At 44.2% G+C, this 279,727-nt stretch overlaps 1 protein-coding gene across 1 annotated transcript; it reads left to right on the forward strand.

Annotated features, from left to right (window-relative positions):
* The first annotated feature begins 38,442 nt into the window (after positions 1-38,442).
* Positions 38,443-240,793, forward strand: MFSD14A (major facilitator superfamily domain containing 14A). Its single transcript, XM_069232161.1, has 12 exons — positions 38,443-38,639; positions 142,971-143,066; positions 165,537-165,599; positions 172,356-172,483; positions 184,649-184,763; positions 185,080-185,298; positions 191,790-191,903; positions 195,007-195,078; positions 204,936-205,048; positions 223,150-223,247; positions 225,183-225,346; positions 238,329-240,793. Exons 1-12 carry the CDS (start codon positions 38,559-38,561, stop codon positions 238,533-238,535), a joined length of 1,470 nt encoding a protein of 489 aa, XP_069088262.1. The 5' UTR covers positions 38,443-38,558; the 3' UTR covers positions 238,536-240,793.
* The last annotated feature ends 38,934 nt before the right edge of the window (positions 240,794-279,727 follow it).

Here is a 279,727-nt window from a genome sequence, read left to right on the forward strand (position 1 = left end):
AAGTCTGGAAAATAGATACTTTGAGCCCAAGGGCATGAAAAATATCTAGAGAGGTCTCCACCACAATAGAGTCGCCCAGCATGTAGGCCACTTTCCCTTGAACTTCTGCACATTAAGCAGTGTGCATTTTCCAACATTTATGTAAAACGGTGTGCTACATCATTCCTGCACTTGGATGGGTGAACAATTCCCTGGGCATCTTATCAAACCCTATTATAATTGTTGGAACTTAAACTCAGCATAACACAATAACAAACGCATCACATACACTCAAACTTGAGTAGACTAAGGTCCTCATTATGAACACGGCAGTCGGTTCCATGCTTCTGGCGGTGGCGGTAAAAACCGCCAACAGAGGAGCGGGCCGGACCACCAAATAATGAACCAAACGAAAGACAGACATCTGGAAAACCACCCACCGCCAGCAGAGGAGTGCCGACGACAAAAGCAGAGTCCGCCCACAGGCTGACGGAAAGGCCCAACCCGCCCATCAAATAATGAACCACCAGTCCGCCACCAGTTTCAGGCCAGGAACCACTGCCATGCAAAGCCATGGTGAGAGTCCAGGACTGTGTGAGGGGCCTGCCTGCTCCTCAGTGTCCAGGGATCCTTCACCAAAGTCCTGTGAGGTGCCTCTGTCTCCCTGGGGGGGCAGTGGCACTCCTTGTCCCGTCTGTTAGGGTTGCATGGGTGGTGGTGCCTGTTGGGGGACATAGACATGTCTGTTACAGCTACATGAATGTTTGAGGTGAACAGGACTGGGATATTTTGTGCTGGGGTTACTTTCAGTGGCCTTACTGGGTGCCTTTGTGAGGTTGACACTGCATTTAGCGTTGACTGTGGGGTTGCATTGTGGTGGGGGGTGTTGTTCCATTGTGGGTACTTGCAGGGGTAGGTGACTGTGTCAAAGGGGGAGGGATGTGGGTCTGTTAGTGGGTTTGTGGTCATAAGGGGGGTGGATTTAGTGGCTGATGCCTGGGTGTGGTGTTGGGCCTGGTGGGTGAGGGTGGGGTGGGGGTATGCATTACAGGAATGGTGTATATGGGGTATATGTTGATGACTTACCTGAGTCCATTCCTCCAGTGAGTCCTCAGGGTGCAGGATAGCCAGTACCTTTTCCTCCCTGTCTGTGTATTTTGGTGGTGTTGGTGGCGGTCCTCCCCCAGTCTTCTGCACTGCGATGTGGTGCCCTGATGCCATGCCTCTGACCTTCCCCCGCAGGTCATTCCATCTCTTACGGATGTCGTCCCTGGTGCGTGGATGGTGTCCCACAGCATTGACACTGTTCACAATGGTCTGCCATAGCTCCATCTTCCTTGCGGTGGGTGTGTGCTGCACCTCAGCCCCGAATATTTGTGGCTCCACCTTCAGGATCTCGTCCACCATGGTCCTTAACTCCCTTTCGGTGAAGCGTGGATGTTTGGGGGTGACATGGTGAGTGTGGTAAATGGTGTCGAGGCTGGGAAAGCGGTGAGGGTGCTCTTGTGTGGGTCGGTGTGCGTCTCCTGTATGCTGGCGTTCTATGTCTGCCTCTGGTGCTCTCCGTCTTCGTGGACTGGTTTCATTGCAAAGGATTGTGGGGTATGTCTAGGGGTTTTTATGGGGTAATGGATGTGCATCAGGTGTGTGTGTTACACGCTTATCCAATGTGTGCACTTCTTGCTGTTGAGTCCACTTGCCGCCCGTGGCAGTTGGAGCCGCCAATGGTCGTTCGGCCTCCACCGTCCGCCAAGGTGATTTGTGCATCATTATTTGGAGGGCGGGAGGTGGGTGTGCTCAGCGGTAGCGGGTGGGGAGGTCCGGGATTCCTGCCGACAGGGTCCTGGCGGGGAGTGGTGGTCTGGTGATTTTTGGCCGGGTTGGGCTTTTCGTTCATTATATGGCGGGTTTCCAATCACCGACAATGGCGGCATTCTGTTCACCTCCGCCACGGCGGTCGGCGGTGTTTTCAGCTGTGTTCATAATGACCGCCTAAAAGAGGATAGTGGCCAAAACTGCAACCACTTGTTTCCAGTTGACCTCCTCTGGACTATAGAAGCAGCAATGCCAGAGTTACCTTCATCGCACTTATCGAGGCTTACATGGTACTTTGTACTGGTTTGGAACTGCAAAAAGTTGCAGACTCAGCGTTCCTCCAGGCTGCAGGCTCCCAAACATCAGCTCATGCCATCTGCAATCAACTGGGTCACTCCTGGCTCCCTGGGAGGCTGTCAACTAACAGGTTTGGCCCAGATTCAATGTTTCAGTGGAGCTCTTCGTCTTACTCCTATTGTCTTTCCCAGGGCCTTGTTTTGCTCTCTTTATACATTCCAAAACTGCTGCTCTCCCCACTGCCATCTGAATCTTAGTTGCTCTTTTGGGTCTTGCAAAGTGGTTGATCTTTTGGTGTATCTTCCAGCGGTCTCTGCTGTGATTTAGTCTATCCTGCTCTTTGATGTTCTCATTCACCCTGTCATTTGTCACTGTTGCCTCGGTGAAGTAATGGGAACAAATCAATATCCTCGGTTTTGCAGAAAACATAAATATTTCCGTCAGTCAGATTATTTTCAGTCACTTTTTCATTTCCAAAAAGTTACTGCGAGTATTTTGGCCTGCAGGAGTTTTATCCAGGAATGCATGGATGGTGATATCCTCATATGTGTAGGTTCACTTCTGCCTAACTCTCTGGAGGATGATATTGTGGTCCCAAAAGATTAGAAGTCTTGCAATTACTAGGCATAGTCTGGCTGTTGGACGAATCGGAGGAACCGGAGCTTGATGTGCATGTTCAAATGCAAAGACCTTTGTCAGGCCTCCTACCTCAAGTACTTGCACAACTCAGCCTTCTATGAATTGCTTCATCGGACAACCCTCAGCATTCTCTGGTATCAACACAATGAAAACATTGTTCCTCCATGATGGCCTTTCAGTGTCCTTGGCACTATATTCTAAGAATCATGCTCTTAGACTTGCTGGCATAGTTCGTCCACTGTAAGGGTGATTTTGGACAGCTTGGCCTCAGTTTCTATGCTTCTGTTTACCAGCTTGGGCTCGTCTCTGTGCAGCAGATTGACTGTGACTACAACCGTATCACTCTTCTGTTCCGTTGCTGTTCTATCTTCTTGGAAGGCCAGAAGGATGTTCAAACTTATATTTTTTCAATTGTGACTGAGTAGGGTCCGGACTCAGCTTGCCCTTTCGGAAAAAGGCCTGAACATCCATCAGGGATTTAGAAGTGCCTTCTAGCTCCGTACCAGTTCCAATTTGTTAGATCTAGTGTGAGGATTGTGGTATATTATATGGTGTTACTGTGTAATACACTGACAAAAACTGTCTTGGGTCATGTTAGGTTATTTATGAAAGATTTAGCCCAACCTGGGTAGCTGTGGCTTTGAACAGCAAGGCTTAGACAAATGAGTTAGTGTATAGCATTTAGGGCCAGATGTATGAAAAAGGCCTTTTGCGAATCGGAAATAGCGATTTTTAAGAAATCGCTATTCCTGATTCGCAAAATGCAATGTATCATATTTGCGATTCGGTAATAGCGATTTCTTAAAAATCGCAAATGCTATTAGCAAATCGCAAATTGCGACACCGGTCCCATTAGCATCTGTGGGCCTGTCGGCCCATATTTGCAAATATTTTGCATGTCCCAAATTGAGAATTCCTAACTGGCTGGAATTCGCAATTTTGGGAAATGCAAAGTCCAGGGTGCTGGGGGCCTAAGGCCCCCTCTGCTGCACCCCAAAATTTTTTTTAACAACATGTAAGGTGCACACATGCCAAAAGGGCATGTGTGTTTTACATGTAAATTTTAAATGCATTTTTAAAATTTGCACATGGTTACCACCAAGTTGAACTTGGTGGTAATAGCAATTCCTTAATGCCCAATTCGCATTAAGGAATTGCTTCATACATGTGCTTTAGAAATCGCAAATAAGGATTCCTGATTTGCAATTTCTTATTTAGAGAGTAGCAATTTGCGACTCTCTAAACAGGGTCGCAATTTTAAGGAATCGCTATTTTAGCGATTCCTTAAAATTGCATTCAGAATGCCTTTGATACATTCTGAAATAGCTTTTTGCATTCGCAAACGGGCATTCGCACCGTTTGCAAATGCAAAATGCTTTGATACATCTGGCCCTTAGAAGCAACAAACAACGAAATAAGAAAATCATGCAACACAGTAGACATCAAACACCAATTTATAAAAATAGATTATGGTGGTCATTACAACCCTGGTGGACGGTGTTAAAGCTGCGGTAATACCGCAAACAGGCTGGCGGGAATTATGACCGTGGCGGAAACCGCCAACATAGACAGCCACTTTAACACTCCGACCGCCACGGCGTTACAGACAAGCAGCGCGGCAGTCACCGCCCACAGTATCACAACCCGCCAATCCGCCACCTTTTCCGGGGCGGATTCACCGTGGATAAAAACACGGCGGAAACAGCTCTTACAATGGGAAAACGCTCACCTCAACACACTCCACGAGGAAGGAGGCCACCATGGAGCCGGAACTACAAATACTCCCTGCGCTTGTCTTCCTGCTCCTCTACGAACACCAGCAACGGCGGCGCCGAAGACAACGGTGAGTCCTGCACCTACGACATAGAGGAGGGGGGAGGCAAAAGTCAAGGACACACACACGCAACACCCCCACCTCCACCCTCGCACACTACAACACACACACCAATGCATTTCCAAACATCACAGTAACAACCCACAACCCCCCCGGAAGAATGCAAAGACAAAAGGAAATCAGTTCAACCATTGTAATGTATCAAGATACAGTAACCAAATATATACAGATATATATAAAAATCTAAAAATTATACATCACAATTAGTACTGCAGATAAGCACAATCAATGTCCGTGTACCACTGGGCCCACAAAGCATAGGCGAGGCCCACACTTGATACCTGTCCACAAACGGAGAGAACACTGCAGGGGCATCAGATAGAAATACAACAGGCACCTCAGGGGGAAGGGAAGGGGGGGGGCACCTCAGCCGGATTACAGCACCACGCCAGATCCACGACGGGGCTCCATGCCCATTGATGTATCCTGGGGAGTGCAAAGCCACAGTCTCTCAAGTCTCTACAGTGGGTGGGTTGCCCACTGTTCAATCCTGGGGAGTGCAAAGCCACAGTCTCTCAAGTCTCTAAAGTGGGTGGGTTGCCCACTGTACCATCCTGGGGAGTGCAAAGCCACAGTCTCTCAAGTCTCTACAGTGGGTGGTTTGCCCACTGTTCAATCCTGGGGAGTGCAAAGCCACAGTCTCTCAAGTCACTCCAGTTGGTGGTTTTCCCACTGCTCTATCCTGGGGAGTGCAAAACCACAGTCTCTCAAGTCTCTACAGTGGGTGGGATGCCCACTGTTCAATCCTGGGGAGTGCAAAGCCACAGTCTCTCAAGTCTCTACAGTGGGTGGGTTGCCCACTGTACCATCCTGGGGAGTGCAAAGCCACAGTCTCAAGTCTCTACAGGGGGTGGTTTGCCCACTGTTCAATCCTGGGGAGTGCAAAGCCACAGTCTCTCAAGTCTCTACAGTGGGTGGGTTGCCCACTGTACCATCCTGGGGAGTGCAAAGCCACAGTCTCTCAAGTCTCTACAGTGGGTGGTTTGCCCACTGTTCAATCCTGGGGAGTGCAAAGCCACACTCTCTCAAGTCTCTACAGTGGGTGGGTTGCCCACTGTACCATCCTGGGGAGTGCAAAGCCACAGTCTCAAGTCCCTACAGGGGGTGGTTTGCCCACTGTTTAATCCTGGGGAGTGCAAAGCCACAGTCTCTCAAGTCTCTACAGTGGGTGGGTTGCCCACTGTACCATCCTGGGGAGTGCAAAGCCACAGTCTCTCAAGTCTCTACAGTGGGTGGTTTGCCCACTGTTCAATCCTGGGGAGTGCAAAGCCACACTCTCTCAAGTCTCTACAGTGGGTGGGTTGCCCACTGTACCATCCTGGGGAGTGCAAAGCCCCAGTCTCTCAAGTTACTCCAGTGGGTGGTTTGCCCACTGCTTTATCCTGGGGAGTGCAAAGCCACAGTCTCTCAAGTCTCTACAGTGGGTGGGTTGCCCACTGTTCAATCCTGGGGAGTGCAAAGCCACGGTCTCTCAAGTCTCTACAGTGGGTTGGTTGCCCACTGTTCAATCCTGGGGAGTGCAAAGCCACAGTCTCCCAAGTCACTCCAGTGGGTGGTTTTCCCACTGCTCTATCCTGGGGAGTGCAAAACCACAGTCTCTCAAGTCTCTACAGTGGGTGGGATGCCCACTGTTCAATCCTGGGGAGTGCAAAGCCACAGTCTCTCAAGTCTCTACAGTGGGTGGGTTGCCCACTGTACCATCCTGGGGAGTGCAAAGCCACAGTCTCTCAAGTCTCTACAGTGGGTGGTTTGCCCACTGTTCAATCCTGGGGAGTGCAAAGCCACACTCTCTCAAGTCTCTACAGTGGGTGGGTTGCCCACTGTACCATCCTGGGGAGTGCAAAGCCACAGTCTCTCAAGTCACTCCAGTGGGTGGTTTGCCCACTGCTTTATCCTGGGGAGTGCAAAGCCACAGTCTCTCAAGTCTCTACAGTCGGTGGGTTGCCCACTGTTCAATCCTGGGGAGTGCAAAGCCACGGTCTCTCAAGTCTCTACAGTGGGTTGGTTGCCCACTGTACCATCCTGGGGAGTGCAAAGCCACAGTCTCTCAAGTCTCTACAGTGGGTGGTTTGCCCACTGCTTTATCCTGGGGAGTGCAAAGCCACAGTCTCTCAAGTGGATAACAGTCTCCACTGGTTCTGGAGGGGGACTGGTGCCCAGAGTGCTTCATCCTGTGAAGGACAGACGGAGTGGATGCTGTTCTCCACTGGTTCTGGAGGGGGACTGGTGCCCAGAGTGCTTCATCCTGTGATGGACAGACGGAGTGGATGCTGTTCTCCACTGGTTCTGGAGGGGGACTGGTGCCCAGAGTGCATCACGCTCCCCGTGACGGTCCCAGTTCCGTCACTGTCCCAGGTGCACATGGGCTAACGATGCTTGAGTTGGTGGTCTTTGCCCTGTTCAGCAGTACTTTGCCCTCTTCAGCGGTGCTTTGCCCTGTTCAGCGGTGCTTGACTTTGCTGTCTCTGACCTGTGCAGCGGTGCTTTACCATGGCAGTTTTTGCACTGTTCTGCGGTCTTCACCATGGCGGTCTTTGCCCTGTTAAGCAGTGCTTGCCCTGTTCAGCGGTGCTTGACTTTGCTGTCTCTGACCTGTTCAGCGGTGCTTTGCCATGGCGGTCTTTGCCCTGTTCAGCGGTCTTCACCTTGGCGGTCTTTGCCCTGTTCAGCAGTGCTTGCCCTGTTCAGCGGTGCTTGACTTTGCTGCCTCTGACCTGTGCAGCGGTGCTTTGCCATGGCGGTCTTTGCCCTGTTCAGCGGTGCTTGACTTTGCTGTCTCTGACCTGTGCAGCGGTGCTTGCCATGGCGGTCTTTGCCCTGTTCAGCGGTCTTCACCATGGCAGTCTTTGCACCTGTTCAGCGGTGCTTGCCCTGTTCAGCGGTGCTTGGCTTTGCTGTCTCTGACCTGTGCAGCAGTGCTTTGCCATGGCGGTCTTTGCCCTGTTCAGCGGTCTTCACCATGGCGGTCTGCTCTTACCAGACTTTGGAGACTTCTTCTGCCCCTTCACCACCTTAGGAGGAGTCACAGCTGACTCGGCACTCCCCCCGGGACCCTTGTGAGCTGTTTTGCCGGCAGGAGTCTTCACCCTCTCCCGTCGGGCACTTTCCAACTTAAGGTGCTTTACAGGGGGTGGACTGGCAGTGCTTTGGCTCCGTGTCACACTGGCTGCCCTGGTGGCCGGTGCACTACACAGACCTCTAACACGCACCACTGGCACCGGACTTTTTTTGGCTGAGGTGCTACTACGGGACCTATGAATTGGAGGGGTGGGGGTGGTGGCACAGAGGTCAACGTTGCTCAGGAAAAGTTTCTGACGAACACTGGGATGGGTAGCTGGAGGGGGTCTGGGAGCGGAGGAAGAGGAGGTGGTTGTAGGAGGTGTAACTTTAGGTGATTTGGGTGCAGGTACTGGAGGCTGTCGTGAGGTGGATGGATGTTGGGTGTGTGGGTGCCCGCGTTTGTGTACTTTGGGAGGGGGCGTCACAGACACGATGGGAGTGGACACAGGGGACGTGTAAATGGTAGTGGGGGTGGTGAGTGCAGGTGAGCGGGGTGTGGTACTGGGTGTTCTGGTGCGAGTCCTAGTGCCTGTAGATGTAGTGCATGCAGGTGAGGGTGTAGACGACACTGGGAGGGAGGAGGGAGACGACGAGGAGGGGGACACAGTGGAGGCAGTGGATGTTGCTGTGTCTGTATGTGGGTGATGCTTGTGTGAGTGCCTGTGGGATGTGTGGTGCCTATGTTTGCCTGAGCTACTTTTGTGTGTTGAGGTGTGTGCATGCTTGTCTGATGGTGTGCTTGGGATAGGCTGGGGTACAGGGGATTGGGTCTGGGTGGAGGAAGTTGGAGGGGGGAGGCTAGACACAGGGACAATGGCTGCCATCAGTGCTGAGGCCAGAGATTGCAGGGTTCGATGATGGGCAGCCTGACCAGAATGAATACCCTCCAGGAATGCATTAGTGTGTTGCAACTCCCTTTCTACACCCTGGATGGCATTCACAATGGTAGACTGCCCAACAGTGAGGGACCTGAGGAGGTCAATGGCCTCCTCACTCGAGGAGGTCAATGGCCTCCTCACTCAGGGCAGCAGGGGTGACTGGGGCAGGGGCTGAGGTGCCTGGGGGGAAAGTGATGCCCACCCTCCTGGGTGAGCGGGCATGGAGCGAAAGCTGAGGGGCTGCTGGGAGGGCGGTGCTGGTAGGGGGGGGGGGGCGGCTGTACCTGTAGAAGTGGGGGGCACAGATATTGCCGCCACCACAAGGAAGCTCCCATCGGTGGACGAGTCCGTGTCGCTGTTTGCTGATCCGGTGACCGACGTGAAGCTCCCCTCGCCCTCCGTCCCACTGGTGTATTCAGAGTCCGTGGTGTGGCCCTCCATGGCCATGTGGGATGCAGCTCCCTCGTGCTCCGGTGCCACTGTACCTCCGCCTGATGATGCTGATGCACAAAAGAACAGGGAGACCACAAAAAGGGGGGGACGACAGAAGAAAGACAGCTTGAGTGCATGGCTTATCGCTACCGTGGGCGGACAATACAGACACAGCAGCCCCCTGCACTACGCCATGCTCTTGGCCTCTACAGATGCAATTCCTGGGATATGGCCTACATGGCCTACCTGTACTTGGCACTCTACAGAGGTGGGGTGGAGTGGCACATGGCCTGCCTTAGGGAGGGGCCTACGGAACTCGCCCTGGCCTAGGGAAACCCACAGCCCTCCTCCCCCACCCAGACAACTCCACTGCGCTCAAAGTCAACAGAATGAGAGTGTACTCACCCCCTTGTGTCTGCTGTGATGCCCTCAAGCGCCCATCCAACTCCCGGTAGGCCACCGCCAGGATCTTGAACATCAGGGGGGTCATGGTGCGACGGGCACCCCTTCCACGTTGGGAGGCCATCCCCAGCTGAGCCTCCGCTGTCTTCTTGCTCCAGCGGCGAATGTCCTCCAATCTTTTCCGGCAGTGGGTGCTCCGTCTGTGGTAGACCCCCAGGGTCCGGACGTCCTTGGCGATGGCACGCCAAATATCTTTCTTCTAGTGGGCGCTGACCTACATGAAATGTACAGGGGAAGAAGAGAAGTCATTACCAACTGCATCGTCGAAGTGATTGGCCCCCATCCCTACCCTTGCCATGTGGCACATGCATTCACCGTCTTTCATACACGCAGCCCTCTGCCCCCTTCCTTCTTACACCCAGCCCTCTCCACACAGGCATAGCCCATACAACATGCTCCCTGTGTACTTACCTGTTTGTCTGGAGGACCGTAGAGTAGCGTGTACTGGGGGAGGACCCCGTCCACGAGCTTCTCCAACTCCTGAGCAGTGAAGGCAGGGGCCCTTTCCCCAGACGCAGCAGACCGAGGTCACAGCAGCTCTTGCAGTGTAGGTCCTCTCCTGTTGAAGATCAGGTATCGAGTGATTGAAAAGATAGAAAATGACGGTCACGTCCACGGCGGTGACGTCCGCGGCGGTGTGTATCATCACCGCCGGCGCACTTCATCATTGGCTCCTGGGACCCATAGGGACCAATGTTAACCAATGCAGCATTGCGCCGCGGTCTACGACCGCCTACCGCGACGGTGTACAACGCCAGCGCAGTTACCTCACATCCCATTGTCCCTATTTAGAGGTCAGGCAGCCGCCATTTCAGGGGCCCACATGGCTTCATTTACTACTGCGTCACACATGCCTAGGCCTGGACTCAACACAAATACAGGAAGAGTTTTGGATTTGGTGTTGTGTTCTGTGTAGCTGTGGGTACATACCTGAGAATTTGTTGACTCTGTGGTCGCTGTTGTCCTTCTTAGGCACCGTCAGCTGGGACATTTGAGGAGATGGCGGAATCCTCCGGTGTACCGACCGCTGGTGGACCTGTTAACAATGGAGGAGCGACATTTGATCATCACCTACAGGTTTGACCGTGCCACAATCCAGGAACTGTGTACCCAGTTGGAGCCAGACCTGATCTCACCAATCCGCCATCCCACAGGAATACCTCCTGAAGTGCAGGTGCTATCAGTGCTCCATTTCCTTGCAAGTGGGTCATTTCAAACAACAGTGGCCATGGCATCAGGGATGTCCCAGCCTACGTTTTCCAACGTGTTGTCCAGAGTGTTGTCTGCCCTGCTGAAACACGTGAGGAGCTACATCGTTATCCCTCAGGTGGAGGATTTGGCTACAGTTAAAGGTGACTTCTATGCCCTGGGACATATCCCCAACATCATAGGTGCTATTGATGGCACCCATGTAGCTCTGGTTCCCCCCCCCTCGCAGGAGTGAACAGGTGTACAGGAATCGGAAGAGTTATCATTACATGAATGTACAGATGGTATGTTTGGCTGACCAGTACATCTCGCAGGTAAATGCTATGTTCCCTGGCTCAGTGCGTGACACCTACATCCTGCGGAATAGCATCATCCCGTATGTGATGGGTCAACTCCAGAGGCACCCGGTGTGGCTATTAGGGGACTCTGGTTACCCCATCCTGTCATGGCTACTGACCCCAGTGAGGAATCCCAGGACCAGGGCAGAGGAACGCTACAATGAGGCCCATGGGCGGACTAGGAGGGTGATCGAACGCACCTTCGGCCTCCTGAAGGCCAGGTTCAGGTGCCTCCATATGACAGGTGGTTCCCTATTCTACTCACCAAGGAAGGTGTGCCAGATCATCATCGCCTGCTCAATGCTTCACAGTCTTGCTTTGTGACGCCAGGTGCCTTTTCTGCAGGAGGATGGTCCAGATGACGGTGTTGTGGAAGCTGTGGAGCCTGTGGACAGTGATGAGGAGGAAGCTGAGGAAGAAGACATTTACAACAGGGAGTCAGTCATACAGCAATATTTCCAGTGACACACAGGTGAGAATTTTTTTTTTACTATTACATTCACTTTCACACTTCTACCTCTATCCTGTCTGTCAATTTGAAGCAGTATTTGGTAACTGAGTTGTACATTTCCATTACGGTTTCACAGGTGTGGTTACCAACGTGTGTCATCTGCTTGCATCCTTCATGGACTTGAGATGTGTGACATAGGTATGTTGACATTACATTTGAAAATTGCAGTTTGTCACTGTCATTGCTAATACACATTTGAAAAATCACAGACTGACTCCGGATTGTTTTGTGGTTCAAGGGTGTAGGAAGTTGGCTCTGTATGCACTATTTCAAAGTAAGGAATAGTATGCACAGAGTCCAAGAGTTCCCCTTAGAGGTAAGATAGTGGCAAAAAGAGATAATACTAATGCTCTATTTTTGTGGTAGTGTGGTCGAGCAGTAGGCTTATCAACGGAGTAGTGTTAAGCATTTGTTGTACATACACAAGCAATAAATGAGGAACACACACTCAGAGACAATTCCAGGCCAATAGGTTTTTGTATAGAAAAATATATTTTCTTAGTTTATTTTAAGAACCACAGGTTCAAGATTTACATGTAATACTTTAAATGAAAGGTATTGCAGGTAGGTACTTTAGGAACTTTGAATAATCAAAATAGCATACACAGTTTTCATATAAATCACATATAGCTATTTTAAAACTAGACACTGCAATTTTCACAGTTCCTAGGGGGAGTAAGAGTTTGTTAGTTCTTGCAGGTAAGTAAACCACCTAGGGGGTTCAAGTTTGGGTCCAAAGTAGCCCACCGTTGGGGGTTCAGAGCAACCCCAAAGTTACCACACCAGCTGCTCAGGGCCGGTCAGGTGCAGAGGTCAAAGTGGTGCCCAAAACGCATAGGCTTCAATGGAGAAGGGGGTGGCCCGGTTCCAGTCTGCCAGCAGGTAAGTACCCGCGTCTTCGGAGGGCAGACCAGGGGGCTTTTCTAGGGCACCGGGGGGGACACAAGTTAGCACAGAAAGTACACCCTCAGCAGCACGGGGGCGGCCGGGTGCAGTGTGCAAACACACGTCGGTTTTCCAATGGAAATCAATGGGAGACCAAGGGGTCTCTTCAGCGATGCCGGCAGGCAAGGGGGGGCTCCTCGGGGTAGCCACCACCTGGGCAAGGGAGAGGGCCTCCTGGGGGTCACTCCTGCACTGGAGTTCCGATCTTTCAGGTCCTGGGGGTGCAGAGTCTTTACCAGGCGTCGGGATCTGGAAGTCAGGCAGTCGCGGTCAGGGTGAGCCTCGGGATTCCCTCTGCAGGCGTCGCTGTGGGGGCTCAGGGGGGGCAACTCTGGTTACTCACAGTCTCGTAGTCACCGGGGAGTCCTCCCTGAAGTGTTTGTTCTCCACAAGTCGAGCCGGGGGCGTCGGGTGCAGAGTAGCAAGTCTCACGCTTCCGGCGGGAAACACAGTTGTTTCAAAGTTGCTCCTTTGAAACAAAGTTGCAGTCTTGGGTGAACAGGGCCGCTGTCCTCGGGAGTTTCTTGGTCCTTCTAGAGCAGGGCAGTCCTCTGAGGATTCAGAGGTCGCTGGTCCCTGGGGAAAGTGTCGCTGGAGCAGTGTCTTTAGAAGGGGGGAGACAGGCCGGTAGAGCTGGGGCCAAAGCAGTTGGGGTCTCCATCTTCTCTGCAGGGTTTTTCAGCTTAGCAGTCCTCTTCTTCTTAGGTTGCAGGAATCTGAGTTCCTAGGTTCAGGGGAGCCCCTAAATACAGAATTTAGGGGTGTGTTTAGGTCTGGGAGGGCAGTAGCCAATGGCTACTAGCCCTGAGGGTGGCTACACCCTCTTTGTGCCTCCTCCCAAGGGGAGGGGGTCACATTCCTATCCCTATTGGGGGAATCTTCCATCTGCAAGATGGAGGATTTCTAAAAGTCAGAGTCACCTCAGCTCAGGTTGCCTTAGGGGCTGCCCTGACTGGCCAGTGACTCCTCCTTGTTTTTTTCATTATCTCCTCCGGCCTTGCTGCCAAAAGTGGGGCCGTGGCCGGAGGGGGCGGGCAACTCCACTAGCTGGAATGCCCTGGGGTGCTGTAACAAAGGGGGTGAGCCTTTGAGGCTCACCGCCAGGTGTTACAGTTCCTGCAAGGGGGAGGTGATAAGCATCTCCACCCAGTACAGGCTTTGTTACTAGCCACAGAGCGACAAAGGCACTCTCCCCATGTGGCCAGCAACATGTCTCAAGTGTGGCAGACTGCTAAAACCAGTCAGCCTACACAGGTAGTTGGTTAAGGTTTCAGGGGGCACCTCTAAGGTGCCCTCTGGGGTGTATGTTACAATGAAATGTACACTGGCATCAGTGTGCATTTATTGTGCTGAGAAGTTTGATACCAAAGTTCCCAGTTTTCAGTGTAGCCATTATGGTGCTGTGGAGTTCGTGTTTGACAGACTCCCAGACCATATACTCTTATGGCTACCCTGCACTTACAATGTCTAAGGTTTTGCTTAGACACTGTAGGGGCACAGTGCTCATGCACTGGTGCCCTCACCTATGGTATAGTGCACCCTGCCTTAGGGCTGTAAGGCCTGCTAGAGGGGTGACTTATCTATACTGCATAGGCAGTGTGAGGTTGGCATGGCACCCTGAGGGGAGTGCCATGTCGACTTACTCGTTTTGTCCTCACCAGCACACACAAGCTGGCAAGCAGTGTGTCTGTGCTGAGTGAGGGGTCCCCAGGGTGGCATAAGATATGCTGCAGCCCTTAGAGACCTTCCCTGGCATCAGGGTCCTTGGTACCAGGGGTACCAGTTACAAGGGACTTACCTAGATGCCAGGGTGTGCCAATTGTGTAAACAAAAGTACAGGTTAGTGAAAGAACACTGGTGCTGGGGCCTGGTTAGCAGGCCTCAGCACACTTTCAAATCAAAACTTAGCATCAGCAAAGGCAAAAAGTCAGGGGGTAACCATGCCAAGGAGGCATTTCCTTACAAAGGGTGTTTATTGAAGTGCTAATTATTGGAGGGGGTGGCAAAATGGTGATGGGTGATGGTGGAGGAATGTTCATGTCAGAGTCCAGTCTATTAGTCTCACAGGTGCACTGCCCATATGGGCATAGGAAGTGGAGCTGGGGCAGTTCCAATCTGGACAGGGTAACAAAGTGGGACAGTGGGATGACAATCAGGGTGGTCTCATTTCCTGGCGGGGGTCTTGCCATCTTGCTCTGTCCTGTTCCTGGATCTCAGGGACCGCTTGCGGGGTGGTTCTCCGTCTGCAGGGGGTGGGGTGCTGGTGTGGTGGTCCTGTGGCAGGACGTCCTTTCCACTAGCGCCGCGGAGGTGGTGGGCAGTTCATATTCCAGGCTCGTGTCAGGGGCCTCTTGGAGTGCCACGGTGTCCCTCATGTTCTTTTGTATGTCCTTCAGCACCCCTACGATGGTGCCCAGGGCGGAGCTGATGGTTCTGAGCTCCTCCCTGAACCCCAAATACTTTTCGTCCTGCAGGCGCAGGGTCTCCTGAAACTTGGCCAGGACCGTAGCCATCGTCTCCTGGGAGTGGTGGTATGCCCCCATGATGTTGGAGAGGGCCTCGTGGAGAGTGGGTTCCCTTGGCCTGTCCGCCCCCTGTCGCACAGCAGCCCTCCCAGTTGGCCTGTGTTCCTGTGCCTCCGTCCCCTGGACCGTGTGTCCACTACCACTGCCCCCAGGTCCCTGTAGTTGTTTTGGGGGGGGTGGGTTATCCTGGGTTCCCTGTAGTGATGGACACACAGCTGAATGACGTGTCCTGGGTACGGAGGTATGGGCCCGCTGGGTGGGTGCTGTGCTGGTGTTACCAGAGGGTGGAAGGTCAGTGTTGGGCTGTGCCTGTGCAATGGAAACCGACTGTCCCGAGGCCCACAATGGTCCGGGCTGGTCATCTGGATCCAGTTGGCCAGAGCTGCTGTCGTCACTGTGGGCCTCTTCTGTGGGTGGAGTGGAGATGTCTGGACCCTCCTCTGTGGTGACGTTACGTAGTGGTCCTGCAGGGGTATAAGAGCATGATTATTGCATGTGTGTGTGTCATGGTGTGCAATAGGTGGGTGTGTGTGTACCCCAGTGCAAGCATTCCTGTGTGCTTGTGTGATGATGGTTGGGGGGTGTAATGGGTATGTGCAGTGGGCATGCTTTAGTGATGGGTGTCCATGCTTTGTTGTGTCATGCAGGGCTTGGTGTTGGGATGGGTGGTTTGTGTTATTAGTACATTAGTGAGGAGTTGCTGTGCGGTCAGTAAGGGTGTCCTTGTGGTTATTCCTCGGTCCACGGGTAAGGGAAGCGACTTTGGTCACAGGGGTTGGTTTCTTTTAAAGTCCTCTTTGAGCCACTGTTGGGCTAAAGATCTCTATGCACCGGTGGTCCAACTGTATACTTTAATGAAGGCCGGTGCCCATCTTTGGCAACCAAACTCAGATGACACTCCCGGGTCCAGCAGATTCTTGTGCAACTTTTGTCTGTCAAGGATCAGTCTCTCGGGTTGCCTGTTGGCGGTGATTCGAGGAATGTGACTATTGTCTTGCTGGAAAGGGCTACTTCAGCTTTTAATGGCCCTGGTGCTGGTTTCAGGGGGTCGGCCAACCGATCCTTGGAGCCACTTCTTTGGTCTGGGGCTTGGGAGCAACTTTTCCATGAGTCAGGAGCCACAAGCACAGTCCTCTGTTTGTTAGCACAAGGTGCGGCAGGTGCAGTCCAGCAGTCAGAACAATCTCTCTTGCCAGGTCTAGGGGTCAGCAGGGCAGTCCTTCATCAGTCCGTTCATCAGTTCCTTTGTGATCTGTGGGTCGGGGGCAAGGGTGACATATTTATGCCCAGAAAGTGCCCTGGGGGATGATGCAGTCACTGACCTATCGACTACCAGGATCCATCCCTCCCTGTGATGACTGCCTGCTATTTGGGGTATCTAGCATTCCCAGAGTGCACTATTCTGCTGACTCTCAAGATATCTGAACCGTCCTTGGAATGTTAGGAGCCTGTTAGCCCACCCTGGAGGTGTGGCTGTCCATAGCTTACACACACATTGGAAAACTGGTTTGGCCACTGGGTTTCCCTCTCTGTTCCTGCTGCCAGCCTGTCTATCGTAGCAACGGGGCAGTCCTATATGAGTCAATCAATCAATCATAATACTTGTAAAGCATGACTAGTCACCCGCTGAGTGTGATCACCATTTGCCCACCAAAGGCAGCTTTGACTTTGAAGCTCGCCTTTTAGCCCAACACACTGTGTGGCTTCCTGCAAGGGAGACGTAAGACCTCTCTCTGTAGCAGGCCTGTATGATCCTGGACTTGGGAGTCATTCAAACTACTCCCCAGGATGGCAGAAGGCTGTCTTGTGGCCAGCACCTTTGTAAGCCAATGGGGCTACTAACTTTTCCACAGCAAAAACAACAATTTGAACGTTTTGCTGTTAGGACATATTAAAAGTATATGTCCTACTTAAAAATGTGCAGTTCCCTGCCCTGCCTTAGGGTTTTCTAGGCCTTCCTTGGGGGAGACTTCTATATATTGTTAAGGGAAGTGGGGGCTTTGTTATTGGTTTAAGTGGCAAAGTGGAACTAGCAAACTGCCCTTCCAGTTTGCACTGGCAGGATGGGAGCCATTTTGTACTTTCTCACACACAGGATGGTGCAATTTGTGCTGCAGCCCTGGGAGGACACCCCAACTTACATGCCCTGTGTAACCTTGCTACCATATACTAGGACTCATAAGTAAGTCAGCTTATGCCAATTGGGGGTGGGGGGAATTCAACATACACTTTGTAATGGGTTAGAACACTGACACTGAAGTCTGCTTAGCAGGCCTCAGTGCACTCTCAGAGTTGAAAAACCAGCCGCATTAGTCCAAATCTTTGGGGGTGATCATGCACAAAAAGGTAATTCCTTTCATCTAGATCTTCCCATTGTGTGGAGAGGCTAGAGTTTGCTGTCAAGCCCCCTTGTAATAAAATGTGATGTAATCATTGGGCAGCCGTATGCAACACCCAAGATTCTGTCCCCCTCATCTCTCACACCATATGGGGTCACTGCTAAGCTTTTTAGCCACAGGTACTACCCCAGTTGTCTCTGGGCCCTGCCTTCCTGCTTATCCTCCATGGGACACTCATTTGCCTCTAGGTTTCAGCAGCCCCCGGTGTTACACCATGAGCCCCTCACCTGAACTCCCAGGACTTCTGCTGAAGCGAAGATCTTCCACCACTTCCACCAAAGGTTAATCCTTAGTATCAGAAGAGATAACCAACTCAAGTGACTGATCCTGAAGGTAAGGGTATTGGGAGGTGAGAGAGAGAGAGGGAGAGCGAGTGAACAAGAGAGTGAGAGCAATGATTCTGATGTACCTGGAGCTGCAGTGGAAAAAATGACAGATGTGAGTTGATCCTTTTCAGCAGGATTCTTCAAGTTCTTGTGGCAAGGCACAGTACTTCTGACAAAAAATACAATAATTTTAATGCAACCATACATTAATACTTTACTATCATTGTGAGCATGCTTTTCTGCCCCCTCCTTCAGTTAAATATGCCTTTACCTCCAGAATCCTTAAACCCACTTGCGGAGGCCACCATTGAATTTACCATCCAGTGCTTCATAAGGTAAAATTCAAATTTTGCAAATAATTGTTCTTTTTCAAAAAGTTTCATTTAGAGAGGTTTTTGGGTGTGATTCTTTGGGAAAATATCAAACAAGAATTACAGAAAGACATCAGTGTACACTTGTGAGTCCTTTTTTTTCCTGCTTACATTTCCTTATTTAAATTCACACTGAAAGGGTGATCTTGAAGGAAGGCGAAACTAAAAACCCTAAGCCTGGCATGGCTAGAGCACTAAACTGTGGTCAGTATAATGTGCTGAAGTAGCTAGAGCTTTGAGCAGGAGTGAGAGGATGGTGGTCGTAGTCAAGGTGAAGAAGGCACAATGGCACAAGGTGAACAACCAGGCTTCAAGGTTACTAAAAGTAAACTGTAAACTTCGTACTTGTATAGCACTCTTTTACCCTGAGGGCATTTTGGCGCTTTTACACATACCGCTGTGGAACCCTTCCTGGCTTTCCCTGTGAAGTGCCCACTCCTGGGCACCCCCAAGGTGAAGCCAGGCATCCCTAGCGCTGTTGGGGCCGTTGTGGAGATTAAGCAAGCTATTGCCCAGAGTTACAGAGTGGGACCCCATGATTAGATTGGCACCGACGCAAGAGTTATCAGGTCTGAGGAAATTGAGCCCAAGACCCGCCGAGGCGGGAATTGAACCCTGGTCCCAGGCCACACCTCTGCATCAGGGTCTGCCGCTCTAACCATTGAGCCACACTTCTCCACTAAAAAGTAGTCTAGAAGGGACGGGGTTCCATGGGAAGTTGCAAGCTTCCAGGCAACAATGTCAGGTTGCTCTTGTCGCAGACAGCGGGGCTCAGAATCTAGGGGCGGTGCTGGTGAAAGAGACAGCTGTCTCTTCAGACGGATTGACAAAGCGAACAGACGGACACACTTTGAATGTGGAATCTATAGCCCGTCATGCACATGGAGAGTGCTATCTGCCAATCAAAAGACATTCTCCAGCAGGAAACAGAGGCCCTTAATTAGTTAGCAGTCATTGCACAAACAAACACAAAATATCAGACACTCTAGCAGGAAACAAAGGCAGCTGGAAACAGAGGTTTTTAATTGCTCATCTGTGTATAATTAGTCAGCAGCTGTTCTACAAACAAAATAGCAGACATTCCAGAAGGTGCAGAGGGCTGCAGGAAATGAAGGTCTTTAATTACTCAGCTGTGTATAATTAGCAGTCATTGTACAAACAAAAACACCAGCCATTTCAGCAAGAATCAAAGATAGCAGGAAACTGAGGCCTTTAATTGACTGCTCAGCACTACATATTGTTTTAACAAAAATACCAGACACTTGTACTTCATTTAGCAGACTTTACAATGCACACAAACTAATGTGCATAGCATGTCTTTTAAGTTAAACTCTCAACAAAGCATGCAAAATAAAGTACATAGAGTACATGGCACTTGCCTAATTGGAAAATAGTGATGACAACTGAGAACATACAACACACGCAAAACGGGGAATGACACCCAAAGTGTATTAACGCCTCAAGTTCTGAAGGTGATGGTGATTTTACTTTTCTCAGCAAACATGGGGATATTTTTGTTTCCTAGGTGAGGCAGTTGACTTTTTCAGTTCCACTCCACACTTTAGGATACACCATGCACCAGTTTGAATGCCCTGCTCTAATATTCCTTCTGAGGATGTAATGAGGTCTGCCACACCAGCAGCCGGTGGTGGACAAATGCTGCAGTAGGCCCATTCTTTTACCACATCACTATTAATGTAGGTACCCAATCTGTTCTCTATACAGTGTAGCTTTCCAGACCTTGTAGCTTGGCCCACAGCTTTGTCCTCCAGCAGCCCTTGGCACTGCTTATCGCTGAGATGCCAAGACTGAACTCCAGAGCAGTAAAATTCCTCTAGTCACTGGCTAGTGTACAGGATAAATCTGACACATCCACCACTACCTCCTCAGAATATTCCAGGACCTGGGAAGACTCCATCTGAAGATGGCTTGTTGGAAGAAGAATCCTGACTTCTGACTCCTGGATCCTTCTGGAAGGACTCACACACGGACCTAAGGAGTCCAGAATTCTAATGGCACCCAGGAACTGGAACTGCTCTCCAAGGGTCAAGTGGTTGGCCTTCTGTTTACCTGCTTTAGCGATATAAATCACAGAAGTACTCTGGACTCCAAGATGGCACAGCTGACTGAAGAGGACTAGTCCTTGCAAGAAAACTGGCTTAAGAACACCCAGAAGCCTCTCTGAAAAAGCTAAGGGATGCAAAACCAACCAGAAGACGCTTTCCCAGCAGCTGGAGACTAAGGCCCTCATTATGACTTTGGGGGTCAGCTGACCGCCATGCCAGCAATGGTGGTAGTACTACTACCAGGCTGGCGGTGAAGACCGCCTTAATATGACCACAGCGGTGATCTCTCCCATATACAGCCAATGCACCACCTGAACTGCCAGTGCGGTCTGGCCACCGACTACAGCGGTCAACCATCTTCAGCCCTGAGGAACACAATTTACCGCCGACCATATTACAACATGGCAAACTGCCAAGATTTCCAGGAAGGGACCACCGCCACGAAAAGCCTAGCGGAAACAACCCATATAAAAGGAGACACTAACCTCCAGGGACACAGAAGAGTTTGTGGACGCCATGGAACCCCAACTGGAAGCCCTGCCGATGCTGTACCATGAGATGGGAGTCCAGGAGCAGCTACACCGATGACGACGGTGAGTACAGCCGTCAAGCACACAAGGAAGGGAGGGGAGAATGACACACCCACACGCACAACACACACCATACACACATACCAAACACGGAGAACAATCTGCTGAAAAGTACAACAATAACATAAGCCAGAACTATAGAAAGCCAGCACAAATACCTGTGATTCAACCACTGTATTCCAGTGGGACTAGCGACCACAAAACAAAGTGAACTATGTACAAAGGGCTATCACACGGCAACGAAATAGACACAACTTGACTCCTGACAGCCCAAGTGACTCCACGGTGCAGGGACATCAATGTGGGAGGCAGGCACAACAGGGGATAGGACGGAGTGTAGGGGTGATTTCTTCTGGGAAGGGGGGTCTTTGGACTTTGGTTTGGGAGGGCGTGGGTTCTTGCTCCTCTGTTTAGGGGGCAGGGAGCGGGCCTGGAGAGGGGGTGGAAGTGGCTGCCTTGTGCTCCGTATTGGGATGTTTTTTAGCAGGGGGTGCCATCTGCAACACCAGGGAAGCCATGGGAGGACTGGGAGCTGGAGGGACTGGGCTGGGGGAGCAGGACCTTGCGTTTCGGAACAACAAGGGGTGGGACAGGAGTAGGGAAGAGGTCAAGCTGGGAAAGGAAAAGTTTTTAAGTACAGTGGGGCGGAGTGTGGGAGGAGGTTTGGGAGTGGAGGTAGAGGGAGTGGTTGTAGGAGGTGTAGGTGTGCTGGACTGGGTTGTAGGTACATATACAGACAGTGTGTGAGGTGGATGGCTGTTGAATGTCTAAGTGGGAACGTTTATGTGTTTTAGGAGGAGGAGGGGCAGAGGACAAACAGGTCGTGTGAATGCGTGTTGGGGTAGTGCCTACAAGTAAGGTGGGTGTGCTGCATTTGGATGTGATGGTGGTGGTGGTGGTGGTGACTGCGCATGTAGTGGATGGGGCGCTAGTCTGCATGTCTGCAGTTGTGGTTACTGTGGGCAAGGCTGAACAGGTGGCAAGATCTGGGACTGAGGATGTAGTGCTTGCAGGTGTGAGTTCTGATGTGATTGTGATGGAGGAGGTGGAGAGGGAGACAGTGGAGGCAGTGGCTGTTGTTGTTTGTGCTTCTGTGTGTTGGCTATGTGTATGCTTGTGGTGTGATCTGAGGTGCTTGTGCTTGTCTTTTCAAGTTCTGTCTGTTGTCTTGGGTGCATGCTCGTCTGATTGTGTGCTTGGGTTGGGTGGCGTGGAGAGGGCTCTGGGACTGGGTAGTGGTAGTTGGAGTGGGGACGGAAGAACTAGGGACACTGGCTGCCGTCAAAGAGGAAGCCAGAGCCTGAAATGATCTCTGTAGGCCAGCCAAACCACCGTGAATGCCCTCCAGGTAGGGATTGCATTGCTGCATCTGGGATGCCAGCCCCTGGATGGCATTTACTATGGTTGACTGCCCTACAGAGATGGATTTCAGGAGGTCAATAGTCTCCTCAGTGAGAGCAGCAGGGCTGACTGGGGCAGGGGCTGAGGTGCCTGTGGCAAAGGAGACGCCTAACCTCCTTGGTGAGTGGGCAGAGGCAACTGGGTGGGGGGTTACTAGGAGGACGATGCTGGAATGGGGGTGGCGGAAGATGACGATGCTGGGCTGATCCCTGAAGGGTCCGCCACCACCAGGGAGCTCCCATCAGAGGAGGAATCTGAGTCAGTTGTTGTAGCTCCTATCTCCCTTGTGGCGCTCCCCCTCACCCTCCAACCAACTGGTCCCCTTGGCTTCGGTGGACACTCCCTCCTGGGTCCCATGGGCTGCAGCTCCCCCACTCGCCATTGCCTTTGCTCCTTCGCCAGATGATGCTAATGCACTCAAAGACAGGAGAAGAAAAGGAGGGAGGGTGTGGGAGAAAGAAAGGGAGCACAGAGTCAACAGCAATAACAGCACAAATGGCATCCACATCACAATGACTCACTGATAATTACATTATGCAGTAACAACCACAATACCACACCATTGCCTGGGAAAAACAGCTGAAATGAATTCTGAAGACTACTGTCTGCACACCTACTGAGACTCACTAATCCATGTCTGCCTGTTGACAAAGGCACTACTACACTACTCTGACAAAGTGACTGCACAACATGCAATTGCCAGGTCACACCACCTAGGCAGTGGACATCATAAGTCTGGCTCATTGGTAAGCATGATGTTTCACACAATGTATGTCACTGTATGTCACCTGGGGCCAGATGTAGGTAGGTAAAAATTTGAGAATCGGAAATAGCGACTCAATGCGAATCGCTATTTCCGACTCGCAAAATCAAATTCAAGAAATAATTGCAATACCAATTTGCGAGTCGCATAGGTGTCGCACCGCAATTTGCGACCTTCGCTTTTAGCGAGGTCGCAATTTGCGAGAAGGGTGTCGCAAAGTGGAACTGACTCGCAAATTACCTGCAGGTGCTGCACAACAGTTTGGAAACCCACTTCCTGGCTCCTGGTGATGACATCAGAACCAGGAAGTCATCAAATACACCTGGGAGGCGGGAGCACCACACCCTTTCCAAACTGCTGTGCCACACCCAGGAGAGGGGAGCTGCTGCAACAATGGAGGAGACAGGCAGTGCTGGCAGGAGAAGGAAGGTGAAGTTTTCTGATAAAGAGCTGGAGGTGCTGACTGACGAATGCTGCCTGCACCACGATGAACTATTTGGGAAGGCAGCCATGAGTGTCCAAGACACTCAAAAGAAAATGATATGCCAGCAGATCCAGGAAAAGATAAATGCCATATGGGTGAGCCACCGCACCCTTGCGGAAATTAGGAAACGGTGGTATGACCTGCGCTCCAGGACGAAGGAGAGGGTTGCAGATTGCCTGAGAGAGATGAGGGGCACCGGAGGAGGCCCATCCACCGTCCCACCACCCACAGCCATGGAAAGCATGGTTAAGCAGACCCTGGAGCCAGAGGCCGTCATTGGCATGGGAGAAGTGGACAGTTCAGCGCCAGGGACATCCAAAAGTGAGTACCATGAGATATGCTTTGACACCCACAAATGCAGTATACACACTCTCCCAGTACACAGCAGCAGGCACCACCAGACTAGCTCCATTCCAGTCTAGCAACCTTTAGAATAGTGCATTATGGGAAATGTAGTACAGTAGTCAGAATATAGGCAAATGTTTATTATGAGGCATAAAACAGATGTGAGAGACTGACAGTGTATCCCCTATGTCCCACAGGTCTCCCACAAGACACCCCCAGCAGTGACACCAGGCAGGGAGGAGAGCATGGGCCAGAGACACTGCAGGAGGCTGCTGCTGAAATTGCTGGGCCCAGCAGGACACCACCAGGGTCCATTGAGGAACATGCACAGGACATGGGGGCAGCTAACACAACCCCAGGGCCCAGCCCCACAGAGAGGCAATCAGAGCCAGCAGCAGGACGAATGCGCAGATGCCGGTGCAGAGTTCAGTCGGTACCCCAGGAGGAGGTAGGGGAAGCAGGCTTTGCGGGCTTGGAGGCATCCCTCATCCATGGTCAGCGTCTGCAAAATAGACAATTAAGGACAATCACAAGAACCCTCAACAGGATGCAGAGCAGCATAACCAATGGGCTGGCAGATGTGAACAGTCAGTTCACCAGGATGAATGAACATTTGGGGGATCTGACACAGGCCATCCGCCATCTGGTGACTGAACTAGTGGCAGACCGACAACATGAAAAGCGCAGGAAGCGCCACACAGCGGCACGTTTTAACCGCCTGGCTGCATCCATTGGGCATCTTGCAACCAATACAATGGGCCTCTCTAGACGGACAGTCAGCCTACAGGTGGAACTTGGGCACTTTGCTGGCGATGTGGCACAAGGACTTAGCCACATCAGCCATGCTGAGGATCTGATGGAAAGTAGGCAGGCTGCAGGGGGCACAGGGTAGACCCCTCAGGACAGCGAGGAGGGGTCAACCATCAGTAGCGTGTCTGCCAGTGAGTCCCGTGTGCTATGGGGTGGTAGTGCACGGCAGGGGTCAGGGGACCCACCAGGGATGAGCCATGCTGGCCGCTCAAGGAGGAGGGTGTGAGCCACCATGCAGCACTGTTCATGAGGCACATGACTTGTAATGTGTCTTCATTACATTTGGACAATTACAGACTGTGACAGACAGCACTTTTCTTTTCCCATATAGTTTAGTAATAAAAAGGTTTTGTTTGTTTCACTACACAACTGGGCTATGTGTGTCTGACATCAGTTAGTGTGGTGACAATTGCCACGTACCTGCCAAAGTATTGGGTTGCAATGTGGTTCCGTCTCTGTCTGCCTTGATTTGCGATGCTTCTATCCCCAGGCTGTCGGTGTGGTAGCTCTTGCTCCTCATCCTCCATGTCTGTGTCTTCAGGGGTGAGATGTAGGCCACGTCTGGTGGCAATGTTGTGTAGGATTGCACAGGCGGCGACAATCTTGAATGCTGTTTCTGGGGCATACTGGAGTCGACCTCCACTTTTGTGGAGGCACCTGAATCTTGCCATTAACAAGCCAAATGTCCTCTCAATGACAGTTCTGGTCCGCCGATGGGCACTGTTATATCGCCTCTCGTTCTCATTGCCAGGTGTTAGGTACGGGGTAAGTATCCATGGTCTTAGAGCATATGCACTGTCACCTGTTTGACAAAAATAAGCAATTTTAGCAGGGCATGAATGGTTTCCACAGTGACCTGTATGTAAGGCTTCAGGGTGTATTCAGCAATACCTAATAGATATCCATCTCCAAACTCCCCACGTTCTAGGCATTGGTGTATCCCACTGTGCCTGAATATGTATGAGTCATGTGTACTCCCTGGAAATTTAGCTACAATGTCAGTAATGACATTATGTGCATCACACACCACCTGGATGTGTAGTGAGTGGGTACATTTCCTATTGCGGAACACATATTCCAGATTTTCAGGAGGGCAGATTTGTATATGTGTCCCGTCCACACACCCTATTACATGTGGGAAGTTGGCAATTTGGTAGAACTCCAACTTGGTGCTGTTAATTTCTGCCTCATTCCTGGGTAGGTATATATATCTGGACATGTGTGTGAGTATGGCATCTAGGAATGATCTGAAGAATCGTGAGAGTGAACTCTGGGATACCCCACCTGCTACGGCAATCACCCCCTGATAGCTACCCGAGGCCAAGAGGTGCAGTGAGCATAGCACTTGTACATGTGAAGGGATGGCGCTGCCGCACATTGTCCTGTCGTTCAAGCTGAGGATTAAGTAGTTCAGTTAATTCTAAAATTGCTGCACTGCTCAGTCTATATTTGTCATAAATCTCCTCCTCAGTTTGTTGAAACAGTGTCTGCCTGGTTCGGTGTATCCTCTCCTGTCTCTGCCTCCTCCTCCTCCTCTGCTGGGCGGCGTGGACTCTCCTCCTCCATGCTATCACATACAGTTCAGCCATTTTGAGTAACCCAGATGCCTTCTGTGTCTCTTTTTATACTTTGGTTCTGGTTACCACCTGCTCTGAATCAGTGGTAATCTGGATGTGCAAAATTGGCTTTTTGCGACTAGTCGCAATTTGCGACTGGCTTTTGCATTTGGTTTGCGACTCGTAATTTGCGACTTCCTATTTGCAAAATCAGGTCGCAAATTTTGCGAGTCTTTAATGGCTTGCATCGCTATTTGCACTTTGGAAATGGGATTTCTGCATCCCATTTCAGATTTTGCGAGGTTGCAAATAGCGAATCGGGCAATTTACGACTCACAAATGTTTGCTACATCTGGCCCCTAGAGTTGTCCTCTGTGCTACTGCACACATGTAATGTATGTTTCTTACTACTTGCAGGTGACTCCGGCTACCCAGACCTATCCTGGCTTTTGACACCAGTGAGAAATCCAAGGACAGGGGCAGATAATTGATACAAGGAGGGACATGGACGGACAAGAAGAATCACCAAAATAATATTTGGGCTACTTCAAGCCAGGTTCCGGTGCCTCCATATTATTGGTGGATCCCTACTCTACTCCCCTAGAAAGGTCTGCCAGATAGTGGTGGTCTGCTGCATGCTTCACAATTTAGCCCTCAGATGGCATGTGCCATTCCTACTGGAGGAGGGGGGGACACTGTACCTGTGTCAACAGAGGACACTCAAGACAGTAAAGAAGATGAGGAGGTAAAGGATGTGGACAACAGGACACATCAGATGTACCATTACTTCCAATGACACTCAGGAAATACTGTCCTTCTGTTTACACCACCATTTCAATAAAGAGCTGTGTGGCAGCTATGATGTACCACACACAAATGTGTACATTCTATAACCTGACACTGTTCCATCAGTGGCCAGTCGTGCCAGTGGTATGATGATTGTGAAAAAGCTTACTCTGCCTATGCAATGTATCAGCTGTTTTGCAGTTTCAAATACATGGTCACATCAAACTGTGGCCTCATTCCATATAGTACTTAGCATTTGTTGCTGGGAATGTTGTGTGAGTTACAATGTGCTTACACAACCGCTCGGCGACTTCATTGTCCCTCACAGTTTGGCCTGGACTAGGTGGTCCAGAGGTGGGATTGGCATACTGACAATATGGCATAGCTAAAACTGTGGTATCTTGTCTGAGGCCCTTACAGAAGTTGTTTTAATTCACTTCTAGTGTTTGGAGTTAATTGCAGTGCAAACTTTTAAGTTGATGTGAGCAGACGAATGTAGGCTGTTATGTTACAGGGGCTCATGTTGCTTTACTTCCTTTAACTTCTCATTTGAATGTCACTAATGGTTTCCCTTTTTACAGATGTTGGTGTGGTAACTACTGTGAACCCATGTAATGCCTACAGACTGCTTTCACACAGTTTGGTGGATTGTGACGTGTGGCATGCTCTCACACTGGTATTGTGTACCCCAAGCTGACTTTGGATGGATTCACAATTTACATTACATATGCACAGGAAAAAAAAGGTCAAGTCTTTGCATGTTGATGAAATAGCGCAAATCATTCAGTTGTGTATAAGTGTTGTTTATTGAAATGACAGAAAGGAAGGGATAGTGCAATAGAGTGGGGTGATAGTGGACATCCTCAGTGTAGTAACCCAGTTAGTTTGTAGCACAGGTCCAGTATCCATGGGGCCATAGGAAAAGGAGCAATGGCAGTCCAAAGTAAACAAGGTGTCTCAGTGGCACACAAGGTAGACATGTAGGAAAGGCTCACTTCCTGGCAGTAGTTTGGGTCTTGGATACAGTCTCTGGTGGATGTCTGGGTCGCAAAGAATGTTTGCGGGGTGGTTCTCCTGCTGCAGAGGGAGGGGTGCTGGTGGTCTGTGAGTCCTGTGGCAGGTCCTCCTGCACTAGCTGTAGGCGATGTGGAGGGCTGATCAGTACACTGGCTAGGGGAAGGGGCCCGCTGGTGTGTTGTGTACTCAGACATGATGGTTGCCATATCACTGAGCAGCCCTGCAATGGAGGCCATGGTGGCATTGAAGGCCTACAACTGCTGCATGACCTTCCAATGGTGTTTCCACTGCAGCCTCTAGTTCTCCTGCAAGATGGTAAGTACCTGGTCCATCCTGTCCTGGGAGCCGTCGGTTCCCTAGGTTGGCCCACCCCTTGGCGCACAGATATCCTCCCACTGGCCCTGGCTACCTGTGCCTGTGTCCCCTGAACTGTGTGCCCATTGCCACTGACACCAGGACCTTCTTCGTCTTGCTTGTGAGGTGCTGACTTGGGTCCCTGTACAGGTGGGGACACTGTTGATTGACGTGTCCTGGGGACCAAGTTTTGGGGACGTTGGGTGGCTGCTGTGGTAGTGAAGTCTGATGTGGCATGCTCTGGGCTGGACTGGGTATTGCCTGTGGTTTCTGACTGACCAGTGGTACCTGATGGGCCGGAGAGATCTTCCAGATCGAGACATCCAGAGTTGCTGTCATCACTGGGACCTTCTTCAGGTGGAGGACTGGGTTGACTTGGCACATGCTGCCGGCTGACATTGGCACAGGTACCTGTGGACATGTATGATATTTGTTTATTTCATTCTCAGATATATATTCAGTATTTATGGGTTACCATATGGGATGGGTGTGGTTTTTCCACCTTTGGTTTGTGTACGGTGATGCATTGTGGGATTGGTAGTGCTTAATGCTGACCTGCATTACTCGTGGGTGTGAATGATGACCTTGGAGAGGTGTGCTTGAAGTGGGTAGGGCATGCAGGGGAAAATTGTTGAGGGTGGTTCTCAGTTTGGGATGGAGTGGGTTGAAGGGAGATAGGGTGACGAGGAGACGTGCCATGCAGGTGTACGTGGTGGTGGAGAAGTAATGGTGACTTACGAGCGTCTAGTCTTCCAGTGATTCCAGTGAGGCCCTTGGGATGCAGGATAGCCAAGACATTCTCCACCCATGTTGTCAACTGTGTGTGAGGAGGTGGGGGTCCAACACCAGTCTTCATGACGGCAATGTGGTACCTGGATGCCATTACACGCACCTTCCCCTGTAGGTCATTCCACCTTTTTCTAATGTCATCCTGTGTGTGTAGATAGGTTCCCACGGAGTTCACCTTATCCACGATTCTCCGCCATAGCTCCATCTTCCTGGCAATGGATATCTGCTGGATCTGTGCACCGAACAGCTGCGGTTCTACCCTAACAATTTCGTCTACCATGACCCGCAACTCCTCATAAGTGAAACAGGGGTTCTTTTGTGGGGAGATGCCAATTGTGTGTGTTGTGCGGAGTGTGGAATGTTGAACTCCTCACAAGTGAAACGGGGTTCTTTTGTGGGGAGATGCCAATTGTGTATTGTGCGGAGTGTGGAATGTTTGGTGGGGGTGCAGGTTGTGTGAGTATGTGGGATGCTGTGAAGTAGTGATTGAGTGCAATGTTGTGTGTGTTTGGGGTAGAGGTATGATGTGTGGTGTGTGATGCGTGAAGGGTGTATAGGTTACTGTAGTTTGTGTGTGCAGTTCTGGAGTTGTGTGGGCTGGCAACGTGTAGCAGAATTTTCGAGTTTGCCAAGAATTGTGGGTTGTGTGTGGGTGTGTTTTATATTTCTGTTGGTGGATGTGTATGATGTGTGTATGTGTGTCAGCTGTGGGTTTTTCAATCTGGCCAATGTTGGCTTTTGTTGGTGTGGAGTGGCAAAATTGACTGCAGCGGTCTGCACTGCCAATGAGTAACCACCTATGAGTGACCACTGTGGTGATTCATGGGTCATAATTTGGAGGGCGGTTTGTTGTAGGTGTGGCGGGGAGGGTGGTGGGAACGACTCTCTCCTGCCTTCGTTAGCTCTGTCTGGATTGTAATTTTGGCTGCTTTCTGGCAGTTTTGTGTTTGTGATATGGTGGGCTGATTGCCGCCTCCGTGGCGGTCTTTTGGCAGCCGTCACCACTGCAGCCTTCAGTAAAGACTGTCAAAGTCATAATGAGGGTCTAAGTCTGAAGCTACAAACTTTGCCAGGGACAACGTGCTTGGGTCAGCTTCATCACTGTCAGCTTGAAATTGTGCAAAGGTCGTGTCCAGTACAGGTGCGGGTGCTTGACTTTTTCGGGGTGCTTTTTGCTTTGAACTTTCAAAATCACATTTCTAGTTCCCCTTAACCTGCTTTAATGATATTAGTGTCTATTTTCTCATTATTTGTTTCCCTGTCTTTCTAAATTAGTTTCAGCATCTTATTGTATTCGTTTTTTTACTCTGAAATTATTGGTACTCCTTGACCTTAGCACATGCTTCACTGGGGATAGCCTGCTGCCTGTGTCCTAGTTTCCAGCAGTTGAGCAGAGATGATATCAGAACTGTTGTTTGACCTAACTAGAGCGGGCTCAGTGAGTTGGTGGGGGTGCCCCTCTGACAAATTTATAACCCTATTTCCGACACTGATCCACCAGGAAAGAGAACCAACATGCATTGACACTGGGATTTGATACCAAGCTTTATTCTGGTGTCATATCCTTGGGTTTGCAGATGATCGTGGCCAGGTAATCCAGTTTTTGAAGTCCCTTGTGTTTGGGATGTTTATGTGCATAGGTCTGTCTCTGTGAGCCTGAAGGTACTGTTTTGCTGAGGAGTTATTCTTCTGGTGCCACTGTGAAACTAGATCTGTATAAAGTACCTAGAATTTGAAATGACACTACCTTGGAAGAATCAGAAACATCACAGTAGAAGGGCCATGTAGTCTTCTCAGAGATGACAATGATGCTTGTAGATTCCGAGTATGGGTTTGAGTGAGATTTTGAAAAGTAATTGTGCCTCTCCTCCTTAAGGGGCACTTGGTTTCTTATCTAAAGAGGTTATGATCCACAGTTCTGTAGCGTCCAAGCCTTTCTGGATAATAGTTCTTCTAGTGGTAGGCGGGACCCTTCAACATCTAGTAAGAAAGAACTAGGTTTTTGTTGGCTTCCTAAAGTCCAGGTGCTCTCGACATTTCTTGCCCTTGCTAGGAGAGCATTCCAAAGGTTTGATGCCAGCACAAAGGATGTTCCATGCATATGTTTCTTCTTGATGGAGCAAACAACCAAAGTACCAGTCTAAAGTGGAGATTTTAGTTTTCTTCAGTTTTGTGTGGCAAAGGATGAAAACTTACCATAGACAGCCCTGTGGGCTACGTTGAGTACCTTGACAACTGAGCGCCTAAATCTCCATAGCCAGTGAGTAGGCAGGTGTAGTGGAAGTAGGCTTGCCACCTGGCTGGTTTTATACTGGTATAACCGGTATTTTAATGTCCCCGCTGGAACAAAAATTAGAAAAATCACACTAAGCAGGTATGTTTTGCCTTTTGCCATACATCTTTTAAACAGCAAATGTTAGCTGAATACACTTTAAAATATGTTGTACAGCTGTCCTATTCAACCATTATTGGTAACTAAAGTAAACAAAGACAGTAAGGTATGCTAAAAACGAATATAAACAATGTCATATAAAGTTCTACCTAAGAATCAGGTCTGGGCCTTTGCAGAACCTTAAAACGTGAACAAATGCCCAGCACTATTCTCTGGGAAAGTTGAATCTTCAGTTAGCACACCTTAGTCTGATCTCCTGGAGTTTAGACCGGTTTTTGAATTTTGGTCAAATTCATAGCAAAGGACTAGGGGCCAGATATACCAAACAGTTTTGCCCATTCTGTGTCTATGGGAAAATGTGTTCGTACATATGGCCCTAGTTTCCTACGCCACATAGTTCTCATCAGCAACATAACCTAACAGTATATTTCGATGTAGGGTGACCACCTGGCCATGAGGCAAATTCTGGAGAGGACTGTACAAAATTCAGGACAAAGGGTCAAAATTCAGGACAAAAATTCTGGTCCAAAGGTCAAAATTCAGGACAAAAATTCAAGAACAAATGTCAGCTTTACAGACACACCCGAGAAGCCATGCCTCACTATGTTATCAGTGCATTTAGTTACTCTTTTTTAACATAGCACTGTTTATTCACTGTGGTCTTTTTGTGATTGCCTCCTGGTCTGCTACGTTCAGGTGTCACATTACCTCCTTGTTCGGTAGTAAATTAATGCCCTTCAGCACTGTGTCAAGGCCATCACCCCTACCCAAATCTACCCAATCTTTCTTGAAGAGAAAGGAACAGCAACATTTTGATTATGTTTCTGAAAAGTTTAAAACCCCTGGCAAACAGTTTGGGAAACATTAAGGTAATAAACCTTATGCTAGTTTAAACAAATTGAACAAAAACATCTGGCTCACCCCAGCCGCCAATGGACTTCCAACCAAAACAAAAGTAATGAGGCAGGGCAGATGGTGTGGGTGACAGTCTTGCACCTAATCCCAGGAAGTGAGGTACCTACAACTTGTCTGTAGTCTCACAGCACTAGAGTGTATGTCTGGGACTCTACATTTATCTCAGAACTGGGAGCTTGGTCTACCAGTTAAAGATAATAAAAGAGGAGGATGAAATTGAGATCAAATGGGAGGTTGTTGCTAAGAACCAGATAAATAAGGAAGAGAAGAACAAGGTTGGACAATTCCTAAAATCAGACAAGATGGGTCCACCAAGACTATCGAAAGGTATTGGGTACCTGGGGAGTTGTCTCTACAGATAGGAGAGAAACAGAAGAGGCACTGTCAAGTGGTTGAACAAGCAGCACCCACCCACCTTGGCAAACTCTTCTGGTGCAATGGTCCGCTGTTTGTGCTTGTGAAGTGTGAGCAGGGGCCAGACCCATTGCAAGGTTGTGCAAGGCAATTGCCCACTTTGTCCATGTCTTAAAATGGTTTTGAAACTGAGCAAAAGCCAAACTAGTGATCTGGGTAATCCCTAAGTGTTAAGAACACATAGAATCTTCAAAATATTTGGGATTTAAATTGCACAAACAAAATGTAAAAATGTTCAAATGTAATTAGTGTTTCTTTATTATATGACACTCTTTCCCCCTGACTATACAATTAGACCTCAGATTGAACTTTGAATCAGTTACCTTTCGATACCTAGTGATTAATATCTACCATTCTCCAACTGATTTGCAGGATGGAAATCTCGGCAGAACATCATGGTCCCTCCCAGGCCAGTTTGCTTTTTGGTCTTCTCTTCTGCGTTCTGTAGTGGGCTACGTGGCACTAGTGATGATGGTGTGCTATCCCGATGATAGTATTATTTTGCAAACCTTCCCCTGCTCATCCTTCTTTCCTTCTTCAGACATGCCAAACATCTGATTTGGTCGCTGGGGATCCGTTGGGTAGCTCTTTCCACTCTAAAGCTACCCATGACTGCGGGTGGATTAAGCCTTTTGGGCTTGGAACGCTATTATTCAGCTGCACAGGTCCAGTGGATGGCTCACTGTCTTTCTGCCCGCCCCCCTGCATGAGATGGGGTTTATCCGTAAAGACTTTTAAGGAGGGCTTACTGCACTGCTCATTGTTTCCTACTGACCATTCTACGGATCATGGACAGCTTTCTCTTGCCTTGCTAGAACCTGTAAACTCACTGACACAAAAAAGCCCTGTGCTCCTGCACTACCTTTGCAAAGCCTTCCAACTCGCACAGGAGGACTGTGCTCAGAGCAACTCCATCAGTGGCATGCTGCAGGTGTCTTAAAATTGGGGGATTTGTTTCTGGACAGCGAGCTACTAAACTTCCAAACCCTTGTGGCAGACTACCATCTTCACCCCTGCCAACTCCTTACTTACAACCACCTTAAACAATCATTAAATGCCCTATTTAATGTCTACCACCTAGCACTAACCTTACTTGAGGTGTGCCAGAAGCTCTACACCATAGGAACTGGTGGCAAACTGATAGAATGGGTGTACAGACCTTTCCTGCAACATTGAGACCACTTCAGGTCTTCTCGTTATACTACCTGGGTGATTGATGTGGCCAAACCTCTGCAAGATACGGACTGGACTAACATACTGTACTTTACCCACAAAGTATCCCACAGCTGTCACTTTAAGTACATTCATAGAGCTTCCTAGGGAATGCATTCCACTGGCTTTGTGGTTTGTAACTCACATTTCGTTGCTTTCAATTTGCTGGCTTTACTTGTTTTAGGCTATGCAGCTTGAGTTCATCCCTTCTCTTGCCCAAACCTTATTTACAGTATCCTTTTGAGTGCTTCCCTTTCTGTAAACAGGCCTGTAAATCTTGTTCTTATCTCATCACATTTGCTGTGCATTCAAAAACAAGGTCAAATGTCAGGCTCTGTCTTCAGTGGGAACTTAGGCCCCCATTATGACAATGGCAGTAAAAACTGCCTACCGCCGCGGTGACGGCCGCCAAAAGACCGTCGCCGCGGCTAACATCCTTTCGCGAATTATGACCACAGCTGGATTTCCGCCACAAGAAGGGCGGAATTCTGGTTGTGGCCATAATGGCGGATGGTAGTAAGGTGGCGCTGCTACCACCAGCAGCGCCACACCAGTAGACCGCCGCCAGCCATATTATGACAAATAATCTGGCCAGGCAGTGTTCTGCTGGCGGGCGCTGCTGGCGGTAGCAGCGCCCCGTTCCCTGCCGGAAGACCTTCTCACTCAAGGAAAGTCAGACATCCGACAGGGGAGTGCGGTGGGGGTGTTGTGTGTGTGGGGGGGGGGTTGTGTGCATGGATGTATGAGTGTGTGCGTGAATGCGAGTGTGTGTTTAGTTGTGTTTGAGTGTGTGTATGAAGGTGTGCGAGTGCGTGTATGAATGGTAATGTGAATGCATGTCGGCGTATAAGTATGGATGTGTGTGCGGGTGAGTGTGAATGAATGAATGCATGCGTGTAGGCATGTGTGTATGTATGTGTGGATGAGTGTGTGTGTGTGTATGGGGGAGCGTGGATGTAGGGGGGCTAGGGGGTGTCTGGGGAGGTTTGGGGGTGGAGGGGGCCTCCTATCAGTGACAGGGAACGAATTCCCTGTCACTGAAAGGGCCTACCGCCATGGTTTTCGTGGCGTTATGGACGCCACGGAAACCATGGCGGTAGGCAGGGTCATGATACCGCCAGCAGCACAATGGGGGCTGCTGGACTGGAGATTGTTATCTCCAGCCTGGAGGCTGCTACCGCCATGGCGGTCAGAGTGGTACATTGGCGGATTGGCTTCAGCCAACCCGCCAATGTCATAATGTGGCGCTAAGTACCGCCAGCCTGTTGTCGGTACCACCATCACATTAGCTCCGACCGCCGGGGTCCTAATGACCCCCTTAGTGTTTACTTTTCTATCTCTGATTTCAAAGTGTGAGGATTTATGCGACAATCTTGCTGGATACTGGGGTTAGGAAAGAGTTTTTTCTAACACATGACAACATTTAAATAAACTTCAAAATATATCAGAATTAGGAGTACAAATGAAGCACATTTTTGTTAATTCTGAACTGTGCTGGAAACAAATCCCTTTATATGATTAAAATAAATCATTGCATTAGGTGATGCAATTTCCATACATCATCGTCTGTGCACTGTATAGTTTTAATTGAAAAACTATATGTCTGTGCAATGTAAAGGTCATTTCAATCAAAAACGTGTTGTCTGTAATGGCAATGTTACCACGCCATGCATACTCCACTCCACTCTGCTCTGCACCACTCCACACCACTGAACACTACTCTACATCACTCGACTTTACACCACTCCGTGCCACTGCACTGTGGGCCACTGCACTCTTCTCCATTCTGAACCACTCCACTCTATGACACTGAATTATAAGCTACTTCACAGTACACCTATCTAACCTACTCTGTACCAATCTACTACATGCCAACACACTTTATACCTCTTTACACCTCTGCGCCTCTGCACGCTATACCACTTCAGCCTAAGCAACAACAATCTAGACCACACAACTCGACTCTATACCACTCTGCAACACTGCACTGTACGCCATTGCACTCTATGCTAATACACTCTATGATAGTGCAACTTACTCTGTAACACTCAACTCTATGCCCCTGCACTCTACATCAATACACTGTATGGCACTCTACACCACTTTACTCTATGCCATTACACTCTATGCAACTCCACTCTACTCTGCAAATCTCCAATCTACGCCACTTCACTCTACTGTGAAACAATCTATTTTACACCACTGTACTCTGCGCCACTGCAGTCTATGCCGTTGCACTCTAAGCTACACCTCTCCACTCTATGCCACTGCACTCTACTCTGAAACAATCTATTCTGCGTCACTGCACTCTACACCACTCTGCCCCACTGCACGCTAAACCACTGCACTCTACTTCAATGCACTCTGTGTCAATGCACTCTAAACAACTTCACTATACGCCACTGCACTCTGATACTCTACAACACTGCAATGGCCACCACTATGCACTACACCACTCTACTCTGTACTACTGCATTCTGCACCAATATACTCTATTCCACCACACTCTATACACTCTACTCTGCATAACTGCACTCTACACCACTGCCCTTTACAGCACTATACTCCACTCTGCACCACTTCACTCTATGCCACTTGAGTCTACTCTGCCGTCCATGCCACTTCACCACTCTACACTACTGCACTCTCTGCCACTCTATTGTATGCCACTCTACTCTGCCCCATGCCATTCCATGCGTGGCACTTTAAGCCAATGCACTCTAAACTACACGGTACGCCACAGCCCTCTACTCTGCACCACAGTACTCTACCCCACTGCTCTCCGTGCCACTCTTCACCACTGCACTGACACTCGTCTGCAACATTGCACTCTCTCCGCCACTGTACTCTACACCACTCTACTCTGTACTACTGCACTCTATGCAACTGCACTCTATGCCACTGCACTCTATGCCACTCTACTCTGCATCACTCCACTATATGCCACTGCACTCTACAGCACTATTTGCTACACTGCACCACTCTACTCTACACTACTCTGCACCACTCTATACCACTGTACTCTATATCACACGAGTCTGCCCTATGCCACTGCACCACTCTACACTACTGCACTCTCTGCCACTCTATTGTATGCCACTCTACTCCACTGTACTCTATGCCACTCTGTTCTGCCCCCACACCACTCCATGCCACTGCACTCTAAACAACTGCACTGTACCCCACTGCACTCTACTCTGTACTACTGTGCTCTACGTCACTGCTCCCATGGCACTCTTCTCCACTCTACAACACTATGCCACTAAATTTTAGCCTTGCTGAACAGCAGCCACTCTGGGGTACAACATGACTAAAACACATTTGCAAAGACAATAACTCTAACGTAGACAAGACCTATTGGCTTTGCCAATGTTTGTTAGTATTATGAGGTACCGAGGTCCCTGAAAGAACTCTGAATGGGTAAGTCCTTATTTTCAACAATACACACATCATAATATAGGCTGCTACAAAATGTGCAAATAGATTTTGGTTACATTTAAAAAGTCATTCTTTTATACATATTTGAATAATATACAGTTTATACCTAGTAGTAAAAAAAATGTATAACAGTCCAATAAAACCACACACTCCACAGCTGACCTTGGAACACCTTTACAGTAGCTCTCTAAATAGAAAATGACTTTGCAATCAGAAAGCTCAAGTGACTCCTTTGATTAAAGTCAATGCAGGTTTCCAAGCCCCTTTGCATTTGCAGACTTACCATCTGGCACATTTGCATTTCTTTAGGGAAGGAGGCACCCTGGCAAGAAGGGCAAGAAGGCCTTTTCCTATCTGTCTGCCCCTCCCAGCCTCAGAGCACAGAGACTCCCTGCCTTTCAATCCAGCTGGGGAAACTGATCTGTCCTAATTACATTTCGTCCTTTAGGTGAAAGGCTAAAATCATGGACAAATGCTGTCTGTTAAGCCTTTCATCACGGGCAACGGATTACGGGCAGTCTGTAAAAATTACAGACGAGTGGTCAGCCTAGTTGGATGTAATAGTCAAATGTGTTTTTCATTCAGTTGCGCTATGATTAGAAATGAACTACACGAATAGAGGGGAGTACGTGCTATACAAATGCTACACTACAAAGAATGATGCGACAAGTTCATTAGTTTGCGGAGCGTAAAGTTCGAGTAAGCTAAACTATCCACTTTAGAAGAAGACACTCCCATCTACTGTGCAAGTCCACCGTTTTGCGTGGGCAAATCTCAGGGTGGTGAGAATGCAGTACAAAAGTTCCCAGGTGAGCTTTCAGTCAGTAGGCCTGAAGCCGAGGGGGGCACAAACTGCTTTTGTGTCTGTCGCGTCTATTTCTGGGACGTATTCGTTCCAGTCAAGAGGAAACCACAGAGCAAAGCCAGGAAAGACCGGCCCCAAAGCACACATCGGCTTTCGCTTCAGGACCCGGCCGTCAGAATACAGACCGCGTCACTTCCTCGCCCGGGTCACGTGGCACAACAGCAGCAAGTTTGAGGACGCTGCGAGTTGACGTCTGCGCCTGGGACTCCGGGTTCAAGATGGCGGCGACGAGTGAATGAACTGCGGGTGGCGGCGTGGGGGGTGGGGCGGAGGATGGTACAATGACCCAGGGCAAGAAGAAGAAGCGTGGCAACCGCAGCGTCATGCTGGCGAAGAAAATTATCATCAAAGATGGGGGCACGGTCAGTACGGGGATGGGAGAAATGGCACGGTCATGGTGGGTGGGTTATGTTGTGGAAGGAAGTGGGGGATAGCTGGTACTGCCCAACGGAGAAGGTTGAGGGGAAGGATCGTTGAGATGAAACGTCTGATCTTTCCCCCACTCAGCTAAGTGATCGCATTATTTTATCTTCTCGCTGTTGTCAGAGTCGGCAGCTGTTGACGGAGTCCTGCTGTTAAAGCACTGACACTGTAGTGATGTGTTCACTTCAGGGCTGTGTTCGCACCCTGTAAAACATTGTTTGTAGATTTGAGTATTGCAAGCGTTGAGTGTAGATGTGGTCTGTGATACATCAATGGACACGTTGACCTCACTCTGCGCGAGTCTTTTTTATGTGAATTGCACTCTTAAAAAGTGCATTTAACTGGTAACACTATGGTACTCGTACCTAGCTCGCTACCGAGGGGTATACCAGTTGTTTAAAGCCCATAACATGTTATCGAGCCTACAACGAAGGATAACACCCTTAACAGCTGGCATTGCCCAAGGTAGGATGGCTATTAGAACTTTCTATCCACTGGGGACAGGATGTTCCAAGGTAAAAGGGTGGCAGAAACAGACAAGCAGTGACATGTCGGAGAAGAAGGTTTATACCAGCTGACGCCGTTCTCGGTCCTGAGCCACTCTGTTGTCTTAAATGGTGCTCTCAACATCCCAGTGCTCTATTATTCGATATATAGCACTTTCAATCAATCAGTTAGGTATTTGTAAAGCGTTGCTTGTCACCTGTGGGGAAATCCAGGCGCTAGGAGCAGCTCTTCACTCGAAAAGCCAGGTCTTGAGCCCTTTACTGAAATAGGTCAGCATAGAGGAATGTGGAGGGCGTTGTAGAAGGAACAATCTCCGTGCTGCAGCAGGGGATCCGTGCGAGGGTCAGGTGTGTGGAACAGAGGTTCTTGCGGGGGTGGTGAAAATTCTGATGTTGGTTCAGGTAGGCAGGTCGCTGGTTGTGGAAGGCTTTGTAGGTATGGGAGAGGAGCTTGAAGTGGCATCTCTTCTGGACCGGGAGCCAGTGGAGGTCTTTCAGGTGCTGGGAGATGGGGGCTGTCTTGGGCAGGTCGATTATCAGTCTGGCGGTTGAGTTTTGTATTGATTGGAGTCTTTGCAGGAGTTTGGTGGTGGTGCCCGCATAAAGTGCGTTGCTGTAGTCATGACGGCTGGTAATGAGGGCATGAGTGTCTGTGTTTCTTATGTTGATTGGGAGCTGCCTGAAAATTTTCTGGAGTATGCGTAGGGTGTGGAAGCAGGCTGAGGCAACAGAGTTGACTTGACGTCTCATGAAGAGCTTGCTGTCTAGGATGATGCTGAGGTTGCAGTCGTGGTCTTTTGGCATGGGAGTAGGGCTGAGTTCTGACGGCCACCAGAAGACGTTCCAGAGGGTGGTGTTTTTGCCGAAGATGAGTACTTCCATCTTGTCTGTGTTCAGCTTTAAGCAGTTGTCCTTAATACATGCGGTAAAGTTCTTCATGCAGCTGTGGAAATTTGTCTTGGTAGTGTTGAGGTCAGCGGAGAGTGATACGACGAGCTGAGTGTCGTCGGCTTAGGAGATGATGTTGTGCGATCTTACTATATCTGTGTGTGGAATCATGTAGATGTTGAAGAGTGTGGGGCTGAGGGATGAGCCCTGGGAAACGCCGCAGATGTTATGCTTGGCTTGCGATGTGAAGGGGGAGGAGGAAGACTTTCTGGGTGCCTCATGTGAAGAAGGATGCCATCCAATTGAGTGCATAGTCGGTGATTCCTTTGTGGCGTAGGCGTTGGGTTAGTGTGTGGAGGAATACAGTGTTGAAGACGGCTAATAGGTTTAGCAGGATGAGGGTGGTTAATTCTCAGTTCTCTAGTCTGGCTCGGATGTCGTCTGAGGCAGCTTCAGAAACCTGATTGAGATGGGTCTAGTAGGTTGTTTCTCTCCAGGTGTTCAGTGAGTTGGAGGTTGGTGGCCTTTTCCAAGACTTTGGTGGAGAAAGGAAGCAACAAGAAGGGTCAGTAGTTTTGCAGTGTGTTGGGGTCAGCTGAGGGTTTCTTGAGAAGGGGCCTGACCTCTGTGTTTCCAGGTGTCAGGAAAGGTGGCTGTGGCCAGTGAGGCGTTGATGATCGCAGTGAGTTGGTGGCTGTTCTCGTTCCTTCCGAGGTTGAAGAGTCGGTGGTGGCAGGGGTTGGTGGGTGCTCTGGTGTGGATGGAGCTCATAAGGGTGGTTGTGCCTGCGTCACTGAGTTGTTTCCAGGTATTGAGCTAGTGGTCGGTAGTGGTGGTTGGTTGGAGGGATGCACATTAATGCAGTGGGCAGTGCCGCAGATGGACTGTGCTTTATTACTTTCATTGCTAAGTGCACAGGCTTATCTATAAAACACAAAACTCTCAAGTTTTCTAGTTACGTGTGTATTATCTAATTTAGTGATACTCAAAGTACAGCTTGGGGGCTGCATGCGGCCCACCTGACCTTTCACATATAGCCTCCAACAGAAAGACTGCACTAGTCTGCTGTTTACTTGATTGAGCAGAAACATCCAGATAGATGTTAAATAAATGGCAAACGTTTATTTAAACTAACTGTAGAAGAAGAAGCAGATAAGGTGTCCTGCACCACTTAACTTTAGGAACACATTAATTTTATTAAGACATTTTACAGCAAACGTGGGAAAATAAGATACAATCTCTTCAGGTTTAAAAAAGTATACTTCATTAACATTCAGGTGCGTTTCAACTTAGTATATCAGATTATGTCTGTGCATCCTGAAGTATTTTTAAATCTGATTTGTTTTATAAAATTAACTTAGAAACGTTCATGCATCTGCCCACCCTGACAGCAATGCTAAAAGTGAAGTAAGCGGCAAGTCAGTTGTCACATAGAACCTTGTGGGTGGTAAGCATTGTTATTATACACTGACATTATAGCTTATTAAATCAAACACAAGAGAAGGTACTGCACTCCACATATCCTGACCTAATTTATTTCAAGGTACTCTGATATGTCATAATGAACAAAAAGGCGGCAAAGTGAAATTATTAGGCAGTTGTCTAGGATCGCACAATGTGGTGAAGTGGAAAAGCCAGGATTGATCCCAGGTTTTCTAATTTCACAGTATGAATTTCTATTTCATTCCCATTCAATAATAAAGTTATTTCCTCTTTAGGGTCGAGGGCGAAAGCACTCTAGCCTGCTGTAATCTGTCTGTGGGCTTTTAACCATGCCCATCGGTTTTGTTGGTTTGTGGGCTTGCCTTTAAAAAATCACTTGATTTTATTTGTGAAAGGCATGCATACGTCGTGCCTTTTCCGGTGTTTAGCCCTCCTCGACCGCACAGGCCAACTACTGAAAACATACGAGGCTCCATGTTTTCAGAATGGTTTCTGGACTACTTTTTCTTTTTATTTCCTACACAGTGTGATCTTGCTGCACAATTTGCCCATACGTTTGACTGCGAGCGAACTTCTGTTTCATTTTGTGTGCTCCTTCAGGCTCATGGCGTTGTGCTTTATATCGGCTCCTTATGTAAAACTGTTTTAATTTTCATTTTATATGGAAATAAAAGTCCAGTTAGGACTTTACAGCGCTAATAGGTCTAAGTCGAGTAAATGCGAGACCCATTGCATTGCAAATGCTTACTTATACTTGAATCTCCCTAGCTAGTGATAGTGCCCACATAAACCCCTCTCCTCACAAATCCCCATTCCCGCCATGCTGGCATAACTGCGGCCCTCAGGCACACCTCAGACCACACTTTGCTGCCGCTGGGAAAATGTTTGTGAGGACCCATGATCTTGTTCAAGTAATTTTCTTTGCACTCTGGGGTTTATACTCCTATTGACCCTATTGTAAAATCATGAGACGTCTGCAAAGAAAAATCCTGGAATGGATGAACCTTTCGCGCATGGAACTGGGAAAGGTGAAAATTGATGCAGAGTGCTTGTGATCTACACTGACTTGCTGTACATAGAGTGCATGGTCTGCAAACTTACTTTATAACACTGTTCAGTTCTGAGTACTCTGCTATTGCTTTGTGGTACACCTGTGTAGGCTACACAGATTACACTGTTATGAGGAATACCTCTGTGTACAATTATTGCCAAATCTTAATTGTTACAAAATGTCTTTGAATGTGTGTGTATATATAATCTTGTCAAATAGTGGGTGATCTATATACTTTCTACTGTTCTCTATACTTTCTAAAGGCTGTGTTTTGCCCCTTAAGCTCCACTAGATTCTGTAGCATTTTCTGCCAATTTATCATTTCATATTTGGTAGAATGGAAAAGAAAGCAAGTTTAATCTTTTAATAATTCCCCGTCGCCTAGCTTGTTGATACTGCCTTCTTACCATGTTTTTATCTCTGTATCTGCCTGTTCCATTTCGGATGTGTGGGCAATAGTAATTGTCCTGTTATGTGTTTCTGACTTGATAGTGATAGATCCTGCTTTTACTTTCGCTTAGGACAGCCCTAAAGTTGTGGATTGTTTTTCTTTTGCACAAAATAATTCTATGTTATACCCTTCATGTGTTTGGAGTGTTTATATGGACTTGAATTGGTTTACATAATAGTAGCAGCATCTATTCTGTTATCGGTAACCTCGGAGTTTAAATCCTGGTTTAGGGAAGAGCCTTTGACTTCGTTACCATAACTTTACTCTGTGAACTGCTAAAGACACTGGCTGCGCCATAAATAGTTAAATTGGTTTATTACATATATGCTGTATAATGCGCACAGTACATCTCCAGATATCTGACCTACATTTTGTACAGTTGTGAGTGCACAGGCTGTGGTCTGTAGTACCGCACAGTGCCGAGTACATGGACTGCATTGTTTAGTGTTCTGCAGCAGGCCGAATCTGTGGCCTGCGCTCCTATGCAACGTATGTTGCTGTGTACGTGGTCGACGCTGTGTATGCAGCAAAAAAATAAATGAGCAGTCTTTGTTTAATCTGAAAGGGAAAGTACCAGCACATCCCATTATAGGGGCCAGTGTTTTAATGGGAGATTACCAGCACTTCTTAATAACAGCCAGACTCGGTTAGTTAGTGCCTGCGATAGTACAGTTCAGTTTTAAGCACCAATAGTGATGAGTACTCGGGAACTGCCCTGTAATACACATAATTAGGCAGTTATATATGCTTACTGCACGTGCTGTGATCCGCGCAAAAGCACAGTGCATGATCTTTTCTGTAAGAAGATGCACCGTATACAGAAAAGGACTGAACTCTAATAAACTGGCTGCACTTTGTGATACACTGTAAGCTACAAGCATGCGTTGTGTAAGCGTGTTCAATACAATGATTTAGGACACACAATTCCACTCCACTGTCCAATGCGCTGTAGCACACAGTGCTGAGTGTAAACACACTCCACATTACTGATTACCTGTTCCACTCCCAGATGCATTTGGTCATCTCAATAATGCGGCTTACTTTGTTGAGGCCATGGGCCATCTTCGGTAATACTCCACAGTACTGCTGACTATATCAGTAGGTCGCTTAAAGAGTCTGCAGAGCCGGATGCGTTTGGTTGGCTTTGTTCTCTGTTGCCCTGCGTACTTGTGCGTTACGTTGTATTATGTTGTATGGCACTAGAAATTTGCCGTGCATTTTACTACACTAGAGGAAGTGTGCAGTGTTAGTTTGTTCCTACATTTACTACGCCCTGTAATACGTTGTGCTCTGTACTCCATGCAATGCTGATTAGATTGCATGTAAACTGAACAGAGCTTAATGTGAGTCTCTTGAAAAAGTGTACAGTGTTGGGTACACGGGTTCCTGACATTCTTACTACACAGTGCAGAGCTACAGTAGTATTTTGAAGATCATATAATAAACTTCAATGTAAAATCCACTTTACTGCACTGAGTACACGGCTCCTTGTGTAAAACTATGTTCAGCACCAAGTCCCTGCACGTCACAAGGATGGAAATACGGATTTAGTTATCAAGAATTTAAGGTGGCTTTTTTCCTGGGTGTTGAAAATCATCATCACCTAGTGAAGATGAGTTACTACAGCGTGCTTCGGATCCCACTTCCAGGAGATAGGCACATGTGAGTCGTAAAATTTCGAGATCGCATTGTGTGTTTTTAATATCTTTATGACTGTGTGACTCTCAAATCCGTAGTGTTTCATGTAATGGCCTTAAGACATGGCTGTCCATAATTATATGTGGTAGTAGCTCGGTGCTAGGTTGATAGACTGCTCTGTCATCACTGTACTTTTAGCATCTGTTCTAGGTGCTGTGACTGTCAGAGTGCCTGTGCACCATTCTCTTGTTCTTTTCTCTTGTTTCTTTCTCTGGTTTTGAAACTCTCAACCATTGAAGTTATAAATGCGCTTGAGATTAATCTTCAGGGGAATTTCATACAGCCATTAGAGGTGTAATTAAAGTAGATGGAGCGTGGCTATAATTTTATGGCAACAGTTGCTGCGGAAATATGAAGGGAGTTCTTAGTAGCCTCTTTTAACAACCAGGTTTTTCATGCTGTAAGCAGCAGCTAAACATCTTTCACTTATGGATGTCAGCTGTGAGTTCTTGTTCTGTTTTGCATCATTTATATATCACCTACTACCCCTATGTGGGGTGCTGAAGCGCTTGCCTACTTGAGTAGCACGCTACATTGCGTAGCATGCCACTCATGTCCTACTGTGTAGTGTGTGTGGTTGGAAGGATCTTGTCTTTGTTTTGATCCTATGTGGGAAAGTGTTTCCATTTCGTGTGTGATGATCACCGAGGTGTGGTTATCAAGTTATGGGATGCAGCACATCACATTCTTTTGGGTGGTGAAGAGTAAAAGACAGACACAATCTTACGGTTTTAACATGGTGGTAGATTTAAACCCTTTATGATATGTATTTCTGTGCTCATCTGGTTATTGCGTTCAGTTGTTCAATCTGACATTTTGCGTTTAGTTGTGGCCATGAGCTAGCATGGTTGGCGGGAGAGAAAAGTAGAGAGATCTGTTAGGATGGCCATTTTCTATCATCTTCCTATTTCTAAGTGTCTATGTAAGATGACTGGAAGCAGTCAGTTTGTATAGATGAGGGATCTCCAACATTTTCTGTACCGAGAGCTACTTCTGATCAGTGAAAATCATAGTGGGCTACCAAAGGCTAAACAGCTCGCTCATTATTACCTGACACCCCCATGCCCAGCTTCCTTCACATTAAGCCTAATGTCCATAGAGCCAGATCCTATGATTTGAGCGAAATACTTAGACTAAGGGCACAAAGACAGGGCTGCCGTGTGTGTCAGTGAGAGTGTGATTTTAGGGATGTATGAATGTGTGCACATAAATGGGATAAATGTTTATTGGTAACTGAGACTGTGTAGTATGTACTTGTGTCACAGGACATACCTTTCGCCATATGTGGCACCATTACATGTACAACACAATTATGTGGCCATTTTTTTTAAATGGGAGAAATTTAAAGTACTAAAATGTTCATCATGTGGAACATTTTTCTGCACTTTAAATTTCTCCCATTTAAAAAAAAACAAAAAAAAAACTATTTTTCTGTTCTAAATATGCTACAGTGTTTTACTGGCCAATGGGAGCAAGACACCTGCTGTTTATAAATGCAACACTTAGAATTTTTTTTTAAACAAATTAAAATGAAAACTTTACTTAATCATAACCTGACTTTGCATTTTAATTTTCATCAACTTAAACGCATTCACAAGCATCATTTTGTTTTCACCTCTAACACTGAGTTGACAAGATATTTTATTTGAGAGTTAAATACCTTAGTGCTTCAATTTTTCACCTCTGTGCCCTGGGTCATAAATCTGATTCCAGCACTGTTCCTTATCAGGCCCTGCTATCTGCAGCCTGATGATAATGTAAAATAAACACAGCCTTCACTTAACTGTAAAAGGGAAAATGTGGCCCTGAGCTTATTTAAAAATTAACTCAAGACTGCAAGTTACTCTGAAGAGGTCTTGGAGCCACCGGATGTAGATATTTGGGACCTGCAGTGAATGGACTATACATAATAAAGCCTCAAATTGTCCACTTATTCTATGCCTGGTGATGGACAACTCTCATAGCAGATATGTCTTAAAAGTCTCATAGTAGAATCAGCTATGCCCCGTAAGTTACTCTTTGTTGCTGACTGCTGCTTCTTATGGTTTAAGTATTATTGGGGTGAAAAAATATAATTCCCCCACGGGAAAACCAAGCCAATCACTCCACACTCACACAATCAACAAATCTCTCTATTGATCAGTCTAAAACCAAAGGAATCAAAGGTATATATTTAATATGGTCCCGAATAAAAACCCCAAATCACACAATACAAGACAAACACATCAATCCAAAACCATTAATAAAACAAAATCAAACTCATTAACACAGGAGATAATAAAAGACATATACAATAATCTATTGAAATAAAACTGTCCCAATTCTGGTAGATATAGGCCTATCGATAATTGTCTTAAATCCTTGTTCGATAGAAGCCTCCTCCTCTGGGTCCAGTATGAGTAAAGCGTCAACGCGTTTCGGTGGGCTTCAAAAATCTTTTCCACCACCTTCTTCAGGACAAAATACTATACTCCCCAAGGTTGTGCAATCAAACCTACATACAACAACACAGAAAGATGTATATTTGCATATACATAAAAATATAATTACATATACTTCAACATTTCTCAAACCCCATTGCTCCACATTCAACCCCCCTTAAAACCAATTCATTATCCAAATCCACCAAAATTCCTTTAGTATTCATCATCACAAAGAGAGATTTAATTGCCCACTTTAAAAATCATTCAAAAGTCAAAACTATATTATCTATCCTCAATCACTCACCTCCATAAATGCCAACTCAAAACATCCACACCGATCCAAATATGTAAACATAGATACTTTCCACGAAATCCGCAGTTTTTAGGAAATATATTTCTACATAGGTAGAATAGATGACCATTAGTCAATTATAATTCATCTAATAGGGGCCCAAAACCACGTAGTGACCCATGCAGTGATCAATACTCATCCATGTTTTCTTTCTCCCATGGGTGTATAGAAAATGTGTAAAAACATCACAATAGAAACAGGAAAGCCACCAACTTTATGTGTATCATGCAATCCCAAATACACCTAATCTCATAACATGCACTCATCCTGTTCCTGGATCTTACGATGGAAGCCAAATATTTTGCATTCTATTTAACCAGAAGCAAATACTGTTCGTCTGGTTCAAATCTTTCTACAATAAAAATCAAACATTATTAATTAGAAGAATGCATTTTCTGTTTCTATTGTGATGTTTTTACAAATCAGTGTTTTGACTTTGAGTTATTTGACCAATGTACAGTAAGTTGCAGGGGCAGAATATGGAATAAATGGCATTTCTGGAATTACAATTGCAAAATGATTTGTGGTCCTTACTTTCATTGGAAAATGGGCACACGCTACACTATGAACAAAAGTAATCTCCCTCTATGGAGGGATGAGCGTGGAGTAGTCAGAAAGGATGAGCAGTGGTTTTAGGTGCTGGAAGAACAACACAGGCGATTTAATCTTTTAAATTTTCGCCTCACGGCAACATTTCAAAGTCCTCAGCTTTTAAGGCATGTCAGTGTTTCCTGATACTCTTTGAAATAAAATTTGAGCTAGGAGAAAAGGTTGTTACACATATCAGAAATTCAGATATAGATACACTGTGTGGTGCTAACCGGGTCAATATTAGGCCATTTTGGCCAATCGTCTGAGCAGCCGTCTTGAATAGCCACAGTGTGATCATTTCTGGGTGAGAACCTCACCTACATGAAATATGTTTGTCTTGTGTTTTCAATTGCAGCTTAATCTGAAAAATTGACTATAGAATAGCAAATCACTCAGAGCACATAGCTGGTAACTATCATATGCCAAGAGGGTCTTTGTTTTAGTGTGTAGGATACAGGTGCCCATCCTCAACCCTGACAAGTAAGTCTAAGAGCACAATTTCAATTGGTGGAAATGCATGGTAGAGTTGAATCCATTACAATTCTGAGTCAAACTTGAAATAATATGAGCTAGGATGAGCCGCCCTCCCAGGTAAGGAAGATATCGTCCAAATATTGTTTCTATAGGACAATATGTTCTCTAAAGGCGTTTGCACTTTTTGACAGAAAAAGTCAACATATTGTTTGATAGGCTCTAAAATTCAGCCACAGCCTGAGACAATTGGTCTACCTGGCGTTGGGTCTCTAGTTTCTTCTGGATTTTAGACAGAGTGTAGATGACTGGAGTATGGGAATGTTTCACACCTGGGATGTGAATAGTACTATATCAGTTTTCATCTCTTTGGGGTCTTTTCGGACCCTTTGGGCAGTGATCAGTGTTAGAAAGTTGGCGAAGGATCTCTGATTTGTAAGCCTCATTATTTTGTAAAAAATATCGTCTGCAGGTTTTACAATTATAGAGCTCTGTTCCTTAAGAGATTTGAGGGCTACACATTCTTACGAATTTATATTATATGGTGTGTAAAGCTGGTCCATGACTGCACTGTCCCCAGTCCTTAAAAATGCAGGCTGGAACAAATGTCTCTAATGGTTTCAGTTGCAGTATTAAAATGCCTGGTGCCTTGCCCAGTATGTTTGGTGTACAGAATGTATACTAGCCGTGGTGCACTATTTTCTCCCTATTGTGTGCGGTCTTTTCTCCTGTGTCTGTGCTACATGTCTGTTCAATACAAGCAGTTCTCTGCCTCTTCTTCAGAAGAAGCAGGGCATACTGTTTCAGATACTGTGGAACTCAAAAGTGGTCTTAGAAACATTCAATATTATGACTTTACTTCACTTAAGTCAGCCACAAGTGATTTGAACATGTGCAAACAATATTGGTAGCAGGTTTTGTGACCCTTTCCTCTTCAGCAACAGCGAGGACCATTTAAAAAGCCCATATTTTTGACTGACTGCATTTTCTCCCGTTCCACCACAAGGATGATATCTGACTAAATGAAATGTGTGCATGGTATCGCATAACTTGGCCCCAATTTGTTCTCTCTTTGTAAAACTTAATAAGTATTCATGCGTTTCTGAGTACTAAATAATCGAATCTCTACTTCTAACCTGCTAGCCCTAGTGTTTGTACCCACGGAGGTATGCTTGCAACTCTTCTGTGCTAATGCAGAAGGAAACCAGCCTGCACATGAAAGCTCAGTACAGGACCACGCCCCCAATGTAATGGCCCCTATCCAGGGCTACGCTGTATTTAGGATGAGTAGTACTCTTAATCCCTTGAATCCACTTTTATCAAAATTAATTTCTTATAAGTATGTAGCCTAGCCCAAGGTTAGACCCATTAGCCCTTTTATCGATTGCCAGGATTTAATCTTTTCTTCCAGCTGTGTGTAGAGCGTGAGGTTTAATTTTAGCATCGGTGACTAAAGCAGGACTTTTGTGTTTGTTTACTTTAGATTACATTTGTATTTCAGTTCTCTGGGTGGGGTCTTTTGACCATATCTTGGAGTGTGTGACACAATTGCTTTGCCATGTCACCCATTAATTTAAGTGGTAATACCTCTGCACTTAGGTCTGGGCTAGTGGGAAGTGCTTAAGACCACCCACTGAGCTTTCTGACCGCTCTGTTATTTGTGCCAGAACTCTCCTCACTACTAGGGAGAATACCATTAACATAGCAAGTCCTGGAATTCTTGTTGTAGAGGATCATAAGGTTGAGTTATGTTGAAATTCACCAATGGATACATTGCGATGGGTCCTGTCTTTCCATCTCATCATACTTGGGCTATTTGACAGAAAGTTAGAATTTAAAAGGCTTCCCCTGTGGAGTTATACAGGCTAGAGCATGGGTACTCACAAACTTTTTCTCTGGGGCCAAAATTGCAGTATGGTTTGCGGCCGAGGGCCGCACTGAAGTGACAGCGGGAGTGGAGGGGGGGTGGGGTGGGGCTTATAGGGGGCACAACCACCCGCCCCCTTTTTCAAAGCATTGCTAAACAATGCTGCATTTTGAATCCAGGTATAACTTCAAACCTACAAAGAGCGCCATCTGCTCTCACCCTTACCCCAGTAACACACACAGCGCCATGTGCACACAGAGCCATCTGCACACAGCGCCATCTGCTCTCACCCCTACCCCAGTATCACACACAGCGCCATCTGCTCTCACTCCTACCCCAGTATCACACACAGCGCCATCTGCTCTCACCCCTACCCCAGTATCACACACAGCGCCAGCTGCTCTCACCCCTACCCCAGTAACACACACACAGCGCACACACACAGCGCCATCTGCTCTCACCCCTACCCCAGTAACACACACAGCGCCACCTGCACACAGCACCATCTGCTCTCACCCCTACCCCAGTATTACACACAGCGCCATCTGCACACAGCGCCATCTGCTCTCACCCCTACCCCAGTAACACACACAGCGCCATCTGCTCTCACCCCTACCCCAGTAACACACACACAGCGCACACACACAGCGCCATCTGCTCTCACCCCTACCCCAGTATTACACACAGCGCCATCTGCACACAGCGCCATCTGCTCTCACCTCTACCCCAGTAACACACACAGCGCCATCTGCTCTCACCCCTACCCCAGTAACACACACACAGCGCACACACACAGCGCCATCTGCTCTCACCCCTACCCCAGTAACACCCACACTACATTAAAAACAAATAAATAAATAACCAAAGAACCTTACCTACCTCAATAAAGCACTGTAAAGATGCCACAAATGGGCGGCAGACGTGGAGCCGGTGACAGGAAGCAGACGAAAAAGCCCCATAAAAGTTAGCTGCAAGCGCTGACTTTTAAGGGGCTTTGGCTTCCAGGATTGTCATGGAAACGCCATAAATAATGGCTGCCGTACGTAAACATAGAGGAGGGCCGCGGGAGCATGCGCAAAGAAGTCACTATTGCACATGCTCCCGCGACCATCTTCTATGTTTATATACTGCGGCCATTATTATATGGATTTTCTTGGACGTGTCCGCGGGCTGCCAGGTAGGTCCGTGGAGCCGCTTGCGGGCCGTACTTTGAGTAACGTCGGGCTAGAGGGTGGGCACCAGCATGGAACCAGAGGGTAAAAGGCACCACTACAGAGTCTTCCATAATGGGATAATGGAGGGGAGGGTACCAGCAAGAAAGAAGTGGGATAGAATAGTCTGGACGAGTGAGTCCAGTATGAATGAGAGAGGGCAAGATGAGTTATTTAACAAACTTTTAATTGTTCTCTTTCCTTTCCTTCCTTCAACTGACCCTCTCCAAACCTTCCATCCTACCTCTCTCTGAGCATAACTTACTCAAGTCAAATGCCTGTCTGCCTTAATATCTATTTTTGCACATTGCCTTAACCTCGTTTCATAGATCACAACTCATTCTTTGAAACCATATTCTAACAATACTTAATCTTCTCTAGCCAATTTATTCATTTTACCAGTCGTGTGCAAAAACACAAGTCCCCATAACTAATGGTCACACAATACCTCCTAATAATTTAATCTACAACGAAGGCGTTGGAGTAAATGCATGTAATGTTTTCCTTGTGAGCACAAGACTAAACAAAGTAGCCAACAATTACCTATAACCACTGGATTAACCACTAACGTTCGGTTGCAGTGCAGCACGTTACTTGCCATTTAGTGCCTCAACTCCACCGGGGTAACAAGTGCTGTATAAATTCAATTACATACAATGTGACCATTTCCAATTCTTAATTCTGTTTTCTGGATGTGTTTCACTAGGACTTCTTTCAGTTTTATGTTTGTCCCAATATGTTTTGCTGTTATTATTTCTATCATCTTTTGAGACCGTCCTATTAACTCACCTCCTCCATTTTCGCCTTCGCCTGGTGTCACTGGTTGACTGGTAGGGCCCTGCTCTTAAGGGGTGAGCTGTGTATCGGGAAGCACTTATTAACACAGCAAGAAAGCTATTATGTACCTTGAAAGGAGTGTCAAACAAATCCTTAGTGTCCTGTATACTAAAATGCCATTACTGTGCTTGAATAGGCACAGCACACGAATCGTGTGTTGTTTCTTGTACAATTGAGAACATCATTTTGTAGCCTACAGGTCACGGATACTCTTCGTAGTGCTTGTTTAGTCTTTTTATCCTTCCGAATCGGGATGTGTGAAAGCTCTCTCTCTCTCTCTCTCTCTCTCTCTCTCTCTCTCTCTCTCTCATATATATAAAATCAAAGCTCAACATTTGCGTTACTAGTCTGCACCCTACACGGCAGACTGCAAAAGGGTCGCAAACCTTTCCCATTCCCAAAAAAGGCTTCTTAACACAGAAGACGTCGCAGTCACTTACTTTTGCTTCAAACGATGATTTATTCAATCAGGCAGACAGAACAATGGCACTGATTCAATCCCCAACGCGTTTCAGGAGACTCTGCTCCCTTGTTCACCGAGATACTCAAAGTCCCTCTTCCATTTCCTATTATATCTTAAACCACAGACATAAACATAAAAAGCGGACTACATTCCTTTCAAAATAATGGCAGCCATCTTAAAGTATATTCCTATAACTACTCATTACTTAACTCCATACAGCCAAGAGAGTATCTATATATTCCAAAACAATAATACAAACTTATTTCTTATACAAAAACCAATTCTATTATTCATTCTTTATTCCATGTTGCTACATTGTATATTTAATCGATATACTCACATGCCGACCCTCCAGCTTGTCTCCTACTGATTCCTTCATTATATTATCCTGAAGTAGTCAAAATATAATAGCTCTTTTGCTTTTAAGTCATTTTGGCAGACATAACTCCTGCCAAAATTCGCAGCTCTTCAAAATTGATTCTTCATGTAGTCCTAAAGTAGCCATAATGTAATAGCTCCTTTGCTTTTCATTTTGGCAATACTGCCTCCTGTCAACAAATGGAAATGGAGGAGAGACATTTATACATGAAACTGAAAAAATACATTTCAAATTCATATTTGAGAGCTGCTGTATTTATAGAGAACAATCAATATGATAGAGGGAGATGTAGTATGTGTCAGGAAGCTGAAGGAACATTAACTCATTGGACTGCTGATACAAAATATTAAAACGATACATTGGGGTCCAGAAACAACTTGAAATAATGAAAAGGCGGATTACATTTAGGTTATCCACCCAGAACTGATAGTGAGGAGACTGAAGAAAGAGCTTTATCACTAGAATTCGACAAGAAATATTGAAAGGGGGGGGCTAATAACAGCATGGTGTCTAAACCGACATCGATGGAAGGGACTTAAAAAGTCTCTTACGAGACCCGGCAAATAACCAATTAGAAAAACATGAGAAAACGTAATTAGGATCCAAGAAATTATATAGTCAAATACAGCAGAAATTATGATTCACTGAGGATACTTCATATTGATGAAGACAGTAACAGTGTGGGTGGTGGAAAGAATTGTTAACATGATTCTACATTTCTACTATCTTACTTTCCATAATTTGTTGCTGCATTCCATGATGTTGGAATTACTGACTGAAAAATTACATCCTCTAAAAACAGTGGTCCAAATTTCTGTGGGGTAATAAATCTCACTTAGAATTGTTATAATTGAAAATTGAGAGGATGAGTGTCAACTTTTTAAAATGTACTATTTGATATCAACATTTAAATAACTGGATCTAGGATATTAAAAAAAGGACTGACTAATCGAACCCAAAAGGCTTTTTAAAAAACAATCATGTTTTTCTTAACATGTGTGCAATGCAAAGTCACTATTGAAATAAATTAACAATAGTAAACCTCTATTTGGCTTAATACACAATTACTGGTGAGTGTCCAAACTTAAATATTGAGCAAACCTACAGGAAGCAGCCCTGAATTTGGCAGAAGTAGTTGTAGGTGTTTTTTTCAGCTAGCACAGATAAATGCAATATCAATTGTATTTCACATTTTCATCTGAAGTTATTTTCGAAGCAATACTGTGGGATGGTGGAGGCAAAATATTAGCTCATAATACAGACAACAAATAAAAATGTTCTAACTAGAGAGTCCATCTCTCAACTTTTTCCAATTGATACTACACTTCCCCAGCTCCCCAACCCCAATCTGTGAAGAATAATGAAGTTCTAGAAACAATGGCAAAAACTATTTGAGAAGAGATACTGGAAGAAACACAATTGTGTTAGTTAACATATAAAGTGCAGGCGGTGCAGGATACACTCAGATTACTGACACAGCTTAGCTCTTTATTCATGTGTTCCATTATGGATTCACAACGAAATGCATTTATTTAATAATTTCAGTAGAGGCCCATGCATTATATTTTCTGCTAAAATACCTTTTATAAAGTAATTCTGATCTTTGGGCACCTTGTGTTAAGAAACCTTTATGTATGGCTCTCATTGAGAGGTAATAGTATTCTGAATCTGGGCATGCTGTAGCTTACCAACAGTGGAAAGAACACTGATGAAAATGAAACGCAACCTAGAAGAAACAAAGCTCTAACTTTATTGTTGGAAGCCAAGGCCAAATACTTAATCTCCACGCTTTCCATTTCTGACTTTAAGTCAATTTTTCTAAAGTGAAAAGCATAGAAACCGTGCAAGTTATTTAATAGTAAAAGTAAATAGTGAGACAGAAATTAGGAGCAGTTTTTCAAGCTGAGTGGATCCCTCTGGAAGATTATAAAAACATTTACCACCGATGGACTGATAAAATTGCATACCCATCATTTGAAGAGAGTTGTAAGAACGACCTGAAAACCTTCTAGCATACTCTTACTAGGCTTTAAAGTGCACATCCGTCAAAACCTTTCAGCATTTATCCTTGGTAAGAGTAGGGAAATGTGGCTTATTAGAAGCACTCAACAAGAAAACCGTTGTGTGCAAGTTACATTTTCCTTTTGGAGCACAATTTGATCATCAGCACAAAAAAATAGTCACCTCGCTTCTGAACTTTACCAGGTTCAAAATTGCAGCTGGAAGCCCACCCAGCAAAAGTATCGCACAATCATCAGACTGGAAACCGAAAGTCCAGAGAGCCTTCATTGTTAAAATTGTACAAAATTATCCCATTTTGTGGGAAATGTGAGCAGGCTCCAATACCTAACATACTTGAATTTTTTTCTGTAAGGGGAGTGCAATCACTATTTATCTGCAACCATAAGGGAGAAGCCAGTTATCATGATCACTCCAGTAACCACATAAGCAATCATGTTGTATACTTTTAAGTATACTTATACTGTGGGTTCCAGTGATTTAATTTGTTGGTTCCAGTGTCCTTTACAAATCCTTGCTTGCTAGTGATCAGTTCTGCCTCTTTGTCCTGCCTTTTTCACTTTGGGAGCAGCACCAACTACTGTATAATTACGCTATGTCCTTGTTTTATATCTTCTGTAGGGGACTTTTTTTATTTTTTTATTTTTTTATTTGCTTGTTAGTCTTAAACTGTGGGTGCATGTTCAGTCCCTCCTCCCCAGCAGCTCCCTCTGCAAACATAAAACCAACAGCAGAGGGGGGATTTTCCAGGGCCAGCTCACCTTCGTTTTTCTGAAGTTTCCACGCATTTTTAGAAGCGGTTCAATCCTGTTTGGGGCCAATGGTTGGTGTGGAGGGTGGGAGGGAGGTTGTTGTGTCTTTGCCTTGCATTGCCTGGAACAGTCATGGGCTGCTGTGCGCTCCACAAGTGCTCTGTAAAACAGCAAAATATTCAAGTCCTATTTTTCTAATGGCTCACATTGCTGTGTTCACAGCGTTAACAGAGAAAAAGGACACGGAAATGTGTATTTTTATTTTTTCATTTTTGTTGTTGCCCGCAAAGCCTCCCTTTCAGTCCTATGTCTTTCAAGTGATCCCACGCATCCGCAGCAGCCACCCGGTGTTGCCTTTTGCTCCAGCGAGGCGCGCATGCTGGTGCTGCTATGAGCTTCTAATCGTGGTGCTGGGTTAAACGTGCAGAGCTGGCGAGGGGCGTAGCCCACGGGAGGCAACACTATGCCAGCCTTGAGTGAGGCCTGAGCATTTCTTCGCTCCCATAGTCCTAGGGTATACAGTGACCTGCTGTGTTTCGCCAGATGGAAGCCCCCGACTGAGCAGGGGAACTGGGGGAGCAGCTGAACGACAGGGAAAGGCCTACTGGGAGTAGGAAGAGGGAATAGGTGAGGCGGAACCAGGGCCACACCTGTAGCACATCAGTGACTAAGAGTTCCCCAAAGGTGTGTTGTGACGTCTAGGAATCCACTTTCTTTAACTCATCCCCTTAAATGCTTAGCCAGTAACAGTCACTCGAATCTGACTAGTTTTTATGATAGTCCATGTTTACCTCTCCCCGAACCCTAAATCAGTTGAAAGGTCAGAGCCTGTTCACTACTTTTACTACATCAGTTGCAGGGTTGAGTATATGCTGCTTTTGTGAGTATGTCCCTTATTTGTAGTTGAATTGGCAAACCCAGCAGGGCAGGATGTGATAAACTGCATTTGTTCATGTACATAGTTGTGTTGGCAGATTAAAGCCAGACGTGTTAGCTTTTGCCAAGGCTTGTCTTTTTTTTCTTGTAGATGTTTAATATATTTATTTATAGAGGTAGGCATGCATCCTTCACACAGTCATATTTTAACTTTGTATTACTCTTAAAAGTCTGACTCCTTATTTCATGTGAGACATTTTGAGACTGAGTTGACATTCACATCGTATCTAGCACCAAGGTATTGTCTTGTTATTGCAAAGAAGTTGGGGAGCCAAGCACGCTTGAGATCTTCTGGTTTCTTGCTTGAACCTATTAGTATAACGTCTGTCTTGGCGTAGGCCACTGATTTCATCCAGATTTCAGTTTACCTTTTTAGGTTGATCGCGCGAGCGCTTTGACCTGTTGTAGGTATTGTGGGCTTTCAACCATGCCCATCAATTTAACTTGTTCCTGGGCTTACGTTTTAAAAATCATTTGATGTCATTGGTAATTGCTTTATGCTTGTCCCGTCTTAAGGCTGTTTTTGTCACGCCTTGCAGACTTCTCCTCTTAAATAGATTATTGCACGATTGCCGATATACTTCAGTGTGGGAGAACTGTTTCTTTTGTCTCTCCCATTCGTGCTGCATGGCAGCCATGGCGCTCATAGCAAACGGGTACAACAGAGTGAACTTGATCAACGGTATTAAAGAGCTGGCCATATTGTTCAGTTAGCTAATCAATCTCATTTCTTGTAGCTCTTCCCTCAAACAAAATTGAAATTGGTGATTGCTTCACTGAAACAGAAATCCTCAAAGCAAAAGCGGCTTTCCTGGCACAGCAGGAAAGCCAATACTACAATATTCACTTCACTGGGAAACGCGTCCCATAATGCTTTGCAAGATTCTTTTTCAAAACATTTTTGGGCATAACTCAGTCTGTGGTGGTCTTAGGACAACGGGACAATCTTCAAAACACTCTTTCTGTCTACACCATCTCTGGGTCCCCACACAAGTTTAGTGAGGACCCCAAAATAATAACCCCTCCCACCATTCACTGTCTTTTATGCTTTTTCATGGCTACGACTTTTGTTTTACAACAGGGAGAAGTTTTTGTTTTAAAGGCCTTGTTTGTAATATAATTGCAGCAGACCCGCTAGCCCTAAAAATGACCTCTAGGGGCTAAGTGGCTGCTTTATTTTCTCCTCTACTTTTTCATTGGGTTATCCCCTCTTGGGGATAACAATATGGTTACATGATCATGTTTCTTACAAATTATATTTTTGTTATGTTGCTCTCAGGGGACTGTTTTAAGCATTACAGTCTAATGCCAAAAGTTTATTTCTGATAAAGGTGTATATGATAATTGTATATGTTTTAATCTCTTTATTACAGTTCTGACCATAATTCAAGCCAACATAACATCCTTATTACACAATGACCTTTTGAACACTCCTGAGATCCTGAGATTTTTGGGTGACCCTTCTAGTTTATTTCTTTCATTACTCCTCCATGGCTGTCTTGTGTCTTTTTTGGGGGAATTGTTTTAGCCAGCTGCCAACTCTTAATGGGGTGGTGAAAGTGGTATTCTATTGAAATTAGCATAGCAGATTTAAATTAGGATGCTAAATGGCAACATTTTCATTTTTTGCTGCAGATCTAGGAAGAAGGTAAATTGAAGAGCTTTAGTTATATTCAGGACCACTGGAATTATATGACAGGAAAAGATGAAATTATGAGGCAGGGTTGACCAATTTATGTGGCAAGAGTAGTCCAGGTATGAATTTACAATGCCAATAGGTCTAACTCAAGCAAATGCAAGATCTATTGCCTTGTAAATGCTTGTTCTAGTGGCCTGGATCGTAATGCAGAGCATTAAGGAGAATCTTTCATTTAAAATGAATTCAAAAGTTGAAATGATACTACTGTTTTTTCACTTTACTGGAATTGGCAGGCTGGAACAATCAATAACAGACAATTCTTAGCTATTATAGGGAACTGAGGAAAATTAGGGTAAGGAGGACAACAATTGGTGATTACTTTCAAGGAACTTGACTAATATTTATTGTTATTTGGATCGTTCTGATATAATTTCTCTCACAATTCAAGGTCACCTTTCTACAAGAGGTGGGGTCAGTTCATCCTGTGTTACCTTTGAGAATTACACCTACCTCCATGTAACTGCCACATTTTCGATCAAAGGCATGTTTAAAAGTGAAGTTTCCACAGGCTTTGTAAATTCACTGGGCTGGACACGCTAACTTTTGGATTTTTTCAGATTTTTATTTTTAGCTTTTACTATTAATGTTGACTTCACAGCTGAATGCAACCACAATCTGATGCTCATCAGCTGCTGTGTGCCGCTTTTAAGACAATGTGATGGTTTTTGCTTAAGAGACTTCTTAAATATCTATCTTGAAGAACTGAACCTGGTTGGTGGGGCAATTTTCTGTGGTAACATTATTTATTTCTGTGACCATTAAAGAGGAAGACTCTCAGAAATACTATAGGGCTTGGCCAGTTCAGTCACTTATTTTGCTGAAACAAGCAAGGGACTCCAGAGGAATCGGCATTATGGAACTGCTTAGTGTGAGAGGCTTCAGATTAATTAATGGTTGATTACCAGCTGACATCCCTGGAAGTTCATCAGGGCCTGGATTTCTGTAGCCCCTTGTTTTCTGGAAAATCAGTTTTCTCTCACCTTGAGTGGCTGTAGTTCTCAATACATTGCAGTTGACATCTCTTCACTGTCATTCGAGCTTGAGAGGGCAGTGGCTGGCCGGGTGTTAAGAAGTTAGGATGATAACCGAGACATGAAAATCATGGGCCTGGGTATTGTGATGAGATCTTTGTATCAAATTAATACATGCATAAGAAAACTATGGGAGTTAGTCAATAGTTCTAATGTGTCAATATACAAAATCCAACAATGTACAACGTACTATTTTATCTTCATGATAGGATGACACAGATTCAGACAAGTATATATCGGGATGTAGCTCAATAACACAGAATTATGTTATTCATGATGTCACCCTTTGGGACATTGAGTATACTTAATTAATTAATACTTCTAGTAAATGATCCCCTTGATGGCCATTTAATATAGAATTAACAAACTTAAGAGACACCTGACAGTGTAATGAACTTGATAGGGCCCTGATCCACAATGATAGGCAGCAGTAGAAAAAGCTCGGATATCTAAAATTAATTGGTCTAGGATTTTGAATATAATTGGAAAGGTGAAAGTAGTGGCTAAAGGAAAATGGCCTAAGTATAGTCATATGTCCTGATGCAGGTATTTCTAACACCATGAGGCCAGTACATTGAATTCTTCTTCCGCTTTCAACATGATGGGCCACCTCTAAGGACAGCTCTTTATAAACCTTCCCCAAGAGACATAAATCTGATGTTATCTTTGCCATTGTTATTGGATGAAGGATTCCAAGTCATTGGACCTAATGGCAGATGTGCCAGTGGCCTCAAGAGGCACACTGATTGTTGGATTCCTTTGTTGATATATAGTTGAAGGCCATACTTCAAATTGGTAGTGTTTCTCAAATATGGAACAATGCCATATTGATGTGCATCCATTAAAAGGAATTACATAAACAAATAGGTAAATGTGCCTTCAAGTGATCACTTATTATCAATGCTTTGCCCCTGCATGAAAGTGTTTTCCAAATCTTGATCAACATACAAGAATGGATGGAAAGTGGAACTGTCGCCAAGTTTCATACCTGGTTCCGTACTAAGATCTATCAAATACACAAAGGATTTCACTAGCAGAAGTGATAGGCTATGAATAGTGCTTTAGTGGACTTTCCCACAGCATTTGAGACCATACTTAGGAGTATTCTATGAAAGAAAATACTGTAGGGCAGGTGACCCGGGATGGTTAGTCTATATTATAAGCTAAATGCATAGGGATACATGTGTTGTTCTGACACTTTCCACTTGGCTCAAGCTGCCAGTGGGTTTACAGCATGGTCATAACTTTCTGCTTTCCTGTTTAAAAAAAAAAAAAAAAAAATCATCAATTGAATCTAGATCAGACTGGGATTCTGTGTTTCAGGTGCCACTCCCATCATTGGGCAGAAATGGAGATAAGGTAAAAAGAAATTAATAATTTCTTATCAATATTTGGGTGTGATATTTGACAATACCTCAAACTAGGTTACAGTGCTTTCTGGTAAAAAGTGATGTGTCCGCCTTCTGCTTGAAGCTTAGCGAAATTAGTTCTGCACATGGCGGGGGTGTTGCTGCTTAGAGTTCAGGAGACTTTCCTTGCAAAGTATTGGCGATCCTGCCTTGCGGCACTGAAATTTGGTTTCCAGGGTGAAAGTTTTATCTGAATGCATTAATGCAGCAATCTGAAGGAAGGGCTTTGCCTGTGTAGTCCATTTTCCCCTGAGGCTATAAGACTGGAGCTTTCACTTATATCATCCTGAAATCCTGCCCTAGTTTATGTATCTAAACTGGTAGCATTATGCATCTTGTTTTCCCCTAACTAAGATGGTACAATTGACCTCAAATCTTTGTACTGAAGCCAGTAATATTGAAGAGCTTTACTAAATTTTCGAAACGTTGGGGTTGAGTGCGGCAACAGGAACTAAGTCTCAATTTAAAACCTAGTACTTTTACATGTTAACAAATATGCCAGGGATGCAGACGTAGCCCTATTAACAAAACCAACACATTTATAGTATGTATTCTTGTTGTACTAACTGCTGCCACTAATCCATACCTAACATTTGGACCTCTAATTGCATATGTATATATTGTTTTGGATGGGAATTCCGCTTGTTTTGGATATCACTGGCGCTTGGTCGGGTGTTGATAGGAAATAAAAGAACTTGCGGGCTGTGCAAGGAAATGGAAGAGTCACCTCACGACTGCCCTTCCCTTACAGGACCTAAAAAGTCGTTTATTCACCCGCCTTTGGAAAAGGGTGCCTGAAAGTCTGTGAGATCGAGTATATGAACTTTGATGCCGTCTTACATGAGATCAAAGGCAGGTTGCCCCAGGGCAGTTAAATACTTATTGATGGCTCTGCAGGCACGCAGTGATCCTCCAGATCAATGTGACGTCTTTGTGAAATAAAAAGCATCGTTAGATTCGATCATTAATGAGAGGGGTTCCACTGCGGTTTTTATGGTAATTCATTTTAGGGGGAACAATGCAGAATTATGAATTTGTCCAAAAGGAAAAAATATTGAATAATAATGAATGTGAAAATTGTTTTATGCTAAGTCATTTTTCGAGGGGGCAGTTTTTACACATTAAAATAGCTTAGAATATTTTCTTTGTATATAATTGTTCTTTGTATATAATTGTTCTTTGTATATAATTGTTCTTTGATTTAACTAACTTGCTAGCAAACATCAATAATAAACACAGCAGAAACGCTTACCAAAAAAGGAAACAAGGGGTGTTTACTATAAATTAAATCTGTTGAATGCTGGCAGAGTGTCACAAGAAGGTGCGGTTTAAAAATTAGAAGCTTTAAGTATGCAATGCATAATTCTTTACCATTCAGTATTGTTTATTTCCGCTATGATTGAAACGCATGTATCTTTATCTTGCACCATTAGTACCCTAATTTGTGGTGGTATCCTGCTTGATACCTGGTGCAGTTAAGTTTGCACACTTCGGGATTTTGGCAATCGAACCTGGCAGAATCCAACAGAGGGTAATGTGTATAAGCACATGTTAAGGACCTCTAGTTGATGCGTGATACAATGCCACCATACATACATAAAGGAGGCTAATAAATGACTCCTTACATTTACTGGAAGAGCGGGTATCTTGCTATGTGGATGATTAAGTGGAAACCTCGATTGATTCCCATGGTTTGGTGTTAATAATTATTAAGTACCTTGTTCTGAGTGTTTGCCCCTGTGAGTAAGTCTTATGCTGTTGATGGTAGAAAATACATGGCTCCTCTTTAAGACTGTGAATAATTTTCTGAGTTCTTACCCACTGCTTATATAGCAATTGGAATCGGGCAATCTATTATAGTGTGCTTTAGGTCAGGCCAATTTTTTTTTGTGTCTTTTCAGAGTTACACTCTGACCACTTGTCAGTACATGGTGAGCATCAAGTATCTATTTTCAGTGTAAATTGAACTTGCTCGAGGACACAGGTATGGAGTAGGGAATCCTGCTGATGCCAGCGCCTACCTTCAAACATGAAGAAGCTGTATCTTGTCACAAACTGTTGGAAGTAATTTCACAAATTTAAATCCGTTCCCACAAAGGGAATATTCTGCCAAAACATATTCTACTTTACAAGACAACAGAAAAATTTGGCTAAAGTGGCTGGAAGGAGGCATGTAGAATACTCTTGATTAAAGGAGTAGCTTAGAAACACATTCACAAGCATCCCCTGGTCTACTTTGTAGGAGGTATAAAACTTTGAGAAGTCACATCATGAACTGTTGAAGTGATTTAAGAGCTGGTTTGATATCGATGGATTGCTTCACACTGAACAGATAAGTTGCATGCCTCTAGCCTTCTGCAGCTCGTACTTAAGTACCTCTCAGCGGAAAGGTAAAGGTGTCTACGTTATATGCTATTGCACTAGTTTAATGTGGGACATATTACACAGCGGGGTGGGGGGGACAGATACAGATGGGAGGCAGAAAATAAAGTAAACTTACCTCTCACCAGGATGTCACTGTCTCCTGCTGCTTCGCTCCTCTTCCCGCGATGTGGTGTCCCAGCATTCGCTGGGACACCAGCACAGGCTCCCCAGCAATCCTGGCACTGCTCTAATGCTAAAGCTAGCATGAAATTGGCATCAGGATTGGTGTGAGTGGCTTGGACTTCTGCTCAGACCTGACCCTGGTGCCTTAGCAGTTTCTCCAGCCTGGCTGTTCAACACAGCCGGGCTGGAGAAACCTAAATGCGCATTTGTGTTTGGCCGACCTGAGACGGCCAGCCAAACACACATGCACACTTAGGTGCCATCCACTCCCTCTCTCCTCTTCCCCCCTCCTGTGGCGAGCCCCCCCCCCCCTTCACAAGCCGCCTGAGCCAGCAGCAGAAAATGAAGCAATAGTGAACTATCGTTTTATGTTTCTACTGCTGGCTCAGCCAGGGGGGCTGACTCTCCCTCGCCACTGCGAAGGAAACACCCCTGATATTACAGTGCAGTTTAAGGGTCGAGATGTTGATTCATCTGCACAAAGCAGCAGCCAGTGACCTATGTGTAGGAGGCTGGCCTGGTTTATAGTGGGTACCAATGGTACTTGCACCTTGTGCCAGGTTCAGTTATCCCTTATTAGTAGATTAGTAGTGTTCTAGCAGCTTAGGCTGATAGCAGTAGCTATAGCAGAGCAGCCAAGGCTGAACTAGGAGACCTGAAAAGCTCATGCAATACCACTTACATCATATAGGTACTATATCGTAAGAAAGACAATACTCATAGTTACTAAAAATAAAGGTACTTTATTTTAGTGACAATGTGCCAAAAATATCTCAGAGGATATACTCCCTTAGGAGGTAAGTAAAATACACAAAATATACACAACAAACCAAATCAGGTAAGTAAAACAGTCAGATAGTAGTGCAGACACTGTAGAATACAATAGGATGCAATAGGCCTAGGAGCAACACAAACCATATACTAAGAAAGTGGAATGCAAACCACAAATGGACCCCTAGGCTAGTGTAGTGTGCAGAGGGTCGCTGGAAGTGTAAGAGAACACTAAGGGTGTCAAAGATACCCCACCCCAAGACCCTGGAAAGTAGAAGAAAAGTACTGCAATTTTCCAGAAACACACTAAAGTCGTGATTAAGGATATTGCAAGGACCACAACAGACTGCAAAGCACTGAAGACCGATTCCTGGACCTGAAAACCTGTAAAGGAAGGGGACCAAGTCCAAGAGTCGCTAAAGTGTCCAGGGGGGCAGGAGCCCACTAAACCCCGGATGAAGGTGCAAAATGGCTGCCTCCGGATGGAAGAAGCTGAAGATTCTGCAATAACGAAAAGTGGTAGGAAGTTCTCCTTCGTGCAGAAGATGTCCCCCCACAGAGTGCTGGAGTGCTGGAGGATGCAGAGTTGTTTCCTTGTCAAAATACCACAAACAAGCCTTACTAACTGCAAGAGTCGCGGTTGGAGAAAAAGGGTGCTGCCCGGGCCCAGGAAGGACCAGGATTTCGCCTCTTGGGAGAGGAGACGGAGGGGTCCCTCAGCAACGTAGAGAGCCCACGCACAAGTAGGAAGCGCCCACAGAAGTCCCTGAACACGGGTTCAAGAAGACATAACCCAGCGGTCATCCCAACACTGCAAAAGAAGGTCCCACGACACCGGAGATCAACTCAGGGAGCTGAGCATCGCAGGACGGAGTGCTGGGGACATAGGCTCAGCCTGGAAATTTGTACAGAAGCCCCTGTAGCTGCAGAACACACTGTGCACAGGATTACTGTCTGGAGAGGGGAGGCAAGGACTTACCTCCTCCAAAGTTGGACCGTTGGACCACTGTACAGTCTGGGTCACCTGGACCCACCACCTGTGTTTCAGGGGCCACGCTCGTCAGGATGAGAGGGGATCCAGAGTACTGGTGAAGCTGAAGTTTGGTGCCTGCTGGAGCAGGTGGAAGATTCTGTTGACCCACGGGAGATTTCTTCATGGCTTCTAGTGCAGGGTGAAGGCAGGCAGCCCTCAGAGCATGCACCACAAGGAAACAGTTGAGAAAGCCGGCAGGATTAGGCGCTACAATGTCGCTGGCAGTCTTCTTGCTACTTTGTTGCAGTTTTGCAGGTGTCCTGGAGCAGTCAGCGGTCGATCCTTGGCAGAAGTCGAAGAGAGAGGTGCAGAGGAACTCTGGTGAATTCCTGCAAGTCATTATCTGAGGAAAAGCCCACTGGAGAGACCCTAAATAGCCCACAGAGGAGGATTGACCACCTAGTCAGGTAAGCACCTATCTGGAGTGGTCTCGGACGTCACCTGCTGGCACTGGCCACTTAGAGGCCACCAGAGTGCCCTCACACCTCTGGAAACAAGATGGCAGAGGTCTGGAACACACTGGAGGAGCTCTGGGCACAACCCCTGGGGTAGTGATGGACAGGGGAGTGGGTACTTCCCTTTCCTTTGTCCAGTTTCGCGCCAGAGCAGTGACTGGGGGTTCTCTAAACTGGTGTAGCCTGGCTTATGCAAGGAGTGTACCATCTGTGCCCTTCAAAGCATTTCCAGAGGCTGGGAGAGGGTACCCCTCCCCAGCCTTTAACACCTATTTCTAAAGGGAGAGGGTGTAATACCCTCTCTGAGGAAATTCTTTGTTCTGGCTTCCTGGGACTGGGCTGGCCAGATCCCAGGAGGGCAGAACCCTGTCTGTGGGGTGGCAGCAGCGGTAGCTGCAGAGAAAACCACAGAGAGCTGGTTTGGCAGTACCCGTGGTCCATAGTGGAGCCCCGAGGATGCATGGATTTGGCTCCCCAATACCAGATTTGGCATGAGGGGACAATTCCATGATCTTAGACATGTTACATGGCCATATTCGGAGTTACCATTGTGAAGCTACATATAGGTATTGACCTATATGTAGTTCACGTGTGTAATGGTGTCCCCGCACTCACAAAGTTCGGGGAAATGTCCCTGAATGATGTGGGGGGACCTTTGCTAGTGCAATGGTGCCCTCACACTTACCAACTTTGCACTTAACCTTCAGCAAGTGAAGGTTAGACATATAGGGGACTTATAAGTTACTTAAGTGCAGTGAAAATGGCTGTGAAATAACGTGTGCGTTACTTCACTCAGGCTGCAATGGCAGTCCTGTGTGAAGGTTTGTCTGAGCTCCCTGTGGGTGGCAAAAGAAATGCGGCAGCCCATAGGGATCTATTGGAACCCCAATACCCTGGGTAGCTAGGTACCATATAGTAGGGAATTATAAGGGTGTTCCAGTGTGCCAATTGAAATTGGTAAAAGTGGTCACTAGCCTATAGTGACACATTTAAAGGCAGAGGGTGCATAAGCACTGAGTTTCTGATTAGCAGAGCCTCAGTGACACAGTTAGTCACTACAAAGGTATACACATTCAGGCCACAAACTATGAGCACTGGGGTCCTGGCTAGCAGGATCCCAGTGAGACAGGCAATAACAAACTGACATACATGTAAAAATGGGGATAATATGCCAGGCAAGATGGTACTTTCCTACACAATGATCTATTCACCCCCAGGCAGTTTAATTCCTCAATCTGGTTTGACAGCAGGCATTGCGCAGTTTTATGATGTCCCCAACGACCCACCTATTATTTGAGTGAGCAGCTGAGAGATTCACAAGCTCACAGCGGATCACTGAACAGTGAAAGGTAATACATTCGTTTTTTCGATGGAAGTTGTAGGAGCCGCATTTTGTGCAATTTTCTTATGTTAATAAGGATTTGTTTGAAACTAAAACGTATTTACCCAATTTAAAGATAAATTTGAACTTTGGAGATGTACTCTGCTAGCGTCTGTGTGTGCCAGATTTGTATTGTAGTTTCATTTTATATATGCTAAGGAGGCGTGGAAGCTCAATTGTGGATGAGTCTTATGCTCTTCCGTGGGAGTGCTTTTAATGGGCAAATGTAGTTGTCATTCAGGACGCCTAAATGAGCAGTGATTGTTTTCAGTCTCATCTGTGAGAACCTGACTTGTACCCTTATTACTGCACCTGCGCGTGAATTTGAAGTTTACTGTGAGAAATCCCTATGTTTGTCTCTAGTTCCCTAAATACCACATCCGTGGCCCTCTGGAATCTTGAACGCTCCACAGTACCTTAAAATATGACCTATATCATCACTTGTGTACTTCAAGGTTCTTGCACTTAATGAAGTTATTATGAAGATGATTCCGATTTGTGTTGTTGAGGAGCTGCTTCCCAAAAACATGGAGCATAGTTCTCGTCAGACTGATTTCCCCTGTTGTAGGTTGTGAGTCGACAGCCTTCTAATAAACGTGCACTTTGAAAATGAACTCCAGAGAGAAATGATAATGTTCTTTGAGAAGGCTTAAATATTTGTATTTCCTAATGCATTAAGCAAGGATAAATTGCTCTGTGCCAGCTGCTCAGTAATTTGGAAACTACTTATTTTATTGCTTGAGAGTGTTGTCTGTTTTTCCTAGGATTATGATATATAGTCAGCCCTTTCATAGCACATTTTGCCACTTGCATGGGATTAGACTTGCTGTTAAGTTTATTCTATGGAAAACAATTCCAAGAACACATTGTCTCTATTGTATAGTTGCAGTTGTGTAGTCGCTAATATTTCCTAGCGGCGCATCAAAGACCTTGTGTTGTTGCACAGTCATTGAAATACATAAAAGCAGTTATGGTCCTCTGTGTATGATCTTAACACTTTCCAGTTCTTTTGCAAATTACGCCTATGTACATCAGATGCCTATCGCAACAGAAGGCCCATCAGGATGAAAATGGTGAATCTTCCATCCACTGAAAGGTGGCTGTACCTGGTGCATTGATTTAGGTGAAAGGAAATCTGACATTGACAGGGAGTGGCTGAATCGTGTGGAAAAGTCATGGTGTATCAGTTTTTTTAGTTCCACATTCAGTCCTGGCCCTCGCTACTACACTGAAAGCTCTGTCTTGCCGGGTAAAAGAAAAGCAACTTTGCGGAAAAAATAAGGAAGTGGACCCTAGAGTGATGATGGAGGGAAGCCAGTTTTAATGCAGTGAAAGTACCCCCACGCCTCCAATTTTGTTGTCTAGTTTTTATTCTATTTTTTTTAAAACTTTATTATAGATATTTACTGTACTTGGGCATGTAAGACTCTAGCTAGCATAGTACCTATACATATGTGACTGCACCTAGTCATTTGTGGCAGTGTCTTCATGAAATGGCCAAATCTTGGAAAGTGCATGCCCATCAGGAATGCAGTACCAGGCTGCACTGGGCATTTAATCATAGTTCCAAAGCATATGTCCATTTTTATGTAGTCTTGTGATCCGGCAGGATCTGGACCTGTGAAGATGCTACTGGTCGGTCGCCACTAGGTAGTTCTAGTTAAGACCATGTTTCCGTAGAAAAAGTGTATTTTGACTTACCTATATCTTTGGCACCGTTTGAAGAATCTTACTAAAATTTCCCGTAAAAAGTGCACTGGTGATTTTTGCTGCACACAGAAAGTTTGGGGGTGATCCATCAAGTGGGGGCCTATGAAAAAGGGGGGGGGGTCTAAAAAGTTGTATTTCCCATGTTAATTCCCATAGGACCTTTGAACTTGACTACAGCCCAAACCGCTGGAAGGAATTGCACCATATTTGGCAGAATGGTAGCTTTTGGTATGCAGATTGCGCTTTCACTTATTTGGTGTAAATCCAGTCAGTAGTTTTTGAGAAATGTAAGGAAATCGAAACTTGTATATCTCTGGTTATGACGACTGCGAATAATGACGAGCTTGTGCAGGGAAATACACAGCTCTAATTGGCTGCCAACACTTCAGCCAGGAAGTGTTGGCAGCCATTTTGGGACCTGGCTTCAGCCGAGTCCCTCAAAAAGAATGTGGAAAAAAAAGAAAAGTGACCAAGGAAGAGACACCCTGACACCTTGGCTCTTGTCCTGGTGTGTCAGAGGGACCCTGCTAGGGCAACAAAAAAAAAAAAAGCATTTTTTTTTTATTTGTTGCTGCAAATTTGCGAAACTTGCAAGGTTGTGGCAATTTTGTTTAAAAAAAAAAAAAAAATGCGGGCTCCCACACGCTTTATTTTTTTTAAATGTAATTTTCATTTTATTTTTAAGCCACTGGGTGGGCCAGGTCATGGGGCAAAGGTGTGTGTTTTTTTTTTTTTTTTTTTTTTTTTAAATACAGATGGAGGCGCACGGGCCCCCACTTCTGGCCTTTACAGTGCCCTTGGGACTGCCACCTCCCTGGTGCTTATTTTTCATTTAATGCAGTGGTGTTGGAGGGGGGGGGGTGTACGGTACCTAGCCGGAGCGTCTTGCTGTTTCAATGTTCACAGGTAACGTCAACTTGTACCCTACTGTAACTATAACTCACACACTCGCCATGCACTGCAATTACTTCACAAATTATGACTCTTGTGACATCTTTGATAATATCAATGTAATATTTGCAGTAAAATCTTTGACGAAAAAACTGTGCATGGCGGGTGTGCGAATTATAATTACCTTAGGGTATGAATTATAGTTTCTTGAGAACTCTAAAAGGAGAATTGCTATGGTTTGTACGTTTATAATGTGAGACTAAATATAACGCCCCGGTAACCTTTGTTTTTTTAAGTAATATAAATCCACGCTCCCGCCAGGTTTCAAGTCAACCTTGAAACATTTAAACAACTTATTTAATGCACCTGGGGTACACCTTTTACCATAGCAAAAGCCAAATTTAAGCTAAAAATGTGTAACCTATGTTGATTAATTTGGCTTAAAATTTGTGCTGTGGATGTAAATGTCTAAAAAGGTAGCTGCCCTACATTGTCCTTGTGGTTCCCTTTCTAGCTCAGCTGCCAATGGTGCCCAATAGTACTCAGTTGTGCTGTTCTGTAGATCATGATATCTCCTTTGATTCAGTCGAACTTGTAAAAACAAGCTTGCCCAAGTCTCTTTCTAAAAGGAGTTCATCTTCTGCATCAGAAAAATGAAGTAGGTTGTCAGCAGGGTACCGGCAATGTGATGAGTTGGTGCACCAGATACCAGTTCTTTTGGAATCCCGTTTTAGGGGCCAGAAAAACTTTGACTCCTAAAATGGGATTAGAACATAGGAAAATGCACTTTAATTGCATAAACGCCGAATTGGAGCATTTGCGACTGTTAGGGAGTGAACATTATTAATGAAATATATGAGTAAATCAGACTTATAATTAATGTGTACTAAAAGACCTAAGTGGCGAAATCGTGCCAAAAATATAAAACTTGCATGTTTGAAACGTGGTTGACATGGTGTCCGCCACCTCGAGTTCTATGTGAAATAAAAAAAATAACTGTGAAAATGCATTTTGATTAATCATAACCATTTGTACTGACAAGATGTTTAATATTGATGATGAAAACAAATGCTTTGAAATTATTAATTAAATAATGTACTAAATATGAGTTGAATATTAAAATTGTTTTTTTCTTAATATATTAGCATTAGTAAAATGCCTAAGCTTTAGTATTTTTCCACAGTACAGTGTTTAAGATGTTATGCTGACTTCATTGAAATTATTTTGTAAACTTTTTGTATTAACTGTTCCATTTGAAAGCTTACAGTAATAATCTACTGTCTTGTTCCACTCTGTTCATTCTGTCTCTTGTGATAATTATTTAAAGTTTTAACAATGGGCATTAGTTTCTGATAGGAAGTAATGTTAGCTAAAGTGTCAAGTTCGGTGCTGTTTTCTACAGTGTTAATGTTCTGCGTAAACTGCCAAATGGAGAGGAGTGTCAACATGGGCCTATCTTGAAGAAGAGTGAAGAAAGATAGAAATGGGGGAAGAAGTGTAATTCAGTTGGTTGCTTACTGTCGCACCGCATAGTCTCGTTCAAAAAGAGTTTAGCTAGTAGTTTTTTGGACTTTAATTTAGCAAGGTTTCAGATGATATACTTCAGTTTAGTAAGAATTGCAGTGAAGATCAGACCTACATGCTTAGGATTCTAACAGTTCAGATACTTTAGGCCCAACATTACTGAACTGTTGCCCCTTTCATGTTCCTGATGCTGATCGCTGAAGACCTCAGTTTCTGTGCTCTGCTGACGAAGACTGTTCACTGCTCTCTCATTTAGGAGACGTATAACCAATGTGCATTTGTTTCTCTTTTACAAGTTTCCCTTTAGAAATCCAACCGCATATTTTTGCTAGCGCCATAATTCAGATGTTTTCCAAATTAATTTTTATCTTACTTTGATTTTTGCTTGTGACAAAACCAAGCCCCAAACATGCTTTTCAAATTAGAATTTGGTAGCGAGAATGTCTGACCCAGTGAATAAATTGATGGGGTTTTTAATTGATTAAATATGATTCAAATGCAAAAGTAATTAAATCTGTTGCTATTTCTCAAATAATTATGTTGTTCTGTAAATTTCTTTTGGAGTGTTTAGTTGTGATTGCACTTGTTAGGCTAATATTCTTAGAACGCTTTGGACAATCTGTATTGTTTCTGTATTGCTATCATCTGTTTTTGTGTATTACTTAAGTGACTTTAGCAGTGTTAATATAAGGGCAATAAATGTTTAAACTTTACTAAATTGGTGTGATGATTCATGGCCACAGATGTCATGGTGTGTGTAAATTACTGACTCCTTATTGCATTCTATTGTTGTTTATGGCTACTGGTTCTTACTGTTTGATGATATTATTACTCTTGTCTGAGTCAAAAGATTGGAGTCTGAGGGTAGTAAGTGTCACGACCCTGTTACATGACATCGAAGCCTAATTTAGAAGGTCACGCGCACACAGAATTTGGTAGCAGAGGATGGTTTCCTCTCAATAGGAGAGAGATCATTCATGGTGTCATATCAATAGGAAAAATATCTGGTTTCATGGTTTCATCTCAATAGGAGAGGGATCATCCTGTGATTTGATTATTTGGTTTTGCCAATGCTTGTTTAGAGGAGATTGGTATGTTCTCAGTGTTGTTTGAGTTGTAAGTAGGGTTTCCGCTTGCAGTGCTTTGGTAAATTGCAGAAGAAGTATGATATACAAATGAAATAGGGAGTTTGAGTACTCCTAATTAGTTGAGTAGGGAGTTTGTGTACTCCAAATTGTGAGAGTAACGGGGGAGTTGTACTTCAAGTGAAAGTGGCGCTTTGTGCTAAAGACATTGTGCATAACAGACCCTAAGAGGTCAAAGACTCTGGAGTATTGTACAAATGTATGAGACACTTGTTTCATTGTTGTTTACTTGTTTGCAGGTGAAAGGGTTTGTCGATTGAGAGCTGTTGAGAACACCAATACTGATATTTCCTTGAGGGTATGTGGTTGATATTCGGTGAATACGGAGTACGCATGGAGGATCCTTACTAACCGGACGGAGGTTTGCGGGTCAAACCTTACTTGCGATTGTGAGAAAGCCACACCGGATGAGTAGCTGTTTGAGCGAAAGGCCACAGACAAAATTTCCATAAGGCTTATGAAGTGTTTGAGTCCTTCTGTAGTAAGCAGACAAGGTTTTTTTTTTTTTTTTTTTTTTAGTGGTGGCAATAATGACCTTCTTTTTTTTGTGAATAGAGTTTGAAGGTCAAGTAGCAAGGCTTTGTCTGCTGCTGTGTGGAGGGGGAGTGACGTCATTAGGTTCGCACTGGGATTGGTCAGTTGGTGAAAGGAGCCGTGCACAGATTGGTGGACAACCGTGAACAGCTGTTTCTTGAGAATAATAAACTAAGAGGATTTTGGGAATTAAATACTTCCTGTTTTGGATTAAATCTGTAGTTTTAAACCCTTTTAGAGGTAAAAATTACATTTTGTAAAGCATTAAAGAGTGTGATGAGAAGAGATGCTTTAATTCTAGTTAGAATAGGAGAAATTGCCCCGCCAGAAAGTACACCTGCCTACATAGTAATTTAAGAGAAAGGTCCATCAGCTTGTATTTTGTTAAAACAGTGGTGCAAAATAACAGAGAAGGAAGGGTCTTAGGCTTTTCCTACTCATGGAAGTTTTAATAGGAACATTTTTAAAAATCTGAGAACAGTACCTTACAAATTAGAGCTCCCTCCGAGCACAGCACAATTCGAAGTGTTATCTATTTGGGTGTTACTAGCCAGACAACAAGCGAAATTAAAATTTGAGAGATGAATGCGAAAAGCTGGGAAAACATTATTAGAAGCTAAATGGAACAGTGAGCAAAATCTTTGAACAGAAACCTTACAGGGCATGGAATGCTTTTTGCAAATTTCACAAGAGAAAGGGGACGGTTTTAGACCAAAGACAAACAAAAAGAATCATGGGTTTATACTGAGTCGAAGTCAGATGACGCTAGAAAATCACTGACTTATGACAGTGATTCAGATGATGAATTTATAACACAATTATTGAGAAATCATCGTCCTCCACATGTATCAGAAGAGGAAAATCAAAGTGCCAGTGCTAGTCCAAGTGCACCTCAAATTATCGTAACATAGTCAAGTCCAGGTCGCAACTAATATCCCTACTGTAACTCAAACTCCTATGTGATTCAGACTGTAGTTCAGCCTGTAATATAGTCTACAGTTTCTGTTGTTAGTTCTGAACAAAGTATTACAGTTCCAGTGGCACCACAGAATTTTCAGAAACCATTGTTGGTTCAGGTGGAGTCTACACCTAATTCAATAACTCCTATCTAGGTTGTTGGTTAAGCCCAGACAATGACAATGCATACCCAGTAACAACATCACAATCAAGTTCCTCTGTGTTTACAGGACAGAGTACTGGAATGATTTTCTTGAAAAATCAGAACACTTTACCAGACGAGATACTATTGCCTTACTGAATCATCTGAGTGAAAATGGTCATAAAGTGTCTCCAGCAAAATTACAGTACTGTCAGAAAGAGGTGAAATATTAGGGACATCAAATAGAGAAAGGTGCAAGGAAAGTTTCCAGAGAAAAGGTTACAACTGTATTGCAAATGAACCCTCCTGGTACACAGAGATGTCAGGGTGTTCTTGGGAATGGGGAGTTGCTGTTGCTAATGGATTCCCAATTCTTCTGTTCTTTCCAAGCCTTTGCAAAGATTGACCGACCAAGATATTACTGATCATGTGCCTTTTTGATAAAGCTTGTATAAAAGCTTTCACTGAGCTTAGAGATAGTCTATGCAGAGCACCAGCTTTGGGAATGCCTGACTACACAAAACCATTTTCAGTGTTTTGTCATGAACGTGATTGTTGTGCTGTTTCTGTCCTGACACAGGTACATGGTGGCGTAAATCATCCTGTAGCATATTTTACAGCTACATTAGATCCAGTTGCCTCGGCTTTACCAGGTTGTTTAAAGCAGGTGTCTATAGTTGGTGTTAGCCTTGCCCAAAGTGAGAGCATTGTGATGGGACATCCTTTAACTGTTCTGGCCCCTCACTCAGTGGAGGTCTTGTTGCTTACCAGGACCAAGACCTAATACTTGACAAATTCTTGATTTACTCGCTATGAGTTATTGATTTTGTGTTCCCCGAGTATAACGCTGAGAAGGTGTGGAGAACTTAACCCTGCTACTTTATCATCCATAGACAGTGCTGAATTTGAAAATGTAAATGAAGTGGAATTTGACTGCCTGGATTTTACTGAACTGTGCACCAAACCCAGACCTAATATTCAGGATACTCCATCAGAGAAAAATGACCAAATAATTTTTGTTGATGGTTCCTGTTGAAGAGACCATGTGGGAACCTTGAGAGCTGGCTATGCTGTGTGCACTATTTCTGGTATACTCGAAGCTTCACAGCTTCAATGGGTATTTTCTGCACAAGTGACTGAATTGGTTCCTCTTACTAGAGCATGCTTTTTTTTTTATCTCGGCTTCAAATTACGATTATTACAGACAGCCAGTATGGATTTGATATTGTACATGACTTTGGGCAGTTGTGGTCCCAAAGGGGATTTATGGCCTCTTCTTGCTTTCCCATTAGAAACGGTGATAAGATTAATGGATTGCTAGAAATTTTAGAATTACCTGAGAAAGTCACAGTTGTGAAGTGGGTTGTGCAGCAAAAAGCAAATGTTTTTTATCACTATGGGTGATGCATATGCTGATCAAGTTGTTAGATATTGTGCACTTAGCCTTTTAACCGGTACCGATGAGACAAGTCAAAGTTTTCGGTTAGCAGTGGTTGACACTTGGGAAGAAATAAAAAGATTGAAAGATAAAGTTCCTGAAGATGAAAAAAGAAGCTGGACAATATTGGGCTGTAAGAGAAATTAATTAAATTTTTGTTTCAAATGAAGGGCAGGTTCTCTTGCCTAACTGTTCCCTGACACAGATGGCTAGATATTATCATGGTCAAATTCGAACATTTAAGCAGTCCTGGTTCAGTCCAAAATTTAGAGAGGTTGCTGAAGCTATTTGTCACAGATGCATTACATGCCAGCAAATGAACGAGGTGAACTGTTATCAATTTGAGTCACATTGAAAGATCAGGTGGTCCATTTAACAGAATGCAGATGGATTTCATTGAGATGCCTATGCGTGGTGGTTTGGGATACGTGTTGGTGATTGTATATTTAGTCATTGGATTGATGCCTACCCTACACATAGAAATGATAGCCTCACAGTAGCAAAGCTGTTACTTAGTGAGCGTATCCCAAGACTCTGGTTTCCTGCATCTTTAGAATCAGACAGAGAAAGTCACTTCAATAATGAAGTGATAAAATTGCTATGTTCAGCCTTAAACATTGAGGAGACGCTACACTGTAGTTATCGACCTGAAGCTTCTGGATTAGTGGAACAAATGAGAGGTGCTCTAAAAGCTTGATTGGGGAAAATGTGTGCATCCAAAAATCTGAAATGGCCTGATGACTTTACCTTTGGTTCTGATGGGCATGCGAAATACACCCGACAGAAAGACTGGTCTCTCGCCGCATGACAATTGATGGGCAGAGCCATGAGTTTGCCAGCTGTTCCTGTAAATGCGCTTGTAAGCATAACAGTTGACTTGGTGCTGGATTACAGCAAGTGTCTAGCTGATGTGGTTCGCTCTTTGTCTCACCAGGTGGAGACAACAGCTGTGCCACTATTCCAAGACCAGTGTTGCAGTCCATAGGCTGGTGATTGGGTGGTGATCTGGAAGCATGTGCGGAAAACTTGCTTGGAGCCTAAGTAGAAGGGTCCTTTCCAGGTCATATTAGTGACGACGACTGCTGTGAAGTGTGCTGGAATTCCAAACTGAATTCATGTGAGCCTTATTCGTAAAGTACTATGGGCCATATGTACTAAAGCATTTTTCCATAGACACAGAATGGGTAAAAGCCCTTGGTACATCTGGCCCTATATCCTTTGGATGATGAACATTCAGTGTTCCTGAGAGCACCAGCAGAAACTGTACAGTCTCAAGAGGAGCAAGTAACAGAAACTGAGCAAGAGATTGCAGTGATAAAGATCCCAATCCAAGTGCTCCTGACAGTTGAACTTGAGGATATACCTGATACTCCCCTATCAGCAGGAACAGAGGTGAATGTAGCAGGAGAGTCAAGTCTGAGCAGGAGGACTCTCCTAGAAACAGACTATTGGGGAAAGAGACCAAGCAAATATTGTTTTATGAAGTAGCCGGAAGTGGAGTTGAGTTGGCTCAGTCATTTAGATTTCACTCTTGAAGTGGCTAGTGGCGCAGGTGAAACGAGTAAAAAAACGGCATGTAGAATTCCTGCTAAATCAAGAAGAATCGTAAGTCCAGTTGTATCATCACTGTCTAGAAACACTGTGAAAGGAGATAAGTGGCCTTCCATGATTATAGTTGAAAAAGTTAATGATGTGTTGCTGATCATAAATGGGGAAGCAGAAACAGCAGAAGAAACCAATCCGTGTGAAGGAGAAATAAGTACAAATAGAAAATTGAAAAGGAATAGAGATGCAAGTCGAAGATACACAGGTCCTGGGTGTGCCTTGAGGCTGATAAGTGGGAACATAAGTTTGTCCTTTTGTTTTGATCGAGAAAATCCAGTTCAGCATTTTGGAACTTGAAATCACACTTGAGCTGAGTTCTGAAATTACATTGTCAGTTGACCAAGAGAGACATTATACACTGGAAATAATAGTGACCAGCAGATTGTGAGCTACTCGAGATATTTGAAACCGATTTTGTAAAAGTTGCAAAACCGATTTTTGAGGAATCCTGGAAAGCCTGAAAGTTGCTATGCATAACCGCAAACAAGACTGAATATTATTTTTTGTGGTTGCATAGTTAAGTCTATATTTTTGTTCCTTCCACTTTTTGATTCTTTATAGGCCGTGAATATGAATCACAATAGAAACAGTAGGTGCAGGTATGTGTGTGTTGGAGTGTTAGTGGTATGTGTGTTGTTGAGTTTGTAGTTTATAATAAGCATGAGTATTTCTGATAAAGCTAATACTATTTACACATTTTCCCCAACACAAGAGGTTACAACACTTTCTGAGTTAGAGGAGTTCTACAAAGATGAGAATTATTTACAATTAGAAAACACACAAGATCTGTCTTCTAATGTTTACTATGGTTTACTGTATGAATATGAAGAGACTATGAATGTAAGAGGATGTTAGGTGTGTACACAAGTTCCTTCCTCAGTACAAGAAGGGATTACATATCATAGCTTACCATTAACGTATGGGATCAGTTGTTGTCCTTTATCAACAAGGCTTTATAATCAGAAATACATACAATATTTTTATTCAAATTTTGACTTCTTTTGTTATTGTTAACCAACACTTGAGTAATATTGGCTAAAGTTAGAAACGTAGACATTGTAGGAGGTGTCTGTGAGCCTACACTGACATTTGGTACAGCTTACACTCACAAGAATAATTTTACATGCATGCTTTCACCAGTTGAGAAACATTTCCTGAATCAGGGTGATGATAGGAGAAAGGCAATTAAAGAGAAGATGGAAAAGAGCTTAGAAAAATGCAGTCATAAGAATTATTATGCATACAGTGTAACTAGCATGCACGGAAAGCTTAGTTTAGATTATCAACACATAGGGAAGCTTTGTGTACATACAGGGCTCAGTCTAGAACTGATACTAAGTTTGTGGGAATTAGTGAATGCAGACATGTATTTCTATTTAGGAATATATGGGACTTTATGCTAAATGGACAAGATCCTGTGATTCCAAGTGTGTATTATATTTGTGGTAGAAATGGTTTCCCTAAAATGTACCAGATTGACTACATAAATGATAGTCATGGCAAATCAAAACCAAGATCAAAAAGGGCAGTCTATTCAGAAATATTTGTAGATCTATTTGGAGCAATTATTCCTTCTGTAGGAGGAGTTCTGAATGCCATAAAAATGTGGAAATTGTCAATCATTGTGGACAAAATGTTAACAGATTTTTCTGGGGCAATACTGCTTATGGATACAGAAATGGCTGTGGTACGTTCAGTGGTTCTTCAGAACCGTCTTGCATGAGACATTCTTTTAACAAGAGGGCAGAGTCTGTTGGATGCTTAAGGCACAACATTGTTGCACTTTTATTCCAGACAGAAATAAAGAAATTAGAAGCTACATTAGAAATTCAACAAATTTGATCTCTGTAGGAGGCTAGCCTAGCTTGTAGTGGGTACCAATGGTACTTGCACCTTATACCGGATCCAGTTATCCCTTATTAGTAGAGTGTAGTAGTGTTCTAGCAGCTTAGGCTGATAGAGTTAGCTATAGCAGAGCAGCCAAGGCTGAACTAGGAGACCTGAAAAGCTCCTGAAATACCACTATATCATACAGGTACTATATTATAAGAAAGACAATACTCCTAGTTACTAAAAATAAAGGTACTTTATTTTAGTGACAATGTGCCAAAAATATCTCAGTGGATATACTGCCTTAGGAGGTAAGTAACATACACAAGATATACACAAGTAACCAAATCAACTAAGTAAAACAGTCAGAAAGTAGTGCAAACACTGTAAAACGCAATAGAATGCAATAGGCCTAGGGGCAACACAAACCATATACTAAGTAAGTGGAATGCGAACCACAAATTCACCCCTAGGCAAGCGTAGTGTGTAGAGGGTCGCTGGGAGTGTGAGAAAACACTAAGGGGTGTAAAGGAGACCCCACCCCAGGATCCAGGAAAGCAGGAGTAAAGTACTACTATTTACTCCAAAACACACTAAAGTCGTGATAAAGGATTTTGCATCACCACAACAAACTGCAAAGCACTGAAGACTGATTCCTGGACCTGAAGACCTGTAAAGGAAGGGGACCAAGTCCAAGAGTTTCTAAAGTGTCCAGTGGGGCATGAGCCCACTAAACCCTGGATGAAGGTGCAACATGACTGCCTCTGGTTGGAAGAAGATGCTGGTTTTGCACCAACGAAAGGAGGTAGGAGGTTCTGCTTTGTGCAGAAGGTGTCCCATAGTGTGCTGGTGGATGCAGAGTGGTTTCCTCAGCAAAATATCGCAAACAAGCCTTGCTACCTGCAAGAGTCGCGGTTGAAGAAAAAGGGTGCTGCCCAGGCCCAGGAAGGACCAGGATGTTGCCACTCAGGAGGGGAGACAGAGGGGGCCAGCATTCACACCAGCAGATGGGAGTGTGTGGACTGGCGTTTGGCTGGCAGTGTGTTGCAGTAGCCACCAGCAAGTCAATATGTACACCGTCAGCCATGCGCCACGCCACACACAATGACATCACTTTTTTTTTTTTTTTTTTTTTTTAAACAAAGAAACCACTAGCTAATTAGAAATAATTACAAAACTACAAACACAAAAGCTCTTACTAAGTACATGGTATAAATGGCAACCATGAAACTGAACACATGAAAATATAAAACAGGCAGTTTACACTCATGGTAGTTCCTAGTAATTCTTCTGGGTGTGGTAATTCTTGAAACAACCACCCACACACAGCCCAGGCTTTGAAGGACAATCTGGGCAGTACATTAGTCTCCTTCCGGATACCTCTTCGAGCACACACTACATTTCTTAGCTGTAAAGTCTTTTTTGGGAGTGGGAGGAATGTGCTCAGCAAAGGAGCGATCTTTAAATCTAGCAACGTCCTCCACCACTGCTTCTTTAGGAACTCTTGCCTGTTCCACCACAATAAGGCTCTCTATCACTGACTCCTGAAATTTCACAAATGTCATCTTTGACTCCGGAGACCTATCCTTAAACACAATAAAAGCATTAAAAGTTGCTAAGTGGAAGAGGTGAACTGCTAACTTCTTATACCAAACGTAAGACTTATGAATAGCAGTATAAGGTTCCAACCTCTGATCAACTCCATCTACACCTCCCATGTGCTTATTATAATCTAAAATGCACACAGGTTTGTGCACTTCAGCAACCTGGCCCCTAACAGTCACTGGGGAAGTACTCTCATCATGGATGGTACTTAGCATAAATTTCAAAGCTATCAGCTCATCATTCCGCAAGGCACTGCACTGTCCCGTCTCAAGTTTACTTTTTTTTACAGACAAGCTCCCTTGGATAGCCTTTCCGGTTACAAAGAATTGTGACACGAGCAACAATGTCCACTCTAATCAATTCCTTGAACAACTGCACTCCAGTGTAGAAGTTATCTACATACAAATGGTGACCTTTGTTGAACAGTCATCTACCAAGTTCCCATACAATTTTCTCAGTAACTCCAAAAGTGGGAGGAGAACCAGGGGAGTCCATACTGGAATCCCTACCAGTGTAGACACGGAAACTATACACATATCCTGTACTTCTTTCAGAAAGCATATACAATTTAATTCCATATTGTGCCCTCTTGCTTAGGAATGTACTGCCTAAAAACCAAACGACCCTTGAAGAGGACCACAGCTATTTCTTTGCCTGGAACATAGACCTCTAAAAAACGATCTACAAAATGATCAAGGACAGGCTTAATCTTGAAAAGACGGTCAGAATCAGGGTTATCTTGTGGCAAGTCTAATGCATTGTCAACAAAATGCAGCATCCTAAGAAGAAGCAAATACCGATTACGACTCATGGTTGCAGGAAATATAGCTGTTGCCATCAAGGGACTAGTAGACCAATAAGAAGCCAGTGACTGCTTCCTTATCAACCCCATCAAAAGAGTCAAACCCAAAAACCTTTTCATCTCCTCCAAATTTCTGGGAATCCACTGAGTAGCTCTAGAGTGTGGCCCAAGTCTAGCAGCGTTGTCCCTCAAATACTGCTCAGCATACAAATTAGTCTACTCAACAATCTCTTCCAAAAACACATCATCCACAAATAACTCAAAGAAATTGACAGGCAAAAAGTTCTCTGTATTGACTCTACACCCCGGTAGACCGGTAAAGGCAGGCAATTCTGGCTGCTCCATGTTTGGGGCAACCCAGAGTTCAGGTCTTCTAACGGGAAACCTTTCATCCCCAGGTTGCTGCACTAATGGCACATCAGTGTCCTCCTCTAAAACAGGCCCTTCATCTGCACTGAGAGTGGCTTCCTCATCAGAAGATTCCTCTCCAACAAAAACTTCACTGCCAGAATCTCTCACTTCCTCCTATGCCTCAGATGCAGAGTCCGTCTCATAATCATGATCAGACAGTGACTCTGAAAGCATATCAACCACCTGCTGAGCGGTCATCCTGCGGCTAGCCATTATCTTTCCTACGAAAAGTAACTGGACAAATGCACCACCAACAACCAGCACTGTGTAAGATAAGTAATAAAGTGTAGCTTTATCAGTAAGAGTTTTAAACTCAAAAACGATATGACTCACTTACCTGAAAAAGCTTTACTCACCAGCAACTGCTCTGCACAGAGACCGCAATCACCAATGATATCCCACTAAAAAGAAAGAAAAGCAAATTAGAAATAAGACAACACAAATATCATTGTTCACAAATCAAAGGACAATTTCTCACACAATCCTGCATTTAGTACACCACCTATAAACATGTCATTCATGCATGGCAACAATACTCCTTTGGAGTAAATTGTTTTTACTTACCTAAAACATGCAACTATGCAAACCGCAGGTCAACCACCGTCAAAACCGCAAGGAGCCACAGCAAAGGGAGAATTTTTTGTTAGCACAAATGCAAATATTTCGCCAGTTGACAAACCCCCGACCATCAAGCATTTAGAAATTGCTGCCGAAGTGGCTTCTGCATCCCATAGGGGCAGATGGGCCTACTAAAAAATAGGCCTATCTGCCCCAAGGGGGGCAGAAAATAACTTTAGTAGTGTGTCCCCATGGGGAACGACCCTTGCCCAAGGGGCCACCCCACAAACAAAAAAAACACACACACACACTATCCCTGGTGCCTAAGTGGCTTCTGCCCGCCTTGGGGGCAATGAGCCTGGAAAAAAATAGACCCATCTTCCCCCAAGGGGGGCAGAAATGGCTAACAGTTCAACGCTCCCCTTGCCCAAGGGGATGCCCCCCCCCCCATAAATAAACCTATTTGGGAAAAAAAACAAAAACACTGGCGTTTTAGTGGTTTCTCCCCCCACCCCTTCCCTTCTCCCTCCCCTTGGAGGCAGATCAGCCTAAAAATAATAGGCCGAGACATGGCCTTGGTACACGTGCTCCCAAAGAGGAGGGAGGGGTGACCCTTGCCCAAGGAGCTTACACACACACACACACACTCTGTCTTTCTCTCTCTTTTCTCCCCCCTTGGGGGCAGATGAGCCTAAAAAAAATAGGCCCCTCTTCAGTGCCCCTCTTCGGGGGGTGCCCCTTGCCCAGGAGCCACCCCCCACATAAATAACATTTTGACAAAAATCCCCGGTGCTCTAGTGGTATCTGCTAAAAATAATAGGCCGAAAAATGGCCCCAGCAAACATGCGACCCTTGCCCAAGTGGACGCTACCCAACACAAAAAACATTAGATAAAAACAAAATCCCTGGCATCTAGTGGGCATTCCTGCTGCCCGATCGCAGTGCGATCGGGCAGCAGGAATGCTCAAAGAGACACCGGGGGAAAGGAAAACCCTTTCCTTTCACCCAGTGCCTCTTTGTTTGAAACCCCCCCCCCCCCCCCCCCCCCCCCCCACCAGCCGAAGGAGAAACTCACCTCTTACTCCTCGATCGCACTGGAAGCGAATGGCTTCCATTGCGACCGGCACCCTGTAATGATGTCAGCATGCGATTGTCCGCTGACGTCATTAGGGGAGGTGGGGGTGGAAGGGGAAGGGCTTCCCCTTTCATCCCTGCCTTGGGGTGGTGGGAGGGAAGCCTAGCGCTCCCTCTGAGCTCAGTACCGAGGACGTAATGGTTACGTCCTCGGCACATGAGCACTGTTCCGTTGGACGTAACCATTACGTCCACGGCACAGAAGGGGTTAAAGGCCTAATTGGAAAAATTGTGTTAGAAATATAAAACATGGATTTTTGAAATGTGGTTGAAATGGTGTCCGCCACTCAAGTTTTATGTGAAATAATAACTAACTGTGAGAACGTATTTTGACGAATCATAACCATTAGTACTGACAAAAGATCATTAATATTGATGATCAAAACGAATGATTTGAAATGATTGATTAAATAATGTACTAAATATGGGATGAATATTAAAATGTTTATTCTTTATGTATTAGCATTAGTAAAAGGCCTAAGTATTAGTATTTTTACACAGTACAGTGTTCGAGATGTTATGCTGACTTCATTGAAATTCTTTTCTAAGCTTTGTGTATTAACTATTCCATTTGAAAGCTCACAGTGGAAATTCGCTGTCTTGTTCTACTCTGTTTATTCTGTACTTTATTGTGAACTGGAAAGTTTTGACAATGGGTCTTAGTTTCTGGTTGGAACTTCGCACTTGTATAGCGCACTACTCACCCGTTAGGGTCTCAAGGCGCTGTACGCATACCGCAGTGGAACCCCTCCTGGCTTTTACCTGTGAGGCGCTGTAGGAGGCTTGTAGTGGGTACCAAGGGGTACTTACACTCTGTACCAGGTCCAGTTATCCCTTATTAGTGTAGAAGAGGTGTTTCTAGCAGCTTAGGCTGATAGAAGGTAGCTATAGCAGAGCAGCTTAGGCTGAACTAGGAGACATGCAAAGCTCCTACTGTACCACTGGTGTCATATGCACAATATCATAAGAAAACACAATACATAGATATACTAAAAATAAAGGTACTTTATTTTTATGACAATATGCCAAAAGTATCTCAGTGAGTACCCTCAGTATGAGGATGCCAAATATACACAAGATATATGTACACAATACCAAAAATATGCAGTAATAGCAAAAGGAAGTAATGCAAGTAGTGTAACGTTACAATAGATTGCAATAGGAGCACATAGGTATAGGGGCAACACAAACCATATACTCCAAAAGTGGAATGCGAACCACGAATGGACCCTAAACCTATGTGAGCTTGTAGAGGGTCACTGGGACTGTAAGAAAACAGTGAGGGTTAGAAAAATAGCCCACCCCAAGACCCTGTAAGGTAGGTGTAAAGTGCACCTACAACCCCCAGAGAGCACAGAAGTCGAGATAGGGGGATTCTGCAAGGAAAACCAACACCAGCAAAGCAACAAAGTGGATTTCTGGACCTGAGTACCTGTAAGACAAGGGGACCAAGTCCAAGAGTTGCGAAAGTGTCGAGAGTGGGCAGATGCCCAGGAAATGCCAGCTGAGGGTGCAAAGGAGCTGCCACCGGATGGAAGAAGCTTGGTGTTTTGCAAGAACGAAGAGGACTAGGAACTTCCCCTTTGGAGGATGGATGTCCCACATCGTGAAGAAGCTTGCAGAGGTGTCCCCAGCAGAAAGACCACAAACAAGCCTTGCTATATGAAAGGGTCGCGGTTACGGTTTTTGGATGCTGCTGTGGCCCAGGAGGGACCAGGATGTCGCCACTTGGATGAGGAGACAGAGGAGGCGCCCAGCAAGTCAGGGAGCCCTCACAGGAGCAGGCAGCACCTGCAGAAGTACCGGATCAGGCACTTAAAAGAGGAGTGAACCGGAGTCCACCCGAAGTCAGAAAAGGGAGTCCCACGACACCGGAGGACAACTCAGAAGGTTGTGCACTGCAGGTTAGAGTGTCGGGGACCCAGGCTTGGCTGTGCACGAAGGAAATCCTGGAAGAGTGCACAGGAGCAGCTGCAAATCATGCAGTACCCAGCAATGCAGTCTAGCGTGGGGAGGCAAGGACTCACCTCCACCAAACGTGGACTGAAGAGTCACTGGACTGTGGGAGTCACTTGGACAGAGTTGCTGAGTTCCAGGGACCACGCTCGTCGTGCTGAGAGGGGACCCAGAGGACCGGTGATGCAGTCTTTTGTTGCCTGCGATTGCAGGGGGAAGATTCTGTCGACCCACGGGAGATTTCTTCAGAGCTCCTGGTGCAAGGAGGAGGCAGGCTACCCCCAGAGCATGCTCCACCAGGAAACAGGCGAGAAAGCCGGCAGGATGAAGCGATAAAAGGTTGCAGTAGTCGTCTTTGCTACTTTGTTGCGGTTTTGCAGGCGTCCTGAGCAGTCAGCGGTCGATCCTTTGGCAGAAGGTGAAGAGGGAGATGCAGAGGAACTCTGGTGAGCTCTTGCATTCGGTATCTGAAGAATTCCCCAAAGCAGAGACCCTAAATAGCCAGAAAAGGAGGTTTGGCTACCTAGGAAGGAGGATAGGCTAGTAAGAAAGGTAAGAGCCTATCAGAAGGAGTCTCTGACGTCACCTGCTGGCCCTGGCCACTCAGAGCAGTCCAGTGTGCCAGCACACCTCTGAATCCAAGATGGCAGAGGTCTGGGGCACACTGGAGGAGCTCTGGGCACCTCCCCTGGGAGGTGCAGTCAGGGGAATGGTCACTCCCCTTTCCTTTGTCCAGTTTCGCGCCAGAGCAGGGCTGGGGGATCCCTGAACCGATGTAGACTGGCTTATGCAGAGATGGGCACCATCTGTGCCCATCAAAGCATTTCCAGAGGCTGGGGGAGGCTACTCCTCCCCATCCCTGACACCTTTTTACAAAGGGAGAGGGTGTAACACCCTTTCTCTGAGGAAGTCCTTTGTTCTGCCTTCCTGGGCCAGGCCTGGTTGGACCCCAGGAGGGCAGAACCCTGTCTGAGGGGTTGGCAGCAGCTGCAGTGAAACCCCGGGAAAGGCAGTTCGGCAGTACCCGGGTTCTGTGCTAGAGACCCAGGGGATCATGGAATTGTCTCCCCTATGCCAGAATGGCATTGGGGTGACAATTCCATGACCTTAGACATATTACATGGCCATGTTCGGAGTTACCATTGTGACGCTATACATAGGTAGTGACCTATGTATAGTGCACGCGTGAAATGGTGTCCCCGCACTCACAAAGTCCGGGGAATTTGCCCTGAACAATGTGGGGGGACCTTGGCTAGTGCCAGGGTGCCCACACACTAGGTAACTTTGCACCCAACCTTCACCAGGTGAAGGTTAGACATATAGGTGACTTATAAGTTACTTATGTGCAGTGGTAAATCGCTGTGAAATAACGTGGACGTTATTTCACTCAGGCTGCACTGGCAGGCCTGTGTAAGAATTGTCAGATCTCCCTATGGGTGGCAAAAGAAATGCTGCAGCCCATAGGGATCTCCTGGAACCCCAATACCCTGGGTACCTATGTACCATATACAAGGGAATTATAAGGGTGTTCCAGTATGCCAATGTGAATTGGTGAAATTGGTCACTAGCCTGTTAGTGACAATTTGGAAAGCAGAGAGAGCATAACCACTGAGGTTCTGGTTAGCAGAGCCTCAGTGAGACAGTAAGTCATCACACAGGGAACACATACAGGGCACACTATTGAGCACTGGGGCCCTGGTTGGCAGGGTCCCAGTGACACATACACTAAAACAACATATATACAGTGAAATATGGGGGTAACATGCCAGGCAAGATGGTAATTTCCTACAGGTGACCACTCCTGGGCAACCCCCACGGTGAAGCCAGGCATCTAAGCGCTGTCAGGGCCATTGTGGAGATTAAGCAAGCTATTGCCCAGAGTTACAGGGTGGGACCCATTAATTAGATTAGGCACAGAGGCGAGAATTATTAGGTCCAAGGGAATTGAGCCCTGGTCCCTGGCCGAGGCGGGAATTGAACTCTGGTCCCGGGCCAGATCTCTGCATCAGGATCTGCCGCTCTAACCATTGTGCCACACTTCTCCACCAAATAGGTAGGAAGTAATGTTAGTTAGTGCCATGTTCTGTGATGTTTTCTACAATGTTAATATTCTGTGGGACCTGTCGGCCATAGAGGATTGTCAACATGGGCCTATCTTGAAGAAGAATAAAGAAAGGTACAAACTGGACAAGAAATGTAACTCAATTGGTTGCTCACTGTCACACCGCATAGACTTACCCAATAGGAGTTTAGCCAGTGATTTTTGGGACTTTAATTTAGCAAAGTTTCAGATGATGTAGTTCAGTTGAGTAAGAATTAATTGCAGTGAAGATCAGATCTACATGCTAATGATTCTAACAGTTCAGATACCTTAGGCCCAACATTACTGAACTGTTGGCCCTTTCATGTTCCTGATGCTCATCGCTGAAGACCTGCAGTTGCTGTGCTCTGCTGACGAAGACTCTGCTAACTGCTGTCTCATTAAGGAGAGGTATAACCAATGTTTATTTGTTTTTCTTTTGCAAGTTTTCCAACCACATATCTTTGCTAGCGCCATAGTTCAGATGTTTTTCAAATTAAAATTTGTATTATTTTGATTTTTGCATGTGACAAAGGCAGGCCCCGCACATGCTTTTCACATCAGAATTTGGTAGCAAGGATGTCTGACCAAATGAATAAATTGATGGTTTATTAATTAATCATGATTCAACTGCGCAATTAATGTAACCTCTGTTTATATTTCTCAAATAATTATGTTGTTATTCCGTATAATTCTTTTGGCTTGTTTAATAGTGATTGTACTTGTTAGGCTAAGGTTCTATTGACGTTTTGGACGACCTGTATTGGTTCTGTATTGCTATCATCTGGTTTTGTGTATTATACGTCACTTTAGCATTGTTAACATAAGGGCAATAAATGTTTGAACTTTACTAAATTGATGTTATTCATGGCCACATAGGGCATGGTGATTGTAACTTACTGATTCAATATTGCATTTTATTGTTGTTTATGGCTATTGGTTCTTATTGTTTGATTTGATGATCTTATTACTCCTGTCTGAGTCAAAAGATTTTAGTAGACCTCTGAGGGTAATAGATGTCACTGCCCTATTACGTGTCACCTAAGCCTAATTTAGGAGGTCACACGCCCACATGACCACTATAAAGCTTATTACTATCCCTATGTTATGGAATGAGCACTGAAACGCTTTGTCCTTGGGTATCATGTTACACAATAGAAGCCCAGTATTAGTGATGTAATAACGGTTACAGTTTGTCATGCTCTTTTATGCTTTGTGGATTTTGCAGTGCTAATCTGATGCATATTTACTCTGCAGTTCCTTCTATATGGAAATTAAATTATGTGTTTGATTTATGAGATGCTTCGCACCATTTAGGGCATTGACATGCATATGTGTGCTATGGTTAGCACGCTTTTTTAATAGCTAGTTTTCTTTTTTCTTTTCCTTAGTTTTTTTTTTTATCGAGTTTTCTTGCCATATATGAAAAAATATTCACATTGTTAGTTGTGGAACTAGAATAGTAATAACGGATCCTTCGTAGAACCGCCAAGTAGTCTGACAGATATGTTGGTTTCACGTTGTTGTAAAGAACTCCTGGTTAATAGCGTTGGCAAACTTCTGAAAGTAGGAGAAGACTCAATCATGCAGTTTCTTAGTTCATGTTCAGTGTGTATGGCTCGCAGGAAATGCAACGGTCATGCAGTGTAAACATGTAATAAAGAGTCAGTCGGTTGCCAAATAATGTACTGTAGTTAGATAACGGTATACCCTAACCCTCGAAGTCACCCTTATTTGTTGTCTTTTTTTTATTGTTTCGTAATATTGGCAGTCCTTGTAACTGCGCTCCTTACAACAAGTACTTGAGAGCACTATTACATTGGGTTAGATTGTATCTTGCACATGACTTAGCAAAACCATGACCTAAAAATACAGTAGGCTGACGTCGTGTTGTTGTTGTTTTTTTGTTGTTGTTTTTTTACTACTTTTCATTGATCAATAAAGGGTCGTAGTATTTAACGTATTTTTTTTTTTTTGCAATTACAATATTTTACAATGTTACAATGATTTCTTAAATCCCACCACCCATGCCATTCTACCCTCCACCAAGCACTCGCTCCTTGCCACCGTACCACCCTTCCCCCAGTAGATCCTCCCAATGACCATCTTAGTACAGAAGTTACTTTAAGTGTGTCTCCGTAATCATTCCTCTTTTTGCATTATTCCAGCCTAGTAGAACAATTTCAGTCCTTAGAATCTAGATGGACAGGGCTGTTCCCCTTGCAGCAGTGTACTGGGTTTCCAACCTCATAAAAAATATCTGTCTTTCCCCAGGTGCCAATTGTGGACTAATTTTCATGTTTTAATCAATCGAGATTGAATTGGCACACTACATACTTATGCGCCAGCAACCTCGTACTATGTAGTTTATGGGACCGGCATCACTTTTTATTTTGCTTTGCTAACTTGGAAGGATAAACGGCTCAATATGACCTGCTGGGGTTCTAACTTAAAACATTAAAGTTTTATACACATCTTTGGAGCCGGTGCATTTCTGCTTTTTACAGCATTGACGAACCCCCGTAAAACGTTCTACTCAAAGTGAATTTGCTAGTGCTTTAATCCGAAATATGGCCTTGATTTTTTTAAACTTGATAGACTGGTATCTTGAGGACCCTTAAGGAAGGCAAACGTCTTAAAGTGGATTTATGGTTACGGTAGTGTTTTAGTTGCTAGGTGAGATTATTTCGTGAAAAACTCACTTTTTTTTTTTTAGAGGTAGCTTAACATGTGTACCTTCGAGGTCACCTAATAGTAACAATTCATATGTTTAAAGATGAGGGCTTCTCAGAAACGATCCCAGAGGGATCTATATTTCTCTCTGTACTGTGAGATTACCCCTAGGACACTATATTATTCTTGACTAAATGGACCTAAAATACTGCTTTGTGTATGACAAACGCATGTATTCCTTTAAATGTTTTGAGATAAGCATTTGTTTTTCTTTCTAGTGAAAGCTCTAAGATCGGCTCTTATTACCGATCTAGCTGAGACAAATAGTGTGAAGAGGTAAACACTGACCCTAATGCTGTTAATTGTTGGTCTGCAGACTGCTCAAGTTAAAGCTTGTTTGTGTTCACCAAGGTGCTTATCTCACCTACGCAAGCAGTGGCAGTGTCACTCAGAGCTTTGATACGCTACTTCTTTGATTTAGAACTTTATGCCAGGATGATTTAAGAGCTTACCAAAAATGTTTGCATCTTCTGCAGAGCGTGGCAGTGATGCACGTAGACAACACAGACCCTTAACAACACTGAGCATCCTCTGGTTAGCTAGCAACGCCAGTCCTCAGGTGAGAGTATGGGAGACCCCTCTGATTTTTTTCTGTACCTTTCTACAACGCTCTACAAGAGGGGGCTCTAGGTTACGAACTTAAAAATAGCTTTTACTTTTTTTTTTTAGGAGCAGGGTCTGTGTCTTTATTGTACTCCGAATTTCATCAGATGTGTTGCTGTCCACCTTTTTGATAAACTAAGAATACCCAGTTGCCCCTTAGAGTGCCAAATGTTCATGTGATTTACCCCCTTACTCTCTTGCTTAAATTCTATAATGTTCTCAGGGTGGCATAAACCATACCCAACAATTTTGATCAGGTGGACTCTCCTGCATATCTCCAAGGCGAATAATGTATTTACTCCATTAAAGGACACTTGTTAAAGAACATTTTGTGTCTGTTCTAGTATTCTTCTGTCCATTTTTTATGACCCCATTCAGACATTGATGCTGTAGTGAAATCACCATTTTGTGCAAAGTTTACCCCTTAAGCTATTGTCCTAATATTGCCCAGGAGACTTTGAGAAGCTTGAGAGTTGTATTGTAATAGTATTTATATAGCGCTTACTGCCCCTGACGAGGCGTCGAAGCGCTTTTCGGCGAGTAGCACGCTACATCGGAACCCAACAAGAATTAGTGATGGATTTGTATAGGGAAATAGGAGTACAGTTTTAGTATTATTATGAGTTAATTCGAGCCGCGGATATGAGAGTTTGTTAGTTAGATTGACTGGAGTAATGGAGGGGTGGAGGAGGAAAGAATCCAGGAAAGAATAATACATGCTATAGTCCTTAGGGACCCTCTTTAGTACTCATCCCCCCATTTACTAGGGACATACAGAGCAGAGGTGCTAAAGTGTGTTGCAATTGTGCACAATTGAGTATTTCGGTTTTAGGGGAAAGAACACTGGCACTGGAGCCTGCACTGTGAGAATCAAAAACCAGCATCTAGCAGTGGGGGGGTGGGGGGGGATTTGGAGAGAGAGAGCGAGAGAGAGAACAACCTGGAAAAAAAAAAAACTGGCCTCCTACACTGGTGACCACATACTGGAGTACTGTGGGCTTGTGTTAATTCGGAAATAATTATGTTTCCGGACCCAAACAACTACGTGGTGCAGTGATGAATATCAGGAACCAAGAAGAGATTCCTTCTACACACCTAGCTTTAAACATCTAAGAAAGGGTAGATTCTGCTCAAAACACCTCCAAGAGAAATGAAGAGTCTATACTATCACATCACTCATCTCAATGATGTGAGGATGGCTGACAAATCTTCACATGAACGCAGCGTGTCATTCTATAAATTTACCAGAGAACATTTTTTTAGAGCATAATTTATCCCACCTGTGCTTGCTGCTTTGTGTCACACTTATCTGCGACAGTCCCTTGCATGAACACTCAGCTGTGTGGGGCGAGGGCTCTCTGCTGCATTACATAAGTGTGTTCACCGTACACACATCTTGCTTGCCTTTCAGCAAGTAGAAAAGTAATTTTATTTAATGTATTTATGTTAAGCAAAAGGGAACATTTTTTCCCCCCATTCAGTATCGTTTCTGGTCTCAGTCGTTAAGCTGGGGTATATTTTTGAGGCATAAGGGCTCACTTACTGTGACAATAAAAGTAATGAAAGCTGTTATCTGAAATTGTCTGTCTCATCTACTAGACAGCACAAGCTGACTGATTGCGAAAGGTCCATTTTGCGCTTACCAGGAATTTACAGGGGCTTACTGCCTTCCAATTGCTTACTATTGGTTGGCTTTATTTTCAATCTCATTTACTTGCTTGTTATTCAGTCGCTTTCCCTGCCCCAGCTTCCCCAAGTTGTTTGCCCCTCCTTATCCCCCCCACCCCTCCAGCCACCCTCACTGCAATGCAAAGACACTTGTGCGGTCTCTCGCGCAAGCTCCCAGAAAGGAATTCAAAGTGAAAGGTATGTGTGGGTTTTCACATTATTATTCTGAATGGCTCTCCTAGAATTTCCCACAAACCTGTCTCATCCCCAACATTCGAAATGAATGAATTTCGCAAGAGTTAGAATTTCCTCATTTGTAAGTGCAACTTACTGATGTAAAAGTCAGCCATCGTTGAATTTAAAGTTCATAAAGTCATGTTTTCGTAACCAGCGATCAGCTTGGATGTACAAATAATTTTATGAATCTGGTCCTTAATCTTCTTATTTTTGTAAGCTCATCTATCCTCTACATTTTCTCAACTTCGGTCTGCGAAATGCAATCTTCCCCAACCCTTTTTTTAACGTGTTTCAGATGTTGCGCTGCAAAGCTTCATATCTACATATCTACATGTTGCTTGGGACGTCTTGGGATTTTCAAGCAGTCTCTGCTGTCTTTCGTTTTTTAAAATTGTTCCTCCCAGTGGACGTCGGTCCCTATTTATTTTTGTGTGATTACATTAATGCATAATGATGATGCTCTTGTTATCCTGTGGTCTCCTTGCCACTTGATGATGGATACAAAGAACGTATGCACTTTTAGCTATTTGAACAAAGGTTCAGTACATGGTGTAAGAGTATTACTAGGGAAACAGTTTAAACTACTTTTTTTTTTTACCTGAAACGCAGCCAGGACAGTGATACATCCGGACAGGTTACTTGTCTGTATCTCTCTTCTCTGCCTCTGCAAGCATTTTGCTGTTTCAAGCTTCAGTTAATTTATTGAATATTTATAATGAGCAAACCATAAATGTAATTTCCTGTAGGTGCAGCTCGACTTCGATTGATTAGCTTTCCCAGCCTGAATACACTATTATGGAAATATTAGTTATGAATGCCTTGCAAAAGCAAGAATGGCCTTTTTTTAGTTTATTAGAAGTTTCCCTGCAAAGTTGTGAGATTCCATTTAATTTCTCTCGAGTGGTCACGAGTTGAAATTGTTTTTTTTTTAGTTTTTTTTTATTACTTAGAAAAGACTTTAGTTAAGAAGCTTTGGTGAGTATCGTTCAACTAAGCACCCCATTGTGCGTTTATGTGCTGGTCATCTCTTTGGGTGCCTTAATTCAAGTAGTCCCTCAGATCTGTGAATCCTGAAAGCGTTTCATAATTTCTTTGAATTATATGATCTCAGAATAGAGCACTCGCCCTTTTTCTTTTCCCAGGTGTCATCATGATGGTTTCCCAAACGACATGCTGGGAAACATATTTATTTAGTAAATTGCGGCTGTGATTTGGCCGGCACGTCTTGTTTGTTTGTGTTATGCTTTTCCACTTTCTTACGCTTTGCAGCATAATTCTCAACCGAATGCTTTCTGGGTGTGTGGGGGAAAAAAAGGGAGTTCCCAAAAGTTCACATTTTTGAAGGTCTTTCTTTACCAGTTTTTTTCCGGGCTGAAGATACCTAATCCAGAGTTTCTGTGCAGTATGTCCTATCATTTACGGCTTTGCAGCCTTCAGTCTGCTTAGCCTTGCTGATGCCAAGATTAGATTTTTTTTAACTTGTCTTTATTAGTATTTTCCATACTTAAGACATAAATTACCATTACAACAAAACATTGCATCAGGGTAAAACACAAGGAGATGGCCAGAAACACATTGTACTTGAGTGATCCTGCAGAGCCCTTCACCAATAGGGCGGCGCCCCACACCATTAACAAAACTCTGCACAGTAGTACAAATAATGGGGGGGGTGGGGGCGCAGCACAAGGCCATGTCACTCCACTGAGCAGAGACTCTGGCACAGTGTTCGCTACATTGAGCACCACACACTGTGCACACACTTCCATGTTTGACAGTGCCGGGGACACCACATTAGAAGGCCCAGGGAACCATCAATCGCCTCAGTCACCACACTCAATCTTTCCACCATCTCTCCCCAGAGTTCCAAATCTCTCTCCGCGTTATCGTCCGTACGCCCTCACTGCAGCCTACATTCCTCTGCAGCCTAAAGATTAGATGTTTTTAACTGTGGAGTGTAAAAAGTTGTGATTTATTTCTTCTAAGACTTGACTCCCCAGGAGTTATAATGCGCTCTGCTTTGCTGTATCTGAAGTGTGTGGTCCTTTCTAGTTTAGAATTTGCTCTGAGATGGTTAGGTTGTAACGAGCTCTACAGTGAAGTTTAGGTCTGGCTTTGGTGGGGGAATGGTGTTTTTTGCGTTGTTGATGTCGACTTTTGTTTAGTGACCTATCATTAGATACTGTTAAAACACATCTTTTCTGAATGTTAATTATTTAACTCATGTCCTCTGCACTTAATATCCTCTGTAAATGAGGGTTAATATCTGTGATTTCAGTAGGGTCCCTTCACCAAAATAAAAAAATCCTTCCTGGATAACATCAGTTAAATATGTAAACTGAAATTGTAGAATTCCCATGTGAAATGTGGTATGCTGTCTCTAAGAATGCAAACATAATATAATGGCCATGTATTGAAGAAAGTACCCTGCTTTCCTATTTGGTTGTTTGCAGTGATAGCACCAGCCTCTGGGCTAAACCTCTACATTTTACTAGGTTACAGATTATACAATCCATGCAATATTTTTGATTTTGCTCCTAGGATAGGGAACAAGCCTCTAGAATGGATTAAAACTATTCAGTTTGCTTCTTATGGTGCAGATGTTTGAGGGGAATTGATGTCAACATTTTTGTGGAAGATTTATGGTTCTCCTTCAAACTACATCTAATTTCATCTGTCATAAATTGGAGGACGTGGCGTGACAGTTCACGCTGGACTGTTGCCTTTGAAGCAGGGTCAAGATTGGTTTGCGTAAAGTTGGATCCAAAATCAGGTTTCATGGTGTGCAAAATAACAATGGATTGGGATGCTGGCCCGAATATTTCAGTGACTGAGATTAAATCAAGCATTCCATTCATCACTATTTTGTATACTTTATTGTGTCACCCTAAGTGGAAGGGGTGTGCCCAGACATCAGTCCCGTGCACAGTATCTCTCTGGAACCAAGCTATACCTGGCTGATGAGCCCTAACTGAGACAAAACTGGTCCTGGGCTGTTGTGTTCCGGTTCAAGGAAGACCTGGCATAGCAGTTTGGGTTGGACTGGTCCCAATGGAGCAAGGTCAAGACTAATTTGCATATAGCTAGGTCTAATCTGAGGTGGCATAGTGTGCAAAATAGCAATGGATTGGGATGTGGTCCAAGTAATTACCAGTGTCTGCAATTAACTCAAGCATTTCAACCATCACTTTTTTGTATAACTAAGTGCCAGGTTTTCATTATTTGAAAGCTGCATTTTGTGACACCACTAATTTTTATGGATTTCGTTTGGGGCTAACTCACCAGTTAGATTGACACACAAGATTATCTGTAATTGTATGAAGCCGGAGGTTGTCGAGAGGATACATTGGCTAAAATACTTTAAAGAATAGTCCCATCTGAAATTGACGGTCCTGATTTGTTTCATAGCCCTTGGAACATCAAGAAAACGGACAAATCTCGGGCAGGGAGGATCTTTGCGAAGAATAGAGCTATCCTAATAGAAGAACCTGAACTTTTGATTCTTCAGTGCGGGAGGAGGAGCAATTCTTGTGTCCCTTATGTGATATGCATACAAAACACAGATCTTACCTTTAGATTTAAAATAGATGAAAATGTATTGTCACTTGTGGCAACAACAAGACCTTTAGGTCAGGATTGAAAAAATATAACCTTTAAAGCAATGTTTCTGTGTGACCAGCTAGAAGAGCTTCGGACACAGCTTCAAATATCTGACATTATTGAGACCCTCTCTGTTATGTTGATCTTTTATTACAAACTCAAAGAAAAGTAAACATGTCATGCAAATGTACTAAAATGTGAATGACTCAGCTTGTAAATAAAATACATGCATGCACATATGAGTGTTTATAACGGGCAACTATAGTCCATAGTAAAAATAAATTGCACAAGTATGTTTGTGTATCCAACTATGTCTGCATTTGGCCTATATATTATAATGTGCATATGTATCTACATATGTATTTCTTAGGATTAAAAAATATATATATATTGTGTGTGTACATGTATGTATGTGTTTATATTTATAACTTTCATTACGACCATATATAAGTAGATCAATACATCAGCAACATAAGTGATGAGTTTATTTTTTATAATGGCACATCAGTCACAATGTGTAAAAATAATTATAGTAATTGTATCTGTAAGTGTTTCAGTATTGAAATATATATATATATAGCAACAAATGGAAAGCCTGAGTTTGTAAATGCTTATCCATGCATGTACATATAGGACTTTAAATTGTACAATTTTATACCTCTTGATTATTTTCCATATGTGTATCATATGAAACCCTATGCATGAATACCTTTTTATGTGTGGGTATGTATCTGTATATTTATGTATTGCAGAGAAAAAGCTCACCCCAAACTGCTACTCTTTGACTCATCCCAAATCTCTTTCAAACTATCCCCCTACTTCCATTCTCTGCCTCAACCCAAACCTCTCTCTACTATGGAATTCCAAATAATCGTTTTTAAACTCTTCCCTCTTTTATCCTATTCATCTAACTAAGAGGGTCACATTTTCACCACTCGCAATTATCAATTTATATTTCCCTCTGCTAATCTGCCTTCGGTTTTGGAGTAGCATGCTACTCTCCCAAAAAAAACAATGCCTTGTCAGGGGTAGTAAGTTATATATAAATAGAAATACAATTACATATGGATGAAGCACAGTCCTTGTTGATCTCTTTCAAGCAAAGATCGAAAGACTATAAGAGACCTAAAGAGAGTAGAGAGTGACAGTTTGGCAAAAGCAAACAAAAACATGTGCTTTGCAAATCAAACTTTCCCAGTTATTTGAACTAAAAATAAAAAACCGACCTCATAGGTCATTCACAAAGACAAAAGTCCAGTGAAAATATGTATCCCATCACCATTTCAGACCTCCATATTGAACCCTTTACCCATTCTGCACTCAGCACAATTGAGATGTTATGAGGTTCCTCCGATAATAGGACTGCCTGCTTAGGAAGGCAGAACAGCAAAGTGGGGGAAATGGAGTCTATCAATACCATTTGTAGCTGTCTGCCTAATGCCTCCTGGCTACCTCGCAGTGCCTTCCCCGAACACTCAAACCTTTCGGGATGGAAGGTGATTATGGCAACCGGAACATGACTCTGACTCCCCAGCGAAGTCCTGGAAACAGATCTCACCCATTTCATGATATTACTCATGGATACCAAGGTGAGACACAAAAGATTAAAGATACATTTTCAATACATTTATTGAAACAGTCGCAGTCTGGCATATAAAGAGTGGACTGCGATAATTAGGCAGATTAACTAAAGCGAAGTAGTCAGCATTACAACATGGTAAAGAAGATAATCATCCAGTTATGGTGTATGTAGTTCTAGATGTTCCTGCCTAACCCTATGTCTACTCTGAGAATATAGGGGGTGTACCCTTCTGCCAGGCTCAACCTAAAGGATTAGCCCCAACCACATACCTGGAAACAGTGTAAGAAGTTGGCCTGTGATGTAGATGACAATCCTCTCAGGAGGCTGGTTTATCAGCGCCAGCCAATCTGCATGTCGCACAACATGCATCCCAGGGTAGTTGTGGCCTGAATGCCCCTCTGAGTTAATGCACCATTTCAATAATAAACCATACTGTGTTGGAAGTACAGTTCTGATGCAATGCTGTGTCTTGGTGTTTGAAGCTGTCTCCAGAACAGAGGACACAACCTGTGGTCTGCAGACCCCCTAGAGTCTGTAACACATTCCCTTGGGTGGGGAGGGTGCAGGCAGGAATGCACTTCTCCAGTTGGGGCCTTTAACTGCATTTTTGTGAAATTTATTACTTCATTTGGGAAGCACTTTTCAAAAGCACTGCAGTGTTCCTTGTACATCGAGTAGCGTCTGGGCAAATATAAGTGTGTCAAGATAACTCGGGTGATTAATGTACCTGCTGGAGAGAGACTGGAGTTTTGTCTAGTGGCAGTTTTGACCCCTCTAAGGTAGCACAGATGGTTACCGCTTTTGTCACAGAGATTCTTTTGCTGCTGTGCAGTTCATGAGTTACAATAGTAATCTAGCACAGTGAGCTATGAACTGCCATCAAAGAAATGCATGCAAACTGCATGACGCAAATAAGAAAGTTATGTTTTTTCCCAGTCTTTCATTATCCGTATGCTACAAAAAAAAAGTTTGCTTGTGTAGAAATAATTTTTTTTTAAATTAAAGTCCATGCTAACCACTGTTACACTCTGAATCGTGAGTTTGTGCTTCTCCAGACCAAGCACTCTTAGAAAATGCCTGCCAGTATGGATGACATGTGAATCCTACACTGTGTAGTCCCATGAGAAAGTGCTCCAGCCCTCTACAGTGGTATGAGAGGTGCTACAAAACACATGAATAACATGACGGAGAGGCTATGGATAGCTGAGAGGTCCTTATGGGTTTACTTCCTTTCCCCACCACATATTTATATGAAAAAGCTTTCGCAGATCCTGTGTGCCTAAAAAATAAAAACAGAAATCGCTTGGAAAATGTAGAATCTGACCTGAGGATTAATCTTTCTTAAATAAAACCAAACATTGAAAAGTTAGTCAGCGAGATGCTGCGCTAGCCTTCCCATTAAAATGCTTAGATTTTTGCATATTTTTTCAATATAAAATAATTATATCTTTAGTAATTTGAGTATTTGTTGCTAATTATTGTTTCTGATTTTTTTAAATTTAATTGGTACAAATTGCTTGTGGGTCCCCGGCTTCCAGTAGTCCTCAGTAGTCAAAAGGTTGGGAACCACTAGTGTACAGTGTGCTTGGCCTTTGACAGAAAGTACTGATTACATGTCGTGCAAAGGCTAACTAAACAAACAGCTTGTTCTTCTTATTCCGAGAATAAAAGCAAGCTGATAGAAATATGTAAAAATCATTGCTAAAAGCAGCCTTACTAAAATAAATGAAAAATGAACTGTAAACCCAAGCTAAAACATGGGTGACCAGTGTGGGTCCAAAAGGTCCTCACAACACCCTCCCCTTTGCCAGTTAGATAAGACAAATTCTAAAAATAAAATCCAAAATACCACAGGGAATATAATTGTCACACCAACAAGCAGAGCAAACCATCAAAATGAGCCAATTAAAACAATCAGTTTGCTTAAGAACAAGGGCCGAATTTAAGCCATCAGAGACAGCTATGATGTCATCCTACGCATCAGCAGATTACAGAGCCATAAATGCCTCGGGGATCAAATAGAAGGAATAGGCATGATCCGAAGCCTCCGCGAAGGAAGTAGCATCCTGTGTAATGCCAGCAGTGTTTGAGCCAGATAAAAACACACTTGGAGCCATGGCATCCATATCCTTATAGGATGGCTCACAAAAGGCATCTTGAAACAACCGTAGTCTCATAGAATAACTATAGAAATGAACCCTCAATGAGAACATCACAATATCCATGTCTGTAGATAGTACCAATTGCTGTGCAAGACACTCATGCAGTGCACACTCAAAAGGACACCACAGACAGACCACGGGCTGCACACAGGAAACCACACTGGTCGGAAAGACAGACCAATAGTCGTTTAGTTCCTCCAGCAAAGATTTTCCAGAGTGCTGTACCATGCGTTCACATCACAGCTTGGCATGCAGTAATTCCACCACCATTTGGCTTTGAAATGGGACATCCATTGCGGAGCAAAAATAGTTGTAGTAAAATGCCACCTATTATTGCCAATACAAGCGGCATGCCTCCAAAACCACTCAGTGAGCGTATAAAGGTTGGAAATACTCCAAAAACAGTCAGGAGAGTGCTGAGAAAACCAGACTCAATCGCCTTAAAAAAGTTCATAACACCCACTGTGTTGGAAGCATTAAAAATGTGGCTCACAAGTTCACCGAACTGCCTTGAAAAGTTGGTATTTAAAACCTACTGTATCTCGGCAGATGGTCTCACCACTTCTAATTCAAATGTTTTACAGGCAGATGTAAGCGCCACATGTTTTTGAAACAAAAGTGCTTTTGGTCGGCTCAGCTTGTCGAAGATAAAATTAAAGGTAGGAATGGAAGGCCACAAACCTGCTACCCTAATCTCGTGTGTGTGGGGAGGCAAATGGCAGATTATCACAGCAGGTCACTATAAGGAACACCTGCTCTCATCCAACACCAGCCTTGATCACTCAAGGTTAAGTAACTTCCAGTTGACAGTAACTGAAACACTAGGTGAATCAATGGGGTGAGAACGCCCTTCACGTAATGAGCCAAATTAGCCACGACACATTACATACATTGTGCAGTGTCATCTGTTTACAAATCATTGAGTGACTTACAGAAGTTAAACCACCAGTCCCACTGAGAAAGACTTCCTTTCCCCCCGCTCTTACATGTGTAAACGAAACGAGGTTCCTACACCTCTTGTATAAAACTCTCCCCTAAAGCCTCAAATCTGTTTATCGGATAATGTTTCAAGCACAATGTAAACTGAGACATGGAGATCAACAGAGTCATAACTCCATATACTAATCACTCTACTGATGGTGTTCCAGCCACTGTGAAAGGCAACTTTCCTATCTATATTAAGCACTGTGTATGTTGCAGCCTTCTTCACCATTATCTGTTGTTTGTGTGTTAAATTGAAGGGCAAGGATATCTCCTTCAGGTTCACATGCTTCCAGGGCATGTGTTTAGATTTCAGAACCTGCAATGTCCAACTCAACTGCATTATGGATCTAAGCTGACTCTGTCTATGTTGTTAAAATGACATGTCATTTTGTATGATACAGACTGCAGAGGACACAATGTTATGTGTGTAAATGTGAATGGACAATGTATTCATCCAATTATTGACAATGTCTTTATGCTTTCTCCAAATTTGCCTGATTTACTTGACACTGCACGGCAAGTGTTCTTTGTCTACTTTGCATGCCATTTTCATTCACATACTTAGTTTTATGTACCTGATTTACTCTGCGTTTTCACCTGTTTTTAACTTTTCTGTGCCTTCTGGTTTGCCGCGGTTTTGCCAATTGTGCGGAGAGAGCAGGGCTTTTTAATTTCCTGATTGCCACTGAACAGCGACTATTTTGACTGGCTTGCGGGTCTGATGATTTGTCACTTAGCCCTATAAAATTAGCAGCAGGCTGTGGACGCGAAGTGCCACTGCATGCCAAGTGTTCTTTGTACTCTTTGCCCTTTTTAGTTTAATGTGCCTGAGTTACACCGCTTTTTAGGGAAGGTTTTTTTTTTTTAACTGTTTTTAACTTTTCTGGGCTCCAGTCTGCTGGGGCTTTGCGAATTGTGCAGAAAGAGCAGGGCTTTTTCATTACCGGTTTGCCACTGGGTCCATTTTGACAGATTGGTGGTTAAGATGATTTGTTACTTAGGCCTATAAATTTAGCAGCAGGGTGCGGACATGCTGCCGGTGCTCCGAAGGCCCGCCAAAGACCAACCATTCTTAGATGAAATCTCATATGCTGATGACACCCAACTGATCATCTTGGTGGGGCCCGACGTTGACCGTGCAATACATCGCTTCCAAGAGTGCATTAGGAAATTTGCGACCTGGATCAAAACCAACTGTCTCCAGCGGAATGGTGAAAACCTAGATCTTACTGTTCGGATAAGCCCAGTGCCTCTGGACCCTTGGCTGGTGGCCTGTGGAGCTGGCGGCAGCTCCATTACCATGTCATACTGTGAAAAATCTGGGTGCTCAACTAGAACAGAAATGTTCCATGAGGAATGCCATTGTGGCAATATGCGGGTCCTGTTTTGCGACTGAGATTTTTGAGGAGGATCTTTCCTTGACTCTTATCTTCTGCCAGGAAAACGCTGGTCCAGACCTTAGTTATAAGCCACCTGGATTGCAGTAACGTGCTATTAATGGCAACTTATTGTCTAAGCTCTAGGCGGTGCAAAACACTGCAGCCGACCTGGTCAGCAATCTTCCAGCAGGCTCTCCCTCTGTTCCTATTTTGAGAGATCTTCGTTGGCTTCCCATTCATAAGCACACTTTGTCTAAAATTTGTTCTGTCGTAATCCCTTGATGGGCAATGCCCCATGCTACCTAATAGTTAATTGCATCGCTGCCAACCTTCTCGCACTTTAGGATCAAGCGATAAGGAGCTTCTGGTGGTCCCACATGTTTGTGCCGCTAGGCACGGTACTAGAGCCGACATATTGTTTGGGGTCAAGGATAACACATTTTCATATTTATTTTGTCCTTGAGACAAGTAGCCTTAACCCCCTGCAGCACAAACCCTTTGGCTACCAGTTTACAGGGAAGGTAACTGTCTGCAGTTGAGGTAATGCTTAATATTTGTGTCCATGGATTAATGATGTTCGAATTTGTATTTATGGTTCATTAATGCAAAGTCTTTATTATTAGGGAGAGCGCTCTGAATGTTGTGAGCTCACACTGCAGTGGTTCCAGTTAAAAAATAAAAAAGTGTGCTCAGATGTTTGAAAAGTGTAACATGAGGCTACGAATAATGCTCCCAAAATGCTTTCTGATTACATGGAAATGTTTGCTCTCAAAATAAAATGTTCAGAAAAAAATGCAAGTAGGAAAAAAACATTTTGCTACATTACTGTGACATTTTAGGTACTATTTATTTGAAGCTTCATTTAGTAAAATGTCCTGAGGCATACTAGTATTTCCAAAAATATTTATAATGGAAAATAGTGTGACCAGTTTTAACAAGGTTATGGGAAGCATGAAAATAAACAAGCTCTGGCAAAGCCAATCGATCTGCTATTGGTAGTAAGTCTATTGGTTTTGTCAATGTGCGTCTTTTTTTGTAAATCTTATTGTTGGGGGAGCTGCCAGGCCCTCACCATTGTAACAAATATTGGCTAAAGGCAACAACAAAAAATGTTGGTCTAAAAAACACACATTGCCATAGTAGTTCCTGGCACTGAAAAAAACTACTTTGTGTGCCAATATGCTGCTTGTGGAAAAGCAGAATGCGGTGACCCACAGTAAATCCAGCCAACATATCGATAAAGAGAGAAATAGAACTGTAGTAAAAACATAAGGTCTTGGTTAACGCCTGACCTAATTAGGGGCACAATTCTTAAAGAAAATCACAAAATGGCACCCATACTATATGACTTGCATTAAATTATGGCTTTCGTGAAGTCACAAGAGTTTACATAAGTAGACCAGTAAATCGTACTTCGAGAAAATATTTATGAACTGTATTTTAGCACAAGCAAATATGCATGTGCAGATTTGCTCGTGTGAAAATCTATTTAGCATTTACAAGTTCACTCTTGTCTAACCACTTTTTTTTAACCACCTCAGAAGAACAACTTCTGCCTTTGTCAGGAGTAAATTTCCAACCTTTCTCAGTATGTGAAAAGATTAGAGAAGTACTGGTGAAAATCATTATGCCAGGTCTGGTGGCTTAGTGGACTAATGCATCCACTGTAGGAACCTGTGTTCGACCTCATAATCACAGGTTTAAATCCTGGCAGGTCCACTCAGCCTTTCATCCAAAAATTCTGAGGTCGATAAAATGAGTACCATTGAGTTGGGTAGCAATAAACATCTGTTATTCAGCGCATAAATACCTATGGGTTATGTGCACTTTACAAATACACATGTTATGTTATGTTATTAAAACATTCAAGTTAGTAGGTTTTCACAGACTCAAAGGCATTCCAACCCTGGAACTATTGTTTACTGCTTTCTCCAGCCCCATTATGTAGCTCTGCTGAAAGGTGGCAAAATAAAGAAATTGCTAGTATTCTAGCTCTGCAATATTATCCTTGGCATAATCAGAGAGGATATCATCAGAGCTCTTGTATGATGAGATTGCTGCCATAATTTGTCAATGCACGACATGGCAGCAAAGGCACAAGTAGATTTCTTTTTTTTTTTTTTTCCTACGGGACAAGTAGACTTATATAGCAACCGGTCCCATGAACAAATAGGTATTTTATTAAATTCCACACCCCTGCACAGACTTTGTTAAATTTAAGAAAATGTTGAAAACGCGGCTGTTTTAGTCTCTGGAGATTTGCTTGTGCTGGCTGAGTGCCGGGATATACCCTTTGTATGATTCATTATGCTTTATCAAGTTGGAATAACATAAAACGAGCAGTAGCCTCCATATTTCGTTGTATATTGCGTACAAGAATCTTTTGGAATGTGGTGATCTAGGACCTAACCAGAAATCTTGCAAATCCATGTAATCAGAGAGGAGAGAAAGTTGTTCTTTTACAGCTGTTAAAGTGGAATGTTGCAACCATTGCTGACATCACTACATACAGCGTAGGAAGGTTAAAATTCCTGCATGTTGTCTCTTGATATAATGAGGGTCTAGTCTGCTCGCTTTAAAACCTGTGTAGAGTTTATAAAACGTGCATGACAACCACTTGTGTCCACTGGCTACTATAAACACCTTTTGGGTCCTGAAAGTGTTAAATTAAATGTACAATTTCTAACCATACCATCAAGGTGTTCTTCTATATAATTTACCAGACTTTGCCAATTGTCACATTTTGCAACTTAAAGAAAATTGGGCACATTCATGTATTTAATTTTTGCTAAACCTAAGCAGGTTATCTGCTGAATAGTGTCATTTAGAAAAATCAATTGTAATGGAATCAGACATGCGCTAAATGAGGCATCCTTGCCATGTACTTGCCAATCTTTTGTTCCCCAAACTGATTCTGAATCAATTGTTTCTTTTCAGTATTCACAATCCTTTATGGCTAGTTGGGAAACAAATGAATTTGAATAAATTAATGTAGTAGTGGTCAGCATATTCTTTTCTTTAGGTGAAGGTAATTTGAAATAATAGGATACTGGATCAGTAACATCGTGTTCAGAAAAGTATGTTGATTTATCTTAATATGTTTTAGAACTCCCCATTGGTGGAGCTGGACAATGTTCCCTTTGTGTGTAATTGAAAATTGTACGGGGAGTACTCGCTCTGTGTATAATGGTGATAACAAATCATTTCTCAATAATTTGCGGAGTTCATTTACATATCTTTACTTTCAAATACAGTACAATATTCAAACTCAAACATTGAAGAAGCTGTTTTTAAACCCAATCATCAGACACAACACCTAGTGTTATGATACTGTGTATAGAAGTGTTGAAAAAATAAGGAATTTGAGTAGTCTCTGCAGGAATAAATATATCATATGGAACCTTATCCCAAACGATCCCTTCAGGAACTTGAACAGCAGAAATGTTCACTAGGGTCTCCTTGCACTTTATGGGAATACAAATGAGGCTACAGTACCTCATCTACCAGTTCAACAGCAGAACTGTCACAAACATATGCCCATTTATAAGCAAGAAGAAGACGATCAGAAATCCAATCAACAAGAAGAGCGCAAGCAACAGGAGTATAATCCACAAATAGGACCATGGATGGATCAGATAAGTGCTCTTAATACAGTGAAAAAGCATATGTATACCAAACAGAAAAGTGGTAGTTGAATCTGAAAAGAAGTCGTCAATGTTGACAAAGTTTACAGAAGCAGTTTGTGTGACGACAGGAACCACTGCAACTGAAAGGGAACTGGTAGACACCTTTAAAGGTGGTTCATCATAAACAACTCCATTGCTTTGAAAAGGAGTAGGCTGTAGGCTTAGGTCTGGTGCATTTCTGGTGCTTGAAGCGGTAATTAGAAACAACAAAAGTTCATTCTCCACCCTCCCCAACTTAGGGTAAATAATTTCAACATTGTTCAGTGATTGAAGAGGTATTACCTGTATGGTAGTGAGAGGATATAGGGAACTACCCAGGAGTCATTTGGGCCTACTGTGTAAGATCATCCACATGATGCAATTTTACTTGATCAGTGGAGACAAAGCGTTTTTCTTTACAGCCAGTAAACGGTGGAACGATCACAGTTCTGATACCTTGAATTTCAAGGACTGGCACCGGTGCACAGCATGATGGGTCAGATTCCTTCTTAACCACAGTCTTTTCTAACACTAGATCCCCAACTTTTGGAATCCAACCTGCATATGCTGGTATATCCTTCATTCCCACAACAGCAGCATGCGTAGTAGAATGCTAATCCTGGAAGTCTTGGAGTTCCTGTAAGACAGTGAGATGTTAATTTATGTCAAATTTGAGTTTCTACTGCCACTGTGCCACGACCATCAAGATCTAGGACATACATCTGGATGCCAAACAGGACTTCATAGAGGGTATGGCCACCCAGAGATCTTTGAGGCAGATTATTTAATGCTCTCTGGACCCCATAAAGGTAATGGATCCAATTGTGCCCTGAACCCAATAATCTAGCTGTTAAGGATTACTTCAAATTTTGGTTCTTCCTCTCCACTACCAAAATGCCTTTAGGATGATATGGGGAAAAATAATGCACAGCTGCACCGAGGATTCCCATGGTATGCCTGTATGCTTTAGGGGGCAAAGGCAGGGTCCTGGTCCTAGTGGAATGCAGCTACTGCAGGTATTCCGATAAAGACTTGCAGATCTTTAATAGCAGTGCGATGGTTGTGGCCACACCCAAAGGAATCTACCGTAAGTAGAATGTATGTGTATGCCCCATTTATAGTTTAAGGGACCAGAATGGTCCAGGTACACACACTATATAGGCTTGTTTGAGACTAAGAGGGATGTCTGCGATGGGTGTTTAACCGTGGAACCTTTAATTTGTTGTCAGAGGTCACAGCTAAGAACATACTGCTTTGTCTGTTTGTACAGATCATGCCACCAATAATGTTTTTGTAACCAATAAATTGTAGCTGCCTGACCAGTATGGGAAGAAACAACACCCTCAGGCGCTACTTGAATTAGTTCTAGCCTGCGGTCTTGGTTTGGGATCACGCAATCACCTACCTTTGGAATGGTTACAAAAGGAATGTTTTGTGCACTTAAATAATAGGAATAATTTGCTTGATATGCTTTTGGTAAAAGGGTGCTGTCAGCTGAGGTGTTCCCGGCAGCCAGTATTTCTTCCTCTGCCTTCGTACGGGCATGAGTAATCACAGCTGCAGTTGCAGTAACAACTGCAGATTTGGCTGCTTCATCAGACAATGAATTCCCTATAATATGTATTTCAACACATTGATGGCCCAGTGTATGTATTACATGAGCATGTGGCTGTTTGTCTTTGAGTTCTGCCACCTTCCCCAAAGCACTTAATGTTCGACATTTGTTTCCTTTAGAGTCTCTGAATCCATTGATTCTCCAGTAATGCAGATTTTCATTGAAAGACTGGACACAGTAGTTCAAATCACACACTATAAGTGGCAGTAAATCAGGATTGGTATGTTCCATTGCCAAAATCTGGTTTTAGTTCAGCTAGCTGTGCACTGCAATCCCCAAGGGTCTGCGTGAAGGTTTGTTGGAGGTGGAATTCTCCATCCCTCATAAATCCATAAACCGCTGTGCAAGCTGTGTGCAGTATTGCTGTTTGGTACCTACAGCAAGTTGAGCTGAACCATCAGTGTAAATAATATATTTATACTGATCAAGAGGGAAAATGTTGGTGGGCATTGGGTATTCCAGTTCTTACTGGAGAAATTCTTGAGTTCGTAATTTAGGGTCAACTACATAGTATACATCAGTGGCAGTCAAAGAAGTGGCCCATTGTATCCATCGTGGATATGAGACTTTTGCATTTGGAATGCTAGCCTTGGACTCGGGCTACAACTATGTGTTTTCCCTGAGCCAGTGGTCTTTCCTCATTGACAGCCATCTGAACTGCAGTCAGAATTTGCTTCAGAGGACCCAAAACACATTACAGCATTAGAGTATAAACGTAATTTATATGCAGTCAGCACTGTCACTTAGACCTGGCACGCTTAGGGCTGTCTTACTCCAGACTTTTTGCCTTTACCTCCTGTTTTGTTGCTGCGTCGTTTTGGTGGCCTTAGGACTCTAAGCACTTTACCACTGTTAACCAGTGCTAAAGTGTATGTGCTTCTCCTCTAAACATGGTAACATTGGTGAATCCACAATTGACATTTAATTTACAAGGAAGTCCCTTGTAACGTGGTGTACCCTAAACCCAGGGCCTGTAAATTAAATGCTACTAGTGGGCCTGCAGCACTGTTTGTGCCTGCCACTAAAAAGGGCTGTGTACGCAGTCTCACTGCCACCCTTACGTGACATTTAAAACCTTTTGCCAAGCCTTAACGTCCCCTTTTCTTACATACAAGTACCCCCTAAAGTAGGCCCTAGTTAGCCTATGGTGCAGGGTGCCATGCAAGTAAAAGGCAGGGCATGCACTTATAAGTTTCTCATAGCCTGGTAATGAAAAACTCCCAAAGACGCATTTCATTACTGTTAGTCCTGCTCCTCTAAAAGGCTAACATTCGGAATTCCTCATAATACTTTTGAGCTGTAATTCCTGATCTGAGAGGAGTAGCTGCATTACGTTCATTACCAAAGTAATGGTCATGATAAATCCTGATAACTGGTAAAGTCGAACTTATCATTACTATTTTTGAAATGCCACTTTTAGAAAGCCCCCACTGGTCTGTGTATGCCTATAGCCTATCTCCAATACACATCTGGCCTGGGCTAGGTGACGGCTACACTTGTTCATTCCCTTCAGACACCCACAACACGGAATACTCAGCTGCATCTGTATTCATCTGCATACTGATGGGTCTCCCTGGGGAGGAGCTTGGGAAGGGCTTCCCACTTACATCTCAAAGGGTTGTTGGCAGAGACCACACGAAGGGGCTGATTACTCCCCACTGATAGTCTGGAGCTGAGGCTAAGCTGAAAGGGGGACCTGTTCACTTCACAGAAAACTTCTGAAGTCATCCCCACATCAAAGGCACCTTTTAGTATAAGTACTGTGTCTCTGACCCACTAATAACAGTACACTTCTGGACTCAAAGGGACTCTGCTAGAGTAAAAGCTGATATGTGCCTCTGTCTGCCCTTCCTGCTAAGACATCTTAGGGACTTGTAAAGACCGCACTCTGCGGCCCACAGCCGCAAATCCTGCACTTGCCTTAAACAGTACTACTTGTGGTGCGTTGCCTGAGTTCCAGCTTGTCTGAGACACCTCCCTCCGTAATTCCTAGCTTCATGCAGGTCGAAGGAACTACTGGATCCGATCAGAGGCAGTCACTGTGCCCAGGGACGACCTCCCTTTGCACAACCTTTTGTCAACCAAAATGCGTCTTGCAGCCAAGATTGTGAGGAGACAGCTGCCACCCATAGGAAGAACCTCAATGCAGCCCCTTTGCCAAACCAAGAGTGTAGCGATGCCCGTATCGTGAGGAAACCGCTGCTGCTCGCACTGAGCATCTCAGCACAGCACCCACGCTCTGGCTGCAACTCCCGCCTCGCCCAAAGCGGACACGACATCCAAAGTCACAGCACCCAATGCTGGCCACTCTGAATTGTACAAGGTACTGAGGGTTGTAGGATATACAGGGTAGTAACTACGGGTCTGCCTGTCTTCAAACCGCAGCCCTTTTTCCCCTGCAACTCTGAACAACCAATTCTAAAAGCCTTGCTGCACTCCATTGAGCTTACGCTTGGAGAACGCCATGGTCTCTAGTTGTGTAATGTTGTAAACATTTGCCTGTATCGCATCCTCAAGGTTAATTAACTGTTGGTCGAAAGTTGCCATAATAGCCTGTATGAACGTTACCTTCTCCTTGATGTCAGTAGTGGTTTGTTGTACTACTCAAAACTGCAAAGATCAATGTTTCCCCTGGTGATATGTGGTTGCCAGTTTAAGACCCGCTAACCATCTTCATTCGCTTTACTTTCCTGGAGCAAAGAAGTCTCTGCCCCTCTTCTGGTGTTTGGCATTATCTTCCTTAAGGGTAATGCTGGGATTAGTCTTTGTTATAGTCTTTGCTGTTCAGGAAGGATTGGGCACCCAACAGTTAAGAATTGGCCCACCCGGGGACCACAACTATACAGTGACTGTTTCCACCTATGCATTCCAGCACCAATGCGGCTGCAGGCTTTAGAGGCCCTGCTCCTCCATCCACCCATACCTCTTGCCACTTTTTCTCTGCCATGCATAAGCTGGCATTTTGAAAAGCTCTCGATTCTGCTGCACGGTTGTGTTCTCAAGATCCATGGAGTTTGAGAAATGAAACAGCGCTGACCCAACCTTGTACGTTAGTGCCCTGCTACTCTCTGCATTTTCCAAGATTGTTCTCTGTCCACTTTACTACCCCAAACCTAATTGGAGGCCTCCAGAGTTGAGAGCGCTTCTCACATTTCACCCCTCTGTCTTGGGCGCATCCTAAATAATTAAATACTTTTTGTCATTAATTAGCTTGCATAGGCCTGCATTAAGAGTGGCCTTGTAATACCTGACTGGGATTTACCAGGCCTATTGGAATTACAGTTTTTGCTGGAATACTGCCTGTCTCTGGTGTTTCAGCCAGATGGTTCACCTGCTGCAGCTTTCCGGTGAAATACTGTCAAACATGTCCAACTAGGTACAATATTTTTTATTCTTACAAGGTTTTTCTGAAAAACGTACAACACGCGTATCGTGGAATTAATGGGTTGGTCTAAAAGCAAGACTTTAAATGCATGAAACGAATTTGCATTCCTTAGTGGAACCCTGCAAATAATTGAATAATTGTCAGCTGCAGCCATGGAAACATCTTGGATACTCTGTCACCACGCCTTTTCTGTTACCCCCATTTGGTGTGTTTATGGTGTCTTGAGCACTAGCACGACTCCAAGTCATATTCAAGCTGCCGGGCCATGGCACCAAAGGCTTTGAGGGAGCAGCCCCTGAAGCTGAAAGCAGCCTGGCAGGTGCTTCGACTTCTCCTCGTCTGTCGGCCGACATGGAGAAGGAACAATGAAGATCAAGGCATGGTTGTGAGGAGCCGTTCCCAAGTCTGATTATGCGCCTCCCTGCTTTTCCAGGATCTGGAGCGACCCCTGCTCATGTAAAAGAATTTTGCAAGGCCATGCGTGCCGACTCCTCCAGAGCACCTTCAGGGTAAGGGGGGCCCCTTCAGGTTCCACGGCCTAAGCCTCTGCTCCCGTGAATCCGATCGCGGATCCAGACCGGCACCAGTCGTGCCACCGTGACCCTTCGAGGGAGCAGTAAATGCTATCATTGTAAAGAGGGTGGCGAAGGTCCTGGACATCGATCTACCCATGGCTGCAGTGAAGATGAACATCTTGACAGAATTGACACAACCGGGAGCTGCCTGCTCTGAATCCCTGCTCCCCTTTAGTGAAGCACTGACTGATGTCCTTCTGGGAACGTGGTCCAAGCCCAGCACAGGGGCTCCTGTGAACACAACTGCCCACCACCATTGTCCTCCACCTGGGAACCCTGCCTTCCTCACCCAACACCCCACCCCTGAGAGCTTGGTAGTCAAAGCCTATACCTCCCATGGCGCATTCCCTGCCGCTTCCCCTGGCAGGTAATCCAAGAGGCTGGATAGCTTAGGAAAGAAGATGGTTTCTACCATCAGCCTTGCATTGCGTTCAGTAAAAACCGCATGCTTATTGGGCCACTCTTCCCACAATGGGATATGGTTGTGCAGGTGCTGCCACTGGTCCCAGAGGAGTGCTGGGCCATTCTCTTCCAAGTGGTCAAGGAGAAATCTAGCCAGGTTCACCATTAAATGTGGTTTAGACAGGACCGACTCGCTTGGCAGATTGGTTTCCTTGATGGTGGCGCTTCAACACCATGCCTGGCTGAGAACATCTGGCTTTTCAGGGGATGTCCAGTCTACCAACATGGACATGTCATTCAATGGCATCTGTCTCTTCGGAGACAAGGCAGACTTGGGCTGGAGCGCTTTAAGGACTTGTGAGCTACGGCCAAGTCCTTGGGCCTCTCCACTGCCCCACTTAATCCCAAGTCTGCCTTTCACCCCTTTGGTGGATACGGAAGGGACGTTCAGCTGCACCAACCCTAGGCCAGCCACCTTCCTGCGCAAGCTTCCCAAGCTATGCATATGTACCGTTCGTACAGACTGTCAGATAGCCATAGGTCTGCTACAACCACCACCCCGGCAGCTGGAGCCCCCAAGCCTTCCTAATCTTTCCCTACAAGATCATGGGCATCCAGTTGGTGGCAGAATCTGCTATTATCTCCCCCACAGGCAGTCCATAACATCAGATAGGTGGGTCTTACTGATCATTTGGATGGGCTGCTCCCTTCCCTTCAAATTTTCCCTTCCCCCTAAACCTCCAACTCACGATCGGCTGACTGAGGAGCAGTTGTCCTTGCTCCGTGAGGAAGTCATGTCTCTTGTCCAAGGGAGCCATAGAGAGGGTTCTGATGTCAGAAGTCTGCAATGATTGTTATGACTGCTACTTTCTGATACCCAAAAAGAACAAAGGTCTTCAACCTATCCTAGATCTGCAAACTCAACCTCTTCCTCAAAAAGGAGAAATTCAGGATGCTTGCATTTGCTTAGGTCTTGTCTACCCTAGACCAAGGAGACTGTATGGTAGCATTGGACTTCCAGGGTGCATATTTCCATGTTCCCCTCATGCCTGCCTGTAGACATTACCTGTGGTTCACGGTAGATCACAAGCACTTTCAGATCACCATTCTTCCTTTTGGCATTACCAGCGCCCCTCGGTTGTTCACCAAAATGATTATGGTGGTCGCAGCTCATCTGTGGAGATCGGTGGTTCCAGCCTTTCTCTGTCGCAACTGGCTGTTGAAGGCAGGCTCACTCCAGGCTGTCGTCTCCCACCTGCAAAGACTACAGCAGACCTCCTGCATCCACTGGGATTCACTATAAACATGCAGAAGTCACACCTGACACCCTCTCGAGTGCTCCCTTTCATCAGAGCTGTTCCAGACACAGTGCAGTTTTGAGCTTATCTCCCTGAGCAGCAAGTCCATGAAATCCAGGTTATGATACCCATGTTTCAGCCTCTATCCTCTATTTCGGTGAGAATGACTCTGAGGCTGCTGGGCCTCATGGTCTCCTGTATCCTGCAGTTGACACATGCCAGATGGCATATGGGGCTGTGCAGTGGGACCTGAAGTTTCAGTGGGCGCAGCATCTGGGGAATCTTTCTGATGTGGGCCTAATCTCAGAGGAAACTGCAAAAGATCTTCAGTGGTGGGTAACAAACTGTGATTGGGTCAGAGGCAGATCCCTCTCCCTTGTTGCCGTTACATCTGCCTGTCGAGTGAGTGAGCGAGCTGCAAGCATTGTCATCTGAGCCGCCTTACCTCTCTATATATCCTCACAAACTGGTGCTTTACACACGGGCCTGTTTTCTGACAAACATGGTCACACACTTTCATGTAGGCCAATCAATCATCTTGCCTACTTTTTATGCACCCCCACATCCTTCTAAAGATGAGGAGAGACTCCTGAGTCTGGACTCATAAAGAGCGTTGATGTTGTATCATGACTGTACCTGGAAGTTCTGGGTGGACAGCCAACTTCGTGGTTCATACTTCCAGAACTAAAGCTGCAGCCACTACATTAGCATGTGGAGTTCTAGTCCTGGACCTCTGCCGGGGAGCAATGTGGGCCTTTCTGCACACATTTACGAAGTACTACTGGCTGGGCAGTCCTGTCCTTGGGAATGGGCACTTTACCTGTCCGATCCTGCAGGACTTTCTCGTTTGAAATTGATTTGCAGAACCTTCTCTATTGCGTGGGTATCTATTCGCAGGTAAGGAATCTGCAGCTAGAAGTCTCTCTCAGATGGACAAGTTACTTACCTTCGATAATGCCTTATCTGGTAGAGACTGTAGAACTAGTAACTGATGCTAGATGGCAAATGCAGGCTCTACAGTCGGACCTGAAGTTCCAGTGGGCACTGCATCAGGGGAATCTTTCCAACATGGTCCATATCTTGCAGGGAGCTGCACAAGATCAGCAGTGGTGGCTCAAGAACTGCGATTGGGTCAGAGGCAGACCCCTCTCCCTTTCCAAACTAGATCTGACAGCAGTGACAGAGGTGTCACTCCTTGGATGGGGTGGCCATCTGGAAGAGGTGTAGATCAGAGGACACTGGTCTCCGACGGAATCCGGAGCCAACATCAACTTGCTGGAGTTGCGATAGATCTGACTGGCATTGAAAGCCTTCCTTTCCTCCATTAATGGAAGGCTGGTGCAGTTGTTCTAGGACAATACCACCACCACGTGGTACTGCAACAAACTGGGCACTGTTGGGTTGTGGACCCTTTGTCAAGTGGCTCTGAGTCTCTGGACATGGCTGGAACAGCATGGCATATCCCTAGTGGTTCAACACCTGGTAGGTTCTCTGAACTCCAGAGCGGACAATCTCATACGCCGATGCCTATTGGATCACAAGTGCAAAAAGAACCGATGATGGACAGAATACTGAACAAATCAAACATTCCTCCGTAGTCACAGATCTGGGTTAAATCCATCATTTTATTTTGCCTGCCATGCCATTCGAGTTTGGACCTAGCCATATGCAAAAATCAGTCTTGACCTTGCTCCCCACAGGAACAGTCCAGACTGAACTGCCAGGTCAGGTCCGTGGATTGGGATGCGACCTGACCAATTGCCAGTGGCTGAGATTAATTCAAGCATTCCATCCATCACCTTGTTGTTTTTGCATTTGTCACCCTAAGTGCACCGGGTATACCCAGATGTGGATTCCTGCCCCCATGTGCCACTGGATTCAGGCTAGCTTGGCTGATGAGGGGTGATACCCTGAAACCGGTCCCAGAATGCTTGTTTCTGGTCCAGGGAAGACTTGGCCTGAACGGTATCCATGAGGAGCAGGGTCAAGACTGATTTACATATGGCTAGGTCCATACTGGGGTGCCATGGTGGGCAAAAAAGGGATGGATAGGGATGCAACCCTGAGCAGTTGCCAGTGGCGGAGATTAATTCAATCATTCCATCCATCACCTTATGTGGTGTTTGAATGAGCAGATCATGAGTGGCGTCTCTATCCAGAGAGGCTGCAAGGTCTTTTTCATCAGTGGGGAGAGCCTTGGTTAGATCTGCTGACCTCCGAAGAGAACATGCAATGTCAGCAGTTTTGTGCATTGGAGTTTCTAAGGCAGCTATCACTCAGAGAAGCTTTTCGTATCCAGTGAAGCTCAGGCCTCCTGTATGCCTTTCCGCCCATACCACTCATGCCTAGAGTTCTGACCACCAGGAATGACCGGGTCCAAGTCATCCTTGTGGTTCCAGACTTGTCACAGAGAGCATGGTATCCCGATCTCCTGCATCGATCCTCTGATCAGGCTACCCCTTCGGGAGGATCTTCTGTTGCAGCAGCAGGGGAAGATCCTCCACCTGACCCTGTTTACTCTCAGCCTTTTTGCGTGGAGATTGAGTGGCAACAGTTCACTTCTTTCAACCTTCCTCCTGAAGTCTCTAATGTCATTCTGGCAGACAGGCCCCCCTCTTCCAAGACTGTAGCCGCCGGCTGATGGGAGAAATTTGTAATGTACTGTACATAAAAATCTATCAACCCACTTTCTGCTTTTCTATCTGATGTCCCTTTCTGTTTTGTCTTTCTTGCAGCTGCCTGACCAACCCTCCTTATTTAAGTTCCCTATTGTAAATAGATTCCTTAAAGGTCTGTACATATGTTAGCCCCTGTTTCCTTTCATGCCTCAGTGGGACCTTAATTTGTTTTTACCTTTTTAATGTGTGCTTCCTTTGAGCCTCTACACAATTGTCCCCTCCGGCTGCTCACACTCAAAACGGCTTTTCTTGTGGCAATACCTTCTGCTCGGAGGGTGAGTGAGCTGCAGGCTTTGTCATCCAAGCCTCGCTACTTGACTGTATTTCCAGACAAACTGGTGTTTCGCACTAGGGCCTCTTTCTTCCCAAAAGTGGTGACACCATTTCATTTGGGCCTATCTGTCACTTTGCCCACTTTCTCCGCACCTTCACATCCCTCCAAAGAAGAGGAGCGACTCCATCGTCTATACCTAAAGAGCATTGTTGTTCTACCTTGACTGCACAAAAGAGCTTCTTGTGGATGACCAACTCTTTATGGGGTATGTTGGTGCAAAGAAAGGTTGAGCAGTGCATAAATGAACCATCTCGCAATGGGTTCTTCTCTGCATCAAAATCTGCTATGCACTGGCCAAGACGCAACCCCATGAGGGCTTTTGGGACCATTCAACTGCGTTAGCACATGGAGTCCCAGTCCTGGACATCTGCCAGGCAACAACGTGGGCATCACTTCACACGTTCACAAAACATCACTGCCTGGACAGTCTGGTCTGCAGGTATGGGCATTTTGCCTGTTAGTTTAGCTAACTTGTCCACAGCCCACCATCGGGGATGGTATTGCTTTAGGTATCTATTCAAATGTAAAGAATCTGCAGCTAGAAGTCTATCAGATGAACAAGTTACTTACCTTCAGTAAAGTCATGTCTGGCAAAGGTAATATCTAGCTGCAGATTCCTTACCATCCCACCCAACCTCCACTCCCGGCAGACAGTTTTCTAGGGTTACGGATACTCCCCTCAAGAGTCCTAGATTGGACACACCAGTGTTAGTGCACTTTATAGTCCGTGCTCCTGGCATGGAAATTCATGAAAAAAGTAACTGATATCAATGTACTGAGGTAGGGCCTCTATAGGTAACCGCTACGTCACTTCCGGCGTAGAAGACACTGCACAGAGCAGATCGATGCCACCTAGCAGTGCAAAAAATCTTCTAGATCCAGTCTGACGCCTGGGATATTCAAGATAAGGACTCTATGACTAGATATTGTCTCTACCAAATAAGGTCTTATTTGAAGGTATCTTATTCATATCAACTATACTTTTGAGAGCCTTCAAACTTGGCTAGTACCCTGTTCCGGAACATCCGTCATTCTTTCCTAAAATGAAGTCCACCTTACTGAGGACCTCTTCAGTTTCAAAACTGCCTTTTGAGAGACTTCACCAGATTATTTAATGTTCAGCATATTCAAATTTAATTACACATCTGTGACACACCCTACCTTCAGGGGCTGGCCCATAGCAGCACATTTCGTTTTGTAATCACTACCGGAGAAGGCAACACTTCTGTGATGCCACACCAGTGGCAGTTGCACAAGGCACGAATTACATGTAGTGTTAGCTGTTTTCTTATTCTTAATGAGTGGGTTTATGGTTCGTAGTTCGTGTTCTACCTAATCACTGAGGAAAAAGACCGTACCTCAAAATTCAACATCTCTCCTGCATTGGGCTTGAACGTTCGGTGTCACCAGTACAGTATGCTTTCTGTACTCCTAAGTGTCAACTATATTTAGATTCGGCCTGAATAGGATGCAGTTTCAGGCACAAAGGACAGCTCTCTGTTGCAAGTGAAAATGTAATGCTATGCTCCTGATATGCAAATGGTGGCAGCATCTTCCATGATGGGTAGTACTCCCTGTTAAGATTCCTTTGTGGTAAAAGTAATGATGAAAACATGTGATGCTATAACTTAAGAGATCAGTTCATAGGTTTTGTAAATACTGCTACAGGACTTTTAACATCACAGCAGACATTCAGACCAGGCATACGTTAATAATTTCATATTTATTTTGGTGGATCTTTCTCTTCGGAGCCCTTCTCCCCTGTCCCCCAATTTGTGTCCACCACCTGGTGGGTAAATTTACAATGTACATTTACATTCTTAATAATTATTCTTCACTGTAGGTGTGCTGAATGGGGTGCTGTGGAGAAATTGAGGGCTTCAGTAATTTAAATGTTTTCCACCAGTTGCGATTTTGAACGAAGTTGGCACTATTCAATAGTCATCACATTAAATTGCCGTTGGGCAAGTTTCTTAAGGGAGCCCCGTTAATTGAGTTGGATGTCGTTGTCCAGTTGGTGGTGGGCAGCTGTGACGCAAACCATTTCTGCTATCATCACCTTGTTTAGTGTTCAGCTGAAATGTTGACGGAGAGTCTGTGCTACTTTCTCTATGCTCTAACTCATTTAATCCACACTTGTAGACATGAAACCTGCACTAATGGGGTAGACATAAGTTCCAAGTGCTGTACACCGTTTCTTTTCATGAGGGCTACATTCACACAGTTGTTTATTCATGACCTGCCTCTCTTCCCTTCTTATGAGGACTTCTTATGGCTGCTAAATGAAACGGATTGGATGTGAAGTTCGTGGCGTATAATATGCTGCGCTCAAATAATGTAAAACAAGCAGACTTTGCCGAAGAGAGTAAAAACAAGCATTTGCAATGCAATAGGGTCTCGCATTTCTCGGAGTTACAGCTAATAGCAGTTGTAAACTCCCAACCGGATTTTTCTTGCCACATTGAATGGAAAAAAACAGCTACAGTTCACTCGTAGTGAAACCTATCAGCAAAAGTGCAATTAACTATGTAACAGGGTCGATGTTATGCAAAGCACTCGGCTTCTGCCAAGCAAGATCGCGCTACGAACAAAAGATAAAAAGTAGTCCACAAACCTGACGGGAAACAGCGAGCCTCGCATGTTTTCAGTACTTGGTCAGTGCGCTCGAGGAGGGCTAATCACCGGAAAAGGCATGATGTGTGCGTGCCTTCCACTAAAGAAAGCAAGCAGATTTTAACAGCCAAGCCTACGAATCAATGAAAGACACTGACGTGACATGGATGGGGCTCCGAACCCTTTTCTAACTCCTAAAGCGCCTCGCATGCGACGCAGGCTCGACCCTAAAAATGACGAGTGCTGTTGGGTCCTCCAGTCTGAGAGAAAATCTAAAAAGCCATGTGCTTTAAAGAAGGTTCTTATGTGATAGCCACACGGGAGATCCGTTTTCACAGTTTATTTGATTTCCGTTTTTTTTTTATGTACGGCATAGCAAAGCCTGTTTGGTAAACTTTCTCCTTGTTTTTTGGAAATGTTTTGTCTTTAAGACTCCCTGCCAAAGCCCTTTTTCTCCTATGAGCAGGTGTCTTTGTGAACATCTTGACACACTTCTCTAGACTAACGGTTCCTCTTGTGGCAAGTCTTTTGCTTACTTTGAGAGGTTTTTTGTTATTCTCTTTTGACTATTTCGTGGAAAGGATACAATTGATTTTAAACAATTGTTCCCTAGAGTTTTATGTTTAATAAGTATCATTTGTTAAACCTCTTATTCTTTAAAACACAATTTACCAGCAATGATAATACACTTCAAACATAAGAATTGAAAATCTTAAAATAACAGATTTATTAATTCCAAAATACAAACGTGATCAACTTTCACTTACCAATTGAATTATAAAAATAGCACAACTGCTGAGGTGATTCTCTTTGATCCTAGTTTAAGTAATTATTTAGTTTCCCTAGAGCAGCTGTTCTTAACCTTTTGTCTTTTGTGAACTCCCCAATACCCTGCAAATCATTACTAGAATCAGAAGATCCCCACTGAGTCATTACTGAAGCAATGTGTATGATTTGAACTTCAAATTAATACACTCCTATATTAAAAACAAGGATGCACCCAATGCTCTTATATTTCGCTTAATTTTTAATCAAATGTTTTCAAATTTTAAATGTTGCTTCTTTATTTGTGTGTACTTTATTGATTTAAATGTATTAATTTTAATATTATTTAAATATGTAAATCCGTTGCTGACCCTCTGAGTAGGCCTTGCGGCGCCCCAGAAGTCCTCGGACCAAAGGTTAAAAACCACTGCCCTAGGGTAATTGGCTATATCTACACACAAGCGTTGCTAAATGTTTTGCTTTTAAAGCAGGAGAGCTAGTGGAACAGGTCTTAGTGCACTGCTGTTATTCATGTCTTAGAAATCTAAAAACCACATGTGTGAAAGACAAATTGTCTTCAGGCTTTAAGTAGCTGTCCTCTAATTGTGCAGATCTGTGCAATGAGATTTGGGACCACATTTGATTAATAAGACAGACTTCATTGATATCCATCGATGAGGCAGAAAGAAGGAAGGACAGTTAAAGGAGTACTGTAAGTTATTAGAGCAATGAAATGCACTTAAAAAAAAAGATCTGAAGAAGGTTAGATATCACTCTGAAGCTGGTGGCTGTCTGGAGGAAGTGCAGTAATTGACAGTTCCATGATTAGCAGTAGCAGTAGCAGTGGACAGTAAGGACGCAAGAGAAGGTGGGTAGCAGGTTGACCGTAATAAGAAGTCTAGAGACTAAGAGGAGAGTATCCATGAAACTCAATACGCAATGGAGAATTGGCCTCAAATGCAAAGCTTTGTTGCAAGTAAAGGTTTGAGATTCTGTTACTTGTAGCTCGTCTAGAAGCAGTTTGGCTATCAGACTGTCACTATCAAAATGCTATAGGAGCCAGGAACATTCAGTGTTACACAAATGCAAATGACCACAATGGCCTTTGAAACTACTACTGTTAATTCACTATCCCTTTAACCCTGCCACCCAAATGTGTTCCTTAATTTTCAGATGTCTATAATGATATTCCAGGCTCTAACACCAGACTGACCGATGCAAGACCCATAATATTGCTAAAATGATAACTTTTCTTTCTTTTTTTTTTTTTTTTTTTGGGTAAGCTATCATGAGGAATTAATTGAATGTAATTCTTATGGTTTTTTTTTTTTTTTTTTTTTTTTTTTTTTTTTAATATCTGGACCCTTTACCTTGTGTTCTGAGTGGAAGTGCGAAGGGGGCAATGAGAGAAGCCCCCTTCTAGGCTCACTTCATCTTTCCAATCATCCAGGGAACCTGTTCCCTACACTTGAATGGCTTAGTGTCTGGGTGCTTGTATTATCAACACTTTTTTCGAATTGTCACCAGATGGTAGCTGAGGGCAGAATCATAAGTGAATGTTGTGATATAACCAAGACATTGTCCTATAAGTAACCATTGTAAAGGTCCATGGGAAAGACTTTAGAGGAAAGAAAAAAAATAAAAGGTAAGCACACAAAAAAGAAATAAAACAATCATGAAATAGGATATCTAAAGGCATTCAGACTGCAGAATCCATATAAAATGAAAATAACTGTTTATTCGAGATGCTGTCATAGCATGCCCCCCCACCCGAGATGCCTCCTTCCCTGCCCTCCTGTCAGCAATTTTTTAAAAAGCGTGACGCAGCAAGCACATAACCCCCCCCCCCAAAAAAAATTAACTTTCAGCCATGCTGCACTGCTGTCTCCCTCAAGTATTCTTTCCCCCTCCACTGCACTCCCCTTGTCCTACATATGTGCTTCTCCCCCTCATGCTTTTTCACCCATGTGGTTCTCACTACGCACCTGTGTGATCCAATTGCTCTATGACTCGCCCACTCTCTCTGTCTTCTTTCTCCCCACCCGCACCCTCTGTGTTGCATCCCTTCACCTGCAACCCAGTGTTGCTTTGCCCACCCCCCTCTGTTTTTCTTCAGGTGCCATTCCTCCCGTCCTCTGGGTTGATTTGCTCCCACTCTGCCCACCCTCCGTGTTACCTCATCGCCCAACTGCAGGCCTTGTTTCCTTGGACCATCCTCCCTCAGTGTTTGCGTAATCAACGTTTGTCCATTTCTGTTACTTTTTTTATTTTTTTAACCCATGCTGAACATCATGGATGCTGTACTGCATGGTTTAGAACCATTGGCAAAAGCCAGTTGGTCCCAAAGGCGAGACCTTTTGGATTTGCCAGTGCTTATTTACAAATTGGTCCCTACTAGGGTTAATTGTTTTGGTCAAAGCCTGGTTGTAAAGGCATATTTTGAACATGCTGAAAACCGATCTGGAAATGCATTATGCCCGTTGTTTACCATTGGTTTTGTGTTTTCTGATTCACATTTGCTTGCTTTCTATGTGCTAGCTTTATTGGTTTTAGTTAATGTTTAGGTCCTTCCTGGGGAGCATATGATGTTAACCACCTTTCTGATTGGCTCCTTGTATTCTTCTACGAGTGCCCGCTTTCCAGGAACTCTTGCTGAAGTTTAGAAGTCTATTGACTAATAAATAGGCCTTCATGTTTTGTTTTTATCATGTCACATTTGCTGTGTGTTCAGGGACAGGTCAAATGTTATACTCTTTCTTCTAACAAATTGCTGTTCTTTTTCAAAGGGAGTTGGCATTTACATTTCTTTCTCTGACTGCAAAGGGAGAAGATTTTGTAAATTCAACTCTGTGACCATCTTGCGTGGTACAGGGAATGTGAAAGGAAATGTTGTAGTGTGTGTTTTTTTTCTTCTTACACAAAACTACCTGTAAATGAACTGTACATATATATCCGCAGTTGGGAAATTACAAATAAAGCAAACCTTTTGTAATTTTGAAGGGTGGTGGAAACAAAGATGTTAATTCAGTCCAAACAAATCAATACAGTTGGTGATGCACAAATGAAATATTCGCTGAAACCCAATTTTCACACATTCTTTTATGCATTATCATTTGTGCACTGTATAGTTTTATCAGTAAAACCTCTGTGTAAATGTAGTGTCCCTTTAAATGGAACATGTATTTCCTGTAAATGGCAGTGTGCTTCCACACCATGCTTTAGTGATATTTTTGTGACAGTGTGCTCCAAAATGCAAAATACTACTTCCTTACCACTCCAACAGAAAATTTGTTACACTTGTTCTTTGTGTGACACGTGGATTTGTCTGTCACTTCTCTGATGTAAAACTAACGGTAGCACCACCACTCTGAAAATTGTTTCAGCACCACTGGCACATTCACTCAGATATCTGACATGCTCTTCTCAGCTTTTACTTCAGTGTTGAGTGTTAACACAAAAGTTCTTAAAAGTCTAGTCTTAATCAATAAAATGTATGTACAGATTATTGTATAATCTGTTTTTCACATCTTAACATATAACAGATGATAAGGTTTACTGGAAACAATGCAGGGGCACATTCTGAGGGAGCTTAACAAGGATCTAAAACTACACAGTGTTAAAATCAAAAGCAATAAAGGAAGTGTGTGTGCGGATATTACCAACAACAAATTGAGGAACCACCCAATACACTTCTTTTATCCGCAACATTTATAGTGCAAGTCCTGACAAAGTTGGGGCCTTTGGCATAGAGACTTTATAGCACTTACTACCTTCATTGAGCCTATTTATAAACATACCTAATGTTTACAGATCAGAGACAAAAGGAATAAGGAGAATGTGATGCCATACGATTCTATTTCATTCCAATTCAATAACAAATTACTTACTTTGCACACTTGACTCTCTAAAGTTATGGATAAAAATAAAATAAAGCTTTACTCTGGTTGTGGTGGAGGGACTATGACTCAGATACAGCATAGCACAATATTGAGGCTAGGGATAATTTTGAGTGGCGTAAGGAATGAACCCTTTAAAATAACTCAGCTACTCAGTCCACACCATGTATTTGCTTCACTCCACCTATGTCCACCTTACATCCATCTGTCACCTGACCCTGATGCTGCTGGTAGGAATGTATGCATGACAGACGATACCCTTTGACCCTGGGTGAAGGTTTCTTGAGTACACATGGTGTATAGCATCACTAAAAACCACTGCAAAGCCAATAGGTCCCTAAGGCAAGACCTATTGGTATTTCCAGTGCTTGTTTTAATAAAATGTATGCTGTTAGTATTTGTTGATAGTAAACTGCACTGAGTGCAGGACAGTGAAATTAAACTCAAAACATGATGAAAGATGGATTTATGTGTTTGACTACGACCAATAGAGGATAAGCATAATAAAAACTGCCCAAATCGTCATTCTACATGCATTTGAGTCCGGTTGGAAGTTGTTTTCATTTATTTCTTTTTTCATGCCCCCTTTTACATCGTTTACTGGTCTTGCGTGCCAGCAGAACAGAAGATACATTTGGCTCTCCCCTACAGTACTTCTCCCACTTGGAAACACTGCAGCTCTTCGAGTGGGAGCGAGAGAGAGAAATGGAGAGGGAGAGAAAGCTTGTTGCTCTTGGGGAAGCAACTGAAGTGGCAGACATTATTATTTTTTGAACATTGCCGACTGGTTTTGGAGGCTGTGCAGGCACCTTACAGGGAAGTTGTAATTTTCCTATCAAAGAGTTTCCTCTTCTAGGTAAAACAATTTACATTGTTGTAATTTATTCAGATGTGTTTATACTGATAGCTGGCAGGCACCATGGATTTCCGTGTGGTCATAAATTCTAGTTCTGGTCCCCCCTTTGGCTAGGGGTGTGTGGGGGGAGGGGATGGGATGTGGTGTGTGTGTGTGTGTCTCTCAGTGAGAGAGGAAGGGCAATGGGAAGAGTGTATTTTTTCATGGATTACATGGCTGTGGTAGATACTTATGATGATCTTGTGCCGTGCATAGTTTAACTGAACGTGATTGTGAAAAAGCGCAGTAATAATGCTGCTGTATGATAATATTGTCCCTTAATGCTTAGTTCTTGATGTTTTGTGTTCAGTCCCATGAGAAGGAGAGTTTTGCCTTGCTTCTTGCTCTAACATCTAACTAATGTAGAATGTCAGCAATTCCTGACCTGCTATGAAGAGTGCATCTTCTTTAAAGCTCCCCTAACCGTTATTTTGAAATCATCATAATGTACTATTTGAGTAAAACAATATTCTGTGACTTGATAAAAAATATTTTTACTGTTTGCAAGATAATATATTCTGATTGTGCTACTTATTTTCACATTAGCAGGAATATATATTTTGAAGGATTGACCTATTGTAGTTTGTTAATGAGGCTCCCAAGTGTCGTCTGGCCTCAAAGCATCCTCATCACTGAATGGGCCTTTGTATCTGCAGTTACCAGGTGTTCTAAGTGACACATTTTCAAAATCTAATGTAGGTATTCATCTTCCCTACTTCCAAATACATCAGCTAGTGCTCCATACATTTCTTCAACAGGCAAAAGTGGACTGTAAACCGCAGTGCACCTGTTCTCTTGGTCATCACTCATAGGACATAGCAGATGTCAATAAAAATATTGCACTTGCTATTTAACCATGACATTGTTTTCCTGCATTTCTTTCTCAACGTTGACCCGTTTTTCCAAAAATAATACCTCAATCATCACTCAATTATTTCCTCACCACATTGTTTCCTAAAGATTGAAGCTAAAGTTCTGACACTACTTTTATCTTTTGCCTCTGGATCGACCTTCCAACATGGATGCTTTGCCTTTTGACTGAAGCTCAGTTTAGGGCAAATTTCCTAGTCTCTCCCAGCTCTCCTCATCTGTAGTCTCTCATCTGCACCATAGTACACTCTCAGATAATGTCCATGGCCATTTCTTCTGTCGCCTTTCTTCTAGTTCTCCCTTAATATGTTTTTTCCCGCTCGAACAGTAGAGTAAGTCTTGTCACGTTAGGACAATACTAATTTCTCCAAGCCTCTGACTAAATATCTTGCAACGTTGCAATATTCCATTCTATTGAATCAGGCCTATTTTAGGTCTTGCCTAGGTGCAGACTCGTTGCCAACAATCAGATACTGGGTGAGCTTTAGGTTAGCTCCTTTCTCATGATTATATGTATTTGTCAGTCCGTTTCCTACTCCTTCATTGACATTTCCTTTCTGTCATGTTTAAATGTTGACGCAGTGTGTATGTTTCCCCATCACAGATGAATCTGCAGAAGTGGTGCCAAAAGAGCACGGGTTTCCAACCATGGTTATTTCCCTTTACCGTTTTTTTCCCAGAGATGCTTAACTACAGGTTTCTTGAACAAATCCAAGTCTTGGAATCTGACTCGCTTATACAATACCTAGCTGACTTCAGTAACAACATAAGATAACAGTCTACGCTCCTAAAACAGTCAATTTATACAAACTAAATAAGTAATTGATAAAATGCTACTTACGGGGATGGATGCACGTGTCACCTTACTTTGGAGTGAATTTACCTGTTTCCATGGTGGAGCAGTATCTCAGTGCACCTGATGTTGAGAGTGAACAAGATAGAAGAAAATTATTTGATTATTAATGTGCGTGGGGGAAGAAAACTGAATAAGATGTTCATGTTGGATTGATTGAACTAACAAATTGTGTTGTTGACCACACCAGGAGCTGAACCAGTACCTGTTAAACCCTGTCAGACATGTTTTACCATTTTATATTTTGCCCTATCATCTTATTACTTCACACTTATAAGACGGTGATAGTGAGAGGTAGACCAAGAAGGTCCGAGAACTCCTGAAGATTGCCCTAGGAGCGTTAGGTTAGGAATATCTGAGTAGAAACATGTTAACCAGTAGAAAAGTGATGATGTTTTCATAACTGATCACACATCCATCACACCAGTTTTTAACCTTGTACTTGTAAACTACAATACCATTAAAGGATAGTTTCACCTGATGCAATTTTAGTGAAAAAAGGGACTATACTAGGATAAACAAACTCAACCATCCTCTGAGCAAGAAACACCAGAGAGCTCTGGATTTAGCTCACTAAGCAACTTGTTTGCTGCTGAGAAGTGCCCCAATGATGAATCATGCCACCTAATGTGGGCGAGGGGTATCTGCTCCCTTTTAAGTAAAACCTGTAGTACAAAAAAGTCTGACAATCCAGCTGTTAGTGAAAAATGGCATTCCTGCATAGGCAAGGTCCAGTGATAAATGTAGTATTTGTAACAAGGACATCCTAGTCTGCCCATGGGGCACAGGTAAAAAAGTATATCCATTTATAAAAAAAAAGTCACTTGGGAGTCATTCAGAACCAGAGGGCTCATCCATATGTATAAGGGTTCTGTAGGGCTCTATAATACACTTAATATCATTCAATTCAAACGTAATTATATAGGAACATTGCTATAAACCAAAATGAATGATGTGCAGGCCAAAGTGAGAATTTCCGTCATACATGTATTGCATTCATAAATATACAATTAAGGTTGGAAATGTGGATAGGTAGTGCAGACGACACAGTGCTTACATGATGATAAAATAAACAGCTGTCAATACACAAGGACGCTATACAATCCCCAACCGTTGTGTAACCTTCCAAATTACAAGTAGATGTAGGGAAGCTTCCCTGAATTCGCAATCCCTTCATGTTAATTGTGGATGTCATCAGTTTGAAGGAGGGGAGGGGGAGTGAAGGTTTGGCGGCTTTTTAAACCCAAAGTATTTGAGGGGTCTCCTCAGGACATTGTCTTCTAAATACCACACCTATATAAGTGGGGGGGGGGAAAGTGGAAGATTCTAATTACCAGCGCTAACCACAGTATAGTTCAAAGAAACTACTAAAGCAGAGTGGTAACAAAGCCTCAACCATTAGTCACCACCATGGTTTAAATACGGCCAACAATCTGCTCTTTATTCGTTCTAGGACCAAATCAAAAAGATCAAGAATTATGCATCGGTAGTACATCACTAAATGTCCCAACTCCATATACTTACCACTGGGAATCTCAACCCAACTAAGGGGAATTTTATATCTGTGTATGCCACTTGGAGTATCAAAATCTAGTGAATCTATACACCCTACCAAACTTTTACCCCTGCAACGTTCTAGTACCTAATTATGATGTACAAATTCACTTGAATAGTGAATTCAGTTATACTCACTTGCTGACCATGATCACATTACACGTAAAATCCAAATCCTACTGTGATCACCAAAAACCAACGGGACAATACTTATAAACACAAACCGGTGCTGCTCAGTTTTGTCACCCATGAAGTCAGACAGCCGCAATGGGTAGGCATAAAAGCTTTCAATTCCAGGGTAATCGTGGTATAGACCATTAATTCTCTGTCGCATTAGTATCACTGTTTCATCATAACTGTGAATAAGAACATGCAAAATTAATATCAATGTGAGCTCGCCTCACCAAACCTATGAGTCCAATGACAAGTAGCCATCGTACAATTACTTACAGGCAGGAGACCTCTGTGCTCCTCACAGAACCACTCTGCTCGCACAGCTGGTGTAGAATGGGGATGCAGCAGACGCTGTCCTCCTATCACTGTGTCAGGCCACTAGAGCGCTGACATTGTGTCTGCTATCTTGGTGGTCCATGTAATCAACAGCTCAGGGAAAAGTCTATCTGGATTGAAATAGGCAACTGTGTTCAATACACGGCTCTGTGAACCAGCTGGAAGCCTTATTGAAATGGAACTTCACCACTATGCTCTATGGTATACCAAATAAATCTGAATCCGGTATTCCTCAATAAGGAAACAGGGGCACTGAATTCAAGTTAATATCACAAATCTGTTTAGCCATTACAAGGCCCTTGGTGGACGAAATCAGCAACATTGCTACAGAAGAGGCTTCTGTAAATCAGGCAACAACCAGACCAACTAATGTGTGTAATGAATCTGTTGAAATAGAAAAACTTGTATATTTAAAAGAAATGTGATGTCTTGGTGAGGGGTCACTGCCTCATTCCTCGTAAAGATGGGGTGACATGGGAGAATATCCCACAGAGGTCAACAAATTATCACAAATGTTTATGCTTAATTGTCACATATTAAGCAAATAAGTAACCAGTATCAAATCATACATCATGCTGAAGGAGATAGTTTGATCGTGTGTCGTACAATACTGTGTACAAGTGGAAATTGGAGAGTCACAAGGAACAAGAACAATGAAATTAACTGCATTTGAACAAAGGAACAGTTGCTACTTCAGATTGCTGGCTGTTGTACATTAAAACGGAGAAAAAGATAGTCTGTGCAAGTCATTGATATAATTCAGCCCCTTATTGGTACTGTCTAAGAGGTCCATCCATTTGCGTTCTGTTATGTTTAGTTGATTCTTTTTATCACTTCTTCCTTTGGACATGGTGATCACCTCTTCCACCTGCCAGTCAATATCATCCACAGTGTGGCCTTGTTCAGTGAATTGTTGTACCAAAGCAGCGCTTTTGTTTGGCATTGTATCTGGCTTCTGTGTTGTGAAATATGTTGTTTAACTGTTTGTGTAGTTTGGCCCACATAGAATTTAATACACAGATATTTGATTATATAAATCACATAACGTGTTTCAGTTTGAAAATGATCGTAAGTTGAATACCCTGTTGGTAGTGGTGAAATGTTTAGTGTCCACAGTGAATTTGCATACTATAAATCCCCCACATCTGTAATGTCCTAGCAAACCTAGGAGACCATGATGTCACTTTTTTTGCTCGTAGGTTCCTTTATAAGCCCTAACACAGAATCAGTGATGTTTTTATTCCTCATGAAGGCAAACTAAGGGCCTTACTCACAGGTATCATTAAGCAAGGGCCAGTGTTTGTTGATGGTACCCTTGACTTCATTACCTGCTGTATAAAATGTACTGACTATTACAATTATGTAATGCTGTTCATCTTTTTGTTTGGGAGTGAGTAGACTTTCTCAAGGACAGAACCATGCTCTCTTGATTGCTCTTGAGATAATTTGTTTTGGGGTATTCTCTCCAAGAGTTTCCGCCTCAATGATTCTGCTTCTTTGAAATAATCATTTTTGTGTGTGCAGCTCCTACATAAACTCAGGAACTGTCCATAGGGTAAATTATTTCGCCACACTCTAGGATGGTGGCTTTTATAGCACATTGGGAAATTGGTGTCAGTAGTTTTTTTTTGTACGATGTGGTGTACAACTTCACATTCATTTTTCTGAGCAATAGATCCAAGTAATTGATCTCCTGATTACTATGATGTATAGTGAGATGTGGATCCTGGCTTTGGTCATTTACCCATGTCACAAAAGCGTTGGGTTCATGTTCATCACCATGCCAGATGAAAATAAATTATCAATATATCGTTCCCAGTGCACTGATGTGTGCATTGAAGGGGATAGGCATTGCCCTATATTGTTCTGTTCTAAAACTCACTGACATGTAGGTTAGCCACGTTTGGAGCAAAGCAAGCCCCCATAGCTACTCATCTTTTGTATGTAAAATTATTTCTTGAACAAAAAATAGTTCTTTGAGGGCATCCCCTGCTAGTACTGTGAGTTCAGAGTGATTCATCCTATCCTGATTGTAATAAACATTTCTTTATGACTTCAGTAGCCTCCTCCCGGGAGATGTTGGTATATAGGGATTTGACATCAAAGGTCACCAGTCTAAGTGCCATGTTCAAAATCTAATCCGTCCACCTTGTTAATGAACCACATACTGTCTCAGACGTATGACTGCATCTTAGGGACCTCATCTTTGATGTATTGGTCACTAAATTTACAAATGGGTTCTAATAGAGTCACATCCAAATACATTGGATGGCCAGGTGGTTTGGACAAACTCTTATTTATCTTGGGGAAAGTAGAGGTGACTGGTGTCTTTGGGTGAGGTTGGGTAAGAAAGGCATATTCTGATGGATACAACTACCTGTGGATTCCTCACCTAATGAATTCTCCCAATGCACCAGCATTCAACAGAAATTTTCTTCCCAGCTCTGCATGTCGACGAGGAGGTCACAATTGCCTGACTACCACGCTACGCCGTCTGATGTCATCGAGGCAATAAGAGGTCCTTGCCGATGTCAGTTCCCTTTTTTTTCCCGTGCCTTCGAAGTAATGTTTTTTTCTCCTTGCGCTTGGGGAGCTACTGTTTATCGGAGGTGATACTTTGTAGAAAAAATGTCTCCACCTCAGAAGTCCGGGTTCAAGCCTTGTAGGGAGTGTGGGGGCCGTATGTCGGTGACGGACCCGCATTATGACTACCTGTGGTGCTTGAGCTCCGAGCACGACGTGCAGGAGTATGGTTCGTGCCAACAGATGAACCCAAAGGTGCTCAAGGAGCGTGAGGCCAAGCTGTTTTTGGCCAAATCAAAAAAGGAGAAACATCGGCATGGGAGGTAGTCTTGAAAATCTATAAGATCCCATAAGAGGTGGCGGCGTCATGACTCTCTGCGTCGGCATGATTCCCGACGTCATTTGGAGAAAGACCGATCCTGTTCGAGATCTCCATCTACTCGGCGTCGTACGACGTGGGAGGTCAGCCCGACAGTGACACCTCAGCCACAAAGCCCTCAGGCTTCTCCGGTGCCTTCGGTCTTTGAAGTGGTCGAGCCTCGCCAGAGCCCTTGCTTCTCGACGGTGCAGTCAGAGGTGCCTGATCCCGCACCTATGCCGCAGGGGTATCCTGCATACCCGGCGCCAGGTGCAGATCCGGCGGCATTCTTGAATGCTATGTACAACATCTTCAGCTCTATGGCCCCTGGCGGTGCACCGGCTGGTCCCTCCGGTCCCTTGGCTTTTGGTTTGGGCATTCCGGCTCCATACAAGCAGACGCCATTCATGCCCTTCTGTCCAGTAGAGGGTGCTGGTCCGGCGCCGGTGCCTTTGGCATCGCCAAGGAGACCTTGGATGCCGGTAGTTTCTTCTGATTCGGTGGCGCCGTTGACTTCGCCACAACTCCAGCTGGTGCAGAGTGCTCGCCTTTCCATGGCGCCGATGGATCCGGCGTCAGGTGAATCCGAAGATCTGCGTCAGCCAAGGTCGTCGACGTCGGCCCATTCCTTATCGACGCAGATGATAGAGGCCAGGTTGCGCTCGCGAAGGAAGACTCTGAGGCTATTGGAGAAGCAGGAGTATCGAAGGCAGCTCCTGGAGGAAGGGGAGATCGCAGAGCCCCTGGGGGACTTTCAGGGTTTGGACTTTGCAAGCGGTCTCAATACTTCCCCAGAGTGGGACTTGACTTCTCCTGGGGAGTTTACTGAAGAGGCTGCCTCGTTCCACTCAGTTGTGAGGAAGGCAACGGACTTTCTAGATCTTCCGCTACCCGCAGCTGAGGTGAAAACTAACATCCTCACAGAAGTGTTACATCCTGCTTCGGCTGCTGCGGAACAACTCCTTCCTTTTACCGAGGCTCTCACAGAACCGATCCTGGAGGTTTGGAGAAAACCGGTGTCTTCGACTGCTGTTAGCAGATCAGTAGCGAGGAGATACAGAGTGGCTCCTGGGGACCCAGGTTTCATCTCTAGGCATCCGACTCCGGAGAGTCTGGTAGTTCAGGCCTCCTGCTCCTTGCGCTCAGCTCCTGGATCCTTCCCTGGGGCCCCATCGGACAGGGAATCAAAAAGGATGGAGCAATCTGCCAAGAAAAAGTTTTCTTCGTGCAGTATGGCCCCTGAAGTCTAACGCTACTTGTGTCTTGGGCAGGTATATCCATGCCCTGATAGCTGCGGCCAAGGCTGTGCTGCCTGATTTGCCCGGGGTCTTCTGACTGATGCGCAAGCAGCAGCGACTCAGGTCATTCAGTCGGGGCTGGATACATCAGAATCGGTGGCCAGGGCAATGGGCACGTCCATTGCAACCAGGAGACATGCTTGGTTGAGATCGTCTGGATTTTCATTGAATGTGCAAGCGACCCCTTTAGACTTGCAGTTTGATGGGGACAAGTTGTTTGGTTCTAAAGCTGACTCTTCCTTAGAGCGCTTCAAGGAGAGCAGGGCTACCACCAAGTCCCTAGGCTTGTAGGCTTCTACCACCACGCCATTCAGATCGTTAAGGAGATTCAGGAGGTTTGGACGAGGCTCTTCCTTTCGGGGGAGACCCCAGCCAGCAGGCCAACAACCTTCTACTCTTTCCTATAGGTCCTATAGAGGGCGGGGGGTAGAGTTCGAACCAGTGGAGCCACCCAGCAGAACCCTGCCTCTTCCTCCTCCTCCAGGGGGGTGCAACAGGGAAAACAGCCTTAGTCCTCCATCCATTGCATCCCATGCTTCTCCTGTAGGGGAGAGGTTGTTTCATTTTCTCCGCATGTTGGAGTTGATCACATCGGATTCCTGGGTCATCAATATTGTGAAGAAAGGTTATGCCCTTCCCTTTCAGGAGTTTCCCCCTCCCATCCCGTCCCTCCTTTTGCACGGAAGACCATCTCCTGTTGTTGCAACAGGAAGTTCTAGTCCTTTTGTTGAAAGGTGCATTGAAGTTGGTTCCTGAGCAGGAAAGGGGTCAGGGTTGTTATTCAAGATATTTCCTAATCCCCAAGAAGGATGGTCGGTTGAGACCTATCTTGGACCTGAGGGTTTTGAACTGATTCCTCAAGCAGGAGCAGTTCAAAATGCTGACCCTAGCGCAGGTGATTTTGGCATTAAATGAAGAAGATTGGATGGTGTCTGTCGACTTGCAGGATGCTTACTTCCATATCCCTATTCTCAAGTCGCACAGGAAGTATCTCCGGTTTGTGGTGGGGTCTCAGCACTATCAGTTTGCGGTCCTTCCTTTTGGTCTTACTTCCGCGCCTCGAGTCTTCACGAAGGTGATGGCGGTGGTTGCAGCAAATCTCAGGAGGAAGGGGATAGCGGTTTTCCCTTACCTGGACGATTGGCTGATCAAAGAACAAGTCTCCAGAGCTTGTGCTGCTTCACGTGCAGATGACAACCCAGTTGTTGTTCGACCTCGGCTTTTCGGTAAACATGCCCAAGGCTCCCTTCTCAACGCCTCCTGTTCATAGGGGCAGTACTGGATACAACATTGAATCGGGCCTTTACCCCGCCTCAGCTGATTCAGGACATTCAGGCCTTGATTCCAATGTTTCAAAGTGGAGCGGTCGTTCCAGTCCTCAAGGTCCTTCGTCTGCTCGCTTCATGCATTCTGTTGGTCACTCATGCACGCTGGCACATGAGGACTCTTCAGTGGTGCCTCCACAGGCAGTGGCTTCAACACAGAGGGGATTTTGAGGAGTCGATAAAGATCTCCAGAGACACTGCAGCGGATCTACGATGGTGGGCTGTGAACGGCAACCTTTCCCAAGGAAGGCCGTTTTCACTACCTCCTCCAGTGGCCACGGTGATAACGGATGCTTCCACTCTAGGGTGGGGTGCTCACCTGGGGGACCTGGAGATCAAAGGTCGTTGGTCGCCAGTGGAACAGATGTTTCATATCAATCTGTTGGAATTGCGGGCGATATGTTTGGCTCTCAATGGCTTCCTTCCCTCTCTTCGCGGTCAGTCGGTACAAGTTCTGGCGGACAACCCTACCGCAATGTGGTACAACAACAAGCAGGGAGGAGTAGGGTCATATCTTCTCTGCAGAGAGGCTCTGCGGCTCTGGTCCTGGGCTCAGGACTATCGGATATGCTTGGTAGCAAACCATCTGTCTGGAGTTCTAAACGTACGTGCGGACAGTCTCAGTCGGCACTTCTCAGCCGATCACAAGTGGCAGTTCCATCCGGACCTGATCCTTTACATCTTCCAGATGTGGGGATTTCCTCAGGAAGACCTCTTTGCCACTCTATAGTACGCGCACTGTCCGTCGTTCTGCAGCCTCCAGTATCCGGTGCAGGGAGTGTTGGGGGACGCGTTTCACATGACCTGGTACAGCCAGTTGCTTTACGTGTTTCCCCCCCCCCATAGCTTTGAATCCTCGGGTTCTGGGGAAGATTCACCAAGACCGGGCCCAAGTCATCTTAATAACTCAGGATTGGCCAAAAAGGGTGTGGTATTCAGACCTTCTCCAACTCTGTGTGCCCTCCGCTCCATCTCCCTCACATGGCAGACCTCCTCTTGCAGTCGAAGGGGCAGGTTCAACACCCCCACCTCCAGAGCCTGCACCATCATGCCTGGAGATTGAACGGGGCAATCTGAGTTCCTTTTCTCTCCCGCCAGCAGTGGTGAACATTATTTTATCAGCCAGGCGACACTCCACCAAATCAATCTATGCTGGCAGATGGGCAAAATTTGTGGCTTGGTGTGGAGAGAAGCTAATTGATCCCTTATGTGTACATTTGTCAGACATTTTATTGTTTGCGTTATCCTTGGCGCAGAAGGGTTGTGCAGTTGCAACTGTTAAGGGCTATTTGTCGGCACTGTCGGCCTTTCTGTGCCTTCCTGATCAACCCTCTTTGTTTAAATCCCCTATAGTTATAAGGTTCTTAAAGGGTCTTACTAATAGGTTTCCTCCCTCTCCTTTTTTTATGCCTCAATGGGATTTGAATTTAGTTCTCACATTCCTGATGGGTTCGCCGTTTGAACCTTTACATTCATGTCCATTAAGGTTTTTGCTGTTTAAAAACTATGTTTCTCATAGCCATCACATCAGCTGGGTGAATGAGTGAACTTCAGCCGCTTAGGGTTAAACCCCCTTTCACTTCTTTTCATGTGGACAAGGTGGTGCTGAGGACCAGGGCGGCTTTCCTACTGAAGGTTGTTAAACCCTTCCATTTAGGGCAATCTATAACGCTCTCCTCCTTCTACCCTCCTCCCCATCCATCAAAAGAGGAGGAGAGACTGCATTGGCTTGACCCAAGTAGAGCTTTAAGCTTCTACATTGAGAGAACGAGAGAGTTCCGAGTGGAAGATCAGCTCTTCATCGGCTACGTGAGGAAGGGCAAGGCTGTCCACAAAAGAACACTATCCAGGTGGGTCATTCTTTGCATAAAAGTATGTTATTCCTTGGCAAAGAAGGTTCCTCCTGTTGGAATAAGAGCTCATTCCACCAGGGCTAAATCAGCCTCTTCGGCTTTGGCTAGAGGTGTTCTTGTGGCTGATATTTGTAAGGCCGCAACTTGGGTTTCCCTTCACACTATTGCAAAGCATTATTGCTTGGACTCCGAGGTTAGGAGGGATGGCCATTTTGCACGGTCCGTGCTGCAGTATTTCTTGGTGTGACCATTCAGGCACCCGCCACCGAGTGCGGTACTGCTTTGGGACTCTATTAATTAGGTGAGGAATCCACAGGTAGTTGTATCCATCAGAAGAACAAGTTACTTACCTTCGGTAGCGCCTTTTCTGGTGGATACACTAGCTACCTGTGGATTCCTCACGGTCCCACCCGCCTCCCTGTTGCATGGTTGGTCTTACCAAGATATCCTAGGGTGTATATGTATATAAGTATGTGTATATATGTTAAATGGTATATGTGTATATATATATATATATATATATATATATATATATGTGTACATATGTGATTTTTTTATATATATATATATATATATATATATATAATTGATATTTTGCTGTTTATATTTGATTAAATGTTATGTTTTACATTTGATTGATGTATTCATCTCAAGTTTGTATTGTCGGTAGTCACCTGTTCGCATTAAAGGCACAAAGTTTTTTTGAAAACTGACATCAGCACATTGGCGAGGACCTCTTATTGCCTCGATGACGTCAGATGGCGTTGCATGGGAGTCGGGCAATTGTGACGTCCTCGTCGAATGTGCAAAGCTGGGAAGAAAATTTCTGTTGAATGCTGGCGCATTGGGAGAATTCATTAGGTGAGGAATCCACAGGTAGCTAGTGTATCCACCAGAAAAGGCGTTACCGAAGGGAAGTAACTTGTTCTTCTTTTTCCTTTATGGTGCCCTCAGTGGGAGCCTTAGAAGTGATTTTCTTAACCTTTTTCTGAGGTTTTCTCAAGGGACCTGTAGTCCCTTTGTGGTAGTGTCTTTGGTCTCACAATTGTATGGGTAGATCATAATCCAAGGTTGCCTGGATTATGAAAGTCCCGCATATGTCAGTCGATTAAATGGTGATGTCGATAATCCATGCTAAGATGATTAAATCATCCTTTTCACTTTTGGAAATATTGAAGGGAATGCATTTTTTCTTTTTTTCTAATTCCTTTACCTGCTTTAGAATAAATTTCTCAAAGGCTAAGATCTCTGCACTCATGAGGTCGGTGGGGAGGTCGGCCTGTGAGGGCAGGTGTAATTTCCCTCTGTCACTCAACTGCATGTCTGGCGTATCTTTGAAACAGTGTCTAAGTCCGATGGTTCTAAAGAATCTGTAAAGATTGCCCTTTATTTTGAAAAAGTCAGGTCAATCTGTCAAAATAAATCCTAGACACTTACACAACGCACTTTTTTTGTGTGCGTTGAGTGTATGCTTAGAATCAGTCAGAATGAGGGATTTTTGTGCATCAGTTGGGGGACTCACCATTGATTGTGTGTCTGTCTCACCCCTGATTGGTAATTGTTGCCTCGACAACCCCTGTCACGGGCCCTGCCTCACAGTCTCCCTCGTCTGTGCTATCCATGTTTTAAAAAAAAAAAAAAAAAAAAAAACATTCCAAATGTGGTCCATCAGTACTGGTGTGATACTAATGTGACTAATGTAATGGTATATACCACAATTAGCTTGGAATTGTAAGCTTTTATGCCTACAATTTACGGCAGTCCAACTTTATAGGTGACATTGAACCGCACTGTTTTGTTTTTATAAATATGGTCACGTTTGTTTTTGATGATTGCGGTATGTTCTGGGTTTTATGTGGAATGTGTTCATGGTCAGTATCCGAGTATAAGTGAATTCAGCATGCAAGTGAATTTGTACATCATAACTAGTGACTACAATGTCGCAGAGGCCAAACACACCACTACAGTGGAAGATTGGTAGGGTGTATAGGTTCACTAGATTTGCTCCATCAAGTGGCATACACATATAGTTCTTAGTAGGGTTGATATTAACAGTGGTGAACGTATGGAGTTGGGACCTTTTTCATTCTGTCTTAAAATGACTGAAGGTCAGATTGATGGCTGTATCTACACCGAAGTGGTGACTAACAACGCTTGAGGTGGTTATTAAAACCCTGCTTTTGTAGTTTCTTTGAAGTATATTGTGGTTAGTGCTGGCACTTAGCATATTTCGCCTCTGTTCCCTACTCATATAGATATATTAGTTGGATGACGATGTCCTGAAATACAAATACTTTCGGTTTGCAAAGTTGACAACCCCCATTCCCCCGATGGGTTGACATCTACAATTAACATGAAGGCATTGCAAATTCATTGAAGCTTCCCTAGATTTACTTAAACTTGAAATATTATATAACCATTGGGGATAGTATAGATTCCTTTTGTATTTAATGCTGTTTATTTAACCATCATGTGAGCACTGTGTCGTCTACACTACTTGTTCTCATTTGCACACCTTGCTTGTATATGTATGAGTATAATGCATGTATGGCGGAAATTCTCACTTTGTCCAGCATACTATTCATTAATGTTTATCGTAATGTTCCCAATGAATTAAGTTTGAATTGAATGATACTAATCCCTTTGCTGCCAGGGTTTTTCCCCTCAGGTGCCAGGCCTTTTTTTGGCTATTTGGGGCAGTTCGCGCTTAGGCCCTCATAACTTATTGTCCACATAAGCTACCCACGCCAAATTTGCGTCCTTTTTTCCAACATCCTAGGAATTCTAGAGGTACCCAGAGCCAGAGTTTGTGGGTTCCCCTGAAGGAAACCAAGAAATTAGCCAAAATACAGCAAACATTTATTTATTTTTATTTATTTATTTTTTAAAGGGGAAAAGGGGCTGCAGAAGAAGGCTTGTGTTTTTTTTTCCCCCCTGAAAATGGCATCGACAAAGGGTTTGCTGTGCTAAAATCACCATCTTCCCAGCTTTCAGGAACAGGCAGACTTGAATCAGAAAACTCAATTATTCAACACAATCTTGGCATTTTACTGGGACATACCCCTTTTTTTTTTTTTTACTATATTTTGTGCTTTAAGGCACCTTCCAGTTAGTGACAGAAATGGGTGTGAAACCAATGCTGGATCCCGGAAAGCTAAACATTTCTGAACAGTAGACACAATTCTGAATTCAGCAAGGGGTAATTTGTGTAGGTCCTACAAGGGTTTCCTACAGACAATAACAGCTGAAATGAAGAAATATTGAAATTGAGGTGAAAAAAACTGCTATTTTTCTCCACGTTTTACACTAACTTTTCCCTGTGATGTCAGATTTTTTTTAAAGCAATTTATCGTTACGTCAGCTGGACTCTTTTGGTTGCGGGGATACATAGGACTTGTAGATTCATCAAGAACCCTAGGTACCCAGAGCCAATAAATGAGCTGCACCTTGCAATGGGTTTTCATTCTATACCGGGTATACAGCAATTCTTTTGCTGAAATATAAAGAGTGAAAAATAGGTATCAAGAAAACCCTTGTATTTCCAAAATGGGCGCAAGATAAGATCTTGAGAAGCAATGGTTATTTGCACATCTCTGAATTCCGGGGTGCCTGTACTAGCATGTGAATTACAGGGCATTTCTCAAATAGATGTCTTTTTTACACACTGTCCTTACATTTGGAAGGAAAAAATGTAGAGAAAGACAAAGGACATTAACACTTGTTTTGCTATTCTGTGTTCCCCCAAGTCTGCCGATAAAAATGGTACCTCACTTGCGTGGGTAGACCTGATGCTCGCAACAGGAAACACAAAATAGTCACATCACATTTTTACATCGAAATCTGATGTGTTTTTTGCAAAGTGCCTAGCTGTAGATTTTGGCATCTAGCTCAGTAGGCACCTAGGGAAACCTACCAAACCTGTGCATTTTTTTTAAAACTAGACACCTAGGGGAATCCAAGATGGGGTGACTTGTGGGGCTCTCCCTAGGTCCTGTTACCCAGAATCCTTTGCAAACCTCAAAATTTGGCCCAAAAAACACTTTTTCCTCACTTTTGGGTGACAAAGTTCTGGAATCTGGGAGGAGCCACAAATTTCCTTCCATCCAGCGTTCCCCCAAGTCTCTCGATAAAAATTGTACCTCACTTGTGTGGGTAGGCGTAGTGCTTGTGACAGGAAATGTCCCAAAACACTATCTGGGCACATCAAAATTATCAAATACAAAACTACCTGTTTTTGCGGTGGGGGCACCTGCGTTTTTGGTCCTGGGCTCAGCAGCCATCTAGGGAAACCTACCAAACCCAGACATTTCTGAAAACTAGACACCCGAGGGAGTCCAGGGAGATGTGACTTGCCTGGATCCCCCAATGTTTTCTTAGCCAGAATCCTCAGCAAACCTCAAATTTAGCTTTAAAAAAAATCAAATTTTTCCCACATTTCTGTGTGAGATCACAGCACCGGGGCAAATGTCATACCACCCAACCTTCCCCTCAGTCTCCTGGTAAAAATGATACCTCACTTGTGTAGGTGGGCCAAGTGCTTGTGACAGGGAAGAGCCAAAAACATGTCGAAAATTGAGGGGGAACCAAAGCGGGTCCAAAAGGGCAGTTTGAAAAAAAACGGTTTTTAGGCTGACAAGTGCAGCAGAATTTTTATCAGAATAGATGAGACAATGTTGGGTGGTAGGAATTTTGTGGATTCCTGATCACAAAAATGTGGGAAAATGTGTGATTTCCAGCAAAGTTGGAGGTTTGCAGGGCATTGTGGGTAAGAAAATGGTGCAGGGTACATGTGAAGCACACCACCCTGGAATAAACCAGATGTTTAGTTTTCAGATGTGTCTAGGTCTTGTGGATTGTTTACATGGCAGCGTCCCAAAGTCAAAAAAGTGCAGCCCTCACCATTCCAAGTGGGACTATTTTGAGAGTTACAAAGCTTTCATGGCCCAAATGTAAAACCAGAATCCAAAATAATCAAATGTCCTCTTGCTTGCCGTGGGATAAGATGTTTTAATGTGCGGGGGAGAGCTGAAAGACTGTTAGCCCCTTCAGTTGGGGTGGGGGCATATCAAGGCCCGTACTGGTTGGTAGCCACCACCCCACAATTTTCTTTTTTCTTTTTTTTTTAATTCATTGGCATCTAAGACTTTCTTCCCCCCGGGGTGTGGATCGGGGGGTAATTACCCAATCTGCCCACTGGTGGGCAGAACAACTTTGCCCCATTTATTTGGGTTAGGGGTATGGCCATACCCCCACCCTCTTATTTTGAAAAAAAATCTTCCCTGGTCTCTGGTGGGCTTTGTGCCCCCCCTTGGGGCCAGATGGCCCTTCCAAAAATAGGCCGATCTGCCACCAGCAGTAATGTGCCCCCATGGGGAACGACCCTTCCCCAAGGGACTGACCCCCAAACAAAACACACATACACACACACCAGTCTCTGGTGTCTAGTGGTTTCTGCTCCCCTTGGGGGCGGATTGGCCTAACAAAAATAGGCCGATCTGTCCCCAAGGGGGGCAGAAATGTCCTGAATACAATTTGCCGAAGGGGCCGCTCCCCTTATGTGTAAGTATTGATTAAAAAAAAAAAAAAAATCCCTTGTGTCTAGGGGGTGCCTACCCCCCCCCCCCTCCTCCCCTCCCCCAAATCCCCCAGGGCAGAAATAGCCTATAAATGATTTGGCCCCATGGTGAGGGGCCCTTGCCCAAGCGGCTGCTCCCCTTATGCCCAAGTATTGAAAAAAAAAATCCCTGGTGCCTAGGGGTTTTCTGCCTCCCCTGGGGGCACATCGGTCTAATTATATTAGTCTGATCTGCCTCCAGGGGAGGCAGAAAAGGCCTAAAAATATTGTGGCCCCCTGGGGAGCAGCACTTGCCGAAGGGTCCGCTCCCCTTATGCATAAGTATTGATTAAAAAAAAAAAAAATCCCTGATGTCTAGGGGTTTTCAGCAACCACCCCAACCCCCCTCACCCCCTCCCCACCAAAAAAAAATTCCCTGGTGTCTAGTGGGCATTTCTGTTGCCCGATAGCGATGTGATCGGGCAGCAGAAATGTTTTGAGAGACATGAAGGGAAGGGTCTTTACTTTCAGGTCTCTCCTGCCCCACCTCCTGGTCGGAACAGAAATGCTTCTGCATTTCTCTTCCGTGATGCGATCCGAGGTGACCTCTGATGAGATCAGCACGCAAATCGCTTTTAATGTCATCAGACGTCACTTGGTGATGTGTGTGTGTGTGTGGGGGGGGGGTGTCAGGGGTGGAAGGGGAAGCGATTCCACTTCCAGCCCTCCCCGGGGACCAGGTGGGATGGAGGCCCTTGTGGGAGCGCCGGCGCTTTCCCCCCGAGGGCCAGGTGCAGGAGGTAACAGTTACATCCTGGGCACACAAGTGGTGCTGCCCAGGACGTAAGCGTTACGTCCGAGGCACGCTAGAGGTTAAGTGTATTACAGTGCCCCTATACCTATGGATAAGCCCTCTGGATCTGAATGTGTCCCACATTACTTTTTGTACAAGTTTATATATTGTGATAGATGTCGGCCCTTTAAAATGTAAGAAGAAGAAGTGTATTGTTCCTTTGAACAAAACAGCCTCCCGTTCCCCTGTCATGATAGGATGTTTAGGTCTTGCCATGTTGAGTTCCCTCTGTGATCCTGCCAGTATGTGGATCTCAGCACCCATGAAAATAGGAATTTATGTTTGCGTATGACTGCCACTCGAAACCACTTGACAAAGCCAGTTATTCAGCCTAATAGATTAGAAACATATTGGTCTTGCAAATGCTTATTTTAACTTGGAACGGTTTATCGAATAGGGACTAAAACATATGTTGATGTAATCCAGTGCTTAATCAGTTATGGAGTATTTTTACTCTCCGAGCAAAGGATGGCCTATGAGAAGAGTTAACACTGTAACTCGGGCAATATTTATATATTTGTGCCACACGTTATAATGTAGACGAAATGCTATAAAAAATCATTTTAAAAAGCAATTGTTAATGAAAAATACGATTCTGGGTTTATGGGTTCTTTTCGTAGACCGCTCTATAAGGTTAAATGTGCATTATGTCTTGTTTGTCTTTCAGCCTCAAGGAATCGGTTCTCCCAGCGTCTATCATGCCGTGATAGTAATATTTTTGGAGTTTTTCGCTTGGGGCCTTTTAACGGCACCGACTTTAGTGGTAAGGATATCTTTTTTTCCTTCAAAATTTGCACCAAATTGTGTGTCTGAGATAAACATTAAGCAGTTTACTTTTTTCATCTCCTGCATGTTCCGTACACTATATTTGTCTTCGTGGTAAAACAGTATTTTGAAAGGCTTTTTTTATTTTTTATATTTTGGTCTGTATTAACTTGCGTGGCATACACAACATAACAGTGTTGCAACGTTTCTAAATGGACGATAATAAGTGACATTTAAAAGCTAAAAGATTGAACGGGAAGCGCTTTACACTTGACGATTGTGACAGGGCGACAGAACTACAAAATTGGTTTAGATTTTACTTGGAAGATCATCAGTTCACCAGTGTCACTGAAAATAAATGAGTGGGTGTATTTGTTTGTTTTGCCTGCGCAACACCGCTTGGTTATACTTTTTAATGGTATAAAATGTTCGTAGATGAACGCAGATGGTCGTAGGCCAGCCTGTGATTCATTTCTTCCACTAAGCTGTGCTTAACATGCAACAGCGAAAAAACAGAGGGCAAAGCAAACAATCTCTGTAAACAACGTATTATAGCAAACCAATAGTACTTTTCTCGGCTCTGAAACAGGAAATAGAGATCTGTAAAATAGAACATTTTCCCCTTTTCGTTTATCCGGTCATGATTAGAGCATTCTTAGTCACTGTCATTTTTTCATAATCTAGCGTGGTTCTACATTCCCCGCCTACGGAACCACAAAGACGAACTCTGCTGTTTAAAACTAAAATCCACGGGATGTCTCTTTGACAAGATGGGTGGTTTCGTGGCTCGACGAGTTTCAAGGTTTACCCCACCTTCTGTCTTTGTGCGAAAAATGAACAGGAAAGCACTTTATTTTAAAAGAGGAGTGAATACAATTTAAAGAGTGGTGAGACAGGCAGTGATGGTTTTTGCTTCTTTTGAGATCAGCATTTCTAATGGAGGATTTAGGGTTTTTGGTAGACGATGAAATACATAGATAGAACAAATCTGCTAAAACAGGGCTATTTTCAATACTGGGAAGGCCTTAAAGTGCAGGGAAGGAGGAGAAATGCTTTAAGACTTGCCTCGATCCATCTGAGCTGCGTGGTCTGTCTGACCTTTGCAAGAGTTTGCAAAGCCTCGCGGTAGGAAGCATGGGAAGGGAGGCGCCTGGGAAAGGCAGTTGAATATGTCCTGGTTGAGTAAGTCACTGAAGGATTTCGTAGTTTATCTGCGCTTTCTTGTATCACTTATTTATTACAGGCACATTAAATTTGTGGTACAGCCCAGTGCTTCAGGAATGTGGAATCCGATTTAACTCCTGCTGCTGCTCTATTTGCTGCCCCATTTTCAACCTTGTGTTTACACTTCTGTATGCACACGTTTTTATCTTTTCTAAATAACCTATTGCCAGAGTTACTTAATGTACTTTTTTGCTTTTCTTAATTTTAAAACACCTGCAGCATATTTCCCCTCAACACGTTTTGGGAAGCCTTCCAAAGAATCCTGTTGCTTTGCTCGAGAACTGCATTAATCCTTAAAGAATTAGTCTGTTGTGATTTTTAGATAATGAGAGTTTGGTTTCAGATAATTGTGCTACAGTGTCTCCTCACTCCTAGGGGCTCGAACTCCTGTGCCTTTCATTTTTATCACAAAAGTTGTATCAAGAGGGAAACCCAGCACAGGACATCTGTTTAAAAAAAAGTGCTAGTGTATCAGTCAGTGGGAGGACGAAATATTGCATCAGAAAGGCAAGAGAGCCATCAAGAGGAATAATCCATCTTAAAGTTTTAAGTTTTGTTCTCGTCATTTGCCAGATCGCAAGCTCTACTGCATAAATACTTAAATACTAAATACTAGACCAGGCAAGTTGTGTGTTCATGACTAAATTGAAATTCCTTCTGAACCTCACTTTCCTTACCAGATACCACCAGTGAACCTCCACAATGAGACACTGGGGGCATTTAAGGAATGTTGTTGCTGCAGAAGATTGGAGATTGTAAACATCTTATTTTGTTAATCTGTTATAGATTTATATACTCCGTACAATAATGGTCATCAAGTGTTTAGGCATTACTTTCACTAAAGAATTAAAAAAATCTGGATGTTGACTGGAGGAGTACTGTGAGTCGCTCATCACAAAATTATCCCAAAACACTTAGGGGGCTATTACAACTTTGGAGGAGGTGTTAATCCGTCCCAAAAGTGACGGATATACCACCAGCCGTATTACAAGTCCATTATATCCTATGGAACTCATAATACGGCTGGTGGTATATCCGTCACTTTACCGTCACTTTTGGGACGAATTAACACCTCCTCCAAAGTTGTAATAACCCCCATAATATGCCAGCGCCTTGAGACCCTTGCAGGTGGTAGCGCGCTTTACAAATACACTGATTGACACTTAAGACACCAATTTTGGAGTGGTTCTAGGAAGAAAGAAAATAGAATTGTGTTGTACACTGCCTTGACCGGAGCATTTGTCCATTCGCTCTGGACCGCATAACCCTCTGGTACAGATTGTATGAAAAAGACTTCAGATTTATGGAAATGGCTTTGATCTACCCTTTCGTCATCTGGATGAACAAAAAAAACTGAAACTGTTGATACAGTTGGCTGAGTTTTAAACTAAACTGGTCATTTGTCTTTCTCAGGATCATGATGACTCAATGTCAGGCTTTTGAGTTGTCATTCCAAAAACACAGTGAGTTTTGCTGGCTCACAGTTTCTTTCCCCTACCATATGCAATCTCCAGCTACTAATTCCAAAACTTACAATTGGACAAGTAGTAAGACAGTACAATAGTACAAAATGTTTGTGTCCGTAGACTGTAGGCATGATATCAAAGGTCTCACACTGGGGGTGCACAAGAAAAATCCTGCCTCACTTTGAAGTTTCCTGAAGCCCACCCACAGTCTGAAAGTATTTGCATACACAAAGTTGCATTAAAAGGGGTTGGAAAATTAAACACACGGTTTCAACAATCAACCTTGATGCATAGGATCAACATGTACTTTGAGATCAGAAAGAGAAGTACCTCCGAGCTTGAGACTGTTACAGATGCTGTGCTGGATAGGGCACCTCACGTCCAAATAACAACCAATCATTGTGTGAAGATTATTTCTCAAGCTCATGGGGAGATTGTGAAGAGAAGCAATTGGTGATGGAAGGAGGCTGTGGGGCTAGCAGCAGGAAGGGCTAGGGGATGGAAGCAACACTGAGGGTGGGGTTGGTGAAGCAGTGGGCAACAGAGGAGGGCATGTGTTGGGGGATCAAAAAGGAGGGTAGAGGGATGGAAGCAACAAGGAGAGCTGGGATGGGGAGGATAAGCAGCAGGCTAGCACAACATGGAGGGGACAGGGAGAAAAAGCAGCACAGTGCAGGGGAGAGAAGTGCATGATAAAGACAAATGGAAAACCCATTCACTGTTGGGGAGTGCTTAACTAAATAGAACACACATTTGCAATGCAAAAGATCTGACATTTTGAGTTAGAGCTATTGGCATTGTAAATTCATAACTGGACCTTTCTTGACACATAAATTGGTCAACCCTGCCTCATAATGTCGTCTTTTCCTGCGGTATAATTCCAATGGCCCTGCATATAACTAAAGCACTTCCATTTATCTCCTCCATCTATGTGCAGCATAAAATGAAAATGTTGCCATTTAGCATCCTAATTTAAATCTGGCATGCTAATTCCAATAGAATACCACTTTCACCACCCCACCATCAGAGTTGCTGGCTGGCTAACACAGTTCCCCCAAAAAAAGACACAAGACAGCCATAGAGAAGAAATAAACTAGGAGGGTCGCCTACACATATCAAGAGTATTCAAACGGTCACAGTGTAATAAGGATGTTAGGTTGGCTGGAATTAGGTCCATAATTGTAATAAGGAGAAATTATTAAAACATATAAACATATGCAATTATTATATAAACGTTTATCAGAAATAAACTTTTGGCATTAGACTGTAATGCTCAAAACAACCCCTGGAGGGCACCATAACAAAATTATCATTTGTAAGAAACATGGTCATGTAACCAAATTGTTAACCCCTAGAGGACATAACCCCATGAAAAAACTGGAGAAAGTAATGCAGTGTAACCATATACCTAGGCCCTAGAGGGAGTTTTGTAGGGCTAACAGGTCTACTGCAATTATACTACAAACACAACCTTTAAAACAGAACTTCTCCCTCCTGTAAAACAAATGTTCTAGCCATGAAAAAGCTTAAAAGACACTGAATGGTGGTAGTGGTTAATATTTTGGGGTTTATCTAGTGTGGGGGAGCCAGAGATAATGTAGACAGTGTTTTGAAGGTTTTCCCATTGTTCTTGAACCACCACAGGCTGAGTTATGAGCAAAAATGTTTTGTAAAAGTAATGCCCCGCGAAGGATTATGGGGTGAGTTTTCATCCCGCAGATATTATAGTATGTTGACTGCAGATGTTAGAACAGCACCTAGAGGACAGCACAATAAACATTGCATTTGGAAGAAACATGGTCATGTAACCATACAGTCAGCCCTTGAAGAGCATAACCACATGAAAAAAGAATGGGCGAAAGTAATGCAGTGTAACCATATATTTAGCCCCTAGAGGACCAGTGCATAACACATTTTCCAGGCTAGCAGGCCCATTTCAATGAGATTACAAACATGGCCCATGAAACATAACTTCTCCCAGCTGTAAAACAAGTTCCAAACATGAGAGAGCTTAAAAAGATAATGAATGGTGGTAGGGGTTATTAATTTGGAATCCCCACTAACATAGTGTGGGGACCCAGAGATGGTGTAGATAGAAAGCACATTGTGGTCAATGTTTTGATGATGGTCCCGTTGTCCTAGGACCACCACAGGCTGAGTTATGAGCAAACATGTTTTGTAAAAGTAATGCCCTGTAAAGCATTATGGGGAAAGTTTCAGAGCCACAAATATTTTAATATGTTGATATGACTAATGCTTAGAACATCCCCTAGAGGATACCAGAATGAAAACAGCATCTGTAAGTAACATGGTCATGCAACTATATAGTTCGCCCGTAGAAGCCATAACCACACAAAAAGTAAATGTCAATAAATAATGCAGTGTAGCCATGTATTTAACCCCTGGATAGCATAGTACATTACACATTTTCAGGGGTAGCAGGCCTATGGCAATGATATTACAAACAAGGCCCTCAAAACACAAGATATTCCCAGCTTTAAAACAAAAGTTGTAGCCATGAAAGTGCTTAAAAAGATGCATAGTGGTGGGAGGGGTTATTATTCTGGGTTCCCCACTAAATTAGTGTGGGGACCTAAAGATGACCTAGACAGAGTGTGTCGTACTGAACATTTTGGTGGTGGACCAACTCAGTTATGAGCAAAAATGTTTTGTAAAAGTAATGCCCTGCAACACATTACAGGGTGAGTTTCCAGAGTGCAATGAATATTGTAGTATTGGCTCTCCTGCTGTGCCGGGAGAGGCGCTTTGCTTTGAGGATTTCTGTTTTATGTAAAGCATTTATCAATTTCAAGTGTTTTGAGGGGGGCCACAAGAAATTATTCTGATTAGGTAACTGAACAATGTGACTGTCATGGCTGCCATGCAGCACGAAGGGGGGAGATAAAAAAAATAGTTCGCCCACGCTGAAGTATATCAGCAAATGTGCAATAATCCATGTAACAGAGGCAGTCTGCAAGGCATGACAAAAACAGCCTGAAGGTGGGACAAACATAAAGCGTTTATCAGTGAAATCAATAGATTTTTTTTTTTAAAGGCATTCCCACAAATGAGTGAAAGTGATGGGTGTGAGGTAGGCGTGGTTAAAAGCCTACAATACTTACAGCAGGTCAAACTGCTTGTGCGCTCGACCTAAAATGTACTGCTCGAAAAGCAAGCATTAGAAACCAGACAATCAAAAGAGATGGTAAAGTATCTATACTCAGTGAGAGAGACAAATACAAGATTGACAAGCTGGGACAAAAATAGCTGACAAATGAGACTGACAGCAAAGCTAGTCAATGATAAGCAATAGGCAGGCTCCAAGAACCTGTATGTTCTTGGTAAGCCCTCAATATGTCTTTTACGACCAGGCAGCTGTGCTGTCTGGTAGGCCCATTCTATAAATGTAACTAAGGGTTTGGTGACAGAGAATTCAGCACTAATCATTTGAAAATGCATTGCGTTCCTCTCACCATCCTGGGAAACATACCCAAAAGATACTGTAGGAGGAGCTTAGCTTCACTGGATAGGAGCCTGCAGCCCCATAACTACAGTCTACACATGGCCACAGGAAAGACTTAATGAGTAGGACAGAGTCCCAGACCCACCTCAAGTACCATTACAGAAGCACATTGAGCAGATGCAGGACACAACGTATGACACTGTCGCGCAGTAGGAGAAAATATGGAGCCAGTATCAGTCTGACTCTCAATCCAAAGACCTTTACTCCTACACATTAGACATCACCCTCAGATGAGGCTTGCACTTGTATGTGATAAAGATTCCAAAAAAGAGGAAGCGGTCTCCTGCTTCTTAGTTGAAATACTCCTACCAGGATACTTCTACAGAGGAAGTACCGGTTTGTTGCCCAAGAGCCTTTAAAAATAGAGACATTTTCCTGTACACCTTCCTCATTGAAGTAAGTGACGTGGAGGAGAGAGGGATTTTCTTATATATTTGGTCTTCTGCTCTTTGAAACAATGCTACATCATACCTAGTGCACAAAAATGCACAGAAGATTTATTTAACTGGAATTTTGCCACTGCCTCTCCCATGTTGCCCTGCTGGTAAGAAAAGCAAGAAAATAGCTGTATACGAGAAGGTTGTCAGAGTTGTTGGACAGCGAGTGTGTGGCATATTTTAAATTGCGTGGTTCTACTCAGTGGCACTACATTTATGTCCTTTTCAAGTAGTTTGTTAGGAACACAATAAAAGGGCATTTTCTATTGTGCAGGGAAGTACATTGGTGGCAACGACTTGCATTGTAGCCTCTCTCAGTGCAGCAGACTCATCTAGTAGGTAACTTACAGGTCTTAAAGCACCATGCATTGTTGTAGTCGTCTAACCAAAGGTGCAAGATGTCCTTGAGTGCAGAAAAAAGACAATGAAACAGTAAAGTCCCTGGAATCCTTTCATCAAAGAGCAATTGTTTTCTGGCACTACAGATGTGTGCCACATAATCTTATTGACAACAGAACCAGCCGCCCTGCAATAGGGGCCTAATAACAGTGTGGCAACAGACTACAACCCAGAGAGCTCACTTTTTGAGGGATGTGTCAGGGGAAAAATCCACATCTCTAGGGGTGACTGCTCTTGAAAGCAGTGAACTCATTCATCTTTTCACTAACAGACCATCCCAGCTGGGGACTTGGAAAGACTGATATTATTCCATTACTGGTAAAAGGACTTAACCTCACACAAGTAACACTGCAAACTGTTGGGTAGGACTAATCTGTAGGTCTTCTACTGAAACCAAAAAATACAATCCAAAACTTGAAAAATCAGGTGAGATCATATACCTCTCTCATAGGAGGGAAAGGATCTACTACAGAAAAAGGCATTCTAAAAAATACCTTTACAAAAAGTGTACTTGCTCCATGTACTTCGTCTAGCTGAGACGTTCTGCAGTCACTACCCTCCTCTCCATTCCTCATTCCTGCCCTTACATATGAAGATGCTTACATACTAGACGACCACTTCAATAGCGTGAATAATATATATTTTTAATTAGCCAAGAGGGTCATGAAAGGGCTCATTACCAATCGTCCGCCCTAGTCACCTATACAGTGCTGGCCTCTAAGTATCAATGTTCTCTGTAGGTGACAAAATGTCTGTTGGATGAGGCAGAACATATGCACCAGCTAATCACGTGTCTATGCCTGAACAACTGGCTGGTGAAACAGGCATTCTTTTCTGCAATATCGAACTGCAAAACCCGTTTTAAATGGTGGAATTACGTTACCTTACAGAAATGGGTACATTTAAGTTATACAGAGACACAAAGCAATGGCTTAACCAACATGTGAGAGAATATATAACGTTTCTTCGCTTTATTACAAATAGCAGCTATAGCTTTCATAAACAACTTCTTTAAAAAAATAAAAAAAACATTTCCCAATAATCTTAGAGGAAAATAAATAAAGAAAATCCATCCAATTCCCTTGTTGAATGTTTCCTTATGGTCTCTTGTCTCCTTCCCCGCTCCTTTTTCTCCAAGCACCATAAGCATATCAGACAAAACATTTAATCCTAGTTTAGTGATTCATTCCCCAGGAAAATCAATATGAATTACGAAAATGAAGTTACTTGTGCTTCCAATATTGTACATTATAATTTTCTAAGAGGCTGTAATTATTCCAAACTATTCAATACATCACCATGAAGACTATATGTCATGAAAATAAGAACTTACACAGTTTAATCCATGTAACATGTCGGGAGGGTCATTTTTTATCTCTGATCAGTGTGTGGGATAATCGTCACCTCCGTGTCTTTAATAGAACTCAAACTTTCTGTTACAATAGCTAAGAAATGTTATAATCCATGTCAGGTCCAGTGGCGAGGATTACACTAGTTTAAATTGTACTCACTACCAATTAAGCCATATTTGCCACTGACTTAAAGTAGTAATGTTTGAATATAGAATTCAAGGACCAGTCTGCTGCCGGCATTGTATCTTCAAACCTGGCACCCAGAACTGCCACTTTGGGGTTCATTCAGCCAGGGCTGCAATGGTGTCCAAAGATACTAGTGTCCGTGCCTGCCTCTTGGATAAACCATCAAACCCATCTAGCAGTATTGGGGGTGAGACTTCCTTAAAGGGTTTCTTTATGGATATGAGAAGCTAGCACTTTCTGGGAGAACGGGTATCTGTCATCATTTCCTGGTGTGCATTGATAAATCGCACCACACAGTTTGTGATTATTTTCAAAAGGAGGAGTAACACACTCCTCTGGAGTTTGTATTTGTCTGTATATCTGAAAATGAATTTCCTCTTGAATAAAAATTCACCCTGTTTTGTCCATAGCCGAATGTCTGAAACCCTCTTACAAGAAACAAGACACTGTAGCATGGCCAGCCTACATGATAACTCTTTCCTCGAAAGATATCTGTTATTTTGCCAGGAAAGGAACAGGTAAAGGACTATTGACATCCAATAAGGATGAGTATTGTGGTTTGGGTGGTCTGGCAAGGTGAACTATCCTCTCAGTAACTTCTTCACCATTGAGTGTTTGCCACTGAGCTACCCTCTATGGATTGTGTCCTGCTGAAATAGTGGAGCTGAAAGCATTTACGGACCTGTAAGCCATGCCTTCTGATGCCAACTTGGATAGGAAACTCAGGACATGCACAACTTTGGACCCCAAAGGATCCACACCCCTTTGCAGACACCATTCCGCGCTTCTTGACCAGGCTGACCTGGAACTCTTGTAGGTAAAGTCTGCCCAGGCTTTTGAAAGTTGGGACTTTGCTTTTTCTGAAGGGCCTGGCACTTTCAATTTTTTCCTGCATCCACCATGCCGTCAATCTCAATGATCCCTCAAACACTAACATGTAGGGATTTCCCCTTGGGTCTTGCAGGAAATCCCAAAACAGGGCTAGACAGATTGCAAAATCCACGGAAAGTTTAATCAGAACTGGATACCAAGCTTGAGATCTCCAGAATGGTGTCACTATTATCATGTCTGCTTGTTGCCTCCTCAGTTTAGCAGATATTCATGTTATCATTTAGCATGGAGGAAATGCATATCCCTTCTTCCTGCCCCAAGTCTTGAAAAATGCAGTTGTTACCACTGCCAGAGGGTCCTATGCATCTCATAGTCCAGTTTGGAAGCAAAGAGCTCCACTGAGAAGTGGCCCCATATGTAGGACAGAGCTTGGAATGTCTGTGGGTTCAACTTCAACATGCTGGTGTTGGTAAAGTGTCTGGAGTTGCTGTCTGCCGCCTCATTCCACAATCCCGGAAGATATTCCATCATTAAGGAACTCTTGTTGTTGATCCAAAATTCCCAGAGATTCCTGGTGTGGTCTGAGAGGCTTGGATTGTGTCTCTCTGAGGTGATTAATGGAATGACCTGCTGAGATGTCCATCTTCAGAACAACCAGCATTGCCCCTTATCCATGGTCCAACAATGGATAGCGAAGGAGCCCGCTAGCAGCTCTAGGCAATTTATGTATAGCCTCTGTTCTTGAGGTGACCTAACGGCCCCTGGGAATAACTCTCCACAATTAGCAACCCAGCCGATCCTGCTGGTGCCGGGCTCAATCATGTCAGAGTTTGAGCCGAATATGACTCTCCCATACAAGGATTCCATGTGAGACAACCACCATCCCACTTTCTCCTTGGCTTCCGTCGACCACCTCAGGATACTTTAGGCCATTCCGAAGGTAGGATGCTTTTAGACCTTGTAGCCCCTGGTAGTGCAATGGCCCTGGGAATATGGCCTGTATAGATGAGATCTACTGTTCTCCCCAGTTGTGGAAGGGAAGTTCTCGCCTTCTTGAGGATATTTCTGCTTAAATTTTGCCAATTTCCTCGAAGGAATACTCAGGGTATGTCCATGTAATCGATGATGGAACCTCGGAAGGTCACTTTCTGGGTCGAGATCTGGTGCGACTCGTCCTTGTAGATCACAAAAACCAGACGACTCAGATTGGTCGTTGGGAAATGTTCAGCGAGCTTTTGTGAGCATTGATAGTTCAGTAGAATGTCATAGGGATATACAGTGAGATTAACCATACTGCTCGTAAGAACTCTGTTGCTGGCTTGACCACTTAGGTGATGAATGGTAGATCTGGATAGCCAGGTACTTGTCTTTGAGATCCAACCTGGCCAGCCAAACCTGGTGGTGCAACAGGTCTCAGAGGAGGTGGATGCCCTACATCTTGAAGTGGTGGAATACCAGCTACTCATTGGAGGCATTTAGGTTGGTGATTGGACACTGGCCCCTGTCCCTTTTTCCTCAAAGAACAAATTGCTGAGAAAACCCACAGGGTGCAGGGATGATGGTTGGATTGCATCTTTTTTTATCAGTGCTGTGACTTCCCTGTCTACAAGCTCTGAATTGTGCTCTGAGAACCTGATAGGATCAGGGTGCTGGATCTGTCTAGGAGAGCCGTAAATCTCTGTGAAAGATTTGCACCATTTGTAACATTCATGCGTCGGTGGTGAGCGCACACCAGTTGTGTATGAAGAGTGCCCTACCTTTGTTAGGGGAAAAAGGGTTACTCTTACCATGGGCAGATCTTGTATGTTGCTCCCCTTAAAATTGCCTCTGGAACCTCGTTGGGCGAGGCCATCCTCTGGAGGCAAAGAAGGTTCCGAACTTTGCAGAGTTCTGCCTCCTGAAGCCTTGTACTATAGAAGGGGCCAGAGAGGCAAACCAGCCATTTGAGCTCCCCCTGTCATGACCAACCCGGGGTGAAAACTTTGGTGGCAAAAATATGTTTTATGGATGCTTGGGCCTTGTCCACAGAGAATGTAGCCACAACTTGCCCATGTCTTTGACAAACATATCACCAGAGTGACCGCCCTGTGCTACCTTCCTCGCTGCTGAGGTGGCCAGGTCCCCCAGCTTGGATCCACCTTGATAAGGAGAGATCTGCTTTGGCTTCCTCTACCATATCTAGGATCTTGGTTAGAGGCCCTGTTATGTCCAGGAGTTTTTCTGATAGGAGCGCCAGGATCTGCCTATACCTTTCTTAGGGTTGCAGATATACTTGGCCATCTTAATGTCTATCCTGGGGGATAGTACTACCTATATTTCCAGAGACGAACGTGGGTATTGCACACCTTGTCATGTAACTTCCTCAACCGGCTCATGACGTAGGCTGCCACTTTTTCTGATGGGGCCCAATCAGAGTGGGGGTGGGGTAAGGCGTCTCAATCCAGTATGTCTCTGGTCAGACTAAATGCTGTATCAGTGTTGAAAGGGGCCAGTATGGAATCACTTGAGTATGGCTGCCAGGGTCTAGAGTGTCCTAGTTCCATGCCCATGTCCCCCTGAGAATCATCTGCACCCTCTGGGTCTGGGGAGTGGGCTGTGGGTGTGGAGGGGTTGTAACCCCAGGTCTGTATCCTCCACAAAAGGAAGCATCATGAGATTGTCGTCGGGGTAAGCCCTGCAGACAAGGATGCCATCTTGAGCCTGTGAAAGGCATCGGTATTCACCCCTAGCTCCTCTTTGTGTTTCATAGCCGCCTTGGTAGGTTTCATTTCTGGATGCCCTAGAGGTAATTTGACTGAGGGTCTGGCAGAGTCTTCCCACTGGAGGAGGGTGTGTGTGACAGCTTTCAATTAGCTGTTGTCATAGCGTGCCATGGCGTATGAAACCGCTAAATATATAGAGGTATCGACGGCTTCTCTAAACGCATCAGCCAAGGTGAAGTAGTGTGCTTCCTCCTGCCTACAAGGGGAACCTGTGAGGCCTTGATTTTATAGCAGTATATGGTAACTGGGAGACAGGTATAATGTGGGGGCCCGTGGGGCCCAGACAGCCTACAGCCTGGGACACAGATAACCCTTCAACGGTACACTGGATATAATGAGCCTAGATCCGCGTCCCTTGCACTTATCAAGATCGCTGTGGAGAAACTGAGACTATCCCTAGTTTCAGATATGATACAGACTTGTTGTTTATTAAAGTTATGGCTTCTGTTTGCAATATTGTGAAGAAAGTAGAGCCTAATCCTCGCCTCCAGTCCTGACATAGAATTATGGTATTTCAGAATATAATTTCACGTAGCCAGACTTTACAGTTCCTGACCCGGAATGACTGTAATACTATTAAAATTAGGTCACCGTGCCATCATGCATTCATTTAGTTCCACATGTCGGTCCACACATAGCTGCACAGAGGATTTGCCACTGGGCTATCAAGAACAAGTAAACTTAAATAGCATGGTCTCAAGGTCAACAGGCAGTGCACTATGTATCAGTTTGTAGGAGGCAATTGCTTACGCTTTTATTCTGTATCACTTTGTACCGCAAGTAATCAAGAAGTGCTTGTTTTTCGACATAACACTTCTACTCATAGTGGCAACCAGGAAAATGTATTTGTAATGTTCACTCTTAATGGACAGCACAGCCCCGTCTATTAAATTCTGCCTGGGTCATTCCAACCATCTGGACCTCAAGCCAGTGGACCTCGACAGCAAGGCTCCTGATGTCTTTGGTTTGGCTTAGCTAATCTCTCACCAAAATGCCTAAAAATGCTCTCACTCTGGGTGAAGTGCATTTTCCTTCTTTGTGTCCAGTGTTCCTGAGAGTCTTGAGTAGGTAGTCGGTGGTCCGCCCATTTGGACTATTGAAGGTGTTTTGTGGGTCCTCACTAGACTGAATCCCCTTTGAAAGGTATTTGACAACTAGCAACACAGGAAGGAGTTAGTTTTCGCTCTACACAGAAAAAATTAAGGTGATCTGCAGCCTCCCATCCAGCTGGTAAGAATGGTTTTGGATAGATCATCTTGAGGACAAGGGTGTACAAGTTGGGTTGTCCACAATAAACAAAGTATGCCCTTCGTGGAGGCATCAACAGACATGTTTCATCTTACCTATGCACGTCCAGTACTGGGGATACACAGAGGCCCTAGTTATGTGGGCAGGATTGCACTTTACCAGTGAGAGCCAGTAGGCAGTCTCCGCACAGGGCTAAAAATAAAAAGAAATGTATCCCTGGATTATGAACACACTGCTGCCATTGCCATTTGCCTCATAGTCTGACATGAGGGGATAGTAGTGTCCTTCACTTAGGTTGGGGGGGTACACTTTGGATGACCAATTACCACCCCCACCGCTCTCAGCAGTGCCGAGCTCTGCAAGTTCAACTGGGTAGTAATATGAAGCATATTAAAACGTAAAGTTTGTTACTTAACAGATTATCAAGGACACTGGGGAGAAATGAAAGGGCATGCCAGATTTGGATAATGACTGTCTTAACAGTGAAGCATTCTAACAACTGCAGCTACCATTCGAATCCCCAAAAGTGCCACTCTACCCAGAGCATGAAGTGGGGTCTCGGCTGAAAAAAGAGGATGTCAGACACACTGCTCCACTTGGTTGTTTAGGCACATTTATAGCAGATGCCTCCACATTTGTCCCGTTGCTTCCCCCTAAAGATCCACAAGTTATAGATTGCTTCATTGAAATCTTATCTGGTATTTGGCCTGGGATTTGCCTGGGATTTTGGAACTGTCCTTCAGCAAATTGACTTAGTTTCCTCACCTGCAGGACTATCTCCTGCTTTAAATACTTGTAACTTCCTGGATACGGCTTGCATTACCCTTTCGTCCACTTTGAGTGCCTTGTCTGAAGAATAAAATTCTGTGGCAGTGCCTCCTACATTAATGTGCACCCAGGCTCTGGCTTCCCTGATTGTGTTTAGAATGTTTGCAGAGGAGACAACAGTGCCTTCCTAATTGTTCTCGCTTATTAAGTATTTTGGATTCTTCTTTGGGGAGGGGGGGGGGGGGGGGGGCGGTAGACAAACATGCATCTGACCTGTTTGTTCCTCTCACATGAATTTCATAGTATTCTCAATGTTTGAGGTGGTGTTGTAGGTACCATGGCCAAATAGTATATTCCCTACTCCTTGTTCTTTTTCTCTGTAACTTATGCTCGTTCATATGTGCCAGAAGGTGACGTTGCACTGTGATGGTGATTGCAGATGGGAGGAGGGGATACAGCTACACAGTTTCTCTATCGTCCTTCTTGGACCTTTTATTCGAATGGCAGATTTACCTTGTGCTGGCTCTTACCAGTTACTTACCTTTTAACCCACGTACAAAAGGTTCTGTACATTCTGCTAAAAGAGCCACCCAAGATTTGACTGCTATGGTTTCACCCTTCTATTTCCAGTAAATGTCCAGGCTAAGTAGACCTGCTTGGTACCATGTTTCCACCCGTACCCCTTTTGTAGTTCTGCTGTAAGGTTACAAACGTCCTATCGTCTTGGACCCGAGAATGGTTTTTTTTTAAAGATATTTTAGGCAAAGCGGTTATAACTGTAGTTTGGCATTAGGTGTAGTCAAACACACAAGCGGTGATTGTAGCAATGCTTACAAATAGTCTAACCAGACCCCCAGGTTTTTGCGGCAAGGATTAGCAAGTTTTGCGATACCAAAGTTAAAATATTGTGGCACACAACTGCATTTTTTGCGGCATTTTTGCAGCACTTTATTTGGTAAAATGGTTTAAATTTTGAATGCTGCCACTTATATATTAGTAAGCTTATTATCACCAAGAAACAAATTAAAAAATCTAATTAACAATGCAGCATCAGTGCTTTTTGTCCAAAGTAAATTCTGCCGGTGCAAAAGCGTTCTTGTTCTATTGCATGGGCTGCTTCTTTATTGTACCACGTGGATGATAAATAAAAGATGTATTTCATCATCTGAAACCTTCTCCTTTTCACTGACATGCCAATGGACTAACCTGTGTTTAAACCCTTCCAATAATGTTACCAAAAATAATTAGTTTCTAATGTCGTGCACTTTGCTGCTTTAGGAATGCTTTTAAAAGCAGTAACAGCCAAAATAGCTTTACTGTGTGCTATGCGTATTTATATGATTTTTTTGTGAACGGGCCCGTGACAAAGTGCAAATACCTATTATGTTTAATGTTTATTATGTGTGTACAGAAGATGGTGCTATATAATGAACACAAACTGGATGGGTGTTTTTCTGCTCATCACATCCTGCCATGTTACTGATATATCTCAGTGATCCATCATATGCCAGACAAGATGTCATGTATACATATCCGCCACCGGCCATCGCTGATTACACCCTTGCTATACTTTACTGTGAACGTGAGTGTGTTGCCACATCAAGGGTGCGAAGCGCTATAGAAATGAACCTATAAAATGTAACCAATACATGGTCACGGAAGCAGAACTGAAAAGTTTAATTTAAAAAGCACATTCATTGTTCAGTTTTAGTGGAAATGGAGTGTGCTCTGTAACCGAAACACCATTTCAAAAAATGCTGAAGGATGATTTAATTTATAATTTGGAACGATCTAAAAAAAATCACCAACCACACAGATGTATGTATATGGGAGAAAATGAGATACATCCGTCGCCTTCAAGCGGGTCACAACTGGCAGTGTCTGTAGAAGAACAGATGAAGTAACTGGACTATCGCAAATAGCACCTGACTCCTCACCACCCCTCACAAACTGTTGGCTGTATTTAACATAATCCTTTACCGGGAGACGCGTGTCTGCTTGGTCTTCCATGCCTCGCCTTCCTTTATTTTGTAAATTCTTTACTTAACCAGCCCATAAATAGTAAAGTAGAATAAATAATTCCTCAGACATTTCAAACCGGTTTTAAATAAGTAAATTAATGTGTAGACTCTTTAAAAATGTCCTGCCTGCAAGGTGTGGCCATCAACCTTTCACACATTTACGAGTGCACAACAGGAAAATTACACTGCTTTCTGCTCCCCTTTCCTGTCTACACTGTCTAACATCGGCAGCACGTACACGCGTGTCATAACGTGCAGCTTGACAGCAAATAGGAATGCAGGAGTGAAAATCCCTGCAAAACAGATGTTGTTTTTTGCGGCAGAGATTATATAATTTGCGGGCAATGCACAATTGTGCCGAATTTGCGTAGAGATCGCGAAAAGCTTGGGGGGGGGGGTCTGTCTGAACTAGTGGTCCTTAACCTGTGGTCTATGGACCCCTCTGAGTCCGCGACGCATAAGCAGGTGGTCTGCAATTGCTTACAGAATTAAATATTAACCTCTTCGCTGCCATGCCTTTCACCCCTCGGGTGCCAAGCCTTTTTTTTTGGCTGTTTGGGGGCAGTTAGCGCTTAGGCCCTCATAACTTTTTGTCGACATAAGCTATCCACGTCAAATTTGCGTCCCTTTTTCCCCCCAGACTTTGTGGGTTCCCCTGAAGGAGACCACAAAATTAGGCAAAATACTGCAATTGTTTTTTTGTTTTTTTTAAATGGGAAAAGGGCTTTTTCCCCTGAAAATGGCATCAACAAAGGGTTTGCGGTGCTAAAATCACCAGCTTTCAGGAACAGGCAGACTTGAATCAGAAAACCTAATTTTTCAACACAATTTTGGCATTTTACTGGAACATACCCGTTTTTACTATTTATTTTTTTGTACTTTCAGCCTCCTTCCAGTTAGTGACAGAAATGGGTGTGAAACCAATGCTGTATCGCAGACAGCTAAACATTTCTGAAAAGTAGACAAAATTCTGAATTCAGCAAGGGGTAATTTGTGTAGATCCTACAAGGATTGCCTACAGAAAATAACAGCTGAAATAAAAAAATATTGGAATCGAGGTGGAAAAAAAAAGCAATTTTTTCCCTACGTTTTACTCTGTAACTTTTTCCTGCAATGTCAGATTTTTAAAAGCAATATATCGTTACGTCTGCTGGACTCTTCTGGTTGCCGGGATATATAGGGCTTGTAGGTTCATCAAGAACCCTAGGTACCCAGAGCCAATAAATGAGCTGCAACTTGCAGTGGGTTTTCATTCTATACCGGATATACAGCAATTCATTTGCTGAAATATAAAGAGTGAAAAACAGGTATCAAGAAAACCTTTGTATTTCCAAAATGGGCACAAGATAAGGTGTTGAGGAGCAGTGATTATTTGCACATCTCTGAATTCCGGGGTGCCCATACTAGCATGTGAACTACGGGGCATTTCTCAAATATACCTCTTTTTTACACGCACTTTTATATTTGGAAGGAAAAAATGTAGAGAAAGACAAGGGGCAATAACACTTGTTTTGCTATTCTGTGTTCCCCCAAGTCTTCCGATTAAAAATGGTACCTCACTTGCGTGGGTAGGCCTAATGCTCGTGACAGGAAATGGAGCATGGACACATCACATTTTTACATTGAAATCTGCCGTGTTTTTTGCAAAGTGCCTAGCTTTAGATTTTGGCCTCTAGTTCAGCTGGCATCTAGGGAACCCTACCAAACCTGCACATTTTTTAAATCTAGACACCGAGGGGAATCCAAGATGGGGTGACTTGTGGTGCTCTCACCAGATTCTGTTACCCAGAATCCCTTGCAAACGTCAACATTTGGCTAAAAAAACACTTTTTTCTCACATTTCAGTGACAGAAAGTTCTGGAATCGGAGAGGAGCCACAAATTTCTTTCCACCCAATGTTCCCCCAACTCACCTGATAAAAACGGTACCTCACTTGTGTGAGTAGGCCCAGTGCCCGTGACAGGAAATGCCCCAAAACACAAGGTGGACACATCACATTTTCCCAAAGAAAACTGAGCTGTTTTTTGCAAAGTGCCTAGCTGTGGATTTTGATCTCTACCTCAGCTGACACCTAGGGAAAAATAACAACAACAAAAAAAAAACTTTTCCCTCACATTTCGGTGACAGAAAGTTCTGGAATCTGAGAGGAGCCACAAATTTCCTCCCACCCAGCGTTCAAAGCCCCCCCCCCCCCCTCCCCCCCCCCCCCAAACCCTATATGGACACATCAAAATTATCAAGTACAAAACTGTTTTTGCTTTTTAGGGGGGGACCTGCATGTTTGGTCCTGGGCTCAGCAGGGATATAGGGAAGCCTACCAAACCCAAACATTTCAGAAAACTAGACACCCGAGGGAGTCCATGGAGGTGTGACTTGCGTGGATTCCCCAAGTGTTTTCTACCCAGAATCCTTTGCAAGCCCCAAAATTTGGCTAAAATACACTTCTTCCTCACATTTCGGTGACAGAAAGTTCTGAAATCTGAGAGGAGCCACAAATTTCCTTCCACCCAGCATTCCCCCAAGTCTTGCGATAAAAATGATACCTCACTTGTGTGGGTGGCCCAGGTGCCTGCAACAAACCAATGCCACAAAACCTGTAGAGATTGAAGGGATAGCACAATGAGTGGATTAGCACATATTTTTCTTTTATACATCTTTTAGGCGGAGTCTGCTTTGGGAACCCACACGAGTGAGGTATCATTGTACTTGGAAGACTGAGGGGAGCGCTGGGTGGTAGGAAATTTGTGCCAGAGCGGTGATCCTACAATGAAAACTGAGGAAAATATGCTTTTCAAGCAAATTTTGAGGCTTGCAGAGGAGTCTGGGTAAGAAAATGTTGGGGGAGCCAGGCAAGCCTCACCTCCCTGGACTCCTTGGAGTGTCTAGTTTTAAAACATGTCTGGGATTGGTATGTTTCCCTAGAGGAAGGCCACACCCGGGACCAAAAACATAGATGCTCCTCCCTCCCCACACCCAAACACAGGTAGTTTTGCAATAGATCATTTTGATGTGTCCACGTACATCTGTGATGTTCCAAACACTAAAATTGTGAGAAGAAATGCACTTTGGTTATGTTAAAAAGACCCCTCATCCACCAGCCAAGTTGGTGGCATGCTTAATCATTGGGGTCCCAGCCGAGACACCTAGCGTGTCACGGGTGTGCTGCAACACCGGATTACAGTGGAGCAGGTTTTGTTATTTTTACCACACATACTGGTTGGATTTGGCACAAGGGTGAGTGATGGTTCAGTAGATCAAATTTTATTAACAAGAGATTTCACAAAATTGAAATGCACTGTTAATAACTGAAAGACCAAAAAACGGAACCAATGACTCGCAGCTTGTGAGCTGTAAAAGCCATGACAAGGCACCAATGGCTTTACAGTCCATTCACACACCTTTCATACATGACATGCACAAGACAATTCACGCTGCCAGACATGGGCCCAGCACATTACAACACTCATCGACAGACAGCACCACTCAAGGGCCCATCACTTACATACGCCCACATGCCTGATACAGCAATCACATCAGCTGATGGGAGTGTGTGGACTGGTGTTTGGCTGGCAGTGTGTTGCAGTAGCCATCAGCAAGTCCATATTTACACCGCCCGCCAAGCGCCACCCCACGCACACCGCCAGCCAAGCGCCAGTCCATGCACACAGCCATCACTTTTTGTTTGTTTTTAAACAACAAAGAAACCACTAATTATAAATAAGTACAAAACTAAAAACACAAAATCTCGAACTGAATACATGACCGTAATGCCAAACGTGAAACTGAACATATGAAACTATAAAACAGCAGTTTATGCTCACGGTATTTCCTAATAATTCTTCTGTGTGTGGTAGCTCCAGAAACAGCCAACCACTCGCAGCCCGGGCTTTGAAGGACAATCAGGACAGTACATCCTAGTCTCCTTCCTGATACCTCTTCGAGCACAGACTACATCTCTTAGCAGGAATTTTTTTTTTTTTTTTTGGGCCGTGGGAGGAATGTGCTCAGCAAAGTGATGATCTTTCAATCTTGCCACATCCTCCACGACTGCTTCTTTAGGAACTCTTGCCTGTTCCAGCACAACAAGGCTCGCTATGATAGACTCCTGAAATTTCACAAATGTCATCCTTGACTCTGGAGAACTATCCTTGAACACAACAAAAGCATTAAAAATTGCCAAGTGGAACAAGTGAACCACTATTTTTTAATACCAAACATAAGCCTTACGAGCAGCAGTGTAAGGTTTCAACCTCTACTCTATCACCACCACCCATGTGCTTATTGTAGTCTAAAATGCCCACAGGTTTGCGCACTTCAGCAATTTGACCCCAAACAGCCACAGGTGAAGTACTCTCCTTATCGATGGTAGTTAGCATGTACACCTCCCTCCTTCCGCAAGGCACTGCACTGTCCCGTCTCAAGTTATTTTACAGACAAGCTCTCTTGGACAGCCTTTCTGATTAGAGCAGATTGTGCCACAAGCAACAGGGTTCACTCTGAACAACTCCTTGAACAACTGAACTCCAGTGTAGGAGTTATCTACATATGAATGGTAACCTTTTTTAAACAGAAGCCTACCAAATTCCCACACATTTTTCTCACTAACTCCAAAAGTGGGAGGACAACCAGGGGGGTCAATACTGGAATCCCTACCAGTGTAGACCTGGAAATGATAAACATATCCTGTACTACTTTCAGACAGCATATACAATTTAATTCCATACTGTGCCATCTTGCTAGGAATGTACTGCCTGAAAACCAAACGACCCTTGAACAGGACCAAAGACTCATGTAAAGATATTTCTTTGCCTGGAACATAGATCTCTGAAAACTGATCTACCAAATGATCAAGGACAGGTCTAATCCTAAAAAGACTGTCAGAATCAGGGTGATCTTGTGGCAAGGCTAAAGCATTATCTACAAAATGCAACATCCGAAGAAGAAGCTCATACCAGTTATGACTCATGATTGGAGGAAATATAGCAGTTGCCATCAAGGGACTACTAGTCCAATATGAAGACAGTGATGACTTCCATATAAGCCCCATCAAAAAAGTTGAGCCCAAGAACTTTTTCAACTCTTCCCAAGATTTGTGGGAATCCGCCGGCTAGCTCTAGAGTGTGGCCTGAGTCTGGCAGCATTGTCCCTCAAATACTGCTCTGCATACAAATTAGTCTGCTCAACAATCTTTTCCAAAAATATATCGTCCATAAACAACTCAAAGATGATGACAGGCATAAAGTTTTCCGTATTAACTCGACACCTTGGGAAACCAGTAAACGCAGGCAACTATGGCTGCTCCATGTTTGGTGCAACCCACGTGTCAGGTCTTCCAATGGGAAGCCTTTCAGCCGCTGGCTGCTGCACCATTGGCACATCAGTGTCCTCCTCTAAAACAGGCACTTCATCAGCACTGAGAGTGGCTTCATCATCAGATGATTCCTCTCTGACAGAAAATTCACTTCCAGAATCTTGCACTTCCTCCTCTGCCTCAGATGCAGAGTCAGTCTCCTAATCATGGTCAGAAGACGACTCAAAAAGCACACCAACAACCTGCTGAGCAGTCATCCTACGGATTCATTCGTATGAGCAGCGCACATGCATCAAAAGAATGTATTATGGACAATGAGAGCCCTTTGTTGAATGTAAAAAAGCCCCAACTTTACAGTTAAAATGAAACATTTCTGTGTTTTTTTTTTTTTTGTTTTTTTTATATTTGTAAAGTAAATAACATTTCTTCTTTTGTGTATTTGCTTGATGAATGTTTTGTTTCCATATTTTTGTGTATTGTTCTGAGGGTCAAATTATCGAAATAGCTTAAGACGAGATCCCTGTTTTCCATTAATGACTCCGTGTGGGTTCCTGCATTACAAATAATGATTAAGTGGGGGCCCACAAAAGTCGAAAGGTTAAGATCCACTGGTAATTGCTATGGTTAGCATTCCAACTCCTCGTTTTTGTGCCCACCATGCCACCTTTGCTTAGACCCAGCACTAACATGCATGTGCAGTGTCCTTTCTACTATCTACAAGCATTATGGTAGCATGATCAAACCCCCAAAAATATATATTTTGATTTTATTGCATGTGATTTGCTATTATCACATAGTTCTGCTGAATTATTGTGTTTTCTTAGAGATAAACTAGTAAAGAGCAATTGGAATGCTTATTTTTTTTTTTTTTCTTGAAGAATTATACTCCTTGCTTATACAGCTGTAGCTCCTTGGCTGACTATTCTTTCTCCTCCCCTAGGTCTTGCATGAAACCTTCCCAAAACACACATTTCTAATGAATGGCTTGATCCAAGGCGTAAAGGTAAGCGGTTTGTCACTTGACTCTGATTTTTACAGACAAAGGAAATATCTTGTAAAATTAAGTATTATGTTTCATTGATGAGAAATGTGTGCCTCACCTTAAACATTTTTTTTTTTTTTTAAATGGAGGCTTAGCAGGTAGTGATGATTCAGCATAAACACGCATGAGTCCTCATGACACAATTTTCTGTTGAATTTGTGCTGAAAAAGAGAAGATGTTTTTGCTCCCAAAAGGATTAGTAGTGAGAAGGTAATATATTTCAGAAACAAAGTGACTTTGACATGGTGTTTGCCACTGCTGCAGTCTTCGGACAAAAGTTAATTTGATAGGGACTGAACAGTATACAAAATGCACATGTTGCAGAGAGTGTCTGAAACCCATGGCTTGATTAGACAAGTGCACTCGTCATGCAACCCTAGATGTCTCAACTGGTATTTTTAGATACCACCCAGTGATTCATGGCCCCACCAGTATGACCACGTGAATTGTGAAAAAGCCTCTATCAGCATGCCATAGGTGTATCATGATTGCATATCATCCCTGATTAGAGAAGAAACCCAGCAAACAAGGGACCAATGTGAGAAAAGCGCAACCTGAAAGTGGAGTGGGGAGTTAACATGTAGGCTATAGTTCCCCACTACATATACCAATGGTGTCACAATGCAAAATGATACAAATTAAAGTTTTCTTATAAATGTCATAATAGTGCATTACTGCAGAATCTCAGAAGATTGTTGCAAAAGTATTTTTCCTGCCCTTATTACTTTTATTTCACTATGTGTCTGGCTCTCTAATTCTCTGTGCTGTGCATGCTGAAGGGCTCAATAGTGGTAGAAAGGAAAAAGCAAGAATAATTTAAATTACTATAATTCTCACAGTACCACCCCTTGAAAGGGGACGGGGGGGGGGGGGAGGACTTTCGGCTGTACATTGTAGGCCTCCATCCATGCATTTCCAGCCAGTCACAGTGAGGAAGCAAATTGTGACCTGTCTGATTATTAATATCTGATAGAGACTTCTAGTTGCAGACTCCTCACCTTATAATTTCCTCCAGGCATCAGACTGGATCCAGAGATTTTTCTTTGAGCAGTACTCTTGCAAGCCATCAGGTGGCGTCGGTTGACTCTGCGTTATTCGTTGGCATCGTGGTCACAGTGATGACGTCGGAGTCGTACATAGGCACCTCCTCGGCATGGTGATGTCAGTTCTTTTCTTTCCACGCCACACGCTGATGTGGAGAGAGCTACCCTGGTCATTTTTTGACCAGTTGCAACAATTTTGTCAAGTTTTTTGGTGCATCGAGGATGTCCCCGAAGACCGGGCTCAACCATGTGAGGACTGTCACTGCATGATGTCGGTGACAGATCCGCACCGGTTCTGTTTATGGTGTTTGGAGCACGACCCGAAGTTGTGCTCTTGACTACCGGGCAATGCATCAAAAAGCTTTGAGGGAGTGGTCCATAAAGTTCAGGGCTCAACTCCGCATCGCTCCAGGTCTCCCTCGAAAGTAAGGTTTCGATACAGCTTGTGGAGTCACAACCCCTCTTCTTCCAAGTCTTTGGGTCACTCGGGTCAGAAGAAGTTGAAAACGCTAGGCATTCCTTGACTTCACCCTGTCGCTCTGCACATGCAATGCAGGAGGAGCGCCAATGTTTCAGGCCTCCATCCGAGGAGCCTACTTCTGGGTCTGCTTTCTGCCTCCCCGAGTTTCCGGGAGCCGGATCGACCCCTACCCAAGTCAAGCAGTTCTATGAGGCCATGTCTCATATTTGGGCAGTCCAACTCCCCTCTGGGTCCGTCGGGGGCCTGGGGGTTCACTAGGGACTCTTAGGGTTCTCCACCAGCAGATTTGGCCTCCGAGGGCCCTTCCAGATCTGTTACCGGATCCATGTCGATGCCGGTAGTGTCATTGCGACCTTCCCAAATACCGGCTAAGTCGTCAATGCTTCCGACGACGGTTGGGCCCGCGATCGATGTCGACCCAATCCTAATTCCTGACAACCCAGAACCGCATTGGCCGACACCCCTTTTGACTTTGATGGTGCCTACTCACCCCAGGTTGGGTTCAGACCCTTTTTCTTATGGGTACAAATATGAGGAGGGATTGGAGGGGTCGCTGGACCCTTATGAATACCAGCTTGATGAACCTAACATGGAATGGGCACAGAAATTGGGCGAGGCCAGTGGTCTGGATACTACCTACTGTGGCTACGGCAGAGGGAGCCTCCTACTCAGTGGTTGTCAGTAGGGCGGCTGAGGTCCTTGACCTCAAACTGCCCACTGTAGCTGTCAGGACTGATGATCTGAACAAGGTGCTTCAGCCTGTGGCCTCCACTTTGGAGTCTCTACTCTCATTCAATGAAGCCCTCACTAATGTCCTTTTGGGTACTTGGTCCAGACCATGCACAGGGGCGCCTGTGAACAGAACAGGCACCTGCCACCATCAGCACCACTCTGATTGACCCTAACTTCCTGTCCCAGCCCCCCACGCCTGAAAGTCTTCTGATTTAGGCTTCTTCCTCTTTCGGTGCATTCTCCACCGCTCCCCCAGATAGGGAATTAAAGAGACTAGACCAACTTGGGAAGAAGATGTTTTCTTCCTCCAGTCTGGCATTGGGGTCAGTGAACACTGAATGCCTTTTGGGTTTCTATACCCACTCTTTGTATGATACAGTTACACAAGTCTTGCCTCAGATCCCAGAGGAGGCCCGGGCTATTACCTCTCAAGCTCTGTTGCTGATGGGAGAGACGCGGCGAAGTTCACTATTCGCTGTGTGCGGACGTGACGGACTCTCTGGGTAGATCGGTTGCGTCAACAGTGGCCTTGAGGCGCCACGCTTGGTTGAGGGCATATGTTTGTTCGGGGGATATACAACAATGCCTTATTGACATGCCCTTTGATGGTGCCCGTCTCTTCAGAGTTAAAGCGGACTCTGTGCTTGAGAGGTTCCCGAGCTATGGCTTGGTCTCTTGGCCTCTTGACTGCCCCCCACCCACACCAGTCCGCCTTTCGTGCACACGGGAGGGGCTCCCTGTAGTGTCCCATTCCCAGCCACCGTGCCACCCATGCTACTCAGCCCTTGCTTGGCCAGGGACGCGGAATCCCATGGGCTCGTGGGACAGGGAACCAGAGGTCTGCACAGGCCACCCCTGCCCCTGTTGCAGCCTCCAAGCCTTCCTACTCCGTTCCCCCATCTCAGACCAGTTGGAGACAGGATTCGCCATCACCTGCCTCAGTGGGAATCCATCACAGCAGACAGCTGGGTTTTGCAGATTGTCTGAAGGGGCTACTCTCTCCCCTTCGAGACTGCCTCTCCGGCCGTGCCTACAGCTGCTTACCGGAGGATCATCTGCCACTTCTCCACGAGGAGGTTGCAGCTCTCTTGGCCAAGGGAGCCATAGAGCGGGTCCCTGCACCAGAAGTAGGTTGTGGTTGTATTCCTGCTACTTTCTGGTGCCCAAAAAGGGGTTACATCCTATCCTAGACCTTCGGGCCCTCAATTTCTTCCTCAAGAAGAAGTTCAGAATGCTCTCTCTGGTTCAGGTCATCTCTACCCTGGACCCAGGAGACTGGATGTTAGTGTTCGACTTGCAGGACGCTTACTTCCACATACCCGTCTTTCCTGCCCACAGATGCTACTTGCGATTAATGGTAGGTCCTAAGCACTTTCAATTTACCGTGCTCCCTTTCAACCTTACCAGCGCTCCTCGTGTGTTCATGAAAGTGATGTCAGTGGTTGCAGCATATCTGCAGCATATCTGGGTTTCAGTCTTCCCTTACCTCGACGACTGGCTGTTGAAGGCAGATACACCCCACCTTCAGACTACTGCGAACCATCTGCACACGCTGAGGTTCACTATAAACATGCCAAAGTCACACCGGACTCCCTCCCAGACACGCTCCCTTTCATCGGAGTTGTTCTGGACATAGTGCAGTTTTTGGCCTATCCTCCCGAAAAGCGAGTCCTGGATATTCAGGCTATAATTCAGATGTTTCAGCCTCTATCCTGGGGTTCAGTGAGAATGACTGAGGCTGCTGGGCCTTTTGGCCTCTTGCATCCTGCTGGTGGCACATGCCTCTTGGCATATGCGGGCTCTGCAGTGGGACTTGAACTTCCGGTGGGTGCAGCATCAGTGGAATCTCTCCAACATGGTCCACATCTCAGATGGGACTGTGAAAGATCAGCTGCAGTGGCTTTCAAATCTGGATTGGGTCAACAGCGGATCCCTTTGCCTTCCCCAACCAGATCTTACAGTAGTGACAGTTGCGTCACTCCTGGGATGGGGCAGCCAGTTGAGAGGCGGAGATCAGAGGTGTTTGGTCTCCGGCAGTCTGGACTCCACATCAGTCTTATGGAGCTTCGGGCAATCAGGCTTGCATTGAAAGCATTCCTTCCCTCTCTCAAAGGGAAAGTGGTGCCAGTGTTCACTGACAATACTACAGCCATGTGGTACTGCAACAAATAGGGCAGAGTGCGGTCCTGGATCCTTTGTCAAGGGGCAGTACGCCTCTGGAAGTGGCTGGCACATCAGGGCATTACTCTAGTGGTTCAACATCTGGCGGGCTCACTGAACCCCAGAGTAGATTAACTCAGCAGTTGATGCATAGTTGATCACAAATGGCGTCTCTATCCAGAGCTGGCGCAAGGTCTCTTTCAGCAGCGGGGAGAACCTTGGTTAGAGCTGTTCGCTTCCGCAGAGAACGCGCAATGTCAGCTCTTTTGTGCAGTGGAGTTTCCAAGGCGACACTGGCTTGGAAATGTTTTTCATCTCAAGTGAAACTCAGACCTTCTTTACACCTTACCACCTATACCACTTCTGTCCAGAGTTCTGAAGAAGATCAAGAACAACCAGGTCAAAGTAATCCTGTGGCTCCAGACTGGGCACGGATAGTATGGTATCCAGAGCTACTGAGCATGGCCACAGATCTTCGTCAGACTGCCCTTTTGGGATGATCTTCTGTGTCAGCAACAGGGGAGGGTTCTGCACTCAAACCTCTCCAGTCTTTGCCTCCATGCGTGGAAACTGATCGGCGGCAGTTGACAACTTTTGACCTTCCGCCCGAAGTCTGTGACGTTCTCTTGGCAGCCAGACGTCCCTCCACCAAAACGTTATAGGCCTGTCATTGGCATAACTTTGTGGCATGGTGCACCAACACGTCTGTTGATCTCCTCTCTGCTCCTCTCTCTGAGGTTCTTTTGTTCATCCTTTCTTTAGCCCAGCAGGACTCTGCTTTGGGCACCCTTAGAGGTTACTTATTGGCTATCTCAGTCTTTCTTATATTGACAGACCAACCTTCCCTTTTCAAATCTCCTATTGTTGGTAGATTCCTTAAGGGACTCACCCATTTGTTTCTTCCCACTCAGTTTATTATGTCTCAGTGGGACCTCTGTCTGGTCCTCCCTTACTTGATGTGTGTCCCTTTTGAGCCATTACACAATTGGCCCTTGCTGCTCCTTACTCTCAAAACTGCATTTCTTGTTGCCATCACCTCTGCTTGCAGAGTGAGTGAGCTTTAAGCTCTTCTAACCCCCCCTTTGTTTTTCTGTTCATCCTGACAAAGTGGTGCTTCGTACGAGGGCCTCCTCCTTCCCAAGGTTGTTACTCCTTTTCATGTGGGCCAATCCATCACTTTGCCTACTTTTTGCACTCCCTCAGATCCTTCTCATGAGGAGAGACTCCACCATCTGGATCCAAAAAGGTCGTTGGTTTTCTACCTCAACTGTACTAAAGATTTCCGGGTGTACGAAAAACTCTTTGTTGGGTATGTGGGTCCAAAGAAAGGGAAGGTGGTGCAGACGCTTACCATCTCAAGATGAGTACTACTTTGCATCAAACTGTGCTACTCTTTGGCAAAGAAGCAGTCCCCTGTGGGCTTGCCTGCTCACTCCACAAGAGCAACTGCTACTTCCACAGTGTTAGCACACAAAGTTATTGTCCCCGACATCTGCCAGGCAGCATCGTGGGCGTCCCTGCACATGTTCACTAAACATTACTGCCTGGACAGTCAGGTCCGCAGAAATGGCTACTTTAGTCACTCCATCCTGCAGGACTTTTTAGTATGATCTTGGTTCGCAGCCCACCACAGAGGATGATATTGCATGGTTATGGAGTTGACCGATGCCACCTGACGGCGCACAAGGTACTGCTCAAAGACAAATCTCCGGATCCAGTCTGATGCCTGGGGGAAATTCTAAGGTATGGATTTTACATCTAGAATATGTCTCTACTAGATAAATCGTTAGTGAAGGTAAGTAATTTGTTCAGTTATGCTGGTCGACTCCCAACCCCTGTCCTGCTACACAAATGTAAAATTTATAGTATGTCCTGTTAGTACATAGCTAGCATCACAAATTGCATTCCCATTTACAAATAAGTCAGTGTGAAAATTGCACATTCCTCGTTTGTAGGTAAGAATAAATAGTAGTCTATTGAGCATTACAAACACAAACGTGTCTGTCACTACAGTACTGAAGTGGTTAATTACAGTTTCCTTAAACAGATATGATGAGGTTTAGTTTAAAGAAAAGCTGACATAAATCTCAAATGAAGAACATTGCAAGAATCTAAACAAGACTTGTCTCTTGTTTAGAAATCTACACTCAGTCAGTTCCAAGTGTTTTGGGGTTTGATGGTGGTAACATCCACCTAGTTGACATACTTGTTACCTTTAGATAACCATATAATTTATTTTCCTGCTAGTCTTCAGGTAGGAAATTTGCTTAGGATACCTAAATGTTGTTTTGTTTCTTTCAGGGCTTGCTATCATTCCTTAGTGCTCCTCTCATAGGTGCCCTTTCAGATGTTTGGGGGCGAAAATCCTTCTTGCTGCTAACAGTATTTTTTACTTGTGCTCCAATTCCATTAATGAAGATCAGTCCATGGTGAGTACGAAATTATAATTGATATCTTGTTTTATGTGATACAAATAATGAGTAGATGCAAAAGTAGGCTAGAGCAGCAGTCCCTCAGTTACTGGCGACCATCAACATTTTGAACAGGTGCCGCATGAAGGCAATGACTGTAGACTATGTGATATGTACTTTAAAAACATTTTCAAATAGGTTGACACCTGTGTTGCTCCAGCATATGTTTTTAAAGATTGTATGAAGGCAAAGGTTTGAGCAGCATTAAATGCAGCAATTGAATGAGCCATATTGGGTTTAGGGCTTACAGGCTGTGCAGCTGGTTGCCCTTCAAACTAAGTCCTACGTGACAATTGTATGACAATATTTATTTCTAAAAGGAAGGGCAGAAACATCCATTAAAATGCGCTCATAACCTCGCATGACTGTTACCACGAATATACCTTTACCATGCGTGCCTTTACAACAAATTTAATTTAATGAATAATATTTTTGTAATGATATGAATGGTAAACGCATATGCGTGGTAAAGGATTTACAGGTAAGTATTAAGAACTGTTTTAAATATATATGTGTGTGTGTGTGTGGTTTATAGGGGTTAGGGTAGGTATATGTTTAAGGGTGGTAAGCGCATTTTTAGAGTGGGTATGGGTTTTTGTGTGGCAAGGGCATGCTTAGGGTGGTTATGGGTTTTTGTGTGGCAAGGGCATGCTTAGGGTGGTTATGGGTTTTTGTGTGGCAAGGGCATGCTTAGGGTGGTTATGGGTTTTAGGGTGACAAGGGCATTTTTAAGGTTTAGGGTGGGCATGGGATTTTGGGTGGTAAGGGCGTTATAAGGGTTTAGGGTGGGTATGGGTTTTTGGGTAGTAAGGGGCTTTTAGGGTGGGTATGTTTTTTTAATTTTTATAGTAAGGTTATTTTTAGGATTTACGGTGGGTAGGGATTATTGGGTGGCAAGGTAATGTGCTGTATATATGTGTGTGTGTGTGGTAATGACGCATGCGTTGTACTGGCGGTGTTGTAAAGGGTTGTGTGGTAATTGCATGCATGGTTCTGTCTTATAAGCAGGAGCAGCCCACTGTCCCTGTTTGCCTATTCCCAAACTGGAAACTTCTGTGTTTTTTTTGTTTTTTGTTTTTGTTTGTTTTTGTGTAATTTGTAATGCAACAGTGTTACTTAAAAGCACCTAGCTGCTTTAAAAAATATATTTTCAGTTTGGGATGACTAGGGGTTAGGGGGAAAGACAGTAGTCCCCTGGACTGCTAGCTGCTGACTCTGAGGCGGCTGATAACGATTCTCTAAGGGGAAGCTATTTAGATGTTACAACTTCCCCTTTATGTATCCATTACCACCTTCTTTGAGGAATTTCAATAGTTTGGAATTTCAGCTGCGGTCACAAACTATTGATACATCTAATTGCAATTTGGTATTTGGAGGAAGCAAGTCTTTTCCCGTTGCTTCCTATTTGTGATTAGGAATGAGTCACCATAAAACCCCTTTTATGATTCGAAAAGGCTTTTCTTACTTATAAAAGGGGTTTAGTAAGTAAAGTCATTTTGCAGTCGCAAGCCCTGCAATTTTGCTAATCGCAGGGTTCGCAAATGCTAAATAATTCACTGCTTTTTCCCCAGGTTCTATATGGAGGCCCTGACTACATGCATCCAACACAAATTGCATATGTGACCAGATAACATCTGTGTAATGTTTGGCCGAAAGTGGCACCTGTTAAAATGGTCATTTAGAAATGTTCTTTTGTTTTGTTGTTGCTTATAAGGGAAACATTTTCACAAATCTACAGTTTTCCTTTGACAAAACAATATCACAAATGTAAAACCCACTGTTTGATTCTGCATAAAAAAGTGCAGGCGACACTCCGCCCTTTCAAAATTGGGACGGTTCACCATTTTAGTTTAACAGTGTTTGAGCCCTTGTGTTTAACGCACCATTCTCAAGACTACTTAAGGATGAGAAGAGAGCTTTAAAATGATGATTGTAAAAATGACCTTTCATGGGAGTGGGAGAATTGCAGAGAGGCCAAGCCCCTTCCTTGAAAAGCAAGTAAGCTGGGTCTGAATCTGTCATTCATCTAGTGTGACTATAGCAGATATATAATGCTGTGGCAGGATTGTTCCTATGTCAGATGTGTCTCTCTCTAAACCGCTAAGGCTGTTAAAGAGCCAGTCACATGAGGTGCGTCTCTCCTAGCCAAGTGGAGCTTGACCAGTTAGTCACATGTCAAGCACACATTTCAGTTTTCAGGCCTGTAGGGTGATTTACTTTCAGTTACATGCGATGAGTACCTTTCAAAGGATGATAGGATAGAGGCAGAGTACATCCGATAGAGACTTCTAGTTACAGATTCCTTACCTTAGAATTTCCCCCCAGGCGTCAGATTGGATCCAGAGATTTTTTCTTCGAGCAATACCCTTGCGCATTGGTAGGTGGCGTCGATCGACTCCACAGGCTGCATTGGCATCATAATCGGCGTGATGACGTTGGGAGTAGTACATAGACACCGCCTCAGCACAATGATGTCAGTTCTTTTCGTTCCGTGCCACGCGCTGATCCGGAGAGAGCTACGCGGGTCTCTCTTTGACTGACTTCGACTGTTTTGTTGGTTTTTTTGGTGAGTTTTTGGTGTGTCGAGGTGTCCCCGAAGACCGGTTTTAAGCCGTGCGAGGACTGTCACCACATGTCATTTACGGATCTGCATCAGGTCTGTTTGTGGTGCGTGGAGCGCAACCACGACTCAAAGTTGTCCTCCAAGTGCCGGCCATGCACTGGAAGGCCTTGAGGGAGCAGTCCCTCAAGCTCATGGCAGCCTGGCGATCGACTCCACTACCATTCTTCTTCAAGTCTTTGGGCACAGGTAAGAAGTCGTCGTCAAAGCGGTCCCGTCGCCCTTCGACTTCATCCTGTCACTCGGCTGGTGCAATGTAGGGGGAGAGTCGATGATGGAGGCTTCCGTTATCGGAGCCTGCTTCTGGGTCCACTGCGCGCTTCCCCGAATTTCCGGGATCCGGAGTGATCCCTGCCCAATTAAAGCAGTTTTATGAGGCCATGCGCCTCATTTTTGGGCGGACCGCACCCGATACAGCACCTTTTGGCCCAAGAGGTTTGGTCGAGGGGCCTTCGGGTTCCGCACTGGCAGCTTCGGCTCCAACCACCGAGGTCCCCTCCGGATTCGCACCGATGCCATTCGCACTACTGAGCCCTTTCCCGGCGCCGGTACGATTGTCGATGCTCCAGATGTCGGTGGTGCTCACCATCGACCCGATCCTTATCCCTGACGACTCGGAGTCAGAACAGCGTCGGCCGCCGCCGCCTCTGTCTTCGATGGGGCCTACTCACCCCAGGTCGGATTTGGACCCTTTTCCCTACGGGTACGAATTCGGGGAAGGATAGGAGGGGTCCCTGGAGCCTTATGACCCATCCCTGGAGCCTTATGACCCATCTTTGGACTGGGTACAGGAATTGGGCGAGACCTGTGGACTGGACACTTCTCCAGAAGCGGACATGCTGTCTCCTCCTACCATGGCTACGGCGGAGGGAGTGACTTATGCTATGGTGGCTCCTTGGCCTTGAGCTGCCTACTGTACAGGTCAGGTCCAATCTCCTGATGGAGGTGCTTCATCCAGGGGCTTCCACATCGGAGCCCCTTTTGCCATTCAATGAAGCCCTCACCGATGTTCTTTTGGGTACTTGGTCCAAACCCAACACATGGGCTTCTGTGAACAGGACTATTGAACACCACCATCAGCCCACCCTGAACGACCCTAAATTCATGTCCCAATACCCCATGCCTGAGAGTCTTGTCATCCGGGCTTTCTCTTCCTCAGGCGCATTCCCTTTCGCACTCCTGGATCGAGAATCAAAAAGGCTGGAACAATTTGGAAAGAATCTTTTCTTCCTCCAGTCTCGCGCTGCGGTCCGTGAACACCGAATGCCTTTTGGGGCGCCATACCCACTCTTTGTGGGATACGGTCATGCAAGTTCTGCCGCAGATACCGGAGGAGGCCCGTGCTGTCGTCTCACAAGCAGTCAACAATGGGAGAGATGCAGCGAAGTTCACGATCCGATGTGGGCTGGACACAGCCGACTCTCTGGGCAGATCGGTTGCTACGACGGTGACCTTGAGACGCCACGCCTGGTTGTGTACTTCTGTTTTTTCGGGGGATGTCCAACAGTCTCTTATGGACATGCCCTTTGATGGCTTCCATCTCTTTGGACATAAGGCGGACTCTGTCTTGGAAAGATTCAAGGACTCCCGGGCTACGGTTCAGTCCCTTGGCCTTTCCACTGCCCCTCGCCCCAAACAGTCTGCCTTTCGCCCCTTTTGTGGCCACAGAAGGGGCTCCCTGTCGCGTCCCCAACCCAGCCACTGTGCCACCCATGTTGTTCAGCTGCTATGTGGCCGGGGACGCGTAATCCCACGTGGGCATGGGACAGGGAACCAGAGGTCTGCCCAGTCAACCCCTGCTGCAGCCTCCAAACCCTTCTAGTCTGTCTCCTCACACCAGTCCAGTTGGCGGCAGGATTCGCCATCACCTGCTCCACTGGAAATCCATCACTACGGACAGGTGGGTTTTGCAGATAGTTCAAAAGGGCTATTCCCTTCCCTGCGAATTTGCCCCACCAGCCATGCCTCCACCAATCAGCCAACTTCTGGAGGATCATTTGGCACTTCTCCTCCAGGAAGTCGCGGATCTCTTGGCCAAGGGAGCCATAGAGAAGGTCCCTGTGCCAGAAGTAGTTTGTGGTTGTTATTCCTGCTATTTTCTGGGGCCAAAAAAGGACAAGGACGTACGTCCTATCCTAGACCTTTGGGACCCCAGCTACTTCCTCAAGAAGGAGAAATTCAAAATGCTCACCCTGGCTCAGGTCCTGTCTGCCTTGGACCCAGGAGACTGGATGATAGCGTTGGACGTGCAGGATGCTTATTTCCACATTCCCATACTGTCTGCCCACAGACGTTACCTGCGATTCGTGGTAGGTCACAAGCATTATCAGTTTACCGTGCTCCCCTTCGGCCTTACCAGTGCCCCTCGGGTGTTCATGAAAGTGATGGCGGTGGTCTTCCCCTACCTCGACGACTGGCTGTTGAAGGCAAACTCTCCCCAGAAAGTCATCTTTCACCTTCAGACTATGGCGAGCCTCCTGCACACAATAGGGTTCACTATCAATGTTCCGAAGTCACACTTTATTGTGAATAAATTCCTTAAAGGTCATACCCATTTATTTCATCCCACTCCATTTATCATGCCTCAGTGGGTACTCCCTTTGACCCGATGCACAATTGACCATAAGGCTCCTCACTTTCAAAACTGTCGTTCTTGCTGCCATCACTTGAGTGAGCTTCAAGCTCTTTTTTCCAAGCCTCCATTCTTGTCTGTGCACCCTGACAAAGTGATGTTGCGCACTAAGGCTTCCTTCCTTCCCAAGGTTGTTATACCTTTTCATATAGGCCAGTCTATCACCTTGCCTGCTTCTTACGCACCCGCATATCCTTCTCATGAGAAGGAGACACTCCGCCGCCCGGACCCAAAAATCTAAATCGTACTAAAGTTTTCCGTGGGAACAATCAACTCTGTCGGGGATGTGGGTGCGAAGAAAGGGAAGGTGGTACAAAAACATACCATCTCTCGATGGGTACTACTTTACATCAAGATTTGCTACGCTTTGGCCAAGAAGCAACCCCCTGAGGGCTTGCGTACTCATTCCACCAGAGCAACTGCTGCTTCCACTGCGTTAGCATGTGGAGTTTCTGTCCTGGATATCTGCCGGGCAGCTACGTGGGCATCCCTGCACATGTTTACCAAACATTACTGCCTGGATAGTCAGGTCCTTCGGGACGGCTACTTTGGTCGTTCAATCCTGCAGGACTTTCTAGTATGAGCTTGGTTTGCAGCCCACCTCCGAGGATGGCATTGCTTGGTAATTCTGAGGTGAGGAATCTGCAACTAGAAGTCTCTATCAGATGGACAAGTAACTTACCTTCGGTAACGAAATATCTGGTAGACACATATTATAGTTGCAGATTCCTTACCCACCCACCCATCCTCCTCTAGAGACAGGGATTCCCCCTTCAGGTCCATAGCTCTGGCACACCAATCTCAGTGTTCTCAGCGGCTCTGCGCATTGGCGTGGAAAGTCGTTAAAAGAAACTAACATCTCTGTGCTAATACAGCGCCTATGTACTACTCCCAACATCATCACGGCGACGACGACACCCGCAGAGTCGACGCATTGCTCAAAGAAAAAATCTCTGGATCCAGTCTGTCTGGGGGAAAATTCTAAGGTAAAGAATCCGCAACTAGAGTATGTCTCAACCAGATATTTGGTTACCAAAGGTAAGTAACAGGTACGTCAGATGCCAAGCACACCTCTGAAAGATCAGTAGGGCTGTGGATGACTCGGTTGCATGCCAAGGAGCATCTTGGACAGGCCAGTATTGTTAAGGCAAAGTCAGTCAGACATCACTCGCAGGTCAAGTTTCTTCTACAGAATATGAAGCAGGATTGTGTCTTTTCTCACCTGTTCCATAACGTATCCATAACTTTGACAATCCTTGACTTTTGAACATTGCAACAAATCTAAGTAGCACAATAATGTCTGTGTCATTTGATCTTACAATTTTGGAACCATTTTGAACAGCCCACTCAAGATATGGCACAACACAAAGGTCAGCTTCCTTCAATTTGCTGTCAAGTTCGTAAACAATATGGGCCGTACCTTTTGAATATAACTCTGCAGGCACCAACTCCTCATTGACAATCATTCCACTTGCAGTAATTGGAAATTCAGTGTTCACAGAAGCATCAGCAATGTTTTGGCGAGTTAGCATCTCAAGGTCATCTTGCTCAATGTTCATGACCAAAGTTTCTCAAGTTGCACGGAAATAGGTGTTGAATTTTTGATGCATGCACGGTCAATTGTTCCACTTGTATATATTCATCAGATTCACTCACATTCTTTGACAGATAGTTCAAGACAACTGTGTGACAAAGACCATGTTTGGTTCTTGCAAGGTGTACACTGACTTTGATATATGTAGAACAGTCTGAACGACCTCTCCGAAGTTTTGCACGGATGAAATCTTGACCATTCGCCATTGTGACGTATAGTCCACAACAACAGCAGTTTGAAATGAGGACACATTTTCGAATGGAAATTCCTCCGGTGAAAGTGTTTTTTTCGAGCTCTTGTACGAGTTTGTGCTTCGGTGGTTTGGTTGCAGCATCTCCATCAAATAATGCGTTTGCTGGAAGATCATGCAACAGAATATCCTTGATAAATTCACCCTTTTCTTTTGCTACATCCATCTCTCTCCATGCTTTCAAAAGTTGGTTTTTGTAACCTGTTTTGAAGTGCCTGGTTGGACCAAACTTCTACTATGGCAATTAAAATGTAGAAGTTTAGCTTCAGTGATTATGCCAAACAGCTTTTTCTCTTTCAATACAAATCTCTTCTGCTTCAGTTCTGCTTATAGTTTCGATCTATGTTCCAGGAAATTTAGTAGACCTGCCTTTATATTGTTATCCACATATTGTTTGGTCACAAAGTTGTGTAGTTGCACAGGCTCGGTAATTTTAAAGGGGTTTCCTTCCTGCAGCATGAAATGAAGAAGGCTGTCAACATGTTTACTAAAATGTTCCCCTCTCTTTCTCATAAGTTTGTGGTGAGGAACAGTTTCACAATGGTCTATTAATTTTGAATTTGTCATCTCTCTGAAAACATTGCAAATAGAAAGGACATCATGGTAACCTAGCTGTCATTGAGCAACATATTCACTTTTATGTGTCTGATCAACAATTCCATTGGAGCTTTTCTGTGATCTCTGGATCGTATGTTACAGTTTCATATCTGGAGTCACAGCATTGAACCTTCCCTCTCTGTCTTTCACCACAAAATGTCTTTGGATGAATTTTCTGTAGATAGATGGTTTTTCCACCTCTAGCTTCTTCACTCTTTTCAAATACCAAGACCCATATCTCAGGTAGTTTATGCAATAAAATTTGCAAAAACACAGTAATCTGTGACTCCACAGTCTTCATGTGCAGCTCCCAGTCACCTTCCCGATCAGCATGTACCAAGTTTTTCACTAGAGCTATCGTTTGTAAAACATTTCCCCAGTATTTGAAAAGTTCTGATTTTTCTTCACATTCTTCAACAAACTCTACCAACTTGGTTTTCTGATTTGAACTGACTGTACTGAACATTGCCTGGCTTTGCATTATGTCTTTTGAATGAAGTGCACCCGTGTCTTGTTCACTTCTGAGATAAGATATGCAAAATCGAATTTTTCATTCTTGTTTCAGAAAGCATTCCAGCACAATGTTTCTACAGCCTCAGATATGATGAGCCATGCCGTGTAATGAACAAATATAATGAGCTCTGCTCAATACTGACTGGACAGTTTTGCTTCCAAAGATTTCAGCTTCAATAAGTGCCTTGACTATTCCACATCCACTGAGATAACTTCCTGCACACCGCAATGCAAATTTTGTCACGGGGAAAAAGCTCATCATGTGATAAAGATCATAAAATTCTACTGGATTGCTCATAACAATGCCAGCTACAATACTGAAAGCATCTTTGTCGCAGAAAATTGGCAGGCTATGCTGGTTTTCAAGCCGAGTACTCACATTTTGGATTTTTTTTTAGTTCTGTGTACACTGTTGCGTAGTTTGTGACTGGAGATGTTATTACTGGTAAAAACCCAACCTTCTTCAGTGGGACGGTATTCTGGGAGAATTCCAGCCCATAGAGGAACTGGCTTTTCTTCATTCTTCATCCTTCAGCCCCCACCGTTTAAGCAGTATGATAAATTCAGTTTAATCAGCTTTGCGGACCGCAGCACCAGGTAGAAGAAGATCCATGTCCTCAGCCACTTTCAACCTTTCTGATAGACTGAGATGTGTTGATGGCTTGTAGAGATTTTGCACACCTAGGCAAGGCAATTGGGTTATAAGTTTGCAGCTTCATTTGATCATGCGCACAGCTGGTTTTCCAGCAGCTACTTCATTGGTACAGTCTTGGAAAGGCACCATGGCAGTATTGTGTGCTGGATGTTCCAGACAAGGAAGAGCTGTCTTCAAAATTATCAAGAGCAGCAATTGTAAATCCTTTCATGGTAACGTGACTTGGAAGTGGTGTGCTGTTGGATTCACAAGAGTTTACAGCATGAGCTTCTAACAAGTTCCTGCTCCGTACTATGTCAGTATAACTTGTTGATACACCAATCCTGGTCATTGAAGTGATTAGCTCTCCACATTTGCACTTGTCATAGATTGTGAGGGCAGTCATTATATGTAGCAGAGTTTTTGTTTATTTTGCTGTGATGTAATTCTTAAAACATGATTTGGAAAAGACAGTACATTTGCACAGCATAAACCTGTCGGCTCATGGTATTGTCTTCCACTTCTTCGCTTATATTTCCAAAGCCATCATCAATGTTGTTGGCTTCTGTTCTGAACTCAAGAACTTTAGTTTGTAACAGTTTTGGTTTGCTGATATTAAACAATGATGTAAAAAATGTTAAGACCACATCAGGCATTCATGCTGACTCCCATAATTTGCGAAGCTCTAGGGCATCACAAAATGTGTCATTATGTCCAAAATCTAAATATTTCAGGAGTTTTTTTTTTTTTTAGATGTTTACTGCTGATTTTACTGCATCCTGTGATCTTACTTTGGCAGCAAGAACTTCAGGAGTCAAATCAGCTGAGAACACCCTAAGTGGCTCATTCTTTTTGTTAGACTGACCAAACTGAATTCAGTCATTGTACATTCTCACCAGCAAAATCATAATTTCATTATTATGGGGCAATACAGTTTCATCAATGTTGACCATTATTTCTCTGATCCCACCAAGTGTAAACCTGTAGCCAGCACTCAAGAGTGGCTTTAAAACTTAATTTGCTTTTTCAAAGAGTGCAAACTTGACTGAAGGCTGGTGTGATCTTGTTGAAAATTCATATTTTCGAATGTATGCCCACATGCAAGTCCGGTGGGCATCCAAATTAGCTGCAAATACATTCACCTGGCTGTTAAGATCAGCTACTCTGAAAATTTCTTTTCTGGAAGAAACTAGCTGCAGAAGAAAACATGTTTGCCCTTTAAGACTCTGTACTTTGTTCTTTCACCAGTCCCTTTGGCCCTTGTTCTGGCTAAACCTCAGATAACACATTGAGGATCCTCTGCTTTCTGAACACTTGTTGGAGGAGGACGAGCAGTAGCCATCAATCTTCTAAGTAGATCGGCATTGGGTTGGATTGTCGTTGCTTTCTCAGAAGATTCAAATTCTCATTGTGATTCACTGGTTTCTGCTATTATTTGACAATGTTTTTCCCTGCTTTTTCCCATTGTATGCGAACTGTAGCACCTTTGTTATAATGATAAAATATTTGGTCCTCTTTACCCATCAGTTTCAATCTTTTGTGAACTTTGTCTTGCCATATTTTTGCAGCATCTTAACTCTCTTCTGTGCAGCCGCAGTTCATGTTAGCTTTTCTTTTAGATTCGTTTGGCATATGAAACATTTTTCTTTTTTGAAGGAGTTCATAGATTCTGTAGTGAGCAACACTGTCAGAAGGTAAAGATACTCTGCTACCACCTGCTTCACTTGTGTTTACGAACTTGAATCAATGGAAAACCTGAAACAAAAATATTAAAATAAATTACCAGTATGATGGCTAAAACACATGACAATAGAGCTGCCATTTTGGAAAATGGCAGTAGGGTTGCGTTGAAGAGTTACTTTCTGTCCTTATAAGACTACTTGACCCCCCCAAACCTATGTTTTGACACCAGAATGAAGTATGTAGCTCTCATGATTTGTGAAATATTACATCATCAGTGCATCTCATCTGCCATTTTTTAAAACTTATTCCAGAAAAAAATCATCCTGGATTACCAATGTCTCACCCAAGCTAAGTTACTTCTCTAATGATACAAAAACAAAAATCAAAAATCAAAATCTCTGGACAACAATTTTTTTATGGAGGTTTATCAAGGGGTCAGGACTATTGACAAAGCCAGCAGGGACGGAACGCTGTATAATGCTTCCAAATAGAGGGAAGCATGCACACATGAAGGTAGAGAGAGACAGTTACAGACTAACATGTGTACACACAGACAGCCACATTTAGCATTTAGGCACCCATTCATACAGTACCCATGTGGTACTTGCTATTTGTGTGTGTTAGCAGAGGGTCGCTTGCACTACTGCTTCCTCTGCTGTATTCATCTACATACAAAAAAAGCTTGCATTGAGCACTTTTCCCCTGCACCCTTCGCTCCTCCGTTCACCCTGAAAATTCCCCACCCGGTCACCCTCCCACCTTGAACCAGTGCTGATCCCACACTATTGCCTCCTGCAGAATCTCCCATATGCCAGTTGTTCTGTGTTTTTTGTATGGATAATAGGAGTACAAGTTTCACTAGCAATGCTGCAAGCCCAACTTTGGTAATAGTGTTGCAATTTTCTTTAACCTATGGAAGGTTTGCAGGGCAGTGGCCAGTAGTGTACGCTTCCTCATTTGTGGAACAGGCGCTTGTGCAGGAAAACCATGCAGTTCTGTGTATGTGGAAAATAAGCATCAACTGCGCTAATCACCTGTTAGCTCTTCTGAGCATAATTCAAGTTTGCAAACTTATTTTCAGTATCTACCTACATATGACCGATACATTATACGCATATACTTTGTACATGACTACTAAAATATTCATGCAAGTGCCTTAATGCCTATTTTAACTACATGCGTACTTTAATATATATATTTTTCCTCTGTTGCATCACACACCACACTAAAAATAATTAAGCACACGTGCTGTGCTTCTTTTTTAACCATAATTCTCAAGAATCACTCAATATATGTTCCTTTTTCTCCATTAATTACTGTGCTTACACGTCTCTACAAACAAAATATTCACTGCTATAAATCTTGGCTTTATCAATGCTTGTTCAAAATTGAGCATTTTTTTAGTTTTTACTTGCAGCAGCACTGCTCAGTCCACATAATATGTACTACTTACTTCAAAATATTGTGCGCCGATGTCTCCTAAGTGGCTTGTAGGACAATGATCACAATGTTTCTGCAGGAGCCATGTTTTGCCATCACTAGTGTATTGCCAAAACTGTTTTGATGTTAACGTTCTTATTTTTTCCATTTCTATTTAAAGGTGGTACTTTGCGGTTATCTCGGTTTCTGGAGTTTTCGCAGTGACATTCTCTGTGGTGTTTGCATATGTAGCAGATATAACCCAAGAACATGAAAGAAGCATGGCCTATGGTTTGGTATGTTACCATCAATCACAGTTGAAATATGTAACTATTTAGTGCTTGGTCAGTTCTCAAGCACATATGTATTGATCATGCACTTTGTTGAAATATTACTATATGTGATGTATACACACCCGTTAAGTGGGATTTGTACAGGTGCTCCCCAGGAGCAAGTGAACATCGTAGATAAAAGTGGAGACCTGTAGTAGTTTGTCAGCTATAGCATCCAATTTTTTATGTATGACACATGGAAGAGAAACCAGTTCATCTCTTGCTAAAGACCTGTGCATTTTTAAATGTAAGCTTTTAAATCGTTTTCATTTTATTTTAGGTTTCTGCAACGTTTGCAGCAAGTTTGGTTACTAGTCCTGCGATTGGAGCATATCTTGGTCATGTCTATGGTGACAACTTTGTGGTGGTCCTTGCAACTGCTATAGCTTTGTTGGATATCTGTTTTATACTTGTAGCTGTCCCAGAATCTCTGCCAGAGAAGATGCGACCTGCATCTTGGGGTGCTCCAATTTCATGGGAGCAGGCGGACCCATTTGCTGTAAGTACATTTTTTGAAGGGGCTATTGATGTTTTCTTCTCTCTTACTCAAACACTTCCACACTGGTTAAGTTCAACCTCTGATTGGCATGAGAAAGAAAGGGTATATTTTTGCTTGCAAAGCGAAATTCCTAGCTCTGTTGCATGCAATTACACATCTGGAGCTATTTGTTGCTCCCAATAAATCATTTTAATTAATTTTCATTCTTAGTTTGATAACACTGAGTTATTTTTCATTACAAGTATTTTGTGTTTTATCTAGTTAGGTCTGAATATGTAAATAGGTGCTTGAAATACATCAGGTGGGTGACTGTTGCAATTAGTTTCTTTAGAAATAAAGATTGCAGTGATTAATGAAATGATATACACATTTGATGGTGCTAACCTTTTTTTCATTGCTGATTTGTATTGCTACAACAGCATTGCTTTAGGAAAAGTTTACCTTATGGGCAGTGAACATATATTTTGTGTTATTGCTCTCCAGCCCTTTACTACTTTGATGGTGACTGTTTTAATCAAATTATATTCATCCCTTTACAAGTTAGATTGTGGCTTATTGAGGCTTTTTAGAATACAGAGAACCATAATGATTTGTAGAAGTAAATGGCAATAATTTTCCTTCAATATATTTTCCCTTTAGTTTTGAGAAAGCTGGCAGGCAAAACCAGCTTAGCAGTGGTAAAGAATGGTCGGCAAGAATTTCCGGCCTTGTAAGTTAATACAGTTTTACTTTCTTTTACTACACTGCTCAAAGGGTTCATATCATAGAACCTTCTACATTGGTATGAAGTGGTCATGCTTCTTCATAACCACTTTAAAGTGGGTGCTACAATGGAAACCTATTTTAATCCACACTGAGTGCACCTTGGCACTCCTGTGAAGCTTTAGCTGACATCAGCATGTAACAGCACTAATAGTAGGGCTATTGGCAATTTCAATCAATCTTGCTTTTTTAAAATATGGTTGTGAACTGGTAACGTGGAAACTGTTACAAATGTAAGTTCTCAGACTGACGTTCCCAGTGTGGTCTACTATTATCACAGGAAAGTGTCAACATCTAAAATTGAATAATGGTACTATCCCCTCACTGGGGAAAAAGCAGTAACTGTTTTTTTCAGGATTGAATTTCATAGAGGATATTACCATCCACATACGTCACCGAGAGGAGACAGTGGGCTGTGGCTGTCTTCCTCATATGACTTCGTAAACTACAAGTGGGTTCAAGATACTGAGAAGTTGTGGAAAACTGCACCTTGACACCACTTTACACAGTAGACCCATAAACGGAATAAAAATAGCTGGAACCCTAATTTGCCATTCGTTGTTCGATAAATCACAGGCATTTGACAATTGGTGAGGCATGTGGACGGACTGAGCATGGTCCTTAAAAATGTGGGTGACAATATAAGATCTTCCTTTCATTAGATTGAAGGTAGTAACCTACTACACCATGTCAAAAACTACAGAGAGGTGCAGGGGCACAAATAAACAGGTGTTCATTTCATCTGTTGATTGGAGGCTTTCAGTAGGTCCAATTTAGAGCTGGGATGGAAATAAGAATAATTTAACAATGGCAGAATATATAGCAGTGCTTCCTAAGATGACGTGAGGTTAAGGTTTATGGGAATGTAACTATTTTAGCAGACAGGAGGTGTTACAACCCTATCTGGAAAGAGAACTCACGCAAAATCTCTGAATATGGCTGCAAATTGGCATAGCTAAACGTGGCTATGGAGCAACAAAGTGTAAATGCTGAGACTTGCTAACTTCCTGACGCCCTAATGGACTCCGTGAGTGAGATCAGTAAAAAAGGTAAATGTATGTCCAAAAAGATTCAGGACAAACTCACAAAAGGTATGTGGTTAATATCGGCTATTTTAGTCCTTTGCTGTCCTACCATAGGAATCAATTTCAGACTTCTAGGGGATCCTCCGAGAACTTCGATAATACGTTTGTAAAAGCAATGACATTTCAACTTCAGTGCCCTGCCACTTTTCATGAGAACCAGAAGAAAACTGAAAGGGAGCATGTCCTTCCAGAGGGACGCTTAAAGCCGAGCCTGTTCCATAAAATTGTGATTGTTGGAACCTGAAAAGCTAGACTAGTGTTGGACACCGGCTTTCCAAATCTCTGTCTCGTATTTACATGTTTTAATGAGGGTAATCAAAAAACTGCTTAGTACTGTTTATTACTCATGAACATTGAGGAGACGAATCATGTTAGTTGAGCATATGTTGGTGCAACCATTGTGGATATCTATTAAAAGCTGCTGTGCTACTACCTTCTGCCCACCCACTTTCTTCAGCAATTTCCAGAATCCTGAATATTAAATTAGCTTCTGGTAACTGATGGTTGGAGGATACTTTCTTTGGCTATAGGGATTGAATTCTTCGATTCAGCCGCTACAAGTTATGCATATTTGGCCCCCTGCTGTGCACTGTTCAGAAGAGAGCCTAAGAAAGCTATGCTCTGCAGGTACCCAGCTTTTGAGGAAGAAAAGTCTGCTCCTGTTTTCAGCAGATATGCCAGAGGACAATGCCAATATTCAAACCATAAATAAATTTCATTAGATATAATTAACTTTTAAACACTTTACCTTCTATAAGAAGGGAAACCTTCTAAGAAAAGTTCAAGTAATTTGCCATTGAAGCATATTAGTGTGCTTTGATGGCACCAAATGCATGACTTTCCTGTAAAGTCCTAGCTTCAGACATGGGTAGCAACCTGTCTGTGCAGGAATTTGATATAGACTCAGCTGAACTCTAAAGCAAGAGTGATAATACTTTTTTGGTGTGTGTGTTTTTTTTTAATGAGTTTCAGGTTTGGATTCCCACTAGCCCTTTGGCTTGAGAGATATATAGCAAGCTTTTTCAAAACTATCCTAGGGATAGGCAAAATTGATCGAAGCACCACACTTGAAAATGAAAAATATTGTTACCCAAATTGTTACTTTACGGGAAACAAGATTTGTTGTTACAGCAAACAAGATTTGCTGTGTCCATTTAATCAAATATCATTTAGGAAAGACCTCTTTGCAGCTGCCCACCCCACTTTTTGCCCCCATTTGGACCCCTAGATGCTGTTCCTTTGACTCTTCTGGTGCACTGAGGCCTGCTAACCAGGCCCCAGTGTATGTGTTCTCTCTCTAAATTGTCATGTCGTAGTGAATTCCTGATTGGCTAAAATGTACCCCTTTGTAAGCCCCTAGTGCCCAGGGCATAGGTAGTAAAGTGGTCCCCCGGGCTGCAACAGGAAGTTGTGCCAGCTTAGGCAACCCATGCAAACTACTGATGGCAGGCCTGCAATTGCAGACTGCCAGGGTGGTGCAAACTGCTCGTGTTCAACTGTGCTCTCACGATGGGACAGCCCAGGAGGCAGGGTGCATTATATCAGAGGTGCAGACATATAAGCACGAGCTTCAATGTCTCTTCAGCATCCTTTCCATTAAGGTACACTATAACTGCAGGCCAGTCCGTAGGATAACATGGGAAATGAAGCCCCTGTTGACTAAGGCTGCTAGCTCCATTATGGTACCACTTAGGTATGTTGAGTTTGGTGTCGAACAACTTGCTTTCTCTCCCCCAACACAAATCTTGTGTTGAGGGACAGCTGACATGCACTCAGGTGGCACACTAGATTGCCCACCTGTTTCTCACCTTCCTTTGTGCTGTGGCCGAGCAGCCTGCGCTTTTTCCCACGCTTGCTGCTGCCAATACATAGTTCTGACCTCCGGTGAGGCAGCCTGCTCCCAGAGGTCAGAACAAAGGGCTGAGACCGGAAGGAGGTCACACCTCCGCCCATCAGCCGGGCTAGTGAATAGAGCCATTAGGACGGTGAGCTTCAAAGGCTTCAGCGCCCGTAACAGTCATCAGCACTATCCTCCAGCGAGGAACTATCCCTCCCCAGGCCCCCAGACAAATTTGCTCGTGGACAGACGAGAAATTAGGTATGCAGGACTGTGCACTCCCCTAGCAGGGTGACCACACCTCTACGGTGACCAGCCTGGTCTGTGCACTAAATTTTGATATCTCCCATCTTAGGAGTGGCAGAATAAAGGGTTCTGGGTAGCTAAAGGTGACCTGTCCCAGCGGATGTGACCACCTCAGTGGCGGATTAGCTGTAGGAGATAGCTGCCCATTGGCCAAATGTCTCCACACCCCTAACTCCCCTAAATTCAGGATTTAGGAGACAACCCTGACACGAGAACCTTCCGATCTGATGGACCAACTTCACAGAAGGACACAGAGAAGCTCTGCATCACGGACAGTCTGACACTGCCCACTGTTCCAAAGCAAAAGAGGGAAACACGGTCTCTGAGGCAATAGACTGGGTACTGCATGATCGACCTTCGTCCTTGGCTGAAACTCGTCACGCCCGACCGGGGGGACCCGTGTGGAAGGCAGAAGTACTCTCTGTCTCCCTTGGAATGGTGGCATCAGTCACCTGCAAGCTACAGGTAAAAAGACACTCTGGAACCAAAAAATTGCAGGCCATCAGGCCCACTGAGGGATCGACTGGATTCAGTTTGTGAAGTGCATTGTGGGAGTCATAGTCCGGCCTTCCTCGAAGTTACAGGCCGATACCACGCTCCCCTGGACTTCCAGACTTCTCCAAAGCATTTTGCTGTGCTTACCGCTACTACGTCATGTTGGTCACCAGCCAGGTGACTGACCCCTTAACTAGACGCTGCAAGAGGAGAGAACTGTCCAGCACTTGTGACCGGCGTCAGCAACACCACCACAGTAGAGCTTTTGTATCCCCTTTGTTGCAGCAACGTATGTATTGTAAAAATCCAGCACCAGTGTGAGCCCCGTTCAGCACCACAGACAGCCAGGACAACTCTTCACCCGGACTCCACGGGCCAGGTGAAACTGTTCTGACTGTCATGATCTGGTCCAAGGGACTGCACTAGCTAAACCCCTCAAGGGTTCAATGCAACTAGTCTTTTGAGTGCATTTTTGCAACACATGCTTTTCTTGACTTTGACTTCAATGCAACATTAAATCCCATTTCTGCAGAGATTTTCTACTGCTTTAAAAATCAGTATCTCTGGTTGTACTGTACATATACTGTTCATTTTGGTGTATACGTTTTTATAAAAATAAGTTGTATTTTTATGAATTGGTGTCGGATTTCTTTCGAGTCATGTCAGTTACTTATTGTCCATGGTTGTGCTGTGAAGTAAAGCTTGTTTCCTCTTTGCCACATTACCAGGACCGAGCTAAGGATTTACTAGTGCGAATCCAAGGACCGTCTCTGGGGTATTGTGAGAGTAGTATGTGGTGAGGACTAACCCCCACAACACATAATACTCCACTTACCTACAGTTTTATATCCTGGCTTCATCTAATCTCAAGTATATTGGAAACGTGCTGAACAGTGACATTCCAAGTATCCATTTATTTGCCATCTATTCATTTGCCACAAGAGTTAGCGAGTCTTTTCAATTTACCTCTATTTTTACGAAGGATGAGGCTAATGCGGTTCTCAGATCAGTTCATAAGAAAGCTGCTGCTTCCCATCCTTAGAAGTCAGTGTTCCAGTATTGGTCTGGTTTGAGATGAGACTGAGGTTAATATATTGTTTATTTGTTGGGTTTTGGCAAATCATTTTTGTCATAATGTTTAGCAGAGCAGCCTAGTGCCCTTAATATGCTTTATGAATTCTGACACTGCATGCCTTGCTGTTGAGGCTGTCATCATGGTAGATACAAAGATTAGTAAACACTGTGGTAAATGGTGATGAATTACAAGTGGCTGTGAGTCACTGACTCTTGTTGTATGCAGATTGCCAGTCTATCCTCCAAGATCTCCTGATAGCTTTTGAACTACCTTACTTGCTGCATGGCTGTTGTGGTTTAGAACTCAATGTTAGAAAGAATCAATGTGGACGAGGGCAGTATTGCAGTGAACACTAAAGCAAGGGGATTGGTGGTTCAGTTATGTGTGGTATATATGGTGTAGTGATTTCATAGTTTACCTTATGTCAATGAGTTTCACATTAACCAGTGGGAGTGTTCCAATAATGCTAATCTACATGTACCACAGGGATTGGAGCTTTATGCAGGAAACCCATTTGTCGTCTTTAATACTACTCTTGCCCTATCACTTGTGTGCCACCCGCACTTCTAGTCCCCTAGTTGTGTACTTTGTTTGCCAATCTGTTATGTATATGTGCCCTTGAAGAATATCATGTTGGAGTAGCACCTTACTTACTGTATGGCTCATTTACATGAATTTCCTTGTGGAGTTCCTGATGACCTGCCAAACAAGCCTGATCTTCTTGGCTAAGCAAGTCCGTTTGGAGATGCACCAAAGTCGATCAACTCTTGTTCTCCAACAATTAGGAAGTACATGTGAATTATATTGAACCAAACAATAATGGAATTTTATGTTTTAAAAATGTTTTTGTGGACATTGCAGATAAAGGATTAATGATGTTTACTTCACGTTCTGCATTGTGGTTTTTGAACTTTCTGAATTTCTTTTTCAGTCTTTAAAGAAAGTTGGCCAAGATCCTATTGTGCTTCTTATTTGCATAACGGTTTTCCTCTCCTACCTTCCTGAGGCGGGCCAGTATTCCAGCTTCTTCCTATATCTGAGACAGGTAACCTTTTGTGTAAACCGCTTCTGTATGTATTTTATCAATAAATAAATTTATGGATCATATCAGTGTCTGCCAGTGTGTTAGTAAATGCACTCTCTATGGCGTGCCCATCTCATCACGAGGTTCGCATCCATGCTAGAGTTTCAGGATATTGGAATAACATACATTTACATACTGTGAATTTAAATAGAACTCAGGCGTTTACTTACTTTAGAAAGCATTTTTTTAAATAACAAATAGAGTGTAAGGCCACATGTTCTGCTATAAAGCCGCTTGAGGCAAGTAAAGAAAAAATGCTTGGTTTAGGCAGAAAAGACTGCATTTTAAGTTTCCTCCAGAATGTCACATGATGACTTTATAAATATAGCAGACACTGTAAGGGTTTGGAAATGTGTCCACCTGCATTCCACAGGCATGGCTTCCCATAATGTCTTTCTAAAGATACACCAGTCACATAATACCTTAAATGTAGAGCTGAGTACGCTTACCAAGGGCTAAACAAATGTTTGTGTAACAAAATTGCCTTAAATTTGAATTGCCATATGAGTATGATGTGCTGCGGGCTATCTCGGTTGTCAGCAATTCATGATGCTGCGATGTTGCTGACTGTTCATCTGGATTTGCAGAAGCCCAAAAGTAGAGGCTATAACAGTAATACATTCTAGTGTAGATAACAGTACCCACCTCAGCATGCAGAGATGGTAGTGGCAAGCTTTGACACCTTCATTGACCTGTGTTTTCATGGGGAGATTTTCATCCGTTGTGTTTGAAATATACTTGAACACTTGGGAAGGAGATTGGACTGGGCCCAGTTCATTAGGACAAACTCCAAATCCATAGTTGAAAAGAAATTCTGCTGCATCCACCAAAAATATCTTAGAAGACAAGTCTCTAGAATGGCGGCATCAGGCGAGTTGGGAGCATCAGTTCCAAAAATTAATCCTCATCTTCCACCTCTGTTAAAAATTCAAAGACCTTCATTCTTTAATCTGTTTAGCAGGTAGACTTGGACATTGATGAGAGCCCTGAGGGGCACCACTCATTCAAATAAACACTGGTCAAATGACATGAAGACAGCAGACTGAGAGTTAAGAGATTGCACACTTTGCTTCATCTTGTTCAGTCCCAGTTCTGCCAGCACCCATTAAGAATGACAGTCTTCAGTCCCCACAGTGTCAAATGCTACCAACAATTGAGATATGATGGCAAGGTTATCGCTGCCATCTGTAATCCTGCAATGTACTTGAAATAGATATAGCACTACTGATAGTGTCCTCTGGTCCGATCTAAATCCCACTTATGCACAGGGAATGAGAAAATTCATGAACTGCACAGTGACATTACCCTTGAACAGCTTAACATGGTAAGACAGATTGGTGATAGAGGAAAAAATGGATTAGTTCCTTAGTATAAGTAACCATTCCTATTATTTAGCTCCGTAGAAATCTGACTTTGCTTACTAGTGGGTGCCATGGAAGACTGAACAGGTGTGGCGCTGCCTCCATTCTGTCAATAACAAAGGACGTCAGAACTTCCACCATTAAGTGGTATTTGTTCTCAATAACCATTAAAACTTAAAGCAAACAAGGACTTCTGATTGGAATTTCGTGTTGGAGAGCAAGTCTAGCTGTTCTCCATCTAGCAGGCCGAAATTGTTAGGACTTTAATATTTATAGACCGGAAATTAATAAGCATCCCTTCAGTAAAATGTATGTCAACCCAATGGAGGGGTTTTCTGAAATCCCTAGTTTTTGGAGGGCAATATAGGACTCTGATGAAGGCAAGTCAGAATAGTCATAAAATGGTTTCAAACACTGTGCTATATTACTAGGTCTTAGCTTTTGTACTTAAAACATGCACTGGAGTAGCTCGTCTCTGATGGCTAAGATGAACCCAGGGTGGAACCTGTTGCTTGAATTCTCAGCACAAGTGATTTTGTGGATGACTACTCAACCCATGTGACCTGTTTCATCACTCGTATGGACACAGTAATTTTTAGGGGTTTGAGGTTATCCTTCAGCTCTGGCATTGACCCTAGATTAGACACCTGCAGAATAAATTTGGTAAACAGTCTCACAAAGCTATAGCCAATGGAGAAGCGAGTAAAGATATCTGTGGCAAACTTATAGAATAACTGAAGTTACAAAGTAGAAAACATATATTACCCTATTTGCAGCTAACAAGTTATCTTCTGGTGGTTAATTAGCAGATTCCTATATGAAATAACCAATTGGTTCTACACTTCACGCATGCAAGAGAAGTAGTTTTTACTAGTGTTTTCATTAACAAGATATCAGAAGGCCAAGCATTCTCTGAAGGTACGGATTCAGGCAGTGCTTCCCAATTGATTACAAAGCAAATATGATTCATTTCTAAAGCAGTAAATGCCTGTTGCGATCTGGCACGTCACCTGTATCTTTTCATCCTACCCCACACAAGGGCTCTTAATCTCCTTTTTCTTATCTTCTAGTTTTCGGTTTTCCACCACGTCTTTTTACTCCTGTTAATCTGTCTCCCATTATCCCCTTCTCTGTCTCTTCTTTCTTTAGTCCTCATTCTGTTTCTTTTCCATCTTTCCCACTCCTCTATTTCTTTCTTACACTTCCCTTCCCCTCCTCTGTCTCCACCTTAGTTTCTTCCTTTTGGTTCCCCTTCCTTTCGGTTCCTTCTCCTCGGAGTCTCTTTTCCCTAGTTCTCTGCTTCAATTTATTTTTTGTATTCTCTCTCTTTCTCTGGCATCTCTCTCTGCTGTCTCCTTTGTCTACATATCCCTCCTCTGTAAATGTATTCCTTTCAGAACTAAAGCAGAATAAGTGATTTTCAATTGATTTATCAAGAATTTATCATAAACCTGTTTGTATGGTTTAGGTTAGAATTATTTTGTTGCTGTCCACAGTTGTTTCCCTTCTGTGTATTAACATCTAATCACTTATGGCATGCTTTTCTGTTTTCTGACCTACAGACATGGGAACGATGTTTGCATGTATATACGATATGTAACCTTTTCAGGCTTTTCTGAGTCATTGTGTCTCTGTTTATAGAATAGTAACGTAATGTTGTAATAATTTTTTTGCACTGTAATGTGCTTTCGTTCTTCTTTTAGATTATGGGCTTTTCACCTGAAAGCGTTGCAGCATTTATAGCAGTTTTGGGGATTCTGTCCATCATTGCACAGGTTTGTAAATGTGACTTACTGATGTAGTCCTAAACCTAAGGCCTAAACGAGGTGATTCTTACTTCTGTTGTTAAACTTGGTGTTTAGTTTTATCTTGGTAAAATAAATTGTATACGCTCCAATTGTAAAATATAGCACTGCCTTGTAAAATGACACGCTAATATTGATTGTTATTTTGAAATCTTCTCCATTACCCAATTTAGCTTAACACTGATTTTGCGGTGTGTGGTCCGCCTTTCTCTTTACTATTGTGTGCAATATAAAGACCATGTTACTGTTCTGCAGAAACAATTTAACCTCCATTGTAGTTGCTGTTGAACCATTTCCCAGGATCTGCACTTGCCTCGCTTCTTACTCAAGCACTGTAAAAAAAAAACAAAAAAGCACATTTTACCACTGTTTTTTTGTTTGTTTTGATTTAATGGACCTTCTTCATAGCTGATGTTTTGACTTTTTGGCAGTTAGGGGCTTCTGAACTGTATCTTGCTGCATGTGCCTTTCCCTACACATTGTAACAGTTTTTCTGAATTGACATGTTTGACATTTCTGTAAGTCCGGATTTGAAGCTATTTCTGCTACTTAAGTACTAAATTTGACAATATGCAAGTCAACTGTAATTATATCTTGTAACAGCAGGTCCAGCTTCATAACTTTTAGGCTTTCTGGTTTTTGTTTTAAACTGAAAATACTCAATTATTACCTGCTAAAGTGGGCACTAGCATTTTCAGTTTAACCTGTAATCCACCTTATTTTCTATAAGCATCTGACCAATCCAAGATGGCCCCGGCATCTGCTAACTGTGACGAGGGCTAGTATTGGCAGAGGCAGTGTTATGGGACTGGGTGCTCTGGGCCATGGATGCCTTACTGCATGACCTAACAGAGTGACAAAGAAGGGTGCTCCCCGTTTGCTCCTTTGTGGTAGGGGAGGGTTTATGAGCTCTGAGCAGGGAGGAATAGCGGCTGAAGGCAGCAGACTGCGGGGTACTTTTCCAACTCTCGATCAGTCAGCACAAATATGAGTGGTGCCAATGCAGGAAAATGCCCACACTCTAAACCTCCTCCTCATTCTCTGCAACTCCACTCCACTCAGGGCTGCCACACCAAGCAATTTTCCGCTTCCCATGAAGCTATTTCAATCCACAGCTAACTGCACTGCAGGTCATCAGACTCGTAATTAATTTTCACACCATATCTTGCTGCCCTGGGGGCTAGAATAACAAGTTATTGATCTTTGGTAACTCTCTTTCCGGTAGAGAGACTGTCTAGCCACAGATTACTCACCTTTTGAATATTGCCAAGGTGTCGGACTGGGACCAAAAACTTTTCAGCTGTACCTTTGCGTGCCAATAGGTGGCTCACCTTTTAAATAGATACCAAATCTTTACTGATTTGGGGGTGGGTCTGTGTATGGATTCTAACCAGAAAGTCGTGAAGAACAGAGCGGGTAAAATGCTCCTCCCAGAACCTGCCTGTCCAGGCACTAGTGTTTCAGGAATATATAGAGGGATGCTCATGTATTCACCTGATCAGGACAGGGACTCTGTGTGCCAAAACAGTAGTAGCGGCTTTGTCCCTGGTAGAATGAGCACACAGTCCTTCCAGGGACAGCCAGTGCATAGCAGGTCTTAGTGCAGTGCACAGTCCAGCAGGAGATGGATCCCGTCTGAACAGCCTTGCTTTTTTTTTATTTTATTTTTTTTAACTCCAGTCAACCCCACAAATAGCTGATATTCCACTCTGTTCTTTCACAGGATGTAACTCCGTGATCTTTTGGGGTCCAAGCGATGGAGTCTCGCCTCCTCCTTAGAGGGTTGAGGCGGAGCATAGAATGCTGGTAGGATGATGTTCTGACTGACGTGGAACAGCGTCACATCTTTATACCTAAAAAATGTTTGCAGCCGCAATAGCAGCTTGCATGGGGAAAAGGTGGTGTACTGTGACTTTATGGAGAGAGTTGAAGCTCACAAATGCCACACCGATGTAATGGCGACGAAAAACACTGTCTTGAGGGTGATACGCTGCAAGGAGCTGTTGTGAAGTAACTCAAAGGGAGTGCACTTGAGAAATGTAAGGACCAAGTTGAGGTCCCACTGTGGCATGAGAAATGGAGGGAGGGTAAACAAATGTAGTAATTCTTCTTCTTTTTTTTTTTTTTTTTTTCTTTTTTTTTTAATACATAACTGGAGGCCTAAACAATGAAGGCTGATCTGGCAATGGCAAAAAAAAAGTCAAAATGGCTACAAGATATCCCATAAGTGCGCCCAGAGCAAAGCTTTGCCAGGCTAGGGTCAAAACAAAAATAAATGTCAAATAACATCACCTGGAGGGGGTATATCTGCCAAGTGCCTCATACAGCCACAAACTTGTCCCAACAGGCGTAGACATTTTTTTGTCAAGAGACGCCTAGCTGTCAAGATGACATCACCACCTCCGGAGGACCTTCTTGAGAATTTAGGGCAGTAAGGTATTGGCAGAAAGGCATAGAAGAGTCCCTAGTTCCACTCAAGGCAGAACACACCTCAGAGTGAGAGACTCCTGGGAAACTCCAGTGCACAGAAGTACTGACATTGTTCTTCTGCATTGGTGGAGAGATCGAGTTAAGGTTCTTTCCATTCACATAAGAGTCCTTGTACCACCTCCAAATGTAATTGCCATTCATGATCCGCAAGTCTTCTACAGCTGAGTTCGTCAGCCCTGAAATTCAGTGAGCCTGCCAGGTGGTTCACACCAGGACTTTTCCTTGGTGATCCAGCCATTTCCATGTTGTGACCCCACCCTGCCCAGTTTGCTGCAGTAGCACGTGTCAGTGGTGTTGTCTATGAGCATCTGGACCAGCCTCCCCTCAATGGAGGAAGGAAGGCTTTCAACACGAAGCAGATGGCTTGTGCTCCAGAAGGTTGAGATGAAGCCAGGACTCCACCGGAGATCATAGGCCTCTAATCTGCACACTTCTCCCAGCTGGCCACCCCATCCCAGAAGCATGCATCGGTCACCACTGTCAGCTCTGGGTAGGGAAGGTTGCAGAGGTCTGCCAATCATGGTGCAATAGCCACCACTGCAACGTTTTTGCAGTCTCCTCTGAAACCTGAATGTGGCCCAAGAGGTCCTTTTGATGTCAGATGCCACTGAGAGCCCACATGTGCCACTTGACATTCTCGATCAGCAGGATGCAGGAGGCCATCGGTGAGGTCAGCCTCTGGATCAGCCTCACTGAAATCCAGGACCGAGGTGGAAAGATCAGGATCATAGCTTGAATGTCCTGTACTCTCTTTCCTGAGGAAAAAGCAGGAAATTTAACAATGTCCAAAATGGCTCAGATGAAGGGAAGTGTCAGAGAAGGAGTTATTTGTGACTTTGGCATGTTGATAGGGAGCCCCAAAGATGACCGGTGGTTTGCAACAGTCTAGCGATGGTTGACGGCTTCCTGGGGTTAGCCCACCTTCAACAGCCTGTAGTGGAGGTAGGGGAAGACTAGCAACCATGACTTCCAAAGGTGTACTGCTACCACCACCATCACTTTTGTCAACACCCGAGGAATGCTGGTGAGACCAAAGGAGTGCACAGCGAACTAAAAATGCTCCTGTCCCCAATGAACTGCAGGTAGAGCCGAAGAGCCTACAGGACTGGCATATTGAAATAGGTGTCCTTCAGGACCACCACCACTATGCAGTCTCCAAGGTCGAGGGCAGTCAAGGTCCATGGCGAGCATTTTACATTTCTCCTTCTGGAGGAACGCATTGAGAGGGCGCAGATCTCAAATAGGATAAAGGTTCATGTGTAGGAAAGTACCCTCTTTTTGGCATGGTTACCCCCACTTTTTGCCTGCTATCCAGGACCTTAGTGACTGTGCTCTCTCCCCCTAAATTTGGTTGTTCCTTACTTAGTCCACCCCACATTTGGCATACTGGTGCCTCCATGTAAGTCTCTAGTATATGGTACCTAGGTACCCAGGCATTGGGGCAACAGGGGTTCCACATTGGCTGCAGCATGTATTACGCCACCCATGGGAGCCCATGCAAAATGTGTCTGCAGGCCTGTCATTGCAGCCTGCGTGGGAAGGTGCATGCTCTCTTTCACTAGAGGTCACTGCACCAGGTTCCTGTAGGTCACCCCTATGGCAGGTTTTCCTGGCCCAGAGGGCATGGTGCAAGTACCTGTGTGTGAGGGCACCCCTGCATGAGCAGAGGTGCCCCTACGAACACCAGCTCCATTCTCCTGGACTTCGTAAGTGCGGGGAAGCCATTTCCCCCGTGTACTGTGTCCAACTACATAATGGTAACTCCGAACCTAGGCATATTTGGTATCAAACATGTCGGAATCATACCCCAATACTGTTGCCAGTATTGGTTTATGATTCCATGCACTCTGGGTGCTCCTTAGAGGACCCCCGGCTTTGCTCCTACCAGGTTGCAGGGTTTTCCTAGGCAGCCTGCGCTGCTGCCATCCTACAGACAGGTTTCTGCCCTCCTGCTGCTTGACCAGCTCAAGCCCAGAAAGGCAAGAACAAGGGATTTCCTTTGGGAGAGGGAGGCAGCACCCTCTCCTTTTGGAAGTAGGTGTTACTTTGCTTTGGGATGGGTAGCCCCCCCCCCCCCCCCCCCCCAAGCCACTGGTATGCTTTGAAGGGCACATTTGGTGCCCTCCTTGCATAAACCAGTTTGCACCAGTCCAGGGACCCCCAGTCCCTGCTATGTTGCGAAACTGGACAATGGAAAGGGTTGGTGCTCAGAGCTCCTCCAGGTGGCCACTTGATTCTGCCATCTTGATTTGAAGATGGGCAGAAGCCTCTGGGAGCATCCCAGATGCCAGGACAGGCAGATGACATCACAGCCCTCTTGTGATAGGTGGTCACCTTACTAGGTGACCTAGCCCCCTTTCTAGGCTATTTAAGGTCTGGGTGGGTCCTCAGATTCGACGTGCAAGATTCCAGCTGGATTCCTCTGCAACATTTACTTCACCTTCTGACCACTGGAACTGGACCCTCCAGGAACCGACAATCTGCATCCATAGCAATGACTCTGCTTGCAACATTGTTTCTACAGCTCCTTCCAGCAACTGCAACATTTCCCCCGCTGTTCATCCTCTGAGGGCGACAAGTCTTCAGTCTGCACGAGAAGCAAGAAGGAATCTCTTGGAGTGAAGGAGTCACTTCCCTGCATCCACAGGCACCAACTGCAACGATGACCGGCTGCGTGGATCTCCTCTCCTTCAGAGCTGCGTGGATCCTGCATCACTGGTGGTGGTCTGGAGTAGTCTCCTTGGTCCTCTCTACCAGCTGTCCAACTTGGGAGACAGTAAGCTCTTGCCTCTCCACGCAGGACAGTACTCCCGTGCACCACGTCTCTTGCAGCTACCAAGGCTTGTTGGCATCTCCTCCAAGGGATCTTCAGGCTCCGTGTAGCCCCAGCACTCTTCCCTGCGAAGCACAGTCCTCTTCATCCTGCTCCTGTGACATGGGACTCCCTCCAAGGGGTGCTGTTTGTGCCTCACCGCAACGCCTGTGCTTGCTGCCTGTGGGGGCTGCCTCCTCTTCTGTGACTCTCCTCTCTGCTCAGGGTCACCCAGGACTCCCCTTTGTGGGTTGAGTCCCCCTGGACCTTTCTGGTCCCTGGCAGCTCCGCATTTCCTCTTCCACGACATTTGCCTTTGTCAAGGCTTGTTGGTGGTTTTGTCCACACCACTGACTGACTGCAAACCTTCTTCCGGAGAAAGACATCGACTGCATCACTTCAGGACCTCTCAGCTGCTCCGGTGCTGCACTGCTGACTGTCTTCGTCCACCGTCGGCCAGGTCCTGCATCCACAGACGGGTGGGTAGTGGCTTCTGCCACCATCGGACAATCCAACGTGAACTGGACTTGGTCCCCTTCCTTTACAGGTCTTACTCTTCCAGGATCCACCTTTTGGTTTCTTGTAGTCTTGTCTAGATCTTGCATTATCCTCTTCTGAAGTCCTTTTGGTGGGTTTGGTTAGAACTAGGCACTTACCTCTTCTCATGGTCACTGGGGGGCACTCTGGTACTTACGATTCCACTTCGTTGGGTGGAGGCCCGACTTTCACATTCGACTACGTAGTATATGATTTGGTCCCCTCCTAGGGTCTTTAGTACTTACTATTGTTTTCACTGTTTTCTATTGCCTTTTATGCTAATAACTGACTCCTAATGTGTATATAATAGTGTGTTTACTTACCTCCAGATGGGGTATTGCCTATATAGTATTTTGATATTTGTGTTACCATAATAAAGTACCTTTATCTTGGTAAAACTGTGTGGTTCTTTCATGTGTGTAAGTGCTATGTGACTACAGTGGTATTGCATGAGCTTTGCATGTCTCCTAGGTAAGTCTTGGTTGTTCAGCCACAGCTACCTCTAGAGAGCCTGGCTTCCTAGACACTGACTTCACCTCACTAATAGGGGATACTTTGACGTGATATAAGGTGATAACACCATAGGTGCTCACCACACACCAGGCCAGCTTCCTACACCATGGACACCAGACTGTAGCGGGGATAGCAACCAGGTTATACCTCTTTTGGTAGCCCCTTTGGGCAAAATGGCTTGGATTTCCTTCTGCGAAATGGATAGATGGTCCTCTGTCTGCTAAGGTGACGCTAATGGGATTTGGTTGGTGAAGCAGCAGCAGGAGGGTAGTGAAGTGGGCAGTTCCCCATAGGGAAGGTGGAAACCATGGCCTTGACCACAAAACTGCTCTGCACCTTTGTGGGGTTTGGATTTGACTGGTATGGAGTACATCTGATGAAATCGTGACAGGAGTGATAGGGCTGATGCGGCTGGTGAGGTGGGCAGCTAAGCCCAGTGAGTGTGCCGTGGCCTTGCTGTGCTTTTGAACTGGTCGAGAGCAGAGTCCGCCTTGTCCTCAAGCAGGCGAGTCTCCTCAAACTGCATGTACATGATCGACGACTGGGCATTGCCCGAAAAAGTGGTGTACTGCAGTCCAGCATTGAGGTGAATAGCTACTCTGGAGCCAGTGGTCTGCCCAGTGAAATCATTGGTGCCCAAGCCACAACGAATTGTGAACCTGGCTGCGTCACAGTTTTCATGTATTCCATGGTTGAGGACAGGTCGGAGATGATCAGGTACACCTCAGAGGACTTGTGGCACTGAATCCCAATGTGCATGCGAATAGTGCCCCAGCAGACAGCTGCCATTTACTGTTCCAGGCGCCAGACTGGTTAGCTAAAAGACTTGTTTTCCATGTCTCCAGGTGTTTTGACTCTATCAGGTGGAGAAGTTGGAAACTTTTTGGGGTTAGTCTTGCTCTCAGATGCCTGCACCACCACTCTTTCAGGGAAGGGGTGCTGAGGTAAAAATGGCAGGGTATTCAGGGATGGACGATGATGTACAATATGGCCGTGGACCATCAAGCAAGGTTTGGCCCATGCCCCCAACAAAGTATTTTTAAGGGCCTCATTTAAAGGTAAGAGGGGCATTTGCCGGCTGAAGGATTTCCATATGAACATTAGTCTTGACTTCTAAGGTGGGGAGCTGAAGGTGAAGGACGTCGGCTACTCTGTACATAACCATGACATAAGAAGCATTGTCCACAGAGGCTGGCCCAGGGAGTGAGGAGTCCTGCATCTGGGAAAGTATCAAGGACACTACCCTCCTGCAAGCAGTCATACTAGTTCTCCTTCTGATATGGTTGGCCAGACTTGTCACTATCCTAATCTGTGCCGAACAAGGAATGCATGGTGTGCATTTGTCATCGAAGAGGCAGATCAAGTGGAGGAAGAAGGGCCTCAGTCGAGGTCAGACAGGGGCAGACTGCATCTGAAGGAACAGTTGGAGCCTCATCTTCCTCATGAGAGAGGAGTTAGAATACCACCTTCCTCAAGACTTGTCAGATAATATCATTGCTACACAAAGCTTACCATCAACACCTAAGACTTATGCATCTTCTTCTGATCACATACCTCCCATTTCCTGGGGAAGTGCATCTAGATGGCAGTTTGATAAATCGGAGACAACTAGCACCTTCCTTCAGGACTACCTCCTTGTGTTCCTCAACACTTCTGTGGCTATTGAAAGGATCAGCTATAAAGCCCTCCTGAAAAGCTTCTCAACACAAAATGGCTTTGATAACCTAGTCCTGCAGTGGATCACATTCCACATGGCCATAGGTTGGTAGTATTTGAAGATCATAGCATATTCACCTTCTTGTCTGTGGTAATCTCTATCCGGTACATCACCTCTTAAGAGTACTTGTCTTGCTAAAAAAAATCATGATCCATCAGTACGTACTGATTGAAAAGTTTCATCTGGTAGTGACCAAGACCATTTGAATTCTGGGTGTCAAAAACCAGAGCTGACCACACAGGAAAATTGAGTTTTCACTATATCCCAGCCAGATTAGGTAAGCTTGAGTGGAAGAGTAACTCATGGCAATGAACCTTGACTGATTTGCACCTTAACTATCAAAAAGTAACACTACAAAAGCTGTGAGACCTTATCAACAACTTTTTCTTTGGCATAAACACACAGGGGCTCTTCCCAATTTCATATTTTTCAAGCAACCATTTCATCATTGTTCCTTGCTCCCGTTCCAAATGGACAAGGGATACTCCCTCAATGGTGGTGTCCCAACAGCCACCAGGCATACCTGAAACTATCCTGCACAGGGCTTCATAGCTCTGTAAGGGACTAAAATAAGTTTCAATAGAATCACACGTCCCGTTCAGAAACTCCATTGTCTCTACTTGCCCACCTGCATCATATTCAAGGTTTGCTGCATCTCCTTCAAGTGAATCAATACCATCAGGCCTAGTGTTCACAATCAAGTTCTATAATGTGTAATGAGGCACACACATTAATGATCGCACCAGATCGGAGTCTAAGAAATGCAAGAAGGATAATAGCAGTAGAGTTGCTTTGGACACACATTCTGAAACTCCATCTCCTCTTCTGTATCCAGGCATTATATAAAAAAAAAGTACTAGCCTGGATGACCCATTCCATTTCAACAATTTAGCAAAATGAAGTCCAGGCGTTAAGAAACCGCATATTATCTTGATTTACTGTGTTTCCAGAGATCTTTTTTTTACTATTTTATTATTTTAATCATGTTGGCTGGCAGCTTGATACAAGCCAGACATGTATATTCTTTCATTCTGTTGTCTTTCACATGATATATGGTTGGTATTGTTTGTAAAATGCAGTGGCTTAGCTTCCATCACTGTGATCATTAATTTGTTCAGGGCCTGACACCAAAAGCTTTGCATAGTGAATTCTACTATAATAATTGAGATATTCTGGGGCTGCTATATGTTGCAATAAAATGGTCAAACTGGCAACCTTAAAGGCTGACCCCAGACTTGAAAGAGGACTACTGGCTGCAGTGGCCCCATTAATGTCAAAGGTTAGGCAGAGTCGAGGAAAAAAGAACTAAATATAAATTTCCTCTTTTAGCCTCTACAGGTATCTTAATTTGCCATCACGTTCTCTTCCTTGAAGGGCTTTTGGAACTGTACAAATTTTAAAGCTAGAGATTGGGTCCTTGAGATAGGGCAAGACCCTAGGTGTGGCAAGGACAGTTCTAATCAGCTGTGTATTCTGGAAAGATGGTTAGCCAACAGTCTTTGTTTTAGCTCCTGTCCTAAACGTGCAGGCATAACTCTGGGATGAGTGAGAAATCACCTGAAAGCTCTCCTTGTAAACAAAGCATTTAGGGCTCAGCTGGAGACTTAGTTTGGTGTTTTAGGTGTTATGGTGTGTAGAAACAATGCAGTTGACCCAATGTTTATTTTCTCGTATGTATGCCATTGTGTAAATAAATTGGCAAAGCAATTGAATGGTGTCTGTAGCTTTAAATATTGCTTCCCAATTGTGTTTTTACAGACAGTGGTCTTGAGTTTGTTGATGAGATCCATTGGAAATAAAAATACTATCTTGTTGGGTCTGGGATTTCAAATATTACAGCTTGCCTGGTACGGCTTCGGCTCTGAACCTTGGTAAGTGTATTCAGTCATTTGTGATTAGCTAATATGGTTATAAACTGCTTGCCCAGAAATGTGTTGTCAGGGTGCATGAAACAGAAAGAACAGTGACGTAAGTATAGGTGCCTATATCCTGCACATTTATACAGAAATGCCTTCAATCGGAATAATAAAACAAGACACAGATTGCATATTTTCTTGAAACCTGTATGGTCGGTATTGTCAGATACAAACGACTAGTCCGTGAGTACTTGTGCAGCAAAGTTGCCCTGACTTTGGGCATTCAATGGATTGCCTTAAACTCAAGGGGTAACAACTCTGACATAAGGAATAGTTATGCTGTCTAAACTCGAGCAAGCCAGGTTCCCTATTGCCCTAAGCAAAAGCCAAACTGAACACCTGGAGACCCCCCCAGCACAGATCAGGAGCTCCAGTCCCAACTTTGTTGGCTTATCCAATGATTTCTAGACTAGTTCACCAGTATACTATTGAATTTTGTTCCACCCAAAACAACAGATATCTAATAGAGTCCTCTAGTTGCAGATTTCTTACCTTTGAATTTATCCAGTCATCAGTTATAATTCAGAGATTTTTCTTGAGGCATACCTCTGTGCGCCGTTAGGTGGCTTCAATCGTCTGTGTAATTCGTCGACATTGTCTGCACCAGAAAGACGTTGCAGGTCCTATATAGACGCCACCCTGGTGCACTGTCAGTTCTTTTCTTTCCTTGCTAGTCAGCGCTGATCTTAAGAGAGCTACCTCTGAGTCAATTTTCGCCTGGCTTTTTCTCAGTTTTTGTTTTTTGTTTTAAAGAGTTGTTTAACTCCTAGGCAGTCTATTGAATGAGAGGCATCTGCCTCAAGGTCAACAAGATAGAGACCCTCATCCTGGGCCCCACCCCTACTGCCTGGGACAACTCTTGGTGGCCGTGTGCTCTCAGAACTGCCCCATCTCTCTTACCGACCATGCACGCAGCCTCAGCATCATTCTCGACTCCTTGCTGTCTATGGCCCGCCTAGTCAATGCCATTTCATCCTCATGCTTCCACATTCTCCGCCTGCTCTGGAAGATCTTCAAGTGGATCCCAATCGATGCAACAAGAACAGTCACCCAGGAAAGACTCCAGAGAATACGGAACGCCACGGCCAGACTGATCCTGGACATTCGCAGCCATATCTCTGCCCACCTAAGAGAATATACTTGCTCCCCATCAACAAATGCATCGTTTTCAAACTCCTGACACGCTTACAAGGCCCTTCACAACCTTGGACCTGCCTACCTTAACCATTGCCTCTCCTTCTACACACCCTCCAGGCAACTTTGCTCTGCTCAACTGGCCCTCGCCACCAACCCCAGGATCCAGAAGAACACGGCTGGAGGAAGATCATTCTCCTCCCACGCCGTGCAGACCTGGAACACGATGCCGATCGACCTTAGGCAGTCCCCTTGTGTGGCTCAGTTCAGGAAGGAATTCAAGACCTGTCTCTTTGACTGATCAAGTGCCTTGAGACTCCCCCGGGTGATAAGTCGCGCTCTATAAATGTTTGGTTGATTGTTTGTGTATCGAGGATGTCATTGAGTTCAAAACTGTGGATCCTCTCATCTACCGATGTCCGCGACGGATCTACTCATCATGTGTCTTTGGTGCCTGGGGCGCCACCACGACCGGAAGTTGTACTCAGAGTGTCAGGTTATGCATCCGAAGGCTTTGAGGGAGCGGTCCCTGAAGCTGATGGCAGCCCAGTGCTCAACTCTGCGCACGTTAAGATCTCATTTGTAGGAGGCTGGCCTGGTTTATAGTGGGTACCTTGGGTACTTACACCAGGTCCAGTTATCCCTTATTAGTAAAATCTAGTAGTGTTAAAGCAGCTTAGGCTGGTAGAGGTAGCTATAGCAGAACATCTTAGGCTAAACTAGGAGACATGCAAAGTTCCTGCAATACCACTTATAGTCACACAGTACTTATACATAAGTAAAGACAATACTCTGTGTTACCCAAAATATCTTAGAGGCAATACTTCTGGAGGTAAGTATTATACACAATATATACACTAGACACCAAAATAAGGTAAATAATTAGACATAGGATAGTGCAAACAATAGGAAATGCTATAGAATGCAATGGGAGAAAATAGGTCTAGGGGCAACACAAACCATATACTAAGAAAATGGAATGTGAATCACAAATTCCCCCCTAGACAAGTGTAGTGTGTGCAGAATCGCTGGGAGAGTAAGAATACAGTGAAGGTAAGTAAATTACCCCACCCCAAAACCCAGAAAAGCAGGAGTGAAGTACTGCAAGTTTCCTTAGGACACACTACAAGTCGTGATTAGAGTTATTGCAAGAACCAACCAAGTCTGCAAACAACAAATGGTGGATTCCTGGACTTGAAGACCTGCAAAGGAAGGAGACCAAATTCAGAAGTCAAAAGAAGTTCCAGGAAGGATAGGAGCCCCTTCCAACCCAGAAGAGGGTGCAAAAGAAGAGTCCCCGGTTGGACGAAGACTGCAGAAATGCACCCAAGGAAAATGTCAGCCGGGTTCCTGCGTGATGCACTGGATGTCCCACGTCCTGAAGTTGAATGCAGGTGAGTTTTCGCGCTGGATTCCTCCAACAAGCCATGGTTCCGTAAAAGTCGCGTTTTGCGTTAAGTAGGCACTGGGAACCTGGGGCAGGCCGTGCATGAATGAATTTTACAAATAGTCCACAGAGGCCTCAGGAGGTGAAGAAGACGCGGTGCACAGGGGTACTGTCGTTCTGGGGGAAGGCAAGGTCTTAGCTCCACCAAATTGGGACAGCAGGACCTCAGGACAGTCTGTGTTGATGGGGTCCACCCTCTGTGTTCCAAGGAGCCTGCTCGTCGCCAGGAGAGGAGTCCAAGAGAACCGGTCGTCGACTTAGAAGGTGCCTTCTTAAGCAGTGGAGTGACTGTCACCCCACAGGAGATTTTTTTCAGTCCTTCTGGTGCAGGGTGACGATATGGAGTCCTCAGAGCGTGCACACCGTGGAAACTGTTGCAGTTGTTTGCTGGAGCTGAAGTTGCAGAGGAAAAGTATCCCTTCTGGATACTTTGTTGCTCTTACAGTGGTTCCTGGAGCAGGCTGCGGTTGATCCGAGGTCAGAGGACGAAGTAGTAGTTGCAGAGGATTCCTGCTGGAAACTTGCAAGTAGAATCTGAAGAGAACCAACAGGAGAGACCCTAAATAGCCCTGAGAGGGGGATTGGCTACCTTATCAGGTATGGACCTATCAGGAGGGGTCTCTGACATGCTGGTACTGGCCACTCAGAGGCCTCAGGAGTGTCCCCACACCTTGCAAATCAAGATGGCTGAAGTCTGGGACACACTGGAGGAGCTCTGGGCACCACCCCTAGGGTGGTGATGGACACCCACTCCCCTTTCCTTTGTCCAGTTTCGTGCCAGAACAGGGACAGGGGGGTCCCTGAACCGGTGTAGACTGGCTTTTGCAAGGAGGGCACCATCTGTGCCCTTATATCCATTTCCAGAGGCTGGGGTGCAATTGAAATTGGTAAATGAAGTCACTAGCCTATAGTGACAAATTTAAAGTCAGAGAGAGCATAAGCACTGAGATTCTGATTCGCAGAGCCTCAGTGACACAGTTAAGCACTATACAGACACCCAAATTAGGCCATAAACTATGAGCTGTTTGTGTACCTTTCCCACCCCGCCCCACCCCCAGTGCTCTACAAAATCCCCATGGTCTGCTCTCCGAGGACGCAGGTACTTACCTGCCAGCAGACTGGAACCGGAGCACCCCTGTTCTCTATAGGCACCTATGTGTTTTGGGCCCTCTTTGACCGCTGCACCTGACCTGCCCTTTGTTGCTTTTGCGGTGACTTTGAGGTTGCCTTGAACCATTAATGGTGGGCTGCCTATGCTCAGGAAACAGAACTTGTAAGTGCTTTACCTACCTCAAAAACTAAACCATACTTACCTCCCCCAGGAGCTGTTGATTTTTGCACTGTGTCCACTTTAAAAAAAAAAAAAGCTTATTGCCATTTTAACCTATACTTCTGCTTTAATTCAAAGTTCCTTACTTACCTGTATGGAGTAACTTGCACTTTATGTATTTACTTCAAATCTTGAATTATGTGGTTCTAAAATAAATTAAGAAAATATATTTTTCTATATAAAAACTATTGGCCTGGAGTTAAGTCTGAGTGCGGGTTCCTCATTTATTGCCTGTGTGTGTACAACCAATGCTTAACACTACCCTGTGATAAGCCTACTGCTCGACCACATTACCACAAAATAGAGCATTGGTGTTATCTAATTTTGCCACTATCAACCTCTAAGGGGAACCCTTGGACTCTGTGCACACTATCTCTCACTTTGAGATGGTATATACATAGCCAACTTCCTATGCGTGTTTTATAAAAAAAAAATCCTTAGGCAGCATACATGGAGTATAAAGCTAGCTTTAACTATTATAAAGCCTTATTCTCTAATGTGTGCCACAAATGGATGCTGGGTTTGTTTCTGCTGGATATTTCTCCCTCCATATTACTCATCTCTGAATATCCCAGGTGCCAGACTGTATCCATAAACTCGCATAGCTCTTCAGTGCTGGTGGGGGTTCGGACTCTGTGTCGACGCTAGAAGTGTTTTTTTTTTTTTTTTTTTTCGTTTTTCAAAACTAGCCCGGACCTTCTCTCCTCTGTTTCTAAGGTGGGTTCAGAATACCACTTTCTTTTTCATGTGTTTTTTTTTTTTTTTTTTTTTTTTAAGCAGTCATGGCAGGGATACCCCTTGAGGTTGTTCTGTCTGGCTACTTCCGGTTTTGCGCAATACCCCAAGAGGGATTTGTTTTTAGGTTCCTATTCCTTATCAAGCACTCCCATTAAGCCCATTACCACTTAGGCAAAGAATCACTTGAACCTGGGTTTCTATTTTAATTGGAAAAACTCATTCATTCGTACTTTCATGACCAATAGTAACAGTATTAAGGAAATTGGACAGGTACTAAGTTAGGGTTAGCCTTTAGAATAGAAGCCTACTATTTCAATAATAATGCACACATTTGACTTTAAAACTTTTAATTCAGTTGAGATTGCATGACAGCCAGCACATATTTGTTTATTTCACAAAGGCACACTGGGATTCGTTTAGAGGTTGTATGTGGTTCTCTTTAGGCACTTACAATGATCTTGGGATTGTTTGTTCCAGGGGCAAATCCACTAACATTGTTGTAAACAGCTGAGAGGAGTAGTCTCTGAACTTTCCAACTGTATACCACTGCGATGCTGTAAAGCCAGTATTTTAATCAATGTATTTGCCTTCCTCTCCTCCCTGATAGATCTGCACAGGTTTTTTAAATTTTAAATGGCACATGTAAAATATATATTTAAAGCGTGTGGCTGTAGTACACATGCTTAGCATAATCCTACCATCTAGTATTGGGCTCAGATGTGTGCAAGTTGTTTTTCTTTGAAGAAAGTCTTTTGAGTCACAAGGTAGTGTGACTCCCCTTGCTGGTAATTCATATGGTCATCGACTCTATTGTTAGATTGTTTTCTTCCGCCATCAGGTTCGGACATGTGCTCTTCTGCTCTGGTTCAGCACCATTGTCATAGACTTTTCTCACTATATACCTACTTTCCTTTGGTCTTTTCTATCTCTCTCTTTCGGTTCTATAATGTCAACTTCATCGGGGTGACTTGCATTAACCGGTGCCCTCGTGGGCCATTGCCCTTCGTGGCGCAGCTTCCATTCTTAGTTGTTCCCCTGCACCATGTCCACTCGATGATGGAACGGACGTCTTTTTGATTGTGTCCTTGGTATCAAAGCAAATATCTTCATACCTACCTTCACTAGGTGTGTAATCTGTGCCTCTTTCCTGAGGACGAAAAGGCCAGGTGTGAGGCCTGCTGCTCCTTCAGGTCAAAGTAGATGCTTTGTGACTGACGTCTTGAGGTGTCTTGAAGGAGCGTCGATGACACACCAGACCACTTCGGACATTCACAAAGAACTGCAGGCGCAGACGTCGACTACAGAGGAAGGGATCTTCTCCCTCGACAATAGCTCCAGCTCTGAGATCATAATGCAGGATCTCCCTCCAGCTCAACCAGCCTTGAGCCCCTCCAACTCGATATTGACCCCAGTAGACCCTACCGTAAGGTCCAATAGTCCATTCTAGATAAGCCTAGAGGCATCATAGAGTCACCACTGCCTTTGGACCATGGTCGCCATAGACTGTTTCAAATATGCCCAGCTTAGTGCTGAAAAAATCAAGGTCACATGTTTCGGAGCCAACACCTCTTGCCTCAGAGCTGAAACGTTCTGCGTGGAAACAATACCAGATGTCAGCGTCAAAAGCCTTTGCATCTGCCTAAGCAGCATTTCGGTCAGAGCCTGTGAAACCTGTACTTCAAAGACCACAGGAGCAAATTGTTTGGAGGCGAAAACACATTATGATCCACCCTGATTCTGGATGCATAATTGCAAGATCCCCCACACTGGTGCCATGCCCTCCATACCACAGCTTTCTTTTGAGGAGGCCCTGGATGTTCAAACCCCACCGAAGCACAGGTAGGAAATGGGCAAGGCTACAAGCTCTGTGCACACCAGCCCACCACCTACACTGGCTGCACACCACACACACTCTCCACCTGAGCCACATTCCTCGGTGGTGTCATTACACTCTTGCATAGGGGGTGAAGAGGACAAGGGCACTTTCACTCCCCCACAACCCGATGATCCCTGGGACACATACGATATCAATGCACCAGCTGATACAGCCCTTGATCTGTATCCGTTGAACCCTCTCCCCCTGACAATACAACAACTAACCATGACTTAATAGGTAGAGCTACCACCTTCCATAAAGTGTAATTGCATCCAGAGCCTCTAGAGGATGATTTCTTATTCAAGACACTCTCCTCTACACAATGCTCAGCACAATACCTGCCTTTGGTAAAAGGCATGCTCTGCCACACCACTGACATCTTGTAATCTGGTCAGATCAAGGGAGATAATAACACGGGTCGATTTATTTAAAAAAATTAAAAAAAAACACTTAATGACTCCCTTTGCATCAAAAGTCAACTTCCACCAGACTCTTTGGTTGTTGCAACCTATTGCAAAAGAGCCAACTCACAAACATCTGGTGAGGCACCTCTACCAGATAAGGAAAGTAGAAAGACTGACTGCTGGAAAGAGAATAGCAGCCCAATCCACCAATCACTGGTGGATCGCTACTTCTATCGACCTCCTTTTCAGATACGACAGGGCACACTGGTTGAGATGGAGAAAATGGGCATATCAAATGGTCTCTGAAGGCAAATTAATATCACATTACCATTCACCATGCATGCTGCAGATACTGCAGTTAGAGGAATCAATTCTAGCTTACTATTAAGAGGGCATACATGGCTCCTGGTCTCAGGGTTTAAACCGGAGGTCCAACCAAATCAATTTGCCCTCCTATTTTATGGGTTTCTAGCATACTATTAAGACAGCATGCTGGTCTCCGGGTCTTAGTGTTTAAACCCAAGTTCCAACAAAATCTATTGGTCCTCCCACTTGATGGGGAACATCTTTTTGCTCCTCAATTTCACACCCTCCTTGAGAAGATCAAAAAAGATAACAAAATCTAAGCCATGGGAACACTACGGACACCATCTCAATGTGGCTCCTTTCGCCGCTCCTCTTACCATGGAGGCTCCAAGACCACCTCCCCTGAAACCTCCACCTCATACCAGCGACCTCACACCCAAACCATCCTGCTTAGGAGTTACTACAGAGAATCAGATGGGGTAACCACTCCAAGGGTGGGGCAAGGGCAGATTGACAAAACCATCCACCACAACCACAAAACCCAGACTTCCAAACCCAGCCCCTCCAGCCCCCCTGACAATCTTGAGTTCACAACCACACCTCCCAACATTCTACCTCTCAAACAGACTTTCCCCCACAACATTAGCAGTTGCTCAGGGAAGAAGTACAAGTACACCTAAGAAAAGGAGTTGTGGAACCTGTTCTACTTCACCAATAGTGCACAGGAGTATATTCAATTTACTTCCTTATTCCCAAGGACGGTCACCCAGACCATTCTTAGACCTTTAACCTCTAAATGAATACATTCTCTCAGAGCATTTTCACATGGTCACTCCAAGAAGTCATCCTGTTATTATTACGACAAGTTGACTTCATGGCTGCGTTCGACCTCAAGGACTCCTACTTTCACATTCCTATTCACCTGGCACAGCGCCCGTATCTTAGGTTTGTAATAAAGGGTCAGCATTTCCACTTCAAAGTGCTTTCCTTCGGGGACACTGCAGCACCTGTGGTCTCCACCAAATGTCTTGTGGTAGTAGCTGCTCACCTGCGCAGACAAAGCGTAGGTCTTTCCATATCTAGACTGGCTCATCAAAAGCACAACTCGTCAACAGTACTTTCAGCATGCTCAGATCAACATAAACCTACTTCACCAACTAGGCTCTACAATCAATACTTGAAATCCCACCTCCAACCTCTTCACGCCCAACCTTACCTAAGAGCAAATCTCAGCTCAGAACTGGGAGTAGCTTACCCCAATGCTGCCAACATACAATCCTTCCAGGCACTCATTCCCCAATTTCAACTAGGTCAACAAGTAACATTGAGGATAGTCATGTGACTTCTCGGGATGATGGTTGCATGTATAGCGATTGTTCCTCATGCCAGACTTAATATGCGTCCATTGCAGGAATGTTTAATGCACCAATAGACGCAAGCAGAGGGTCAGTGGGAAGAACTAGTGTCAGTCGGCTGTCAAGCTTGCCACACTCTGTAGTGGTGGAACAGCAACAATCTGTTGAAAAGACTGTCTTTACTGGGTCCAGTTCCACAGAGAACCATAAAAACAGATGCCTCCCTCACAGTATGGGGAGCACATTCCCAAGATCTAACTACTGGGCCACTGGACACCTGAGTCAAAAACATCTCCATATCAGTTGCCTGGAGTTACTAGCTGTTGAACTGGCGCTGAAAGCCTTCCTTCCTCACCTCATTAGCAAGGTAGCCCTCTTCAAGATGGACAACATGACAGCCATGTATTATATCCAAAAGCAAGGGGGCACCAGGTCCCCTCAGCTTTCTCATTAAGCACAGACCATTTGGAGGTGGGCTCTCTACTACAACATTCACCTGTTAGCCAAGTAACTATAGGGAGAGGACAATGACTTTCCAGATCTCTTCAGCAGGAAGTGCCAGCAAGTCCACGAGTGAGAACTCGGCTTGCAAGTCCTCCTCCAATACTTCCAGCGTTGTGGACAACCGCAAATTACCCTCTTGGCCATAGCAGAAAATGCCAATTGCCCTAACTTAGCCTCCAGGTTCCCACACTCACAGTCTAAGGGCAACACACTATGGATAAGTTGGTCTTGGGATATTTACCAGTGCTTTTACACCTCTCCAACTGCTTCAGTTTGTGGTTTGCAAACTTCGGTAGACATCTCTCTCTTATCCTGGTCGCTCCCACAGTGGCACAACCACCATGGTTCACCACACTCTTAGAACTGTCGGTAGTTCCCTACAAAGTACTGCCGAACAGGCAGGACCTTCTCACGCAGGACCATGGAGAAATCAGGCACCCGGACCCCATATCCTTCAACCTTGCAATATGGCTCCTGAAGTCCTAGAATTTGGTTACCTCAATCTCCCACAGCAGTGTATGGACATTTTTCAAGCGGCTCGCAGGTCTTCTAGTTGGCCATGTTCCCTCATAAATGGAAAAGATTTGTTCACTATTGTCATTCCAAACACATTGATCCCCATTGATTATGGAGAAGGACTGCTCTACAGTATGTGCTAAGCATGTGTATCTACAGCCACACATGCCTGGAGTGGAAGATGTTACTTACCCAATACGCATCTGTTCATGGCACGTAGTGCTGTAAATTCACATGCACCTACCCTCCTCTCCGGACACCTCTGTTTGTTACAGTTACTTTTACTATATATCACAAACTCCTTTCCCATGGATATCGCCTAATACTAAGCTTTGCTTTGTGTTCCTTCCTCACCTGCCATGCGGGAAAGCCGTCTAACAATGGAGTTAATCACCATGCACATTACCAGCAAGAGGAGGAGTCACACTACCTCATGACTCGAAAGATTTTCTTTAGGAGAAAAACAACTTGCACACATCGGAGCCCAATACTATATGGCAGGATTATGCTAAGTATGTGAATCTACAGCACCCTATGCCATGAACATATGCTTGCTGGGTAAGTAACATTTTCCTTTCTTCTGGTTCATTAACCTTTCAGGATCGACAGACTATGGGGGTGATTCTGACCCCGGCGGTCTTAGACCGCCGGGGCCAGGGTCGGCGGGAGCACCGCCGACAGGCCGGCGGTGCCCCGCAGGGCATTCTGACCGCGGCGCTTTGGCCGCGGTCAGTGCAGGAAAACCGGCGGTCTCCCGCCGGTTTTCCGCTGCCCCTAAGAATCCTCCAAGGTGGCGCAGCTCGCTGCGCCGCCGAGGGGATTCTGACCCCCCCTACCGCCATCCTGTTCATGGCGGGAAAGCCGCCATGAACAGGATGGCGGTAGGGGGGGTCGCGGGGCCCCTGCCGTGCCCATGCCAATGGCATGGGCACGGCAGGGGCCCCCGTAAGAGGGCCCCGCAAAGTATTTCAGTGTCTGCCTTGCAGACACTGAAATACGCGACGGGTGCCACTGCACCCGTCGCACCTTCCCACTCCGCCGGCTCGATTACGAGCCGGCATCCTCGTGGGAAGGGAGTTTTTCCCTGGGCTGGCGGGTGGTCTTTTGGAGACCGCCCGCCAGCCCAGGGAAAAACTCATAATACCCTCCGCGGTCTTCTGACCGCGGAGCGGTATAATGGAGGGCGGAATTCTGGCGGGCGGCCTCCGCCGCCCGCCAGAATCAGAATCACCCCCAATGTCTTAACCCAACAATTCCTGCATTTGGTTGATGAGGGTTACATGCTTTATCTGGGCCTAGTACACATTCACCTTGAATTACTAGGTCATTTATCTCAGAATGTTTGAGAAAGAATGACTGGGCTCAAAAGTGGATTAGGGATTTACAGGTGGCTTTCCCTTTCCTAGTATGCTCATTTTTTATTAAACCTTACAAAGGGGTAACACCAAAAGATAGATTATAAAGACCAGACTTTAGAAATACTGGACCATCAAATAAAAAGTCAAATAAACCCTTAAATTCTGAGAACCAAGACACCTAAATGGGGTGCCTACCCCAGCCTCCTGTGTGACTGAGTCTTATTACCTCTATTTTGGTTGCTTTTCGCTCTGAAGAGATCTGCCACTAAAGCCACTCTCTCAAAGGTTGATCTTGAGGTGAGGAATCATCAGTGGATAGTGGACGGGCAGAAAGATTATTTTGTGTAGAAATGCTGCTCTGGTGTCCCAGACTTCCATGGCCTGCCTGGTATGTTCAGCAGTTCATGCTCCTCACTTGACTCTGAAACAGTCTACATCAAGGCATACCCGTTCATCTTTGCTGAGGGACTCTGAGATTTCTGGGTCAATGTTGAGACACCTGTTGATGTCAAAGGACATTTTCACACGGCGGTGGGCTTCTCATCACTCAGTTGGGTCACTTCCCACATGTAAACCTGGAAGACGATCATTGGGTTTTCTCCAGGAGATATAGCAGTCACTGGCTCTTCAACTAGGCTCAGCCCCTGCACCAAGATATCCACAGAGAATTCCTTCTCATCAGCCATCCTCGGAAGTTAAACAGCAGCCTGTCTTTACTATCCAGCCGTGACAGGGAGGATTGTAAGTGAATTGGGTTGTGCGTCGAGAAAGAGTTCTGTATCTGAACATTTACACAAGAGAGATATATAACATAAGGATCGATGCAGACACAGACGTCATGCTAACTCCAAATGTTATTCTCCTAGTCCTAGAAAAGGGAGATGGCACAGGCGTTTGTCTCAGGACTCTGACTCGGATGGGTCACCTTCTGATTAGCTGGACCTCTCTCGAGTTTCTGCTTAATACGTTTCATTTAGGTTCTCACCAGTAGACAGTCTGGTGGCTTTCCATGAGCTTTTGAGCAGAGTTGTAAGAAAGTTTCATCTGCAGACTGACCCCACCTGGTCAGTATCTCAATCATGTTCGAGTTACTCTAAATGAAATCTCACGCTTGTCCGATATTTACGCTTTAGGGGTGTGGAATTTTTTATAATAACTGGTTGCCTAAGGGACAGTATGCTTCAAAAATCAAATTATCCTGTAAAAATATCCACTTTATCCCATTTGTTGCCCTGCAACGAGCAACAAAAGTTCTCATTATCTCAGACCTCTGATGATAGTTTCTATGATTTTTTTTTTTTAAGGCTCAGATTATATCGGGGCTTGATTTATAGCGAGGCTCAGATTTTGTTAACATTTTGCAAATCTGCATGCAAATCCTAGAAGTATCCAGCATGCAGTAGATCCAGGCCTGGAATGCTCTGAGTCTTTGTGTCGCCACCAACAAACGTGTTTAAGGTTATACATAAACTCCACTCCAACCTATTTCACACTGGAAAAGGTTAGACATTTACTGTTTACAAAGGCATGTGCAAAGTGTTTCCAGGAGGGATAATAAGGAGATATATGGGAAAGTGAATTTGCAAACTCTCATCAGATTTTCACATGAGTAAATAAAATATTGTCTATATTTGCTGATATGTAAATAGAGTTAAGGGATGTTTTCTGGTAGTGTGGTTGTCAGGCATACTTTTGTAAACTTTTGTGAAATCCTGAATGTGGAAAATCTGCACCAGTGCAAAGACATACATTTAGAGAGTTGCATTTTCATGATTATGAATCAGGCGCCTAATTTATTTTCATGTTAGCCAGGATGGTTTTGCAATGATACTCTATCGGTATGTATGACGGATAGATACCGCAGACAAATTGTAATACAGTTGTAAAGTAGTGTAGCAAAACATTTTTTCAGGTTGCAATTTTTGTGTAACATCTTCATACTGGATTCCCTGTGCTTAACAAAAGGGCGTGCCCGAGGATATACAGGCACCTGGAGTAGACAGTACATATGATATAGCAAAGGCCTCTGTGCTGGACAATCAAAAGAAAAATCTTTAAAACTATCTGTTACAATCGTAAAAGTAAATGAGATGGAAATAATTTAAAAAACGGCATCAAGCTGTCAGAATAATGTAGTGATTTAGGGCCAGATGTACTAAAGCATTTTCCCATAGACCCAGTATGGGTAAAACACTTTCATACATCTGCTCCTTAATGACGAAGCATAATTCAGGTGTATTAGAAAGCAACACAGAAATGTGATTGTTGTAAAACTGCATGGTGTTCACGTGTGGTGCACACAGTGAGTAAAAGTGTATTAAGTGTGCGGAGAACAACTCCAATAAGGCCACAAAAAAATATTCAAGCTCCGTGTGTGTCACTGTACATATGATTATACGTTTGTAAAACCGTGGCTTGTGGGGCATAAAGTTGATCACATTTCAGCCCCATACTGGTGGCCAGCAGCCTTCCCCTGAAGTAGAGAAGTCATCAGAAACACACTGACTTGTCCTGCTTTCCCCAACTAACACGCTGTGGGAGGAAGTATTTCCAGCCATCTCACAGCACATTATTATTTATTTATGTATTTATATTACTTCCACTTGTAGAGCGCACCTATTACCAAAGAGGTGTGCTGGTGCTAATATACATATACTGCTTGATGGGAACTGAAAAAACAAACAAGAAATAAATTAACCAAACAAATGGGAAACCTACAAAGCAAAGAGACATGTTTTCACTACCTTCCGAGAGGATACTAGATTATTGGTGGAATGGAGCTACTTCCATAACTAAGCTGCCTGTACCGAAAAAACATGACTACTAATTAGTGCCTTCGTGAATTTGGGAAAATAAGTAGACTAAATCTAGATTGTAGGTACCTAGGCCCTACAAGATGGATTGTTTTATGCACTACGCATAGGGATTTAAACTTGATCCTTTTAGGCACTGGTAACCAGTATAATTTTTCCATGGCAGCTGATGAAGGTGAATAACAAGAGCAGGACTATGCTAACTTTACCATATCTGTCTGGATGTGATGTAGCTGTTTATTCAGATAGGTGAAGCTAGGAGTTCCAATAATCCTGTGGACAATACAAGTGACTGGACTACCAGTAGATGAAGATGGTCAGAAAGAAGTGGGAAGATTTTGAAGACCCCACAGAGATAAACGGGTAGATGAAAGCTTCTTTACTTGAGTAGAGATTGAAAAATCGGTATCCATGTACATTCCAAGGTTCTGAACTACCAAACAAACGTCTAGGGTTGTGTCTAGAAGGTTTTTAGTAAAGGAATATAGGAGGCCTACCTATGCCACAAGCGGATTTCTGATTTCTCACTGTTGAACTTTAATGGATTCAACCCTAACATGCGTAAGATGCCCCGTAGGCAATTATGGAAAGCTTCTAAGGACTACGTTGGTCAACTGAAAAAATTAGTTGTGTGTCATCCGGATAATTCATACAATTTATTCTGTGACTACAAATTAATTTATCCAAGGGTCTCAGATAATTATTTAAAAATGTAGGGCTGTGAGAGGAGCCCTGAGGCACTCCTTGCTTCACCATCCGAAATCCAGGTTGAAAAGGTGGAAGATGAGTCTTGTGCTCTGCCTGCTAAATAGGATTTATACAAATCAAAGGCAGTGCCTGGGCTACCAATTTCCACTACCTGTTAAAAAAACAAAATGTAATGGTTTACCGCCTAAAGGTATTAAGGCAACAACATGGCCATTGTCTGTGGCCCTTCTAAGATCATATAAAACAGCAACAAAGGCACGTTCAGCACTGTGAGCTGGGCTAAAGCCTGACTAAGTTGTTACCCTCAAGAAAATCAGAGATAATGTCATTAACATATCTCAACGGTTTTTACCCAGAAGTGGAGAAGAGATATTGGCCTAAAATTGCTTAATACTGCAGGGTCTGCATAGGGTTTCTTAAGCAGTAAGACCACCATGTTTTTTTTTCCAATCTGAGGGTACAACTCCTGATTTATAAAGACAAATTGCATAAAGACTGAAGAGATTTAGCCAGGCAGTTAGAGGCCTTCTTCCAGAACTTTGGAGGTAGAAAATCTAATGAGCCAGAAGAAAAAGCTGGCAAGATTCAAACATTCATTGGCATGCATCCAAAGTTGTAACAATTGGAAGAGCTTTAACTGCCCAAGACGACTCTAATGTCTGGAGACGTCGGGCCTGGTGATGACTCCGATTGAGAAGCAAGTGAAGAAAGATATGTAAAACGTAAAGAATGTTGCCGATTTTCTCTTCAGAGCAGAGGAAAAAAGACTAACACAATTGTTCTATATGCTCTGTAGCCTGAGAAGAGCGAGATGGATTATTAAGTTATTGAACTACAGTTTAGTAGTATTTGAGCCTAAGGGAATAGGTTATGCATAATATTTGACCTTATCTCCATGAATAAGTTGTTTATAGGTTTTTTTTTTTGTACTGCTTGTAACTCAATTCTGAGTTCTGCACGGTTTCTCAACTTTCTTACACTCTAATGAAGCCAGTTTTAAACTATCGCTATACCTTGGTTTTGAAGGTTACACAGGCAAACAGATCTTAAATGAAAGAGATGTCTAAAGTTTGGGTAATCCTCTTATGATAGGAGGGAGATGCATCCTCAACTATTCAGTGAATTGAAGGATAGACTTCAGGGTCCTCCGTCTTTGAGCCCTACATCTGCATTTCAGGGATAGTAGAGAGGACGGTGAATGGAGCCTCACATACAAAATTGGTGCAAGGCTGAGAACAAATAGATTTATTGTTAGACTGGGAGCAAAGCTGTGATGCTAAAGCCCAAAAATGGAAACGTTTGAAAGAATAAACAGTCCGTAACTGAGGGTCAGTCTGATAACGGTCAACAAGCTTTACAGAGCAAAAAATATATTGATGGTGTGGCCATCTAGCCTTGTTAGTAGGTTCGGAGACACATTTTGAGAGGTCTACTGCTTCCGTAGTCTGATAAATCCCTAGTAAAAGAATCGTGTATTATCAAATAGTAATATCAAGAAGAACTGAGAATGGCGAAACGTGAGAGAGGAAATAAGCTTCATTAAGTAATTTAAAAACATCTGGCCAGGACAGCAGTAGCAAATCACCCCAGCAATAGACGACACTGAGGATGTGGGTATGCTAAACAGGAAAAAGTTCAGGACAGTATAGTGTATCCAGGCTTAAGGACTTTATATTCCACTGCTCCTTGTAGATTTCCACGAGCCCTCCAACTCTGATTAGAGGATGGGGAGATGTATAATTATAAAACCCACGGGGCATGTACAACCCAGATCAAATGCAGAGCAGCCAGAAAGTTTCAAGGTTTTAGTGATTAATACAAAAAAAAAAAGTTCAAATCCTTAGACTTGAAGACTTTAATTACATCTTGGGTGCACTTGGACTTCCTGCCTCCTTTATTCGAGATACGTCTCAACAAGAGGCAATGTGTTGTCATTCCCCTGAAACAAAGTTTAATTTGCTAAGCGGTGCTGAAAATTGCATTCAGCCTGAAAATGAATGTCTCCTAAGCTTTCTGCTCACCAAAAACAAGCAGAAGTTGTGCTGTAAATATTGTTTTTCACGTGGAAAGATTGTCCCTCCTCCTTGATAGATTTCAGAAACTACACTTTCCCATCATAGCAAAAAGGGTCAGTAGACAGCTAATTTGTCTTTGACAAAATAGGCAAGGGTCACACCACCCTTATTTGCGTTATACCGGACATTATAAGTAATATTCCTTCCATATGATGATATTTTTCTTTGATATTCATACACTATCAAGTATAGTAACATAAGCTTTCTGCACAAAAACGTTTTAAAAATTACCATTTACAGTTAAAAAAAAAAAAAAACTGCCATCTGTAATGAAAATACCATGATTAAAAGCAAGTTGGTTTTCCTACCCAAATCATCCTGAAAGTTGTTTTCAATTGTTCAGATCGTCCAAGAAAATCTGAAGAAATCTTATCTAGTCTCTCTGGCGAGAAAGCCATTACAAGAACCCCCCTCTGATTTCAATCAGAGGGGTTTCTTGTCGTGGCTTTCTCGCTTGAGAGAATAGATAATTATATTTCTTCAGATTTTCTTGGACCATCTGCTAAGTTATAAAATACATCATACACCACAATACGAGCTTCCAAATGTTACATCTAATTCCATTTTGTCCGAAATATTAAACGCATTTTTGAAAATATTTATGAATTATGGAAGTGAGATTCTAATGTTTATGAATATACCCACAGTAGAAAGCTAGGATTACAGGTAAGTAACATGTTTCCCCTTAAACATTATATGGAAATCTAGGGTCCACAAGCTAAGCCCGTTTTGCAGCGTAGCTGATTAGTGCATCTTAAAACCTCCTGCGTCATTAATGTTGGAGTTGAAGTAATGAGGCATTTTGCAACACCCTGCGAATGAAGTGAATGGAAGCCTACTAGGCACATAGCTGTTTTTGTATTTCCTCCCCGTGAGCACCCTTTTTTTCACAAGATCTGCACCCTAAGCAGACGGGCTGCCTCTAAAAATAAACGTTTTTCACATGCAGGGAGTGACAGTTGGGAGGTACTTATAATAGTCCTCTGGTCTTTTTTTTTCTCTTGAAGCTCCCAGCCACCATTCACAGACAGCTTCCACTTTGCCAGTGTCCCACAGGTGCATCTTCCACTTTGTGAGTCTGACTTACCTGTCCCAACCCCTCGAAGTATTGAATGTTGGTATTGGTTCATTGATCTGCAACCACGATTGCAGTTTCACACCAGGCATGCATCTCATTCTAAATCACAAAGAGGACGACGACTCCCCTTACATGATGCCCCTCCTCCTCTTTGCAAGTCTGAATTGGTGGCAGAAACACTTTGCGGGTCTGAAAATCTTTTTAACTCGCAGAGTATCTTCAGGACGTTGTAGATCACAGGGGATGGGACTGCATTCACAGGTCATACATGGGGCCACTAATCTTGTCGTATTTGTGATCCTCATAATTTGAAGGGTCACTATAAATAAAAGTTGCAACAGTGGATATTGAGCGTCTTGGAACAGTCTATTGGGGATCTTAAATGTTTTTTTTTTTTTTACTTTTCTCACACAGGATGATGTGGGCTGCTGGAGCTGTTGCAGCCATGTCAAGTATCACTTTTCCTGCTATAAGTGCTCTGGTCTCTCGAACTGCGGAAGCTGATCAACAAGGTAAACCTTTTTACGACCAAGGTTGGGTTACATTTGGTCTGGGTGAAACACAGAAGGGGCTAGTTAACATACTCGGTGGTGAAACATTCTTTTAGAACTGATAAAAAATATTCAAATACAAGCCACTGAGTGCTACATGTAGCTAACATATGAAGTGGAAAGAAAACCTTTTTCAAAGTTACCATATAAATGAGAACACTGGTCACTTGTAGTCAAAGAGACTCCAAACTTATGGTAACGATATTATGCCGAGTCGGACAAACCTGACAGCACGCAGTATTGTTAACTCCAAGGCCATAAACAAAAGTATTTTCAGACACATCCAACACAGAATTTTCAGTCCACATCTAACTTAGCAAGTAATGCCTTTAATTAGCTAATTGGGCCCCCTAAAGCACTCACCGCCACCATTGCTGTTTTCACTTTCATGGGGCGCGCCACTACCACTGAAGAAGATAAGTAAGCAGTTCTGTACAGCCCCCTGATCTTACCAATTGCAATTCTGCACAGGACTAGATCTCCTGCATCAAACATGACAACATTCACCAATAATTTGTTGAAAATGATATATTTACATGACAAAAGAACGTATCCGTGCTCATTACTATGATAGTACATCTTCAGAAGACAAATCAGAATCTGGACCCCCAGACTGCTGAAAGCGCTAAAACGTCATAACAATAACAGAGTGTACACTATAAAAAAAAAAAATCAAATTGTAAAGAAGGGGGGAATAAATTCATACAATAGCCTGCAAACTACGAATTCCGATGTCTGTGCGAAGTGGTAAGAAGAACTAATCTCAACCGTTTTCTCCATTATGGGATTGTTTCTTCGCTTCTGGAGAAGTCATGGGGATCAGTGGCAGACTTTGAGGACAAGCTACTTGGTGCCAGGGATGGGGGGAATTGCTGAAAACATTGATCAGCCTGAGGATTGGTAAGGGATCAGGGTGCAGGAAGGAGCCTCTTTTAGAAGTACAATTTACTCAGTGTTGTTACTTGTTCTGCTTGTTTATAAGCCTCATCCTCCAGTCCGGTCTGGAGAAGTTATGGTGCGAATGGAGAGGGAATGGATTGACAACGGTAGCAAATAGGTACATATATGAAAGTGGGGCCAGGGCACAGGAAGGGAGGGGAAGAAGGGTAACTTTTCTGTTTGAAAAATGCAGTACGCTCTTAGGACTTTCATTCCACATTTTGGCATGGAATTCGATTTACAATACAAGTCAATACAAAACGTAAATTGGGCTGTCAGTAATCTCAAATTAATTTCACCATAATGGTGTGATGGCAGCCTTCGAGAGAAATGAACCAGAAGGGCAGAAAATATACATCTAAATAATTTGTGGATATAAAAAATTAGGATTCACCCATACTCTGTAATGTGCGGTACAGCAGATAAAATGTCCTATGAAAATCCAGACATTGCAGAGCTCAAGAGTGGGATTTAGGAGATTTCGTAAAAAAAAAAAAAAAAAACAAGATAGCGGAGTGCTCTTTTTGTACTAGTCGGAGGTTTGTCCATCACAACAAAGCCGCTTGCATCGAACTGCCTGTCAACATTACTCATGCCTGCCTAGTTATGCGAGGACGTACTTTATCCTGCTGGCTTATTCTAAAGCTTTGGCCTAGCTTTAGAGATTGCCCAAGAGCGCTTTTTTTGTTCCAGTGTGGTTTTGTATTGCGTTTAGCTGGTGGGGTATAACTGACAGTGCAAGGGAGAAGAGCAGCTTATCTTGAATTCAGCAGACCCTCATGGCACTTGAAAATTAGCACTAGGTGACAGGTACGATGTCTTCCTAGAACATGAAACCGTGCTTCTCATTTTTAAGGTTACCTAGTAAGAGCCTTTGACAAGAGTTTTTGTATAGCCTTTTGTTTTGTTTGTATCTGGGAAATATAGCAGTTAATTTGTTGATGCCCCCTTTTTCAGGTGTTGGTCAGGGAATGATAACTGGTATTCGAGGACTGTGTAATGGCTTGGGGCCAGCACTCTACGGCTTTATATTCTATATTTTTCATGTGGAATTAACGGAGCCCACGATAACTGAACATGAACCTGGAGAAAATAGAGTCTCACAACATCATTCTCAACAGGTATTCTCATTTGCTTTGAATATTTATGCAAGATTTACGTTTTGCACGTGAGTTTTGCACTTTTTATTTTTACAGATCTAATATTAACATTGCTTTTGTAGATCTTTATAGATAAATCTCAAGAGTGCACGTTTTGTTCACAGGCTTTACACAGAATTTGAATCAGTGAATGCATGCCTTGAAATTTAAAATGTTTAATGCTTGCTTTATCACACAGTACTTTTGTACACAATGGTATGTGATATCCCACTCTGTCTTCTCAGTTTACCTTTGAATCACCTTAGACGCTTGATATGAAACCAATTAAAATAAGTCTTATATCTATACAGTGGTTCAAATGGGGGCCTTTTGGATGTTCTCACACCAAAAATGTTTCTTCATTGATCTAGTTATAATTTTTCGGTGGGCTTCTTTGCTGTATCTAATGACCCATCTTAGTGTTGAAACTCTGGGCACGATCTACATAATATACATATTATTTCCTGTTTTTTATAGCAAGAAATGTGCACGTTTCTTAATGAGCTATGTTTGATAATGCTTATCATGCAGCCTTCAACCTACTGGACTGGGCCTTAGTTTTACTTTTTAATAACACACAAGAAACAGACCACTTGGAAATAGTGGGAAGGGTGTCCCTTTCGGACCACAAACTGATGTCCGTGGGGAGTGAGGAATTAAAAAAATATATCTGAAATGTTAGGTATTTATTTAAAACAACAGTGGTATGTTTTATCCTACAATGGCACCAACCAAACCGTTTTTGCTCAAAGGAGGGACCGGGGAGCAGCTAGCAAAAATACTTGGCAGTTCCTGTTCGTTTTGCGCAATGGCTACACAAGAAATCACAGATGACTTGTCACCTTAGTTTTGCATGTAGTCTGTTAAAAAATAAATTCATACATTGTTAAAAAAAATAAATCTTTCTCTGCCAAAGATTCTGATATTTGGTGAAAGAGAGTAGTGGCAGCTGGTACAATTTAAAACTGGTAGAGTGTAGATCTTTGTCTGAAGTTGGTCTGTGTGAACAAGCAAAGCAGCCTGACTTCCTCTCAGTGTTCATGTGTGAAGTCTCCGTTGAGAAAAAAAATGGAAAAAAAGCCCAACTAGTGCATTTTAAGCACAATTGTCACATAAATTGACTACAAGAAGATAATCTAATGGGGCATTAATGACACATTCTAATACTTGTGTGTGCCAGGCAAGCATTACTTGCCCTAAAATGTCAGCAAAAGCCAAGACAACTTTGAAACATTATGGCAAATAGTATGTTTTATAGCAGAATCTGTCTAAAAATTGGCTAAACAGCAGTGGTGGGATCTTGTTTTGCGATTATGACGGAGCTTAAGAAATGTATTTATCTGCAGCCATTTTAGACCCAGAGAACTGTAGTTCATGCCCTTATTACGTCTCGGCTGGACTACACCAGTGCTCTTCACCGAGGCCACCTGAATTATCTCATTAAGGGTCTGCATGTTGTTCAGAATTCAGCTGCACACTTATTTAAACTACTTTGTAATGCATCCATTACTATCTGTCTAGGAGAGCTACACTGACTACTGGTTAAGGAAAGAATTTTGTTTAAATCTCTGGTACTGGTCCGTCATGCTTTTTATAAGTCAGGCCTAGTGGAGACTTCCGGCCTTATTGTCCGGCAAGACCACTACGCTCCTTCGAGTCTCTTGTGATAGTAGTCCAACGATTCAAACGCTCAGTGAGTGGGGGCTCCTCCTTTACTTTTTCGCTGCTCAAGCTTGGAATTGTCTGACATTTAACCTTTGTAATATTCTGAATGAATCACAGTTTTGGAAACCCTTGAAAACATTTGTTTACTCTTTGCTAAGAATTTCCTCTTTCTTAATACCCGGTTTCTAAGCACCGGGACACTCTTCAAATAGCATTGCGATACATAGGTTAATTCATCCTACAGAGCACGGGACCAGATCTCACTGTGTACTGCCTTCTGGAACCGGCAGGGCCCTTCTCCTGTAGCATAAAGAGTGAACGTGATGCAGAGAGACACAGGAAGAGATGAAGCAACATCACCTGCAATGCTATTCACTGATAGAAGCTCTGTAGCATTGCTATGACAGCCTTGGTCTTGTAGCACTATACCTGACCTGAGAACACCAACATTAGTCCTATTAAAAGCTGTCGTGTAGCACAGAGGCATTGTCTATTCCTAAAACACTGTATCTACACTACATAGATGTCCATAAAACAAAAGTGTGGTCAGATAGCCCTGTTGATAGACATACAGCAGCAATCTTATAGCACTAACACTGTATCTCATAGCACTAATCACACAGCTCGGATCTTACAGTGACCATGTAATGCTTATGTAGCACTGCCCCTAGAAAATAGATCCTTTAGTGTGGACACTGCTCCACCAAACATCTATCGCTCTCTCTCTGGCAGTGACCCAGTGCAGGTGGATCTATTCATTGACACTGACCAATCCTGTAATACTGACAATATGAGAGCAGCTTTATAACACTGCCACTTGGTCAGTGGAAATGTGCACGATGCACTGATCCCGTTCTCCTGACTCTGTCACTGTACACTGTTCTTATAGCAGTTAAATTAGAAGTGTAGTGCAAATACTAAAACACTAGCCCTACTGCACCTCTAGTAGCCAACAACGATTCTGGGTATAGCTGGTACTCTAGCACTAACACTGACCTCATAGTACTGAAACTTGATTTGTCACTCGGCCATCTTCTGGTTCCGCAAAATTACGTCTACAGCGAAACTGTCCCATAGGGATAACATGCCCTGCCAGCACCACCATTACCAGCTGTATATGTCTAGTCGTCCAGAGCCCTAGACATGAGAGCTATTGGACACAACACTGGCTCAGACTTTACTGTAAAAGACCACTTGTGCCACAGGTTAGTGAGGACGCCCGGATCTTTCTTTTGCCAGTCTCTTTTGTTGCCTCTCCTGTCTGATGGCAGCATATAGGGGCAGAAACTCTGCTCCTGTACCTGCTCTCTTTCGTCGTACTGCCTTTCTCTCTGTGCCGGGATGCTAGAACCATTGAATGCCTCTTTTGTTTGTTGTCACCTCCTCGGACCAGGATGAACCATCAGACTTACCTGGCCCAGAAGTGAAAACTCCTCCCTGTAGGACCCCATTTGGTGTCTGCTGTGTGTGGTGCATTAGAACTGCTGCCTGTAGATGTGGCTGCCTGCCATTGTTGCTACTGTCAGGGGGGAGGAGACATTTGTCTCCCTGGCTGCATGGCACTGTGGTGCAGAGTTGCACCACCTCTGCTGACCAGTGCTGGCTGTGTACTCCAGAAGATTTGCGTTACAGCAATATATCCACTCAGTCCTATACCCACTTGCCAGTACATCCACCACCTCCACACCCTCCTCTAACTGCCCAGTCACTCGTTCGTCCATCCATCCATCCATCCATCCATTCACCCACTTGCCTACCAATTCCGGTTACTTCACACAATCCATCCACCAGCACACCCAGCCATGCACCGCTCCACTTAGCATTCACTCTTGAAGTGATTTTTCCAGTTGCATGTCTATTAAATGAGGCATCCACTTTCTCATCAACCTTCTATCCACTTCAGCATCAGCCAACTCACCTATCCACCATCTCCACACTTAGGAATCCAGATTGTCATTCACTCACTCAGACATCCACTTTTATCTGTGTGGCCATCCATCAATCTGAAAATCCACTCTTATCCATCCATGTGAATCCACTCGGGCATTCACACAAACTTGTCCATTAGTAAACACTCGTAAAACGAGCCTTTACCAAAGCTTCATAAACAATGCAGTAAGTAGGAGTGTGGGGAGTGCTTTGCGAATCGTGTATGCGTAAACACAGCACAAAAGTAGCAGTGTTCTACCTGTGCACATACAAATGGAAGTGACAAACCTTATTTAGAGCAGAATAGAACAGAGTAAACAAAATCTAAAAGTTGATTTGAAGGAAATAACAGAATGGGTTCTTACACACCTATTCTCAGAAGTGGTGACTGTGCTTATTCTTTCTTTTGCGCCATTTCAGGCTCTGCACCATGTAATCAAAAGCTCACATGTGTGTTACCTCTTTGTCACTCTGTTGTTACTAACCTCAGCTACCTTTTCAGCTTAACCCCCACCTGTAATTCTACTACTACCAAGAATTCCTCTTTGCCTGATGTCACCAGCTGATGACTGACGCGGAGCTGGGGCTGGGCAGTTGCTTTTAACGCCCATTGAGCCTCAGTGTACTGTGGCTGCTTCTCCCCTTCTTTGCTAACACAGCTTGACAGGTCGTGCGGCTTATTTGTAGGGATGGGATTGACACAGCCCTGACGTGCAGCAGAAAACAATTATTGGCTACTGGCTGTCCCATTTTAGGCCAAGGGGAGTGTGTTCCGCAGTTTCCTTAACATTCTGCCCTCTGCTTGAGACGCAAGATGGTTTTCTTTTTGTAAGTGGACTGTTAATGTTTCTTTATAAATGGTTAGCATCCATTATGAATGAGCCACAACTGAAAAACAGTGGTGCAAAATTGTTAAATGTGATATCCCTTGGGGAGGAGAAGCTGGATGATATCTCTCGGGAACTTTACCTGAATAAAGTGTTAAAGTGTTAAACTGTCAAACAATATAGCCTGATTTTAACGGATACTTTATGGTCTGGCAGACTGGAAGTGTTTAGTTTTGAGCAGTTCACCCTCCTGGTTCTGTTTAGTGGCATTGCACTCCCATACACGGATTCACTAGAATTTCACCACTAGAATTGACATTGCAACTATAGCCACCCAAGCCAGCTGTAACAGTTCCCTTTTATCTGCTTGCCACAAATGGCGGAACCAAGAGCCTGGACTACCCTTTTTTTTCTTTTGATTATGTTTATTTGATTTGTGACACTTTTTGGGGTTTCTCCTCACTGGTGTTAAATAGTGTGATAACTATAGGTGACACATATTTGCCATTTGACTCACATACCCTGGTGATGAGCTGCATCTTGTGATTATGTTTGTAGCTAAACCTGACACCTACATAACAAGATATTAAACTCTGTGGCCTTCCACAAAAAATAGATGTTATCCAAATTTCAAGAAGCCTATGGAAGTTGGTCAGCTCCTTCTAAAAGCCGATCTCCCTGAGAAATAAATCTCCTTGTGCTTCTAAGAGAAAATCAAAGAAATCAGAAGCAATATATCTCCCTCAAAGAGTTACTCAGAGCTGCCATGCAGCCTTGTTGGGATGGAAAAGTTCTCAGCATGGTAAGAGTCTGGACCCCTAATGTCATAAGCGAACACAGATCATGCGAGTGCACATGACGTAGGCCGGTCTCACGGATTGTGGTCTTGTTGGTGTGCGATGGGCACACAAAGCGCAGCCCTGAAAGTGGTGGAAGGCTACTGCCTTCATCAGGATTGAAGCAGCACAAGAGCTGTGGTGGCAGCATGCCCTGTAGTGATCAGTAGTAGTGAACAGGTCCTTTTTACCCTGTGTCACTGGATTGAAACCTACAGGTTCACTCATCTTTGTAAAGGTTCCTCTGCTGTGTGCTTAACTCACCCCTGACCTACATCAGGTTGGTGTGTAAGTGCATGCTGGTGGAAACGTGCTGAATGCATGCACGTTCTCCAGAAATACACTGCATGTGAGGTGAAGTGGAGTACAATGCACACATAGTAAATGTGTGTGTGCTGACAGTGTGTTTTTAAAATAACACACTGGTACAGTACAGAGAGACTGCAGAACTGAATAGTGTGTGTGTAGACTGTGCTGCATGTGGGTATACTGGTGGTGGCATAATACATGAGGATAACAGTACTGGGCAGCGAGTCTGCTGTTGATGTGGACTAAGTGCAGATGTGCATGCACTTGTACATTACATAGAGGATGTTGGTTCCATTTTGGGAAGCTCGGGCCTGCCTGGTTAAAACCGAGAGGTAGAGGTCCCCCCCCTGTCCCCCCCCCTCCCCCCCTATTCCCCCCCCACACTTTGTGTATTGGTGCGTTCCTGTAAGCGGGGTGGGACACGCACTGGAAGATGAGCGGGCCAGACTTGTCTTCTGCTTTTCAAAACTTTGATTCAGTGACAGATTACAAGGAAGGGACCTGGGCACATCTAAAAAAAAAAAAAAAAGGGAGATGGGGTGATAAGGGAATCATAAAGAGTAGGGCCGAGGGCCCAGGATTAACCTTGTGATGCACATATCACTGTGGCTGGTATCCAGGTGTGAACTCTGATCACTCCTAAAAAATCTTGTTCTGGGACAATCAGCTTCAGAATCCTTCCTGCTGTGACAGACATCCTTCGGAAGGAAGAAGAAAAGGGAAAGATGTCCATTTCAAAGAAGCAGAACCCCAACATAAAACTTGAGACTCAGACACTAAATTACATCTTGTGTCTGAGAAAGGACAATAAGTCTGAGACACCAAAACTGTCGTCATCTGCTGAGTAGCCAGAAGGGCTGTGTGAGTAGAGAAAGCTCTGCAAGACTTCTGCCTGTGACAAGGACTAAGGGCCCAAGCCTGCTAGTCTCCTTGCTGGGCATTGGAAGACATCACCCTGGGAAACCAAGGTCACCTTTCCTGGAGCTAGGAGCACCAGCGCCTGCCTTCTCACAAAGACCGGTGTGCCCATGAGGAAGCAGAGAGTGTTAGAGAGAGCAAGGTCCAGAAGGGGTCCCCGACATGAGGACTCCCTATGCAAGGTGTGAGGAATCCATCCCCGCACCGGTCAAGCCATGGCCCATGTGCTGGACTGAGTTGGTAACCACGTATGCCAGAAGGGGTTGCCTTGAACTGAACTTGGTAGCGCAGCAGGATAAATCTGCTCCCCACACCGACTGAGCTGTTGCCCATGTCCTGAAGTGAAGTGGTGGCCCTGTATGCCAGGAGACATCGCCGTAGTGCTGCTAGAGAAATCTTCTCTTGCATTGTTCGGGTCATAGCCCGTGTGCCGGATTGCCTTGCGACCCCATATGTCAGGATGGATTGCAGTGGATGCCAACATCAGGCCAGCTTGTCTGGATATGTGAGTATCAATATACCTGTAGGACCGCCTGGAGACACTGAGGCCAAGGGTTCTGGGCCATCCCCTCAAACCACAACACCGGTCTGACCAAACAACCACATTCTGTGGACTGCACCAAGGGAGGCCCGGGGAGCAACAGGATACCACCAGAGCCAAGTTGAAGCAAGGAGGCCACCCCATCCCTCCTGAGAGGAAAGTGACTGTGTGTGTGACTGTAGGAGCATCGCTGATCATCTGAATCTGCAGGTTACGTTGCTTGAGGGGGAGAGCTGGTGCCTGCAAGGTAATGCCTTGCACAGCCTGACTTTTCTGATACGGAATAGGACCGTGCTGCATCACAGAAGGGTTCCCTACTGTCAGAGCTTTTAAGCCAAGAACTGGACCTTTTGAGGCCCTCCGGGACATAATGCAATTTTTCACTGCAAGCCCCTAGACTCTGACTCTGTTAGTAAATTCAGTCACTAGAGGTAAAAACTCTTGAGTACGCCCTGCTAGTTTACATTCCCTGTTTGCGGCCTTCAGTGAATGGGGAATAATACCGAACTCGTTACACTAGTGGGGGGAGGACAGGGAGTGGCCAGACAACTACTAGAGCCCCAAATTCAATGGGATTGTTTTATTGCTTCTTGAATGTCATTTACCGCTGCATGTGTAGAGATAGAATTAAGATACTTATTTTTATATAAAACAAGTATTTGACTAGACATTGATTTATTGTTCTCGCTGCTCGCATGTTGAGTTATGAGTCGTGTTCACTGATCTGTATCTGAGCTTCCTATGAAAGAGTCTGTGCTATCAAAATGAGAGGTGCAGAAAAGGGTGCTTAAGCCAGTTGAGCAGGATCCATAGTAGTGTGTGCCCTGGGGCATTGGGAGTAAAAGGCCTCAACCACCTCGGTTGGGCCCAGTAGCTCCTGTGTGCCCTGTGGCCCTCTGAAGGCTGTTCTGACAACACTGCTCTCAGACTCCCGACATGTTCGTTCTCTGAGCAGATTCCATTTCTCAATTGAAAAAGTTTTGATCCCAGCAGATCAGTTTACCTTTCTCATGTGCTCATGCGAGACAAACATTTGGAAAGCAGTGTTACAAATATTGATGATAGAAGTACAAAGCCTATCCACTCCTGGATTGCTCTGACAATTTCCATGCCTGCTTTTGTTGCCTTTGTGGTAATGTCGGAGCAAGCTCAACCTTTCCTGGTGCTGCTTTCTGTACAAGGAACCAGTGCAAAGTAAGGCACTGCAACTGATACAAACTAGGGGTAGATTTACTAATATTTTATGCAACACAGCGCATCAACCACAATTTCAGCCTTTCTTTTGCCTCACACACACCTTTACATCATAGTTCCAAGGAGTGTGTGTATTTATGATGTATAGCACATCTTTTTTTCTTTATTGGAAGGGCACCCTCCCAGCACAAAATGCAATGCTTAGACTATCTTTAATAATTTTCCTAATGTGTATGCATGCTGTAAAGTGCAGCAGAATTGCAAAGTTAAAAAAGATTCACAAAATACTTTTCTCCTACGTTGTGACCGCTTGTGGGCGGAGTGTTTTTTGGCACAAAGTTATGTCTACCATTGTTAGTAAATGGAGCTTTGTGTTAAAGCCATTGTTGGTAGAGTTGGATGCCCATGTACCACCCATGCGATGCCCACTTGGCACAAGGCAACACAAAGCTGCACATAGCTTGACTCTGCGTTACTATTAAGCAACTTTCCATCATAAAATGTCAGCTGAAAAACGAATAACAAATCAACACCTTATGATGTTTTGCTTCATTATTTGTGACTTTATTCGGACGCAGAGAGTTGAGGTCTTTCGCTGTTCCGCAATCCTCTTCTGATGCCATAAACTGTCAGGAAGAGGGCAACAGCAGCACCCTTCTGGGATGACATGCCACACCATGCACTGAAAGAATGACACCATTATCCTACTACATATGCAGAATACTTTTGACACGGATATATTTCCAGCAGGTGATTTCCTTTGTCTTAATGTAGTGTCTGATGGATACTTGTGGGGAGAGATTCCGCATGCAAATATCCCCAGGTGCCAGACTCAATCTGAAAAACGTTTTCCTTTAACAGTAGCCCTCCAAGGCCAGGCTTTTCCATTTTTGACTTAGCCCACTCATATCATCACATTGGCCTATAAATGGTGCTATTTGGCAAACTTGCCTTTTTTTTTTTCTATTCCTTATCAGTGCTGGTTTAGACATTTAGTGTTTACTGAATTTTCTTGTATATACACAACAGTAGTTTAGGTCAAATGTAACCTTTTATGGTCTCAGGCTCAAATCCTGTTGATTAAGTCAAAGGATGTGTTTGTCTGATCCCTTTGACCTCTGTGGTGCATGGGGTCTAGTTACAGCCCCTTGGCTTGTGACTCCTAAACCTCTATGCACCTGAAAGCTATCAGTGGGGAAGTTATACTGTTGCTCTCTCAGGCCCTTCAAGACACCCTAAAATGGTCCCTCTCCCTTTTTCAGGAAAGTCTCCTGACAGAAGACACCTTCTGGGGGTCTCTTGGTTAAAAAGATCAGACATCTACCGGAGATCCTGACATGTCAGAAGATGATTTAAGTTCTGTAGGATTGAGTTCTCTGCTGTACCAGCTGCGACCTATTACTCTAATGGAATCATTGCAGGACTAAATAGTTGTGGCAGATGTACTATTACAAAGGTAGCAATGAGTAATAATAAGTCTTTGAGATATCTACGGCAGTATGACGAGTCAATAGGTATAATAGAGAAACATGTATAGATGCACAAAAATGCAGTGTTGTGACAATCCAAAAACACCTTGCTACTTATGATGTTATATATGGGCTCAACCAGAGCTGAGGAGCCACTTTAAGTATATAAAAAAGGTTGGAGCACACCCAAACTAAATTCAAAACTAGTCACAGAAGTTAATACAAAGGTTGTCTCTGGCTTGCGAGTAAATCCAAGAATTGCAATGATACAGTTGTCAATATGGTGTTCAATGTAAGCAAATCAGCAATTGAGAAAGATGAGCAGCTGAAATAGATTTCTTCTAAATCAGACTTTATCAAAGCTTAAAAAGCCGAGTTTACTCAATGAAAACAACCGAACCATCATGTCAACCGCTGTCGAAATTGAGAGGAAAGTGTTGTGAACAAATTCATTTCCATTGATCTTCCAAAAATTTAAGTATTGAGCGTATAAGGTAGAAAACTTGCTGGAGTGGAGCAATCAATTGTTATTTGCAAAGGTCTTTATGAGCTATCCAGTATAGAGAAGATCACAGTGTTTTAAACGCATACCATCTTATTTGTGAGTTTCCCAAACAAGTAACCTATTGACACATGGTTGATTGTTTTCATTGAATTAAACTAATTCAGTTTTTCTGCCTTGATAAAGTCCGGTTTAGACAAAACATGTCGGTTGCTCATCTTATTCAATTGTTTAACTGCTTTCATGCAACACCATATCAAAAACCGTTACGACTTTTGGGTATAAGTAAATGTGAATCATGGACTTTCTCACAAACCAAAGATGGGCTCTGTATTAACTATTGTCATCACTATTTGAATTTAGTTGAGGCTGTGATCCACTATTTCTTGTGTGCTTAGTTTGTGGCAGATATATCCTACTGTTTAAGGCAGTGGTTTTCATACTTCTTAACCCCGAACCCCATTTGAAAAAAATAAATCGAGGCCCCCCTCAGAATGTTTCCTAACTATTTTATTGTTGGCAATGTTTAAATAAGTTGCAGTTACCTTTTTAAAAATGCAATAAACATTTCTCTGCTTAAAACAAAGCCCTATTATCTGCATAATCCTTTTTTTGGACAGAGCCTGGCGCCCCCCAGTTTGAAGACCCCTGGTTCAAGGGGTTTATCTCCTAAAATGCCAGTGTGATCAGGGTGAATGATAGAATCTGGAAGTTACGTTACACCTCAATTAAAGTTGAGAGGATTAATACTTGCTAGTGTTTTCTTGCAGCCTAGTAGCACATGGTAAGGCCCATCCCAAAGTAGATAAATATCCATATTACAGCTTTTGCTACTTTTTAAAGCAAGAAATGAAAGTATTTATCTTGATCTGAAGCACCAGAGGCTCTTTGCACATCTAGTTACCTAATGGTGACTTAACTCCCATCTACGTGGTCTTTCCTTTTATCAACCTGTGGGTATCCCAAACAGAGTGGTAAAAACATATTCAATAGCAATTTAAAATACAGAGTATTCGTTGCCTACATGGCATAAATATGTGTAAGTCGTATGTGGCCCACTCACCAGTTTCCTTCCAGTTTGAAAGAGAATCCATGGGTGTGTGTTTTCTGTCTGATTGCATGTAGGTCCTCAAAAGAATGTTGATAATGAGAAAGAGCCTTAGAATCAGGAGTTAGAGGTTTGCCAGAAAGGAAACATTATTCCACTCATTCATTCCACTCTGTCCCATTCTCAACCTGTAGGTAGATTCCAGAGCAAATAAGATTGAGAAATGGAGGGAGAAAAATAATGGAGCTTAGGCAGAGGTCTTTCAAATAATGTTGGCCAAACGTGCAATCATTTAGGGGGACATGTAAGATTTTAGACAGAGTATAAAGTAGCCACCTAATATTTAACTCTTCCAGGTGAATACCAGAATGCACAGTGCACCTTGACCATTAGTTGAGTAAAATGTGCATCAACATCAAATGTAGCATTGGATGATTCATGTTATCATCTTTGAAGTTCTTCAGCAATGGATCTCATAGATTCACATGGTTGAATCATTCCCCTATTTTTGTGGAGTGGGTTACTTAAGATGGTGCAGAGGTTGGTGACACGTCCAAGAGGTAGTCGCTGGGCCTTGTTAGCCTCTGCTGAAGGTAGGGAAGTGGGCTTGTTGTTCACCTGCCTTCTTCTCAAGGATGATTGAGCTAGGATCTTTGTGGTGAAAGACTCCCTTGCATTGAAAGACTTAAAGGCCTTCAATGGCTAGATACAATAAAGTCTAACTGGGACCCCTTAGATGGCACTGAGAGATTTGTCCATGTCTGTTTTAGTTTTAAAAGTCTAGAAGAACTCAAACATTGTGGATCTGAACAAATGGAAATCAGTGACTGTATATTGGGCCTGTGGCTTTACCCACAATGGCATCCACATTGCCAGAAACAATGTTAATGGTTTTGGTTGGTGTCAGTGAGATAACTGGATATAAGAAGTTTCTTCTCCAATACTTCCTTGCACAGTATGAGTAGGTATTCTTACTAGGCATACTATAGGGGCAAACTAGCATAGCGCTCAAACTTCGTACAGAGATGACCATAGTTTGACATGATGGTGCTGGTATTATTCTGTTCACGTCAAATAAAGGGAGATTTCATCACCTAGGTTCTTTGCCTATTAAGGATTGAGTGAGCGCGATGTAAAGGCTACTTATAAATTCTGAAAAGTAATTTACATCTATGGAATAATTCTTAGTTCACATTCTCTTGTATACTGATCATGGCTTTAGGTTCCATAAACATTGTGTTCACAACATGTCCATTTTTAATACCATCCGATGAAAATGCTCTGCTTCATATAAAAGATCAGTTAGAAATTCCATCTGATATTTTTGTGTTGCACTTACTTCATCCGTAAATTGAGAGCTTGTAAATATAATGCTTTTGCGGCAAAGTAAATATCCCAACCATGTGTGAGTCGTCTTGTCTGATGACTTTAGAAGCCTTCCCACAAAAAAGCAATATAAAAAAACTTGCCTGCTAAGTGTAGACAGTGAGTGATAACAAACTAATGTAGACTATTTAGCCTTTTCCCCAAATACAGATTCTACTTACAGTAATGATTGGTGTATGCAACATCATTACATACAGTGTATGTGTAGTCCACATTTTTTATTTTTTATTTTAAGGGTGTTTCTGGGTGCGAAAATGTAGGTAAGGAAATTAAGTTTAGGATGAATTTGAAGAACCGGAATGTTGTAACAATGCATAAACATGTTTTTTTCTCCCTCCAGAACTCCATCATACCTGGACCACCATTTCTATTTGGTGCATGCTCCGTGCTGTTAGCTCTGCTTGTTGCCTTGTTTATTCCTGAACACACCAATATGAATGCACGGTCTGGCAGTTGGAAAAAGCACTGTGGTAGCCATGGCCATCAGCACAGTCCTCAGGCCCCTGGAGAGGCCAAAGAACCCTTATTACAGGATACAAATGTATGACAGCAACCTGTTTGTAATGACTCCTAGGTCATGCATAGTGGATTCATTTTACTCCTTTACGTCTGCAAGTTCCGGATGTATAACCAGTTCAGATGGAAATTTTCTAAGGTGGTCCTAAATGTATGGTGGAATTTTTGTAAAAACTGCAAAAAGCTAAAATATCTCCAAAGATGTTATGACTAACATGTTTTTTCATGGTTTTTGTTCAAAATGCACCTACCACTAGCTTTACTCATGCCATTATTATATTGCTGCAGATTGCAAAAATGATTTCTATGTCAATCTAATGGGGTGTAACAAAAAAATAATAATCTAGTATCAGCATGTGTTCCTGCGTTAATTTCCTTGCAGCATCATTACAACATTTATGCTTTGTTTGGTTAAATACTATACATCTAAGTAGTGTGTGAGAAGTAAATCTAGTTCTTTTCTTGTGCACTTTTTTCCTCCCCTGTATGTTGTCTTCATACCCAAGAGCTTAAATTAACTTTATTAATCTACTCATGCGCACTGCCACAACCTACAAAAGCCCATTTGCTTGAATAAAAACAATCTGCTATTAGAATAGGCACTCTGAAAATGCCACTGTCTCTTGCTTTGAAAACGTTTAATATGCACAAGAGTTTTCAGATCAAAGAAACCTGCCAACATGAAGTAGCTACTGCAGGGCATTTGTTTAGGGCAAGATTTGGTATTACTTCACCAAGGTGTCAGACTTTAAATCTGCCTAAGGTGTCTCTATGAAATATGTCTACACGCCTTCAGTTCATGGTGAAAATATCTAGTTGAAAGCCTTAATGTTGAATGCACTCTTAAAATGAGGAGGAAGCTATTCTCTTGGATTTTACTGTTTCTTAGAATCACTTTTGCTATTTTTATTTTTAATCTCATGAAATCATGTTTTGAGCACTTGCAGAACAGTATGTCAAATTTTTTAAGTGTATTACAAAGTTAATTTATCATATTTTGAGTAGCATGTAGGCCGTCTTGAACACTTTTATTCGTATTGGAAGTTAGCAGGATGGTATTGAAAGATGAACAATTGATTTCAGCTGTTGACTCCTACAACTCTGCTTTCTTAATTCCAATTTAATACACAAGTTACCACTATGCTTTCGTATAATCGTACGAATCTTAAAACTTGAATTTAAAACAACTGAAATTGAAGTGTGTAGCCTTGAAAATGTCAGTGGCCTTTGAAGATTGTCATAGCCTCACATAGTTTTCAGAGCTAATATTATAGTCCTAAATTGTAGGACCTTAGTAAAGAGAGCTTTATACAGTTACTGATGTGAATTTCTCTAAAAGGTGTATATTTTTGTGTCCAGGTATATTATTTAAAAAAAAGACGTTACTTTGTATAAATTGTGTATAAAGTATTGTATAGTTTAAAATGGTTTCATTTTGTTTTGTGGTTAACGCTCAATACTTTTTTAACTTTAAAACATATATCGTAGATAAAAAGGAGCAGTATAATGTGTAAATATATTGTTAATAAAACTGACTTTTAAACGCGACTCAATCATTTGAAATTGTAATGCCACAATGTGGTTTGTAGCCTGTTTTGAATTAATCCATTCTAATTGCATGGGAACACAGTTCCCACGCATTGCTCTTTAAATCTTTAGATGCTCATCTTCTGTTGTTTGGAAATAGTAAGCATGGTGCCATGCTGGTTCTGTACTGCCTTAATAACTTTAAGGTTTTATTCTTTTAAAAAAATAAAATAAATAAAGGCACTATTTTCAGACTCTGCCTTCTTTTACCAGTGACCACAAATTTCCTACCCGTCTAAAGTTTGAAAACATTTGTCCTGTGGTGGTTTGTGTTAACTTTTTAATGGGCTTTTAGTGTCTGCATCCAGGCATTTACAAAGGTGAAGAGGTATGGACACTATTATACTCCCAAATAATTCTTAAAATCAAATAGTGTTGAAGTACATTTGTGGAGCTGTTTGAACCATGCTGTACTGCTCCTGTACTCATTCTGAAAAGAGTTGTTTAAAGATTGACAGTGTAAAATGTCTGTGTGCTCTGCTTTTCTGAACAAAGCTTTTGTTGCTTCCCAGGTGTTCAAAAAGTATTTTAAGATGCTAACATATTTTTTGTGTTGGTTCATAATCCAGACTGTGCTATCATGCTTTATTTATATGGCATGCCCAGTGTTTTTATAAAATAACATTTTAGGCCTACGTGGAAAATGCCAGCTTCTATGACCATAATGTAAACTGTTAATAAAATGTATGGATTAACCGTTAACATTGTGATTTGTTACTGGGGTCTGGGATCTACTTTTGTATCCAAGTAGGCTTGCCATGTTCATTATTTCAAGTTAGCAAACCTGAGGTGGAAGTAAATAACATATTTTACATTATGCAGCATTATTTCACTTTTCTAGATGCGCCAAACATTTCTAAATGGGGTCTAATATCCTTAATTCTGATTTAACAATATTCTCATGACCAAATTATTAGTGGAGGCTCAAAGGATTGCAGAAAAGGTTAGACTAATGTTTTCCTGAAAAGTCTTCTAGCCATTCTTGATCACAACAGTTTCATCACCAACAAGTGCTGTAAAGTAGATGTTCTGGATGCATTTAGCGCAGTAAAAAAAAGAAGTAATCTGTAAACACCTCCAAATTCCAAGCCTGTCAATTTTCATGATTTTTGGCACTGCAATTGCTTTTTCAAAGACAATATGAAATAGTACTTTGTAATACTAGAATGTTCACCAGCAGCCTGTGTACATTTTTACCCCAGCAAAGCACATTCTCACCAAAACAAAACTTCAAGAAAATGCCAACATTTTCTTAATGTATACATTTTATTTTGATGTCTGTCTGTTAAAGTTTTCAAACAATGTTAGAACTAAAATTTATTATTGAGTTGATCAAACGACTGAATACCAGTTTTTCTCTTTATATGTGAAAACTTGTCATTTCTTTCTTGAAGGTCTGCTGGATTGTTTCTGATAACTACTTCTAATTACAAATTCCTCACCTTTAGAATATCCTCCAACCACCAGACTGGATCCAAAGAATTTTCCTACAATGATAGTGTGCCGGTTGGTGGTGTCACACAGCTTACCGTTGGCTCTGTATCACCTCAGAAGTGTTGGAGTGGTCCACATAGAATACCACTCCCGCATGCTGACATCAGTTGCTTTGGTTCCATGTCTTCTAAGGTGCATCCAGTACTCCACTCCCAACATCCTTTGTCTTCCGACAACTCCCCCAAAAAACTTTTGACAGTGTGCTAGCGAACTGTCAGCACAGAAAATTACAGGATTCAAGCTGTGCATTGAATGCATGAAGATGTCAGTCACGTGCCCACTCAAGGGTGCTTTTGGTGCCTGGACTCAAGCAACGACTCCTGCTGTGTGACCAGTGTGCTCTAATGCACCAAAAGACTATTAGAGACCTGATACTGTGCCAATGACAACTCCAGCATACACTTCCACTCTGGCCCAAGATCTGTGCCGTTCTTGCCGCCATACTACACACATTGGGGCTCCCCAATGTTTCTCCCCACGCCCCCCAAACAAAAACAAAAAAAGGATTCTGGGTATAAACTTTATCACAGAACAATAGGTTCCTGAAGGTGTAATTTATATATATACTTTCAGTTCAGTTGGAATCAAAATCCAACCTTTAATGAATGAAACAAACTAAACATAGGACGTACCACAAAATCAAATTGTGAAGACAGATATATGTTCGATGACATGTGTAGCTGCAGATACACATGCTGTGCATTATCCTGCCATCTAGTGTTGGGCTCGGAGTGTTACAAGTTGTTTTTCTTTGAAGAAGTCTTTTCGAGTCACGAGACCGAGGGACTCCTCCCTTTCGGCTCCATTGCGCATGGGCGTCTACTCCATCTTAGATTGTTTTCTTTCCGCCATCGGGTTCGGATGTGTTCCTCTTCGCTCCGTATTTTGAATCGGGAAAGTTAGCTAGTTATCGGAAAATTTGACGGTATTGTTCGCGCTCGGTTACCGGTTTAGTGTTAGCACATCGACACCGGAAAAAAGAAGCGCTCCGGCGGCCCTTCAGGGCTTCCACTCTTCAGCGGGGCCTGGTCTGCCCGACCGCGTCCATCTTCAAACCTCATGGACCGGACCCCCTTCCGTTTTTGCCCGAATTGCCACGCAAAGTATCCTTATACAGACCAACACTTGGTCTGTAATCTGTGTCTATCTCCGGAACACAGGGAGGATACTTGTGAGGCCTGTCGGGCATTTCGATCGAAGAAGACCTTACGCGATCGAAGAGCTAGAAGACTCCAGATGGCGTCAACACTGGCTGAACAGATCGACGTCGAAGAAGAGGAGAGATTCTCCATTCGAGATTCGGACGAGTCCGAAAGCGAGCAACCGAAGATGCAACAAACTGAGTAAATCAGCCCCAGCAAAGACTCATTCGAAAATAATAAAGGCCAAGGGGATGCCACCGCCAACAGGTCATGGTTTAACCCGAAAACACGGTGACCAAACATCTGCACCGAAAAAGGCCTCCCAGCAGCCGAAGACATCCGACTCCGGTCGAGATACCGGCTCCGAACCATCTCAGCACCGAGAGTTCGACACCCCCAAAGTCAAGAAGGTTTCCTCGGAACCGAAAAAGACTGTACTGAAACCTTCGGTGTCGAAACATGCAGCCTCGGAGCCGAAAACAGGCTCCTATACAGAAGAACATGGCCTTTCCACCCAAATGCAAGGGCACAGATTCAAGCAAGAACTGGGCATGGGAGAGCCAGACCATACCCAGAGGAGGCTGCACATAAGGACACGGGGAAAATCCAAACTCTTCCTCCAATAAAAAATGAAGCGAAAGCTAGCATTCCAGGAGGCGGAAATGCAGCCAAGGGCAAAGGTGGCAAAAGACAAGACACCACCAAGGTTTTCGCCACAGACTTCACCATTGCATTCATCACACCTGTCCCCGGTAGCAACACCCCCAACACACACGGGGATGACCCAAGATGACCCGGATGCATGGGATTTATATGATGCACCGGTCTGACAATAGTCCAGATTGCTACCCGGCAAGGACATCACCACCAGAGGACAGCACTGCATATCTACAGGTGGTTTCAAGGGCAGCTACTTTCCATAATGTAGCAATGCATGCGGAGCCCATAGAAGATGACTTTTTGTTTAACACCTTGGCATCCACTCACAGCTCTTACCAAAGTTTGCCAATGCTACCAGGCATGTTAAAACACGCCAAACAGGTGTTTCAGGACCCAGTAAAAGACAGAGCCATCATGCCTAGGGTGGAAAAGAAATATAAACCTCCCCAAACGGACCCTGTGTTTATAACACAGCAACTAACTCCAGATTCGGTGGTAGTGGGAGCAGCCCGAAAGAGGGCCAACTCCCAATCCTCAGGAGACGCACCACTGCCCGACAAGGAAAGTCGGAAATTCGATGCAACAGGCAAGAGGGTGGCAGCACAGGCAGCCAGTCAATGGCGGATTGCCAATTCTCAGGCTTACCTTAATGTCCCTGGAATGGGTCCCTCCAGCCTTGGGTGTCCTCCTGGGGTGGGCAAGGGTGACAGGGGGTGTCCCTGGGGGCATGGGAGGGCACCTCTGGGCTCCTCCACCACAGGTCCCTTAACGCCTGCCTTTTGCAGGCGCTAAAAAACAGCGCAAAAGCGTCCGTATGTCATTTTTTTTGACCCGCCCACTCCCGGGCGTGAATTTTGCCCGGGAGTATAAATACGACGCACATGCCTCGGAGTCAATTTTTTTAGACGTGAACGCCTACCTTGCATCTCATTAACGCAAAGTAGGTGTCCACGCTAAAAAATGACACAAACTCCATGGACTTTGGCGCTAGACGCGTCTAACGCCAAAGTATAAATATGGAGTTAGTTTTGCGTCGGAATTGCGTTAAAAAAAACGGCGCAAACGGAGTATAAATATGCCCCCGAATCTTTACATCAAATCAGATCACTTTCACATGGTAATACTTCAAGAAGTGATTCCCTTGATCAAAAAACAAGACTACATGTCAACATTAGATCAAGGATGCATATTTTCACATACCCATCCATCCTTCCCACAGGAAATACTTAAGGTTTGTAATCCAAGGCGTACATTACCAATTCAAGGTGTTACCATTCGGGATAACAACAGCCCCAAGGGTATTCACAAAATGCGTTGCAGTAGTAGCCGCTCACATCAGGAGGCAGCACATGCACATATTATTCCCTTACTTGGACGATTGGTTAATAAAAAATAGCACTCAGTAACAGTGTCTTCTACACACACAATACGTGATAAAAACTCTACACAAACTAGGGTTCTCTATAAATTACCAAAAATCACATCTACAACCATCCCAAATACAACAATACTTGGGAGCCACACTCAATACACAAAAGGCGATTGCCACTCCAAATCCACAAAGGGTACAGGCGTTCCGCAATACAATATTAAACATACAGCCAAACCAACACTACCAAGTGAGGTTTGTAATGAAACTTCTAGGCATGATGTCCTCATGCATAGCCATCGTCACACATGCAAGACTACACGTGCGGCCCTTACAATAGTGCCTAACAACACAATGGACACAAGCACAGGGTCGAACTCCAAGATCTAGTGTTGATAGACCGCCAAACACACCTCTCGCTTCAATGGTGGAACCCTAATAATTTAAACCAAGGGCGGCCATTCCAAGACCCAGTGCCTCAATACGTGATCACAACAGATGCTTCCATGATGGGGTGGGAAGCACACCTCAACCAGCACAGTATACAGGGACAATGGAACATTCAACAAAAGCAACTGCACATAAATCACTTAGAATTGTTGGCAGTGTTTCTAGCATTGAAAGCATTTCAACCACTGATAGCCCACAAACACATTCTTGTCAAAACAGACAACATGACAACAATGTATTACCTCAACAAACAGGGAGGGGCACACTCCTCACAACTGTGTCTCTTAGCACAAAAAATTTGGCATTGGGCAATTCACAATCACATTTGCCTAATAGCAGAATACATCCCAGGTATTCAAAACCAGTTAGCCGACAATCTCAGTCGAGCTCACCAACAAACACACAAATGGGAAATTCATCCCCAAATCCTACGAACTTAGGGGCATATTTATACTCCGTTTGCGCCGAATTTGCGTCGTTTTTTTTTACGCAAATTCGGCGCAAAACTAACGCCATATTTATACTTTGGCGTTAGACGCGTCTAGCGCCAAAGTATGAGGAATGAGTGTAATTTTTTTGCGTGAACGCCTTCCTTGCGTTAATGAGATGCAAGGTAGGCGTTCCCGTCTAAAAAAATGACTGCGATGCAAATGCGTCGTATTCATACTCCCGGGCAAAAATCACGCCCGGGAGTGGGCGGGGCAAAAAAAAAACCCGCATTTGCGCCTTTTTTTAACGCCTGGGTCAGGGCAGGCGTTAAGGGACCTGTGGGCTCAAAATGAGCCCACAGCTGCCCTCCCATGCCCCCAGGGACCCTCCCCTGCCACCCTTGCCCACCCCAGGAGGACACCCAAGGATGGAGGGACCCATCCCAGGGACGTTCAGGTAAGTATAATTTTTTTTTTTTTATATTTTGTTTTGGCATAGGGGGGCCTGATTTGTGCCCCCCTACATGCCACAATGCCCAATGACCATGCCCAGGGGACATAAGTCCCCTGGGCATGGCCATTGGGCAAGGGGGCATGACTCCTGTCTTTACTAAGACAGGAGTCATGTAAATGGCGTCTGGGCCTCATTAAAAATGGCGCAAATCGGGTGGAGGCGATTTTTTTTGCCTCAACCTGACTTGCCCCATTTTAAGACGCCCTAACGCCATTTTCCCCAACGCCGGCGCTACCTGGTGTACGTGTTTTTTTTTCCACGCACACCAGGCAGCGCCGGTCTGCTAGCGCCGGCTAACGCCATTCAATAAATACTGCGCCCGCATCGCGTTAGCCGGCGCTAATCTTTTTCGCGCAAAACTGCGATGGCGCAGTTTTGCGTCAAAAAGTATAAATATGGCCCTTACTTTCTACACTGGGGAACACCACAAATAGACCTATTTGCAACAAAAGAAAACGCAAAATGCCAAGATTTTGCGTCCAGGTATCCTCACCCTCTGTCCAAGGGCAATGCACTATGGATGAGTTGGTCAGGGATATTTGCTTACGCTTTTCCCCCCTCTCCCACTCCTTCCTTATCTGGTAAACAAACTGAGTCAAAGCAGACTCAAACTAATACTCATAGCACCAACCTGGGCACACAACACTGCTGGGCCTGTCAGTAGTACCTCATATCAAACTACCAAACAGATCAGATCTGTTAACTCAACACAAACAACAGATCAGACACTGGAATCCAGCATCGCTCAATCTAGCTCCTGAAGTCTTAGAATTTGGACATTTAGACCTTACACAAGAATGTATGGAGGTCATTAAACAGGCTAGAAAACCTACTACAAGACATTGTTATGCAAACAAATGGAAAAGATTTGTTTATTACTGCCATAATAATCAAATTCAACCGCTACATGCTTCTGCAAAGAACATTGTAAGCTACTTATTACACTTACAAAAATCTAAACTAGCATTCTCTTCTATTAAGATACACCTCACAGCAATATCTGCCTATCTGCAGATTACACATTCAACATCACTTTTTAGAATCCCCGTCATCAAAGCATTTATGGAGGGATTAAAAAGAATCTACCCCCGAGAACACCACCAGTCCCTTCGTGGAATCTCAATATTGTGTTATCACGGCTTATGGGACCACCATTTGAACCCATGCACTCTTGTGAGATGCAGTATTTAACTTGGAAAGTAGCCTTCCTAATAGCTATCACATCTCTTAGAAGAGTAAGTGAAATACAAGCATTCACTATACAAGAACCCTTTATACAGATATATAAACATAAAGTGGTTCTCCGTACAAATCCCAAATTCTTACCAAAAGTTATATCACCTTTCCACCTAAACCAAACAGTGGAACTCCCAGTCTTTTTTTCCACAACCAGACTCAGTAGCTGAAAGAGCCTTACATACGTTAGACATTAAAAGAGCACTAATGTATTACATTGATAGAACAAAACAGGTTCGCAAAACAAAACAATTTGTTTGTAGCCTTCCAAAAACCTCATGCAGGAAATCCAATATCCAAACAAGGCATTGCCAGATGGATAGTGAAATGTATTCAGACCTGCTATATCAAAGCAAAAAGAGATCTACCTATTACACCAAAGGCGCACTCCACTAGGAAAAAAGGTGCCACAATGGCTTTTCTAGGGAATATACCTATGACAGAAATCTGTAAGGCAGCCACATTGTCTACGCCTCATACATTCACAAAACATTACTGTGTAGATGTGTTAACAACACAACAAGCCACAGTAGGACAGGCTGGACTACGAACATGATTTCAAACAACTTCAACTCCTACAGGCTAAGCCACCGCTTTTTGGGGGAGATTACTGCTTACTAGTCTATGTACAGCATGTGTATCTGCAGCTACACATGCCATCGAACGGAAAATGTCACTTACCTAGTGTACATCTGTTCATGGCATGAGACGCTGCAGATTCACATGCGCCCTCCCACCTCCCCGGGAGCCTGTAGCCGTTATAAGTTGGTTGAAAACTGTAAAACTTGTAAATAAATACTTTTTAAGACACATTATGTACATACATACTTAAGCCATTGCATGGGCACAATTACTATATTCACTACTCCTACCTCACCCTCTGCGGGTAAAACAATCTAAGATGGAGTCGACGCCCATGCGCAATGGAGCCGAAAGGGAGGAGTCCCTCGGTCTCGTGACTCGAAAAGACTTCTTAGAAGAAAAACAACTTGTAACACTCCGAGCCCAACACTAGATGGCAGGATAATGCACAGCATGTGAATCTGCAGCGTCTCATGCCACGAACAGATGTACACTGGGTAAGTGACATTTTCCATATATATATATATATATATATATATTCGATGGCATGTGTAGCTGCAGATACACATGCTATGCATAGGTCCTGCCCTCTAGTGTTGGGCTCGGAGTGTTACAACTTGTTTTTCTTCGAAGAAGTGTTTGAGTCACAGGATCGAGTGACTCCTCCTCTTCCGCTCCATTGCACATCCAGAAGCATCGAACGTCTCGTCGTGAAGGAAGAGGAGATTATGCACACCGCAATCTCCGTTCGGGGGTCCGAGTCCGAGGAGGACAGACCAGTCACGGCAGGACAGCACGCGAGTACGCCTGCCCCTGTCCAATACAAGCCCAAACACAAGGCCTTGGGAACGCCACTGCCAGAAGGCCATGGCTCCACCGGCAAAAAGACTTCCGGTGACCAAGCAACAACTTAGGCACCGAAAAAGGCCATGCCACCAAAGCCTTCGGACTCGAGCCGAAGCACAGGCTCCGAAATAGGCAAGCACCAACCCATCGAGTTGATGCCTCGAAAATCCCTTTCGGAGCAGAGGCCATCTACCACTCCAGGCCTTTCGATCCCGAGAAAACCAGCTTCAGAGCCGAAAAGACCCATATACACAGAGGAGCATGGACTTTCAATACAACTTAAGGAAAGTCAAAGATTTTTGGAGGAACTCGCGCAAATGGAGGAATTTGACGAAAGGCAGGCCAGAATTCATATTCATAAAGACACTGGCAAGACCCTAACTGCACCTCCTCTGAAAACAAAGAGGAAGCTAGCCTTTCAAGGCCAATTGGACACTGATCAGCCACCAGCTAAAGTGTTAAAGCCCAAACAAAAAATTCAGCCTCCTCAATTCTCACCTCATCAGTCTCCTCCTCATTCTCCTGACCTGGCTGTTTCTCCACCTACTACCCCTACTGCACAGTCTCCATTACACACTGCAGATTCACACCAAGATAATGTCGACCCATGGGATCTCTATGATAATCCCATTTCTGATAACAGTCCAGACTGCTATCCTTCGAAACCATCTCCACCAGAAGATAGCACTTCATACACTCAGGTTCTAGCTAGGGCAGCATTGTACTGCAACGTAGCCATGCACACAGAGCCTCTTGAGGATGATTTTCTCTTTAATACATTATCTTCCACTCACACCACCTACAAGTCCCTTCCCCATGCTTCCAGGCATGTTAAAACATGCACATCTAATTTTTCAAGAACCAGTTAAGGCCAGAGTAATCACTCCTAGAGTAGAAAAGAAATAGAAGCTGCCTCTTTCTGATCTGGCATTCATTACCCAGCAGCTACCTCCCAATTCCGTAGTTGTCAGTGCGGCAAGAAAAAGGGCTAACTCCCAGTCGTCTGGTGATGCACCGCCACCAGACAAAGAAAGCAGAAAATTTGATGCTGCTGGTAAGAGTGGCATCCCAAGCAGCTAATCAATGGAGAATAGCCAACTCCCAAGCACTACTGGCTGGATACGATAGGGCCCACTGGGACGAGGTGAAAGATATCATCCAACATCTCCCAAAAGATTTTTAAAAAAAGAGCCCAGCAAATATTTAAGGAAGGGCAGGCTATTACAAATGACCAAATTAGGTCAACTCTAGACTCAGCGGCACAGCAGCAAGGACCATCAATACTGCTGTCACCATTCGGAGACACGCACGGCTTCGGTCATCAGGTTTTAAACCAGAAATCCAGCAGGCTGTCCTTAACATGCCATTTAATGAGAAACAGCTTTTTGTCACTTAGGTTGATATGGCCATTGAAAAAATTAAAAAGGACTCTGACACTGCTAAAGCCATGGGTGCTCTTTATTCTACACAGTACAGAGGTTCATTTCGAAAGCCTCAATACAGGGGTGGTTTTAGAGCCCAATCATCTGAGGCATCCACCTCACAATCAAAACCGTCTTACCAGCCTCAGTACCAACGAGGTGGGTTTAGAGGAACTTACAGAGGCCAATTCCCCAGAGTTAGGGGCAAATTTCAGCCAATAAAGCAAACCTCACACACAAAACTGACTTTCCCCACATCTTCCCTCACCACACTTCACCTGTGGGAGGAAGACTGCAAAAGTTCCACAAACACTGGTTACTCATTACAACAGACAACTGGGTATTATCCATTATCCACAATGGCTACTGCATAGAATTCGCACAAATTCCTCCAGATATACCTCCAAAACCACACAAACTCTCCTCCCAACACATTTCCATGTTGCAAACAGAAGTACAGTCCCTATTACTCAAACAAGCCATAGAGCTTGTACCACAACATCAAATAGGAACAGGGGTTTACTCCCTGTACTTCCTTATTCCCCAAAAAGATGGAACATTGAGACCAATACTAGATCTCAGAACCCTCAATCTTTACATACTATCAGAACACTTTCACATGGTAACACTACAGGATGTAGTCCCACTGTTACAACGATTTTATTGCAACAATAGACCTCAAAGATGCGTAATTTCACATACCCATCCATCCAGCGCACAGAAAATATCTCCGGTTTGTAATACAAGGAAAAAAATTCCAGTTCAAAGTGTTACCCTTCGGGATAACAACAGCTCCCTGAGTATTTACAAAATGCCTTGCCGTAGTGGCAGCCTACCTAAGAAGGCAACACATCCATGTCTTCCCATATTTCGACGACTGGCTAATAGAATCCAACAGCCAGACACAATGTCAAAACCATACACATTACGCAATACAAACCCTACACACTCTGAGGTTCTCAATAAACTACCACAAATCGCAATTCCAACCAGCGCAAATTCAACAGTATTTAGTAGCCATACTAAATACAAAAACAGCACTTGCAAGCCCAAGTCCACAAAGGATACAATCATTCCACAATATATTAGCACAAATTCAGTCAAACCAACAGTACAGTCAAGTTTGTCATGAAACTGTTGGGCATGATGGCATCATGCATCGCCATGGTCCCAAATGCAAGACTAAATATGTGGCTCTTACAACAGTGGCTTGCAAAACAATGGTCACAGGCACATGGTCAACTTCAAGATCAAGGGCCATATTTATACTTTTCGACGCACAACTGCACCAACGCAGTTGTACGTCAAAAAATCTAACGCCATTCTGAAGCGCCATGCGGGCGCCGTATTTATTCAATGACGTTAGCGGGCGGCGCTGCCTGGTGTGCGTCAAAAAAAATGACATACACCAGGCAGCGCCGGCGTAGGGGAATATGGAGCTTGGGCGCCAAAAAATGGGGCAAGTCAGGGTGAGGCAAAATTATCGCCTCAACCCGATTTGCGCCATTTTTTCCGACTCCCAACCCCCATTGAAATGACTCCTGTCTTAGCAAAGACAGGAGTCATGCCCCCTTGCCCAATGGCCATGCCCAGGGGACTTCTGTCCCCTGGGCATGGTCATTGGGCATAGTGGCATGTAGGGGGGCACAAATCAGGCCCCCCTATGCCACAAAAAAAAAGAAATTAATACTTACCTTATGTTCCCTGGGATGGGTCCCTCCATCCTTAGGCGTCCTCCTGGGGTGGGCAAGGGTGACAGGGGGGGTCCCTGGGGGCATGGGAGGGCACCTCTGGGCTCCTTCCGAGCCCACAGGTCCCTTAACGCCTGCCCTGACCAGGTGCTAAAAAACTACGCAAAAGCGGCTGGACGTCATTTTTGCCCGAGAGTGTAAATACGGCGCACATGCCTCGGAGTCACTTTTTTAGACGGGAACGCCTACCTTGCATATCATTAACGCAAAGTAGGTGTCCACGCTAAAAAATGATGCAAACTCCATGGACTTTAGCGCTAGACGCGTCTAACGCCAAAGTATAAATATGGAGTTAGTTTTGCGTCGGAATTGCGTTAAAAAAAACGACGCAATTCTGGCGCAAACAGAGTATAAATATGCCCCCTAGTGTTGATAGACCACCAAACACACATATCACTTCAGTGGTGGAATTCCACAAAATTAAACAACGGGCAGCCATTTCAAGACCCTGTGCCTCAAGCCACACTTACAACAGATGCATCAATGATTGGACGGGGAGCACACCACACCATTCAGGGATAATGGGAAAACAAACACAAACAACTTCACATAAATCACCTAGAATTGCTAGCCGTATTCCTAGCACTCAAAGCCTTTCAACCTCTTCTAGTTCACAAACACATTCTCATCAAAACAGACAACATGACTACAATGTATTACCTAAACAAGCAAGGAGGGACCCACTCATCGCAACTGTCCCCTCTAGCACAAAAGATTTGGCATTGGGCAACACACAACATTCACCCTGTAGCATAATACATTCCAGGGATACACAACCAATTAGCAGATGTTCTCAGCCGAGATTATCAACAAACACACGAGTGGGAAATTCATCCCCAAGTACTTCAAACATACTTTCATCACTGGGGAACACCAGACATAGACCTATTCGCCACCAGCGAAAACGCAAAATGCCAAAACTTCGCATCCAGGTTCCCACACTCTTTATCCAGTCAAAACAGACTCAAACTCATACTTATAGCACCAACGTGGGCACGTCAACCATGGTACACAACATTGTTAGACCTGTCAGTAGTACCACACATCAAACTACCCAACAGACCAGATCTGTTAACACAAAACAAACAACTGATCAGGCATCCAAATCCAGCAATACTCAATCTAGCGTTTTGGTTCCTGAAGTCTGGGTTTGGATATCTACATCTTCCAACCGAATGTATGGAAGTAATTAAACAAGCAAGAAAACCCACTACCAGGCATTGCTATGCAAACAAATGGAAAAGGTTTGTGTTTTACTGTCAATCCAAACAAATTACCCCTCTTTCCGCATCGCTACAAGACATTGTAGGTTACCTACTTCATCTGCAAAATGCAAATTTGGCTTTTTCATCCATCAAAATACATCTCACTGCTATTTCAGCGTATATGCAAAATATACATCACACCCCTCTTTTTAGAGTCCCTGTTATCAAAGCCTTCATGGAAGGGCTAAAACGTATCATACCACCAAGAACACCCCCAGTGCCTTCATGGAATCTAAATATTGTACTCAGACGACTCATGGGCCCAGCATTTGAACCCATGCATTTGTGTCAGATTCAATACCTAACATGGAAAGTAGCATTCCTCATTGCAATCACTTCATTAAGAAGAGTTAGTGAAATACAAGCTTTCACTATTGAACAACCCTTCATACAAATACACAAACAAAGTAGTACTTCGTACAAACCCAAAATTCTTGCACCAAAGGCACATTCCACAAGAAAAAAAAGGAGCAACAATGGCCTTTTTAGGAAATATACCAATGACAGAAATCTGTAAAGCAGCCACTTGGTCAACACCCCATACATTTACCAAGCATTACTGTGTAGATGTGTTAGCAACACAACAAGCAACAGTAGGACAGGCTGTACTAAGAACACTATTTCAAACAACTTCAACGCCTACAGGCTGACCACCGCTTATGGGAGGAAAGCTGCTTTGTAGTCTATGCATAGCATGTGTATCTGCAGCTAAACGTGCCATTGAACAGAAAATGTCACTTACCCAGTGTACATCTGTTTGTGGCATGTTCTGCTGCAGATTCACGTGCATCGTGCAGGGAGCCTGTAGCCGTTTAAGTTAAAACAAGCATTTGTACATATGTATATATATTTCTATTCCATTAGCATGGACATCTCTTTTCTTTATACTCTACCACTTCTACCTTACCCTCTGCGGGAAAACAATCTAAGATGGAGTCGATGCCCATGCGCAATGGAGCCGAAGAGGAGGAGTCACTCGATCCCATGACTCAAACACTTCTTCAAAGAAAAACAACTTGTAACACTCCGAGCCCAGCACTAGATGGCAGGACCCATTCATAGCATGTGAATCTGCAGGAGAACATGCCACGAACAGATGTACACTGGGTAAGTGACATTTTCTATATATATATATATATATATATATATATATATATATATATATATATGTGTGTGTTTGTGTTCCATGGCGTGAAGCTGCAGATACACATGCTATGCATTGCTTCCGCCATCTAGTATTGGGCTCGGAGTGTTACAAGTGTTTTTTCTTCGAAGAAGTGTTTTCGGAGTTACAGGATCAAGTGACTCCTCCTCTCGGTCATACTGTGCATGGCCATTGACTCCATTGTTAGATTGTTTTCTTTATGCTGTCGGGTTCCGGCATGTTTCCTCTCGCTCCGAGATTTCGATTCGGAAAGCTTAGATAACTTTCTTTCACTGTAGTTATTATTTCAATCGCTTTTCCACCCATAGTCGAACCAATAGTACTGTTGAAAACCAAATATCGCCCCTTCGGGGTGCGAGCGCCTAACTCAGGCCTGTTTGGGCCTACCACGTCAAAGCTTGATGGATTGGACTCCATTTTGATTTTGTCCCCCGATGTCACGCAAAATTTCCATACACAGACCAACACGTTGTATGTAATCTGTGTCTCTCCCGATCAACGAGAAGAGGATTATGAGGCCTATTGATCGTTTCGATCCAAGAAGGCCCTGCGTGACCAGAGAGCCAGGAGAATGGAAATGGCACCGAAGAGTACTGAGTATATTGACACCAGGGAGGAAGAACAGGCGCAGATGGCAGTTTCCATCCGAGACACCGACTCCGAAGAAGACTCGGAGGAAGATAGACTCGTCACTGCCGGACAGCATGTGAGTACGACTGCCCATACGCCCCCTCCTAAAAAGTCCTCAAAGGCCTTGGGGTTTACCACTGCCATAGAGCCATGGTTCGACCCGCAAGAAAATACTCTTCGACTTACCTTTGGTGCCGAAAAAGGCCACACCTCCTTCGATACCGGAGTCGACCAAGTCCACCAAAAGCTCTACTTCCGAACCAAGTCGACGTTTCGACTCTTTGGAGTCGAAGCCTCAACGTCCTGCCTCGGAGCCAAAAAAGTCATCTTATTCAGAAGAACAAGGACTTTCGAGCCATCTTAAGCAGAGCTCCAAATCATATGACGAACAGTCGTCTAAATCATCGAAACCATCTGAATGTTTCTGAGGGCACGGAGATTCAACCCATTCTTGAAATCATGGATGAGATACAATCAAGGATCCATATCCATAAAGAGACTGGCAGAATAATCACTGCACCCTCCGCTACAGACTAAAATAAAGTTAGCTTTTTAGGAACATTTAGATACTGCTCCACCACCAGCAAAGATTTTAAAACAGAAGGAGAAGCCATTACCTATCCATACTTCTCCCCCGCACTGACCACAACTTTCTTTTTCATCACCACCACCCACTAGCCCACCACCTTTGCCTTCACCAACTCATTCACAGACATATTCTCATTGTGATACGGTTGTTCCTTGGGATCTGTATGATCCAGATCCTATACCGGCTGATGACCCGGACTCATATCCTTCCAAACCTTCCCCACCAGAAGACACTACTGCATACACGCAGGTCATTTCTAGGGCAGCAGGGTACCATGGGGTACTTATGCACAGTGAGCCTTTGGAAGAGGATTTCCTTTTTAATACCTTATCTTCCACTCACTCATGTTACCAGTGCCTCCCAATGCTACCTGGCATGATAAAACATGCAGATGAGATATTCAATGAGCCAGTTAAAGCTAGGGTTTTAACACCAACCATTGATAAGAAATATAAGCCTGCACCTACAGACCCTACTTACATTACCCACCAGGTACCTCCAGACTCAGTGGTTGAGAAAAAGGGCCAATAGTCAGTCATCTGGGGATGTCTCTCCCCCTGACCGAGAGTAGGAAATTTGATGCTGCTGGCAAAAGGGTAGCTGCACAAGCAGCTAACCAATGGCAAATTGCAAACTCACAAGCCTTGCTAGCAAGGTATGATAGAGCCCGCTGGGACGAAATGCAGGAGCTATTACAACACGTGCCAAAGGAGCACCAAAAAAAGATCTCAACAAATTGTTGAGGAGGGTCAGGCCATAAGTAATAACCAAATACGGTCTTCCCTTGATGCTGCAGATACAGCAGCTAGAAGCGTAAATACTGCTGTCACCCTACGCAGAAATGCATGGCTACGTTCCTCTGGATTCAAGCCAGAGATACAGGAGGCAGTACTGAATATGCCTTTTGATTTAAAAAACAAAATCAATAAAAAATGTCTGTTTGGTCCTGAGGTTGACACCACAATAGAAAAACTCAGGAAGGACTCAGACACTGCTAAAGCAATGGGAGCCTTATACACAACACCTTACAGAGGCTCCTTTCGTAGGCAGCAATTTAGAGGAGGATTTAAGCCACAATCCACAGAAGCTTCTACCTCGCAGTCTAAACAAGGGCAACAACAGCAGTACCAGAGAGGGGGATTTAGAGGATCTTATAGAGGCCAACATTTTAGAGAGAGACACAAATTCAAGGCCTCCAAAAAAGTTAACTACCCCATCAAAACAGTGACTTACCAAGCACACCACAACCCCACACATCTCCTGTGGGGGGCAGACTGCAGAAGTTCCACTCCCAACAGCAAAATATCACCACAGACCAATGGGTACTTTCAGTTATCCACAATGGCTATTGCCTATAATTGATTTCTACCCCTCCAAACATTCCTCCACGTTATCACAGGTTGTCCTCAGAACACAATATTCTATTACAAGAAGTACAATCGCTATAGAGGCAATAGAATTAGTCCCAAAATCTCGACAAGGAACAGGGGTATACTCACTATACTTCCTCATTCAAAAAAAGAATGACACTCTCAGACCCATTCTAGATCTCAGACCACTAAATCTATATATCCTTTCAGAACACTTTCATATGGTAACTCTGTAGGACGTCATTCCACTACTATTAAAACAAGATTACATGACTGCATTAGACCACAAAGATGAGTATTTCCAAATACCCATCCATCCAGCTCACAGAAAATACCTAAGGTTTGTGATAGCAGGAAAACATTACCAATTCAAAGTCCTGCCATTCGGCATAACAGCTCCAAGAGTATTCACAAAATGTTTAGTGGTAGTAGCAGCTTACCTAAGAAGACAACACATGCATGTCTTTCCTTATCTAGATGATTGGCTAATAAAATCAAGTAATTTTATACAATCTCAACAATGCACTCAATACACAATACAAACCCTACATACTTTAGGGTTCACTCTCAACTACCAACAATCCCATCTTCAGCCAGCACAGGTGCAACCTTACCTAGGTGCTATTCTCAATACGCAAAAAGCCTTAGCCTATTGAAATGCACAAAGGATACAAGCTTTCCAGAATCTCATACCACAAATGCAGCCAAATCAACAATACACGGTAAGATTTATCATGAAACTATTAGGAATGATGGCATCCTGCATAGCAATAGTAATGCATGCAAGACTAAACATGAGAACACTACAACAGTGCCTCTCACAGCAATGGTCTCAAGCACAGGGTCAATTGCAAGATCTAGTATTGTTAGACCACCAAACACACAGGTCCCTTCAATGGTGGAATCTCAGCAATTTAACGAAGGAGCAGTCATTTCAAGACCCTATGCTTCAGACCACCTTAGCAACAGATGCATCAATGATATGTTCGGGAGCTCATCTCAACAACCTTACCATTCAAGGGGAATGGGATTCAAAACAGCTAAATTATCACACAAACCATTTAGAGTTATTAGCTGTGCTCCTTGCACTAAAAGCATTTCAACCACTTCTCAAACACAAGACTGTCTTGATAAAAACAGACAATATGACAACCATGTATTACCTAAAGAAACAAGGCAGGACACATGTAGGAAGTTGGCTCTGTATGTGCTATTTCAAAGTAAGGAATAGCATGCACAGAGTCCAAGGGTTCCCCTTAGAGGTAAAATAGTGGTAAAAATAGATAATACTAATGCTCTATTTTGTGGTAGTGTGGTCGAGCAGTAGGCTTATCCAAGGAGTAGTGTTAAGCATTTGTTGTACATACACAAGACAATAAATGAGGTACACACACTCAGAGACAAATCCAGCCAATAGGTTTTTATATAGAAAAATATCTTTTCTTAGTTTATTTTAAGAACCACAGGTTCAAATTCTACATGTAATATCTCATTCGAAAGGTATTGCAGGTAAGTACTTTAGGAACTTCAAATCATCAAAATTGCAGGTATACTTTTCAAGTTATTGACAAATAGCTGTTTTAAAAGTGGACACAGTGCAATTTTCACAGTTCCTGGGGGAGGTAAGTTTTTGTTAGTTTTACCAGGTAAGTAGGACACTTACAGGGTTCAGTTCTTGGTCCAAGGTAGCCCACCGTTGGGGGTTCAGAGCAACCCCAAAGTCACCACACCAGCAGCTCAGGGCCGGTCAGGTGCAGAGTTCAAAGTGGTGCCCAAAACACATAGGCTAGAATGGAGAGAAGGGGGTGCCCCGGTTCCGGTCTGCTTACAGGTAAGTACCCGCGTCTTCGGAGGGCAGACCAGGGGGGTTTTGTAGGGCACCGGGGGGGACACAAGTCCACACAGAAATTTCACCCTCAGCAGCGCGGGGGCGGCCGGGTGCAGTGTAGGAACAGGCGTCGGGTTCGCAATGTTAGTCTATGAGAGATCTCGGGATCTCTTCAGCGCTGCAGGCAGGCAAGGGGGGGATTCCTCGGGGAAACCTCCACTTGGGCAAGGGAGAGGGACTCCTGGGGGTCACTTCTCCAGTGAAAGTCCGGTCCTTCAGGTCCTGGGGGCTGCGGGTGCAGGGTCTCTCCCAGGCGTCGGGACTTTAGGTTCAAAGAGTCGCGGTCAGGGGAAGCCTCGGGATTCCCTCTGCAGGCGGCGCTGTGGGGGCTCAGGGGGGACAGGTTTTGGTACTCACAGTATCAGAGTAGTCCTGGGGTCCCTCCTGAGGTGTTGGATCGCCACCAGCCGAGTCGGGGTCGCCGGGTGCAGTGTTGCAAGTCTCACGCTTCTTGCGGGGAGCTTGCAGGGTTCTTTAAAGCTGCTGGAAACAAAGTTGCAGCTTTTCTTGGAGCAGGTCCGCTGTCCTCTGGAGTTTCTTGTCTTTTCGAAGCAGGGGCAGTCCTCAGAGGATGTCGAGGTCGCTGGTCCCTTTGGAAGGCGTCGCTGGAGCAGGATCTTTGGAAGGCAGGAGACAGGCCGGTGAGTTTCTGGAGCCAAGGCAGTTGTCGTCTTCTGGTCTTCCGCTGCAGGGGTTTTCAGCTGGGCAGTCCTTCTTCTTGTAGTTGCAGGAATCTAATTTTCTAGGGTTCAGGGTAGCCCTTAAATACTAAATTTAAGGGCGTGTTTAGGTCTGGGGGGTTAGTAGCCAATGGCTACTAGCCCTGAGGGTGGGTACACCCTCTTTGTGCCTCCTCCCAAGGGGAGGGGGTCACATTCCTAACCCTATTGGGGGAATCCTCCATCTGCAAGATGGAGGATTTCTAAAAGTTAGAGTCACCTCAGCTCAGGACACCTTAGGGGCTGTCCTGACTGGTCAGTGACTCCTCCTTGTTATTCTCATTATCTTCTCCGGCCTTGCCGCCAAAAGTGGGGCCTGGCCGGAGGGGGCGGGCAACTCCACTAGCTGGAGTGTCCTGCTGGGTTGGCACAAAGGAGGTGAGCCTTTGAGGCTCACCGCCAGGTGTGACAATTCCTGCCTGGGAGAGGTGTTAGCATCTCCACCCAGTGCAGGCTTTGTTACTGGCCTCAGAGTGACAAAGGCACTCTCCCCATGGGGCCAGCAACATGTCTCGGTTTGTGGCAGGCTGCTAAAACTAGTCAGCCTACACAGATAGTCGGTTAAGTTTCAGGGGGCACCTCTAAGGTGCCCTCTGTGGTGTATTTTACAATAAAATGTACACTGGCATCAGTGTGCATTTATTGTACTGAGAAGTTTGATACCAAACTTCCCAGTTTTCAGTGTAGCCATTATGGTGCTGTGGAGTTCGTGTTTGACAGACTCCCAGACCATATACTCTTATGGCTACCCTGCACTTTACAATGTCTAAGGTTTTATTTAGACACTGTAGGGGTACCATGCTCATGCACTGGTACCCTCACCTATGGTATAGTGCACCCTGCCTTAGGGCTGTAAGGCCTGCTAGAGGGGTGTCTTACCTATACTGCATAGGCAGTGAGAGGCTGGCATGGCACCCTGAGGGGAGTGCCATGTCGACTTACTCGTTTTGTCCTCACTAGCACACACAAGCTGGTAAGCAGTGTGTCTGTGCTGAGTGAGAGGTCTCCAGGGTGGCATAAGACATGCTGCAGCCCTTAGAGACCTTCCTTGGCATCAGGGCCCTTGGTACTAGAAGTACCAGTTACAAGGGACTTATCTGGATGCCAGGGTCTGCCAATTGTGGATACAAAAGTACAGGTTAGGGAAAGAACACTGGTGCTGGGGCCTGGTTAGCAGGCCTCAGCACACTTTCAATTGTAAACATAGCATCAGCAAAGGCAAAAAGTCAGGGGGCAACCATGCCAAGGAGGCATTTCCTTACACAACCCCCCCCCAAACGAAAGAGGATGAGACTAACCTTTCCCAAGAGAGTCTTCATTTTCTAAGTGGAAGAACCTGGAAAGGCCATCTGCATTGGCATGGGCAGTCCCAGGTCTGTGTTCCACTATAAAGTCCATTCCCTGTAGGGAGATGGACCACCTCAACAGTTTAGGATTTTCACCTTTCATTTGCATCAGCCATTTGAGAGGTCTGTGGTCAGTTTGAACTAGGAAGTGAGTCCCAAAGAGGTATGGTCTCAGCTTCTTCAGGGACCAAACCACAGCAAAGGCCTCCCTCTCAATGGCACTCCAACGCTGCTCCCTGGGGAGTAACCTCCTGCTAATGAAAGCAACAGGCTGGTCAAGGCCATCATCATTTGTTTGGGACAAAACTGCCCCTATCCCATGTTCAGAGGCATCAGTCTGCACAATGAACTGCTTAGAATAATCTGGAGCTTTGAGAACTGGTGCTGAGCACATTGCCTGTTTCAGGGTGTCAAAGGCCTGTTGGCATTCCACAGTCCAGTTTACTTTCTTGGGCATTTTCTTGGAGGTGAGTTCAGTGAGGGCTGTCACAATGGATCCATATCCCTTCACAAACCTCCTGTAATACCCAGTCAAGCCAAGGAATGCCCTGACTTGAGTCTGGGTTTTTGGAGCTACCCAGTCCAGAATAGTCTGGATCTTGGGTTGGAGTGGCTGAACTTGGCCTCCACCTACAAGGTGTCCCAAATAAACCACAGTTCCCTGCCCTATCTGGCATTTGGATGCCTTGATAGAGAGGCCTGCAGATTGCAGAGCCTTCAAAACCTTCCTCAGGTGGACCAGGTGATCCTGCCAGGTGGAGCTAAAGACAGCAATATCATCAAGATAAGCTGTGCTAAATGACTCCAAGCCAGCAAGGACTTGATTCACCAACCTTTGGAAGGTGGCAGGGGCATTCTTTAAACCAAAGGGCATAACAGTAAACTGATAATGCCCATCAGGTGTGGAGAATGCTGTCTTTTCTTTTGCTCCAGGTGCCATTTTTATTTGCCAGTACCCTGCTGTCAAGTCAAAGGTACTTAGAAATTTGGCAGCACCTAATTTATCAATGAACTCATCAGCTCTTGGAATTGGATGGGCATCTGTCTTGGTGACAGAATTGAGCCCTCTGTAGTCCACACAAAACCTCATCTCTTTCTTTCCATCTTTGGTGTGAGGTTTGGGGACTAAGACCACTGGGCTAGCCCAGGGGCTGTCAGAGCGCTCAATTACTCCCAATTCCAGCATCTTGTGGACTTCCACCTTGATGCTTTCCTTAACATGGTCAGACTGTCTAAAGATTTTGTTCTTGACAGGCATGCTGTCTCCTGTGTCCACATCATGGGTACACAGGTGTGTCTGACCAGGGGTTAAGGAGAAGAGTTCAGGAAACTGTTGTAGGACTCTCCTACAATCAGCTTGCTGTTGGCCAGAGAGGGTGTCTGAGTAGATCACTCCATCTACTGTACCATCTTTTGGGTCTGATGACAGAAGATCAGGGAGAGGTTCACTCTCTGCCTCCTGATCCTCATCTGTTACCATCAACAGATTGACATCAGCCCTGTCGTGGAAGAGCTTAAGGCGGTTTACATGGATCACCCTCTTGGGGCTCCTGCTTGTGCCCAGGTCCACCAAGTAGGTGACCTGACTCTTCCTCTCTAGTACTGGGTAAGGGCCACTCCATTTGTCCTGGAGTGCCCTGGGAGCCACAGGCTCCAGAACCCAGACTTTCTGCCCTGGTTGGAACTCAACCAGTGCAGCCTTTTGGTCATACCAAAACTTCTGGAGCTGTTGGCTGGCCTCAAGGTTTTTGGTTGCCTTTTCCATGTACTCTGCCATTCTAGAGCGAAGGCCAAGTACATAGTCCACTATGTCCTGTTTAGGCTCATGGAGAGGTCTCTCCCAGCCTTCTTTAACAAGGGCAAGTGGTCCCCTTACAGGATGACCAAACAGAAGTTCAAAGGGTGAGAATCCTACTCCCTTCTGTGGCACCTCTCTGTAAGCGAAAAGCAGGCATGGCAAGAGGACATCCCATCTCCTTTTGAGTTTTTCTGGGAGCCCCATGATCATGCCCTTTAATGTCTTGTTGAATCTCTCAACTAAGCCATTAGTTTGTGGATGGTATGGTGTAGTGAATTTATAAGTCACCCCACACTCATTCCACATGTGCTTTAGGTATGCTGACATGAAGTTGGTACCTCTGTCAGACACCACCTCCTTAGGGAAACCCACTCTGGTAAAGATACCAATGAGGGCCTTGGCTACTGCAGGGGCAGTAGTCGACCTAAGGGGAATAGCTTCAGGATACCTGGTAGCATGATCCACTACTACCAGGATATACATATTTCCTGAGGCTGTGGGAGGTTCCAGTGGACCAACTATGTCCACACCCACTCTTTCAAAGGGAACCCCCACCACTGGAAGTGGAATGAGGGGGGCCTTTGAATGCCCACCTGTCTTACCACTGGCTTGACAGGTGGGGCAGGAGAGGCAAAACTCCTTAACCATGTTGGACATATTGGGCCAGTAGAAGTGGTTGACTAACCTCTCCCACGTCTTGGTTTGTCCCAAATGTCCAGCAAGGGGAATGTCATGGGCCAATGTTAGGATGAACTCTCTGAACAGCTGAGGCACTACCACTCTCCTAGTGGCACCAGGTTTGGGGTCTCTGGCCTCAGTGTACAGGAGTCCATCTTCCCAATAGACCCTATGCGTTCCATTTTTCTTGCCTTTGGACTCTTCAGCAGCTTGCTGCCTAAGGCCTTCAAGAGAGGGACAGGTTTCTTGTCCCTTACACAGCTCCTCCCTTGAGGGTCCCCCTGGGCCTAAGAGCTCAACCTGGTAAGGTTCAAGCTCCAAAGGCTCAGTTCCCTCAGAGGGCAGAACTTCTTCCTGAGAAGAGAGGTTCCCTTTCTTTTGCTGTGTTGCAGTTGGTTTCCCAACTGACTTTCCTGTTCTCTTGGTAGGCTGGGCCATTCTTCCAGACTCCAGCTCTACTTGTTCACCCTGTGCCTTGCACTGTGCTCTTGTTTTCACACACACCAGTTCAGGGATACCCAGCATTGCTGCATGGGTTTTTAGTTCTACCTCAGCCCATGCTGAGGACTCCAGGTCATTTCCAAGCAGACAGTCCACTGGGATATTTGAGGAGACCACCACCTGTTTCAGGCCATTGACCCCTCCCCATTCTAAAGTAACCATTGCCATGGGATGTACTTTTCTCTGATTGTCAGCGTTGGTGACTGTGTAAGTTTTTCCAGTCAGGTATTGGCCAGGGGAAACCAGTTTCTCTGTCACCATGGTGACACTGGCACCTGTATCCCTCAGGCCCTCTATTCTAGTCCCATTAATCAAGAGTTGCTGTCTGTATTTTTGCATGTTAGGCGGCCAGACAGCTAGTGTGGCTAAATCCACCCCACCCTCAGAAACTAGAGTAGCTTCAGTGTGGACCCTGATTTGCTCTGGGCACACTGTTGATCCCACTTGGAGACTAGCCATACCAGTGTTACCTGGATGGGAGTTTGGAGTGGAACCTTTCTTGGGACAGGCCTTGTCTCCAGTTTGGTGTCCATGCTGTTTACAGCTATGACACCAGGCCTTTTTGGGATCAAAGTTTTTACCCTTGTACCCATTGTTTTGTGAAGAGGCTCTGGGCCCACCCTCCTGTGCAGGTTTTTGGGGGCCTGTAGAAGACTCTTGACTATTTTTAGTTTTGGTTGTCTCATCACCCTTCCCCTGGGGAGTCTTTGTGACCCCTTTCTTTTGGTCACCCCCTGTTGAAGTCTTGGACACCCTTGTCTTGACCCAATGGTCCGCCTTCTTTCCCAATTCTTGGGGAGAAATTGGTCCTAGGTCTACCAGATGCTGATGCAGTTTATCATTGAAACAATTACTTAACAGGTGTTCTTTCACAAATAAATTGTACAGCCCATCATAATTACTTACACCACTGCCTTGAATCCAACCATCTAGTGTTTTCACTGAGTAGTCAACAAAGTCAACCCAGGTCTGGCTCGAGGATTTTTGAGCCCCCCTGAACCTAATCCTGTACTCCTCAGTGGAGAATCCAAAGCCCTCAATCAGGGTACCCTTCATGAGGTCATAAGATTCTGCATCTTGTCCAGAGAGTGTGAGGAGTCTATCCCTACACTTTCCTGTGAACATTTCCCAAAGGAGAGCACCCCAGTGAGATCTGTTCACTTTTCTGGTTACACAAGCCCTCTCAAAAGCTGTGAACCATTTGGTGATGTCATCACCATCTTCATATTTAGTTACAATCCCTTTAGGGATTTTCAACATGTCAGGAGAATCTCTGACCCTATTTATGTTGCTGCCACCATTGATGGGTCCTAGGCCCATCTCTTGTCTTTCCCTCTCTATGGCTAGGAGCTGTCTTTCCAAAGCCAATCTTTTGGCCATCCTGGCTAACTGGATGTCCTCTTCACTGGGGCTATCCTCAGTGATTTCAGAGGTGTTGGTCTCTCCTGTGAGGGAACCAGCATCTCTGACTATTATTTTTGGAGTCAGGGTTTGAGGGACCCTGTTCTCCCTAGATAGGACTGGTAGGGGGGAATTGTCCTCCAAGTCACTATCCTCTTCCTCTGAGTTGCCACCCTCAGAGGGGTTGGCCTTTTCAAACTCTGCCAAAAGCTCCTGGAGCTGTATTTTGGTAGGTTTGGGGCCCATTGTTATTTTCTTTATTTTACAGAGTGACCTTAGCTCCCTCATCTTAAGATGGAGGTAAGGTGTGGTGTCGAGTTCCACCACAGTCACATCTGTGCTAGACATTTTGCTTCTAAAAGTTGGAATACTTTTTAAGAATCTACAACTGGTTCTAGAATCTAATTCAAACTTTTACAAACTTTTAAACTCTAAAAGAAATGCTAAACAGGATCTAACACAAGGCCCTAGCAGGTCTTTTAAGAATTTAGAAAACTTTTCAAATTGCAAAAATCAATTTCTAATGACAATTTTGGAATTTGTCGTGTGATCAGGTATTGGCTGAGTAGTCCAGCAAATGCAAAGTCTTGTATCCCACCGCTGATCCACCAATGTAGGAAGTTGGCTCTGTATGTGCTATTTCAAAGTAAGGAATAGCATGCACAGAGTCCAAGGGTTCCCCTTAGAGGTAAAATAGTGGTAAAAATAGATAATACTAATGCTCTATTTTGTGGTAGTGTGGTCGAGCAGTAGGCTTATCCAAGGAGTAGTGTTAAGCATTTGTTGTACATACACAAGACAATAAATGAGGTACACACACTCAGAGACAAATCCAGCCAATAGGTTTTTATATAGAAAAATATCTTTTCTTAGTTTATTTTAAGAACCACAGGTTCAAATTCTACATGTAATATCTCATTCGAAAGGTATTGCAGGTAAGTACTTTAGGAACTTCAAATCATCAAAATTGCAGGTATACTTTTCAAGTTATTGACAAATAGCTGTTTTAAAAGTGGACACAGTGCAATTTTCACAGTTCCTGGGGGAGGTAAGTTTTTGTTAGTTTTACCAGGTAAGTAGGACACTTACAGGGTTCAGTTCTTGGTCCAAGGTAGCCCACCGTTGGGGGTTCAGAGCAACCCCAAAGTCACCACACCAGCAGCTCAGGGCCGGTCAGGTGCAGAGTTCAAAGTGGTGCCCAAAACACATAGGCTAGAATGGAGAGAAGGGGGTGCCCCGGTTCCGGTCTGCTTACAGGTAAGTACCCGCGTCTTCGGAGGGCAGACCAGGGGGGTTTTGTAGGGCACCGGGGGGGACACAAGTCCACACAGAAATTTCACCCTCAGCAGCGCGGGGGCGGCCGGGTGCAGTGTAGGAACAGGCGTCGGGTTCGCAATGTTAGTCTATGAGAGATCTCGGGATCTCTTCAGCGCTGCAGGCAGGCAAGGGGGGGATTCCTCGGGGAAACCTCCACTTGGGCAAGGGAGAGGGACTCCTGGGGGTCACTTCTCCAGTGAAAGTCCGGTCCTTCAGGTCCTGGGGGCTGCGGGTGCAGGGTCTCTCCCAGGCGTCGGGACTTTAGGTTCAAAGAGTCGCGGTCAGGGGAAGCCTCGGGATTCCCTCTGCAGGCGGCGCTGTGGGGGCTCAGGGGGGACAGGTTTTGGTACTCACAGTATCAGAGTAGTCCTGGGGTCCCTCCTGAGGTGTTGGATCGCCACCAGCCGAGTCGGGGTCGCCGGGTGCAGTGTTGCAAGTCTCACGCTTCTTGCGGGGAGCTTGCAGGGTTCTTTAAAGCTGCTGGAAACAAAGTTGCAGCTTTTCTTGGAGCAGGTCCGCTGTCCTCTGGAGTTTCTTGTCTTTTCGAAGCAGGGGCAGTCCTCAGAGGATGTCGAGGTCGCTGGTCCCTTTGGAAGGCGTCGCTGGAGCAGGATCTTTGGAAGGCAGGAGACAGGCCGGTGAGTTTCTGGAGCCAAGGCAGTTGTCGTCTTCTGGTCTTCCGCTGCAGGGGTTTTCAGCTGGGCAGTCCTTCTTCTTGTAGTTGCAGGAATCTAATTTTCTAGGGTTCAGGGTAGCCCTTAAATACTAAATTTAAGGGCGTGTTTAGGTCTGGGGGGTTAGTAGCCAATGGCTACTAGCCCTGAGGGTGGGTACACCCTCTTTGTGCCTCCTCCCAAGGGGAGGGGGTCACATTCCTAACCCTATTGGGGGAATCCTCCATCTGCAAGATGGAGGATTTCTAAAAGTTAGAGTCACCTCAGCTCAGGACACCTTAGGGGCTGTCCTGACTGGTCAGTGACTCCTCCTTGTTATTCTCATTATCTTCTCCGGCCTTGCCGCCAAAAGTGGGGCCTGGCCGGAGGGGGCGGGCAACTCCACTAGCTGGAGTGTCCTGCTGGGTTGGCACAAAGGAGGTGAGCCTTTGAGGCTCACCGCCAGGTGTGACAATTCCTGCCTGGGAGAGGTGTTAGCATCTCCACCCAGTGCAGGCTTTGTTACTGGCCTCAGAGTGACAAAGGCACTCTCCCCATGGGGCCAGCAACATGTCTCGGTTTGTGGCAGGCTGCTAAAACTAGTCAGCCTACACAGATAGTCGGTTAAGTTTCAGGGGGCACCTCTAAGGTGCCCTCTGTGGTGTATTTTACAATAAAATGTACACTGGCATCAGTGTGCATTTATTGTACTGAGAAGTTTGATACCAAACTTCCCAGTTTTCAGTGTAGCCATTATGGTGCTGTGGAGTTCGTGTTTGACAGACTCCCAGACCATATACTCTTATGGCTACCCTGCACTTTACAATGTCTAAGGTTTTATTTAGACACTGTAGGGGTACCATGCTCATGCACTGGTACCCTCACCTATGGTATAGTGCACCCTGCCTTAGGGCTGTAAGGCCTGCTAGAGGGGTGTCTTACCTATACTGCATAGGCAGTGAGAGGCTGGCATGGCACCCTGAGGGGAGTGCCATGTCGACTTACTCGTTTTGTCCTCACTAGCACACACAAGCTGGTAAGCAGTGTGTCTGTGCTGAGTGAGAGGTCTCCAGGGTGGCATAAGACATGCTGCAGCCCTTAGAGACCTTCCTTGGCATCAGGGCCCTTGGTACTAGAAGTACCAGTTACAAGGGACTTATCTGGATGCCAGGGTCTGCCAATTGTGGATACAAAAGTACAGGTTAGGGAAAGAACACTGGTGCTGGGGCCTGGTTAGCAGGCCTCAGCACACTTTCAATTGTAAACATAGCATCAGCAAAGGCAAAAAGTCAGGGGGCAACCATGCCAAGGAGGCATTTCCTTACAACACATTAATCTAAACTGTCCCTTCTAGCGCAAACAATATGGAAATGGGCAATTCACAATCACATTCATCTTCTAGCAGAATACATCGTCAGCTAGCGGATCTCCTAAGCAGAACACACCAACAGATACACGAATGGGAAATTCACTCTCAGGTACTTCATCAGTATTTTCAAATGTGGGGGACACCAGAAATAGATCTATTCGCAACAAGCGAAAACGCAAAGTGCCAAAACTTTGCATCCAGACACCCACGCCCTTTGTCCAAGGGCAATGCTCTATGGCTCAACTGGTCCGGGATATTTGCTCACACTCCCCCCCCACCTCTCCCACTACTTCCATTTCTGGTCAACAAACTGCATCAGACCTCTCTCACTAGGATACTCATAGCCCCAACGTGGGCATGACAACATTGGTACACAACACTCCTAGACCTGTCAGTAGTACCTCACTACAAACTTCCAAACAGACCAGATTTGTTAACACAAAACAGGACAATCCGACATCCAATTCCCAGTGCTCTCAACTTAACGATTTGGCTCCTCAAGTCATAGGAATTGGATACTTGCAACTTCCATTAGAATGCATGCAAGTTCTCAAACAAGCACACAAGTTTACAACTAGACAATGCTATGCTAACAAAAGAAAAATTTGTTTGTTACTGTCAGTCTAAAAATATTGACCCACTTACAGCATAATACAAGATATTGTATGCTACAATATAAGTCAGATTTAGCTTTCTCATCTATCAAAATTCATTTAACTGCTATATCAGCATATTTGCAGACTATAAAACATACCTCTCTCTAGATTTCCAGTTATCAAAGTCTTCATGGAAGGACTAAAACGCATTATTCCACCTAGAACACCACCTGTTCCATCTTGGAATCTCAATACTGTACTCACAAGACTAATGGGTCTACCTTTTGAACCCATGCATTCCTGTCAAATTCAATTCCTAACCTGGAAAGTTGCTTTCCTAGTAGTGATTACTTCATTAAGAAGAGTTTGTGAAATACAGGCATTCACTCTTGAGAACCTTTTTTTTCCAAGTACACAAACATAAAGTTGTACTTAGAACTAATCCCAAATTTCTGCCAAAGGTTGTATCACCTTTTCACATAAACCAAACAGTGGAATTGCCAGTCTTCTTCCCACAGCCAGATTCAACCGTAGAAAGAGACCTTCACACTCTTGACCTTAAAAGAGCTCTAATGTATTATGTGGATAGAACAAAAGATTTCAGAAAAACTAAACAACTTGTCGTTGCCTTTCAACAGCCACCTAAAGGTAATCCTATCTCCAAACAAAGATTAGCTAGATGGATTGTTAAATGTATTCAAACATGTTACATTAAGGCAAAACAACAGCTTTTAATCACACCTAGGGCTCATTCCACTAGGAAAAGGTGTCTGTGGCATTTTTAGGAAACATACCAGACATATGCAAAGATGCCACTTGGTCTACACCACATACATTTACAAAGCATTACTGTGTAGATGTATTCTCAAAGCTACAGACCATTGTTGGTCAAGCTGTCTTAACATCATTTCAAACAACTCCAACTCCTACAGGCTAGCCACTGCATTTTTTGGGGATAATAACTGCTTTGTAGTCTATGCATAGCATGTGTATCTCCAGCTACACATGCCATTGAACGGAAAATGGCACGTACCCAGTGTACATCTATTTGTGGCATGTAGTGCTGCAGATTCACATGCACCCTCCCTCCTCTCCGGAAGCCTGTAGTCGTTGCACTTTTTTTATTTGTACATATGTATATATATTTACATTTGCATGGACATCTATTTTACTTACTATTTTTTATACAACATTTATATTCATACACTCATGCCCATGCGTAGTATGACCGAGAGGAGGAGGCACTCAATCCCTTCGAAAACACTTCTTCGAAGAAAAACTACTTGTAACACTAGATGGCGGAAGCAATGCATAGCATGTGAATTTGCAGCACTACGTGCCACGAACAGATGTACACTGGGTAAATATATATTATTATATATATATATACACACACATACACACACACATACATTGCCACTCTATAGTTTGGGTAAGAGAGAGGATTTTTTAAAAATGTTTATCCTTTAATAACGTTGCACCTATTTGACAAATGTCTGTGAAACTTTGCAGACCTGCTGCCCTAGTTTAATTGTAGAATACTGAATGTTTTGCAGCGTTTGGTCAAGGGGTGCAAAAAAAAAAAAAAGGGTACACAAAAGAGGCTTGAAATCCAAAGTATTTTACATAGACTTTTGTATTTTGCATCATGCAAAAAAACGGTCAGTCGGATTTTGCTGAAATTTGGCAGCATTAAATATTAGGGTTCACAGATGGTTCTTCAGGTAAGTAGAATGAGTATTTCTTAAATTATATGGTTTTTCTGCTTAGTGATATCTTGTAGCACAATACAATTAAAAGCAGCAAACAAATAACCTAGACTGCAAATGTAAAGTTTCAGATTTACTACATGACCATCTGAAAAACACATTCATGGTCACATGTATACATAACAAATAAAGTACATCATAATCTAGGTTAGTTTGTTTTGCATGCTTTCTGGCTAACAAAATAAGTGGCCCAACAAGCCAAACAATAAACATCTTTCTTAGGCACCAATGTGCAACGAAACAAAAAATGTACCAAGCCGTGAACCACACAAGCTAGTATTTGGAGGACATGATAATTTGCCATTTTGGTATTCCACTCTACCCCACTCCACTGAATGCTCTTACACTATACTCCCTCCTACACTAAACCATTCCAGTGAACTCCACTCCACTATACTATACGCTATTACACTTTATGCCACTCCACTATACTACGCTATCCCCGTACACTCATTAGCACTCTACTCTATGCCCATACACTCTACTCCACAAGTTTCCAACACTGTAAAACACAGCCCTCCAATCTACTTTGAGACCCTCCAGTTTGTTTCAACTCTACACTACTCCACTCTTCTACACTCCACTGTACGCTATTCTACTGTATCCTACTCTACTTTATGGTAACCCATGCTATGCCACTAGTGTAAGCCACTCCATTGTATGACACTCTCCTCCACTCCATATAATTTCACTCTAGAAAATTCTACCACACTTCATGGCACTCTACTCCAGTATGCTCTTACACTTCAATGTACAACACTCTATTCCACTATACAACACTTTTCTATATGTTACAGCATTTTACGAGACCCCACTCCAACAGTTTACGACCTACATTACAGCAGTACACTCCACAACTCACCAATACACTCTATTGTACCTTACTCCACACTGCGTTACACCAGTCCACTCTATGAGGCTTTACCTCTTTCTACACTACTGTATAACAATCCACTTTACGCAGCTCCACTATTTCACACACTATTCCATTTTGCTACACTACGCCACTCTAACACGTTACTCCTGTCTATACCCCGTCACCATGACTCTGGATGGCACTCTACCCAATGATATTCTAGTCTGCTATACAAAACTGTAAGCAACTCTTTGTATGTCACTGCACCCAACTTTACTCCACAACACTCAGTGCCATAGTACTCTAACACAGTATGTCAATACTCCTCAACACGATACAGTACACCACTCTACAAAATCAACTAGAGTGTATGCCACTCTAGTTTACATCACTTACCAATATTGTATGACACTACATTCTACTATACAACACAGTACTCCAAATTATGACACTTTACTCGACTATGCTATACCACTTGTAATGATAGAATGGCAAGTTATAGTTAATGTTGTCTGGCTAGTGAGCTGAAAAGTGTGTATAAGGAGGTCTGCTACTTATAATAATTTGAAGGGTGGGGAAAGATTGTAAATGACCGTTGTAACTCTAACTTTAGAATTTTTAAAGTTTGTGTAGTTTAAACTTTGTATAGGAAAATAAGTTTTCCTAACTTTAACCAAACATTAACCTTTGTTTTTTTTATAATTGGAAACAAAATATATATAAATACATATATATACACTCATTCAGCATTTAATATTGATAGTTAAAATGAATGTAGTTTGGACTCTTGCTCTGGGCAAGACTGCTGGTTCAAGGATGACAGTACTTTTGTTTGTAGGTGACTATTCCTATCCTACAACAAGTCGCAACTGTCGTCCCAACCTTACCGGCTCACTAGCAGCACCTCACCAAAAACACAATAGTAAAAGGTGTTTTGTGGCAGCCTTTACGCATGGACTCAAGAACAAGACATCTCAGGGAGTGTCGTGGTTAAACGGAGATTACCCCTTTCTCACAGATTCACTATGTCTCATTCAAACACAGGCAATGACAAAGATGCAGTAACGTTTCAATAGTTTTTATTTAACACAAGTGCAATTTGCGATATGTTGCATGGGCTGCAATGATTAGGATAATGAACAGTGCAAGAAACAGAATTGTGAAGACGAGAGTCATTATTACAAAGACCCCCACCATCTTGCGATAGCATGTAAAAGACATTAGAGGTGTGGTATGCCCTAATACCATAATATGATTGGCCTAACCTCCTACCTAAAGGAGAGCTGGGTTTGTACAACCTAATCTGCCAATGCCATGTCCATGAGAGGAGCCCCCAACCCTCATTACCTTGGTATGAGGTCTCTATCTCAGACTGCGCAGGGACACGAAGACTGGGTCAGCGTCAAGACTACGTGCAGCATCAGTATCAACGATGGTGGCAATGCCCTCTGGTCGGAATCCCTCTTATCATCTGTCTAAAGTGTAATGTATTTATACAGATCTACCGGACCCCCTGACGTAGGTGTGTTCCCAAACAATAGATAACAGACATGCTTGGGGCGGCAATTATTACAAACAAATCCCTTGAAAGTATAGAGAGGGAAAATCCCTACATGTGAACACCTACTGTTTGTTTGTCTTTGTCGCTTGATCTTGATGCCTTAGTGCGGTGGCACTGATAATGCAAAGGATAACAAGTGGCCTAACTATAAACAAGGCAGCCATCTTAGATGAATTAAATAATTAAATGGGCTAAGACAGAGCAAGCTAAGTAGGTTAAAAGTCACTAGGTGATGGGGGGACAAGTCTGCAAGCCAGAGGCTAAGCTAACTCCTGTTATCCCATTAAAACAAACTAGGATTCACTACACCCCTCCCCATTGCCGTAACAGGTATGACGAAGGTACAGGAACCCAGACGCTAAAATTGCTCTGAACTAAAAAGCTAAAAGCATAAAAACTAGCTAAACAACTCTTTAAAATGTGTTAAAAAGGGAATAAAAACAGTTCAGCTAAAATGCATACAGAGATGTTAATGTTAACCATGACAAGCAAAGTCAATTTAAATGCATAATTTTAATCGGGAGATGGCAAGCCAATTCATTAAATTATTTGCTGTATGCGCGATCTCGAAGAGTGTCATTGAAGTCACCAACCAAGGATCTAAAAAATGAGTCCACATCATCTGATGTTAAGTCGAGTGCTGGGTGGACAAACGGATCCACAGAGCAGTAGTCTCTAGTGTAAAGTCATCCGTTGCAGTGCCGTCGTCCATGGTAGACCTTAAAACGGAATGCTCATAGGTGGCCTCGCGGAGCAACCTCAGTCTCAAGGGGCATGACCGTGTATAAACCCTCATCGGGGACATTAGCAGTTCGTGGTCCACAGGAGATGTTGGTGCAACAGCAAGACAGACCATAGGCAGATATTCAAAGAGGCACCACACGCAGCGGAAAACTGGTTGTATGCACCAGAGAAGGGGCCGAAATGACAACAACCAATCATGCTCCAATTCTACCAGCAAGGGTGCACCGAAGATCCGAACTATGCGCTCACGGCACAGCGCAGTTGGTGGGAGGGGCTCTATTGCTCTGTGTAGCTGGAAAGAAACAACTGCTGCAAATCAGAAGAAATAGCAGTAGTAGTCCGCCAATCAAAGCCAAAATAATCGGAAAGCCACCAAACACACTTGAAAAGAGCGAATGGATGACTGACGGGATGACTCCGAAGACAGTCTGGAAGATGGACACGAAACCAGACCCAACAGCCTTAAAGAAGTGAACAATCTCAGTAGTGCTTGAAGCATTGAATATTCTGGATACCAGTTCTCCAAAGTGCTTTGGGAAGTTGGTATTTAATAGGGATTGTATCTCGCTGATGATCTCGCAATCTGGAGAACATACATCTCTCTGGAGGATGTCAAGGCGACCTGTTTTTGAAACAATAGCACCTTTAGCCTGCTCAGCTCGTCATAGTTCACATTAATAGTATCTATGTGGGGCCACATGTCAGATACTTTTATCTCTCCTGTGGGAGGAATAAAACATGTCCGCAACACGTAACTACCTTCGAGACCGAGATTGCGTAGGCAATTCCTGGTCGCATGCCGCAACAACTTTGATCGTTCAATACCACATAACGTCCATTGGAAAGTACATGAAATACCGGTCGAATCAAAGGAACGGTAGTACCCTTCGGAAAACAGGCCAAGTTTGCGACCCCTGCATTGCAAAGGCCGTGAATGGACACCTGCTTACATATTATCGAATGACTAACAGTAGCCTCACATTCACTTCCACCAAGAAAGACCTCTGTTTCGCCGTTCAGACATTTATTATCAAAGGGCAGCTCCCACTCTTCCTTAATATAGCTATCGCCTAGTTGCTCATACCTTCCCACTGCAAGATGTTTCAAGCAGCTTGAGAAACGAAAGGTCGAAATGGGTAAATTAATTATGCCATGTAAGAGCCAAATAGTCGAAGGACTCTGCTACCATGAAGGGCAACTTTTTTAGCTTTTCTACGTGAAGCATGGTAAAACTAGCTTCTCTCTTAGCCATTGTCAGTTGTTCCCCAGAAAAATTAAAAGCAGTGAATAATTCACTCCCGTTAATATATTTCCATGGAATGCGGGCATTTTTCAGTGTCTGCAATGTCCAACCCAGCTGCATGATGGAACGTAGCTGTGTCTGTCCATGATATAACCGGGACAAGTCTGTCTGAGTGATATCAATAGCAGACAACACTATATTTGATAGTGAATGTATCCTGTTGGACAGAGTATTCATGCCGTTGTCGACAACTGCTAAAGGCTTCTCTAAGTTTTCCTTATGCAATTGCCTTAAACGTGCAGCAGCCTCAATCTGTGAAAGTTTCCAGATTTCATTATACATAGCATATAAGAACCTTTTCTAGCGCTGTTTTCTAGGACCCAGCAGAAAATCCTGCAAGTCTACATCTTCAGAGTGTTCAGATGTCTCTTAACTGCAGATAACGTGTTAGTCTGTACCAATTGTTGGCACAGTTTAACCACACTGTATGTTGTAATTATACCTGTATGTTGACCCGATACAAAGTGATGGTGTGGCCTGTTAATTGAAAAAAAAACCTGAAGAGTTAAAAAAACGCACTTGCCACTCATTAGTGTCAGTTGGCCATATTAACCACCTGCCGGGACTGGAAAGTGAAGAATTATAGGTACCAGCCCTAACCAGTGCATCTAGTCTTTCCCCAGTGATGTTAAGGAAATATTGCCAATCCTTAAACCTTGCCGGAGTGGGGATACTGGGTGTATTCATGTCTTTAATTTTTGCTAACCCCAGACAGAATGTCTGCTGAATTGTGTCATTTAAGAAAATCATTTGCAAAGGAATCAGGCATGCTCGAAATACAGCTTCCCTAATCTGTATCTGCCAATCTTGTGTTCCCCATACACTTCAAGTCATTTGTGCTCTTCCAGTATTCGTAACCTTCAACTGTGAGCCGGGAAACAAAGGGATCTGAATAAATCGTTTTTGTGTCAGTTAGCAAAATTTTCCTAATTTGTGCTGGAGGTAATTTGAAATAATACGACTCTGCGTTCTTGTGTCATGCCTAGAAAAATATGTAAATTTATCAATATAGTATTTTGGGCTCCCCACTGGTGGTGTTGAACAGTGTTCCCACTGTGTGTAGTTTAATACTGGTCTGTGTCTAGTGGCACAGTGTAGGTAGTAATGTCCCCAAATGTTAGAACAGAACATTTCCCCATAATTCATTGTATGTTCATGTACATCATCACTTTCAAAAGTGGAATAGTCCTTCATTTCAGTTAGCACGGAATCAACTGTTTGGACATCCCAATCATCAGAGACAACATCAGTTGTAATTACATCTGTCACAGATATTTTGAACACGTATGGTATTTGAATAATCTCTGTAGGCCTGTATATATATATCAACTTTGTCCCAAACAATCCCATCAGAAATCGGTATTGCTGTAATATTTACAAGGGACAAGTCTTTTATGACCTTATGTGAGGAATGATATGGAGTTAAGACTTCGTCAACAGGCTCAACAAAGGATCGATCAGGAATATAGTGACCATTTATGAGCAAGAAGAAAACAGTCACAAAACCAATCCATAAAAATAATGCTGAGAATGTCAGACAGAACCATAAATAGTTCCACAGGTATATCAAATAGTTTTTTTTAAGCCACGGATACAGCTTACTTTTTGTTGAAACATTGTCAATCACAGTAGTGGATGAGTCTGAAGAAAAGTCATCAATGTCTACGAAATAGCCAGAGGCAGTCTCTGCAAACATGGGAGGTGGTGCATTAATTGTACTTCGGTCCACATCACGTGGAGGCTCTTGGTAGACAGTGTCATCAGTCTGTGAAGTGTTTGTTTAAAAAACAGCCAAATCTTGGACAGCAGTTGTCATTGAAGTGGTGACTGGAACTATCAAAAGTTCATTTTCCGCCCTTCCCACGGTCGAGGAGGTGTCTGGAACAGCGTTGGACATTGTTGCATAGTCCGTAGTAGTGTTGTTCATCCTACTATGTAGATGTATGTCCTGTTGGGTAGTGAGAGGGGATCGGGAACCACCCAAGGGACCTCTTGGTCTACTGTGAAGGATCAGCCACATGGTGTAATTTGATGTCATCAGTGGAAATTAATCTGTTTTTTCGAGCTCCAGACAGTGGTGGCAAGATGACAGTCCTGGTACCTTGAATTCCCAAGACCGGGACAGGTGCTCTGTATGATGGACCGAATTCCTTCTTCACAGTGATCTTCTCACGAGCCAGATCCCCAACTTTAGGAATCCAGCCAGTCGAAGTTTTTACTAAATCCCTTATTCCTAAAGTGGCAGCACTGGTAGATGATTTATCATCACGAAATTGCTGAAGCTCCTGTAAGACAGTGAGATGTTCATTTATGTCAAATGGTGTTTCTGCTGCCACCAAACCAGAGGCATCAAGATCTGGGACATACATAGGTATCCCAAAGAGAACCTCCGAAGGAGTGCGTCCCCCCAAGGACTGTCTTGGCAGATTATTCAGTGCTCTCCGGACCCCATATAGGTGATGTAACCAACTGCGGCCTGAACCTAATACTCGAGCTGTTAAGGACTGCTTTAGATCACGATTCCGCCTCTCCATGACTGAATTTCCCTCTGTATGGTATGGTGAGGAGTAATGGAGTTCAACACCCATCGTCCCAATGGTGTCCCTGAATGCCTTAAAGGAAAATACAGGGCCCTGGCCGAGTGGAATGCTGCAACCGCATATGTACCGATAAAGATCAGCAAGTCTTTTATAACATTTTTAGCATCAGCTGACCGCTGCGACCATACCCACCGGAATCTAGAACAAGAATCTACAGTGACTAAGATGTATTTGTATGCACCATCTGGTTGGTGTGGACTGCAATGGTCCAGGTACACACATTGTAGTGGCCTGCTGAACACTAAGAGGGATGTCTGCTGTGGGCGTTTGATATTAGAACCCTTTATCTGCTGGCAGATGTCACAGCAAAGGACATATTTCTTCGTCTGTCTGCATAGACCAGGCCACCAGAAGCGTTTCTGTAGAAGTGTTATTGTGGCCGATATACCAGCATATGCAGAAGCGACACCCTCATGCGCTGCTTTTACTAGATCTAATCTCTGGTCTTCGTTGGGGATCACTCAATCTCCAACCCCAGAAATTGTTGCGTAGGCAACATTCTGTGCACTGACATGGTTAGAATAGCTTGTAGGGTATCCCTGTGGAAGGGGCTTGCCTGCAGCCGAAGCTTTCACGGCAGTTAGAATTTCATTATCCAATCTCGTTTGTGAATGATTCACTGCAGCTACAGAAGCCATAGCTACTGCTGCTTTGGCCACTTCATCAGCCAATGTGTTGCCGGTAACGTGTATTCCTACACGTTGGTGGTCCAATGTATGTACTACATGGACACACTGTAGCTTATCCTTAAGATCAGCCACCCTCCCCACAATGCCTTGTGTTTAATGGTGTTCCCTTTAGAATCTCTAAACCCGTTCAGCTTCTTTATTTTTTTTTATTTTTTTAACAGTCTCTTTTTTATATATTATGTATCATAGGACCACAGCAGTTTCCAACATAATTAATAAATGTTTATAACACTTTTCCACAGAAGTGGTCAGAAAAATTGCTTTGCTTATCATATTGATTTTAATTCAGTGACACAAAAATAAATATTAAACATTTGAGAATAGAAGTACTAAACCTACAAGTGAACATAGAGTTCCTCATCATTATTCATCCCAAAAGGGACCCTCACTTTCATCTGTATAATAAATCTAGATTCTAGTCGCCTTTATTTTTTGACTCTATCACCTTCTCTTTCATGTTCTGGGATGTGATCAATACCATAATATCTTAGAGTTCTCCAATCATTTTGCAAATGTGTCTGTAAGTGTTTGGCTGTTGCATATGTAAAATCCTTGTGAGTGATAGCTCTGATGTGTTCTAGGATTCTTTTCTTTAATGCACAAATTGTGCTGCCAATATATTTAAGGCCACAATGACATTCTATAATATGATTACAAATTTCGTATCACATGTGATCTTGTGCTTGATGACCAAATCTTGTCCATTTGAAAATGTAACCTTTTTCAATGATTGCCCTATTTTACACAACTTACAGCGGTTACATTTGAAGAAGCCCTTTTGCTCTACCTCTAGCTAGTTACGATCTTTCTCTAAGACAAAATGACTTTTTACTATCATATCTTTGATACTAGGTGCCTTCTTGTGTGAGAACAGCGGCTTAGAGCCAACTAAGGGTCCTAAGTCTGAGTCCCTACTGATTACCTGCCAGTGTTTGC

Source organism: Pleurodeles waltl, chromosome 4_2 (genome assembly GCF_031143425.1).
Source record: "Pleurodeles waltl isolate 20211129_DDA chromosome 4_2, aPleWal1.hap1.20221129, whole genome shotgun sequence".
NCBI lineage: Eukaryota > Metazoa > Chordata > Amphibia > Caudata > Salamandridae > Pleurodeles > Pleurodeles waltl.

What these genes read in the sequence shown, in the direction of transcription:
- MFSD14A (XM_069232161.1), top strand. Translation starts at nt 38,559, where the DNA reads ATGACCCAGGGCAAGAAGAAGAAGCGTGGCAACCGCAGCGTCATGCTG. An exon ending in GGCTTCGGCTCTGAACCTTG is followed by an intron (nt 205,049 to 223,149) that starts GTAAGTGTATTC and finishes TTTCTCACACAG; the next exon opens with GATGATGTGGGCTGCTGGAG. An exon ending in CACAACATCATTCTCAACAG is followed by an intron (nt 225,347 to 238,328) that starts GTATTCTCATTT and finishes TTCTCCCTCCAG; the next exon opens with AACTCCATCATACCTGGACC.